The sequence below is a fragment of the Erythrolamprus reginae genome, chromosome 1 (genome assembly GCF_031021105.1).
Source record: "Erythrolamprus reginae isolate rEryReg1 chromosome 1, rEryReg1.hap1, whole genome shotgun sequence".
In the NCBI taxonomy this organism is placed as follows: Eukaryota; Metazoa; Chordata; class Lepidosauria; order Squamata; family Dipsadidae; genus Erythrolamprus; species Erythrolamprus reginae.
Window position 1 is genome coordinate 344,594,937 of NC_091950.1, and position 201,963 is coordinate 344,796,899.

A 201,963-nucleotide genomic window follows, 5' to 3' on the forward strand; every position below is an offset into this window, starting at 1 on the left:
AACCAGAGAGTTTTCCAGAGCAAAATAATTTTGCCCCCCAGGGAGACACTGTAGCTCAAACCCACAGCATGTGAAGCCATGTTGCATTTTGAGCATATTTCCTAACAATTTTGCATCTGATCACCACTTATAAGGCACATAAGCATCCAGAGATGCAACACATTATTTGTTGGAATATTGAAATACTACTCAAAGGCATCATTTTATATTTAGACCAATTATATGCATATAAAACTCATCTTATGAAACAAAATACATATACAGACACCTATACATAGCCTTTTTATTTATAAAACAAAGGTTATTGTTATTACCTAATAAAGCCCTACATGCCTCAGGACCAGGCTATTTATGGGACCGTCTTTTGCTGCATACCACCCAGAGACCAATAAGAGCACACAGTGCTGGCCTCCTCTGGGTCCCGTTGACTAAGCAATGCAGGTTGGCAGGGCCTCGTGGGAGAGCCTTCTCTGTGGCCGCCCCGGCTCTATGGAATCAACCCATCCCCCCGATGTCCATACTGCTGCCACCCTACTGGCCTTCCGCAAGGCCACTAAAACCTGTCTTTGTCAGCAGGCCTGGGGGGCCATGAATTAATAACTATCCTGGCCAAATCATTTGAATGTTTAGAATGCACGTTGTTGTGATTGGTTAATTTATGGGTTTTTAAATTAGGGTTTTATAATTTTTTAAATTTTAAATTTGACTTCTGTTTTACTGTTTTGTATTTACATAGTTGTTGCAAGCCGCCCTGAGTCCTTCGGGATTGGGCAGCATAGAAGTCTAGATAGATAGATAAATAGATAGATAGATAGATAGATAGATAGATAGATAGATAGATAGATAGATAGATAGATAGATGATTGATTGATTGATTGATTGATTTGATTTGTATGCCGTCCCTCTCCGTAGACTCCGTAGATGTCTCTGTAAACATCTATCTATCTATCTATCTATCTATCTATCTATCTATCTATCTATCTATCTATCTATCTATCTATCTATTGCCTGAAAAACCCTGACTACCAGGGCATTCACCTGCAGTAGGCCTTTATTCAGAAAGTCCTACATCTCCACTCTATCAACCTAACTATTTTTTTTAATAAATCAGTGAGAATATCTATACTAGGTTTGTTTGTTGGTTAGTTGATTGATTGATTGATTGATTGATTGATTGATTGATTGATTGAACTTATATGCCACCCCTCTCCATAGACTCAGGGCGGCTTACAACATTTCAATTCAATTCAATTCAATTTATTAGATTTATATGCCGCCCCTCTCCGAAGACTCGGGGAGGCTCACAACAATAATAAAAACAATATTCCAGCAAAAACAAATCTAATATTAAAAAGCACATAAAACCCTATCATATTTAAAAAAGCAAACAACATATACATACCCAAACATAAATATTAAAAAGTCTGAGGGAAAGGTGTCTCAGCTCCCCCATGCCTGGCGGTATAGATGGGTCTTGAGTAATTTACGAAAGACAAGGAGTGTGGGGGCAGTTCTAATCTCCGGGGGGAGTTGATTCCAGAGGGCTGGGGCTGCCACAGAGAAGGCTCTGCCACACGAATACAATATACAAAACACTTCTTGATCCAATTAACAGAAATAATTAATTTAAAATATTTTTAAAAGCTAAACATTTAAAAAACAAACATTCAAATACACGCATATAGTATATGGCTAGCTTACAATTTATGAGAAAAAACACAGTCCTTGTCACTAGACTGTAGGAAATGTTTCAGTCTCTTGCCTGGTCTTTCAGATGGAATACAATCCCATTTCCCCTCCCCTCCTTATTGCTGTTGTTGTTAATCATTTAAATTATATTCCTTTCACAATGCCTCCATTTCATCAGGACTAACCTCCAATTGTTCAGCCTATCCATCCCAGAAGTACTCCAAAGTTTCTATTACCTGCCTGGAAACAATAGAGTAGAAAGAGCTAAATATTATCCGTGTAAATAATGACACTTCATGCCCCATTTCCTAATAATTTCCTGCAGAGATTTCTATTGTACACAGAAGATATTAAAAAGCATGTAGGCCAGACTACAATCATCTGGCACACCCAGAGATCTTGCCAGACACCTGCAATTACTTTTTCAGTGCCAGGTAAAAATCTGTTTCTTCAGCCAGGCCTTTTAACAACTTGAAGCTTTTTAACCCTGGAAGGGTCTAATTTTTTTTCACTGTATATTAAACTGATGCTCATTCTTATTTTACTTTCTGTCTGACACTCTTTGGTTCTTTTATTTTGCCAAGGATAAAGGAATTTGGTTCCTTTGGTTCTTTAGGTTCTTTCCCGCCTTTTGCTGTTGTGGTGGTTGTTGTAGTAGTAAGTGTTGGTTATGACCTATAAAGCCCTTCATGGCATCGGACCAGAATATCTCCGGGACCGCCTTCTGTTGCATGAATCCCAGCAACCAGTTAGGTCCCACAGAGTTGGCCTTCTCTGGGTCCCGTCGATTAAACAATGTCGGCTGGAGGGACCCAGGGGAAGAGCCTTCTCTGTGGCGGCCCCGACCCTTTGGAACCAGCTCCCCCCGGAGATTAGGATTGCACCCACCCTCCTTGCCTTTCGTAAACTTCTTAAGACCCACCTCTGCCGTCAGGCATGGGGGAATTGAGAGATCTCCCCCGGCCTATATATTTTATGCATGGTATGTTTGAGTATATGTTTTATTTTAAATAAGATTTTTTTTTAGTTTTTTAATTATTAGATTTGTTACCGTATATTGTTCTTATTATTGCTGTGAGCCGCCCCGAGTCTACGGAGAGGGGCGGCATACAAATCTAATGAAATAAATAAATAAAATAAATAAAAAGGCGGGAAAGAACCTAAAGAACCAAAGGAACCAATTTCCTTTATCCTTGACAAAATCCTTGGCTTATACTGTGCATTCATTTAGGTATGGAAAGTACATAGTGAGTTTTCATTCTGGTAAACTGGAAAATAGAACTAGATGACAATGTCAATATTATAGAGCGCTGGTGAGACCACATTTGGAGTACTGTGTTCAGTTCTGGAGACCTCACCTACAAAAAGATATTGACAAAATTGAACGGGTCCAAAGACGGGCTACAAGAATGGTGGAAGGTCTTAAGTATAAAACGTATCAGGAAAGACTTAATGAACTCAATCTGTATAGTCTGGAAGACAGAAGGAAAAGGGGGGACATGATCGAAACATTTAAATATGTTAAAGGGTTAAATAGGGTTCAGGAGGGAAGTGTTTTTAACAGGAAAGTGAACACAAGAACAAGGGGACACAATCTGAAGTTAGTTGGGGGAAAGATCAAAGGCAACATGAGAAAATATTATTTTACTGAAAGAGTAGTAGATCCTTGGAACAAACTTCCAGCAGACGTGGTTGGTAAATCCACAGTAACCGAATTTAAACATGCCTGGGATAAACATATATCCATTGTAAGATAAAATACAGGAAATAGTAAAAGGGCAGACTAGATGGACCTTGGGGTCTTTTTCTGCCGTCAGTCTTCTATGTTTCTATGTTTCTATAGGGGCCAGACCTTGGTGTCATTAAATTTATTATTATTGTTCTCTATTACTGTAGTTGAAGAGGTGTTACGAAGGTTAAAAAAAGTGAAGCTAAATCAGGAAAGAATGTCTGGAAACCACCTACACATGGGATATAATCCCTGCCAGATTAATTCCGGACTTTTCAGATGCTTACAGAAGCAGCATACCAAAAGTGAATATGACAGAATTAATATGCCAATCAGATTCCAAATTCCTCTGTTGGACATTAGAAATTGTTAATATTAAATGAACAGTACAAAGTCTCTTTGGTCTATACTATCACAATATATACCTGGAATATGAAAGAGAATGTGAACCGATAATATTTATGTTGCTATGCTGTACCCATGGATTATTTTGTTGACCCAACACTATCAATATTTATTTATTATTTATTTATTTAGATTTATAAGCTGCCCCTCTCCTGACGGACCCTGGATGACATACAATAATATATAAAAATAATAACTGAGAATGTCACTTAACTGGATTGAAACACAAGCCTTTCACTTTATTCTATCACACCTAAATTGGGGTCTACTTAGCCTACTTTTATCTGTTAGAAAGCAATCTTGAATGCCTAAGAAATCAAGAAATTCTATTCATACAGTTTGCTTGGTTGCCCTCTAAAAATAACGGACACATCTGTCACTCCAAATAAATTTGGGGCCATAGTAAATAACAATACTATGAATACAAAATTAGCATCCTCGTGCCTGAAATTATCTTTAAAAGCAGTTAAATTTTTATTCAATCCAGACAGTGGCTATCATCACAAAGGTGAGTGTTAGCCTTCTGTCCCCTTTCAAAGATGTTGGTGGCAATTATTTGTGCTTGCCCAGGACTAGGTAGTGGGTTGAAATAACTTCCTTGCCCTAGAACAGGGGTCGGTAAACTGCGGCTCGCGAGCCACATGTGGCTCTTTGGCCCATGGAGTGTGGCTCTTCTCAACAACCTTCAACTCATTAACACTTATCCCTAAATCTTTTCACCACACCTGCAAGCTGCTGAGGTTCTCTTCCTCTCTGTGCATGTATCTCTGTGCATATTTCTCCCCAGAGCTCCCTGCTGCCTTTCTGTCTTTCATCACCCATGGATGTGTCATTCCTGAACAGCTGGACTGAATCTGGGTTTTAAGTCCGCCATTTTTCTTCCAATCTGGATTCCGTTGCTAACATTTCCTGCTCCTAATGCCCACAGGAGCAAAAGGGTCGGCATGCCGCTTTGCATGCTGGGAAACGTAGTCCGAGCTTAGTTCGGGATTGGGATGCTTGCTCTGTGCTCAGCATTCGCTGTGCTTGGTGGCAAAGGGACTACTCAGAAATAAAAGATGAAATAAAGCAAGGGGCAGTGGCTTGGGGAGAATGCATGAAGTTTGCATCAAAGTGATTTCCATTTCCTGAGTCCAAACCTCATCTTTTAATAAGCTGCAGGAAAGTTAGTTTCGGGCTATGCTACATTGCGTTGAAAAGGAAATCTCTAATGCCTATGGAGATTTTCAGTCATCCAAGTTATGGTTGTCACAAAAGTGCTTTTTTTAAAGGCAAAAAATATTTTCTTGGGTTTTTTTATTTGAAAACATTTCACTTTCATCCAAGAAGCTTCTTCATTTGAAAAGAGGGGGGGGAGGGAGGGGGGGAGGGGGGGAGGGAAGGGAGGGAGGGAGGGAAGAAGGAAGGAAGGAAGGAAGGAAGGAAGGAAGGAAGGAAGGAAGGAAGGAAGGAAGGAAGGAAGGAACTTTGGGAATTGTTGCTAGGTTTGATCCTTTGCATCCATTTGCAGCCAGATATCTTCCAATTTATTTGGAAGATTTTTCTGCTTGTTCAAAAGTGGCACTTGCTAGGGATCAGGAGGTCTTCTGCCAGGAAATAGTGCACCATTTTGCTTTATTCTGATGTTTCTCTGATTAACTCTCTGATTAGCTCTCCTGGTAGATTTATGCTACATCTGAGCCCAGTCCATCAACATTTGTCAGAAACAAGGCACGGCTTAATTTTAAATCTATACTGGGAGAGAGCTCATAGAGTAAGGGCAACCTGTCTAGAACTGGACTGCTAAGGGACATGGGTGTTTTGTAACAGTGAGGAGCATAATGAAATGCCCACAATTTGGCTTGCAAATTGAATTTTGCGGAGGCACCTCTGCTGACAGTCCAGTGACTGAGATCAAATAGCCTGCAAGGCCAAATCACAGCTGGCCTGATTAAAATGAGATTGCATTGATGCTGTTACCTAGTTGGATAATTAAACATCTGCAAAAAAACAAACTTCAGAGATCACCAAGAAATGCACAGAGAAGAGAGAAAGATGCATCTTAATCACTGTATTTATTATTATTATTATTACTGCTATTATTATTATTATTATTATTATTATTATTATTATTATTTATTGGATTTGTATGCCGCCCCCTCCATAGACTCAGGGCGGCTTTATTTTATTTTAAACCCCATTTAAAACAATGGTTTGAAACTTTTATATATATATTTGTTTCATTAACTGCAGTGGACTTCTTTGTGATGCATTTTATATAGGAACTTTATGCCTAAGAAAGACAAATGTTTGTAATGTTATCTGTTGGGGCAGGGAGAGAGATACAGAGACAGGGGAAGAGAGGGAGAGAGATAAAAAAAAGGGGGAGAGGGGGAGAGAGATACAGACAGAGAGAGGGGAGAGAGAGACATAGATACAGAGAATGGGAGAGAGAGACATAGAGCCACAGAGATACAAAGAGGGGGAGAGAGAGAGAGAGATACAGAGAGAGGAGGGAGACAGAGAGGGTAAGGCGGACAGTGCCATAGAGAGATGGAGAGAGAGGGGGAAGACAGAGGGAGAGGGAAAGATATATATATATATATATATATATATATATATATATATATATATATATATATATATTTGTTTTCGTAAATTTTCACGGGTATATGTATGTAGATTGTTCTGAGTTTGACATTTCTTCTTAGCATGTAGTGTGGGGGTGGAGAACAACTTTACATAAAATCAACCCAGATACTGCTAACAAAATCAGACTCCAAGTCACTAATATTCTGTGCTCTAGTAAACCTCCAAAAAGCAACATACAGCAGGAAGAAAGAGAGGCACTTATCAATCTAAAGAAAAACCAGGATATAATAATCCTCCCAGCTGATAAAGGAAACTCCACTATAGTAATGAACACAGCAGAATACAAGGAAAAAATGACAAATCTACTAAAAAAACCCGGCCTACAAACTCCTAAGCACAGATCCTACCACCTACCTAGAAAAAACCACCAAATCTAAAATCAAGGCCTCTCCCATCAGCGAAGAAATCCAGCAAAAAATCATCCCCAGAGAAAAATCTTCCATATGTCCAAAACTCTATGGCCTTCCAAAAATACACAAAGAAGGAATACCTCTCAGGCCAATAGTCAGTTCTATAGGCTCCCCTCTACAAAACCTTGCCAAATTTTTAGCCAAATACCTTCAACCATATACAGAAACTATTACCTCATATGTTCAAAATTCATCCCACTTTATACAAATAATTAAAAAACAAAACCTACAACCCGATGACCTACTTGTAAGTTTCGATGTCGTGTCCCTGTTCACACAAATACCTATTACAGAAGCCTTGACAGCTATCCAAGACAAACACAAACCCCCCAAATATATCCTAGACCTTACCAACCACTGCCTGACCAATACATACTTCATCTATAATGAACAAAGATATAAACAAATAGAGGGAGCCCCCATGGGATCACCTCTATCACCTGTCATAGCCAACCTCTATATGGAATATTTCGAAAATAATGCTTTAGAGCAAGCCAAATACAAACCCAAACTTTGGCTGAGATATGTTGATGATACCTTTGTAATTTGGCCACATGGTAAAGAAAAACTAGACAATTTCCTCACTCATCTCAACAGCCTACACCCCAAAATACAGTTTACTATGGAAACAGAAATCAATGATCAACTTCCCTTTCTAGATGTACTGGTCTATAAAAAACCCAATGGCAGCCTAGGACATACTATCTACCAAAAGAAAACCCATACCAACCGTTATCTAAATGCACACTCACACCATCACCCCGCACAAATCACCTCAGTGGCCAAAACTCTCATCACCAGAACCAAACGCTTAGCTGACCATGAGCACTTAAAAACTGAATTGAACAAACTCAAAGATGTACTAATTTCTAATGGATTCAAAGAGAAAACAATAACAAACCTAATCAATAAAGAGACACCCCCCAAAAAACAAGATCAAGAACAGGACAATGGCACCACCATCCTTCCTTACATCAAAGGCACCACGGATAAAATTAGTAAAATTCTACAAAAACATAACATCAAAACCTCATTTTGCACTAACCAAAAAATATCTAATATCCTAAGGAGCCCCAAAGATAAAATCCAATTAGAATACCAAGGAATCTATGAAATCCCTTGCAAAACATGTGCAGCCACATACATTGGACAAACTAACCGAAGAGTGAGCCAGCGCATGGCAGAACATATGAATGCAGTCAAGAAACAGGAGAAGACCTCCTCCCTTGTCCAGCACATTAAAAGAACAGGGCACGAAATTGACTTTGAAAAAACTAAATTACTCCACAAAACAGAGAATTTATATAGAAGAATCTCTCTAGAAGCTATCGAAATTGAAAAGAGATCCTTTTGTTTAAATAAAAGGGATGATACCTCGCGCCTGCCAGAGATTTGGAAACCAGCCTTAAACAAAATAAACACTTCATTATAATCAATATGTCAATCCTTTAATTATTATGATTTTAGAATTTTATATTTGGAAATCAGCCTTAAAGAAAACACTTCATAATCTTCATGCCATTCCTTCTAATAACCATGATTACACCAACCAATCAGATCACTGAAGCATAGTCACCCAATCTATTTGCTACATTCAAAGCAAATCTCCACCCCCACACTACATGCTAAGAAGAAATGTCAGTTGCTAATATTCATTTGCAAAAACACAAAGATTGGAACTCCAGCCTGATGATGGTGAATGTGATTTCGCCGAAACGTCGCATAGACATGCAAAACATTACACAGGGCAAAACCCGAACTCAGAACAATCTACATATATATATATATATATATATATATATATATATATATATATATATATATATATTTGTTTTCGTAAATTTTCACGGGTATATGTATGTAGATTGTTCTGAGTTCGGGTTTTGCCCTGTGTAATGTTTTGCATGTCTATGCGACGTTTCGGTGAAATCGGTGATTTCACCGAAACGTCGCATAGACATGCAAAACATTACACAGGGCAAAACCCGAACTCAGAACAATCTACATATATATATATATATATATATATATATATATATATATATATATATATATATATATATATATGTCACATGTTTAAGCTGAATTTGAAAATTAAGGGAGACTATACTGTATATATACAGTAATACCTCATGATACGAACTTAATTGGTGCAAGGAGGAGGTTCGTATGATGAAAGGTTCGTAAGACGAAACATTGTTTCCCATAGGAAACAATGTAAAGTCAATTAATCTGTGCAACCAAAAAAACCCCGCAAAAAAACGGCTTTCTGCGACTGCTGGGAAGCCGCGCGGCTGTTTTAAAAGGTGACAGCCGGTCTGGGGGGCTTCCCAGAACCCCCCCGAACTCGGGTTCGGGGTTCGGGGGGTGCTGGGAAGCCCCCCAGGCCAGCTGCGACCTTTTAAAACAGCCGCGCCGCTTCCCAGCTGTCTCCGAACGCCGAACGCGGAAGTTCAGCTTTGGCGTTCGGCTTCAGGACACATCTAGGAAGCAGCGCGGCTGTTTTGAAAGGTCGCAGCTGGCCTGGGGGGCTTTCCAGCAACCTCCCGAACCGAACCCGGGGTTCAGAAAAAATTTGCCTCTTCTTACAAACTTTGTTCGAGTTACGAACCGGCGTTCGGGAGGCTTCTGGGAAGCCCCGCCGCCCGGCTGTCACCTTTTAAAACAGCCGCGCGGCTTCCCAGCAGTCTCCGAACGCCGGTTCATAACTCGAAAAAAGTTCGTAAGAAGAGGCAAAATTTTTCTGAACCCCGGGTTCGTATCACGAGTTGTTCGTAAGACGAGGGGTTCGTATCTTGAGGTACCACTGTATACTGTATAAACTGTATGTGTATATATACACACACAGAGAGAGAGAGAGCTCTTCTAAAATTATATATATATATACAGTGACATAGGGGGAGACAGAACGACATAGATACAGAGAAGGGGGGAGAGAGAGAGAGACAGAGAAGGGTTTGTGGTTCCCAGATCTCTGTCCTAAGAATAGAATAACTTTGGTTAGACTAATATTTCTTAATCTGTACTCTGGAGTCTAACTACAGAAACTGACACAGACGCCAGAAGAAAATTATTAATTTTGTAAATAAAGTAACAAAAATATTGGGATATTTATTTATTTGTTTGTTTGTTTGTTTGTTTGTTTGTTCGTTCGTTCATTTGTTTGTTTGTTTGTTTGTTTAATTTATATGCCACCCAACTCCCAAAGTACTCTGGGTGGCTTACAACAAAGAAAAACATCTAAAGAGAACAATTCAACAATTTAAACCCATATGAAATCCATGCATATCTCTTGTGGCCAGATCTAGATGATACCCTTTTTGATCAATGGCCCCAGCTTTGCCAGAAAAGCCAGGTCTTTAAGGCGTTACGCGAGGCCAGTAGGGTGGTGGCAGTACGGATCTCAGGATGTAGCTGGTTCCAGAGAGCCAGAGCCTTCACCCTGTGGCCCTGCCAACTGACACTATTTAGTTGACAGGAAGTGCTGGAATATATTCTATGCACATATAGTTGTATGATCATAGCATTATCACTGCATGAGAATATGGTTTCCATGTTTTCCTCATGTAAAGAGTGGGGAGGAGGGGGGAAGGGAAGTGATGGAGCCAGCATTAATTAAGAGAAACAGATTAGATTAAATTAAATTCTTCCCTCCTGCACAACAGTCCTTCTGAAGCTGTAAATCTGTATTGAAAGGCAGTAAGAATTATTCCCTCATTTCAGAAGAGAAGAATTATCTGCCACATTCAATTCCATTGGCAATTGTTAAAACCCAATGCAATAAGTCTTATAATTTCTACTGTAGCCGATTTGCTATCCCTTGCCTTCCAAATGTCTCAGAACTTCAAACTCCAGATTTCTTACCTATAATGCTAATATATCTGGAAGACAAGCTATGGAAATCTTCTCTATTTTCTATAACAACCTATTATAAAATCATTGACTGCAAAACTGCAAATAAAATTAGAAGGTGCTAGTTAACTGGTGGACTTCACTAAAATTTATATACAATTTATAAAAGACAAAGCTTAATAAAAGTATGGAAACTTAGAACAAGAGACAAGAAATACCACTGCTAAGCTCTCCTTTAAACATTTTATACTACAGTTAATAATAGCAAGAGAAGCACAATCACATATGGAAATATGGGAAATTCAGGTTCCATGAACTGACTAAAATCACAGCAAGAATTACTTGGTGAAGGCCAGAATATGTCATTGCTGATCTATCTACAAATTGTTGGAAGAATAGAAACTGACCTCAAAACCAAGGAAGAGCTTCAAAGAAAAATGTCCAAATGTGAAATCCTCTTATAGAATCAAGACCACTTATTAATGTGTAAATATAAATTGTTATTTAGATATGACATTGAGACATAACAAATCAAACCTTGTATGATAAAATCAATGCAAAACTTCACAGAACAATTACAATACATGGGAAGAATTATGGAACAAATTTACAAAATTCATCTCACTTGACAGCTTAAGAGAAAACTGGTTCAAAATGTATACAACTCCTTCAATAATTTGCCAAGACAGACAAATCATATAATACCAATTGCTGGAACTGAAGAAGGAACATTTTACCAAATGTAATGGCATGTAAAAAATCCTCAAAAATACTGGAAAGAAATACATGATTCAGAAAATTTTGAAACCAATTTTGAATTGAAAATACTTTTCTAATTAGGAAAATACCAAGGTATATCCACAAGAATCCCAGTAAGGAAGGGTGTGGCTAGCTGATGAGGCCAGAACAAGGCCGAAATGGTACCATCCTAGTCTCCCTTAATTTTAAAATTTCAGCTAAAAACATTTGATACATACAGAATATATTTGTCGGCTATAAATAAATTAACTGCCTTGAAATGGTCCTGGGTTGGGCCTAGAGGCAAAAAGGAGCTGTGACGTTCCTTCAATATACCAGGGTGATCCGACATAAAAAAACATATAGCCCCTCCCTGGTACAGAGCTGGAGGGATCAAGGTCTGGTGGCTCAACTGCTAATTCTCTGCCTTACAAGGCAGAGGCTGCCAGATCGAATCCCAGTAAGGAAGGGTGTGGCTAGCTGATGAGGCCAGAACAAGGCTGAAATGGTACCATCCTAGTCTCCCTTAATTTTAAAATTTCAGCTAAAAACATTTGATACATACAGAATACAGTGATCCCCCGGGTATTGCGATCCTGATCATTGCGAACGGGCTAAATCGTGATTTTTCAACCCGGAAGTCAAAACACCATCTGCGCATGCGCACCCTTTTTTTATGGCCACGCATGCGTAGATGGCGCCGGGCAGATCAGCTGCTGGGCGGCTTCCCTGGGTCTTCCCACTCTTGCTGGCGGGAGGGCGAGCGGCGGGCATCAGCGAGGAGTTTCCCCACCGCCCACGCAAACTCCTCGCTGCCGCTCGCCCGCCCTTCGCCCGCCCACGCCGTTCACTCGCGCCGCTTCCCAGCTGAGTCCTGAAGCGAATTGGCTTCAGGACTCAGCTGGGAAGCGGCGCGAGCGAACGGCGTGGGCGGGCGAAGGGCGGGCGAGGGGCAGCGAGGAGTTTGCGTGGGCGGTGGGGAAACCCCAATCTTCGGCTCCTCGCTGCTGCGGCGGAAGTAAAAACACCATCTGCGCATGCGCAGATGGTGTTTTTACTTCCGCAGCGCTACTTCGTGAAAACCCGATCATTGCTAGGGGTCCTGGAACGGAACCCTCGCAATGATCGGGGGATCACTGTATAGTTGTCGGCTATGAATAAATTAACTGCCTTGAAATGGTCCTGGGTTGGGCCTAAAGGCAAAAAGGAGCTGTGACGTTCCTTCAATATACCAGGGTGACCTGAAATGGGAAAGAAGGGGATAGGGAGAAAGAAGGTAGAGAGAAGAGAGGGAGATAGAGACAGGGGAGCTGTATGAAATATAGAAAGAAAACAGACAGGGGATAAAAGTACAAACATACAAATTTAGGATATTTGTTTATAGCATTTTGGACAGAAATATATAATTATGTATGTTTTGATATTATGGTATATGTATGGATATTTATGAAAAAATTGTGAAAAATAAAAAAATATTTTAAAAAAATATTTAAGAGAATATTTAAAGAGAGGTTTGGCATGAAATAATGTTTTTCTGCTACTGAAAGTTGACTTTTCATTGAAATTGTTTCATATTCACTTAGAGCAGCTATTACCAGCAGCGCACATAAGCTTTTTACATTTTCAAATGCACATTAAAACAAATGTTGTGCAGTTTAGACCATAATATTATAACCTATACTTCTGGAACAAATGAACAAAAACCCTGTTCAGAGAAATGAACATTTCATACATAATCATACATTTAAACATCTTTTTTTTTTTTTTTGCAAAGCACAGCTTTTTATTTAAAAATTGAGATGTACTTTTTTAGGTAGGAAATGATCAAATTTATCTGAATTCTTTCAAGTGCTGATGGACTATAATTCTTCCCGCCTTAATTTTAACCATGGTGGCTGTGATAGACAGGACTTAAAGTCCAATAGCATTTAAAGGATCCAAAGACCACCAATCCAGACTACGGATAAAGCGCAATTTGCAAATCTAAGTATAGTCTCCCTAACATGAAGTCTCTTGTCTGTCATTCTTCAGCATTGATACCTAGAGGTAGGGAACATACCACCTCCTATTTTCCCCATTACAACACTGTCAGGTGAGTTGGTCTGTTTGGGAATGACTAGACCAAGGTCCCCCAGCTGATTCTAAACTCACAAACTCCTATTTTCTAGCCTTCTGCCTTCGCCTATTCTACACAGTAAAGGAAATACATTGAGTTTAGAGATTTGCCTCTATTTTTTTTTACTACATTGAGAGATTTGCCGTCTTTTTTACCATTTGAATAGCAAGTTTATGAACAGTGGGAAATTGGGGAGAAGATTGGAATGTAATTCTAAAGTAATTCTAAAGCAAGCGAGTCTACGGAAAGGGGCGGCATACAAATCAAAGAAAGAAAGAAAGAAAGAAAGAAAGAAAGAAAGAAAGAAAGAAAGAAAGAAAGAAAGAAAGAAAGAAAGGGAGAATAATTCTTACAGATGAAAGATCCCAAGGCAAACCAAATATAACTATTAAACTCTTCTTCTCTTTAGTCTTCCAACATTATGTTTGCTCTCTGGATCATTGAAATGGACTGGCAGGTTCATTTTGGCAAATGCAAATATTGTATAAAAACATCTGGTGCTGAACAAAGATACCCTTGCATTCAGTTGACATTTATTCTAGTCAATTGCATTCCTAAGGTCCATTTTGCCATAAATCAGTGGCGGGGCATAGGTATATTCTATCTAGAGGGCATCTCAAGTGAAGTTTACTCTTCTTGATGATGCCATTGCTGAAAAATTCCCATTTGCAGTGGAGCAGAGGTATCACTGTCTCATTCACTTTCATCTAAAATGGCACTGAATAATTCATTGCGTGTTCCCTGCCATAAAATCGTAAGAGTTGCCTTAATGTTACATTTTTTTAATTGCCATGAATATATCTGTCAATCCTATTGGCATTTGGCAAAATGTGAAGTGGTTCAGACATTGCATTTATGTGTCTCTTGTTGTGAAGCTGGTTTCCTGCAGTTTAAGCAATGCCATTTCTACATGCAAAGTTCCTGTGAAATGACAAGAGTTCCCTTTAGGGCCAAATATTATCCAGTCCAGCACTTTATCATGCTCTACTTTAAATCTTTTCTTATACAAATAGGATGGTTGAAAATACAAATATGATATTTTTAACTTATTTATTTATTTTGTTCAATAATAATAATAATAATAATACACAATGAAGGTTATAGAGGATATACTCGAGTAAAATGTATTAAAGAAAGAATAGAAGAGAAAATATAGTAATAAAATATATCTATGAGAGAATAGCAGAAAAGATATAGGGATAGAAAAGAAGGTATAGGAGATATAGGAGAGACTATAGGACAGGGGACGAAAGGCACTCTAGTGCATTTATGTATGCCCCTTACTGACCTCTTAGGAATCTGGAGAGGTCAACTGTGGATAGTCTAAGGGTAAAGTGTTGGGGGTTAGGGGATGATACTACGGAGTCTGGTAATGAGTTCCAAGCTTCGACAACTCGATTACTAAAATCGTATTTTTTACAGTCAGGTTTGGAGCGGTTAATATTAAGCTTGAATCTGTTGTGTGCTCTTGTGTTGTTGTGGTTGAAGCTGAAGTAGTCTTTAACAGGCAGGATGTTGCAGCATATGATCTTGTGGGCAATACTTAGATCATGTTTAAGGCGTCGTAGTTCTAAGCTTTCTAGTTTCGTAGGATAGCAAATGCAAGGATAGCAAATGCTACTGTATTTTCCCCCCTAAATATTTTGTGCAAATATACTAGCTGGTTTCACATGTAGAGAAACCCAATCGTACAGATCTGCAGAAAGGAAATCTATGTGCAGGGGAGTTCTCCCCAACCCCACCCCACTTATATCATCCTTAGTTGTTTCAAGTAAAAAAAAATATTTCAAAGAGGAGACAGATGCTTACTAAATTGACAATTTAAAATCTAAAAGGAGATTTTTCTTGGAGATATGCAGTTGGGAGATGAGGTGGGATAAGAAATTTATATCTTTCTGCAGGAGAAATAACTTTTATCTTGAAACCAAGATATACTAGTGGGAATTCAATATTTGAAAGGGGTAGTAACTTAACAAGCCTTCAAAATCTGTAATGGAACAAAATCTAAGTCACTCAGAAGGACACTTTAATACTAGCCTGTAAGTATTTTAATAAGTATCTTGCAAGTATTAATTATAGCCCTACTAAGATGTTTTACATGGATATTTTACATATCTTTTCAGTTTAACTATGGACCAGATAATTATGGCTGGGATTTTTAATCAAATTTTAGATGCTTTATTAGATTGCAATACTGTTTCAGCTAAATTTAATTTCTATATATAGAAAGTGTTACAAGTTTATATGCCTGAGTTTAATTTGTTGGATCTGAGAATGAGAACCTTTAACATATTTAACATAACAATAATATACTTTTTTCTTCGGTTTTCAGCTCACTGGATTATTTTGTATCAAATGAATGCTTTATAGATCCTACTGCACTATACAGTTATATTCTACAATATTTCAATTAGTGCATCATTTATCACAATAAAAAGTCATTCTTATTACAAGATTGTATTTAAATACATCATTATTCAAATATTCATTTTTATATAGCAGAGAACATGACTTTTTGAAGGATTTTTAAAATAATATTCTAGTTGCTCTTGTTTTGTTTTAATATTGTTTACATTATTTACTCTTCACTCAACGTTTTACACACTAGCTCTCCAGAATTGCCATCATAAAGTGGGCAGATGTATACAGCAAATAAATACAACAGAGAGATAGAAATATGTTGCTGTATAACCTAGATTTATCATAAGCCCGATAATTAAGTCCACTTAATATGGACCCTTTTCTGCTAAATAGTTTTTTCTTGTCATATTTAGCTTATTTTAATCACTATAACATGTGTATGTGAGAGAGAGATGGAGGGGGAGAGAGAGAGAGAGAGTTTTCATTCTATAATTGCTATTTATCTTTTTTCTTTATTGGTGATGTACATTTTTTTAAAATTTCATCCTTAAAAAAAATAAAAATAGTAAGCTCCATCTGGATTCTTTCTGAAGACATATGGTGACTCAAGTAATTGAGAAAGGCAGATGAAAGACACATTTTTCCAACAGCATGCAGGTTATGTTGGTAAAGCCCTTTTGCAAACCATCAATAAATTCCTTCAGGCAGGCCAATTTTGCCACAAACATGGGATACAGACATTTTGTTGGAAATTCAGCTTCAGAAACTCAGATATATAACACCCATTATAGATTTGGGCAGAACCTCTGTGTCCTGCTTTCTAAATTATTCACATAATCAGCATACTTAGGAGGTAAAATGTGGGACAGTGTTATCATGTTATAAATAGCAGGAAGGCTTCCAGCTCTGCAGACAGTATGTTTTGTAAGTCTAAATCCAATTTACTTACTCAGTTTGTGTGGTTCCACTCAACATGCAAATCTGAGAGGCTAACATCCAGAAATAGTAACAATTCCCCCAACAACAACCCCAAATCAAAATTACATTACAATGGCTCACGTAGCTCTACAAATAAAGGCTCTGAAGACAGGGTCAAATAGTCTTTTGCTTCCAGGGTCTGAAGGAACAAACCAGATCTTCAGCTGGTTCTATTGAACATATGGATTGTGAACTGATGCCAGTTTATTCACATAATAGGAAAATCCAAAGAGTAAGTCAAATAAAATTGAAGCACTCTTGATAGCGACAGAAAAGGAAACATGAATTTAGAATTGGCAAAAGAATAAAATAAATGGTTTCTAACCATATTAGATTAAGGTATGACTGAATAATTTATGGAGTGGCCCATAATGATTTTATGGAAATTTATCATAGTCAACCTAGGACTGAAGAATAAAATGAAGGACAAAATGTCAATGTTTGCCATTGTATATCTGGGTTTCACCAACGTCACTGGAACTGGCTTATTTTGACAATGAAGTTCTGGAACTTTAAGAGCATCTACATCTCTCCTTTCCACAAATATAGTATTTAATATAGCACTTCATTTAATAGTATACAGTGATCCCTCGATTTTCGCGGGGGTTACGTTCCAAGACCTCCCGCAAAAATCGATTTTCCGCGATATAGCGGCGCGGAAGTAAAAACACCATTTTTGGCTATGGACAGCCAAAAACTACCCCCACGCACCCTTTTTCAAGGCAGCACAAGGAGCCGGGCTTGAAATTAGGGCAGGGAGCGACGAAAGTGCGGAAGCCGACAAAGATAGCTTTGAATGTCGGCTGCCCCCCGCCCCCCCCAGTACCCGCCCCGCCCGCTGTTCGCCCCCCCGCCCGCCGTTTGCTGCTCGCCCGCCCGCCCACCCGCCGTTCGCCCGCCGTTTGCCCAGCCACCCGCCGTTCACCCGGCTGCTTGCTCGCCGCTCGCCTGTTCGCCCGCCCACCCCGCTCGCTCGCCGCTTGCCGGCCCGCTTGCCCGCCGTTCGCCCGGCAACCCACCGTTCGCCCGGCCGCTCGAGAGCAAGAGGGGGAGAGATAGAGAAAGAGAGAGAAGGAAAGAAAGAAAGAGATGAGAGAGGGAGGAAGAGAGTGTGAGAGAGGAAGAAGCAAGATAGAGAAAGAGAGAGAGAAAGAAAGATGAGGAAGGAAGGAAGAGAGTGAGAGAGAGGAAGAAAGAGAGAGAGAGAAGAGTGGAAGGAAGAGAGAGAGAAATGATAGAAAAAAGGGGAGAAAAAAAGAGAAATGAGAAAATGATTGAAGCAGAGAATGACAGGAAAGAAAGAGAAAGAGACAGAGAAGTGACTCTTGGTGATGACGTATGACGTCATCGGGTGGGAAAAACCGTGGTATAGCAAAAAAACCGTGGAGTATTTTTTAATTAATATTTTTTGAAAAACCGTGGTATAGCGTTTCGCGAAGTTTGAAGCCGTGAAAATCGAGGGATCACTGTACATGTATATGCATGGGGAGAGTTTTAAAAGAGATTCCTTTGCAAAATAACCAGATTCCACACAACATACAATAAGTAGTCTTTGTGTGCATCAGCACTGCTTTTCTTTCCCCAAAATTATCATCTTCTTAGCTCCCAGATGCATGGATACAACATCCAAAATCTTTGAAAGTGGGTGGAAAGCAGGAAGAGAGAATAAAAGAGATTAGTGGTGCCTTTTCCTCCCACCCATACCCTGCTGCAGTTCCTTGGGGTTTCCCATCTATGCTCACACAAATTTGAATTAACAGAATCAAATTCTCTGGGGTGCCCTATGAAAATAATTGATGCAATAATTCTTCAAATAGATTATTCTTAAACTGCCGATCATTCTCCCCCACTTCCACTATAAATCTTCCTTACCCACCCATCCAAAATCTTCCTTATCCAGCCATCCAAAACACACAGGACATTTAAGGTACATTGTTGTACTTGCTAGATCCCACAATTAGTTGTCACCTATTTGGTGGATCATCAAGAATAGCCATAACTTTCTGAGTCCAGGCTGTTCTGTAGCAGAAGTGGAGTTACCCATTCAGGCAATTATAAATTCTGTGGCAAATTCTTTGAGTTTTAGAGAGAAAGATAATTCCCACTGAGGGATTATAGTTGTCTATATCTAGGACTCCCATTATACCTGTCATGCAAAGAGGTAGAAAACTATTTGGGAGAGCTGTCACTACTGTTGCAATGGCAACTGCTAAGACTACTATATCTTGGGCTAAAGAGGGTTAGAAGCCTTTTATTTTGTTTGTTTGTTTGTTTGTTTCTCAGTCAAACATGTACAAGATAGTAGGTATTGGTATAAACATAAACATTAGCAAAGTACATACAGGTAAATTAGGCAATAGGACAGCAGGACAGAGATGGTAGACACAATGGTGCACTTATGCATGTCCCTTAGAGACCTCTTGGGAATTGGTTGAGGTTGACTGTAGATAGTCTGAGGTTAAAGATTTTGGGGTTTGGGGAAGAAGCCACAGAGTCAGTAGTGCATTCCAGGCATTGATCACTTCATTGCTGAAGTCATATTTTCTGCAGTTGAGTTTGGAGCAGTTAACATTAAGTTTGAATTGATTGTGTGCTCATGTATTGTTGTGGTTGAAGCTGAAGAAATCACTGACAGGTAGAACATTGTGGTAGATGATTTTATGAACTACATTTAAGTCAAATCGAAGTTTTCTAGGTCAGATCTGGGTTTTCTAAGCCCAAAATTTCAAGTCTGGTGGAATAAAGTATTCTGTTGCGAGCAGAGGAGTGGAGGACTCTTCTTGTGAAATATTTTTGGACCCTCTCAATTGTATTGATATCAGCAAAATAGTGAGGCTTAGGGTCTTTGGGACTAGTTACTGTAGGGACTGTGAGGCTAGTTACTGTATTTCACAGTCTGGGTTAACATCTTTGAGTCACAACCTGATTCTGACACAGTATAACTTGACATGGCAATGCAGGAGCAATCTGATCCATGGGCTGATTAATGGATTGTCAGGGAAGTTAGCAGTCATAGTCTCTATCTAGGAAAGTTGCTTCTCCTCCTATAAATGGGGGTTAAGGAGAAACTGTTCTTGCTGTTGAGTAATTGAGCCTAGGTAATAGTTCTCTGGAACTTGTCAGTCAAACAGGAATATGAATAGATGCTTTATTGCAAATACAAATATCCTTGGGGAGGGACCCATTTCTACAAAAGGTAAGAAGCAGGGGTGGGATGCTGCCCGGATTTAGGGGGGGAATGCAATGGGGTAGCGAAAACGGAGCTCCACCCGAGAGCACCAAATTTACACTGAAAGATGTTGAAAGAAAATGCAGGGCATCCTGCATAAGCCACGCCCACAGTGTGGCGGTAAAATTTTTGGTAGCCCTTCACTGGTAAGAAGTAAAAGTAAATTTTTAGCAAACATAGTTGAGTTTATTTGGCCAAAAATGGAGCTGAGAATTCAGCAGCAGTTTGTGCTAATAATGTGATAATTTATCCATAGACAAAGTATGAAGGGATAGATAAAATGTAATGAAAAATTAACATGGAAAAAGAACTAATAAAATTTAAATTGAACCTATATTATTGTAACTCTGCACAAATGTAAATAGTATAATTACATTATCAGAAGAAAAACAAGTTACAACTAGTGACAATTCCTCTCACATAATTAAATGCCAAAAGCTAATACTTTTTCAGAAAGGCCAAAGTTATAACACCAGGAACTAAATATAAATAAAGAAAGATGAAAATCTAAATAAAGATGAAATAATCCAGTCAGAAGAAATGTGACTATTACTATTTTTTCATACCAATTTTGATATTTTTAGTACAGTCATCAAATATTGAGATTTTCTATTGAAATTTGTTGCTAAAATGCTTTACATTTTTTTCCTTGGAAAATGAGCGTATACAAACTGCCTCACTCAGAAACATTTTGAAACTGGAATGCAAACATGACATGCTTTTGAGTGTACGTATATATTGTGTGGATCAGTATAAACATAGACCTGAACATTCAACACACTGACCTTTCTAAATGCAGCATGTTGTATATCTTAGACATGTATTGGACCAATGTGTTCCAACTTATAAACACTGTATGTACTAAAATGTGTTAGAAAATTGTTGACATTTTGAGTATACTGAACTATTAGAAGCTTTGTTTTCTGGGATATCCTTATTTCTAAACTTGCCTATCTGTTTTAGTTTTAAAGCAGGCTTTATACACTCCTTATTGCATCACTAAAATAGTTTTCTACTGAATCCTCTGAAAATGTTTTCTTGGTAATTGAACTAAATAATTTAAGGTTGCTGCCATATAATAACAGTCTAATTTTAAAAATTGTTCATCCAATACTTTTTTCTGGATTCCGTGTGTGCTAGTTACAATGTGACAATTCTCAATTCTACAAGACTTTCTTCAAATGTTTACAAAACTATAAATTGTATTATATTAAATAGTATTCCCAAATCTGAAAATAGCAGAAAAACATATATTTAGGCTTATGATTTGTTTTAGTATTTTTAATATGGAAACTACTAAAACAGCTCTAGTATAGTGATTACGCAAAACTCTGAAAACTCATGAAAGAGGAGTAGGATGAAGCCTATTCATAAAATAAATAAAACCAATATGTGAACAAAAATATAGAGAGAGGAAAAAATGACAGCAAGAACTAGTGCTATAAAATTTGAATTTCCTGACAGTTAGAACAATTAACCACTGAAACAGCTTGCCTCCAGAAGTTGTGAATACTCCAACACTAGAAGTTTTAAAAAGATGTTGGATAACCATTTGTCTGAAATAGTGTAGGGTTTCCTGCCTAAGCAGGGGGTTGGACTAGAAGACCTCCATGGTCCCTTCCAACTCTGTTGTTGTTGTTGTTGTTGTTGTTTATTTGTTTATTTGTTTATTTGTTTATTTGTTTATTTGTTTATTTGTTTATTTGTTTATTTGTTTATTTGTTTATTTGTTTATTTGTTTATTTGTTTATTTGTTTATTTGTTTATTCGTTTATTCGTTTATTCGTTTATTCGTTTATTCGTTAGATTTGTATGCTGCCCCCTCTCCGTAGACTGTTGTTATCATCATCATCAGGCAGCAATTCTCCATTGGATCAAATTCTAAATTGAAATGGAATGGTGGCAGATCCCAGAGAGTTCTGTGCACCCTTCAGAGGCTGAAGATTTGACAGGATTCAAAGGAGGTTGGTTCAACAAGTAAATCCAGCCCAAGCCTTCAACTAAGCTGCAGTGATATCTGGCTGACTATGTTAACTTTAAAAAGGTAAAGGTTCCACTCGCACATATGTCCAGTCATTCCCAACTCTAGGGGGAGGTGCTCATCCCCGTTTCAAGGCCAAAGAGCCAGTGCTGTCCGAAGACATCTCCATGATCATGTGGCCGGCATGACTAAATGCCAAAGTTGCATGGAATGCTGTTACCTTCCCACCAAAGGTGGTCCCTATTTTTCTACTTGCATTTTTACATGCTTTCAAACTGCTAGGTTGGCAGAAGCTTGGACAAGTAACAGGAGCTCATTCCGTTACTCAGTGCTAAGGATTCAAACAGTCAAACTGCCCAACTTATTGATCGATAAGCTCAGCATCTTAGCCACTGAGCCACCACGTCCCTTAAATGTTGACTTTGATTAAGAAAAACTCTTCATCAGCTTCAGTACAGGTGACCTTAAGGTTCCACTGGGGCTTCTAGGTGGAATTCATCAGACCCTAAGAACAGTATCATAGCATCCACAGACTTAAAGATATGTTGGTGAAGAAGAATCCTCTCTTGAGCTAGAGCTCCTGGCAGAGAGATGGGGGAGGGGGGGGAGGGAGAGGAGGAAGGAGAGGAGAGAGAGAGGGAAGAAGGAAGAGAGATGGAGAGAAGGAGAGAGAAGGGAGGAGAGAGAGAAAGAAAGAGAGAGAGAGAGAGAGAGAGAAATTAAGACCAGTTCTGAGAACAATTCCTTCACTGACTTTATACACATATCTCCAAATCTACAGCTATTACCAATGATGAGTGGCTGGATTCTGGGGACAAGTCTTGGGTTTAAAAAATACATTTTGGCTTGACTGTTCACTGGAGAAAAGAAGACATGAAAACTGGAGTGGTAGTAGTAGAAAGGGATGGCAGAAATCAGCACATAAGTGTTTCATGCTACAATACCTTCTTTCTCCAAAGCAGAGTATTTCCTTTGTGACAAACCCAAAGACAAGAGTCTTTTATCTTACTGACAAGGAATCTAATACACTCCATCAGTGGCTGGCGGAGTAAGTTATTCTTCTCACTTGTTCAAAGAGTACATTTATGCAAATTAGTTAGAATATCTGTTGCAGGAACAATGACTCAGTGTAAATGCTAGTCCCTTTCAGTGTTTTTTTTTCACCAGTGTCACAGCAAGGAAGCTTCTGTTCTCTGTCTTTAATCTTGACATTTTCTTATCTTTTTAAAAAAAAAACCACAAGCCTCACAAGCAACCTTTGTAGGTAATCCTAATGTTCAAGAGTGATCTGTTGAGAGCTTAACAATGCTTCTAGACCCACTTCATTCTGAAGAGATAAGATCGATTTTATATGTCATGTAAAGTAGAATACTTTCCATAGGAGAGGGAATTCACTGTGCCAAAGTCAAGTTTTTATAGTCATGAAGATAGACTAACAAGATATACTACTAATGCTATGAAAGGTAACAGGAAAGATTCCAACTTATGCAGAATGTCACTGCATACATCCAAGCATAGATAGGATAATACAATGTTAATTTTGTACAAAATATACGGAATATTCTCTGAGCCCAATTATTAACTTGAAAGCTTTCATGGACAAAATCCATGTCATACAAGAGTTTGTATTCCTGTCGAACCTCAGCCATTGCTTACATTTTGCAGATCAAAATCTGTCTAAAATAAGGACATCTGTGGCAAAGGCCCTGACTTTAGCTGTTCCTCACTTATGTTATGAATACAATCTGGAATTCTGACTCAAGAGCTTTTTGGAGAGAAGTTAAAACTGTCTTCTTCTAGAGCCATATAACTTCTAAGTGGTCTTTATTTGCTTCTTTATGATAGCTATATAGAACTCTATTCCATAAGACTAGTATCAGAGGTGAATTCCTCTTGGTTTTGACCGGTTCACCCAAACCGGTAGCATCCCGCTGGTGATGTCACAATGACGTCATGGAACTGGTTCAGTCAGTGTCATTCTGTGGATCCGGCAAAAATATGATTGGGGGGGGGGGGGGGTTGAGGGAATTTTTTCACAGTTTTTTTCCTTCTGCATGAGCTGAAGCCAAGTTTGCCATCTTGTTTTTGGCTTTTTACTTGCAAAAGGCACAGCCTCATGGTGTGGGAAGAAGCTAACCAGCAGCGAGGTAAGTTAGAACCCACCCCTGACTAGTATATATTAATATTAATGCATTCTGATTTTTACTTTGTTGGAAACTACCCTAAGCTTTGATGAATGAGAGATCAATGATTAAACTAAACATTATTTATTATTTACATAGATTAAACATGGTTAATTTGAGATTGTTTGATTAAATATTGCGTAGAGATAAATGTGCCTCTTTCTTGGTAGACATGTGACTAGAGAAATTTTTTCTAGGTAGATTTTTCCTTCTTGGGAACTTTACATTTTACGGATTTTTGTAGGTAGGGGAACTCTTTCAGGGGGAAAATGACTACCTAACAATAAATGAAACATAGAATTCCTTGTATGTATTTTTTCTTCTATTGTGGTTCAAGTGCGATTGTATTCAAAGCAAAATCTGCTACAAAAATATATGCCATCAAATAAAGACGAAATGCTTCAGCTATCACAGCAAACAAGAGGAAACCCTTCTGCGCACCAAATCCAACTGTGCCTTCTACAACTTTGTAAATAACAAACTCAAGGGCTTGAGACCCATGCCATTACTAAAAGGACCCAACAACAAAGAATGCTACCATGAAACAGTCAAAGCTAACCTCTTCAATACATTCTTTGGCTCAGTCTTTGTAAATAGCAATGACTCATACCCAAAATTCCCTAGTCGTACTGCAAATACTCACAATGATTTAACACAAATAGACTTCACTTAAGACAATGTTGAAAAAGCACTAGGTGGCCTAAAACCTTCTCTATCGATTGGGCCTGATGGACTATGTGCATACTTCCTTAAAAAAGCTCTCCATAGCCATAGATGAACCACTAAGCATAATCTTTGAAAAATCCTTCAGGACCAGTTACCTACCAAACCTATGGTCACTAGCCATGGTCATTCCCATCTTTAAAAAAAGGATATCCCAGTCTAGTAGAAAACTAAAGACCAATCTCTCTATGCTGTGTCACATGCAAAGCCATGGAATCAATCATAAACCAATCCATTATATTCCACCTAGAAACTAACAACCTACTCTCTAACAAACAATTTGGTTACAGAAAAAAATTATCCTGTAACCTGCAACTCCTACACTGCAAAAACATATGAACTACACATATTGATCAGGGCAAATCAATAGATGCAATTTATACAGACTTCTATAAAGTATTCAACTCAGTAGTTCACAATAAACTATTTCTAAAACTGAAATCCTATGGCATCTCTGGATCCCTACATGACTGGATAACTGTGTTCCTACCAAACAGACAAGTGGTCAAAATAGGGAATGCCCTATCTAATCCTGTTCCGGTTAACAGCGGTGCACCCCAAGGCAGCGTACTAGAACCAACACTTTTCATACTCTATATAAATGACTTTTATGATCACATTACATGCAAGTGCTTTCTCTTCACCGATGATGTAAAACTCTTCAACACCACTGATAGCATTGCTATCCTCCAAAGAGACCTTGTGTCTGAATAGTCACACAGCTGGCAACTCCAAATCTCAAACTAACAAACATACATATTAGCAAAAAGAACCAGAACATCAAATACTGAATAGACAAAACCTTGCAGACAACCCACACTCTGTAAAAGATATTGGAGTACTCATATGAAATGACATAAGTGCCAAAGCCCACTGCAACAACATCACCAAAAAGGCTTCAAGAGTTGTTAACCTAATCTTGCGTAGCTTCTTGTCCGGTAATATCACACTACTAACCAGAGCATACAAAACTTTCGCAGACCAGTCCTTGAATACAGCTCATCTGTCTGGAACCCACACAACATTTCAGACATAAATACATTACAAAGTGTCAAGAGATATTTTATGAGAAGAGCCCTCAACGTCTCTACTCACAACAGAATATCTTACGCAACCAAACTTGAAATCCTAGGCCTAGAAAGCTTAGAACTACGTCGCCTTCCACATGACCTAAGCTTAGCTTAAAAAAAAATCATTCTTAACATAGTCCTTCCTGTCAACAGCTACTTCAGCTTCAACCACAACAATATACAAGCACACAACAGATACAAACTCAAAGTGAACTGTCCCAAACCTGACTATAGAAAATATGACTTCAGCAACCAAGTAGTTAATGCCTGGAACTCACTACCTGACTCTGTAGTTTTGTCACCAAACCCCCAAACCTTTGCCTTTAGACTATCCACTGTTGACCTCAACCGATTCCCAACAGGCAGGCATGAATAAGTGCATCAATGTGCCTACTGTCCCTGTCCTAATGTTTCCCTCTTATTAGCATCCATCTCACATATATAAACAGCATTATATCTATGTGTACTACCAATATGTATTTGACAAATAAATAAGTAAAATAGAAACAAAATAGTATGAAATGGTTAGATAATGGCATTAAATAAGCATGCTCTTGAATGAAAATGCAGTTGAAATAGTTGATATATACACTGCATATTAAATTCAATTTTCACTCTTTTCACTGTTTTGTACAAAGCTTATATGGAAAAATGATTAACTTAAAATGTCAAACTCATATCTGTATAGTATTGGTAAAATGAACTAATGTTTCACCTAAGCAGCCTTTTTTTTTTTTGCTTAAGGAATTTTTCCGTTTAAAAAAAGATTAACATATTGTATTCCTTAAATTGATTTACCAAATAAATGTACCCATTAGTCTCGGAAGTTTGCTCTGGAAATGTAAATTTGTTTCATAGACTAGAACTGATATCAAGCATTGACATTTTATTATTACTGTAAAGACAAAGCAATCAAGTAATAATGGAGTTAAAATATTTGAATTGTTAGCAGCAATCTCTTAATTTCTATTTTATTGAATTCTGACCCAGCTAAACGGCTTTTTAAATGTAAGACAAGTAGGATTTGAACAGAATCATTTTCAGTGGTGAAGTGTCAGGAAACAGTTAAGATTAATCAATGCCCTGATTTGGCCATCTTACTGTCAAGAGCTTCAAGTTCTGGAAAATGTAAAACTGTTGATTGAGCTGAGTCTACTTCATCTACTGAAAAAGATTCATGGTTACCAATAAGCCCAGAAACCTTGAACCATTTCTGATCAGCAACCTTAGAATGTACCTGAATTTCCACATGAGAAAATGGAGATGGAAACTATCAAATACAATGATACCTCGTCTTACAAACGCCTCATCATACAAACTTTTCAAGATACAAACCCAGAGTTTAAGATTTTTTTGCCTCTTCTTACAAACTATTTTCACCTTACAAACCCACCGCCCCTGCTGGGATGCCCCGCCTCCGGATTTCCATTGCCAGCGAAGCACCCATTTTTGCACTGCTGGGATTCTCCTGAGGCTCCCCTCCATGGGAAACCCCACCTCCTGACTTCCGTGTTTTTGTGATGCTGCTGGGGAACCCCAGCAGCGCAAAAATGGGCACTTCGCTGGTAATGGAAGTCCGGAGATGAGGTTTCCCAGAGAGGGAAGCCTCAGTGAAATCGCAGCATCGCAAAAATAGAGGTCTGGAGGTGGGGTTTCGAGGACTTCGGTGTTTTTGCGATGCTGCGATTTCACTGATGCTCCCTTCGCTGGGAAACCCCACCGCCGGACTTCCGTTGCCAGCAAAGCACTCATTTTTGCGATGCTGGGATTCCCCTGCAGCATCACAAAAACACGGAAGTCAGGAGGTGGGGTTTTCCATGGAGGGGAGTCTCAGGGGAATCCCAGCATCGCAAAAATGGGTGCTTCGGCTGGCAAAAGGGGTGAATTTTGGGCTTGCACGCATTAATCGCTTTTCCATTGATTCCTATGGGGAACATTGTTTCATCTTACAAACTTTTCACCTTAAGAACCTCATCCCGGAACCAATTAAGTTTGTAAGACAAGGTATCACTGTATTTAAACACCACAAAGATTAACCCAAAGTAAAACAGGCTGCAAAATTGCAGCTTAGGTCATACACCAGTCAAAATTGTATTTTCACCGCACAAAACAGAAACTTGCAAAAAAAATTGCAAGATATGACATTTGTTAGAAGATTAAGAGAATTATAATAAAATCCTAGAAGCCTAACTCATCATCTCCCATCTCCATCTCCCAAGCTTGCCTACTGCTGCATAATTGGGATGATTAAATTAGACCATTAGAAAACCAAGCAGGCTTTTTTGCGATAGTATTTATTTCAAGTTTTAGCAGAATCCAAGATTCATTAAAAAGTTATAATCTCAAGTAGGGTCATACAGAATTGCTGAGAGGTACTGTCCATTTAGAGAAGCAGTACTAAGATTCATTTTCCCCCAGAAGAACTTACAAAAATAAAACAAAGCTCAAAAGAAAACTATTATTTATTTAGCAACAATTCCATCCTGCATTTTTATTATTAAAAACAATCCCAAAGCAATGTTCTTTAGAAATTTTATTGATTAGGTTATATTTATAAAGTGGCTCTTTTTTCTTCTTGGAAATGGAAGTTTTTTTTAAAAAATGAAAAAATGGAATTTTTTTCCATGAAGTGTTTCCTTGTTCTTCAAAGCATTTTGAAAAGTTAGGTAAATAGGAAAACTTGCCGGCCATTTAGCCATTCCAAGATGAAACATTACACAAGAAAAGCATCAGGTTGGGCCTATAAACATTATTGTCAATACAAGCCTCCATTCAAAAACGTTGCTTGTGAGGTGCAGAGTTGGGTATTCTTTAAAATTCTTTAATAATATTAAAGATTTTTATTTTTTTTAAATAAACCATTGGACCATGAAAAACTAGTCAGGAGGAAAATCAACTCGTTTTCAGTTGTGGCATTGCACATTCTTCAGAAAAGCAAAAGTAACAAAGAAGCAAGTACCGGAGCATATCAAACAAGACACATCGCTGGGAGGCAGAATCAGAAAATTCTACGTTACTTATTTCAGCCATGTAATGCAATCAAACTCCCTGGAAAAGGTAATTATGCTTAGACTGGTCAGTAGTAAAAGGAACAAGGCCACCCAAAAACACAGTGGCTAGATGCCATCAAAGCCAGGGCATAAAACAACAGAAAGAAGCCACTCAAGATCGGAAAATATCAAAAGAGCTAGTTCATAGAATCCACACTTGAATATAATTGAATGAATAGCAGCAGCAGCAGCATAAATATATATTTATGTACAGAGCAGGGGTAGGTTCCAGATTATGTTACCGCCAGTTTGCTCAGGGATGTGCTGTGTGGGCGGGCACACATTGTGCACCGAGCACATGCACAGTACCCAGTGAAGGGCTACCAAAATGTTCACTACCACACTATGGCTTATGCGTGGCTTATGCAGATGCCCTGCATTTTCTTTCAACATCTTTCAGTGCAAATTGGGTGCTCTGGGGTGGAGCCCTGTTGCAACATAGTGTCCAGGCTACTGCTGTAAGACACATATATGTTGTCCCGTTTGACTTTCAGCAGATGGAAATACCTGTGTATAGCTGAAGGGCCGTACTCAGGTTTAACTATACTAAAGTCCAAACGACCCCTAACCTAAGCACATTCCATAAAAGGCATGGTTCAGCAAATTCCTCACTCACTCACCTGTAGTGTTGTACCTTTCCAATTGGATGAACTTTGCTGCAGTATTGTGCAATCATTTTGTATTGGACCTGGCTTGTCACATGTATCCTATCCTCTAGATGTCTGTTTATAATAAAAGGAGCTCCCCTGACCTTAGTCAGGGTCGTCTTACCTTGAACAAATTCATGTCTGTGCCTTCTGATTTGGAGAACCCCGAGGTGACCCACTTGGAGTAGGGAAATGTCTGCAGAGCTCCATTTTCGCTACCCCACTGCATTCCACCCCCACACCCCCACCCGTCCAGGCAGTAGCCCACCCCTGACAGTACTAAAAAAAGTTTCAGTACATGTGCAAAAGTAAAAAAAAAAATAGGCATCGCCAAGACAATTGGCTCAGGGGCATGGCAGGCCTTGGGTCGCCAGTTCCATGACCCAAGCCACCAAATTAATAATGAACCAGTAGGAACCCACCTCTGGTACAGAGTATCCATGAGTGAACAAACCTGGTTCAAATTTATTTTTTCTTTTAAAATGATACTGAGCATTAAGTTTTGTTCTTTTATTATAGATTTTGTGCATTTCTGCCACAAAATTATAGGAATGTGTAACTTTCCTTATTTTGGGTTATTCCTTATTTGAACCAGTTTACATTTTCTGAAAATTATCTCCTCCGGTCCTTGTTCTGAAAGCTTTCAAAATGTTGTTGTAGATATATTCGTGCACGATGATACAATTACAGTAATGTCATTCAGTATAACTTTTATAAATATCATTTTACTCTGATATATGTAAAGCTTTTGCTGAGCAGCAAAAGAAATAAAATACCAAAAGTTGAGGAATAGAAAAAGACATCAGTGAACACCCCAAAAAGGAAATTGGGTAATTTGTGGTACTCCAGATATTATTGGACTTCAATTCTTATTAAGTGCCAGCCAGTTTGATCCAAGGAATTTGAATTATAGAATTTGTAATTCAATAATATTGGGAAGTCCCCAACCCTGTTCGAAGGGCAATGCTCTTTCCTCAACTGATTTATGTAAATTAATAGATTGACAGCAGCGATTCACTTCCTAACAAGATTGCTAAAATACTACTGCTACAGCAATGGCTCCCAACCTTTTGAGCACCAGGGACTGGTTTCACAGGAAAAGGTTTTTCTGCAGACCAGAGGGGACATGGTTTCCCATGCTGCCTGCATCCCGTGGAAGGGGCTTCACTTGTTTGCATGGCCCAGTTGCTGGCATGCCATGGACTGGTGCTGGTCCATGGACTGGGAGTTGGGAACCCCTATGCTACAGAGCACTAATTCCAATGGACAAAATATGGTCATGTATCTTTACGAGGCACGCCTTAGTTTTGTCTATAACTTGTAAACCATACTAACATATACTGGAAATGTTGTAAACAAGGCATAGGGAGTACAGTACAATCTTTCCCTTTCCACCTTGCTCTCTTGGGAACTTGCTACTTTGCTGAAAGCTAATAACAAGGAACTGTTTGGAAATATTTTTCTCTTATTAGACACTCTTCATTGAATGGTTCAAATGTTTAATTGAATTGGGGCTTTATTGCTCTACAGATATATGTATGCCCACTCTTTCTCACTTAATTATTTCGTATGCTTTTGTTCCTTTGGAGGAATGTTCTGTTTTCAATCAAACAAGGACAGTAGCAATTTGACAGAGAGATTTACTGATAATTGAGAGAGATTCATATTTTTGCTCCAGCAGAGACTGATAATATGTTTGGGGACTACAATTGTTAAGATAGAAGGTTTCTACACAGTATTTCATGTGATGTTTTTAAAGGGACAGGTTCATACGAACACAAAAGGTGGTTTCTTGTTTAAATGCTGACATGCACTTGTAGACATGCTAACAATGTGGGAAATACCTTGCTAGCCATGTAGTAAACCATGTTAGAAAAGGTCTGGCATATGATCTAGAGAATCACATCAGCAGGAAAAATCCTCACACTCTCTGCTTGCTTATGCAACACATACTCGGGAGATAATAATCCCATTTTCATGTGAAACAGTAATAATCAAGTCAGTACATAATGGCTCCTTCTTATAGGAATGTATTATTAAATTAATATTTGCTAAAGACTAGTCACATATTGAATTAGTCTATCAGAAATTGTTTCTGGGCATCACCACCTTGTTTTCTTAGAATCTTCAACGTTATTGGTAATAGGATGTTCCTGGATCATCGAGAACAGCTGAGCATTTAAGACACAATGATTTCATGGCCTCCAATCATGTTCTGTGCAGAAGATGATCTCAGCTATAAACCAATGGTTTTGCTTTAGGTTTTACCTAGGCCATCATATACAATAAATAATAGTAGTTTACCCAGAACTCTTGAGATGTCTTATACAATGGATATGCTGGAAATGACTCATTTTCAAGGATTAAAAAGTATGGAGAGATATAGTGAAGAATATTGCTGTACATTTGTTTTAATCGCTTCCCTAACTTCTCTCATAATTTTAATATCTTTGGCATTTTATTTCTTTCTTTCTATAAGTCATCAAAGAAGTTTAAATGGTTGCCAACTGTTTTATGAACATATCCAGGTTTTTAATTTAATTAGTGTTGAGGGAGAGGGGAAAGCTTCATTCTTCTACTTCCAATTCTCATTAAATTTGCTAAAAGAGAATTTGCTTTAGAAAATGGAAGGACAAAAGTACCATATATTTCTGATAAATATTTGCAAATGGAATGAGATGTCCCTGCACTTATTTACTTGATGGCCAGAGCTGTATGTCCTATCTTTTCCTCTACAATCACTCTTCCAGAGGTTTGCTACATCTTTGATTTCTTACGTTTCAATTATTTCCTCCACCAGCCTCTGCTACTGAGAAAACATTTAAGAATTTCTTCTTTCTCTGGAAAAACTGATCACACATTCTCTGCCCACAAATTGGTAGTGAAATTCAAAAGGCTATTTATGATCCAATCTACTTATGAGGCTTGAAAGTCTGGGACACCTTTACTTCCGGAGCTATGGAATTGGTTCAGATTTCAACAATGTAGGATGTGGTGATTTTCAGCAGCTATTCATCAAACACACAGAAAGTGTTGTACAGCCTACTAAGCTGGGAATCAAATCTCTTCAGAGTTGAATTTGATCTGTTCTTTTTCTATTCATGAGTAGTTTTTCTCCCACAGACCTCTCCATCTTCCTCCATTTTTCTTTTTCTCTCTCCTTCTCTCATTAGTCTCTTTTTCCTCTCTTTCTCCCTCCATCATTTTCTCTTTTCTCTCTCATCTCTCTCTCTTTTTTCTCTCTCTTCTATCACCACCCAGAGGTCACTTTTCAATCAACACCACTGATGGCACCAGTCAGCTGGAGGGGTAAAGTAGTTCAGGGCAGCAAGAAAAGGTGGCTGACTCCGCTAAACCATTACTGCTCACTTGAGGGCATCCCCACTTGTGTGCACCCTTCCGACCCTGCAGCAGCCAGCCAGGGGGGATACATAAGGAGGAGGAGGATCATCTTTGGGGAAGCCACAGCCATGGCTTGTGCTCCTCAGCTGTGGGCCATTGTATCCTCCGCCTGGGTCCCACTCCCACCCCGCCAGCCGGTTAGCGAGGTTGGAATTGGCCACAGCTGTTGGGCCAGTGTCTAGAGGTGGAGAGCAGGTCATGTGACCAGGTTGGCAGGGAACCGCAGGAGAGGGGCAAAGAGCCACATTTGGCTCTGGAGCTGTGGATTGCCAACACCTGCTCTAAGTGGACTAAGAAGTGAGAAAGTGGAAGAAACTCTCTTCTTCATGTGAAAGGTCAATCTTACTAGCAGGGAGATTCCTATACAAAAGTTACTAGTAGGATAGGAATGGACATCAATCTCATGCATACTGTATTCACTCCAACTTATATAAAAGTGCTCGGCTTCACAGGTGAATAGGAAGTCCAAAACTAGGCTATTCCTTCTAGTATGATGGCGCAGTAAAGATTCAGCCCTCAATCCAAATGGTTGTTGTGAATTGAGCTAAGATGAAAGACCATCCTGTACTTTACCCTAGGTGGGAAAATACCTTTGGCCCATTTTAAGTGTGGGTTCATACAATAATAGGACATACTATGGAACTCATTACCGGACTCCATAATATCATCCCCTAATCCCCAACATTTTCCCCTTAGACTATCCACGGTTGACCTCTCCAGATTCCTAAGAGGTCAGTAAGGGGCATGTATAAGTGCACTAGAGTGCCTTCCAACCCCTGTCCTATTGACTTTCCTATCTCATATATCTTCTCTTTCATACCTATATCTTTCTTCTATTCCCTGTTTGATATATTTTCATTCCTATACTCTTTTCTTATATTATCTCCTCTTTTCTTCCTCTAAAATATTTTACTTGAAGGTATCCTATATTACCTTCATTGTATATTATTGTGTATTGGACAAAATAAATAAATAAAATAAATACGAAATCTGCCTCTGAAGCTACCCATTTTATGAGTTTACATAATACCTTGTTCATCTCTAACTGACAGGCTGGTTTCATATGTGTTGAATAAATGTCAAAATAAAACTGAAGTTGAATAGTAAGTTAGTATGAGTCACCAATGCTTGTATGCTATGTTGCTCTAGCCCAGTGTTTCTCATAGTGGGGTGGGAGGGCCCTGGGGGTCGCATGGAGTGATGCTGGGGGGGGGGGGGTGCATGACCCCAGGGAATGTGCTTTTTTTGCCCTAGGGAGTAGGGGTTTTTTGCACATGAAGTGCATATTACATATTGGTGTATTAACAGACACCAAGGAAAAATATTATCAGGAATGAAAAAAAAGGAAGAGACAGAGATAATGAGATAAATATAAGTTTCCGGAAAGCTAAGGTGAGGAAATATGATAAAACGTATGTAGCACTTTGCTTCATTGTGACTACGGTGGGAGACAAGGAAATACCAGTATGCTTACTTTGTTTAAAAATGTTGGCAGTGGACAGCATAAAGCCAAATAAATTAAGGTGTCACTTAAACACATTAAACCCCAATCACACTGATAAGCTGTTTGAGTTTTTTCAGCAAAAATGTGCTGAATATTGCAAACAATCATGCCAGCGGGTAGTTGTGTGTGTGTGTGTGAAATGTTTACTATTTCCTGGGTGAGCGTAACAGAAAATAATTGAGAAACACTGCTCCAGCCCAGTGGCTCTTGTGTGTGGAAACTAGTTGACAATCAACAGCAAACAGAAGCCACATCCAGAGTTGGATAGCAATATCTATCCATCAACATGGCTAACTGCAGAAAGTTAAATATGATTGGATTGCATTAGTACTCAGATGGGAGGAAGTCACAAAATGCCAAGGCTAAGAGGTTGACAATGTCTTCTGGAAGGAAGCAGTTGTAAACCACTTTGGCATTCTTGTCCAAAACCAAACACCCTGCAGGAAAGAATTAACTTAAGCAGCTGCAGTAAGGATTCAGACGCCAACACATTGCTTCAGGTTGCTGCACCGCCAGTTCATCCATAATCACAAAATGTGACAGCTTTTGGCTTTACCTAACGCAACAAGTGGCAAAGAGGTTATAGTTGTCCTCAGTCACAACCTTCTCAGTCTTGCTCTGTGTTAAAAGAATGTGCCAACGCCCCCCAATCCTCGGCGGCGCAGTGGTTAGAGTGCAGAACTGCAAGCTACTTCTACTAATCACCAGCTGCTAGCAGTTTGGAAGATCCATCCTCAGTAGGCTCAAGGTTGACTCAGCGTTCCATCCTTCCCACAAAGCCTTGGTGGTGCAGTGGTTAGAATGCAGAACTGCAAGCTACTTCTCTGCTAATCACTGGCTGCCAGCAGTTTGGCAGATCGACTCTCAGTAGGCTCAAGGTTGACTCAGCCTTCCATCCTTCCAAGGTCGGTAAAATGAGGACCCCAGATTGTTGGGGGCAATATGCTTACTGTCTGTAAATTGCTTAGAGAGGGCTATAAAGCCCTATGAAGCGGTATATAAGTCTAAATGCTAAATAAAGCTGCCCGCAGTCTGCTGCGACTTTTAACCCCATCCCTGGAAGCTAACACCAAGGGAACAGCACCTGTTCTGGCAATAACCCACCTGCTGCCCGCCCTCCCCACCCCCAGCTCTTCCTCCAAACTTAAAATTCGTGGCGGCCTCCATCTGCTCCGTCGCCTGTGCGCTGTGGAGGGTGGGCTGCGCTGACTGAGGCCAGCCTCCTGCGACACCCAGACGCCGTCGCCACACAGCAAGCCGGCACACGCGGTTTTCAGCAAGGGAGGACCACCACGACCACGGGGCCGTCGGGCTTCTTTCTCCCTTTCTGGCGGGTTCAGCATCTCCAAGAGAAGCATTCCGCCAATCGGGAGAAGGATGTGGGGGTCGAGTGCCCAAGCGCGCCGAGGCTGCCTTGTAAAGAATACAGAGGCTGCCTAGGCGCTTTTCACCTGCGGGCGTCCCTTCTTGGCGCGCAAGCCGGGCTGAGGAGAACCACCTCTCATCCCTGTGATGCCCGAGCCTGGACGCCTCCAGTTGCTCAGGATACCCGTCGCAGCAGCCGTCGGGTTTTCCTTTCGCTTCGGCCACACCCGCACACCCCGTTCCCCCACACACACCCCGTTTCTGCTCCTTCTCTTCCCACACCAGAAAGCTGCCCTCGGTTTAAATAGCGCCCCTCCCACCCGGCTCGCCTGGGGCAAACCCGCTGGAACCTCCGCGGGGTGGGGGGGCGCTCTCCGGGTCTCCCTGCCCGTCTCGCCAACCCTCAAAGCCACGGGCAGCGGAGGGGAGGCGGGGAACAGAGCGCGAGGTGAGAGGAAAGCCAAGCGCCGTAGGGCCCGAACTGCGGCGCCTCTCGGAAGAAAGTAAAGGGTGGGCCGAAGGGGCGGGCCGAGGCGGCGGAGAGCGCCCAATCAGCGCCCGAGAAAGGGGTCGGAGGCAGAGCCGGCGGAGCGGCCGTCCAATGACCGCGGAGCAGCCGAGGGCGGGAGTAAAAACGTTGGGGAGCTGGGAGAAGGCGCAGAGTCCGGGAGTCGGGCGAGTGAGTTGTTTGGCGAAGGTGCTGCCGTTCGCTTTGGCTCTCCGTTATAAGACTTAGCTGCGTAGCGGCTTGCGCGGGAGCGCCCCGGAGCTTCCCACCACCCCGGAGGGAGAGGAGCCGACCGGAGGAGCCGACTTTCTTGGGCCCACCCGCTTCGAGGAGAACTTCGGCTGGACCGCGGAGCTGCTTGGTCGGCGGCAGGAAACTTTTTTTTTGTCCCTGGGACCAGCAGCCGGAGGAGGCAGAGCTCCGCGTCTCGTTCGCGGTCGCCGCAGCGCGGCTGGGTTTGCTCGGCGCCGGGCTCGGGGAGTGCGAGCGGACTCGCGAGGGCTGCCTCGGCCCTGGCCGCGATGTCCCTAGCCGCGGGGCGGAGGCGTCGGGGTGTCGGCGGCGACTGGCCCTCGGCCGAAGGGTGGCTGCTGCTCCTGGCGCTGCTGGTGCTCCCGGGGACGCCCGGCACGCGGGCTTTCGTCTGCCTGCCTTGCGACGAGTCCAGGTGCGAGGAGCCCAAGAACTGCCCCGGCGGCGTCGTTATGGACATCTGCGGCTGCTGCTTCATCTGCGCCCGGCAGCGCAACGAGAGCTGCGGCGGCTTCTTCGGGCTCCACGGCGCCTGCGACCGCGGGCTTCGCTGTGTGATCCGCCCGCCGCTCAACGGAGATTCCCTCACCGAGTACGAAGCGGGCGTCTGCGAAGGTAAAAGAAACAAACAAACGCGGAAGATCGCCGTCTTATTGCTCCGGTCCCCGGGGCGGGTAGCCGCTCCGCCTCCCCCCCCCCTCTCTCCCTCCCGCGCGGGAGCCAGGAGCCCGAAAGCAGCGCGCATGGCTTGCTAGTGTTGCGGGGTTCTTCTGCCCCGGGAGAGGAAAAGGACCCCGTGAAAAAACCCCACTGGCGTGACGCTTATATGACCACCCTTTCCGTCCCCCCATTAGGGGCGCTTCGCAGTTTTCTTTCCAGCCTCTCCATTTTTCCGACGCACAATCGGGGTGTAGTGCAGCTGGGGACTACCTTGAAAACCGCTCGCGAAATTTCAAGGAAAGGTGGTGGCTGCTTCGAATCTGGCGTGTCCGTCTCTTCCTTCCAAGAAATATTTTCCATTGGTCTATGGTCCTCTCCCTCTCTCCCTCCCTTCCTCTGTGTGTGTGTTTGTGCAACATATTTTTGCTGATAGTGAAAAGGGAGAGTAGTATAGAATACATTATATATATATATATATCGATCACATATTTTTGCTGAATATATATATTTAATTCTATACTAGTCTATTATATATATAGTGTGTGTGTGTGTGTGTGTGTGTGTGTATATATATATATATATATATATATATATATAATAGAATAGTATAGAATTAAATATATATGTATGTACGTATGTATGTATAGTCTCCACTATTTAATTTTTTTTTAAAGAATAAAGGGGAGAGGGGAAAGACGCTGATAGTGGTGCGCGCATGTTTCCAAGCACTGGAGGGTGTTTGGTTCTCCTGTTTCCTCTTTTACTCTGCCACCCCCTTCCTTCTCCCCCCCCCCCGCGCCTTTTCCTTGCTGTTTTCATCGGTGTTAGGTTTCAAGATGGATTTTAATTGGACCGCAAAAATAAAGCGGGTTTTTGTAGTGTGAATACAAAAAAAAATGTTGATTTTTGTACATAGGTTGCGTTCCCTCTGACTTCGTTTCTTTCCTTTGCTGGGCTTTTTAAACAACCGAAAAACGCCAACAGGCTTACTTTGAATGCAGAGGGCTGTGCAATCGACTGACTTTTTTCCAATCCGTGTGCCTGAAGCAGTTGGTTATTGATCCGGGTGGTCATGTGGAACTTAACTTTTACCTCGTTGTGGTGCTGAAGGGTGTCCTGCCGTTTTAATCTTCCTTAATAAATAAGCTTCCTTTATTCAAATTATTTTGCAGTTCTGCTCCCAAGAAAGGTTGGAAAGAGCGATTGCCCAGTTGCATACTTGTTTGCTGGGATGAGGGAAAGAACCATCTATCATTTCTTTTCATTTCTTCAGGAAAAAAAGAGATGTATTATATAGCTCCCCCCCCTCTGTATAGATCACATTTTTTGTATTTATAATGAACATAATTGGAAACATCTAAATATTTTGTCTGCTAAGCTGTCTGCCCAAATTGCGTGTGAGTATTCAGTCTCTCCACTATAACTTTTCATTCGGAAGTCTACGGGAATATAGTAGTGCATATGACAACCATAATCTTTTTATGGAAAATTCCTTTTCCATTTCCCTTCTATAAGAATGATCCACAAGAGGGCTGCAGAGAGCTCAAAAATTCCTCTGGAAAAAAAAAATGGCAGGAAAGTCATCTAAACACTCCCAGCCATGCATAATTTAAAGAATTTTTTATTCCCTTTCATCCCTAAAAATGTCCAGATTTATCCTTTGGGGCAGCCACTACAATTTATTTTAACCTTGGTTTTGTAGCTGAGATGCCCTTTTTTTAAAGTACAGGTGTGTGCTTCAGTTTATTTTAATTGGCAAGATGAGAGCTATCAGGATAGACCTATCAGAGTTTTAATAACTTGCTTAGGGTTGTGATTCTTTTGCATGGAAGTTTTAAACTTAAAGGAGTTACAAGCATCTTGAGCTGAATGAAATGGCTGTAATGGAAAGTACATGTTTATGAGTAACTAAAGAGAATGTTTATGCTAGAGCAAATTCTGCCATAACACCTCAACACACTACTTCATTTTAGTTCAGAGGTTTTTGACAGTTTTAATAGCTGTTTAAAAGTAATGTATTTGATTGCTGGACTTCAGTTGTTAGTTTGTATCTGGCATTCCCCTGCAGCAAATAGCACAGGTAATCTCTAGAGATGAGACTTCGGGCAGTGACAGAAATGTAATATTTATCCCAGCTTTTCCTGTCCCAACTTCTCCAATAATACAACCTGCAGAAATTAACCAAGCTATTTCCAGATAAATAGCTTACTTACATAACTAGTTTCATCTTCAAAGCTTTAAATGATGAATTCGGCTAAGCTCTTCGTAATTGTAGCTAACTTTGGATTTTGCAACTTGTCTATATGATTGAGCTTGTAGATAAGAACGTTAGTTTTGAAGTCTGTTGAAAGTGCCAACAATTATATTAAAGTTGTTGGATGAATTACTTGCTATTCGTCTATTAATTAAACATCTTTCAAAATTGGGAACACTCTTGTCATGAATATTGTGTATGGATAAAAAGCCTGTTTACCTCAAAAGAATAGGTCTTGTGTTTCCACAGAGAAAGTTCTTTGAGTCAGTTTATCCTGTTATAATTTTTGTGCTGAAATGACCCCTACTGGTCAGTATGTAGAACTTTAAAAAAAAAAAACCTTTGAAAGATTTCGTGACAATCTGACATTAAACTATGTTTCTGGATTCAGCCAATAAGTTACTGTTTAAGACAAATATGTATACTTGCCTCAAATCTAGTGAAAACTGGATTTTTGTGACAGGAATGCTGAACATAATTGAAAGTATTTCGTATGCTCGTAGTTTAATTAGAGGGTGGTGATGTACACTACATTTGCTTTGCATATTTTGTATAAATATGAAATAGCATCTTTCTGCCAATAGTAGGATAAGCTCAGATGGCAGTTGGGTCAGATTCTGGCAGCTGTTAATATTATTGTTATTTTGTATGTGTGATCAAATTCCAAAGGAAATGTGTTCATATTGGCATCTATAATTTAATTTGCTAAATTATTGAACAAATATACTTTTTGTGGAAACAGCTTCATATTACTAGTGATAAAGAATAACCTTAAAATAATAAAGACGAGATGATATTCCCTTAGATTAGAAGAAGGATGTTGAGTATAGCAATTTGGAGGGGGGGGGGAACCCTCTAGATTAAACAACCAAATAGTGTTTCTCAGTGAAACATGTATCAACAGAACACTGAAAGAATTTGCCATGACTTTCATTAAAATACTCAGCATCTGCCCCAAATATACTAAGAAAATGTTTAGATTTTTCTCCCAATCATTGAAGTCATAGGGTCCTTGTTCTGAAACCAACTCTTTTTAATACAACTTGGTACATTTTCATAATTCAGAAATGAAGGTTAGAAAAGCATATACACACCGTATCTTCTGGAAACATGTAGAGAGTCTTCATTGCATTAAAATAAAGTAAGTGTTGGGTGCATTTTTTAAAATCACCATGTGAGTATCCATTATTATTATTATTATTATTATTATTATTTGAGCAATGCATCAGCTGGTTTCCAGGATGTATCATCACATTCGGTTTTTCCTACCTAGGAAAACTTAAGTTCCAGTCTTTAACCTGGAAATTGGCTGTTGTCAAAGAGACAGTCCACATATTCAGAACTCGTTTACTTCAACTTTAATTGGGTATATCCAGGATTCAGTTATAATTTTATGACATAAATGGATTTTTGTTCCTTTTGGTAAAAGTATTGGTATATGTTGCACCATTCCTAAGGTTGAGGAATAAGGCATATGTCTGGGTCTGACTAATAAAGTATATTCAAACTTGGATATTGAAAAATGATCTAAAAGTAAACATGGAATTAGAATTACGTTGATGTGATAGCTGTTAGAGATCATTGCATTGAATTAACATTGTGCCTATATTCTGCAGTCTCAATTAATTTCCATTTAAAGATAGTGTAACTATGGATGATTCAGTTGTTTTCTCATACTTACCCTCCACTATAATGAATGGGTCAGATGTCTAAAGAGCTGTAATTTTCTTTTGTTGGTGAAATGATAATTTATATGTTTGATCTGTTTGATTTTTCTTTTCTTTTCTTTGAAACAGGCAAGCAAATGTCATTTCAGATTACTTTTCCAAGGAAAAGCTAAAACCTTGGAAATTTAAGTGGTGAAAATCATAGTGATTCCAAAACTGATATTATAATTACATTCCTAGGGAAATTGAGATCTGTAAAGTTGGTGAAAGTCTTTATATCTTTATCCTTATAATAGAATTAAATGTATTTGTTTTGTGCAAAACTCCCAAAAATTTGTTTACATTATCATACTTAGCTATTTATAAAGATATATAAGTTATCAAAATGGTGTGGATTTAAATATTGCTAAAGTCATTAAACATTCTGCAATTGTTAATGTGTTCTATTGCAGATGACTGCTGATATGGCTCTCTCTAAGCAAAAACTCTAGATAAAGCAACATTTATTTTTTAAAAAACTGGCAGGATTATGAGGCAGCCTGTTCAGGCAAATCTGTTTGCTATGAAATCATTCTGGCTTAAGCTCTCTGCATCTTTTGTGTGAATACTGTTTGCAATATTTAGAACACTTTCAGGCTCTGTATTGAATGTTCAGGCTTAGGTTTTTTTTCCCTATTCTCTTTGCTTGTATTTGCTTGTAGCTGCTTTTTATATTTGATTTTCAACATGGTTATATGGGCTTTAATAAACTCCCCATGTTCCCATTTTTTACATATTGCAATAGAATCATTTCAAAAATAGGATACAAATGAGGCTCTCAGAAGTGTGTATTCATATTTTGTGCCATGAAGCTACAAATTGTATGTGTGGAAAGCAACTTAATTTACTTAAAACTTCATTTTTCAAATTGCATTTGAAAGATTTTATCATCTGTATCAAAACATCTTACACTTTTAAAAAAAAAATGTGACACATACACTGTATATCATGTTCCATGAAGGGTGCTAGATAGCAAAGATTGTTTAAAACAAGAGTTAGTCCTGGGAGTACAATATTAGTTTATATTATAATAATTTGAACAAGGCAGTTAAAAGACAAACAGTGGTAGATGCAAGCATTTCATATCATATGTATGATTGTGCCTCCTTTTTGGACACTTTCTTTTAGCAGTCTAATTTTTGCAGCTCCTTATGTTTGCTTGAGTTGTGTGATAAAGTTGTGGAAACTAAAAGAAGGAGGAACATGAATGTTGTGTATTTCTATGATTTTAAAGAATGTTATGTTAGGAGATTGCTCCAATTATATGATACAGTGGTTTGAAGAATATAATATCTGTTTCTATAATCATTTATATACTTTAGGTATGATCTATAGGGCTGGTTAGACTTCATGTATTAGTTTGTATGTTTAATTCACTCTTTTCCTATATATAGACACTTAAACTGAATATTAATAGTATAATACTGCATAACTAGGTCAGTGAAACTTTTTTTGGTTTCATGTAGGAGGGTTGTATTTTTTTCATAGAATGAGGCCAGGCAAATTTTGTACTGCTGTGAGAAAGTACAGCTTGAATTGTTTTAGGTACTATTTATTTATAGGTGTGTGTGTGTGAGAGAGAGAGAGAGAGAGATGGAGGTGATTGTCTTATCTACCATGATAGCAGTATTAAAGATAAGCTATTTGAAGATTACAGTAAAGTAGGAAATGATATTACATAGAGAAATTATTCTTAGTTTTATGTATAACTGATTTAAAATGCTTTTTATTTTTAAAAAAATGAAGTGGTGATGTAATGAAAGTTGGACCAGACAAGCCAAAGATATGCAAACACGAAGGGCAAAGGACACAAAATGGAACAATAAGAATATTTTTAAATATAAAGTGTTGAGACATGATAGCAAAGGAGTGAACAGGATGCTCAAAAAGAGCAGTGGATTTTCAGCAGTGAAAATTAAGAGTTCTTTGTTTCTGTCCCTACTGTGGAAAGATATGGGAGAAATACTTGAGCTTATATTAACTTCTCATGAGAGAAATTGCAACTAAAGCAAAATTAACCCAGTCAATATGGTCAGTCATCTTAATAGATTGACAGCATTGGTAACCCATGTAGGTAACATGTGGCCAAAGTGAGACAAGGGAATAAGGCTTTCTTGGGCCTGGTATCCTTCTAGCAGTTTTCAGTTCCATTGATCATGATAGCTTTCTGGACTTGGCTGAAAGGATTAGGAATACTGTATATGACACTTCTGCAGTGGTTCTGCTTTCTGAATATTGATTCTACTCAAAATAGAAGGTTTTTCCCTTTCCTAGGACCATTCCCTATGAAACTGTTGGGAGTGAAGTGTCATCCAAGTTTGACCACATGATATGTACTGTAGAAGATGTATTTGCTGATTATTATCTTCTAGGTTGAATTCAAAGTGCTAGTTGTTACATTATAAGCCTGCATGGCATCTCCAAGACCATCTGCTCTGGGGAAAATTAGCCATCCACTGAAATTGAGAACAGAGAATATAATAAAAACCTGCTGTTGAGGGAATATCAGCTTCAGGGACCCTGGTGTCAAGTTTCTCCAAGATGGTGATCATTTGGAATGACCACCTGGACATAAGGACTACCCTGCTATATTTCCAAACAGCCCTAAAATCCTGGCTATTTTAGAGTTAAATTATTCCCAGTTTGATGGTGTAGGAACAATTAATGTTGGTTTGCTTAGGACCACCTCCCTGTCAACAGTCCCTTGTTCTTCAATTCAGTCCGAGCTCTAAGGACACTCTTGAGTTTGCTTCAAAGTTATTAGACAGTAGACCAGAATGTTAAGAAGACCTAGTCATGTCCTAATGAACAATTGCAATATGCTCTACACAGCTTTACCCTTGAAGAGTATCCAGAAGCAGCTGCCTGAGAAATTATGAATGCCTCAAGGATGGCACATGTAATGGTTTTACTACAGGACCTATGTTTGCTTCTGGGTCCAGTTCCCAGTCATTAGTTATTTCCTTTAAATTTCTATAAGGCATGGGGCCAGATTACCTGAGAAATCATCTCCTCTTTATCACATCAGCACATAGATTGTCAAGGAGGTTATAGACATGTGATGGCAAACCTATGGCACGCGTGCCACAGGTGGCACATGGAGCCATATTTGCTGGCATGCAAGCCATTGCCCTAGCTCATATCCAGCGCACATATGGCTGCCTGCCAGCTGATTTTTGGCTCTCACGGAGGCTTGGAGGGCCCTTTTGGCCTCCAGGAAGGCAGAAAGGGCATTTTTGCCATCCCCAAGCTCCATGAGAGCCCCTGGAGCCTGGGGAGGGTGAAAAATGGGCCTATGGGGCCCACTGTAAGTCAGGAAATGAGGGACTGTAGGCACATGGTGGGGTATTGAATACACGTGCTTACACGTGCACTATTTCAGCACCTGAGGAAAAAAAGATTTGTCATCCCTGTTATAGACCCTATCAATTAAATAATTTCAACTGGTGAGGTCCAGGGAGAAAGCTTTCTCTGTCACTGTCCCCACCCTCTAGAACAGTGTTTCCCAACCCTGGCAACTTGAAGATATTTGGACTTCAACTCCCAGAATTCCCCAGCCAGCGAATGCTGGTTGGGGAATTCTGGGAGTTGAAGTCCAAATATCTTCAAGTTGCCAAGGTTGGGAAATACTGCTCTAGAATACCTTCCATACAGATATAAGGCAGATCCCCACTATCCTGGTCCTTTTGAAAGAATTTGAAAGCAAGGCTCTGCCAACCCACAGGCTTTACTGAGGAGCACACAACCGTGGGATACTTGGGGTTTTTTATGGCCTAACCCTCACCTTTTAACTTATTTTTTGTTTTTATCTAACTTTTTTTGTTTTTTTTTTATATTTTTATGTGGTTTTAGGTATTTATGCTGCTATTTTTACATTACCCAGAGCCATTCTTCATTTCAGATGAATGGTATCCAACTCTGACAAATAAAGAACATAAAATAGCAGACCAAAAGGACAAGAAATAACATAGCACATAACGTTGCACACATCTTGCTGCACAATAATCGGCATGGATTCTGCAAAGAGAAATTGCAAACTATGTTCTGTGACAGCCCAGGGGTTTTGTGATGTCATTTTGCAGTATCATAACTTTGTAATAATAAGGGTGCTGTGAACTAAAAAAAATTGGTTGCTCTGGTTAGAACAGAAAATGATTGGGAGGGGCGGTACAGTCAACATGTAATAAAATAGTCAAGAATTTTCTTTGCCTCTACAAGACTGAATGTTACTGCTTAGTCTGGAGCCAGCTACCTACAAATACTGGAAGAAGCAGTGATGAAGAAGTGTGACTTTATTTTCTGCCTGCAATCATTCCAAAAACATCTGGTTAGTCATTGTTAGAAGTGAAATTTTGGATGAGCTGTGATTCTCTGTATGTATGCAGCTTTGTTCTTTCAGTATACAGTGGTACCTCTACTTAAGAACGCCTCTCCTTAAGAACTTTTCTAGATAAGAACCGGGTGTTCAATATTTTTTTGCCTCTTCTTAAGAACCATTTTCTACTTAAGAATCCAAGCCCAGAAAAATTTCCCAGGAAATTTGAGAGCGGCACAAAGGCCCGGCCAGTTTCCTGCCATTCCCCCTTTAATCCTGGCCATCTCGGGCTGCCAGAGGAGCCTTTCGGTGACACTTAAGGAGGCTTTGGCAGTCTAGAGCGAACAAAGCATTTTCCTTTCTCTGGGCGCTTGGAGAGGGAATAAACCTCTGCCAGTGCCCAGAGAAAAGAAACGCTCCCTTCGCTCTGGGCAGCTGAGGAGTCACCACAGCAAAGGAAAGGCGCAGGCTACAAAGCGAGCGAGCGAGAGGATAGGGGAGCCCTCCAGCATGGGAAGGAAGAGGCAGCAGATAGCAGCAGCTATCAGCAGCTACATCTGGTGTGAGGCTGCCTCCCTGTGTATGGGAGGCAGTCTCGCACCAGGTGTATTGGAGGCGCGTGCTCCTCACCGCCTCAGAGTCCCCCTTTTTTTTAAGCCTTAAAGTTTTGGACTTTTTTTGATTCCCCTCACCTCATCTTCTTCCTTCAGCAGTAACTCTCCTCCTCCTCTTCTTCCTCCTCCTCCCACCCAAATTCTGAGCTTTTATTTTTTTCTAAGGGGTTTGCACGCATTAAATGCTTTTACATTGATTCCTATGGGAAAAATTGCTTCTTCTTAAGAACATTTCTGCTTAAGGACCTGGTCACAGAACTCAATTAAATTCAGGGTCCTAGGTGAGAAGAATCCACCCAGTTGATGTTTATTTCTTTTGTGATGGGTGCTTCCTAGTCAATCTGATGCATTGCTTTATATAGCAAAATGAATCAACATGTACTTGATTTACAGACATTCTATGCATGGTTTTGCAGAGATGATTCATACTTTACACAGGTGAAGAGGCAAATGGCTATTTACAAATCTTGGTTAATGATATATACTTACTTGGGAAGAAAGCTGCTAACATTACAAAGAAGCTTCTTCCTGCCAGTTACGAGGATTACTAAGAGTAGGTGACAGTAATTCCAGTGCATGCATGTCCAGGATCTGGCAACATCCGGCAATTTGCAATTTTGAAGAGCCAAGAACAATATCTCGGCATGCTTTTTGCTGTTTACAAAATCCAGTAATGTTGTTTCAATATTATTTTACATGTTTCTATTACACAGTTGATTGTATTACAAACCTTTTAGTGCCATGCAACCTTTTGACATTTAAAACCTTTAGATTGGAAGGAGGATGAGAGGAGAGGAGTCACAGTGGTTAGGGTGTAGCACTGCAGGCCTACTAGCTGCAGTTTGGCAGTTCAAATCTCACCGGCTCAAGGTTGATTCAACCTTCCATCCTTCTGAGGTTGGTAAAATGAGGACCCAGGTTGTTGGGGGCAATATGCTGACTGTAAACTGCTTAGAAAGGGCTTTAAAAGCACTATGGAGCAGTATATACTGTAAGTCTAAGTGCTATTGCTGTGATTTCCCAAACTCTCAAGTGAACAAATATTCCATATTTCATTTTCCGATAGCCAGTGAAGTGCTTCAGTTGCAATCATAATTGTATTCTCTCTTCATTACTTTGACACTTTTCTGTGATTCCATTTCAATCCATGTAATAAAAATGTTAGAAAGACTTTTGTTCCTTTTCTGATTCCAATTGCAAGCATGTAAATACAATCTGGATTCAATATTGCTCCTTAGTTTCCGTCAGGGAATTGCGCATCAGGTGTCCAAATGAAGTCAGAGACACTAGCATTAACTTGTAGTTTTATACAAATAAATACATTTTGCATCTATATTTATAGCAAATAAGATGGTCAGGCAAACAGGAGCATCGTGAGTTAAATCACAGAGCATACAGAGCACGTAGAAGAGAAAAAGGCGGGGGGAAAGAGAAACTCCCCCTCCATACCTAAAGCAACCAATCACAGCACAGATTGCATAATGTAGGAGCAGCACTCTCCAACCAATCAACTATAACTATGCGTTCTGGCTCCCTGCACAATTCTACTCTTCCAGCTACTAAATTTAAATATAAGAACAATTTCCGATTGACAATGTCCCATTAATTTCAGTGGGAATTAAGCACAACCAACTTATCTTTCCTATTCAGCACATAGACATACACAAAAATACTTTAAACAGAATATTTGACTGAAACTCTGACAAGCAGTAAGGGTTCTTTTGGGTCAGTCATCAAGATTCTTGGATGTTGGTACTAAAGTACCAATAATTTCTTTTGAATTTTGGATGTTTAATAAATTGATGCTGGTTCTCCCAAACTTGATTTTGGGTAGAAAAGAACATATGTCTAAGCCTAAGCATGAAACCTTTTTCAATGACTGATTCAGAAAATGAGATTGGCAGATGTTGATTCATGCTATTATTAACTGTCACACTGCAAATAGAGAATGCCAAAATCCTTTCTAGTGTGATTTGATACTCATACTAATATAGTCATAGTTATCAGAATGAACCTTTAGTGATTTTATATAATTTCTATGGGTAGCTCTTGCTTTAATTTAATGTTCTGTACATTTATAATAAGTTTCATTCATTTATCTGTTATTGCTAAAATTGATGAGACAGTGTTAAGACATGTATATAGCAATAGCACTTATATACTGCTTCACAGTGCTTTATAACTCTCTCTAAGCAGTTTATAGTAAATTGCCCCCAACAATATGGGTTCTCATTTTATCGTCCTCGGAAAGGTGGAAGGCTGAGACAACCTTGAGCCACTGAGAGACTTGAATTCCCGAATTACTGGCAGTCAGCAGAAATAACCTGCTATACTGCATTCTAACCACTGCACCACCACAGCTTAATATATAATTATATAGCTAAATGTGCCTTCTGTAATGGAAAGCTTAATGGGAACATGATATTGCGACTCATTTGTAGTTATGTGGGCTTGTTCTTTAGGTATTGACAAGATTCTGTCTGAATGAATTTGTTAAAATTTTGATTTTTAAAAAAAATTGTATTGAAACTGTTTATATTTATTTATTTATTATTAGAGTTGAAAGGGATCTAATCCAACCCCCTGCTCAAACAGGAGATCCTACACCACCCCAGTCAGATGGCAGTCCAATCTCTTTTTTAATATGTTGAGTGTTGGGCCATTCACAATTTCTTCTGGCAGGGCATTCCACTGGTTGATCTCCCTCACAGTCAGAAAGTTCTTCCTTATTTCAAGGTTGAATCTCTCCTTAGACAGTTTCCATCCATTGCTCCTGGTCTGGCCCACTGGTCCCTGGAAAATAATGTGACTCTCTCCTCTCTGTGTCAGCCCTTCAAGTACCTGTATACTGCTATCCTGTCCCCTCTGGCCTACCTTTTTGCTAGACTATCTGTTGTGGTTGGCTCTGGCCCAGCTCCTGCTCCAGGGAATGGAGAGGTGGATGCAGGGGAAACTTCAACATGTCACAGGTCTGTGTTATTGCCGACAGAATCAGTTAATAGTTTAGTTTCCTCTGACGAAGAAGAAGGTGGGAGTGACTTGGCAGAGGAGGGCTTGGCACACAGCCCAAGCAGTCAATCTCCCTTATCTTCCATTGATTCAGATGATGACATTTTGGACCCACGCAAGTGCAGAATTATGCGTGGAAGAGACCAAGTAAGAACATATTACAGGAAATAAGGGAGGCCACCTGTGTTTGGGTGGGGCTCCAGTAATTAGGGCTGCTGCTATAAATGGCATGTGGGTTTGGACGTTGTGGAAGAATATCTGGAGTTCGTCAGGAATCCTGTGTTTTCTGGACTTTGTTGCTTTTTCACGCCTTTGAAAACAAAGCAGAGCAATGTGTGTGTATGTGTGTGTGTGTGTGTCACTTCCTTGAAAGAAGAAGGGGTGTGAAGTTTCTTCACAGCTGCTAGCTAAGTACTTAATGACTGCTTAAGGGAAATTGTACAGACTACCTGGTTGTTTTGGGAAGAGTGCTCTTTGCAATACAAAAAGAGTGCTTTGTTTATTTTGAATTTTGTGATAAAGAACATTGTTTTGAATTTTCAAACGTGTGTGTGTCTGAAATTTGTACCCTTGAATTTTCGGGAGGCTTCTATCAGAGAGCCCGGCAGAACACTATCCATGACCAGTTCCAACAGCCTCTCTTCATACATCTTGGTTTCCATTCCCTTTATCATTTTGGTTGCTCTCTTCTGTAACTTTTCCAGAGTTCCTATGTCCCTTTTGTAGTGATGTGACCAAAATTGAATCCAGTACTCCATGTGTGGTTTGACTAGGGCATTATGTAGTGGTATTAGTACTTCCTAGTCTTGGAGTATATATTAATTTAATACTATTAATTTAACTAATATTACAAAGTATAGTAATAGCCATTATTTTATCGCAAGACCCTTCAATGCTCCAAGAATCACTATTAGATTGCTAAACATATTTTATCTTTTCATATTAAGATACAGAGCCAATGAGATAAGCTTAACTGATATTTTCTATTTATGTCTTGCAATTACCAAATAAAAGAGCAATATCATTTTTTTTGTCTTGAAAAACATCCACCTAATAAAAGTTAAAACTACTATGTAATTTAATAATTTTTAAATATAACTATTGATATGGTTTTCTGGGGAAAAATCATTAACCCAAATGGCTTAAAATTTGATTTAACATGCTTGATTTGCACTTAGTTTTTAAAGTATTTTATCTACTTACTTGTGGATGCCAATACAAAAAAAAATGCAGCAGACAGAAATAGTTGAAGTGAAATAAATTTTCAAAGTGTCTCAAAGTACAGTCCTATGCAGTCCTATGAATTTGTGACAGTGCTAAATAGTATTTGAGGACCCACTGAGTGCAATAGGTTGTCAAAGTTGCAATTGTTTATATTGCCACAGTCATGGGATTGCAATTTGTTATTTCTCTCCCAGTTTCCCACAAGCAAAGTCATTGAGGCTAGTAGGAAGTCAGAAGTCACAATTATATGAAGTTTTCATTAATGACCCTCAGTGATTTGCATAACACTGATAACCTGGATTGCCACAATGGCTGTTGCTAAGCAGCATAATCACGTGATGTTGCGGAGACCTAATGACCACACAAAGCAAAGTATTACACTGGAAAATATAGTTTCACAAAACACTGAAGTTCTGCTTAAAAATTATTGTTATGTATTTATAATTCAATATCTCTCTCTGGGAGGAAGATATATCAATGTCTATTTTAGGATGCCTAAACTATTTTTTGCTAGAGATAGCTATCTGGAAAAACAAATTAAAACTTAAATCTAGTTTTGATTAATACTGTATATAGATTAGAATAAAATAGAATATTTTATTGGCCAAGTGTGATTGGACACGCAAGAAATTTGTCATTGGTGCATATGCTCTCAATGTACATAAAGAGAAAATAAAATATATTCATCAAGAATCATAAGATATAATACTTAGCCATAGGATACTAATAAGCAATCAAATCATATTAGGAAACAATAAAAACAATGTAAAGCTACAGACAACTTGGATATAGCCGTAATTGTGAAGAGATAGGTACTAGTAAGGATGAGAATAATAATACAATCTTAGTAGATAATTTGACAGTGTTGTGAGAATTAGTTGTTTAGCAGAATGATGGCATTCAGGGAAAAACTATCCTTGTGTGTCTTCTTGTTCTGGCGTGCAGAGCCTATAGTGTCATTTTGAGGGTAGAAGTTGAAACAATTTATGTCCAGGATGTAAGGGATCTGTAGATATTTTCTCAGCCCTCTTTTTGACTCATGCAGTATATAGGTCGACAATGGAAGACAGGTTAGTAGCAATTGTTTTTTTCTGCTGTTCTAATTATCCTCTGAAGTCTTTGTCTGTCTTGTTTAGTTGCTGAGCCAAACCAGACGGGTTATAGAGGTGCAGATGACAGATTCAATAATTCCTCTGTAGAACTGAATCAGCAGCTCTTTGGGCAGTTTGGCGCAGAAAGAACATTTTCTGAGTTGGCGCAGAAAGAACATTTTTTGTTGTGCTTTTTTTATGATGTTTTTAATGTTAGGTGTCCATTTTTAAGTCTTGAGATATGATAGAACTTAGAAACTTGAAGGACTCTATGGTTGATATTGTGTTGTGTAGTATTGTAAGAGGTGGTAGTATAGGAGGGTTTCTCCTAAAACCATTTCTATAGTTTTGAGTGTATTTAGTTCAAGATTAGTTTTGGTTGCACCACAAGTCTGGAAGTTTGTTCCAAGCATTTACTAATCTTTCAGTAAAATAATATTTTCTCACATTGCTTCTCATCTTTTCCCCAACTAACCTCAGATTGTGCTTGTGAGAAGGTCGCATAAGGTGATCCTGTGACCCTGGGACACATAAATCTGAACACGTTACCAAGCATCTGAATTTTAATCACATGTTTATGGGGCTTCTGCAAAGGTCATAACTGTGAAACATGGTCATAAGTCACATATTTCAGTACCATTATAACTTTGAACGGTCACTAAATGAACTGTTGTAAGTCAAAGACAACATTCATGAATATGGCACCATATGCAACGTGTACTTGTGCATCAGCTTCAACAAGGCAGTAGAAAATTCCCATATAACTAACTAGAGTGTGAGTTTGAAAAGCTATGCCATCCATAGTGTTCTCACTCAAAGTCGATGATAGGTAACACAAAACCCACTGTATATATTATGCTATAATTTTGCAGTTTTCTACTCATTTGGCAGCTAACATATAAGTGCTCTATGTATTTTGTCCAACCAACAATTTTGAGAAGGGAATTATTAAATTTTTATTTTCCTCTGTCGACCCAAACAATGGTTTCCTTTGCATTAAAAAGGGGTCTGAATTTGGGTAGACTTCATGCCCTCAAGTAGCTATTTCTGAAGAATCAGCTTAGACAAAACTATGGACAAAACTATGGAATTGGGTTTTATAAAAATTCTAATTTACATTTTCCAAATCATTCTACTTATTCTTCTGAAGAGAGGAAAGCATCTTATCTTCCAAGAGAGCATTGATTCTGTGGATCGTATCCAATCCTACTTAGGAAAAAAGTACAGACCTTTGTTGGTAGTAAATGAGAATTAGAAATTTATGAGTTTCTAGCTCTCACTTTAGTTTGTTTTCCAAATTGTATCAAAACCTGCCTGGTTTAACCATAATTAAATTGGGCTGTCTCCAAAGTGCTGAATTGAAAATTGCTCAGTTTTGCAGCCCTGCCCACCTTCGTATATGGTTTTGGTACATATGGCCTGTACCATTTATTTATCTACTCATTAGATTTTTATTTTGCTTTTCATTTGAGGTCATACATAAAGCTTCCTCTTCTAACACCCCACCCCACCCCCCACCCCTGGCAATAATCATGTAACATAGGTTTGGCTAAGAGAGTCATTGACTCATTGTCACCTAGGGCAGTGTTTCCCAACCTTGGCTACTTGAAGATATCTGGACTTCAACTCCCAGAATTCCCCAGCCAACATTCGCTGGCTGGGGAATTCTGGGAGTTGAAGTCCAAATATCTTCAAGTTGCCAAGGTTGGGAAACACTGACCTAGGGAACTTGCCTTTGTAACTGCTGTAGTCTTACATATATAGGTAGCTCTTTTTCATGGCCATTCAGAGTTAAAATGGTAATGAAAAGGTGAATTTGCAATCAGTCTTTGCATTTAAGACCTTTGCAAGTCTGTGAACATTAAAATAAGATCATAAGCAGTAGCGCTTTCACTTAGTGACCCGTTTTGTTAATGACCAAGTCGCCAGTCCCTGTCGTGATAGTTAAAACAAGGATCGGATGTAGAGATTATGGGCTATTTAGGGATGCTTTTCTATATCACATTCTTGTATATGTAGAGTTGAGATAGTGTAGTGAATTAATGTGGTTTTTAATCCTGATGCCTTTTGTAATAGTAACTCCATATTGCATGTAAGATTTCTTTCCAGCTCTGATTTGAAGAATCCCTAGGAAAAATTATATTAACACTAGATGAGGAATTCAAGTGAGTGAGCAGCTAATATTGCTTCATGGTGGCAGATTCAAATTTATTATCTATCTTAATTTACCTGGAGGGAAGAATTTCAGAAAATGACTGCTGGTTTATTGCATCATAGGTTGATTGAAAATATAGCATTGTCTTGAAAACAACTGTGTTAAAACCATCTAGACCTCTTTCACAGGGACTCTTATCAGATGGGATTATCAAACATTTGGAATTATAGCAACTTCTTATTCAGCTGAGATGACTTGATTGCTACACTTTACAATCCAGAATGTTTTGGATTTTTATATTTTGTATTTTGTTACAAGTGCTAGGAATGCATTTTTTAAACAAAACATTCAGGGTTCTCAAATTCTGATGTTAATTGGAAAAATCCAAGTTCACATTTCTTTTTAAACGTGGTTCAGTGATAATAATGTGAACCGGGGATATGCAGTTATAGAATCTTGTAACAGGAGCTTTAAAAATGAGTTTAATATTTGTATTGAGATACTTTGGTACAGTATTTGGCAAAAAAAAGAATTAAAACAAATCAATAAGTTACCAGTATTATAGTTATTTCATTTTGGTTTTTAGATGAAAACTGGGATGATCAGCTACTTGGATTTGAGCCTTGCAATGAAAACCTCATAACAGGCTGCAATATAATCAATGGAAAATGCGAATGTGATACTATTAGGACCTGTAGTAATCCCTTTGAGTTTCCAAGCCGGGATACTTGCCTGTCAGCTTTAAAAAAGATTGAAGGTAAGTCAGTATTCACTAGTAAATGACTTCTGTATTATTTATAGCATATTACCTTAAATATCTAATATATAATTGGCTATAAATCACCACACACTTGTTGGCAACGGTGTCAGCAATATTGTCATATGCTTGTTGGCAACAGTTCTAGCAAATGAAGTATTTGTGATTTGTTAATGGGTTTCAAATGTTTAGGATAGTAATAAACTAGAATATATGCAGGCATGTGTCATACAATGTAAAACTACATATCCAGAATGGAAATGATTATGTTTGGTAATTTTCATCATTAAGAAAACCTCATCTGACTAGTATATTACTTATTAAGCATTGTAATATATAATTATAGATATGTTTCAGCCACCATTGGAGCACTTCTAAAAATACCAAGACAAATTGACCCAAAATTAATTTCTGTTTGAGTTTAGCTTAGTATGTTTTCTGCTAGAATGCATGCTGAAATTTCAACTAGACTATTATGTGACTACATAAGAAGATACTTATATTTTTGTTTGTGAGAAAAATGTCATTTTCATAGATCTGTAAATTACTTTTAATGAATTATTAAAATTATATATCAATCCCCTGGCATACTGTATACCCTTGAAGCAGCTTCATGATTCTGTGATCCATACTACAAAATTACATGTGCTGTTTGCGAAACATATGCATTCATTTCGTTCATGTGTATGCACAAATGATAGCCTTGTGCTGCATCTTATCATGAAAGATGTAAATAACATTACAAATGATATAACATTTAGAAGTAGTAAACCATCTGACATGCAAATATTGTAGAATGTGCAAGCTGGATCTTGAAGATATAACTTTATTGTTTCGATAATGTTAAATGCTTTTGTGCAACAATTTTAAATAGAAATTATCTATAAAATTGAATCAAAATAAATTTATTTTCCAATCAAAATAAATTTTTAGCAGCGTATACAATAGAAAACAACACTGAAAATGTCTAAGATACAAATTAGAAGGAATTAAATGAAATCATATGATTAAAAAGATTGCCTCTAGTGAATGCAAGATAAAATGTTTTAGGAAACTTTGAATTTTCATCATCTTCTTGAATGCAATCAAAGAAGTCAATTTAATTTCTTATTTCAAAGGACAGTGGCTGCTAGTGAGAAAATTGCTTTGAATCTTAGTTGCCGTAACTTCCTCAAAATAGCTTTAAGAAAAATTTCCCAAAATGACCATCAAGCCTATTCTACCGTGCGTAGTTGATCCTGCAGATCCCCAGATGTTGAGCCACAACAACTTTATGGCTGGAAATCAGCATTTAAAATTTTATCTAGAAGACAGATGGGAGCTAGTGCAGAGCCAGAAGCACAGTTGTAATATGAACCCACACATTAGGCATCAGCACACAGGCCAGTGGATCCTGGATTAACTGTAACTTTTAAGGGCAAAAGTCTTTAAAGGGCTTTTTAGAGCCCTTTGCAGAAGTCTAACTGATGGCAATGAGGGCTACAGTTTCACCACGTAAAGCTGCAATCAGTGTACCATTTGTCCCTCCAACAGAATCTAAGAGTTCAGAAGGATTTCAAATCATAGACTTATTCCTCAGAGTAGTTCTTTCTTTGTCAAAAGAGAACTCTTTTGTATGTTTTGAATCGCCATTCATATGCATCTCTCTCCACAGCTCTCTTATAAAAGTTATTTATCTTTAGAGAAATACTATCTAGGATACTATCTAGGACTAGGGTAGTATTAATTCCACTCTGTAAAGCCTTAGTTAGACCACACCTGGGGTACTGGAATGCAATTTTGGTCACCACACTATAAAAAAGACACTAAAGCTCTAGATAAAGTGCAGAAAAGAGCAAGCAGGATGATAAGAGGACTGGAAACTAAAACATACGAAGAGCGGTTGCAGAGGAACTGGGCATGGCCAGTCTGGCAAAGAGAAGGACCAGGGGAGACATGATAGCAGTGTTCCAATACTTGACGGGATGCCGCAGAGAGGAGGGGGGTCAGGCTGTTTTCCAAGGCAACAGAGGGACAGACACGGAATAATGGATGGAAGTTGACCAAAGAGAAATTCAACCTGGAAATAAGGAGAGAGAGCGATCAACCAGTGGAACAGCTTGCCTGTGGAGATTGTGAAAGCTCCAACACTGGAGACTTTCAAGAGGACTGCCATTTGTCCAAAACGGTATAGAGACTCCTGTTTGAGTGGGAGGTTAGACTGGATGATCTACAAGGTCCCTTCCAATTCAAATAAATAAATAAATACATAAATACATACATATATAAAATAAAATTAAAATAAATATGAATCTCATGCAAAACATCTAAAATGCAATTCTCATCTTTTAACGTTTGAATGATACAGATTGTCCTTGACCTACAAGCACAGTTGAACCCAAAATCTGCATTGACAAGCAAGGCTGTTGTTAAATGAATTCTGCCTTATTTAATGACATTTTTGCTTCAGTTGTTAAGCAAATTACTGCAGCTGTTAAGTGAACCCGGCTTGCCTTATTGATTTTGCTTGTCAGGAGCTGTCTAGGAACGTTACAAGTGATGAATACATAACCCAGTACAGTGCAACTGCCATAAATACTTACCAATTACCAAGCACCTGAATTTTGATCACAAGACAATGGTTACAATAGTTATAAATATGAAAACACACCATAAGTCATTTTTTTCAGTACCTTTCAATGGTCACCAGTGAAATGATTGTAAGTCAAGGACTAGTTGTACTTAATATTCCATATTACTAAAGAGGCTATATTAGATATAATATATACTTGTTGTATGTATATTATATAAATGAACTATATAGACCCAAATACCTTTCCCAAAATGGTAAAAATAGTTATAAAAAAAATAGTTTTGAAATTAAAAATAAAAGCTTTTAATTTTACCTTGTGATAGTTAACCCCTGTATAGCATAAGCTGCTATTTTCTACAGAAATTAATAATTTACTCAGTATTAATACTATTAATTAATACTATTAATGCTGTTAATACTTAATATAATACTATTAATATAGTGTTACATGATGTAATGGAGACAGAAAGTTCTGCATTGATGCTTAAAAGTTTGTAAACCCTTTTAAATGTTCAAAATTTCTGCATAATGAATCAAAAACATAGTTTTTCATTTCATCGAGGAATTGTTTTCAGTTGCTGGTGTGCCACACACACGCACACCAGCAATAAGCACATCTACATGTTTCCAATGACAATTGATCAACCCTGCACAAAGTCTTGGAGGAATTTTAGCCCTTTCCTCCTTACATAACAATTATAACTCAAAAATGTTGGTGGGTTTTTATTTATTTATTAGATTTGTATGCCACCCCTCTCCGTAGATTTGGGGCGGTTTCCTTGCATTAACTACTTATTTTGGATCCTCTCACAACATTTCTCTCGTCTATGATTAAAGTCAGAACTTCCCCCAAATCAACTTCTGATGGAACCATTCTTAGATCATTCATGTGTATTTTGGGTTGTTATCTTTCTCAAGCTGCAATTCATGGAAAGGCAAGCCGTCCTGGTCCAAAGACAATAAAGCAGGCTAACAAATTGTGTAAGGTTCTTACACTGGAATGCAGTTTTCAACAAATAGAATATTTTTCATTCAAGCCAAAAGGTCATCTATCCACAGAACATTATTTTAGTAGCCTTCTTGCTTATCTGTGTGGTCTTTGGCACACAATCTGTAGATTGGCAGCAATGTTCTTTTGGAGAGCATAGCTTTCCTGTTACATCTCATGAACAATGTCATTCACCAATGCAAGACAGTTCTTTAGGTCCTTAGACATTATCTTTGGGTTCTTTGAGATCACTTGAAATATTGCACATCTCACTGTTGGTGTGACTTTGTTCGATTGACTATTCCTGAAGAGGATAACGATGGTGTTAAATTGTATCCACTTGTTACCCAATCTGGTAAAGACTGAACTCATTGGAAATAGTTTTATAACTTTTTCCAGTATGGTGAGCATCAGTAACTTTTTTTCAGAGTTTCTCGGAAATTTTCTTTGTTCAATATCCACTTCTCTGTTTGCAACAGAATACCTTATGCCATCAGACTTGAAATTTCGGGCCTAGAAAAATTTAGAACGATGCCGCCTTTGATCTGACCTAAGTGTAGCACAAAAAATTATCTGCTACAATGTCCCACCTGTCGATGACTACTTCAGCTTGAACTGCAACAATACATGAGCACACAATACAGTAGATACAAATTTAACCTAAACTGCTCCAAATATGATTGCAAAAATTACAACTTCTTCAACAGAGTGGTCAATACCTGAAATATTTTATCTGATTCTCTAGTTTCTTTCCCAAACCTTCAAAACTTTAACATTAGACTGTCTACTGTTGACCTCACCCCATTGCTAATAGGTTTGTAAGGGGTGTGCATAAGTACAAAAGCATGCCTACTCTACCTGTTTCTGTGAATTTGTAACCATCTCATGTACTCATAACCATGTTTATACATCTTATATATTCATAATCATGTTTATACTTTGTAATCATACACACACTTGACAAAATAAATACATAAAATAAAAATAAAAAAATACTTTCAGAAACATGTCAAATTTGATTAAATTTCTAGAATTCTGTTCCTTAATTAAGGCAGGATATCTCACACTGGCTCCTGATTACCATCCTATTGATTGAAATGTCTAATTGTCATACTTTTGCTACATACAAATTTGTAGCTTTGGATCATTTGCTCAATACTTAAATGAGCAAATGTAATGTTATATTCATTTGTTTAATTGTGTTTATCTAGTTTTTGGATGTGTGAAGAACAGGTCAGTTGAGCAGAAATAATCAAGGGTACACAAACATTTAAGTTTCACTTCTTGCATGTTAAAATATAAGTATCATTAATAAGGGAAGATTTAGAAAAAGAGAAAAATGAAGGAAAAGCAAAAAAATTTAAAAGAAAAGCAGTTTTACTCTTTCCCTGTAGCCAAGGACAGAGAGAGAGAGAGAGAGAGAGAGAGAGAGAGAGAGAGAGAGAGAGAGAGATGGAAATAAAGGTAGAGATAACAAACAAATATTTAATTAAGAATAAGAGATAAAGAAGTCTAATAGCTTGGATATATGAAACATATTGGAAACATGCATTTTTAAATCCTTCTCCTTCAACAGGAGCATCAAGAGGTAAGACATTTTTCAGCTTTTTATGATTTATCAGGACCATTTGCAAATATCAAAATGAGGATGATTGGAATCCTGGTGAAATTATTGAACGTTCTTCTCTCAGACAATACTTGTGTTCTTGAACTTTTTTGATATAATTAGCAAAATATTTTGAGCGTTTCTTCTATAGAAGGTTTTCTTCTATTCTTGATGGTTGGGTTTTTGTAAAATTTCATTCTTGGTGGCAAATACAATTAATTTGGCAAGGAATGGCTGAGGCTTATGAGTTGCATGAAAAGGAGAAGCTGGAATGCAGAAAATCCTCTCTGTATTTACCTGAGAGTCTTCAGGCAAATCCAGTACTTTCCAGGTTTATAAAGAGAACTTTGTGCAGGTTTCCTCTGGAGTTCTAATCACTTATAAATCAAGAGTGAGATTTAATAAATTTTGTTTTATCCTGAAGAAGCTTAACAAGTTTTAGTTAATTGATTGTAGATGTTCTGGTCTTAGCTGTACTTTGGTACTTAATGGTATCTTTAATAGCCCTGCTATTCTCACTTCTAGGAAATAGCTAACATCTTTTTTTCAATAACTGTCAAAACTATTGCTCTAATTAGGAAAGATGCTAGTAGAACTTTCTTGGTACCATTAAACTGATAACTTTTTCAGATTATGGGGGGGGGGGGAAACAAAGTAAGCACTGGTTCCACTAGTAGTAATTAGAGTAACAAATAAATCGCAATGCAATTATTATGGAAGCACCAGGAAATACTGATATTTCTCTGACTGCAACACCATCTTAATCAGAAGATATTTTAGTCCCAAGGTAGTTCTGTAGTGTATGGTACGTGTATCTGTATTAATGAGGAAACATGCTTTTGGAGCATGAATGGCTGGGAGAATTGACTTTTTTGAGAATTTTATTGAGGAAATGTAAAATTACAGTAATTGAAGAGTATTGGAGAGGAGGTGAGAAATGTTGCTGCCAAGGAAATTATTCTCCAACAGCAATGGCTTCTGAAAGAAACTTGTGTGCATGAAACAACCCTGAACTATATTTGTCCTTTCTTCTTTTACTAAAACATTCTGTTATCATGATAATTCTCAAAAGAAGAGTTAAAAAAGGCTTCCTTACTGTTGTAAAGCTTTGTCAGATAGAAGCTCTTGGAAGGGGGAACAAAACAAGTGCTGGAATTTATCACAGCAAAATACTTTCCAGAATTGTGTGGAGTTCACAATTAGAGATTAAAGAATAGAAGCACTGCCAGGAATGCATATTGTCTGCCAATTAAACTCGCATGGGGAAACTGAGGAATTATGAAAACTCAGAGAAAGCTTGTTGGACTAATTGTAAGGCTGCAGTCTCATCACTTTACTTGAGAGTAAACCTGGTTAAACTCAGCAAGGCTTTTGAGTAATTATATATTCTGGAATTCTATAGGGGTTAATGAATGCTTTTAAAATACTGTTCTAACCTCTGCATTTCTGTTGTAAATAACTCTAAAACTGGTTGAACAAGTGTTGTAGCATTGTCTGTTCAAAGAAAATTATATATACAGTATATATATATATATATATATATATATATATATATATATATATATATATGTCATATGTTTAATATATTAAAAAGCAATTCATTTCAAATCAAGTTGCTTGGAGCGGTGAGGTTTTCATGCGTGCTAAGGAAATATTTTTTTCTGGAAGGGTTGAATGTTTATGAACTAAAGGTTAATCATACACAATTAAAAAAGGAAAGCTGTTTTATATCTTATAAATCACATTATTCTTAAATGATTGAATTACATCCAGCTATATTTAGACACATATTTATTGAGAAAGTTACCCTTGATAAGAACCTTTCTTTCTTTCTTTCCTGCTAGACGCATATTGAAGCTACGGTATATTTTAATATGAGATTTAGTTCAAGAAGAGCAACATTGAAGAGTAAAAATCACTGTATATTAATGATATTCACTTTTCAGTTTGAAAAATGTTTGAGCGACATGTTCTCCTGGATAGATCTCCTAGAGTAGACCAGATTAGGAAGTCAACTCCACAGGAAAACTAAAACTATTTGTATTTTGGGTATAGAAACAGAATCTTGTAAATGTCTGCTGTATCGCCTCCCTCTTTTTATATTCCAGTGAATTAAGAAGCTATCTGTTTCTGAATATTATGTTATTTCTCAGGACTTAAAAATGTTTCAGCCTCTTTTGTCTCTCTATGCTGAATGACAGTCCAGTATTTTATAAAATTTGCATCTTTTCACTTGGTGACAAACATAATTAACATTTTAAGTGTATTATAGTCAACTAGAAGGAAAACTTTATGTTGAGTTCCACAGTCATGTGGCCTATTGTAGTTGATCTTAAGCTTAAAGGAATAACTGATATGTTTATTGGCTAATTTAGTAATCAGTCATGTGGTTCAGATGTAATATATATGTTTTCGTAGGAATACTTGTAGCAATGGAAAAAATGGCTGTTCAAATTTTAAAAATTCCAAAACTCTTGAGTTTACAAAGCTCAGCGATGAATTTTGATAAACAGGTTTTTTTAAAAAAATAAAGACAAAAGTGAGCTTTCATATACACCAGTGATTCTTAACCTTTCTAATGCTGTGACCCCTTAATACAGTTCCTCATGTGGTGGTGACCCAACCGTAAGTCTAGTGCCAATTCTTCCAACAGAGCTTTAAGCTCTTTCATCCTGCACTTAATTTCTTAGAATTTACCATGAGATTACCTGCAATCCTCATGAGCATCCTTCTTTCCCTCCTCCTTCTGCGCAGTTTTTTGCTGCTAGGTAAAAACGTTTCTTCGCCCATTCTGGATATGTTCCCTGAGCAGAACATAAGCAACGACAGGTTTGTCTATTGCCTTAATGGCTGCATTTACTAGCAGTTAGATGCAGTGGTTCTCAACCTTTCTAATGCTGCGACCCCAGTTCTTCATGTTGTGGTGACCCCCAACCATAAGTCTAGGACCAATTCTCCCAAGAGAGCTTTAAGCTGATTGGCAGAAAGACCAGAGGGACACTCCCACCGTAAATGCCTAATTGGTTGGATTGTAAAAATATGTTCCAAGGCACCAGAATAGAAGCGTTAGTTCCTAATACCATGGGAATTTGTCTTTTTCCATGGTCTTAGGTGACCTCTGTGAAATGGTTGTTTGACCGCCAAAGGAGTCCCGACCCCCAGGTTGAAAATCACTGATTACAGTGATCCCTTGATTTTCGCGATCTCGTTCTTCGCGAAACGCTATATTGCGATTTTTCCCACCTGATGACGTCACTCTCTTCCTTCCTCATCTTTCTTTCTCTCTTTCTCTATCTTGCTTCTTCCTCTCTCACACTCTCTTCCTCCCTCTCTCATCTCTTTCTTTCCTTCTCTCTCTTTCTCTATCTCTCCCCCTCCTGCTGGCGGGCGGCGGGCGAGCGGGGGCATCAGCGAGGAAGACCCAGGGAAGGTTCCTTCGGCCACCCAGCAGCTGATCTGCTCGGCAGCGCAGTAGCAACGAGGAGCCGAATCGGGGTTTCCCCTTTGCGTGGGCGGCGGGGAAACCCCGATCTTCGTCTGCTCGCTGCTGCTGCGCTACCAAGCAGATCAGCTGCTGGGCGGCCGCAGCAGCAGCGAGCAGATGAAGATCGGGGTTTCCCCGCCGCCCACGCAAAGGGGAAACCCCGATCTTCGTCTGCTCGCTGCTGCTGCGCTACCGAGCAGATCAGCTGCTGGGCGGTGGAAGGAACCTTCCCTGGGTCTTCCCCGCCGCCCATGCAAACTCCACCATCTGCGCATGCGCGGCCATGAAAAAAAGGGTGCGCATGCGCAGATGGTGTTTTTACTTCCGCAACCCTACATCGCGAAAAATCGATTATCGCGAGGGGTCTTGGAACAGAACCCTCGCGATAATCGAGGGATCACTGTATAGACAAATGCTTAATAGATAAATTGGAATCTTTTATCAAATTCTTAAACTTATGTACTGTTAATACCAGAAACATAATAGCACTGCATATCAAGCTTTTCGGTTAATGTTCCTTCTAGAAAGGGAAGAGAAATAAAACATTCAGAAGGAATGTTTAAAACAATGTTGTCTAATAAGAAGGATGAGAGGGAAGTCAGTGATCCTAGTTTTGTGGCAGAACATGTTTGTTTGTTTGTTTGTTTGTTTGTTTGTTGGATTTGTATGCCGCCCCTGTCCGAGGACATGGGGCGGCTCACAACATCCGTGATGGCGAACCTATGGCACATATGCCAGAAGTGGCACACAGAGCCATGTCTCTGGGCATGCAAGCTGTGCCCATTGCTCTTCTGGGTTCTTCACACATACAGGAGTGTCGGAAACTGGGAGAGCAGCCACCCCTTGCTTTTCCAGTTTATGGCGTGCAATGCGCACCAGCAACCTGCTTTTGAATTGAAGCATAATTTCTCAGATTGAGTAGGGAAAGGTGACTGTTGAATTTTGGCTGAGATCTCCCATTAGAATTCAGTCCAATGCACCATCTATTTGCCATATGAAGATGCCATCTATACTTCCTTCAGAACCACTTAATCGATAAACGGCTAAGTTACTCCCTGCCTCTGCTATTGATTAAAGGGGGGGGGATGGAAATGCAGGGCTAAGTGATACAAATTTAACTTGGCACTGTGATATGGCTCTTCGATACATTAAAAATATGCTATTGTTTTTGTTTTCCACATACAACGTAAAGCAAGTTTAGTTCGTTAAATTTGATTTATTATTTTGAAATCCACTTGTTACCTATATGAAAGAGGTGCCCAATTCACTTCCCTAATCAATGTTATTAATAACAGAGGTGTGTAAAAAAGTTTATTTATTTATTTAATTAAATCCAATACACAATGAAGGTTTTAGTGTGTGTGTGTGTGTGTGTGTGTGTGTGTGTGTGTATATATATATATATATATACACATACATATATATATATATATATATATAATGTTTTTTTATATATACACACACACACACACACATATAGTAAAATACATGATGAAGGTTATAGAGGAGATACTCATAGTAAAATATATCTAAGAAATAATAGAAAAGAAGATATAGTAATAGAACATATCAATGAAAGAATAGAAGAGATATAGGAATAGAAGAAAGGTATAGGAGATATAGGAGAGCAATAGGAAGGGACGGAAGGCACTCTAGTGCACTTATACTCGCCCCTTACTGACCTCTTAGGAATCTGGATAGGTCAACCATAGATAATCTAAGGGTAAATTGTTGGGGGTTTGGGGATGACACTATGGAGTCCGGTAATGAGTTCCACGCTTTGACAACTCGGTTACTGAAGTCATATTTTTTACAGTCAAGTTTGGAGCGGTTAATATTAAGTTTAAATCTGTTGTGTGCTCTTGTGTTGTTGTGGTTCTTCATGAAAAAAGTCAGAGTTCTCATATTGCACACATACAACAGCATGGAAGTTATAGTAATGTATCTGCTAAAGTTAATGTGTAGGATTCTTTAAAAATACATTAATAGAAAAAAGAAAGGAGTCACGAGAGGATGAAAATATCTTGGACAATCAGTCTGATTTTAACCTTGCCATGCATATAATAATAAAAATAATGAAAATATACTGAAAAATACAGATAAATGATATTGAATATTTTAATATATTGCGATTATTAATGTAAAATGAAAGACCTGGAAAGAATACCTTCTATTGGCTGTATTGTAAATAGATAAGGAAATTTACCGTTATAACATCATTACTCAGAAATGAAGTAAAACTTCATAATTAACTTTCCAGAATTCTGACATGTGTAATCCTTTTAAGGTTGATGTTTTCTGTATGTAAGTGAGAGGTAACTTTGTTAAAAGTATCTGTATTTATAGAATTGTATACAATTCATTGTTTTACAGTACTTCACAGCATTTTGAATGATATGTTTGGCACAGTTAGTTTTAAGATTTCAGTTCTTTCCATCTCTGACTACTGGAGACATCCAGTTTCGTGCAATACAAATAGTCTTCAACTTACGACCACAATTGACCCAAGAATTTATGTTGCTAACTGAGAAAGTTGTTGATTCAGTTTTTCCCCATTTTTCGACTTTTCTTGCCACAGTTGTTAAGTGGATTTGGCTTCCCCATTGATTTTGGTCATCAGAAGATTGCAAAATATGATCATATGACCCCAGGACACTGCAAGCCTCATAAATATGAAGTAGTTGTCAAGCATCTGAATGTAAATCTCATAACCATGAGGATGCTACAAACAGTCATAAATATGAAAAATCATAAATCACTTTTTTGAGTTCCGTGTAACTTTAAACGGTCACTAAATGAACTGTTGTAAGTCAAAGAATACCTGTATTTAAGGTGCTGTTCAGTATTAGAAGATTATGCAACCCAATCCTCCTTTAGGCACAGAAGCCAACTGGATTACTTTAGGTTGGTCATTTAGCCTAACCCATCTCATATAATTATTGTGGAGAAAATAGAAAGTAGAAAGATTATGTACTCACTTCGAATTGCCCCAAATAAAGGTGAGATATAAATTAGATAAATGAATGAATGAATATTGTAGAAACTCTAGGGAATTGCACTTGAGACTTCACAAATTTTATTGTAGTTGTTGCACTAACATTGCTGTGAAATAGAACTCTCATGGGAAGTAAAAACAGAACTTTGCAATATTTAGAAAACAAAAGTTTAGTGCTCTGTTATTCTTCTTTATCTTTTAAGGGAGAAGATGGCTCTTGCATTTTCCAAATTCCAGTTTTGTGACTTCTTTGCCGCTGTAAAAAAAAGCCTGAAAATGTGTACCTTTGATATATAAAACAACTATGCAAAATATGTGTGCTAATTATCTTACACTGAGCAGCAATCTTTCCTTTCCTGCATTTAGTCCGTGGGTCTGCTCTTATTTCCTATCCTTGTTTGCTGTCCAAATATATGCATGGATACAAGTATGTGTGGTCAGGTTTCTCACTTAGTCATAACGGAGCAAACAGATGAAAGTGGAATAACTGAGCCTTGCTCATTTTAGTGGTAGCTGACCCTTTCCTGCTCTGCAATATGTTAGATTGGCTGAGATATTGGAGATAATCAGCTTCCTGCTGATCCCTTTTTATGTAATAGTCGGATGAAACTAAGGCAATCTGAGGATGATGGGAATCCATGTCTAACATATTTGGAAGCCTTCATATTGCTTAATGAAATGATTCTCGTAGTGTTGCATATATTGGACAATGACAGTGAAAACAGTGACAATATCTAGTGTTAAAGCAGTACTTGCATAATAATTCAAAAAACCTCTTTACTTGGGATGTAGTTTGTAAAATAGGATATATGTAACCATAGTCTTAATAGCCTGCTATTAAAGCCATAAAATTATAGTCTCGAGTCTTCGGAGAGAGGCAGCATACAAATAATAATAATAATAATAATAATAATAATAATAATAATAATAATAATAATAATAATGCAATCCTTAAATTGATTTATGTAGTATAGCTACCAAGCAGATCAGCTGCTGGGCGGCCGCAGCAGCAGCGAGCAGACGAAGATCGGGGTTTCCCCGCCGCCCACGCAAAGGGGAAACCCCGATCTTCGTCTGCTCGCTGCTGCTGCGCTACCGAGCAGATCAGCTGCTGGGCGGTGGAAGGAACCTTCCCTGGGTCTTCCCCGCCGCCCATGCAAACTCCACCATCTGCGCATGCGCGGCCATGAAAAAAAGGGTGCGCATGCGCAGATGGTGTTTTTACTTCCGCAACCCTACATCGCGAAAAATCGATTATCGCGAGGGGTCTTGGAACAGAACCCTCGCGATAATCGAGGGATCACTGTATAGACAAATGCTTAATAGATAAATTGGAATCTTTTATCAAATTCTTAAACTTATGTACTGTTAATACCAGAAACATAATAGCACTGCATATCAAGCTTTTCGGTTAATGTTCCTTCTAGAAAGGGAAGAGAAATAAAACATTCAGAAGGAATGTTTAAAACAATGTTGTCTAATAAGAAGGATGAGAGGGAAGTCAGTGATCCTAGTTTTGTGGCAGAACATGTTTGTTTGTTTGTTTGTTTGTTTGTTTGTTGGATTTGTATGCCGCCCCTGTCCGAGGACATGGGGCGGCTCACAACATCCGTGATGGCGAACCTATGGCACATATGCCAGAAGTGGCACACAGAGCCATGTCTCTGGGCATGCAAGCTGTGCCCATTGCTCTTCTGGGTTCTTCACACATACAGGAGTGTCGGAAACTGGGAGAGCAGCCACCCCTTGCTTTTCCAGTTTATGGCGTGCAATGCGCACCAGCAACCTGCTTTTGAATTGAAGCATAATTTCTCAGATTGAGTAGGGAAAGGTGACTGTTGAATTTTGGCTGAGATCTCCCATTAGAATTCAGTCCAATGCACCATCTATTTGCCATATGAAGATGCCATCTATACTTCCTTCAGAACCACTTAATCGATAAACGGCTAAGTTACTCCCTGCCTCTGCTATTGATTAAAGGGGGGGGGATGGAAATGCAGGGCTAAGTGATACAAATTTAACTTGGCACTGTGATATGGCTCTTCGATACATTAAAAATATGCTATTGTTTTTGTTTTCCACATACAACGTAAAGCAAGTTTAGTTCGTTAAATTTGATTTATTATTTTGAAATCCACTTGTTACCTATATGAAAGAGGTGCCCAATTCACTTCCCTAATCAATGTTATTAATAACAGAGGTGTGTAAAAAAGTTTATTTATTTATTTAATTAAATCCAATACACAATGAAGGTTTTAGTGTGTGTGTGTGTGTGTGTGTGTGTGTGTGTATATATATATATATATATACACATACATATATATATATATATATATATAATGTTTTTTTATATATACACACACACACACACACATATAGTAAAATACATGATGAAGGTTATAGAGGAGATACTCATAGTAAAATATATCTAAGAAATAATAGAAAAGAAGATATAGTAATAGAACATATCAATGAAAGAATAGAAGAGATATAGGAATAGAAGAAAGGTATAGGAGATATAGGAGAGCAATAGGAAGGGACGGAAGGCACTCTAGTGCACTTATACTCGCCCCTTACTGACCTCTTAGGAATCTGGATAGGTCAACCATAGATAATCTAAGGGTAAATTGTTGGGGGTTTGGGGATGACACTATGGAGTCCGGTAATGAGTTCCACGCTTTGACAACTCGGTTACTGAAGTCATATTTTTTACAGTCAAGTTTGGAGCGGTTAATATTAAGTTTAAATCTGTTGTGTGCTCTTGTGTTGTTGTGGTTCTTCATGAAAAAAGTCAGAGTTCTCATATTGCACACATACAACAGCATGGAAGTTATAGTAATGTATCTGCTAAAGTTAATGTGTAGGATTCTTTAAAAATACATTAATAGAAAAAAGAAAGGAGTCACGAGAGGATGAAAATATCTTGGACAATCAGTCTGATTTTAACCTTGCCATGCATATAATAATAAAAATAATGAAAATATACTGAAAAATACAGATAAATGATATTGAATATTTTAATATATTGCGATTATTAATGTAAAATGAAAGACCTGGAAAGAATACCTTCTATTGGCTGTATTGTAAATAGATAAGGAAATTTACCGTTATAACATCATTACTCAGAAATGAAGTAAAACTTCATAATTAACTTTCCAGAATTCTGACATGTGTAATCCTTTTAAGGTTGATGTTTTCTGTATGTAAGTGAGAGGTAACTTTGTTAAAAGTATCTGTATTTATAGAATTGTATACAATTCATTGTTTTACAGTACTTCACAGCATTTTGAATGATATGTTTGGCACAGTTAGTTTTAAGATTTCAGTTCTTTCCATCTCTGACTACTGGAGACATCCAGTTTCGTGCAATACAAATAGTCTTCAACTTACGACCACAATTGACCCAAGAATTTATGTTGCTAACTGAGAAAGTTGTTGATTCAGTTTTTCCCCATTTTTCGACTTTTCTTGCCACAGTTGTTAAGTGGATTTGGCTTCCCCATTGATTTTGGTCATCAGAAGATTGCAAAATATGATCATATGACCCCAGGACACTGCAAGCCTCATAAATATGAAGTAGTTGTCAAGCATCTGAATGTAAATCTCATAACCATGAGGATGCTACAAACAGTCATAAATATGAAAAATCATAAATCACTTTTTTGAGTTCCGTGTAACTTTAAACGGTCACTAAATGAACTGTTGTAAGTCAAAGAATACCTGTATTTAAGGTGCTGTTCAGTATTAGAAGATTATGCAACCCAATCCTCCTTTAGGCACAGAAGCCAACTGGATTACTTTAGGTTGGTCATTTAGCCTAACCCATCTCATATAATTATTGTGGAGAAAATAGAAAGTAGAAAGATTATGTACTCACTTCGAATTGCCCCAAATAAAGGTGAGATATAAATTAGATAAATGAATGAATGAATATTGTAGAAACTCTAGGGAATTGCACTTGAGACTTCACAAATTTTATTGTAGTTGTTGCACTAACATTGCTGTGAAATAGAACTCTCATGGGAAGTAAAAACAGAACTTTGCAATATTTAGAAAACAAAAGTTTAGTGCTCTGTTATTCTTCTTTATCTTTTAAGGGAGAAGATGGCTCTTGCATTTTCCAAATTCCAGTTTTGTGACTTCTTTGCCGCTGTAAAAAAAAGCCTGAAAATGTGTACCTTTGATATATAAAACAACTATGCAAAATATGTGTGCTAATTATCTTACACTGAGCAGCAATCTTTCCTTTCCTGCATTTAGTCCGTGGGTCTGCTCTTATTTCCTATCCTTGTTTGCTGTCCAAATATATGCATGGATACAAGTATGTGTGGTCAGGTTTCTCACTTAGTCATAACGGAGCAAACAGATGAAAGTGGAATAACTGAGCCTTGCTCATTTTAGTGGTAGCTGACCCTTTCCTGCTCTGCAATATGTTAGATTGGCTGAGATATTGGAGATAATCAGCTTCCTGCTGATCCCTTTTTATGTAATAGTCGGATGAAACTAAGGCAATCTGAGGATGATGGGAATCCATGTCTAACATATTTGGAAGCCTTCATATTGCTTAATGAAATGATTCTCGTAGTGTTGCATATATTGGACAATGACAGTGAAAACAGTGACAATATCTAGTGTTAAAGCAGTACTTGCATAATAATTCAAAAAACCTCTTTACTTGGGATGTAGTTTGTAAAATAGGATATATGTAACCATAGTCTTAATAGCCTGCTATTAAAGCCATAAAATTATAGTCTCGAGTCTTCGGAGAGAGGCAGCATACAAATAATAATAATAATAATAATAATAATAATAATAATAATAATAATAATAATAATGCAATCCTTAAATTGATTTATGTAGTATAGTGGTGCTAGTTCATGAGCAATAGATTGTACAGTAGTTGATTGGTAATGCATAGTGTAATTTTTAAAACTTTGGCTTTTTTAACTATGTCACAAATGTTTTCGATGAAGGTAGTGCTGAGGATATAGCCTGTCTGGATTGTAGCAAAGAATTTGATACTGTTCTACAAACAGTTCCACATAAGATTCCAATGTAGGATTGTTATGCCTGGACAGAGGTCAATTACAAGTGGTGTACCACAAGTCTTAGATCTTGTTATGTTCAGGGTGTTTGTAAGTGGTGTAATAGAAGAATTGTTAAATAAGGATTGTCTTTTTGCTGATGATACAAAAGTATGTAATAGAGGGGACTTTCCTGGGGGTATTTGTAACATGGAGAGCGATTCGGCATTGCTGGAAAATTGGTCAAAAATGTGAAAACTGTAATTTAATGTAAGATTAGGGAAAAATAATCCTCTGGTAGGGTTCAATATTGGAAATATGGTGTTAGAGAGAACAATAATTAAAAACTATTTAGGTGTGCTCATAACAGATGACTGCAAAATGAGTAAATAATGTGGCCAGGCGGCTGTGAAGGCAAACAAAATGCTGGGATATATAACTAGAGAGATCACCCACAGAAAAAGGAAATCCTTATTCCATTAAATAGAGCAGTGATGGCGAACCTATGACCCGCGTGCCAGGCGTTGCATGCAGAGCAGTCTCTGTCGGTGTGTGCGCTGTCATCCCATCCCAGCTCTATTGCCTTCTCCATCACGTTTCTTGCTGTCATTTGCAGGGAAACAAAGTTTGTGAGATTTTTTAAAAAGTCCACTCAATCAATTCCAACTTTTCACGAAAGAAGAAGATCTCACAAAGTTGGAATTGATTGACTGAACTTTGTTTCTAGTTCCACAAACTTTTATTTCTTTGCACACGATGGCAAGAGTCTTCGTAGAGGGGCGGCATACAAATCTAATTAATAATAATAAAAGAAATGCGACGTAGCTGGAAATCAGTAGACAAAGAAATGATTGGGACGAACAAGGACATCTTGGCGGTGGTAGGTGGAGCAAGCTCTTTGGTGCTGCAATGGTAAAAAGAGCAACGGAGTGGCCCTTTCTTCTCCCTGCTGCTCCTGCTTAGGAGAAGCAAGGGCATCTAGGCAATGATGGGTGAATGGGGAGAGCTCCATGGCATGGCACTGCAGTGGGGAAATGGGCAACAAACAGCCGATACGGAAGGTAAGGAAAAAACAACTTTCTCTTCTCCCTGCTCCTTCTCCTTCCCTATTGCTGGCTGTTCCGTTTCTATATTGCAGCTCAGTGTCCAGGATCCACTTTGATAGTGTGGGGGAGATAATTTGCCTGGCCAAACTACCCCCTCAGTCTCCCCTACATTGGGCTCAGCTTTGATTGGGTCGGTCAGCGGCTATGTCAGTGGGCAACAAAACAGCCCGATTGCACTATGCCGCCTCCTGCCAAGCGCTCCCAGCCTTGCATGGCCTTCTCTCCATCTTCCTTAACGGATCAAGGTGGACAAAAAATGATGAAGCTGCCCACCATAGCCAAGCCCCCTTCCCCAATAATCCCCCCCCCTCAGGGTTATGGACGGACAGATGGAATTGTCCCTGGGAGGCAGAATCCACAGCCACTCCGTCTTATCCGGGTTGAGTTTGAGTCTGTTGACACCCATCCAGACCCTAACAGCCTCCAGGCACCGGCACATCACTTCCACTTATATTAGATGCACACAAACACATGCATATATAGTAGAATGAATATTACACACTCTCCCTGTTACAAAGCTGAAAGGATCAGATCTGGTGGCCTAGAAGTCAATTCTCTGCCTTACAAGGCAGAAGCCCCAGGATCAAATCCCAGTAAGAGTATGGCTAGCTGATGAGGTCAGAACAAGGCTGAAATAGCGCTATCCTAGTCTCTGTATGTGATACATACAGAACATAGTTTGTTGTCTATGAATAAATTAACTGCCTTGAAATAGCCCTGGGTTTGGGCCTAGAGGCAAAAAGAAGCTGTAACGTTCCTTCAATATACTAGGGTGATCCAACAGAAAAAACGCAGGTTCTCCTCCTCTCAGCTTGTACTATATATATATAAATCCTGGTAAGGGTATGGCTAGCTGATGAGAGCAAAATAGCTTGAAACAGATCTATACTAGTCTCTCTTCCTTTTCATTATCAGCAAAAGATATGTTATACATACATACATACATACATACATACATACATACATACATACATACATACATACATACATACATACAAACAAATGTAAATCCCATCTGTGCTATAGTATTTTTTAACTTTTCTATCTCCTATAAAACAGCTGTCCAGCAAGTACAAAATAACCAGTTAGCTTTCATTTATTGTTTTCTTAATATGTTCAACACTGTCAAAGTTTATGGAATGAAATCTGATTATCATACTTATAATTTATACTTGTAATAAAAATAAATTAAGTTAATTATATTGTTTAAAGTCCTTTCAACTTTAAGCAACTTTGCAATTTGAAGAGGTGTGGACTTCAACTCCCAGAATTTCCTAGCGAGCATGGGGGTTTTTTTGTTTTGTGTGGTGTGGTTTTTTTTTGCTGTAAATAAAGCTGGCCATTGTGTCCAGAATGGATTGGGGATTCTCATTCTATCATATATGCTAATAGACATTTCTTTTTCAGAAAAAAAACAGGGTTCAATTCAGTGGGACTCATTACATGGTTAATACATAGGATTATAGGCAAAGATAAGATTAATTAAAGGCTACATGGATAGTTTTCTGTACTCCAGAAAGAAAAATTTTAGAAGCATAGCATCTTATTAATTGCACATTAGGAGAAGCAGATATTGTTTTTACAGTTTAAACAGCATGAAGGACTTTAGAAGGATGGGAAATTGAAATTTTATATAAAGTTTATTTATCAAGCATAATTCTGCTTCATTATTATAGCATTGAATTAAGAGTACAAACTTTCAAAGTTTTAATACTTATAAAGGTAATTTACAGTTTGGGGAAGAGATTGTCTGAACTTTGTATAGATAGAATTTAATAGAAGAAAATTTCATGTTCATGTTTTGAAACTGGACTAAAGACATCTGGAACATTAAGTTTCTTCAAAGTGCAGTCACTGATTCTGCTGTTTTAATTTTACTGACTCATTTATTTATTTCTTCAATTTCTATGCCGCCAAACTCCCTAAGGACTCTAAGCAGCTCACAGCAAAAATATAAAACATTAATAATAGTACAAAAACCTCTAAAAACAGTTTCAAAACATTACAATACAGTTTAATTGATTCTGTTACTAAAATGCTTCTTTCTTTTCCCCCATACATTAGTGTTAATACACTAAAACTAAACAGATGTCTTCTGTAAGTTTTCTCACTGTCCATTTATATACTTGAAAGAACCACAGATTTATACTTCAGAAACTTTCAGCCTTTGAAAAATTGCTTAAAACAGTGATCCCTCGAGTATCGCGAGGGTTACGTTCCAAGACCTCTCGCGATAATTGATTTTTCGCGATATAGTGGTGCGGAAGTAAAAACACCATCTGCGCATGTGCGCCCTTTTTCACTGGCCGCGCATGCGCAGATGGTGGAGCCGGTGGCTGGGGAGGTGGATTCGCCGCCCCCACCAGCCCTTCCTGCTCTGGGTCAGAGCCGCGGAAACCTTCGGCTCGCCGAGGCTGCGTCTGACCCCTTCGTTTGTATTGCAGCGAAGGAGGCAAAGCAAGGCTCCAAGCTCGCCTGCCGCCGCTACGCCTCTGCTGCCTCAGCCACCCCCTCTGCTTTGCAGGGACCTCGCATGCCACGATCTCCCTCTCTCGCCCTCCCCGCGCTTCTCCTCGGTGGCGGCCAAGCGGCAGGCTTAATGGGAGACCAAAGGCGAAAAAAGAAAAGAAAAAAAATCCCCAAAAGAGGCAGGCACAAAGCGGGGGCACAAGGGAAGCTGCCCGGCAGAGGTTGCTTTTTTTCTTCTCGTGGGCAAGTGGAGGGGGGGAGAGAGAAGGAAAGAGAGAGAAGGAAAGAAAGAGATGAGAGAGGGAGGAAGAGAGTGTGAGAGAGGAAGAAAGAGAGAGAAATTATAGAAAAAAGGGGAGAAAAAAAGAGAAATGAGAAAATGATTGAAGCAGAGAATGACAGGAAAGAAAGAGAAAGAGACAGAGAAGTGACTCTTGGTGATGACGTATGACGTCATCGGGTGGGAAAAACCGTGGTATAGCAAAAAAACCGTGGAGTATTTTTTAATTAATATTTTCTGAAAAATCGTGGTGTAGCGTTTCGCGAAGATCGAGATCGCGAAAATCGAGGGATCACTGTACTGTATTTACCTTAAAAAAACATAACCACTAAATTTAAAATAACTATAATACTGCCCATTCAGAATGAAGGCTATGCAGAAATAATTTATTGTTAATGGTGTCATTGACTTTGCATAATGACTTAAAATCCATCAGAAATGTTTATTTTCATGCATGGTTAGTTAAGTACCAAATCACAAAAGGTTCTCTAGCTTAATTTCAGCATCAGTTTAAAACTACTCTTCTTTCAGGATATTTTATTTTATTTTCCCTATAGTAATAGGTAGAAGCAAAGTTTAAAGCCTGGACAGATATTTTGGAGTTGATTGGCAAATTTCCAGCCATTTGTATCACTGCAATTTTCTGTTCCGTTACACTATGCTCCCTTTCCAGTGCAACTGAAGAAAACTCTTCATTCTTTCATCACTTGCAACATCAGCATAAATATCTATATATAAATGTGAAACAACCTGAAGTTTTCAAATGGTTGATTGGGGGAAATGTCCCTCATTTTTCTTTTAGATAGAAAATCTAAATTTAATAGCAAACATCCCATTGTTAGTTAAAGTAAGAGAGGGGCGGCATACAAATCTAATAAATAATAAATAATAATATACAATATGTCTTCCAAAATTTATATTTTTGAAAAGTAGCTGTCAATGCCCTGGTTTAATAAAAATATATGCTCGCTTAGAATTGAATAATCCTTTATTTAGCTTCTCTTCATTGGTGCTGACAAAGCTCTTTCCCTCATTCCGCCAATTCTTTTTTAAAATTTTCATGACATATTTAAAGTTAAAATGAAGTTATTCAAAATTGCCTATGTCACTGATATAACTTCAATTTTTTTCTGTGAAGTATTTTTTTGAAAGGTAAATTTGCCATTTTGTACTGGAGTGTTGAACAAAAATATTGGCAAAATATTTTAAAATACATCTAGTTTTTCTATATAAAGTAAATTTGAAGCAGATTGCGTAATTGAACAGTGATTCAAATATGTTTGCTACTTACTGATTATATGGGTGGTCTATTCCATGTTCCACAAGAATAGAAATATTCCTGTTGGATAAAGATAATTACTTTGGTTCCTAATTTTTATATAAAGATAGGGTCTAGAGTTCTTGAAACTTAAATCTGATGAATTCAATGTGCATTCTAGATGACTTGAGAAGGACTTGTATTTTGATCATCTTTTTTATTGGGAAATGTTTCAGAGCTTGCCTTTGAACAGAAGCACTTTTGCTTCACAACTGTCAGAATCAACTCTCTTGCCTAGGTTGACACAAATATATTGCAGTTGATCTTCACAGACTGGGTATGAGCTGTTCTTCTCTAGATTATACCACTAAGATTTTTGCAACTGAAGAAATAGGTAGGTAGAAATCAACCAATCTGATTTTTTTACATGCAATTAAATGAGATTCTTGGAGTGGTTGTATACAGTTTATTGTGACCATGTTAGTTACTTTTTTTAAAAAAAAAAACTTGTACAGAAAATGTATCTCAGCACAGATATGTAAATGAATAGGTATTTCTATGATATATAATCTCAGTGTTGTAGTTGGAAGGTTATTATATATTCACATAGGAACATTATGGCTCTTCTTCCTTATGATGATACTTAACTATTATGTGTGGTCTTTGGGCAACAATTGTGCTATTTGGGAGAAGTCCTGTTGTAAAATTCTAATTTCTATTATGGTTTGAAATTGATAAATAGATGGAATTGTTTTATAAACAATTTTACCTTTTTTCTAAGAATCTACAACTTTTCTCTAATGAGCTTATTTAATAGGCTGAGATGAATTTTAGTGAGATTTTTGTATCATACTTGTTTCCAAAGAAATCTTTTAAGTGATGTGGAAGAGGACAAGGTGATAACCTGTGATGTTCTTGATTGACAATTCTTTTGCTTCCTGGTAGGTGGAGCCATTACGCTTAGTATAAGGACTCAGTTGTAGGCTGAAGGAAGAGGAAGACTACTGTTAAAAGAACTGCTGGTAAGTTTACCTTTCTTTGGTACAGATCTTACAAACAATGGTGCAGAGGACTTACCTCATATCAGAACTGAAGACTCCCTACTAAGACCTTTCAGGATTTATGCAGTAGAAGCAATAGCAATGACTTGTATCAAGATACTAAATAATCCATAGATTCCTTGATACACTTCTTAGAGAATATATGGGCAGGCTTTGGATATTTGTGAGGCTTACTAATCACTTGTATTTTACATGAAGGTGCAGGTTGAAGTACTTGCCTGCTTCATCTTTTGGTTAATAGGAACTATGATGTAGTTATAAACAGATCTTAAGGAGGGGGAGAGAGACCAATTGTGTTTCTGTTCATGTTGTTTGGTGTGAACATCGTGTACAATAAAATAATTTTGTATTTAGATTATCAATAATATCTCTTGCATTTCTGCATGTAGAATAATATGATTATTTCAGCATTAAATATTGGTTCTATTCCCAAAGTGATTTGAATCTAGTCTGCCTACCTTCCCTTTAAAATGTGTCCTATTGCGCAACGTGTGCTTTTCTAAAATATGAGTCAAGTCCTTGGTTGACTGATTGGTTAGGTTGACTTCTAACAACCACATAGATTTTCTCCTTTCTTCATTTTCTCTAGTCAACTCATTACTTTTATTGAATTTATCAGCATAGTATGGCAGTATAGGTCTGTTAATGGCAGAGACGAATTCTCTTCCTTCCCCTAATATCTGTCCTTTCTGTATTGCTTTTAATTGACAGTATTGCACAATAATATCAAATGTGTTTGTGAGTAATACTGTACTCTTTAATATACTAAAGCAAGTGAAATCTCTGTTCATTTGATTTTTTTCTTGATGTTCAATTGGTTGAACTGCATTTGAACACAGCCTAATGTGAATAGTGTGTCACGGTAAGATTAAACCGTATGCAGTAACCTAAGAATTGTAAAAATAAATAGAAGTTGTCTATTCAGTTTGAAAAGAAAAGCATAGCTGGCTCTGTCAGTTTTAATGTACCTTGGTATCGAAGAGAGGGAAGAAGTGGAAAGTTTTAGCAGATGTCTTAGCCATGATGTAACTTCCATTCGATTTTTAAATGATTACTCAGTACTAGTATTGTGGAATACAATATAATCGGTCATATTGGTTCCAAATGTATAAGAAAAAAAATTGTGATAGAGCCGATTCTAGATACTGTATTATTGAATCTATCTTGAAGAAAAACTTTCAAAAAGTTATATGGAAATAGCTTAGAAATATTAAGATTTCTTAGTAATGTTACATTTAAAATGAAAAATCTATGCTTTCATAAAGATTTACTAGCTTTTCCAGCTGTGATTCTGGACTCATTTGAAGCCATGTCTGCAGTGACAAATAAAATGGTTATATCTCTAATATCTATCTTTAATTCAGCTAATATACCATTCAGAAAAACTCAGCACAAATGTGTAAATGGTCAGATTATTTGATATTGCTCCATCAGTATGTGACTAGATCTCTAATAATGATTTGTTATAACTTTGTCATTTACAACTTTAAAATCTCTAACATCATATATTGCAGCTGTCCATGTCTACATTGTAGACAAATATATTTGAGAAGCATGACTTTTATACAGGTACCAAAATCCTGTGTAATATTCCGGAGGGTAGCCTTTATTGCCTTTGCTGCTTTAGAGATGTAGTAGAGACAATCAGATTGTGTTTGGAAAATGGAATATAGTGAAAGATTGAAAATGCTGACCCTGGTACATATATAGGAATTTAATCTGCCAACCTTGCAGCAGGAAATGGGTCCCGGAGTCATTGTGGTTGGTTCTGTGAGATTGTCAGCATATTATGCAGCCGCTGTAAAAAAAAAAAAAGACAAACTGTTGATGTAGCAAGCTTTTATATGAACCTATAGCAGGAGTACCATATATGTTTCAGTGGACTTAAAACACTATATTAAAAATCTGGTAAGGTTCAGAAATGGCACTCAGAATATTTATTGGGTAAACACATTTTTTTAAATGAAGAAATACCCCCACTTTCTGTCTTACGATATTGATGCATTTTCAGTGGCATCTCTGCTGTCTCTATAGCTTCTCTCCATAGATGTCTGGGGATTAGGTCATTCCTGCAATGCTCCATTAGTAAAGACATATGTGCTGTTAGGGTTGCTTTGGTGCCTACCACTCTATCTTCTTTCAATGCATTTTTAATGACTTAAGAGTGTATACAGATATGCTAAAAATAACAGAGGATATTTTTTAAAAAAAAACTTTGTAACAAAAAACAGAACAAATAAGATGACCTTGAGTAGTGAAAATAGAAGCAGATAAGTATATATGCTTAGAAACTGCATGCTTTTCTTTTTATTGTTTTTAGAAAATCTTCAATAACAGATGAAATAATAGAAAGTAAATTGGAGGCTGATACAAATAAAAAATTCACTTTCCATACTAAATGAATTCACATTTTTGGGCAGATTAATTGTATTCTATAGTCCTAAAGATATAGTCCTGGTGTGTAATTTTTCAGAGTTAGTGACGATGAATGTGCAGTTCAGTAATATGGACAAATATTTTCCCTTCCAAAGAGGTAAAACAGAAGATGCAGCCAATTGTCAACAAATGAGTAGTTTTCTGTACTTAAAATGGAGCTGGTCCAATTAGTTTCCTAATTAAACTGTTAACTACAGGTAGTCCTTGACTTACAACAGTTCATTTAGTGACCATCCAAAGGTACAAGGGCACTGAAAAATGTCTTTGTCACACTTATGACCATTGCATCATGCATACCCATGGTCTGATGATCTAAATTTGGATGCTTGACAGCTGGTTCATATTTATCACTAATGCAGTGTCCTGGAATCCTATGATCCTTTCTGCAGCCTTCTGACAAGCAAAGTCAATGGGAAAGCCATATTCACTTAACAACTGCAGTGATTCACTTAACAAATGTGGCAAGAAAAATTGTGCAATGGGCCAAAATTTACTTAACACATTTCTCACTTAGCAACATACATTTTGGGCTCAATTGTGGTTGTAAATGGAGGACTACCTGTAATAGTATGCTATATTAATACTATTAAACAACAATAAATTGCAATGATAAGTTGACTAAAATGAAGAAAACTAATCCAAGATAAGTGTCCTACATAAGAGCTGGAAAAAATGAACTATCCTGATATGTATTATATTCTTCTACAAATGGAAAAGTAAAGATCAAAAGTATCCCCTTTTATTGTATATCAATTATCTTTACTTCATTTTTTCTAGTTAATATGCTCTTCGTTACTGATGTGGTGTGCTTTTATAGTTCATTAGGGCAGCAGAGTAAACTTTCAGACTTAGTAAACATTGAAAACATGGTATTAGCACTATATAGCCTTTCAAAAACTTAGTATTGGAGTTCTTTGAGAATTTGCTTTGCATAGTTCCAAAGAAGAAGAAATTGTTTGCTTTCAAATAAGATTTTTTGGAGGGAATTAAAACTAAATACATACAATTTTTGCAGTTATTAAATACAGTATATGGGAGGGTGATTAAATGTACAGGTATTCTAAGATGCATTGATCAAATTCTCAGATTTGAAATGCTGTATGTGGTTTTATAAATTGTGTGTGTGTGTGTGTGTATAACATATTTTTGCTGATAATGAAAAAGAAGGGAGACTAGTATAGATCTATTTCGAGCTTATTTCCCCTGTCAGCCAGACATACCTTTACTGGCATTTGAACCTGCATCCTCTGCCTTGTTACACTTATAGATTATAGTTGTTGGCTATAAAAAGTTTATCTGCCTTGGAATATGGCTCCTGGTGGGACCACAAGGCAAAAAGGAAGCTGTATGCTCCTCCCATATTTGGGTAAACCAAGGTGACTCGACAAAAAAAATCATATAAATACATATATACGTGTGTGTGTGCGCGCGCGCGTGTGTGCGCGTAGATTTTTCACGGGAATAGGTATGTAGATCTTGGCATATTCGGGGCTTTTCCCATGTACGGTTGATAGACTCCTGGTGATGTTTTGACCAGATCCCACTTGTCATCTTCAAAGCAAATATGCCTAGACCTGTGTGTGTGTGTGTGTGTGTGTATGTGTGTGTGCGTGCATAATGTTGAAATGAAATGAAATCCTTTCTGTTGAAATGAAAATATGTTACATACATATTTTACATACATGCATATACTGTATACATATATACATCCCGGTAAGAGTATGGCTAGCTGATGAAAGCAAAATAGTTTGAAATAGATCTACAGTGGTACCTCTACTTAAGAACTTAATTTGTTCCATGACCAGGTTCTTAAGTAGAAATGTTCTTAAGTAGAAGCAATTTTTCCCATAGGAATCAATGTAAAAGCAAATAATGCTTGGAAACGCATTGGGAAAGAAATAAAAGTTCGGAATTTGGGTGGGAGGAGGAGGAGGAAGAAGAGGGGGAGGACTGTCAGTGCCGAAGGAAGGTGAGGTGAGGAGAATAAAAAAAAATCCAAAACTTTAAGGCTTAAAAAAGAGGGGGGGGACTCTAAGGTGGTGAGGAGGAGCACGCACCTCCCACACATCTGGCGCGAGGCTGCCTCCCATACACTATGCCAGAGAGAAAAACCCAGGCGGAATGGTAGGAAACTGGCCTGGCCTTCGTTCCTGGGAAATTTTTCTGGCCTCGGGTTCTTAAGTAGAAAATGATTTTTAAGAAGAGGCAAAAAAATCTTGAACACTCGGTTCTTATCTAGAAAAGTTCTTAAGTAGAGGCGTTCTTCAGTAGAGGTACCACTGTGTTTCTATGTCTCCCTTCCTTTTCATTATCAGCAAAATATGTTTTCTGCATGTGTGCGTGTGTGTGTGTGTGTCCAATTCTTCTCAAACTGTCTGGACAAGTTCCTGCAATTTTCTTGGCAAAGATTTTCCATTGTTATTGAAGTTATTTGCCATTGCCTCCTTCCTAGGGCTGAAAGAAAGTTACTGGCTTAAAGTCGCCAAGCTGGCTTTGTGTCTCAGGCAGCACTAAAATTCATGGTCTCTCGGTTTCTAGCCAGATGCCTTCACCACTACACCATTAGCTTGTTTATTGTAATGTTGTTGAATTTCTTGTGCTACTTTTCAGATATACTTATTTTCCTACATAACTATGTTAGCACCTGTTCTCTAATTTATTCAAGATTATTAGAAGTGGGTGTACTAAATTACCATAACTAGTAACAAAATATAAGGAAACTAATAAACAAGGAAAGCACATACAAACAAATTAAATGAAAAATATGACGGCATAAAAGTGACATGATAGCAAAGCTGTGTAAAATATACCGGTACAATTTTGATTTTGTATTTTAAATGCTTTGAAAACATAAACTGAAAGTGCTTTTTGTTTATGTCGGATTTAACTTAATTTACATTCATCTTGTAATATATCTTCAGCATCATCTTGCTACTTATTAATTAATTAATTTATTTATTTATTTACTTTAAGCAATGCTTTAATGCTACTCCTGGAAACCATTTCTAACTTCACCCTTTTGGTAACTATTACAGATATGTAATTTCATTTGTGTGTGTTACTATATGTTTGTGAGAGAGAAAGTTCTCTCCATGCTTGGAATTTAGCTCCCTAATCTTTCAGGCAAGTTTATATTTTTAATAAAAAAAATACTTATGTAAAAAGTTTTCCCAGTTACATAATTTAATATATACCTTAGTAGAAATACCCTTTAGAAATGTACACGGAAGATAGGAAATGTTGCAATGTAAATTATTCCTGTTCAGCACTCTTGTTAATTAGCTATACCTTTATTCAGAATATTCATCCATCTTTTTCTACTTACCATTTTTAGTTCCTTTCATCAGTCCCATCCCCCAAAACTCTGTCTTCTGTCACTATTCTTACTGCTCATTCATTATTACTTTTTTTGTTGTTTAGTGTGAAATATCTTTACAGTTTTTTCTCCTTAAAAGCTTGTTGTATTTCAGCAAAAGTCAGCTGCTCCAAGTTTACTTCTAACCTCTTGCATTTCAATATCTTACCCTATCTGTGGAGATTGCCAGTATCCTTGGGGGGGGGGGAGAATGCAATTTTCTGAGGCCAGGAATGTTATTTTCTAGACATGGATCAGAAGTATCTATTTCAGTAGACAGTAACTATGAGGACTGGCAACACTACCAAAAGTCATGAAAAATAGTAGATCCAGGAATGTTTCATGGATAGATGCCGAAACGCCTGGAAAAATAAAAACAGAAACTAAGTCTTCAGATCAGGACTGCTTGTATAAACACTTACTCTTAAAACCTCTAATGTGAAATCAATCCTTAACTGGAAGGTTGATTGGGCAACCTTCGGCTGGTGGGACAAAATAAGAAAGCCAACTGATAGATTTCCTGGCTTCATATCTCCACCACCACAACCCATACACGTTTACCTTCCATGCTACTGATGATGGGCAAACTACCAACAGTCACTCTAGATGGGAACTTTAAATGGTTGGTGCCAAGGATCCAGTTTGTCTTACAGCCAAAGCCAAAATGGCCATGAAAAGCTGTGCCAAGGACATGGGAATGAAAAGGAGGTAACATGCCTGCAGCAGCCTAAAATAGCCAACAGGTGTGAACAGCTCGTAATCTTTGCAGGCATCATCAACATCCATCAATGAGAGATATTTTTTTAACTTATGCTCAGTTGTGTCCAATTCTCAGAGACTGCCTGGACTAATCCCTGCAGTTTTCTCAGCAAGGTTTTTGGGTAGTAGTTTGCTATTGCCCCCTTTTTAGGGCTGAGTGAAAGAGGGAATGGTTGGTCCAAGGCAGAATTGTATTGGACTTTACAATATTACCTTACTGGTCACCTATATCTTTTTAAAACATGTAAACCGTTTCTGACTTTGAATTTAGTTCTCTTTTGTGTTGTATGTTTGCCGTTTTTTCAGCATGAAAAAAATATTAGAATCTTTATCACAAGTATATGTATTTGAAATGATTTCATGCCTGTTTATGAACTGGATGAGTTTATTATTGTTGATATTTAATTTTAGTCAAATGTTGTGATTTATAAGTTATATTCATAAGTGTGCGATAAATCAAATATACTTCCTTATGGACAGTAATGAAGATTATAACTTTATCACCAATACAAACAGATTTAATATAAAATAATACACTAATTGAGCATTTTCATAAGTACTGATAGTCTTCAACTTTTAATAGTTCATTTAGTGACTTCTCAAAGTTGTAACAGAACTGAAAAAGTGACACGACTATTTTTCAGTTAACAACCGTTGAGATATCCCCTCTGCTCCGTTGATCAAAATTCAGAATGTTTGGCGACCTTCTGACAAGCAAAGTCAATTGGGAAGCCAGACACATTAAACAACAATGTTAATAACTTAACAATCGTAGTGATTTATTTATAACAATGGCAACAGAGTTCATGAAATGGGGCAAAATTCAGTTAACAAATGTCTCTCTTACCAAAAGAAATGTTGAGCTCAGTTGTGGTGGTAAGTCAATGACTACCTGTAATAAATCAACAAAGAGTAACATAATAAATCCAATTAAAAGTTATGGAGATCTGACATTTCTTTTCAGCCAATTTTATATATATTTTAACTGGGAGAGGTAAGACATTTCTGTGATTCTCTCAGAACATTTTAGAGGGATTCATTCAAAATAGGTGTTTCAGTAAAAGATGATAGAAATCCTCAAGCTCAATAGAGCATTGTTAAACTAAATTCCAATTCACTTTGGAAATCCTTTCAAATCTTCTGTCTCATATAAAAACAGACCTAAATATGCTGCATACCTTACCTATTCAGCAACATTTATATTATATACATTCAGTGGTGGGATTCAACTGGTTTGGATGAACTGGCAGATAAATTGCTGGCTGGCTTCACCCATCCCCTGCCCTTCCACATGCCTCATTTTGGCTCCGAGGTAAGTGCAGGAAGGCCCCCTAGGCCCAAAATGGGACAGGGGGTGTGGCCTGCCCTCCTACCGCCCGTTTTTACTCCCAAGAGAAGGGGTGAAATCGCCTGATTTAGGCAAGTAGATAGTGATTGCGGCAGCTGGTTTGGAGAACCGTAGCTATGGCAGCATGAGGCTCCGCTAATCTGCCCAACATCATAATTTCCTGATTGAAAAAAAAAACTTAAAGCCTTTTTTCCCGCCAGTTCATTTGAAAGAAAGAGATAGGAGGGAGGGAGGGGGCAGTGGAAAGGAAAAATGAAGAGATAAGTATTAGAACGAAACAATCAGACCTCACTTTCCAGCTGGGAGATCGCATCACAAAGAAGAAGAAAAATGCTGCACTTTAGATCAGGAATCTCCAAACTTAGCCACATGGGTGGCTGAGGAATCCTGGGAGTTGAAGTCCACAAGTCTTAATGATGCAAACTATGGAGACTCCTGCTATAAATTGAAAATCCTTTGGAAACTGCTTTGAAGGAGGTTTTTAATTGCAGAAGCGAAGTAACATTCTGGGTAATCTGAACAACAAACTGGATAAAAGGAAAGATTCTTATATGCTCTTATATGGTGAGGTGGGTTTTGAAGTTTGGGAGTTTGTGCAGGTAGGGGCTTTGTGTTTCTAAAAGGGTTTGGGTGATTCCCATTGTGGCTAAATGATTTTTGTCCTATGTCGGGTCTTGAGTGTGAGGCTGCTTATTCTGATTCTACCACTGTTTCGTTAGCTGCCAAATCTTGCCAAGGAGAAATTTCAAAATATCCTGTCTTGAGTGGGTTTTCTAGGAATCTGTTTACCTTCTTGTCTGAATGGAGCCAAATGTCAGGCTTCCACTTTCTATATAGTCATGATATCATTATCACTATCGGGCAGGAGTGTGGAATGAGCTTCTGCCAGGTTCTTTGTTAGCAGATAGATTTTTCCTTGTTTTTTTCTATGAGTGCTTTTCTTATGTGTAATATTTTATTTGGGGGTGGATTGCTTCCCACAGGAGAGAGAGAAAAGGGAGGGAGGGAGGATCACAAACCTGGCTGGCACTGGACACAGCTTTAGAGGATGTTTTAAAACAGCATAGCAAAGGCTGGAAGGGACCTCAAAGGTCATCTAGTTCAACCCCATGCTCCCTGACAAAATGGACTGCTAAATTGGTTGCACCCACCCAGACACATGACAACCTGGCCATGCCCACCGAGTCATATGACCTCATGGCTACATCGACCTTAAACCATCCCCACCTGACGAAGTCTACAAAATAAGCCATGCTCACAGAACCAGTAGAGAAAATGTTCACATTTTACCCCGGCCCAGGAGGTTGCAGAAAGGCCTACTAGGCCCAAAATGGAGCATGGGGTTGCAGTACCAGCCCCCCACAGCCTGTTTTCACTCTAAGAAGGCTGCAAAACTGGACACGGGTGCAGTTCACTTCCCTCCCCGTGGCCTGATATTGCTCCCAGTGGGGTGCAGGATGCAGAGTGCTGCCTGTCACATCCCCTGGCCATGCCCACCCTGGCCACACCCACCCAGACAATCATTAGAGCAGAGAACTGGTTGTTAAATTATTTGAATCCCAGCACTGTTCTTCTATATAAATATGTCCTGTTATTGAAATGGTTCTGTATCTGTGTTAGTAACATGCTTAGTAATATTGATTTGTTCAGAACATCTACAGTGTCACGTGTTTCCTGAGCATAGCTTTCTGAACAACAGGTTAGATATATCAATTAGCTTTACATATGCGCTTACAGTAATCCAAATATATAGTGAGGAAACTTTCCACCTCTTGTTGTCCTACAGCCATATTGGATTACAGCTCAAGGTCTGGATCGTTATGACCAATGGCCATGCTTGCATGTAATTCAGGAAACTGAAATCCAACACATTTGGAGAACATGAATTAATAAAAGGTTGCCAAAAATTTTATGTGCCATGTTAAATCAGAAAGACGCCTTTAACTATTGTCTAATTTAAATATCATTGTCTAATTCAGATGGTTCAGGGAAGTTTTTTGAAGCTCAGAGTGCAGAAAACAGCACAATTGGCAAACCGGAAGTGCATTTTTCTGAACTTCCAATTTGCCCATTGTGCTGCTTTTTGTACTTCAGAGCTTCAGGAAGCTTCCCTGAACCCTCCAGAGTGCAAAAAACAAAGCACAGCAGACCAGAAGTGCGTTTTCCAGAATTTCCGATCTGCCTGTTTGGGAATTTTTCTTCACCTACCAAGCTTCAGTAAGGCATGTGCGGTGGACAGCGGGGGGGGGCTTTGGGGATGCGCGGGGTACATATGCATGCTAGCACACCCACACCCACACCCACCCTTTTGGCATGCGAATCAAAAAAGGTTCGCCATAACTACCCTAGGCTGTTGACACCTAGGATTTTTGTTTCTAAGATGCTGTACCTTTGAAACCCTGGGCGACTACATTATAGTTTTCCAGCTTCAAACTTTTTAAATGTAAAAGGGTGGACAGCCTGATGGATACCAAAGAAAGCAACTACAGTTTCAATTGCAACCACTGACATGCAGTGTTAATGTCTTTGTACAGATTTCAGATGCACTGAGCATAATATAGAAAACATAGTATTTATTCAAAGAAGAAAAGTATTAATATGCACATCGGTAAAATGGTTTAAATGTGGATCCTTTCAAAAGTTCATCCCATTATATCCCATAACTATATCCCATTTCAGACATGCATTATAAAATTCTATGTTGTAGATACATATGTATATAGATGTTATACATATATTTTAAATTAAGGGCTTTAACATAATTTTGATATTTTTGGAACTAATAAATATATTGGCCAATCTTTAGCCTATCCTCCAAATTAACAGAGATTAAAAAAAGAATACTAGAATAAAGGGCCAAATCAGCATTTAAGTCAGAAGAAAAAGCTACTTGTCAGCTGTTGTGTCTAGAAAAAACTACTAAGCTACAAGTATGTAGGGTTGAATTGCTTTAAACTACAGCACTGCATTTGTTGAAGTTCTTGCTGAAAAAATACTTGGTATTCATTGCATTTTAATAGGTATTTGTATTTGTTGGTAAGATAGATAATTTATTTTTAATTTCTTAGAATAGAATTCTTTATTTGCCAAGTGTGATTGGACGCACAAATAATTTGTCATTGGTGCATATACTCTCAGTGTATATAAAAGAAAAGATACAATTGTCAAGGTACAACACTTAATGATTGTCATAGACTACAAATAAGCAATCAGAAAACAATCAATAAATATAAATCGTAAGGATACAAGCAACAAGTTACAGTCATACATTCATAAGTGGGAAGAGATGGGTGATAGGAATTATGAGAAGACTAATAGTACTAATAATGCAGACTTGGTGAATAGTTTGACAATGGTGCGGGAATTATTTGTTTAGCAGAGTGATGATGTTTGGGGGGAAAACTGTTCTTGTGTCTAGTTGGCTTGTTCTTGTGTGCAGTACTCTACAGCATCGTTTTGAGGGTAGGAATTGAAACAATTTATGTCCAGGATGTGACGGGTCAGTAAATATTTTCATAGCCCTCTTTTTGACTTGTGCAGTATACAGGTCCTCAATGGAAGACAGGTTGGCAGTAATTGTTTTTTTGGATCTTTATAGCAGAATAAAGAAACTACTAGTTTTGCCTTACAAACTACTTTCATTATTTATGGGAAATTCTTATTACTGATTTACTAAAACAATCATGGAGTAGATGTTTTAGACTTAGAAATTTGCTGTGTCTTCTCTGATACTATGAATCCTCTTTAAACTCTCTTGAGATCAACTCTTTATTGAATTGATCTCATTCTTATAAATTAAATTTCTCTGCCATTCACTTTTTTATTAATTGGGAGACAATTTTGGTTGGTAACTTAGGTTGATAGAATTAGGAAGTACCGTACTTTTTGGAGTATAAGATGCACTCCCCCCTCCCAAAAAAAGAGGATGGAAATGTCATTGTGTCTTATACACTGAATATAGTCATTTTTTGGCCCCCCGAAACCCTAAACCGTGTGTCCCGTTTTTTCATGAAAATGGGAAAATTGGGAGGCCTGCAGAGTGCTCCTGGGAGCTCCTGTGTCTTATAGTTCAAAAATACGGTAAATATACTAGAACAATTTCTGATGGGCACAGAAACAATTATCTTTGCAAAAAGAATAAACATTGAAAATATTCTTGGTTTGAATAACATATAGCATAGATTCATAAAAGAAATCAACTTTGTGGCAAGGGAAATGTTATTTGACTGATATTTTCACTGTAGCTTTCTACCTGGGCAGATTATGTTAAATTTATCATCTGTGTGGAGGAGTTTACAATATTTTTCTGTAAATTGTATCTACAATTACCAGCATCCTAATACTTCAATTTAAGAACCACAGTCAATATAATTGCTAAAAGAATTATTTAATTCATGTTTTTATAAAATTCTGTAGTTACTTATTCTGATCCAGTTATTCTTTGTGGTTGAGGGATTTAGTATTAGTGTGATGTACTTGATTAACTCATGTACAGTCTCATTACATTTGTGGATCAGCTTTATTAACTGAAATAGTGAACACCTTCCATATATACTTTTCATGGCTCTAATTCCTGGAGGTAAAAATTCTTAAGAGCAGTGAGATAAAACTAAAACAATGTTTTAGATTGTGTCATTGCTATTACATATAGACTGTGTTTTTAAATGTTTGAGAGCAGATAATATCAGTAAAGCATATATATTGCTGAAAACACATATTTTTCATAGCATTTTTTCATAGGAAGGATTTTAAAAAATATTGTTTAAAATTCATAAATGTTAATTATTGCCACTTTTATAAGTGAGATGAAGATTTTTTTAAAATTCTGAGTTCAGTGTTTTCTTTATTAATTGATAACGCTACTTGCAATTGGAGTTTTAATGGAAGGCCAGTTTATACAAAAAGCTACGATATAAGTTTCTTCATAGGACTAGTTTAATATATAAATTTAGTTTAGTTAGCATAAGATAGAAAATTAAGCATATACCATTCTTAGTCATCCAATGTTCAGATTGGCCAGTGATGCGCTCTTTAAGCTTTCATTCTGTCTCTCTTTCTCTCTTTCTTTCGTTCAGGTTTTCGCCCCTCCCCAACAACGTGCCTGTAGAGTGGGGCTTCTCCCACTTGGCTAAGGACGTCGTAGCTGGATCGATTGTGGGGAGGAGCAGCAGCAGCAGTTCTGAGGGTGAGTAGAGGCTGCCAGGGTTCAGGCCTGGATTCATGCCTCTCTTCCCCTGCTCTCTTCCTTAATTTAAGTTGGGGGGGGGGCAAAGTTGGTATTTTAAAAACACTTCAGCATCCTTAAAGGACATTTGTTTGTATGGGAAAAATATAGACCGCAGCTCACCTTCGCTATCAGGCCCTAAGAATTTTCTTAATGAGTTATTCTTATACAGTAGATGGCTTACAATCAATCATTTAAATTTAAAATTGGAAAATCCCGTAGAATCAATATAATAGCAGCCAAACAATAGGTCCACAGCAGTCTGGCTGGAGTTAGTTCTTCTTTTTGTTTCCATTTTGGAAGCAATTAAAAAGTTGAATGTAACTGAAATTTCTTAAAACTTTTTTTTAAAACATAGGGTTGGATCAACGCACTTCAATATAATATCATCATAACTATGGTATGAATAAGTAATTAACAGTTGCATAGCAATATGTTAGATCTTTCTTTTCATTCAAGAAGTAATGTTTACCTACATCATTCAGTTATAGCATTTTTTCATTGTCCCAGCATCCTAAAATAAAAATTAAAAGACTTGATTTTCCATTTTTGAGAAATTTGAGAAAATATTAAAGACATGACTAAATTTAGAATGTATTGAAGTACTTTTCTTTGAAAATGGCATAGAAAAAAAGTATGAAAATGTATGATCATACCTACTTGATTAGAGAGACAAGTGGTTTCATTGGGATGTTGAGTGATCACAAGGATCAAACAGGTTGTTTAAATATTTGGGAATCGGTGGCTTTATTCTTCACTTCTTAAAGATGTTTGATCACCTGTTCAAATATTACTTGAGAGTATGAAAGTGGCCTATATTTGATTTGGAATTCAAAGTAACCATTGGGTAGAAATAATATGGAATTATGTTAGGTTTATAATTATGATTACATTTGTTCCTTTTTCTTGGTTGCAAGTGGTAATGTTTATGTTATAGACTCAAAGTTCATACTACAGATAGCGTAGTAGAATAACCTCTTCTAGTTTTATAGGAGAAAATAATTAACATTTTTAATATCACGTCCTCTTTTTATAATTTTAAGGCAGAGTAAAAGCATCCTATTAAGATCATTTGTACACTACTAGACCTGTGCAATGGACAGAAAAATATTGTGAATCGTCCTAAGTTGGCAGGGGAATGCTTTTTAACTGGGATTTTCAATAACATAATCAGGAACTTTTCCTAAAATTTTCATTTAAGGGACAAGTAGAAATGTTCAGGCAGGTTTATTTGAACTGAGGTTTAGATAATTTTAAGCATGATGGCAAAACACTAACCTGGTGGCGATCTTCAGTGATATGAAAAATCCACATTATAATGCGTCCAATACATAATTTTATGGCTGCTAGTTTTTTAAAGGCTTTCATTAGTGGAAAGTTGTATTATGTGAAAGAAATTCTAGATGCTGACATGATTTAATTTCATTTAATGTTTTTGATTACTTTTACTTGATTTATTGAAGTTATAATATAGTATTTCTCAAGTAGTAATAATGGATGACTTTCTTGTAAAACTGGGGATAGAGCAGATTTCAACTTGAATAAATACGTTTAATAATGCATCATGGTTTATTAAAAACACTTTCTTTGAGAACTGTGGATTACTTGTAGATATTTCCCTTGTGGTACTTTTACTTTTATGTACTTAAAAGCAGGAATGGTTTGTGATAATAATAACAATGCAAAATTTAACAGAATAAAATAAATATGCTATTGTTATATTCATGCATCATGTACACTAATTTGGCTGCAAAGCTTTTATGGAGGCCCTTCATATTTTTCAACCTGATTAATTATGTTATTTTCTTAGGTATAGGATATTTTTCTCCCAGAGAGTTGCATGTAATAATTTGCAGCATTCTTTTGGCAAACCAATTCCCGGAAAGGGCGGCATACAAATCTAATAAATTGTTGTTGTTGTTGTTATTTTTGTTATTATTATTGTTGTTGTTGTTATTATTATTATTATTATTATTAAGAATTTAAACATATTATGTGCTTATTTAGTTGTTAGCAGAAATGATTGATCCAAATTGCTTGAAGAGCCACATTTTCCACTCAGAAAAGTTTGAGGAATATTCTTGATTTCTTAGTTCAAGCATTCTTTAAAGCAAACTGCAGTACAAGTCTATGCCAGGGCGAACCTATGGAATGGGTGCCAAAGGTGGCACGCGAGCCGTTGCCCTAGCTCAGCTCCAACATGCATATGTGTGCCAGCCAGCTGATTTTTGGCTTGCACAGAGGCTCTGGGAGAGGGTTTTTGGCTCCCAGACAGCCTGTGGGGGGAGGATAGGGGAGGGCGTTTTTACCTTCTGGGGGTTCTAGGGAAGCCTTTGGAGCCTGGGGAAGGTGAAACACAAGCCTACTGGGCCAATCAGAAGTTGGGAAACAGGCCACTTCCAGCCTCCAGAGGGTCTCTGCAAGGAAACTGGTGGGGGGAGCTGTTTTCTCCCTCCCCAGGCATTGAATTATGGGTGGGGGCACTCATGCATGTGCGATAGCGCACACTCATGCTCTTTCGGCACCCAAGGGGAAAAAAGGTTCACCATCATTGGTCTATGCTGTTCAACTGTTGGGGAAAATACTACCATAATTAATGAAAAGCTATTTCACTGTTGATTCTTGATTAATTATTTTCTCATTGTTTTGTCAAAATACCAGAAGTCCACTGCTAAACAGTCACTTAATCTTAATTAAGAATTATTCTTAATAAGATTATAAGCATACAAACTGACTGTTCTGACTAATCTGGTTTCCTAATTAGAATTCTTTAAAACAAGTTCCCTAAGGGCTGAGATAAGTAGTTTAACAAACTGTTAGCTGTTATTAATACTGAATATTTTTCCTGGCCAAATGACATCAGCTTATATTTTTAATTGGCAGTAATATAAGTCAGAATGAAATTGTGCAAACAGTAATATTTCAACTGTGATGTCATCTTAAGGCCTTTGAGGATTAATTAAAATTGAATTTTGCTTAATCTAAGAAGTAGTAACTGATGATATTCATTTGGTAAAGAATTTTCTTTTACGGCAAATAGATCCTCTTTGAGGAGGTGAGGATGTGTGACTTCTGAGTGTGGTTTACAGACAATTTCCTGTGGGTTAGTTGCTTTCTGATTTCATGCATGAACTGTAGTCATCATACTTGTTTGTATATTGGTCTGGGTCTGGCTTTTAATAAAGGCTTTTTTTATAGCATTTAGTTCGGGTTCATCTGCATAGCAACCCAATGTTGGCTTTTTGCTGTTAATCATGTCCTAGTTCATTGTTATATCTTCATCTTTAAGTACTTTGATAAGAATCAGAAGCAGGGGAAGTGAAAGTGAGCCCCAACAAAAGATGCAATCTTTGATTAGGGCCAGCACGCCTTTCCCCCAACATCAGTGGGGTGGTCATTATAAGGCATAGCTTTGCCATAATTTATTCTTTCCAATTTCAAATTTTAGATTCAGAATTTGACCTTGGACTCAGAATGCCTCTATGAATTGAATTACCTTTCATTTAGCACTAATATTATTGGGTTTAATCTTGCTACTTATGCTTTCATTAGCTTACTTGTATTAATTTTGTGAGTGTATATAGTATTAACTATATTCTTTTACTTGTCCATTGCCCTGGTGCCACAGCTGTTAGAATGCAATATTGCAGGCAAACTCTGCCCATAATCTGGAGTGTGATCCTGAAGGGGCTCAAGTTTGACTCAGCCTTCCATCCTTCCAAGGTTGATAAAATGATGGCCCAGATTGTTGGGGGCAATATGCTCATACAGTAAACCACCCAGACAGTGCTGTAAAGTTCTATTGGACAGTATGTATGTATGTATGTATTTAATTATTTATTTATTTATTTATTTATTTAATTGGATTTGTATGCCGCCCCTCTCCGAGGACTCGGGGCGGCTCACAGCATATATAAAAACAAAACAATAATGTAAATCCAATTAATACTACAATTTAAAAACAATTAAAAGAAAAGCTTATCAACCAAACATTCAGCAATCATACTTAAGGCATTCAGTGGTCCGGGGGAAGATCTAAAAGTCCCAAGCCTGGCGGCAAAGATGAGTTTTTAAGCACTTTCGGAAGGCAAGGAGGGTGGGGGCAGTGCAAATCTCTGGGGGGAGTTGATTCCAGAGGGCCGGGGCTCCCGCAGAGAAGGCTCTTCTCCTAGGTCCCGCCAGCCAACATTGTTTAGTCGACGGGACCCTAAGGAGGCCAACTCTGTGGGACCTCACGGGTCGCTGGGATTCGTGCGGCAGAAGGCGGTCTTGGAGATAATCTGGTCCTGTGCCTTGTATTTGTCTCTTCTTCACATTCTTGAGCACTTGTGTTTACATACACAAATTTAAAAGTATTTAATGCTTACGTTGAACTTCTTTAAGTTAAACCATTGCACATTGAGTTTTCAAGAGATTGGCAGCAATTAAATAGAAATACAAATAAAATACCTTTAAAATGTAGTCCGTTTTAAAAAATCAAGTCAAAGATTTGAAAAATAAGAAAAAATATCCATTGAAAATAAAACATTGTGTGCCTTTCTCTGCACACTTGCAATTAAAGCAACAAGAAACTTGCCAGAGCAAAAAATATTTTGCATTGAATCTGTCCCTGAATCTTGGTTTATTAAAATTTAACCATCCTTTTTACATGAATAATTATGTGACAATGATTGTAAACGTGCTATTTGTTTGAGATAAAAAAGAACATTCATTTTTTGCAAATTGAGTTCTTTACAGGAAAAAATAATGGCTGCGCTTTTAAAAAGGCTAGGCAAATAGCTTGTGAAGTGGACAAAAATAATGGTGTGAGGTAAATTCTCTTAAGTAAGGCTTTCCATAACGTCATCACTGGTGAGAGATAATGTAGCTGCCAGTAAATGATGTTATGAGTAACTAGCTGATTACCCAGTATTTATCGCAATCTTGTATTAGACAGAAAAAGGAATTAATTATATATCTATAGTGTCAGATTAAAGCAATTTTATTTACAGGGTTTTAAAAGTATAAGGACCTTGTTCAAATCCTAGCTACAGAACCTGTGGACAGCTGGTGGGTTTAGAAGCACCACCCTATGCCTATTACCATTTCCTCCAACGGCCTGGGACTGGAACATAAATCTCTGCGCTGGTCCATGCTGCGCCTCTCCCACCCCGGCTGAAATAGGCTGGGTCTCCTCCCTGGCATCCCTACTTGTTTTGCCTCAGTTGGGGTGGTCCTGTCCTTTGCACAATGAGTTGGGGTAAAGGATAATCCTGGGAACACGGGCTAAAGCTGTGAGTGGGGGGCAGACAATTCACTTAGGCTGTGGCGCTCTGAATCAAGGGCCTCTGTATTGGCCTAATCAAGCTCACTTTGTTTCATAGGCCTACTTTTTGAGGAAAGCCTAGACCTGACATGGGGCAGAGGACCATTCTGAGTACACAGGCCAAAGCTGTTCCCTGTGAAATTGGGCCATCACGGTGAAGTGGGAGTGAGTGACTGCTTAGACCATGGCTCTCTTACTCAAAGGCTACAAAATTACTGCCTAATCAGGCGCCCTTCACTTTGTAGGACTACTGTGTAAGAAGCCTAGTTCATCTCAGAAGCCTAGGTATCTCAGAAGGATGATCCTGGGAACACAGACCGAAGCTGTTTCCTGCTGCCATGTTTAATCAAAGACCTCTGTACTGGCCTAATTAGGATCCCTTCATAGGCCTACAGCATGAGGAGGTCTAGGCCTCTTCATAAAAAACGCTGCAGAAAAAAAGACTCAGTGTACAGAGCACAACTGTTGTTCCGAATGGCCACCCCTAGAGGCGCTAGGGGTGTCTTAGAGTATTTGTCGCCAAATATAAGTCGTAAGTGTACCACGTTTGGTTGAAATTGCTTAAGACGTTCCAGAGTTATCTTTACATATTATATATAAAAATATAGATGTAGAGATTCAGATATTCCACTGGACAGACTTGAAACTAACTTCTAAAAGCTTACCAATGGTATTAAAGTGATTGCTTTTTCTGACCAAATGATTTAGTTGATAGTTATGACAATAAAATTAAGTGTGAACAGCCATGAATTCCTTGAATGTTATGCAAACATAACAAAAACCCAGTCAGAGTGTGTCTTTAATGGTAGAGGCACATAAAGCAGATTGTAGGATTAGGAATAAATTGTGTCTAGTTTTCACTCCGGCAACATTCCTGGACAGTGTACTCTGAAGCTAGTTCATCAGATATAGTAGACATCACACATAATAAAATAAAATACATATAGATGACAGTTACAGATCTCCCTATTTACCTATAAATAATATTACACAATCAGTCTTTTGGCATTTGACATTCAGTCTCATTAAAAATCAATGAGCTAGAATAGGCTTAGAACCTATAAGAACAACTGCTGTGATGTAGTGAGCTGTGAATCATAAAGACTTATGCAAGAATAAATTTATACGTGTTTACAGTTCCAAGTGACACTGGAGGTTAATGCTTTATAAGTGCAGCACAAGGTATTGTGAGTCCACAATAATAGCATATTTATTTTCTAATGAAAACATCAGGGAATCCTATGGGTTGAAATCAAATAAATGGCTATATAATTATAAACTTGTAAAACAATGCATAAATATATAGCTGATAGATGGTTATATTGATCTTAGGGTAAATGCTTTTTATTTCCACTCTTCTTCTGGCTACTAGCCATTTGGTTTTCCTTTGATTTATCAAGATTCCCAACAGAAACCTGTAGCACAACACAATATATTTAAACTAAAATATGGATTCTTAGCTGCAGGCAGAATAATAACTGCCTATATTGGTTCCTGCTGGAAATCAAAATCTGTTAAATTATGCAATAGGAGTTTTTGTCTCTGCTTTTGGAGTGAAAATTCAAGACATCTATTCTATAGGTTGAAGCACACCATTAGACTTATCGGTCATGTGTTCTATGATCTTTCCAAGCATTTTGAAAGTAAATCTGGCTGAAATTCTGATTAATTCACCACTCTCATAAAGTCTAATCACAAAATAACAGTGGGATGCTAACTTTGACAGTCCGTAGGTTGTAATTCTATCTAATGGAATACTTATCTTTCCTTGATATCGTACGCATAAAACAATACAAAACAAGTTAAGTTAGTATGATGCTAATTTTTTATGAACTACTTGTTTTCCATTTCATGATAAAAGATAAAGAAATGTACTGTATTTGTATAAATATTGATTGGACAGTTTAAGGGGCAAAATTGTCAATGAAAATGGAAGATTCACTTCATTTCATTTTTTGTAACTTTCAAGACAGATAAAGTACAGAATAGCACATTTATGGATTGATGGCTTACAGTAATAGTTTTAGACAATATTTTCAATGGCAAGGACACTTACACTTTCTCTCTCATTCCCTTTAAGAGTTTGTGAATTTATTGTTCATTTTATTTGAAGACCAGAGATGAAAAATCATACATTTTTTAAAGTTGTAACAATTAATTCTATAGGACTAGTTATAGAGACATTTCCCTTTCCTTTTTTTAATGATAATCTATTCAATGAAAGCCTAAAATAATCTAAAGCCTATACTTTGATTGCAGCATATACAGATAGTCCTTGACTTATAACAGTTCATTTAGTGATTATTTAAAGTTACAACAGCACTGAAAATAGTGACTTATTACCATTTTTCCGACTTAAAACCATTTCAGCATCCTCATAGTCATGTAATCAAAATTCAGACATTTGGCAACTGACTCTTATTTATGACAATTGCAATGTTCTGGGGTTGTGTGGTCACCTTTTCCAACCTCGTGACAAACAAAGTCAGTGGGAAAGATTTACTTAATAATCATGTTATCTTAACAACTGCAATGATTCGCTTAACTGGCGTGAAAGGTCATAAAATGGGGCTAAATTCGCTTAACTGTTTCACTTAGCAACAGAAACAGATTACTGATTTATGTTGGAAAATAACACAAAAATGTTAGAAACAAAATAAACATCAATTCAACTTCTTTTTCCAACATGGTTTGTCTAAGTAATCAATTCACTGTTCTCTTGAAGTGCAACATTCATTACTATATATTTAGAAATGGTCACACTGGAAGAAAAGTGTCCTCTCCAATACCATCCTAATTTCTAAGAACATCTCTTAACTATAAACCATAAGTTTTTTAAAAAAATAAAAATAATGGGTAATTCTGATGTAATGCTTTATATGTAAATATGACTGTCTATAAAAAAAAGGGGGAAAGGACATGAGAGGAAATACTTACTATCTTGCAGCAGGAAGGGATAGCATGCTGAAAATCTGTCCTTTGTCACCCGTGGTAGCCATTTTGTGAATCAAGAGGTAGAATATGTGTTATGAGAGTATCTGCAAATTCTAATTGCTTATTCCTACCTGGACTATCATTAAGTGTTGTACCTTAAGATTCTTGACGAACTTATTTTTTCTTTTATATACACTGAGAGCAGGGATGGGCAGCAGGCACCATGGGTTGGAACGCCGTTCCACTGGCGAAAATGAAGCTACATGCGCAGCTTCAGCTGACCGGTGTCAGTCACTACTGAGATTACCGGTCTTTTCAACCAGCAGCAGAAGCTGCCTGTTCTACTTGAACCTTCCTTTTGTTGGGAGGCAGGAGTAGCAGCAGCGGTGGTGAAGGCAGGTAACTCACTTGTGCCCTGAATTGGAGAGAACAAAACCTTCCAAATGGGGGGGAAGAGGGGACGAGGAAAGCAGCGAGGATGGACCATTGCCTGCAAAGCTGGAGGGACTCCCCAGTTTTCAGCACAAAGCCCACCTTTGCCATCCCTTCCCCTCAGTGCAATTGTTCCGCTCAGGGGGGAAGGCAAAGGAAGGAACCCGTCTACCCACCCCAGCCTCCTCCTACCCACTTCAACTCTCATCGACTCGGGGCAATTGTTTCCATCAGCTGCGAAACGGAGAGAATGCATTGAAGGGAAGGGGTGGCAATGGCGGGCTTCACTTCAGTCCTCTCAGCCAGGTCTGGATCCCGGGCGTGTTGGAGGGAAAGGGGGTGGGGGAGAAACGCGCCACTAGGCACTTGACTCCAGCCCTCTCGCCTTTTCACCCTTCACTCAGCCCTCCTTGGGCAGCCCCCGCCCCACCCACTGATGGCATGTGTCTCCCCCAGCCTCTTTCCCTCTAAAATGCCCGAAATCCAGATCTGGCTGCTAGGGTTGAAGCGAAGTCCGCCTTTGCCACCCTTCCCCTGAAGTGCCCCAGCCCGAAGCACGCCATTGAAGGAAAGCACTCTTCCCAGGGTGCCCAAGGAGGGCGAGCCAAAGGGCGAAAATGCAAGGAAGCAGGCGAGTGCCTGGTGGCATGTCTCTCCCCCAGCCTCCTTTCCCTCCAACATGCCCAGGATACAGATCTGGCTGCAAAAGGAAAGGGGGGTGAGGGTGAGATGCAGTACCAGGCACTCGGCTCTGGACCATCTCGCCTTTTCTTCTTTCTATTTTACTGAATTTTTTTGTCACAGTCACATCATTTCCCGATATGCTGCCGAACTGTCTGGGTGCCGTAATCAAGCCTGCGACCAATGCTGCCGCGCGCTTCACCAGCTTGTCCTTTCCTACTTCTCAAATAAGCTGTGACTTTTGGCCCGATCTGGCCCAGTGCTGAGTTCTATGCTGCCACTGACTTTGCAAGGAAATGCTCAGCAAGGCAATCATAGGTAGATATACCTTGCAGTCCTCCTCCCCTTGTCAGTGAGTTCTGCCTTTTTAGAGCATTTGTTCTGGGAAACTGATTTATCTAAAATGCATAAGCCAGTAGTCCCTCCTATTGTGTATATTACTTTATTGTAAGAGCTAAAAATTTATTATGTTATTCATACAGCAATACACATGTCTGGTTTGATCCAAAGCAATCTGCTAATATTTGTGCGAGAGAGAGAGAGAAAGAAAGAAAGAAAGAAAGAAAGAAAGAAAGAAAGACTTATCACCACAATTGAGCCCAAAATTTTGGTTGCTAAGCTGTTGTTAAGTGAGATTCACCACATTTTACTCAATCCATGACATTTCCTAGCTCTAGCAGTGATGTGCAAAGGTAGGGCAATACATCTGAAGACATGTGTAATGTTCTAGTTATGGTTAAATGAGTGGCAGAAAATGGACTCACGGTGTGTTTTTCCTATCACAGTAAGTGAGGTTGAATGTGTATAATTTTAGAAGAACTCTGTGTGTGTGTGTGTATGTGTGTGTACATTCACATACAGTTTATATAGTAGATAATGTATTTTTTGTATGCCTGTGTGTAATAAGTATGTACACATATGGCATATATACATAGAACTGAGTAGTATATTTTGGATGTTGAGTAATAGTAAGTAGATAGAGAAATTGTATTTCTTTGAGGCAAGGAGAGGCAAGGAGAGGCCAGGCACCCTAACCCTTGATGTGAGTCACAGACAAGTTGGCCACCTTTAAGCCACCCTGTCACATGATTGTCAAGCCACTCCCATCTGGTAACATGGCCAGCAAGCCACTCCTATCCAGTCACATGGTTGACAAGCCACTCCCACCCGATCACCTGGCCATCAAAATAAGCCACACCCCACAGTGTGGTAGTAAAAAAAATTGTTACCCTTTACTGACTGAGAGCATATGCTCCAAGACAAATTCCTTGTGTGTCCAATCACACTTGGCTAATAAAATTCTATTCTGTTCTGTTCTATTTTCTGCCACACATTTAACCATAACTAGAACATTACACATGTCTTCAGATGTATTGCCCTACCTTTGCACATCACTGCTAGAGCTAGGAAATGTCATGGATTGAGTAAAATGTGGTGAATCTCACTTAACAACAGCTTAGCAACCAAAATTTTGGGCTCAATTGTGGTGATAAGTCTTTGTTTCTTTCTTTCTTTCTTTGCCACCAGAAAGGTCACTTGTTTTAACTGCTTCTTAAGAACTTTTTAATTAGGCTTTATTGTATTACTGCTTTATATAATAAACATCATAGTCTGTGAATATTACTTTCTTGTACAGTGATACCTCGTCTTACCAACGCCTCGTCATACAAACTTTTTGAGATACAAACCCGGGGTTTAAGATTTTTTTGCCTCTTCTTACAAACTATTTTCACCTTACAAACCCACCGCCGCCACTGGGATGCCCCACCTCTGGACTTCCTTCCCAGCGAAGCACCCATTTTTGCGCTGCTGGGATTCCCCTGAGGCTCCCCTCCATGGGAAACCCCATCTCTAGACTCTCAGTGAAATCATAGCATCGCAAAAACACAGAGGTCCGGAGGTGAGGTTTTGAGGACTTCCGTGTTTTTGCGATGCTGCGATTTCACTGATGCTCCCTTCACTGGGAAACCCCACCTCCGGACTTCCCTTGCCAGCGAAGCGCTCGTTTTTGCGATGCTGCGATTCCCCTGCTGGGATTCCCCTGCATCATCGCAAAAACACAGAAGTCCGGAGGTGGGGTTTCCCATGGAGGGGACCCTCAGAGGAATCCCAGCAGCACAAAAACAGGCTGGCAAAAAGTGACTTTTGGGCTTGCACGCATTAATCGCTTTTCCATTGATTCCTATGGGAAACATTGTTTCGTCTTACAAACTTTTCACCTTAAGAACCTCGTCCCGGAACCAATTAAGTTTGTAAGACAAGGTATCACTGTATAGGTTTAACCAATTCTGAGGTAAGGCAGCTCAAAACATCCACCTTTAGTTGCAGAGTCAGGTTTTAATTTTTTTTAAATGGAACTTTTTTTGTCTTGTGTATCTTGAGTTTAATTGCTCCTTGTTTTCATTATATAAAAACATTTATGTCAACTGCCAAGAAAACAAAACATGCAAACTGCACTTAATAGATGAAGCTTAATGAACTTTGGCATGCCTGACTTAAATGTTGCAAACTGATGGATGAGTCATTTGCACATACCATATAAATAACTTACATAGGCATCTAAGTTTGAGTTTCTGCCAAATAACCTGGGAGAGTTGCCATTTTTGTTTAGCTTCCATTAAATTAGTGCTGGTTGGTAGTTAGCACAGATGGGTGTGTACATGTAAAAGAATGTAACCTACTATGTCAGTATTGGTATGTGAGAACATGCCTTATACTTGACCTGTGTAAGCAAGACCTATAATTTTTCAGACTTGTCTCAACAGGAAAGCTTTTATTAAGGGGGCTAAACTAACTCAACAGAATGGGTGGCAGGAGCTTTCTCCTTCAAAATCTATTCTTTCTGTGGTTGAAAATAGCTTTAAAATACAGTACTTTATGGCCAATCGAACACAAGCAATATATTAATGTAAATGCAGAATAAGCAACAGCTATTGAATACAATCTGATAATTTATTGATTCTTTGACAGTAGAAGAAGTATTCATTCTTATAGCTGGAAATAAGTATAAAATCCTTTCATATCAGTGTCCTTGCATTAAGGGTAATACATTATATCTATTAAAAACTCCTATAGAGGATATAGTCAGTTTAATTAAAAATCTTATTCTTTTTAAAAGTTCCAACATACTTTTTTTCTGCAAATTCCTTCATTCTCAGCTTAAAAAGATTCATGTTTATACTCAGTCATTTTTTACTGTTTTTTAAAGTTTTCATAAATTTTGAGTTACAATATTTTGTTATTGGATTTTGCCATATACAAGAGAGTTATGCCTTAGTAAAACAGTTTTCACAACAAAGGTCCTGACTACTATATATAGGATTTTCTTAAGCAACTGTATGGTAACAACTGATTATAGTGTCTTAAATTTGCTTTAATCTACCATAATTTGTTACCCTTCCCTACAGATTTATGGGATATTTGACTTTATTTTTTAAAAAATAATGTACTATCTTTACTTCTTCAGACTTTGAGTGTAGCATATATAAGGAAAATCATATACAGTGGTACCTCTATCTAAGAACGCCTCTACTTAAGAACTTTTCTAGATAAGAATCAGGTGTTCAATATTTTTTTGCCTCTTCTTAAGAACCATTTTCTTCTTAAGAACCCAAGCCCGGAAAAATTTCCCAGGAAATTTAAGAGTGGCACGAAGGCCTGGCCAGTTTCTTGCCATTCCCCCTTTAATTCCAGCCATCTCAGGAGTGGGCTGCCAGAGGAGCCTTTCGGTGGCGTTTAAGAGGCTTTGGCAGCCCAAAGCAAACGGAGCGTTTTCCTTTCTCTGGGCTCTTGGAAAGGGAATAGACCACTTCGCTGTGGTGACTCCCTCGCGCTGCCTCCCATACACCCAGAGCGAGGTTGCGTCCAGGAGCGTCTGGGCGTGGAAAGACAAAAGGGGACGCTTCATCCCGGCTGGATCAACTCAGCTTCAGCCAAACCAAGGAGTCACCACAGTGAAGGAAAGGCGCTGGCTACAAAGTGAGCGAGTGAGAGGAGAGCGGGGCCCTTCAGCATGGGAAGGAAGAGGAAGCAGGTAGCAGCAGGAGCAGGAGCCTTTCAATCAAAAGAGCGGGAGGTTCCTCCCTCTCACCTGCCTGGGTTTCTCTTTCTGGCGCAGTGTATGGGAGGCAGCCTCACGCCGGGTGTATGGGAGGCACATGCTCCTCCTCGCCACCTCTTTTTTTTTTAAGCCTTAAAGTTTTGGATTTTTTTCATTCCTCTCACTTCACCTTCTTCCTTCAGCAGCGACTGTCCTCCTCCTCCTCCTCCTCTTCTTCTTCCTCCTCCTCCTCCCACCCAAATTCCAAGCTTTTATTTCTTTCCTAATGGGTTTGCATGCATTATTTGCTTTTACATTGATTCCTATGAGAAAAATTGCTTCTATTTACAAACTTTTCTACTTTTATAATGAATGGGTTAAACTCTGTATGTCACATTTAAGACTGAAAGACTAATTTTGCAATTATGTCTTAACTACAATAGGATACCACAGCTAAGTGTGAAGTATTCCTGCTTGTGATGAAGAGCAGAGAGATATCTCTGTAGTTTCAGCAGTCTGATTTACCTCCCCTATTTTTTTAGTGAGCTGTGATGAAAGCATTGTTGGACATCTCAGTGAGCCCAATGTCTTGGAATAAAATAAAAATAGCATACTAGGCTAATTTAATATCAGTTTTAAAAGATAATGTTTGAATAAAAAGTACTAGACAGTAGTGCCAAAATATATAGGGAGACAGATGTGCTGCTCTATTGTTAGTTTTTTCATTCTCTTTTCCCTGACATCTTGAATAGTACAATAAGAACATAATCTTTATTTTGTTAATGTTTTATTTTATATCAGTGTCCTTGGTATTATTGTGATCATCTACTTTTTTACAATGATACAGCAATAGATTGCTACCGGTCCAGCCCGGATCTACGAACCGGTAGCGGTGGTGGGAGGCTCCACCCACCTGCCCCAGATGCTTCTGCGCATGCATGCATACAAACTGGTAACAACAGGATTTGCAACCCATTACTATGATCCAGGGCTTTCCACTGAAGAATGAAATTGCATCTAAAAACATGTATTCATCCAAAGATCCAATGACATACAAAAGTTTATCAATCATTTCAGAAATATCTATAATTTACTTGAAACAACAATAAAACCTAGTACATTTATAAAAAAAATTAAAGTGTATTTTCATTTTGTAGTTTTCATGTATTAAAATTAATATTAATTTCTTGTCGAAATTAATATTAACAGATGTATGTTTCAGTTGACCAAACTAAGTATAGTAAAGCACAGTATGTAAATGTTTGTTTGTTTGCTTGTTTGTTTGGATTTCAATGCCGCCCTTCTCCGTAGACTCAGGGTGCTTACAAAACAAGAATAAATACAAAATACAACATATAAGAAACCCAAACATAACATCCAATTGTAAAATCCCAAGATTATTAAAAACAGACACCCACATTCATCCTAACACAATCATACACTTGTATCTTCAGCTGGAGCAAAATGCCAGCACTCAACAGCCCCAGTCCTGATGGCAAGGGTGAGTTTTTAAAACCTTCTGAAAGGCCAGGAGGGTGGGGGCGGTGCAAATCTCTGGAGAGAGTGGATTCCAAAGGGCTGAAGCTGCCACAGAGAAGGCTCTTCCCCTAAGTCCCACAAGCCAGCATTGCTTAGCTGACGGGACCTGGAGAAGGCTGACTCTGTGGGATCTGACCGGCCGCTGAGATACGTGAGCTAGAAGATGGTCCCATAAGTAATCTGGTCCTAAACTATGTAGGATTTTATAAGTCATGACCAACACTTTAATTAATTGAGAGAGAAGTGATAATTTGTTTGTTTGTTTGTTTATTGGTATACCTAGCATTTTTATAGTGTATGGGAAAACATATTCTTCCATTATGGAGTTTGCAATTTATTAAAAATTCTTTATACAGGAAACAGAGACAGGGAAGGGAAAGATAGGTCCAAATAGGGAAAATTAGGCACTTATTTCAGTCATACATGTCTAAATTTAATTTTGTATATAAAAAATTATATGAGAGATTGTGAATCTTAATATTCACTGAGTCTTAATACATTCAGATAAGCATTAGAATCATCGGAGGAAAGAATATGTATCAGTAATATATTAAGGTTTTAAATTGTTGGAAGAGTAAAGGTAATTAGCAAAGCTATATCAACAGGCAGCGTGAATATGACTCAACACATGGCACGATACGAAACTTTTGCCAATAATATTATGCAGTACAAACCTTTTGATCCTTTTTCTTTGCACCAAGTACTGAGTGGAACACTAAGCAACTTATCATAACAAGTCCTGGATATATTGTGGGGAAAGCTACCATGGTGGCATACTCCAGCTGCTTAGTTCTTCCTTTTTTCGCCCTGCCAAAAAGAGGGTTCAATCATTAGTTTTAAAGTTCAAGGATATATCTGTTTAGAAATTTAATAGATTGACACACAGTTTAGTTTCCCAGGTTTAGCATTAGAGGCTAGTGTGGAATCAGCCTAAATAAAAGACTAAATAATTTGTCATTTATTTAATAAGTCATGGCTTACTGTAATGTTCAAATCAAATCATTAATTCTGAGATAGCTACGCATAAAGTTCAGAATTATCTTTATTTAACTGTAAAACGCAATGTTTTAGTTGAGAAATTATAGTGGAATAACATGGCATGTTGAGGCTTTAAAAGCTAGAGTTTATGTAGCTAGCTAACATTCAAGATCAGAAATCCGCACAAGGGAATACCTCCTGTCAAGAGAAATACAGAAATTGATTATGTATTCAGTTGTCAGTGTGAAGTGATGGTCCAGAGGGTAATTGGTGTACTGTGACAAGAGAAAAAAGAAAACAAAGGCTCAAAAAGGCAAATTTAGTAATTCATTGCTAGGCAGAAGTATAGTCTCAAGATCAAATATCATTTTTCGTCTCTGCTCTGCAGTAATATTGTATTTAGTTCTGGGCATTGCATTTTAGAAAATATTTTGATCAGTTGGAGTGTTTCCAAAGGAAAGAAAAACTTAGAAAGAATAGACAGACATGCCAAATCCAGTTTAAATATCTGGCAGAGTATGTGACCAACCATAATAATGACGAAGAGAAATTGCGGTTTAAATTACAAGGAGAGAGCAGAAACAATGGTTTTAAACTGTAATGCTCTCTACATGGGGCTACCTTTGAAAAGTGTTCGGAAACTTCAGATCGTGCAGAATGCAGCTGCGAGAGCTATCATGGGCTTTCCCAAAAATGCCCATGTAACACCAACACTCCGCAGTTTGCATTGGTTGCTGATCAGTTTCCGGTCACAATTCAAAGTGTTGGTTATGACCTATAAAGCCCTTCATGACACCGGACCAGGGTATCTACGAGACCGCCTTCTGCCGCACGAATCCCAGCGACCGGTTAGGTCCCACACAGTGGGCCTTCTCCGGGTCCCGTCAACAAAACAATGTCGCTTGGCGGGGCCCAGGGGAAAAGCCTTCTCTGTGGTGGCCCCGGCCCTCTGGAATCAACTCCCCCTGGAGATTAGAATTTCCCCCACCCTCCTTGCCTTTCGTAAGCTCCTTAAAACCCACCTCTGCCGTCAGGCATGGGGGAACTTTACAATTTATGCATGGTATGTGTGTTTGTATGGATGTTTTTTAGTTGTTTTTAGTATTGGATTTACATGATGTTTTTTATTACTAATGTTAGCCGCCCCGAGTCTACGGAGAGAGGCGGCATACAAATCCAATAAATAAATAAATAAACTATGAGATGTAGTTTAGAGGCGTTCTAATCCCTCTTGGGGGCAGAGTCAGCTGAGCAACCTTCTGAAAAAATTTCTGAAATCTTGCTAAGAAAACATAGGGACCTGCTCTCTCATTTAATACTATTAAGAACATTATTTTATCCATCTCATTTTGATTTTGTTGAAATGACTATATTAAGAAATTAACATCATAGTTTATATTAGATAAATGTTGTAGCTTGTATAACTAATGACTCATGTTAGTATTCTTTAACCTTAAACCTCTATGAAACATTATTTCAGCTCTTATTCTTTGCCAATATTTTGCATAATAGAGTTCTGTGAAAACATATTTGCCCCTTTTAAAATGTTTGCATATATTTGCCAGTGAATATCACCAGAAATCTCTGTCGAACTTACTTATTATAGAAATGGAGTTTGAGTGATCAAATAACAGTGAAGATTCTTCCATTTATTTCATGAATAAAGCCATTGTACATGTAGGATGTGGGTGCCCAAAGTAATTATTTGAATATTCTTAGCTTCCGTAACTGGTTGCACTATCTTTCATTAAAATTCTGTAACTACCACCAAAATACTTTCTGTATAGAGCCTTCTCTGGAGGCGGCCCTGGCCCTCTGGAATCAATTCCCCCCGGAGATTAGGACTGCCCCCACTCTCCTTGTTTTCGCAAACTCCTCAAAACCCACCTCTGTCATCAGGCATGGGGAAATTGATTCCCCTGGGCCGTTTCCGCTTTACGTATGGTCTGTATGAGATGTACAATTGTTTTTATATTAAGGGTTTTAAATTGTTTTTAAATATTGGATATGTACTGTTTCTTGTTGGGAGCCACTCTGAGTCTTCGGAGAGGGGCGGCATACAAATCTAATAAATAAATAAATAGTAATTATTGATCAGTGTCCTACATTATTCTGTTTACTCTATTTCTTTTCATAAATTGTTACAGTCATATTGTAAATATACATATTTCATCAAAGTATGACAATGAGAAATAAATAAATAAACTAACTCTTGATGATTGCCTGAACTAATACCTGCAGTTTACTTGGCAAGGTTTTTTGGAAGTGGTTTACCATTGCTTCATTCCTATAGTTGAGAGAAAGTGACTTGACCAGCATTACACAAATAGGTTTTTTTATGCCTGAAAATGTAAATGGAACATTGGAAAGTTGTATCTGCTTCAGTGCCACTGGTTGCTGGTGTGTGCTGCTGTTGTGATACTCATTTTCAACATTCTGTGAGTTTCCCAGCCAGGCTCCCACTGTCTCACTTCTTCACCCCCACCCAACATCAGGATTTTGACTCATTATGTGGCTCAACATTATGGTGCATGAAGAAAGGCCTGGATATTTTTATTGCTTTTTATGAGGCTTTTCTCTCTCACACACACAAACATGCATTGTATCTATATTATAACTTTGCTTAGGAACTGAAGGCACAAACTAGTGTTCTGTTTTATTTCTTCACAGCAATTCTGTAAGTTGGGAAAGTTACCAAGTGAGGTGCTGTAATTACAGATGGAGTAGAAACTGGATCTCTCAGGTGTCAGTCAAATACATTAGTCAGTTATTTCCATAAAGCGAACATATTTCCTTCCCTTAAAATAAATTCATTTAGCTTTCTTTTTCTTCCCTTTGAGTTTCATACTGTTTAATTTTCAACTGCTTCCTACTCTGAAACAGTGTAGACCAACCCTTACTTTGGCTGCCAGAGATCAGGTATATTGCTCCCATCTTAGCCCTCAGGAGGTCATGTGGTCACATCCATAGTTCCCGCTAAGCTGAGCAGTGAGCAATCGCTCACTTAAAAATCATCATCAACTCAGAGTTTTCCAAACCTGCCCAGAAGCCGAGAGGGAAAGAGTGAGAGGAAGAGAGAGAAACAGATAGAAAAAAGAGAGGAAGGAAAAGAGAAAGAAAAAGAATGGGAGTAAGGAAGAGAGAAAGAAAATCAAAATCTAGTTTGAAACTAGCTCAACTATTTAAGTGGCATTTTGATATTGATAGAGTTGCTCTATTATGAGCTCACTGTTATAGACGCACAGTATTTATTTATTTATTTATTTATTTATTTATTTATTTATTATTTCTGTGCCGCCCAGTCCTGAAGGGACTGCCGCTCAGACACTATACTTTTCCGCCCACCCCCCAAAAAAATTAGAGGGAACACTGGTCATATCTCTGGTAATTTGCTACAAATCAATGGAGAAACTAGGGACGCAGTGGCTCACGGGCTAAGATGGTTGGCTGTCCAGAAGTTCGAATCCCTAGTGCTGGATAATGGGGTGAGCTCCCTTTACTTGTCCCAGTTTCTGCCAACTTAACAGTTTGAAAACATGTAGAAAATGCAAGTAGAAAAATAGGAACCACATTTGGTGGGAAAGTAAGTGTTCCATGAAGCCAGCAGGAATTCCTCTGAGGTGAAAGAGGCAACATTGAGGTAAATCATCAACTCCAAATGATCAAGAAATCAATGGCAATGTGTTACTATGCATATTCAATAATGAGCCATGAGAATAAGTGTAATAACTTTCTAAAAGAACGGCATCTATGCCAACAATATATGACTGCTAAGATTGATGGAAGGAGGCTGATGGATCAAGCAGCCTAAAGATCAACAATATACAGAAACCTGACCCATTGAAAGATGCTGAAAGATGCATAATCCTTTCTTCAACATTTTTGGTGGAACTATGGAAAAACATATAATTTCATCTGCCCAGCATTTGTCAAGAAAATGCAATGACTACAAGTAAGATTCAACATTATGAAAATGGACCTGGGATCTCATAATGCAGTGCTTCTCAATTATTTTCTGTTATGCCCCCCTCCCATACCCAGGAAGAATAAAATATTTCAATGTCCCCCTGTCCCCCCCAATTCTCTGATCTGGAATTTTAGTGTTTTGACACAGGACTAGGCCAGCTTAATCAAGCTGATGTTTGGGGTTGCCGGCCCGGCCCATAAGCGTCGCCTCTGCTGGGCACTCACAGCTGATGGTGTGGAAGGAGGCTTTAGGGTGCTGTTCAAAATTTTACCCAGCTGCAGAAGATGCTGTTCCTTGTCCAGCAGCAAGTTGGTCACGCTGTTCATGGTTATTGCGGCGCCCACCAAGAACTACAAGAACCCACACAGCCGCCCCACACTGCTTGGCTGCCTTCTATTCCAGGCTTGGAGCCACATGAAACTGGGAAAACACTCCCCATCTGAGCGAAATCAATCGAGAGGAACCACACATGTTCCCTGGGGTCACACATGCCCCTCTGGCATCGCTCTGCATCCCCCCACTGGGGGGCATGTCCCACTATTTGAGAAGCACTGTCATAATATAACTTTCCTTTTCCATTTGCCCCAGAAAGTCCTCAAAAACTAAGACAGTTAAAGAGCAAAGAACCAAGGGTATAGAGGGTATATTCTGCTATAGGTACCGCTTGCTAGAACATACAATTCTTTATGGTTTCCATGTCAGGAAGATACTTTGTTTTAAACTTTCTAACCCACAATATCAGAACTACCATGACCATGTTTGGATGTTAGAATTTTTAGGAGTGAAGTTCTTTACTCTTAAAAGCCACTTCCAACTAAAATTCACTGTGATTGTACAATATACATTATTTATAATTTTTATCAGCTTGAAACAATAAGCCACTATTCAAGCACCAAAGTCACTTTATTTTGTCAATCGTATAATTCAACAAGTAAAAAACCCAATAAATATAATGTTTAAAAGAGAGCTCATCTTCTTCTTAAGCTCTCAGACAAAGGCATAGATGTTATGTAATGCCTTCATTTTAGTTTTGCATGACTTTCATTTCCCACATAGCACATATACACAGCAGCAGAAAATGCTTCTATATTGTTACGCATGATGTATCCTTTGCAGGATTTTCCTAAGAGAACAACAAAGAACATGACCAATTTTGTTCTACTTGGAATTTAAGTATAATCTTTTGTCTGCGGAGAGGGGCGGCATACAAATCTAAATAATAAATAATAAATAAATAAATAAATAAATGGGCTTCCAACTATGTAATAGTGAATTCAGTGATCTCACTACACTTTGGATGACTATACTCCAACTAGAATGAAGCCGTCAACTAATGCCTCCATTGCTGGAATGTAATGATTACAAAAATGAAATAATCCATGATCATTCCCGAAACACTTGGCGCCAATTGTCATTAAAGAAAGAGAACTAAGTTGTATCTGAAATCACACCATAATTTGGATTTTGATATCAAAGAACAAGTTTTCAAGGGAACAGAGATACTTGTGAATGATGCAAATTTCCTTTATGGTATGCACTAGATACGTATAAATATATATTTCTTTTCATAGTCCACTCTTTTCCATAAGCTTGCATGATTGATGCAGGATAGAATCATAAATGTAAATTTGACAAATACTTCCACCTGATCTCGACATGCATAAACTGAGTTTGTATACCTTTTGTAAGGAATATACTCTAAATTTAGGGTTTTAAAAAATTTATTTATTTATTTATTTATTTGTTTATTTGTTTGTTTATTTATTAGATCTCCGCAAACTCGGATGTTTACATAAAACCTTTATCAAAAAGTTAGAATGTTCATGAAAAAACTTAAGCTCATTGCTAGATCAACTTTCAACTTATCATTAATTCTAAACAAGAAAAAACGCACAAACAACCTAAAAAGGAAAGATTTTATCATTATAGCCTACTTCTGAATTCCCCCAAATGGTTCATAGATGCCATGGTTAGAAATCAGGCAAGAGGATTGGTAGGGAAAATGATCAAACTCGAGCCATGCCTGTATTAATTTCCATTGTTAGATGAATTTACAAATATTGGTAGCTGCAGGGTGGTAGAAACTGCATTTGCTTAAAGGTTGTTGAAGTTATGTTTACTAGCCCCTAATTTTTGCAAATCTAAATAAATTCCAGATATCAAGCATTTCCATCCTTTGTCAAATACAAAAGATTTCCTGGCTGTGACATTATATAATAATTAAAGCCAAGTTGAATAAGCTTTCCTTACTGTCCTGAAGTATAGCACTCTCAAATAAGCAAAGGTAAAATAAAATTGTCCCTCTCATGTATAGGACTGATTTATTAGCATCAGATTACAATCTGCTAGGTCAAAAGTGCAATATAAGTACGGTATGTGACCGCATGCCGCCAAAGAAATAGAAGGTTTCTACATGCAGGTACCAGTTGGCTTTGGGCTGGAAGATTGTGCTAAGAATTTAGTTGATCTCTGCTGGGACCATGAGGTGCTTTTGATAGTGAGAAAGAAAACAGGCATTGACAAAAAGTGACCAAATGGGATGCAATGGCACTACTTTCAGTACTTTAATACTGAACCCAGATATGCATACATTTTATTTGGAAGGCATAAATACAAAGAAGGCTCAGTATAGTTAGAAAGAGGCTGAAAACCTGTTGGTAGAAATAGCTGTGGGGGAGAGATGATTAACATTTTTCTTCCAGGCTGTTTCCTTAATTTAGATCATCCTCTTAAGAGACACCACGTTTTCCCACATGGATGATAAAACAATCATTCATTCATTTACTCACCCACTAGCAATATTCCTATAAACAAATTCATAGCCCCAAGCAAGATTGTTTTTTCTAAAAATCCAAACTATCTGAAAAACAGTACTATATTACATGGATGAACCTTTTATTCCAAGCATTCTCTCAGATTAACACTACCATACCTACAAAGAATGTAGCTGGTTTTAGTTTTGTTGCTTGATTTTCAAAAATGTTATCCAATTCAGGTAGAAAACCAATGTTTGATAAAATAAACTCTGAGGAAAAAGGTATAGTAGCTTTTGTTTTTTATTCCTTTTGTTCTGCAAGAATTGGTACTTTATAACATTTTTAAAAAGTATTTTATGGTCAGCAATAATTTATCTACAGGGAAAGCCAACTTGCAGATAATGAAACCGGAAATTTATCTTCCAGACACTATAGAATATTTTGTTCCTATCATCAATAAAGACCAGGCATAGCAATGACTTCAACGTTTGGCTAAACTTACTCTGAAGTTGTGGTGCAATTGTTTCTCAAGACAGGACATAAAAGAGATTTACCTTTTGCCTTAATATTTCTGACACCCTCAGAGCAGGGGTGGGTTCTGGCTTACCTCGCTGCCGGTTCGTTTCCTTATGTACCACGCAGGTGTGCCAGACATGTGCAGTGCTAAAAACCCAGTATCTACACAGGGCAGAGGCAAAAACTGAAGCAAAAAACAAGATGGCGCCACCCATGGTGCGGCCATTGAGTCAGTTTGGGAGCATGCCCAGCCAGCCATCACTGCCAGTTCAAAGAGCGGGGCAAAATTCCTATTACCGGTTCGGTAGAACCGTGTGCATGCAGGAACCCAATTGCTTTTTAATAAAGAAAAGTTGGTTATCAAGACCTGCCAAAGACGTAAATAACCACATAATTATTTTCTTAGAATCTAATAAAACATACATTTTAAGAAAACGTTGCAGTCCTGAAGCCACAAGGCAAGATTCTTATTTATTTATTACAGACACGGTATATTGTGACCATATCATTTATATTTTAATATTTTCATTTTGTCATGTTTTAAATTCTTGTTAAACTGTCATTGTTGAAAGTCATATATAAATCTCAATAGATTATATTACATGAACATGAAGTTAAATTTTTTCATGAAGAGTCTTCATGATTTGATACCTTGGCAACAGCAATAATTCAAAACAATTTAGGTTAAAATTGAACTATTATAATCAAAGGAACTTGGGTTGAAATTTAATAGTCTATTTATTTAGCTTTACAATTTTTAACATTTAGTTAATAGCCTAAAGGTTAATTTTAAATAAATAATTTAATAATAATAAATTATTATTATCTATTGTAAATAATACATTCAATATATAATTTGTTTGGAAAGCATTTATTGTACTGTAATCAATTTGATTCTGCAGATGAAATAATGCAGAAAAGATGCAGGCCACATATATGTTGCAATGCATCTCTCACTTGGGGTATCAGTCAAGTGTTAACTCCTTACTCTTGTACAAATTTGTCAATACTTGGTGTAATGTAATTTTGAGGCTTGAGAGCAGGAGAATATGAGTATATGAGCTGGATCGGGACTACTTCTGTCTAGCCAGCATTTCATATAGCATAGTAGCCCATCAGTTGCATTTAAGAAGCACACATACAGAAGACAGTGCTAAGAAGCACACATCAAGACAATGCTCCTAGGATAGTAATGGCGAACCTTTTTTTGATAGGGTTCCAGAAGGGTGTGCGCGGGCAAGATAGCGTGTGTGTGTGTGACTACATCCATAATGCAATGCCCTCCCCCCCTGTGCATGTGTGCTGCCCCTTGCACATTCCCCCTATGCTCCTCCCTGCGCCTCATTGAAGCCTCGGACTTCCAGTAGACTTGCTGGGGTGTTTTTCGCTCTCCCCAGGGTTCAGGAAAGCTTCCTGAAGCCTGGCAAGAGTGAAAAATGGCCAAACAGGTGAACCAGTTTGGAAATGAACTTTCGGTTACGTTGGGCCATTTTTCACCATCCCCAAGCTTCAGGGGGCTTTCTTGAACCGTGGGGACAGCGAAAAATGGCCCAAAGGAAGGCAGAAAATCAGCTGGCCAGCATGCACATGTGCACTGGAGGTGACATAGGGCAACATCTCGCGTGTCCTTAGATATGGCTCCGCATTCCACCTGTGGCACATGTGCCATAGGTTCTCCATCACTGTCCTCGGATATGAAGGCAGCAATCAATCATCAAACAAAGGAACACTTGGATGAGTCTGTCTTTGGAAATTTATCTAGTCTCATTTTAAATCATGTAAAATAGTTCGCTTCTTCATCTGTCCTTGATAAATATTCTTATTCTTATCTGTCCTTGATTGAATATTCTATTTGAAAAGTAATTACAATATAACAATTTGCTAACTCTTCAAGGTGTGCACTTAAATAATCTCTCCAATGGCTCATTTGCCTTCATCCCAGCCTGCAAGCAAATGATTACATTTTATATTTCATATATGACAAAGCTTTCAAAAGAAAGACTGAAAGCTGCACTAGCCTTTCCCTTAACAAATTATTTAACATTAAGTTCCTTCAGTTTTAGGAAGACAGAATATTAGCCTTTGAAAAAGGGTGATTTCACCAGAATCTACTTAGGAAAGATTTCACAAAAACAAATTGTGCTACAAGGTAGTAATTACAGAGGACTTGAAATATTTCCTACTTAAATCTTGCATTTGGTCAATCCACAAAAAGAATGGCTCAAAATATGCTGACAAATGGCAGTATTAAGGAATGATATTTCATTACATTCAATACAAGCAGCAACAAAGAATCTAAAGTTAAATTTACAGAGGAAGAATAATTGCTTGTATAGCAGCAGACTCCTATAAATGCTGATATAAGATATTTGCTGAAGATGCCAAATAGTAATTAAAAATGGATTCTTGAATTTGAGCTGAATGGATACAAATAGATTTAACATAACAAAAAGCAGAGCTGAAAAAGGAACAAATCAGCTTTGCAACTGTTAAATATATTTCAATGCTTGCAAGTTAAAAACAAAACTTTTCTGAGTTTGAAACAGGATGCTTTAAATAACCAGGCTGCTGTGCTACATTTCCAGATTTTGATCTTCTACATTTGTGACCTTATCTGTATCGTTATCATTTTCTCTTTGTTTAACTACCCACTACTTTAATTTCATCAATTACATTTTAGCACATTTTATACTTGTCTGTAGGGACATTTATTTCATCATCTTCAAATTTAGAAATATTTCAGTGTGATCTAAATTAAGATTAACAAACATACATTAATGTCATCAGACAATTTCCAGAAAGCAGCATAGGGAACCCTGAGCTATGACCTATTGACTTTTAGAGTTCATCTCATTTTGCAAGGCTAATTTATCTTAATCTGTTCAGAAAGCTCCTTCCAGAGATTTAGAATGCAATGCATATATGATAGATAGTTCCGTACCTGAAAATAATTATATATTAGATACAAGCTAATAAGGTAAAACTCGAGCCATAGAAGACAGGTGGTATAACTGTAAAGGAAAAACAAAAACAACCCAAAATAAATTATCTGTCTGGGAAAACATGGATGAGGAAAAAACCAAAACACGTCCAGATGCATACAGTTGCCAGAATCCTGACATTATAACTCTTTGAGAGTTTTTTTCCGTTGATTTTGTATCATTTGGCGGAAAAGTAACGTAATTATAAGCAACACTGTAATCATAATTTTTCAATACACAGAGAGATAATTTCAAAATCAATTTCAAAATGGACTGCAAATTAATAATCACCATAATGGAAACTTTATAGTTTACAAAATTCATATTTCAGAGGCTAAATTCATTTCTAGGGAATCATTGTTTTACTCATGCTGAATAAAGATGATTAGGTATCTAATCATCTGTCATGACTAAAACAGATTTTCTTACATATATATCACTAAGAGCTAAAAACTCAACAATGTCTAATTAAGGAAACTACTGTGGAAAACATAGTATCGTTGGACTGCCATTTAATGAACCTTGCATGCAATAAATGCAATAAATCATTATGTTATTTAAGAATTCTTAGTTAAGAAGAGACTGACAGCTACTTGTATAAAATGGTATAGGGCTGTGATGGCAAACCTATGACACATGTGCCACGGCTTGCAAGTGGTGCCATATCTGAGGAAAGGCAAGATGTTGCCTTCTGTCAGCTCCAGTGTGCATGTGTGTGCTGGCCAGCTGATTTTCAGCCTTCCATGGGGAAGGGGAGGTTGTTTTCACCTTCCCCAGGCTTCTGGAAAGGCTATGGTGCCTGTGGATGTGGAAAAACAGGCCAAACAAGCCATTGGGCCATTTTTCACCATCCTCAGGCTTTAGGAAAGACTCCTGAAGCCTGGGGAGGGTGAGAAACAGCCCAATGCCGTTTTCCTGAAGCCTGGGGAAAGTGAAGAATGGCCCAATGGGAAGTTTGTTTTTAAACTTCTGGCTGGGCTATTTTTCACCGTCCCCGGGCTCAGGACACATTCCTGAAGCCTGGGGAAGGCAAAAACAACCTCCCCCTTACCCTCCGAAAGGCCAACAATCAGATGGAATCCATTTTTTACCATCAACAGGCTCTGTAGGCTTCTGTGAGCCCTGTGTGCATGCACAAGGGAGGCATTGCATTATGGGAGGCATTGCATTATGGATGTGGGCACGCGCATGCGCACTATTGTACCTGCCCGCAACCTTTTTGGCACCCAAGCAAAAAAAAAGGTTCAGCATCAATGGTATAGTGCCACAGGTGGCACGCGGAGTCATATCTGCTGGCACATGAGCTGTTGCCCTAGCTCAGCCCCAACATGCATGTGTGTGTCGGCCTACTGATTTTTGGCTTGCACAGAGACTCTGGAAGGGCGTCTTTGGCTTCCAGAGAGCTCTGGGTAGATGGGGAAGGGCATTTTTACCCTCCCCTAGTCCTGGGAAGCCTTTGGAGCCTGGAGAGGGTGAAACACGAGCCTTTTGGACCCACTAGAATTTGGGAAACAGGCTGTTTCTGGCCCCCAGAGGGCCTATAGCGGGGAGCTGTTTTCACCCTCCCCAGGCATTGAATTATGGATATGGGCACTCATGCATGTGCAATAGCGTGCGTGCATGCTCTTCCAGCACCCGAGGACAAAAAGGATTGCTATAATTAGTATAGGGTCTCCTGCTTGAGTACGAGGTTGGACTAGAAGACCTGCAAGGTCCCTTATAGCTCTATTCTGCTTGATTTCTAAAACAACAAAATTGACGTTTTAAGTTATTTGTATCAATTTTACATTATTTGTTTGAATGATATATGTTAATATATAATGCACATAGCAATAATAGTAATATAATTCATTTAATATTAATATTAAATATAAATATATGGCACCAATTATTACATATATAATTAATTCTAACATAATATAAAATAAAGAGCCTATAAGAGGCTAAGTACATATAATATTAATGTCTGTTCTAGGACACAGTGTTTGAATAGTCAGTAACTGACAGATTTTTTCCTTAAATAGAATCTACCATATACATTTTTTATATAAATGAAAGATGTCAATGATAGCCTATTTTTGGTTTTGCCTCCTAGATTCCACATAAATGGAGATGCCTGACAAATTAACTTATTTTAGTTCAAGACAACCACCTCAATTTTACCTGTGTTCAATCTACAACAATGGGACAACATTCAGTGGAGGCAAATGATATTCATTCAGTAGATAAACAGAATTTTTCACAACTGTCCATAAAACTGAGGTTTTAAAGTGTAGAGGTGTTTGAGCTTTTTTCCCAGCCCTAACAAAGTGCTAATGATCTTCCCAGCTTCCTATTCCCTCCGAAGAAGGTTTTTTTCTTGTTCTAAGCAGTGTTCCCTCTAATTTTATTTTGGGGTGGGCGGAAAAGTATAGTGTCTGAGCGGCAGTCCCTTCGGGACTGGGCGGCACATAAATAATAAATAAACAAACAAACAAACAAACAAACAAATAAAAAACCCACCCTGTTTTGCCTCAGAGAATTTCAAAATAAAATACTGTACTGTGTGTCTATAACAGTGAGCTCATAATAGGGCAACTCTATCAATATCAAAAGGCCACTTAAATAGTTGAGCTAGTTTCAAACTAGATTTTGATTTTCTTTCTCTCTTCCTTACTCCCATTCTTTTTTTCTCTTTTCCTTCCTCTCTTTTTTCTATCTGTTTCTCTCTCTTCCTCTCTTCCTCTCTCTCTCCTTCCCTCTCACTCTTTCCCTCTCGGCTTCTGGGCAGGTTTGGAAAACTCTGAGTTGATGATGATTTTTAAGTGAGCGATTGCTCACTGCTCAGCTTAGAGGGAACTATGGTTCTAAGTCTTCGCAGGCTTGCTTTCATTCCTATTTCTTCTGAAAAAGGCTTTTTCAGCCCTAACTAGGGGATAAAATAATGTTCGGACACTAGCCTGATGAATACCTGGTAGGTAGATTTTCCCCCCTATTTTCTTTCCCCCAAAACTAAAGTGCGTCTTATACTCCGGTGCGTCTTATACTCTGAAAAATGTGGTATATATCACCTTTTAAACTTCCTAAATCTTTGTGTGTATATATATGTGTGTGTGTGTGTGTGTGTGATAGAGAGAGAGAGATTTAAAAATTAAAGGCATGAGAAATGGAGAAAAGTAATAGAAAAATGAAAGCGAAATAAGTAGAAAACAAGAAAAAAGAACAAAAAAATAATAAAGTGGCTTAAAAGTGCTTTTATGTTTTACCCCTTCTATAGAGTCATATCAAAGTTTTATTCTTTCCCTAATCTGCACTTTCTAATCATCAATTCATTTTTTTCTCCAATAAAAAGTCCATAAGGGTTCCCGATCGCTAATAAATGTAGTATTGTAATTTTTTTTTTCTAAGCATCACTGCTCGAAATTGAAACATAATTCTTCACTGGTCTTTTAATGGTTTTATAGTCGGTAGGCTTACCTGCTCCTCCAAATATATAATGCACAAACTATTGGAAGTGAATTGGAAAGATCCATATTTCAAATAACAATGATAAGGAAATATTTCTAGGATGTGATTTGAGACAACCTAGAAATATTTTCCAGACTTGAAATATGTTTTATCTAACAGATTATAAAGACGTGGAATATTTTCAAATATTGGGCTTTTTAAAAGTTCATTCTGAATAAGTTATGTTTGTTTTAATTAAGGATTTTTTTCTCTGTGTCCCCCTTTTATTAAAATGTTGACTTTTCTGAAAACAGTGTAAAGCAATACAACATCTCGGTTAAAACCAGTAGTAAATTATACAATTCCCCCCCCCCAAAAAAAAAAAACATCTAGAAAAGCAATGTTTTTCACACTTGCAGAAAATGCTATTTATTTAGATAACTTTATTTAGTTGAATTGAACAGAAACTACACAATCCATGTCCCATCAGGTCATCCTTTCAAGGATACTTCCTTGCATAAACAGAGAAGCAGAATGGCCATGTTGGTCATTCCTGTAGATGGATTCCTATACTTTTGGTTTTAAAATCTAAAAACATCATTGTATTAAATAAAAAAAATACAGGACACTTTTAATGACAAGATTTGATCTGCCATTTTGTAAAAATATTTTAATGTAACTTTAAGTGACATACATACAGCTGACTATGCTGGCATATGAATTCTTCAGATAAACCAGCATTTTTTCCATGTTTGTCCTTGTGCTTCATGTATTGTTAAAGCAAAGCATTTCTGTTTTGGAAGCTATGTCCACTGACAAATTGAGCATAATTCTTGGAATTATAATGCCATTTTTAAATGCATCAATACAGTGGTACTTCTACTTAAGAACTTAATTCATTCCGTGACCAGGTTCTTAAGTAGAAAAGTTTGTAAGTAGAAGCAATTCTTCCCATAAGAATCAATGTAAAAGCAAATAATGTGTGCAAACCCATTAGGAAAGAAATAAAAGCTTGGAATTTGGGTGGGAGGAGGAGGACAGTCGCTGCCAAAGGAAGAAGGTAAGGTGAGGGGAATCAAAAAAATCCAAAACTTTAAGGCTTAAAAAAAAAAGAGGGATTCTGAGGTGGTGAGGAGGAGCACGCACCTCCCATACACCTGGCGTGAGGCTGCCTCCCATACACTGCACCAGAGAGAGAAACCCAGGCAGGCAAGAGGGGGAACCTCCCGCTCCTTTGACCAAAAGGCGGCGGCGGCTGCTATCTGCTTCCTCTTCCTTCCCATGCTGAAGGGCTCCCCTCTCCGCTCGCTCGCTCGCTCGCTTTGTAGCCGGTGTCTTTCCTTCACTGTGGTGACTCCTCGGTTTGGCTGAAGCCAAGTTGATCTGGCCAGGGTCTTTCCACACCCAGACGTTCCAGGAGGCAATCTCGTGCCGGGTGTATGGGAGGCAGCACAAGGGAGTCACCACAGTGAAGTGGTTTATTCCTTCTCCAAAGGCCCAGAGAAAGGAAAACTCTCTGTTCGCTCTGGGCTACCAAAGTCTCATTAAGCGCCACCGAAAGGCTCCCCCGGCAGCCCAGAAAAGCCCGAGATGGCCGGGATTAAAAGGGGAATAGCAGGAAACTGGCCGGGCCTTTGTGCCGCTCTTAAATTTCCTGGGAAATTTTTCTGGATTCGGATTCTTAAGTAGAAAATAATTCTTAAGAAGAGACAAAAAATATTGAACACCCAGTTCTTATCTAGAAAAGTTCCTAAGTAGAGTCCTCAGAGAGGGGCGGCATACAAATGTAATAAATTATTATTATTATAACCACTGTATATATCTTTGCTACCGTGAGATTGTTGTGGAGTTCTTTCATGATCATCTGTGTTCCATTGCAAAATTCTTCATTAAAGTGATGGAAGATACTATCTTCAAATTCCTATTTATGTGGTGGCAAACCAGAAAGTTCAATTGAATCAAAGAATTCTGTTATAAAATAAATAGTGTAGCTCCTTCACTGAAGGAGCAATATTTTCACATCATTCCAGAGAAGTGCCTAATGCATGTGGAATTGATTTTTCTCATCATTTCATTGAAGGGAACCAAGCTAATTGCAAATTGGAAACGCTATTAAAACTTAATTCAGGAATAAGATACATTTTCTTTTTCTTTTCTTTTTAATATAGAGATAGGATATCTTTGATCCATGGCCTAAAGGATGCTGGGACACTTTTGTTTTGCTTTTGCTTTTCTAGACTGCCAAGTAGTTAACATCTAATCTTACCACCACCATCCCCATGTATCAGGCACCTTTGGTCTTCACTTGCATTGGTCGCCAATCTTTCTGGTTTTGTGGCACAGTTGGGGGAGAGGGGATGGTTCTGTGTGAGTGGTGGGTGCACATGCAAGCGCAGGCAGCTCCATTTGCTCAAGTGGTGCACACACTTGCCCACCACTTATGCAGCCTGGTTCCAAATGGGCTGCAGCTTACTAGTGGGCCACAGCCCGGGATCTTGGGGAGTCTACGGAGAGGGGCGGCATACAAATCCAATAAATAAATAAATCCTGCTTTGGAGTACAGAATGCCTTCCAGAGAGTTAGCGATATCTGGAGTGTGCTTGGATGTTGCATAATTTAAAAGACTCTCTTGCTTAGCATGACAATAAAGGTCATTGAGGGAGGTAGTCTTTTCTCCTGCTGTGACAATTCTTTCTCTTTATAAGTAGGGGGGAAAAATGAACATTTGAAAAGCACATTAGAGTTAATTTCTGTAGCAGTTAAATCACCAGGCTACTATTTGAAGAATCTGGGTTTTTGTTCTTGGGTTTGAAATCTAGCTGGACATCTTTGAACACACACATTCTTCCCTAGGAAGATGGTCCTTAGCCTTGCCTCACCCTCCCTTCACAACAGAAGTTATTTTTTTGTAATGGAATAACAAATGTGGAATGGAGCGGTAGACCGCCTTGTGTGGAATGGTTAAAAGTCTTGTGTAGATGTATGTTTGCCCTGTTCCCAGTATTCTGATATCTTCATTTTCTTTCTGCCTCCTCACCCACTATATAATCTCAGCTTAATATGGCATTATTTCTAATTCATTTGAAACTTAGGTCAATCAATGTAATAAGCTATAGTAAACCTCACTACTGCTTTAACTAAATAGGAGGATTTTGATGGAACAATCACTAGATCACCAGACATTTGAGCACATAGAGGATCTATTATTAGTGGGCACACCATGTGAGGCAATAAAATGGCTATTCTGCTTTTATGGATAAAACAGAATGAATAACCCATGTACTTTGGCTCCCAGCACCATTTTTTCACTTCTAGAGGAGCCCATCTGGTTATGAGGCTAACTGATGAAGGACACTAGGACTTCATGCTTTGGCTTGTACTTTACTTACTTTTCTTGCAGAAAGAATATTTGTAAATAACCAAGTTGGCTGTTAATAAGTAAAACTCCTTGCTGCAGTTTTACCATTTCATTCCCTTTTTGGATTACTATAATATTTCCATTATGGAAAAGAAAGCTTAGCACAGCATATTTTATGACTATGGAAGGAAATTCAAAAACTTTGCCATTAAGAACTAAGCAATCATAACGTAAGAACAAGCAGACCCTGTAATAATCTAAGCAAGTCGCTAAGAATGACAACAATATTTATTTATCCATTCATTCATTCATTCAAGTTTTTTATGCCGTCCTTCTCCTTAGACTCAGGGTGACTTACAACATGTTAGCAATAGCACATCTTAACAGAGCCAGCATATTGCCCCCACAATCCGGGTCCTCATTTTACCCACCTTTGAAGGATGGAAGGCTGAGTCAACCTTGAGCTGGTGAAGGGAATATGGATAAAATATCTTTAAGTTCGTATATATCAGGGGTCCCCAAACTTGGCAATTTAAAGACTTGTGGACTTCAACTCCCACAATTCTCCAGCCAGCTATGTTGGCTGAAGAATTCTGGGAATTGAAGTAATTAAGTATTGAAGTTGCCAAGTTTGAAGATCTCTGGTATATATCATTAAAGATAAAGGTTCCCCTTGCACTTAATATGCTAGTTGTTCCTGACTCTAGGGAGTGGTGCTCATCTCCATTTCAAAGCCAACTAGCCAGCTTTGTCCAAAGACATGTCCATGATCATGTTTCCAGCATGATTAAATGCTGAAGGCACATGGAATGCTGTTACTTTCCCACCAAAGGTGGTCCCTATTTTTCTATTTGCATTTTTACATGCTTTCAAACCGCTCGGTTGGCAGAAGCTGGGACAAGTAGTGGGTGTTCACTCTGTTACTTGGCACTAGGGATTCGAACCAATGAACTGCCAACCTTTCTATTGACAAGCTCAATGTCTTAGCCACTGAGCCACCGCATCCCTATGTATATCATGTATATATATCACTATAATGATCTTAATCCAGAATATGTCATTGGGCAGATATTAACATGGAGTAAAATTCTTATACTTTGGCAAGATCTATTGATCTTGTTCATGGTGATTAGCAGCTAATCAGAAATAATGAGGCAGGTACTATGAATCAAGAAAGGAACACTTGTGGTTCCTCATTAGTGATCTATTGTGAACCAAGTTCTTGCTGTGTTGACATGTTATTTCATCAGAGCAAAAGGGTTTCACCTTCATTGCTATCCTATTAGACTAATCTGTTGGTGCAAATTATGTAAAATTGACAACCTTGGTGGGTGGATATGTTTAAGATGTATTGACTGTTAATAGCTAATTATATGTATTTCTTACGTAGCCCCAAAGACACAACCCCTTTCTCCCTCTCAATATCAATATTTACTAACCATGATCAGTACTGAGGAATGGAAGCACTGTGAACTTGGTTCTGTAGCAGTGTCAGAAGAAAAAGTCAGATGGGATAAAACAAAATAGGCTAAGCATAAGGTAATATCAAAGTTGCAAGGTCATTCAAATCAGTTAGAAATTGCAAATGAAGGCAAATCTTTCTGTGGTCCCCCTCTTTCAGATATTAGAGCCTGCTTGTAAAAAGAACAGATTTCTATCACACCGTGTATTTCATGTATGCTCTGAATAGAATAGAAATTTTTTTTAGAATAGAATTTTTTATTGGCCAAGTGTGATTAGACACACAAGGAATTTGTCTTGGTGCATATGCTCTCAGTGTACATAAAAGAAAATATACATTTGTCAAGAATCATGTGGTACAACACTTGATGATTGTCCTAGAGGTCAAATAAGCAATGAAGAAACAATCAATATTAATAAAAATCTTAGGATACAGGCAACAAGTTACAGTCATACAGTCAACATGGGAGGAAACGGGTGAAAGGAATGATGAGAAAAACTAGTAGCATAGAAGTGCAGATTTAGTAGAAGGTCTGACAGTGTTGAGGGAATTATTTGTTTAGTAGAGTGATGGCGTTCAGAAAAAAACTGTTCTTGTGTCTAGTTGTCTTGGTGTGCAGTGCTCTGTAGCGACGTTTTGAGGGTAGGAGTAGAAACAATTTGTGTCCAGGATGTGAGGGGTCAGTAAATATTTTCCCTGCCCTCTTTTTGACTCGTGCAGTATGCAGGTCCTCAATGGAAGGCAGGTTGGCAGCAATTGTTTTTTCTGCAGTTCTGATTATCCTCTGAAGTCTGTGTCTGTCTTGTTGGGTTGCAGCACCAAACCAGACAGTTATAGAGGTGCAGATGACAGACTCAATGATTCCTCTGTAGAACTGTATCAGCAGCTCCTTGGGCAGTTTGAGCTTCCTGAGCTAGCGCAGAAACAACATTCTTTGTTGTTCTTTTTTGATGATGTATCTGTAATTTAAGTATGTGTAATTTAAGATTGGTATGCTCACTTCTCCAAATATTGGTTGATATGGTAAATAGTGCAAAATAATTCAACATTCTGCATATTCCAGGGTTTTTTTTGTTACTTTTAAGGGAAAAATAATTTTGTAAAATCCGTTCTCATGTTTATGACAGGTTGAATATAAGTCATATATTGATTATCAGCGTTAAATGTCTGTGGAGATTCTCAGTCATCCAGGTCATAGGTCTCTCAAAGGTGCTTTCTCCCCCCTCCAGACACCCCCCCCCCCAAACGCAACTGGACAGTTTCTTCTCGATGAAGAGGAACAAAACATTTTGCTTCTTATTCCAAGAAAATTCATCAGTTTTGTGTCAATGTTAAAGTACCACTTTCTTTTGATATTGCTTTTTTTGCTTTCTTGTCTTTCAGATACGTGTCTCATTTCATCTTCCTTCTCTGTCCTGGTAGATTTATTATTTTTATCCCAACTGAATGATGCAAAGATTTGTAAAGAGCTCGGGATTCTGTCTGTTTGATCATTAACAGGACAAATAAAACAATACAAAATTTGATATTGTTGAAGATCCCAGCACTAGGGATTTGAACCAATGAACTTCCAACCTTTCTATTGACAAGCTCATGTCTTAGCCACTTAGTCACCGAATCCCTATGTATATATCACTATAATGATCTTAATCCAGGATATGTCATTGGGCAGTTATTAACATGGAGTAAAATTCTTATACCTTGGCAAGATCTATTGATCTTGTTCATGGTGATTAGCAGCTAATCAGAAATAATGAGGCAGGTACTATGAATCAGGAAAGAAACACAGTACCAAATTTGATATTGTTGAAGATACCAGCAAAAATAAAGTCATGTTTGAAAATGGGTAGGATTGGGCTGGGAAGGGGGGAATCTTCAAATTTATCAATATTCCAATAGGAAAGGCAATTGAGCAATGGGTAGACATTGTCAATTGCTCTATGTTAAGCTCCTTTCTCCAGGTCATGGGACAAAGAACATATGCAACTCAATTTGTTTCCCATTACAAACCCAAAGCATGCAGAGGCAATACATTTACAGCTAATCCTTGATTTTCCACCATCTGTTTAATGATGGTTCAAAGTTATGGCAGCCATGGAAAAAGTTAGGGCCCCTGCTCAAATTTATAACTATCATATCCCTTATGTAATCATGTGATTGCAATTCAGGCTCTAAGCAACTAGCATACATTTACAACAGTTGCAGTACCTTGCAGTCATATAAGTGCAATATTCAACATTCCGGGTTAGTGTCTAATAAGCAGAATCAATTGAGAAAACCAGATTCATTTAACAGCTCTATGATTCACTTAACAACTCTGTGATTTGCTAACCAAAGTAAAACTGATCATACAATCAGGCATAGTCACATGATAACTCATTTAATTATAATATTATTTAGTGACCAAAATTCAAGCCTCAACTCTGGCCATAAGTCAAAGACTTACCTGTACAATACTTCTGCTCACTTAGGGGCAATATATATGCCCCCACCCTGATTACCTCTCAAATATATACAATGAAGCAGCACATACACATCTACCTATTCCAATCATCATATATGCAACATGGTTATGACCTATAAAGCCCTTCATGGCATCAGACCAGAATATCTCCAGGACCGCCTTCTGCTGCACGAATCCCAGCGACCAGTTAGGTCCCACAGAGTTGGCCTTCTCCAGGTCCCGGCGACTAAACAATGTCATTTGGCGGGACTCAGGGGAAGAGCCTACTCTGTGGCGGCCCCGGCCCTCTTGAACCAATTCCCCCCAGAGATCAGAATTGCCCCACCCTCCTTGCCTTTCGTAAACTTCTCAAAACCCACTTCTACCGTCAGGCATGGGGGAATTGAAATATCTTCCCCAGGCCTATATAATTTATGTATGGTGTGTTGTGTGCATGTTTTTTAAATTATGGGTTTTTAACTTCGTATTATTAGATTTGTATTGTACATTGTTCCTATCACTGCTGTGAGCCGCCCCGAGTCTACGGAGAGGGGCGGCATCCAAATTTAATAAATAAATAAATAAATAAATAAATAAATAAATAAACAAACAAACAAACATATTACTTTATGCAGACAAAGCAAGCATGTCCTGAAATAATATTGGAAGAAGCCACTGAATGGACTTCATGCATATTTCTAGAACAAAATAAGATGAACTCTAACAGAGTCAAATATTAAATATGAACCTGAACCTTATAAAATCTAGAACACTATGGAATTGTGTAGTTTGTATCTGGGCTAAAGCAGAATAAACTGAGCAGGTCATGGTCACATGGTATCATGATTAAATCACAGTAATTTAGTTAACCACCACAGACACAACTGACAAACTGATGTAATCAGTCATGTGCAGTCATATGACATTTCACTTTACAATTACATCATTTGGCAATGTACTTGCTGATCCCAATTATGGTTAGTGAGGACTGCCTGTATAGTGTTGTAAAGAAAAATATTAGTTTTTTAATAGGATCTGCAAAAATTACTGGTATAATTATGGTGCTTCTGGGAAGGAAGATTATGAATGTTCTCTGAAGAATGGAAAATATATGAGATAAAAAGTAAGGAATCCTCACTCCTGCCATAATTAGATTCTTTGGTACAGTTGAGAATCTACCCTCTGTATGATAATCTTTATCATATAATGGTAAATTAATCATTTTTTTCAAGAAGTTCAAATCATCAGCTGATCTTCCCCATGAATTTTAATTTTATCTTTAACAATTTATAAATCAGAATATTTTAGGTGTTGTTGCACACATAAATAAAAGTATAAATAGGAAATTTCTTCTGCTACAAAACTTAATCTAGAATGGAATTAAATGGAAACCAGAGGCTAGAAAAATGGAAAACTGTCAGGACAGTGCAAACTTCAGGAGTCATACAAGGAAGGAATCATTTTTTCTCTATACAAATGGGTAAATTAGCAACACTTTAAGCTTTCCTCACAAAAGGAGTCGAATTGGTGACTGAAGCAATATATGGGATTCAGGTCAAACAGAAGAGAAACCAAGGAAGAAAAGTGCTGGGTTGGATAGAAGCTCTTGATTTGCCTCTAGTCAACTTCAGCTCCTTGAAATTTTTAAGGAAGCAATATCAGAAAAGGCAAACCTATCAATTATGTCCTGTGAATTAAATAATGGCTCTTTCAACACCTCATTGTAAAATAAAAGTTTGCATCTCTTAAACTTGTGCCTCTGTATAGAGCAGTGTTTCCCAACCTTGGCAACTTGAAGATAGTTTGGACTACAACTCCCAGAATTCCCCAGCCAGCGAATGCTGGCTGGGGAATTCTGGGAGTTGAAGTCCAGATATCTTCAAGTTGCCAAGGTTGGGAAACACTGGTATAGAGAATACAATGCAGGCTCAAGTTCAGAGGGAGTTAGTTATCTTTGATGTTATACAGCAAACAAGGGAGCTGAAAAAAATTATACTAGGAATTTCCAGATAGGACAAATTGATCTATTAATCCTCATAGTTGAGCAAGAATTTGAATTTAGATGTGCCTTTTTAATCAGATTGACAATCTGGCTACCAATTTTAGAAATTTTCAAATCTTACTTATAATGAGGGGTTTTTTTTAAGGTAGAGTCTCTGAATAATTTGAAATATTTTCCACAGGTTTCTCACTGCGCGGGCTGAATTTCCATCTGTAACATATATCTTCTATGGATTTGCCTTCTATGTCTGGTCTTGTATGTCTGTTCTCTCTTCCTTTACTTTCCCAGTCTCTCCAACATTTCTTTTACCCTCTTTGTCTTGTCAATAGCAGCAAAAGTTTCCAGGGGCTTAAATTAGAATGCTAATTTAATACTTAGATCAATCTATGGTTGATTGTGGGACTAGCCTTGGGAAGGTTTGAAATTCAGGTTCAGTTATTCCACTTGTTGAGTGGTCGGTTGGGCTTACTTCATCCTTGTAAGACATTATTTGAGGAAGGAAACGAGGCAGAACATAAATTTAAATGTTGTTTTTTCAAGTATGGAAAGGTTGAAGCCAAATGAGCTGGACTAATTGGTCCTGAATTAATAGAATCTGTAAATATAGCTCCATATTGTTTACCTCATATTGCTCTCAAAAAGAAAAGGCCTGGACCAGTTTAAAGCAGTCAGAGCCAGGTTTTCAGGAAATCTGGATTGCTTGCAAATTAAGAAGTCTGGAATGTTTGCAAACCCTGTGTGGTGCCTAGTCATTGTCATCTTAATGTATTACTGAATATGGAGGCTTGTGCTACTTGTTCATATTTATGTTTCAGTTTGGCAAATTCATTGTTGTCTAAAATCTTTTTATCCTCTTTCTAAAAAGCTAAAACGAATATCTTTTGAATACAAGAGTCCAGATATGATTTGATAATTACATAAAACTTGGTGTAGTTTCTACTTCTATCAGTTCACTTGTGAGTGATGATATACAATGTGTATCTAATGTAATATCTCTTTAAAATCAAATTAACTATCCTTTTGATATCCTAAAAATCCTTTGGAGTATTTTGCATTCCTGTAGGGTTGCCTGTCTGTCTGCCTGCTTCAGCTGGGTAATCATTTTTCTTGTTTATCTCTAATCCTTTTAATATTTCCTTCCTGCCCTTGTGTTACTGTACAGTACTTCTATTGTTTGGCATCAATTTCAGTGACAGCTGTAGTTGACCTCCAAGTGGAAGAAAGGTGTTTTGTATTAGATTTTAACAATATAAAAGGATGTAAAATTTTAGAAAACATGAAACCGTGTTTTCATCACAATATGAAGCACAATTTAGTAACTATTAGAGCTGTGGAAATTCTTCAAAAGAGGTGTTTCAGAACAAAGGAGTGTAGAGGAAGCTCCCCTTTTGATTATTAAAGCAGCTATGCTTTATTTTTTCCCAGGCTGGTGCAGTTTTGCAAATTGCTCCCAGCTGTCACAGTATATGCACAGCCCCTTTGCTTTTAAGAAATGCATTCCATTCCAAAGCACTTTTTCTTCCAAAGGATTTAGCATAAATATTCCCTGTTATTACAGGTAATCCTTGATACATGACCACTCATTTAAACCATGATCCATTCAATTCAAAGTCACAATGGCCCTGGAAAAAAGTACTTTACAACCTGTACTTGCACGTAAGGCCCTTGTCCCACCCATTACCATATAGTTTTGTAATCACAGGCACTCGGCAAACAACTCATATTTATGACAATTTGCAGTAACCTGCACTTGCATGATTGCAATTTGTGACATCTTCTGCTGGCTTCTGGCCAAAAAAATCCATTTGGGAAAACTGGATTTGCTTTTCAACCATGGTAAAAAATAGTCAAATTCAGGTACAGTAGTCCCTCGCTATACCACGCTTCACCTACTGCGGCTTCACTTCATTGCGGGTTTCTGAGGAAGCCGATCGGCAGATTTAAACAGCCCGCCGAACTCGATCGGCAGGTTTTTTAAAAAAAAAAATAATCTAAAACTGTAAATACTGTATTTAAATACTGTATCTAAAATAACTACTGTGTGGGAAGGGTTTATAAACACTTAAAACAATGAAAACTTACCAAACAATTACAATATAAATACTTAAATAAGTACTATCAGTCGATAAATTCCCCATCGCGGATTTCACCTATCGCGGCCAGGTCTGGAACGTAACACCAGCAATAGGTGAGGGACTACTGTACATGTAATTACTCATTTTACAACCTCCCTGACTATGATAGAAATTACAGTGTGATTTGGGATTATAAATCAAGGACTACTTGTATGTAGATTTAAAATATGCATATAAAATGCTGTGGATGCTATACAGTGCTTTAATAAACATTTTATTTCATAAACACTACGATAAAACAAAAGTGTTCCAGGTAATAAAATGAAATCTGAAATCATCGTAACTATCATATTGGCAGTTCTACCATGCATGTCAAATTTGGTCAAAGGTTTAGATTTCAGAGCTATGGTAAGCAAATTATATTTTACTATAAACATAATTTGAATTAGTAAATATTAAGTACCAATATGCTTTTTCTAAAATCTTTGATACATTTGCATATAAGCTTCCAATCATTTTGTTGGAAATACACTCATTATTTGTTAAGATTATTTCCCAATAACCTTTATTGACAGACATTGTCAATTGTGATAAATTGTTGGAATTTGTAATTTTTTATTTTTTATTGCTCATTTCAGACCAGTTGGATTCTTTGTGCATATGAATTAGTTCTTAATTTAGATATGTTCCAGATATGAGTAAACATTTGTTGTTGTTTTTCTTTTATGTGCTATGCAATAAGAACATCCTAAAAAGTTAGGGAAGAAGAAAAATATGAAAAATGGTAATCCAGATGGAGCAGCCTTATTTACTATGTATTCCTCTCAGGCTGAAAAATGTTTTTTGGTTTTTTTTAAAATCATGTTCCCCCCCCCCCCCCTTTTTCGGTCCATCGGTATTTTAGCTTAATTTTCCTGTGGATAATGTCACAATTTTCATTTCATTTGTATTATATCTGCATCTTTTCTTGTTCCTTGATACAATTTCTGAAAGTGTGGCACTGGATAAAGCATTCCTATCTATCTATCTATCTATCTATCTATCTATCTATCTATCTATCTATCTATCTATCTATCTATATACAGTAGAACCCCGACTTACGAGACTAATTGGTTCCGGAAGGAGGCTCGTAAGTCGGAACGCTCGTATGACGAAACATTGTTTCCCATAGGAAACAATGTAAAGTCAATTAATCCGTGCAACAACAAAAAAAAACCGCTGCCGCCGAACGCGGAAGTTAGCGTTCAGAGACAGCCGCGAAGCGGCGCGCGTGCTTTAAAACGTGGCAGCCGGCCTGGGGGGCTCGGGGGGAAGCCCCCGAGCCCCCCAGGCCGGCTGCCACATTTTAAAACACCCGCGCCGCTTCGCAGCTCTCTGCTGAATCCAGAACGCTAACTTCCGCGTTCGGATTCAGCAGAGAGCTGCGAAGTGGCGCGGGTGTTTTAAAACGTGGCAGCCGGCCTGGGGGGCTCGGGGGCTTCCCCCCGAGCCCCCCAGGCCGGCTGTGACGTTTTAAAACACCCGCGCCACTTCGCAGCTCTCTGCTGAATCCGAACGCGGAAGTTAGCGTTCCGGATTCAGCAGAGAGCTGCGAAGCGGCGCGGGTGTTTTAAAACGTGGCAGCCGGCCTGGGGGGCTTTCCAGCACCCCCCCGAGTCCCCCAGGCCGGCTGCAACCTTTTAAAACACGCGGGATACGAGCGCCAAGGAGCTGTCTCCTGAAGCCGAAAGCGGAAGTTAGTGTTCGGCTTCAGGAGACAGCTCCTTGGCGCTCGTATCCCGAATGTGAGCTCGGGAGGCGAACAAAAATGTTGCTCCCCTCCCAGCTCTTATCTCGAGTAGCTCGTAAGTAGAGCTGCTCGTATTCATAGGGTATTCTGTGTCAAGTGGAGTAGTGAAGGGCTCTTCTGGTGAAGTATCTTTGGACATTTTTGAGGGTGTTAATGTCCGAGATGAGTATGGGTTCCAAACAGATGAGCTGTATTCAAGGATGGGTCTGGCGAAAGTTTTGTAAGCTCTGTAAGTAGTGTGAGATTGCTGGAGCAGAAGCTACGTAGGATTAGGTTCACAACTCTTGAAGCCTTCTTGGCGATGTTGTTGCAGTCGGCTTTGGCACTTAGGTCTTTTGTTATTAGTACTCCGAGGTCTTTAACCGAGTGGGGGTTATCTGTGATAATTTGTTTATTCAGTTTGTATTTGGAGTTCTGATTCTTTTTGTCGGTGTGTAGGACAGAGCATTTGCTTGTTGAGATTTGGAGTTGCCATGTGTTAGACCAGTCAGAAACAGAGTTTAGGACTTTTTAGAGAGGAGTTGTGTTATCGGTGGTGTTGAAGGGTTTTACACGGTCTGTGAAGTGAACACAGTTGCTTGTGATGTGATTGCAATTATTTCAGTTCTTTTGTGTCCTTTTTTCTTTTCTTTTTTCTTTTTTTTCATGGTTTGTTTGGTTTTTACTTACATGGTGATACTGGGTTTTTCTTTATTTTTATTATTTTATTCTTTCAGTGAAGGCAGCCCATACCCTATAACAAAAAGGTCAACAAATCATGGACTACTTTTTGCTTCCTGGGGAACACCTTAGAACCTCCATATCATTAACAGTAAAAATAACTGAAAATGCAGTAAAGATAGTTTAAATAAATCTAGACTTATGATGGAGAAGGAGGTGATGGTTTCTTTCTGCAAGATTAGAAACAGTTTATAAGAGCTATAATAATCTCCAAATTGCACACAGAAGAATAGGAATTGAAAGAGACAAGTGGAGAGAGAAAATTCTCAACATCCCTTCAAAACTATAAGGGATAGGGCAAAGAGATCTTTGAAACATGAGACAGGTAGGACAAAAATACACTGGTTGCCGACATTCAGACTTAGGACTAACCAGTTCAGTAGTTTGCAATAAAGATTTTATCTAGCCACACTGTGTCAAGTATCTGAGAGATTTATGCAAAGTTCAAAACTAGTGAAGCCTTGTAAAGTAGAAGGTTGCAGATTTACAGCTGTGTTCTTGTTCAGGTGTCCTGATAACATGGAAATCTCTAAAATGCAGTGAGACTTTAACACTTTTGACAAATGAAGAAAATAATTAGCTAAATCTGGGGGGGGGGATCAGGACAATATATGATCAGCTAGTTTTTTACAGTCTTTAAGGTTGTCGTGCAAAATTAATTGGAAATAATTACTTGCAGAATGCATGAACACTTCCCTAAATTCCTAAGCATTATGCCCTATTAAAATGTTGCAGGATTTTTCCAGCCAGTGCAGGATTTTTTCCAGACTAAAGTTTACTAAATGCTTGCTTAGATACCCATAAGCTGCAGATGGTGGCAGTAGAAGGAAGGGTGGGACAGAAAGTTATTTCTCAAGCAGTAGCTAATGTTTAGCTTCGTGGTCAGGATTTTGACTTATGTTCAAGTCTTTTTCTCAAGACTCCATTTGTCTGAAATAATTTTAATGGTTCAGCAGTGCACAACTCTTAAAATAAGCAAGAATAGACTGCCCCACTAACTATTCCTAACTATTCTACAAGGAGGCATTAACATATTTTAATATTGTTTAGGGTCATTCTTTGACAACTGGACCAATTTTGAAAATCTTCCCCACTCGGCCACCTTCAATTTTAATGAAACTTTGCACATATATTCCTTATGGTATAATACTGAGATGTTCAAACAATGACCCTTTATACAGTAATGGATTTACAGTGGAACCCCGACATAAGAGCTGCTCTACTTAAGAGCAACTCGAGATAAGAGCTGGGAGGGGAGAGATATTTTTGTTCTACTTACAAGCCCAAATTCGAGATACAAGCGCCAAGGAGCTGTCTCCTGAAGCCAAACGCTAACTTCCGCGTTCGGCTTCAGGAGACAGCTGCGAAGCGGCGCGCGTGTTTTAAAAGGTTGCAGCCGGCCTGGGGGGCTCGGGGGGGGGCTTGCAGCTTTCTTCCTTGCTCTTTTTCTTTCTCTCTTTTACCTTCCCTTCCTCTATTTCTTCTTTTCTTTCTCCTTCCCACCTTCTTCCCTCCCTCCCTCCCTTCACTCATTCCTCTCTTACTCTCCCCTTTCATAAGTTTCCTTGCTTCCTTCCTCTGTTCCTGTCCCTTCCCTCTTTCCTTCCTTCCTTCCCACCCTCCGTCCATTCATTCACCCATTCCTCTCTTGATCGCTTAAAGCCGGTCCCTGGTGCAAAAAGGGTTGGGGACCTCTGTCCTACAGGATTTGGTGGCAGAGAAGTTGAACATATGTAAATTTAAAAGTTTAAGAAAGTTTACAAGTTAAGTGAAAGAAACTTCATTATTCATTTATATGTACATGTACATTTCTTCATTAAAAACATGTCTTTCTGCATAATTTAGACTAACTTTGTGAGTTTTTTGAGGGCTGGAACCAATTAAAATTATTTACATTAATTCCTATGGGGAAAAGTCGTTCGAGATAAGAGCTGCTCGACTTAAGAGCCCAGGTCCGGAACGAATTAAACTCGTATCTCGAGGTACCACTGTATTAATGTATTGAGTTATTTTAAAATATCAAATATTGTAATAATTATACTTTTTCAAAATTTGACATAACTAAGATTCACCTCCCGAGTTCCAAACAATGTCCAGCCCTTCTCTAGTAGATTTTGTTCTTGTAAGGATAACAGTGGTGGACATTGCACGGGCTTAAGCTAATAAAATGTTGAGTATGTGGGTGGGGAGAGTAGGCATAAAAAAAGAGAATAGCTGCATCTACCATGTGAATTGACAAAAGTGAAAACAAAAAACCAAGATAAGAAACTTACTTGAAGTTTCTGAGAGTTATGAAGGAGTGTGCCACAAGCTATGTGATAACATCCGGTGCTGCTAATTATATGAGCATTATTGTACAAAATATGTTTTATTAACAACAATCTATGCATGAGAAAAGCTTTTGTTTTCAAGTATATTTTAAAACACTGCATACTTTGTATAGAAAAGGGAAAATTGCAATTATTAACTACTCCTAATACCATAGGTGGACTGTATTAGATGTCAGGAGAATGGTCCTCTGGATCAGAGGTCACAAACCTTGGCAACTTTAAGACTTGTGGACTTCAGTCAGCTTTGCTGGTTGAGGAATTTTTGGAGTTGAGGTCCACAAATCTTAAAGTTGCCAAGGTTGGAGCCCCTGCTCTAGATTCTTGCAGCTAGATGTAATAAGCTGCTATTTTTTGTTGATTATTCTTGGTCACAGAATGTCCTGAGAGCTCGATAGATAGATGATAGACAGACAGACAGATAATGTAAGCCATTTTGTATCAATGGGAGAAATGTTAGAACAAGATCTGAATCAAACTAGCGAGACTATTCAACTATTATACTGCACTGGCTTATCATACTAGCTATTTGTCCTTGCTATGAACCTTTTATTTTTCAAATCCTGTGAATGTGGAAACGGTAGTAGGGAAATTTCTCATGACTGAATCTATGGATGCCTCTTTATGTTAATCCAAGACTACTGTAACAGAAAGTGGTCATTTGCTCCTAATCGGCTTTCAGTATTTTGTTTTAAGATGGAGAGTGCAATGTGAAACAAAGGAAAATTAATAACTTCCCAAAAAAGGGAATTAAAATTTTAATAACTTTTATGCTCAAATAAGCAGCATAATTTCTTTCACACTTCTGCCATTGCTCAAACCCATTTAACCCGTTAACTTAAAATGATTATATGATCCTGTGAAATGTGACAAAAAGTTATTGCATCTGTTTGCATATGAAAAATTGGCATTTTCTACTTGATTTTAACAAGGTATTTAGCCTGCCTCAGTTTTTATTGCTGGTTTTGTTAGTATTTTTTGAAACAGATTGGTCTGATGGTTAAGGGACCAAGCTAGAAAGCAGTGAGTTCTACTCCTGCCTTACCATGAAAGCCATCTGGGTAAATTGAGGCCAATCACTCTTTCTCAGCCTAATAACTTCATGGTATGATGTGAAGAAAATAGGAGGAAGAACTTGTATTGGATAAGTTCTCTGCTTTGAGTTATTTCTAAAAATAAAGGCCAGATACAAACAAATAAATAAATACAAATACAGTAATACCTCGTCTTACGAACCTAATTGGTTCCCGGGGGAGGTTCGTAAGGTGAAAATTTCGTAAGAAGAAACATTGTTTCCCATAAAAAACAATGTAAAATGAATTAATGCGTGCAACGGAAAAAAAACCGCCGACGACTGGCTGTCACCCTTTGAAACAGCCGGGCGCTTCTCAGCGTTCTCCCAATGCCGAACCCGAAAGTTCAGCAAACGTTCAGGTTCAGGTGGCTGCCGAGAAGCCCCGCCCCCCAGCTGTCATCTTTTGAAACAGCCAGGGGGCTTCTCGGCGGCCTCCCGAACGCCGAACCCGGAAGTTCGGGTTTGGCATTCAGGTTCAGGAGGACGCCGAGAAGCCCCCCGGCTGTTTCAAAAAGCGACAGCCGGGTGGCGGGGCTTCTCGGTGGTGGTTCGTAAGACAGAAAAAGTTCGTAAGAAGAGGCAAAAAATTTCCAAACCCCGAGGTTGTATCTCGGGTTGTTTCTATGGCGAGGGGTTCGTATCATGAGGTACCACTGTATTTTGTATTATTGTTTGAAATAGTAGCTGTTTTATGAACTTCTGCAAAAAATGAAAAGTTGTATTCCTTAAAATAATGACTAAAAAACTAACTTAAACTCTTCCATTGATTGAGACCAACATTGCTGAGAAACCTGACTCAGCTCGCATTAAGCCTTGTGCCAACAATCTTTGAATGGAGCCCCACATGTAATAAATTGCAATTCAAATAACTTTCACCTATAATCCACCTGGGAAATTATTTTTTTTTTAAAAAAGATGTTAAGGAATAATGTAGTCTTCACTAAGCAATAGACAAATAGTCCGAATATGTGCAGACATGGCTAGGCTTCTGTCCCTAAGGCAACCCAACATTTTTAGCGTTCTATGTGATCATTGTCTCCATCTCTGTAAGGATTACAAGTGATTATTTTGTCTCATGAAATTTTGGTTCAGGATATCTATTGTAAGAAAAAGATCAAACAAGCAAACATACATCTTTAAGGAAAATATGCATGCCTCATTTTCATTGGTATTATGTTTATCAGAAATATCCCTTGTAAAACCATCTTCCCTATGAATTTTCCTGTTCTTCAAGAACCATTACTGCAATGTAAGCTGGCTGGGTAGGTGGCATTGTTAAAAAGAACTTTTAAAATGTGTATGCATGGCTTTTCATCACAGAGAAGCTTCAGATATCAGGTAATATCTTCCTGACGTGTGCTTACTGTCTTGCTTTCAGAAGAAAAACCAGACTGCTCCAAAGCCCGTTGTGAAGTGCAGTTTTCTCCGCGCTGCCCAGAGGACTCAATTCTGATTGAAGGCTATGCTCCCCCTGGAGAATGCTGCCCTCTTCCAAGCCGCTGTGTCTGCAATCCTGCAGGATGTTTGAGGAAGGTCTGCCAACCCGGCTATCTGAACATATTGATTTCCAAAGCATCAGGAAAGCCAGGGGAATGCTGTGATTTCTATGAATGTAAACCAGGTAAGGTTTACTCTCCTTCCTTTCCTGTCCTGTCCTAGTCAGTTTTGTCAAAGCTTATATATAAAATTTAATATGTGTCCCCACTGTTGGAACAAAAGACTGCTAGGCCAACATTTCCATATAATATTGTTGCTTAAAACACAAAACCCCTTAATAATCAAGTTTCTATCAATAGAATGGGGCAAATACAGTGGTACCTCATCAAAAGAACTTAATTGGTTCCAGGAGGAGGTTCGTAAGGTGAAAAGTTCGTAAGATGAAACAATGTTTCCCATAGGAATCAATGTAAAAGCAAATAATGCGTGCAAATCCTTCAGAAAAGGCGAACAGAGGGCAGGGAGGAGCAGCTAAAGGGGGCGGGTGGAAGAAGCAAGGCTAGGCTAAAGGGTGAGAGGAAGGAAGAAAGGCAAGGGGGGCGCCCCTCCCTTTTCTTTCTCCAAAAGACACCGTTTCAGTGCCTTTGCAAGCACGTTGTTCTCTGCAAAATCTTTCCTCCTCCAAGCCGCCCCTCCCTTTTCTTTCTTCAAAAGACACTGTTTCAGTGCCTTTGCAAGCACGTTGTTCTCTGCAAAATCTTTCATCCTCCAAGCCGCCCCTCCCTTTTCTTTCTTCAAAAGACACCGTTTCAGTGCCTCTGCAAGCAAGCTGTTCTCTGCAAAATCTTTCCTCCTCCAAGCCGCCCCTCCCTTTTCTTTCTTCAAAAGACACCCTTTCAGTGCCTTTGCAAGCACCTTGTTCTCTGCAAAATCTTTCCTCCTCCAAGCCGCCCCCCCTTTTCTTTCTCCAAAAGACACTGTTTCAGTGCCTTTGCAAGAACGTTGTTCTCTGCAAAATCTTTCCTCCTCCAAGCCGCCCCTCCCTTTTCTTTCTTCAAAAAAGGGGGAAAAAAGAAACCCCTTCATCCCAGCAGCAGCTGCTTGGGTTCATAAGGTGAAAATAGTTCGGAAGAAGAGGCAAAAAAATCTTAAACACCAGGTTCGTATCTTGAAAAGTTCGTTAGAAGAGGCGTTCGTAAGATGAGGTACCACTGTACTTCAAATATGGCTGGCCTGAATTTTAAGTGACTATGTCAGAATTGTTCAGTCTTTGAGAGGATCCTCAAAAAGGTGAGGGAGGAAAACATATTGGAAGATCGGATGAAGTAGCAGGCTATTAACTTGTGTGGTGGCATATAAATTCATGAGGTAGTCAGATTTGTTTGTTTGTTTGTTTATTTGATTTATATGGTGCCCCTCTCTGAGGACTCAGAGATAGTTTTATAAATCTTTTGTTGGCTCAAAAAAACCAGCATGCAGTTAATAGTGATTACAATTGGCTTTGAAATCGTTTTTAAAGCAATCTGCATCCATGAGTTAATCTAACTGAAAAAAGAATCCAGCCACCTATTCTAATATTGTTTTAAGCTTACAGAAGATTTCCCAATGCTCTTTAAGGAAAATATGCATGTCTCATTTTCATTGGTATTATGTTTATCAGAAATATCCCTTGTAAAACCATCTTCCTTATGAATGATAACGGTCATGCTAAATGATGATAACGGTCATGCTAAATGATAACGGTCCAGAAAAATTGATGAGAGGACTTTGTTCTCTAAACACAGCCACACAGTATAATGACTTTATTATTTTATCACTCTTATCTGTATAATAGAAAATATTATCTGAAAATTTTTTATAGCTAGATTATGATCGTGTTTATAGCAGGAGTGGGTTCTAACTTACCTCACTGTCAGTTCGCTTTCTCCCATGCCACATGCGCAGTGGCAAAGAAAATCCCCATTTTTTTTTAAAAGCGCTAAAACCAAAATGATGACGCATGCACAGCCCCAGAAATGCAGAAGAAAAAACCCTGGAAAAAAATTCAGGAAAAAGAATTTTGGAGAAAAAAATCCTCAAAAATTCCCCTCCCCCCCCAAAAAAAGATGGCGACACCCACGAACCAGCAGTGACTGAACTGGTTCTGTGATGTCATTGTGCCTTCACCAGTGGATTGGTACTGGTTGAGCTGAACCAGGAGGAACCCACTCTAATTTATAGTCTGAGAAGTGTTCTCAACTGTTTGAAAATATATCATAGGCGTAACTACAGTTGCTTACATTCTGGCCCTTTAACTAAATAAGATATAACGATTAGAATTAAATATTTTGGAAACTCAAAAAAACTGAGGGGATATAAAACAATTAAAGAATTCAGTTTGGAAGAATCTCCACGTGTCATTCTTGGCTAGGGTTAGAATTAGGGCAATCATTCTCTTTTGGTTCAACCTATTCCATCGAGTTTTTTTGTGGGAACAATAGGAAGGGGGAGTGCAATGAATGCCACCTTGAACTTCTATACATAGGCAGAATATAAATTTTAACAAATTAGGATCCAAGGAAGTATGATCTCAAGGAAGTAATCTTCTAGAACAGGAGTTGCCAGCCTTTTGGATCTCAGGGACCATTAAATTCATAATTTTAAATCCCATGGACCACTAATAAGAACTTTTTAAAAAGATAAATAGTATTTAGTGCAATATAAATAAATGCATATAATTTTTCTGTGGACCACCAAAATGTTCTCATGGACCACTGGTTGGTAACTGCTATTCTAGTGGGTAGGCACCATGATAGAAAAGGTCTCTTCCTGACACTCCCTCACAAAAGGGCCTCTATGCATGGTTCTCCTATCAGAACTAATAGAAAGAAAGATACCATTGGCATGGTTCCATAAGTAACCCACTCTCAAGCCATGAAAGGTTTTGAAGGTAACAACCTGCATTCTTGCTGCACGTTGGGGATTCTCGGACTGCTGAGGGCTTGGGAGATGGAGATAGCTCCTGCCACTTGTTCCCCATCCCCCCAGCAGCCCGAGAAGCCCCGAACATGCAGCAAAGATTCCAGGCATCTTCACACATTCGGGGCTTCTCGGACTGCTGAGGCGGGGGGGAGGGAGAGGAGAGATAGCTCCTGCCACCCGTTGGGGACTTCAGGAAAGCATCCGGAAGGTGAAATGTTTTTTCTCAAGTCTGAAAATCAGCTGGCTAGCATACGCATGCACACTGGAGCTGACATAGGGTAAAGCCTCTCATGCGCTGCAATATGGCTCCATGTGCCACCTGTGGCACGCATGCGATAAGTTTGCCATAACAGACCTAGAGCTTCCAGAAGCTCTTTAGGGGCATTGCATTGCAATAATCGAGATGAGAAATGACTATGGCATGAGTGACTGTAAATAGGGACTGTTGGTCTAGGAAAGGGTTTAACTGCCGCAAACCCACAGTTGTGCAAAGGCCCTTTTCGAGCAGGAGTTATGAGTCCAGGAAAACCCCTGGGTTACGCACAGGGTCTGTTTGGGTTAATGCCACCCCATCCAACACTAAAGGGGGCAAGTTTCCCTGCACCAACAAACTCCAAACCCAGAGCCACTCGGTCTTGCAAGGGTTTAGTATCAACCTGTTTGTTGTGGCCCATCCATGTCCCTCGCAGCTGGTCACGGATCCTGAGGATTGAGAGGTGGTTGTGGTGTGGTATCATCAACCCGTGCACCTGGCACCCAAGTCTGATAGCAAGGAGGTCAGAGATGATTTGGGGTCAGAGGCTGAAAGCCAACTACGGCCTTCTGCACATTATGAGGTGCACATTAGTGACTCGAGAGAAGAGGAGGAACTTCTTAATATTAGGGCACGCAGGGCTGTTAGAAGGCAGGAGTGGCTATGCAAAAGGAGGACTCTTAGTGAATAGAGCTTCAGGCTAATTGGCCACGCCCTTAGACTATTTAAGGCTTAGCCAGGCCACGCTTCAGTGCAGAGGACAACGCTGTTTCGTACCAGATTTTTGTTCTGCTCTCATCTTTTTTGTTCAGCGTGATTTCCAAAATGACATTCCTGCTTTTGCTAATGATCTCCAGGCTTTCTCCCAACCTCCATGTTTGTTTTGCTTTGTGCTTGGACCCTGGCCAGTTGTTAAGAAGTAATTAACAGCTGGCTCACTGAAAAGACTTATTTATGATTTCCTGAACTTTTACAAAGAATCAGTTGCTAAGAAAATATTAGTAGTAAATAATTAGTGTTTAAATCCCTTTGCGTGTGCATATTTCTTGGTGGGCTCACCGCTGAGGCAGAGCACCATTGGTCCCCATCTAGCCCCTAACAGCATCTACCCATTGCGAGAAGGAGGATTACTTAACTCACCATAGGCCGAGACATACCAGCTGAGTATCATCAGCATATTAATGATACCTCAGTTCATGGTGACAGATGATGTCACCCAGTAGCTTCATATAAATGTTGAACAGGAGCAGAGAGAGTACTGAGCCCTGTGGAACCCTGTAAAACAGTGGGCGAGGGCTGGATCTCCTATCAACACTGATTGAACAGTATTAACAGATTCCTTAACACCCAATGCAGTATTGTTCCACCAGCATTTGTACTACTTAAAATTTCTCTATCTGTATTGCTATTAGTAAACGTTCTATCAAATTGCACAAATTCATCTACTTGCTATGATCTTTTTCCCATTTATATAATATTTCCAGTTGTTAACTCTGTTCCCCTTTCAAAGCATCTTCATCTTTTATTCATTAATTTTCATATTCATTCAACCTTTCTAATTCTTTCTGCAAATTGTTAAGCTTGTCCGCCAACAACACAGTATCATCTGCATTCAAATGTATAGGCACATTCATGGTTCCAACTAGCACTTCTCGAGTGTCATCCCAGGTTTTCCCATTATCCATAAATAGATTTAACAGTGAAAGGAAACATCTCATATCCTTAATCTTCTCCCTGCTCACTGAACTATTTCGTTTATTCTCACACATTCTTTAATTCCATTATATAATGTTTTTAACATATTCACCAACAAGGCATAATATTTATGCAAAACATCCCATTATTCTAACCTATTAACTTTCCAAAACAAATGTACAATAAGTTTCTTTCCCATATTCATACATTTCTCAGTGACCCACTAACTCTAGTCTGCACATCCCTTGCCCTGGTATAAAGCTTCACTGCACTTCATTATCTATTATTACCTATTCATTATCTATTATATTTTTTTTAATTACAGTTTTGTTGGACATGTTCCCGAACAAGCTTAACAAACTTGTATAGATCTTCCAGCATGGATAATAGGAACCCCAAACCATGCATCATTTAGCACCTGCATTACAACTAATATGGTTGACATAAATGACTGATTTTTAGGGATGCATGGGTTGGCTCTAATCTGATACAAACCATCAGTCCAATTCAGATTATTGACCTGACATAATTCAACTATGCAGATCTATTCAAAGGCAGTTAATTTGAAAATAATTGAGTTTGGCAATTCAGCTGTATTAGTTGTGAATCAAAAAACTAAATAAAACTTCTCACAGCTCTACTCTTTACATTTATAATAATTCAGCAACTGATTTTAAAATATGATGTGTATCACTTAATGTTTATATAGTGGTGTGATTGCTTAAAATCTTATTAGATTTTCTACACTTGAACTTTTATGTCTCTTAATGATGCAGTCATTGGTGTCCTAATAGAATGTATCCAACATACTACTTGCTATCCTTTTCTTCTTTTTAACTGTTCTAAGCATTTATTTATTTATTTATTTATTTATTTATGTATTTATTTATTTATTTATTTATTTATTTATTTATTTATTTATTTATTTATTAGATTTGTATGCCGCCCCTCTCTGAAGACTCGGGGCAGCTAACAACAATAAAAAAGACAATGTAAACAAATCTAATATTAAAAATAATCTAAAAACCCCAGTTTAAAGAACCAATCATACATACAAATGTATAAATTCTATAAGCCTAGGGGGGAAGGGAAAATTTCAATTCCCCCATGCCTGACAACAGAGGTGGGTTTTAAGGAGCTTGCAAAAGGCAAGGAGGATGGGGGCAACTCTGATATCTGGGAGGAGTTAGTTCCAGAGAGTCGGGGCCGCCACAGAGAAGGCTCTTCCCCTGGGTCCCGCCAGACGACATTGTTTAGTCGATGGGACCCGGATAAGGCCAACTCTGTGGGACCTAACTGGTCGCTGGGATTCGTGCGGCAGAAGGCGGTCCTGGAGATATTCTGGTTCGATGCCATGAAGGGCATTATGGACTTCAAGGGAATTATGCCTCCACACAGTGTGTTCAGAATAATATAGATGAAGCTATGTAATATTTAAGTACCTTGAGCAAGAACTTTGGCTTGATTTGTTCAACAATTTGTTTATTTTCTAAGTTATATGTGATATTATTAAAAGTCTTCTCCAGCAGCAGAGTTCAAATGGCATATCAGTAAATGAAATAGTTGAACTTTATTATTATGCTTCCTAAAAAGAGATTATTTTATTCTTTTCCTTATGGTCATTGTTTCCCACCAGTGTTCAGTGTGGACTGTAGTACAGTGGATTGCCCTCCGGTCCAACAAGTTGACTGTCCTTTGGATAGCTATGAAACTCAAGTCAGGCTGACAGCTGATGGATGCTGCACTCTTCCCACAAGGTTTGTTATATCTGATGTCATAGTATCACAGTCAGTATGCACCAAAGTTAATTTGTGACAGAAAAACTCAAATATATTAGTATACTGATTATTAAGTTACTACGTTAGCTAATGTTATTTAAAAAAGAATATTAGGTTTAAAATGGAAGATTTCCTAGACTGAATACTCATTCTGTGAAGTGTTAATGACTGTCAGTTCTGGAAAATATTTCTTTCAATCCTGTGTTTTGAGGAAAATTTATTTTGAAAAAAGAAAAATGCAGCTTTAATATGAAATTTATGTGGCATGTATAAATAGGCTTTCTAGTGTCAAGTTTGATACTTCGGGTTACCTAAAATCTTTGAAGTATTAGGTTGGGTTATCTTAGTACTAAGATGTACTTCTAGCAAATCCTATATGTCAAGGAACTGTATATGTTTTTTTAGATTAACAGCTGTACGATATAACATGTGATGCATTATATTATTCAAATATAGCATTTCACTTTAGAAATAGTGCTCTCCCTGTGTGACAGATTATTTAAGCACCACTTCAACCATTTGTGGGGAGAAAAGATAATCCGGAATCTTGAAACTGTCTAGAAACTGATCTCCAAAATGTATGATTGTCCCAGTATTCTTCCGGTCTTTAGCCCTCTTATAGACTCATAGAGTATTCTAAAGTAGAGCTTTGCTAGTACAGTGATCCCTCATTTGTAGCGTGGGATGCATTCCAAGACCACCCATTAAAACAAATTTCCGCAAAATAGAGGAAATACTTTTTTTTATGTATTTAGCGAGTATTTGGACTTTTAAAACCCACCCTTTGCATTAAACAGTCATTCTATAATGTTTTTCAGCTGGAACTACATGTGATGTCCTACCAGTTTCTTTAATAGAGTACAGTACTGTAGAAGAATTTTATGAATTTTTAATGGATTTAAAATTTTAATGGATTTAAGCCCCCTTTGAAAAAAAACCCGTGAAGTAGCGAATCCGCGAAAGATGAACTGCGAAGTAGCGAGGGATTACTGTACATTTTCTGTACGAAAAAAAATTGAAGACTGGCTTCTACTATACAATAATCCTCTACCCTTGCTTCTGTCCTTGTAGTCAAGATGAAGACTTTGTCAGCATGTACCTGTGCATACTTAAATAATAAAGTATTAACTTTATTATAAGAATAAAGAATAAAATATTAACAGAGCTCACAATTTATTACCCTTGTTTCATTCATCTAAATGATTTTAAAACTTCAACCTGGGTTCATCGCTGAGAAACATGTTTGCAAAAATTATTAAGTAAAGTTACGTATATAAAATAAGGTACTGTATATTCCACCTTGATGAGTTTCTTTCAAAAAACATCTGATATGCCTTTATTTCAAAATCCAATAAGGTATGAAATTTATTTTACTACTATTTTAGTAATAGCAATAGCACTTGGACTTATATACCACTTCACAGTGCTTTACAGCCCTCTCTGAGTGGTTTACAGAATCAGCATATTGTTCCCAACATTCTGGGACCTCATTCTGCCAACCTTGGAAGGATGGAATGCTGTGTCAACCTTGAGCCGATGTGAATCAAACCGTTGGTAGTCGTCAGAATTAGCCAGCAATACTGCCTTCTAACCACTGCACCATAATAGTTCCTTATTATTTGAAATATCTTAAGTTGTTCTTAATATATAACATAAATTAATTGCAGTTATTATCATCCAGTTTGATGTTATTTTCAGAGAGCTTCTTTTGTGCACATCCCCCCAAAAATCTATTAATATTTTTATTTCCTCCAGTGTTGTCTATAGGTGTCAGGTGATGGTAATATTCTAAAGACTGGAATTAGATATTTGCTTGAAAGATGGCTTAATTAATTTTTCCATGAATTTCATAAATCTAGTTGTGTTCTTTTTCTGTAGACTTTTAAATAACATGAAAAGAGCTTTTAAAATCTGATATGAAATGTGGATAAAAATTAAATGCTAGATCATTTATGAAGTAACATATTTCATTAGATCAGTATACAGTGTTCCCTCGATTTTCGCAGGGGATGCGTTCTGAGATCGCCCGCGAAAGTCGAATTTCCGCCATGTAGAGATGCGGAAGTAAATACACTATTTTTGGCTATGAGCAGTATCACAAGCCTCCCCTTAACACTTTAAACTTTAAAAAAATATGTATTAAAGGCAGATGAAAGTTTGGCGATTACATATGATGTCATCAGGTGGGAAAAAACATGGTATAGGGAAAAAACCCGCGAAGTATTTTTTAATTAATATTTTTGAAAACCCGTGGTATAGACTTTTCGTGAAGTTTGAACCCGCGAAAATTGAGGGAACACTGTATATAAACTTGGTCTTGAGGGCAGATTTCAGCCCCACTGAAGAAAACCTGTATAAAAAACTATACTTTAGGATCAGCTTTTAGCTTGAATAATTTTCATTTAAGTGGCTGTGTTTTGTTTCCCTAAACACAGATTTTAGAAATGTCTGGAGATTGGATAATTAATTGCTAATATTAAATATTAATTTATTTCATTCCTATTAATAAAATGCTAAGTATCTTAGCTTATTTCCATTTTCTCTGATCTTGTTATACTATTCTTCTATTTTTGACTACAATTGTATTGTTCAATTAACCATAGAACATGTTATAACTGTTCCTACCTATACTTTATTTAATCTAAACTGTATTATTGAGATGTTTCTCAGTATCTAAATATGGATATTTTGTTGGACAAATTATTGTTCACTTGACTATTTCATTAGTTACTGCTGCGATCCTCAATGTCCCTACAGCAGTTATAATCAAGATTATATTTTACAAAAGAAATTCTGAGTTTACTATTATTGAAGAAAAAGTTTAATCAACGCCTTCAAAGAGTCAATGAAACACAATAATAGTCAAAAATAATAATGAATAATACTGCATACACACACACACAGACACACATATTCTTGACTATAGTAAGAATTTCTGGAGAAGGTTTCCAGAAGTTTAATATCTTTGTTTCAAAAATACATTTGTTTAATTTCAGCTGACAACATTAGTAGGATTTTCATATGATACAAGTTGAGCAAGAATGTCTAGAAACAAAGTTTTAATGATAGAAACATAGAAGATTAGATGATATAGAACTTTATAAGGTAACTTTATAAGGTAACACATTCTGCACAATATTATTGTGAATATTTTAAAATGGTAATATTAATAATCCATATTTTTGGCAAATAATGAAATTAGATCCTTTTTTTTTGCTCACAAAGGGAGCAAACAGAAACCAATTGTAAGGGGAAACCAGGTTATCCCACCAGGCTGATGTACTATATGCCATGTAGTAAGGCTCCTGAAACGGAGACTGGATTTTTATCTGTGCATAAGAAAATAACTAGAACTATAATTCTTAGATTCTAGGCAGAAAACAAAAAGAAAATCCTTCATACCATTAAAATAGAATACTGAGGGGCACAGTGGTAATTGTGGGAACTAGAAGAAGGGGAAGTTGATAGTAACAATATTTCAACACTAATCCTATCCTTTTCTATGTGTTTCACAATGTCACCTACTCCAAAGACGCAGAGTTTAATTCACAAAGCTATTTCAGTCATTCTAATAAAATCGCTAAGCTGCTGTGGAGGTGCTAGCTGGCCTTCCGTTATAAATACATTTTGTGCTGACAGAGCTCTAAATATTATTGTACTTGTGACAATATTGCTATGAAATGCTGATTGATGAGCTTTGAGGCTCAGCAGGCAGGATACTGCATATTTAGCCATAATTGTGAGCATTATTGCATTGAATTAGGTTTATCCTCAGCACAATCATTTTCACCCCCATTTCTTAATAGTTCTGACCATTTAGAGGTCTTTTTGACCAGAAAGATTTCAAGAATTTAAATTAATCTTGAGTGGAAAGTCCCCAGCCATCAAGCTTAAATTGATTACAAATTATTAGAATTGCAAATATGAATTTCCTTATTAATTATCAGAGGGAAAAAGAGGTTAATCCACTTCCATGGATAAATGCCCTCCCCCTGCATTTAAAAAAAATTAATGGTCATTTTAATCCTCATCTTTGGCTTTAGACAGTACAAGTTTGTCTCTTCTATATTTGTTCACACGATTTTTCATTCTCCTAAATTAAAGAATTTGAAAAGGCATTTGTAAATATTTAAGCAACCACTGACAATATGCTCTTTCTTCCTAATGCTACCTTGGCTACCTCTCATTCTAAATATTTCTTATTAGTAGATTCAATCTTGACAGTTTAAAGTTAGTTATACAGATACGTTATGCTGAAAAAATAAATTGTCCAAAAAATCTCTGGGAGTATAGAAGCTTTCAAATGTATGCAATTTTCCATGCTGAAGAGTCTTAAGCAATTTAAAGTATACATTTGATAGATATGTTGATGATGTAATTGGAAATAATAGGAGGCATAGATAACCTGATTATCTCTCCTAGCTTATTACACATTCCATGTCCTTTAAACCTAGACTAAATTGATTGATTTCAAGAACCATGCTTGTTTAGTTTTTTTATTATAGTGATTCTCCCAACATCTGTAGATACTAATTATATAGAGACTTTTTAACACATTTAGACCTCCCCGGCTACAATGGGATTTGGAATAGCAGTCTTCAGAAAGAAGTTGAATACAATATTGTCCTTCGAACATTCTTTTTTAAAATTGTGTTGTGTTGATAACCGTCATGTTGTCCTTTTATTATGTAACAGAGGAAAACCATTTGGCTTTCACAATTTGCTTTTTTTCCGTTTGTGTTTTCCATCCCATGTGTTGCTTCCCTTATTTATGGAGCTTTCAATGCTTCGGTTTCAGGTGCGAATGTCTCTCGGGTTTATGTGGTGTTCCAAAATGCGAGCCAGGCTTCATCCCCCAAATAGTATCACGTGGAGACGGAACACCTGGCAAGTGCTGTGATGTCTTTGAATGTGTCAATGGTATGTTATGTTTGACAGTGTATTTGGACTGAACAATTTGAGATATTAGTATATGAATAACATTGATATCTTCCTTACTATGCAACAAACAAGAAATTGTGTTTTAAAATGTAATAGGTCCATTTTCCTCTCATAAAATTTATGTTGCAAATATTTTGTACGTAGACTAAAACTCAACATTTGCATTACTGTATTTAGTTCTTCACTTCACATGAGCTCATGGACTTTAGTTTACTTATAAACTCAAATGTTGTATTCTGAGGAGCATGCTGACATACATGGTTGGAGTTTTGAAAAAGTATGCAGCCCATAATTTCAGCTAAAAAAATAAGCCACAGGGAAGGGTGTGAGGAACAAAAAGTTTTAACTAAAAGACTTGTGTTTTTCTGTTGTGACATGGGTCAAATCTTGCAACTACTGATACAGATCTTTCTGTGGAATTGTTTCCTGCACACTCTGGTTAAAGCTTCTGGAATGCTTCCTGAGGCAGGAGACATCACCTTTGGCTCTTTCTTAGGAAGAGATCATTTTAAAATATTAAACAGTACTTCAGACAAGTTTTATTTTGGCAGATGTCAGTAATCACTTAATATATATTTATCAAAGTGACTAAATATATATATATAAATCTTCAAACCACAAAGCACCAACTTGAAGAATAATTGACATTTTTCAGCTTTAGCTAAAGAGTTCCAAGTAGTGCATTCTACTCCACAGTAGCTGAAGAAAGCAAAATTAGTTTTGGTTTTGTTTTTATACCTGTGTTTCTGTACATACATGCTTATATGCACATATACACAAATATATTTGGGTGTATATGCCCATATCTTTTTGGATTTGCCATGATGGGGAGCAAGCAGTCCCATTTGAATGTAGAGATAGTCCTTGCTTACTGATCACATTAGAGAGCAGCAATTCTGTTGCTAAGTGGGAAAATTGCATAATCACAACAGGCTTAAAGCCTCATTTTGTATTCAGTCAGTAAGTGAAACATCACATGGCTCTATCTTGTGATTTTATTTCTACCTTCTCCATTGAACTGTTTGTGTCAGCCAGTTACAAATAAATAGTGATCGTGTGACCATAGGACATTGTAATGGTCATGAATGCATAAATTAGTCACAACTCTTTTTTCCCATCAGTGTAACTTTGAATGGTTGCTGAATGAGGCAGTCAGTAAACAAGGACCATCTGAATAACCATTCCAAAATAGGCTTATCAGAAATGAAAACATATGCTTGTGAAGGCCTCCCAACATTCCCAGTTAATGCCTCTTGCTGTAGGGAAAATAATTTATTGTGAAATTAATTAAAATGATAATGTGAATAAGTAAAAATTGTGACATCACATTCTAATAGAATGTATTATCAGCAAAATGAAAGAACTTTGCAAAATTACTATTAAGACTCCGAATGTTTTTGCAAATGCTCATCCTTTATGTCAGTATAGTATGGTGTAACCAAGTAAAATTGGATTTATGGTAATTTTTCAGTAATCCTGGGCAAAGAAAATTATTCCACTATTAATAAAATTATAGAGTCAGTTTGGTTTAGTAGTTAAGGCACCAGACTAGAAACCACAAGACTGTGACTTGAAGGCAGATCATCATAGCCATCATCAATGAAATTACAAACTGTGCAAGTATTAATACTGAATATCTTTAAATCCATAAAAGATATTTAAATTTTAAAAGTAATTTAAAATCACTTAATCTATAATAAACAACATTGATTAGACGCAAATAAAGTTTATGAAATCAGTTGGTATGCAAATATAAATTTTATATGAAAGTTCTAGATTACAAACAGAAAAATCTTACATTTTCAAAAGCATTATGATACTAACCATCTCAAAGCTGTCTTTTTTTAACCTGTATTCAAAAACAAATTAGTTTATTGGAATATAAAATAACAGGGGAAATAAAAATAGTGGGAAATTAGGGGGGGGTGAGAAATTGTAGAGTAGAAAGGGAAAAAAGGAAAATAAAGTGTTGCCTTCCAGCTCTTTTTAGCACAGTAGAAGATAATCACATTACAACTTTTTACTTTTATACAATAATATATATATCACATGTTTTTTGCTGAAATTTTTAAAATTAAGGGAGACTAGGATGGAACTATTTCGGCCTTGTTCTGGCCTCATCAGCTAGCCACACCCTTACTGGGATTTGATATATACTATAATCAAGACTGTCTTGAGTATAAGACTTCAGAAGACAAGAAACTAAAGTATACTACATTGATTATTTTTAAATCATACAATATTTAAAATAATATTCAAAATGTTGCATAATTTATTCAAAGCACATAAGCATTAATATACAGTAACTCTACGAAGAAGTAGATAGCTGTAGATGTCTGATTCTTAAAGCTGATCCAGAAGTATTTCTGTAATTTTTTGATGTAATAATGATAGTAAAGAAAACAATTATAGTCCAGTATTTTTTTAAAATTAGTAATTCCATTTGACTATAGAACAGATGTGATACTTTTAAATAGCAAATTTATTTAAATTTATTTTCCTATTTTCTTTTTTGCAACTGGTATTTATAGGAGTATGCTTTTTTAATTGCAGTACTAATCTAAGAAAGCAAACTATTTTCATGATGGTATAACAAGCTCAAGCTGTGCATTCTCCATTGTCTTCTGATACTACTAAATAATTTATTTTTTGTCAATCATTTATTTGTAAAGCTTGAATAATATTGTCAATCAGAGCCTCTAATTGGATTACAAGCAGTATTTATGAAATGGTAAAAAAATGGGCATTGTAATGCTGGGAGCACAACTGTTGTATATGTATTCTTAGCTTCCTACCTTTGGATTGTGGGAAACAATAGCTAATATGCTACCATATTTTGACATTTTTCCCACCACTGTATTTGTATGTGTTGTTCTTACGGCCCTTCAAGAAAAATCTAATTGCACATTTTAAGGATTTTATGCTGCATTTGATATGAAGGCAAGGTGTGGACAAGCCTGGCTGTTCATGTTCATTCAGAAACTATGAGTCTAATAATGTTACAATTTATAAAATCAGTTTCCAATCTCATTGTATAAAAAAGCAGTAGTCATCATCCAAAGAGAACCATGTTTTGCACCTGAGACAAAACTTAAGGGCAAAACACAATAAAAATAAATAAATTACATTTAGCCGACCTTTCTTGAGATCCTCCAACCTGCTCAACTTTAACAGCTGAACCCTTCAGCCACTCTTGTGTATCCCCCCCCCAGCCTCAAATTTTAATTCTGTCATCAAGCTAAATTTGCAGAAATAATGGCACAGATTTTGATTACCTCCACCTTTCATTTTAGAAAATAAAAGTATGGAAGGTTACTCAATTATACTGAACGTCTACTTACAACTATTAACTATTAATGAAGAAGGCAATGAATGTGGTACCTGTTGCATTTTTGTTTCTAGCCAGTTGGAAATATTTTTGTGATAATGTTTGATTTAGGCTTGACAGTACAGTGGTACCTCATCTTACGAACGCCTCTTCTAACGAACTTTTCAAGATATGAACCTGGTGTTTAAGATTTTTTTGCCTCTTCTTCCGAACTATTTTCACCTTACGAACCCAAGCAGCTGCTGCTGGGATGAAGGGGTTTCTTTTTTCCCCCTTTTTTGAAGAAAGAAAAGGGAGGGGCAGCTTGGAGGAGTAAAGATTTTGCATGCTTGCAAAGGCACTGAAACGGTGTCTTTTTAAGAAAGAAAAGGGAGGGGCAGCTTGGAGGAGTAAAGATTTTGCATGCTTGCAAAGGCACTGAAATGGTGTCTTTTGAAAAAAGAAAAGGGAGGGGCGCCCCCCTTGCCTTTCTTCCTTCCCACTCACCCTTTAGCCTAGCCTTGCTTCTTCCACCCGCCCCCTTTAGCTGCTCCTCCCTGCCCTCTGTTCGCCTCCCTTCTAAAGTTTGGGATTTTCCTGAAGGATTTGCACGCATTATTTGCTTTTACATTGATTCCTATGGGAAACATTGTTTCATCTTATGAACTTTTCACCTTACGAACCTCCTCCTGGAACCAATTAAGTTCGTATGATGAGGTATCACTGTATATGCTACTGTAATATGCATACTGTTCTTTGCGGCATACTCTGATGTGCAAATACCGCCAATGGTAGATTTTTCAATAAACTTTTCCCCTCCTAAAAACAAGCATATCAACATTTATTAATTAATTAAATGTTGTGTATATTAAACATTAATTAATATTGATTATCCATTCCTTTACGAGCACTATGGGTGCCATAAAATCTTTTTCTATAAGATTAAGCATGCTCTCAGAAAAAAATTGGATACATCAAAGTTAGATGTTGATATATATTTAAATGGAAAATACCCCAAAATTTCTGAAATCAGAAATCCAGTTTAACAGAAGTACTAATTACTGTCTGAATTAAGACCAATTAATTGCACCAAACTCAATTTCAGGAATGAAGCCTTCTAGTATTTAATGTTGTGCAACATCTTCATGAAAAATATCTTTTTCCTGTTTGCTATTTTTAGAAGTGAAGCCAGCATGTATATTTAATAGCGTGGAATATAATGATGGAGACATGTTCCGAATGGACACTTGCCGGTTTTGTCAATGCCAAGGTGGTGTATCTATTTGTTTCTCCGCACAATGTGGCGAGCTACAATGTGATAAATACTATGTACCAAAAGGAGAGTGCTGTCCAGTATGTGAAGGTAATTTTAAAACAAATATTTTATAGCAATAGTTAAAAGTTGATATGAAAGAAACTTCACATTGGTCCAAGTTAAATGAGTTTGGTTATTTATTTATTTAATACATTTATATATAGATGTATATGCAGTATTGTCATTATGCACAACTCTGATTAATAATGCACGGCTAATTGTAATTTGATATAATCTCCATTGCTCAGAAATATTTCCTATAAAAGCATATTTCTGTTATTTTCCTATAAAGATAGACTACATCATGTTAGGTACTAATAATAATTAATTGTCATAACATTCAGAAGGGTTTTTTTTACAGTTTTAAAGTACAGGTAGCCATCAACTTACAACCCACAATTGAGCCCAATTGAGACATTTGTTAAGTGAATTTTGCTCCATTTTACAACCTTTCTAGCCCCAGTTGTTAAGTGAATCACTGCAGTTGTTAAGTTAATGACACGGCTGTTAAGTGAATCTGGCTTTCCCATTGACTTTGCTTGTCAAAAGGTCACAAAAGGTGATCACACGACCCAGGGTCCTGCAACCATCATAAATATGAGTCGGTTCCCAGCGTCTGAATTTTGACATTGTGACCATGGGATGCTGCAATGGTTGTAAGTGTGAAAAACAGTCACAAGTCACTTTTTTTCAATGCCATTCTAATTTTGAATGGTCACTAAACAAGCTGTTATAAGTCGGCAACTACCTGATATTGTTTTCCAACTTCTGGTGGATTCAATAGGCTCATGTTTCACCCTCCCCAGGCTCCACGGCTTCCCTGGAGCCAAGGGAGGGTAAAAACACCCTCCCCCATCCCCCTGGAGGCTCTCTGGAAGCCAAAAACGCCCTCCCAGAGCCTCTGTGCAAGCCAAAAATCAGCTGGCTGGCAAACACATGCACATTGGAGCTAATCTAGAGCAAAGGCTCACATGCCAGCAGATATGGCTCTGCATGCCACCTGTGGCACCCGTGCCAGAGTTTCACCATCACTGACTTAATGTATTCTGAGAACTTCAACCTATTGTTAGCAACAATAAATGCAAACTTGGCTGCAAAAAATACGACCTCAGCAACAGAGTGATCAATGCCTGGAATTCACTATCCAACTCTGTAGTTTCTTCCCCAACCGCCAAAACTTCAACCTTAGGCAATCTACCGTCAACCTCACCCCATTCCTAAGAGATCTGCAAGGGGCGTGGATAAGCGCACCAGTGTGCCTACCGTCCCTGTCCGATTGTCCTATTGTCCTCATTTATCTATATTTACTTTGTTTATGTTTATACCCATGCCTGCTATCTTCTTCATGTTTGACAAACAAATAAAATAAGCATGGAATATTCCTTAATCATTGTAGGTGAATTTAAGCTATTTAAGCTTCGTTTAATTGTAGAGCGTTTTTGTTTGTCTGTTCTTTTGCTTTCAGATTCCACTTCTCCAATTAGCAATCCTGCAGGATGTTATGCTAATAGTCAGATTCAAGCACATGGTGACCGCTGGAGGGATGATGATTGTACTTTCTGCCAGTGCATCAATGGAGAGTCCCGTTGTGTGGCCACAGCCTGTGGACAAAGTTGTTTGAATCCTGTAAAGGTTCCAGGAGAATGTTGCCCAATGTGTGAAGGTCAGACATGAAAAAAAATTAATTATCTGTCTTTTTTTGGTGGGGAAGGATGGATAGCTTCGATTATAGTGTTCCTGTTTTTTAAAACATAACAAAAGCCCTTCCCTTATCTAATAACAGAAAAACGTGTGCCATCAGCTTTAACTGCAATGAATAGAACTCATTTTGGAGCAGAGTACGGTTTTGTATGACTGCATTAGACATTAGATAATACAGGCTGCTGTCGTATTATCTGCAAAACAAAGGGGGAGACATGACATTCTTTGAAAAATCTCTACATCTGTAATTAATTTGAGCATTTGTTTGTGCCAGTTTTCCCTATATAGTCATTTTTTTCCCTCACTTGGTAGAGTTTCAGACCCACTTTAATTTTATTATTTAAACTTTTTTCACTTTGATCTACAGCTTTCATGGGATGGGTGATGATAATACATTGTCATGTGGTCAGTCAGATATGATCAGCTATCAGCCTTACTGAGGGCTGTCTTCCTTCTGTCTTACTTGTACCCCTCGAGCTATGGCTATGTCTTCAGAAACCATTCAAACTTACAACAGCCATGATTGATTGTGCCTGGTCTCAGAATGTCAGCCATCTCAATAGTCACTGTAATCATGGGATCACAGTCTGGATGCTTGGCAAAGTGTTCACACTTATGATTGGTTACCAAGTTCCTTGCAATCGCATAATCACCATTTACAACTTTCCCTGCCTTGTGTACCCTCTGTCAGAAACACATCTCCAATTTGCACAGTGCCATACCCATCCCCTGCACACAGTCCCTGACTGCCCTCGCACACTGTCTCTAACCCTCCCCTGCACAAATTCTTCCCTCCCTCTCCAATTATCTTCTCCATCCAGCAGCAACTGCTTACCTAGGATTTTCAATTTCCCAAGGGCTTCCCCACTGACTGGTTGTGGGAAGTCGGCAGGAAATTGCCGCACCTAAACCCTGTGGGAGTGTGTGTGTGTGTGTGTGTAATTTATATGCTGCCCATCTCAATATCAAGCAGCTCTGGACAATGGCAACTGAGCTTGCAGGGATTGTCATTATTAAGTGAACCAATGGAAGTTCTTTTCCCAATTGCTGCTAAAAATCAATGATTATCTGTAGTAGGTCTTTTGAATCTTAGATATACGGGGTATCTAATAAGGCTAAATTGACCTGTTTACAACATCATTGTAAAACTCTTAGGAAATGTTCATCAATCCTGAAAGAAAACATATGACGATTTCTAACCTATCCCCCACATTTTCCTTTTTTCAGGCTTCATAAAATACATATTTCAGTTTTCAATACTATCCTTGAATTTTACAGGCAAAAATGATGTACTGCAGTTATTCAGTGACCCAGTATATGGAAGACTAGTGATAGATCATGAGTATTTTACATTTTTTTTAATCTTAGAACTCCTTCCCTGAGTAATCTTTCTCATTGCCCATAACTTGTTACTTTGATTTCTTGCGTGAATGCTTAAAGAAAATTCCTAGCAAATTGTGACTTGATATGTAACTCATTCATATGGTCTTACAACCTTATAGACAATCAAATGTAGAGAGTGGAATGTAGAGAGTAGTTTTAAGGTATATATCCCTCTTGAAAATGACAAGCCTGCTTTGTTCTTCATATTAAAAACTGAGATTCTGAATGGGTTCTTTCTTTTTAATAAAGAACAGGGTTCAACTAATCTCTCTTCAGAGATTTACTATATTCAGATTTCCAGAACCCTTTTTTTGACCTCTTACGATTTTGTAAGCTCCGTACTTCTATTTATTCTGTAAAGGTTTAATTAAAAGATAAGGTTAAGCAATGTACTGTAGTTCTAAAATATTTTGTTGCTACATTAGGAATTTGGACACCAGGAAGGAAATTCTCTACATCTGAACTTGGAACTGGTATTTTTCATGTAATGAACTCAGGGAAAAGAAAAGCTGTCTGGAATGCTAACTATGAAGATGGAAAACATTTAGTCACCCTTGGAATGATATGAATGTTTTTCCAGGAAGCTTAAGTAAACACATATTCTATAGCGCAGAAGGCAGTATTTAACTTTTTTTTTTTTTTTGGAAGATTGACAATGTTCCACAAAGAGCACGGAAGTTTAGAAAGATCATTAAAAATAGTTCTGTCAGAGGCAAACAAACTATTGAGTTAGCTAAATATTTCTGCTTATTTGGAGGCATTTGACTTCATTTTTAAGCAATGCAAAAATATTTTAGAAATGTTAAAGAAACATTTACAACTATAGCTTACATTTAATGTTACCCTCTATAAAAATAATGTCTTGTACAAGGATACATTCCACCTTTTGATTCTGTTGTACATCTTGCTGCACTAACAAAAAATGACTTTGGAAGAATGAACAGATACTAGGATTTGGCCTATTTACCATTTTAAACCACAAAGCCAGAGTGAAGGGTTGGTCTCACAATATATTATTAATTTTAATCACCCCTTAATAATTATATTTTTACTTCATAAACATAAATTATATAAATTACTTTTGACTTTCCCTGCCAAAAACTTTCTGTTCTTTTCCTTCTCATGAACAGAAATAATTGTTAGGGAATGCAATATGCTGTGGGAGTCAACTTAATAACTTTCCAGATGCCTGAAAAATGAATACATGTCTGTTTATGTATGAAGTTTTTGCTTGTCTAAATAGGAGAAATATTCTTAAAGCTTATAGAGCGGTACCTCTACTTACGAACTTAATTCGTTCTATGGCCAGGTTCTTAAGTAGAAAAGTTTGTAAGTAGAAGCAATTTTTCCCATAGGAATCAACATAAAAGCAAATAATGCGTGCAAATCCATTAGGAAATAAATAAAAGCTCAGAATTTGGGTGGGAGGAGGAGGAGGAGGAAGAGGAGGAAGAGGAGGAGGACAGTCACTGCTGAAGGAAGAAGGTGAAGTGAGGGGAATCAAAAAAATCCATAAACTTTAAGGCTTTAAAAAAAAAAGAGGGACTCAGAGGCGGCGAGGAGGAACACACACCTCTCATACACCTGGCGCAAGGCTGCCTCACATACAATTTGCCAGAGAGAGAAACCCAGGGGAAATGGCAGTAAACTGGCCAGGCCTTTGTGCCACTCTCAAATTTCCTGGGAAATTTTCCCGGGCTCAGGTTCTTAAGTAGAAAATGGTTCTTAAGAAGAGGCAAAAAAATCTTGAACACCCGGTTCTTATCTAGAAAAGTTCTTAAGTAGAAGTGTTCTTAAGTAGAGGTACCACTGTACAGCACTGTAATTTCCATAATTAATGTAACACCAGAAAGCCTACCATAGAGTAAAAACAGAGGAGAAAATTGATGAGATTTCCAGGAAAATTCAGACTTCGGAATTTTGGTGACATTTGTACTGTAAGCTTGCAAAATTTATGACCAGTAAACCCAAATGGAGATATAGTGGCCTTTTGGTTGCAGATTGGAGAGGGAGGGAGCCAAAAGACGAAGAAGGAGCTTGAGGAATGCTTTGAACTGTACACTGCATTTGACTTAAGTTTCAAGTTTCACAGATTGTAAATAATAATTCTGGTCACAGTACAATTATTATGCAAAACAGATTACCCAAATGCTTTCCCTATGCAGTATTAGTTAAGAATCAGGTTCTGGGGAAAAGGTTGCCAAAAATAGAACAGGCCAGTGAAAACAGTTAACTGATGAAGTAAGCAAAGGGAAGCAGTAATGTCAGAAAAGGGAACTAGAAGAAACATGAACTGGAATAAAACCAATATGTCAAAGAACTATGAAGAAAGAGATGAAATTTCTGCTTGCCCATTCACTCTAGATAGATAGATAGCTAGGTAGGTAGGTAGATAGGTAGGTAGATAGGCAGGCAGGCAGGCAGGCAGGCAGATGTCACGTTGACAGGAAACAGATAAGTTTTGTACTAAGCTTTTTGAACTAACAGTAGTTTCTACCTGCTTCCACAATTTAGTGTGAAATGACAATCTTGAGCTCATCTAAAAATATTTTATTCATATCAGATGACTTAATATTTAATATTGAGTTTAAAATGAAGTGAAACATGCCTCTGAAGCCTGGATCAGACTTCTCCATCACTGCATATCGGGGAATGTATATATTTATCATTTTGATAGTTGCATAGCAGTTGCATCTATACATCAGCACATTTTAATGTTCTGGCTACGGGGTACTCAAGCAGCAACGGCCAGAACAGAATGTCAGATCAACCAATCAGCATGCAGGATGTACACCTCCGCATAACACTCAATTCAATTCAATTTATTAGACTTGTATGCTGCCCCTCTCTGAGGACCCGAGTTGGGATTTTGATTGGTTGGTTGGTTTTAACTTGCATGCTGCCCAACTTCCAAAGGACTCTAGGCGGCTCACAATCAGAAAGTAAACATACAGTGTAATATTAAGACATCTAAAAAGCAGTTTAAGAACAATTTAAAACCCATAATAAAGAAAAACCATGCATGTCATTTATGGCCAGATCTCGATGGTACACCATCCAAACAATGGCCCCAGGCCTGCTAGAAAAGCCAGTTCTTTAGAGCTTTCTGGAAGGCCAGTAGGGTGGGGGCATCTATAACCATTTGTAGTTTGCCCGTCTGTAACCATTTCGAACCTATGCTTACCCATCAACCCAGCAGCAATTCTAAATGAAGTTTCAGAAGGAATCTATCGTATATTGAACACTCCAGGATGTACACTTCAATCTTTAAATCTCTAGGTGTTGTAATCACCCACCAACTCTGGGTTTTTGAATAACTGTAGAATCCAATTCCTGCTTATTCTACTAATGAATGAGAAAATAGTTACGTTCTCTTTCTACTTAGTTGATAAAATTGAGCAGACCAACATATATTTGGACCGGGGGTCACTGCTCACAGTCACTCATGCCCTCATCACCTCGAGGCTCAACTACTGTAATGCTCTCTACATGGGGCTACCTTTGAAAAGTGTTCGGAAACTTCAGATCGTGCAGAATGCAGCTGCAAGAGCTATCATGGGCTTTCCCAAAAATGCCCATGTTACACCAACACTCCGCAGTCTGCATTGGTTGCTGATCAGTTTCCGGTCACAATTCAAAGTGTTGGTCATTACCTATAAAGCCCTTCATGGCACCGGAGCAGGGTATCTACGAGACCGCCTTGTGCCGCACGAATCCCAGCGACCGGTCAGGTCCCACAGAGTGGGCCTTCTCCGGGTCCTGTCAACAAAACAATGTTGCTTGGCGGGGCCCAGGGGAAAATCCTTCTCTGTGGCGGCCCCGACCCTCTGGAATCAACTCCCCCCAGAGATCAGAATTGCCCCCACCCTCCTTGCCTTTCGTAAGCTCCTTAAAACCCACCTCTGTCGTCAGGCATGGGGGAATTGAGACATTCTTTCCCCCTAAGCCTTTAAAATTTATGCATGGTATGTTTGTTATATGGATGTTTAGTTTTATAATAAGGGTATTTTAGTTGTTTTTAGTATTGGATTTGCATGATGTTTTTTAGTACTGTTGTTAGCCGCCCCGAGTCTACTGAGAGGGGCGGCATACAAATCCAATAAATAATAATAATAATAATAATAATAATAATAATAATAATAATAATAATAATAATAATAATAATTTAATGATCAGGAGTACATGTTGTTTGGGAGAATGCAGCTATTGTTTGAATATTCTCCAATACATTATGTTGAAATATGATCTCCTCTTTTCCGATCCTTAACAGTTTCTTCCATCATAATGTTTTGCAGTACAGTGGTACCTCAAGATATGAACCCCTCATCTTACGAACAACTCGTGATATGAACCCGGGGTTCAGAAAAATTTTGCCTCTTCTTACGAACTTTTTTCGAGTTACGAACCGGCGTTCGGAGACTGCTGGGAAGCCGCGCGGCTGTTTTAAAAGGTGACAGCCGGGCGGCGGGGCTTCCCAGAAGCCTCCCGAACGCTGGTTCGTAACTCGAACAAAGTTTGTAAGAAGAGGCAAAATTTTGCTGAACCCCGGGTTCGGTTCGGGAGGTTGCTGGGAAGCCCCCCAGCCCGGCTGTCACCTTTTAAAACAGCTGCGCCGCTTCCCAGCTGTCTCCCGAAGCCGAACGCGGAAGTTCGGCTTTAGCATTCGGCTTCAGGAGACAGCTGGGAAGCGGCGCGGGTGTTTTAAAAGGTCGCAGCCGGCCTGGGGGGCTTCCCAGCACCCCCCCGAACCCGGGGGGTGCTGGGAAGCCCCCCAGGCCGCCTGCGACCTTTTAAAACAGCCGCATGGCTTCCCAGCAGTCGCCGAAAGCCGTTTTTTTGGTTGCACGGATTAATTGACTTTACATTGTTTCCTATGGGAAACAATGTTTCGTCTTACGAACCTTTCGTCTTACGAACCTCCTCCTTGCACCAATTAAGTTCGTATCATGAGGTATTACTGTACAGTGATCCCCCGGGTATTGCGATCCCGATCATTGCGAAACGGCTATATGGTGATTTTTCAACCCGGAAGTACAAACACCATCTGCGCATGCGCGCCCTTTTTTCTATGGGCACGCATGCGTAGATGGCGCCGGGCAGATCAGCTGCTGGGCGGCTTCCCTGGGTCTTCCCCCTCTTGCTGGCGGGAGGGCGAGCGGCGGGCATCAGCGAGGAGTTTCCCCACCGCCCACGCAAACTCCTCGCTGCCGCTTGCCCGCCCTTCGCCCGCCCACGCCGTTCATTCTCGCCGCTTCCCAGCTGAGTCCTGAAGCGAATTGGCTTCAGGACTCACCTGGGAAGCGGCGCGAGCGAGTGGCGTGGGCGAACGGCTTGTCCGCCGCCTGCCTGCCCGCGCGCCCGCCGCGCGCCCGCCGCGCGCCCGCCCTTCGCCCGCCCACGCCGTTCATTCTCGCCGCTTCCCAGCTGAGTCCTGAAGCGAATTGGCTTCAGAACTCAGCTGGGAAGCGGCGCGAACGAGCGGCGTGGGCGGGCGAAGGGCGGGCGAGCGGCAGCGAGGAGTTTGCGTGGGCGGTGGGGAAACCCCAACGCCGCTTCCCAGCTGAGTCCCCTTCCCAGGAACCCCAATCTTCGGCTCCTCGCTAGCGCTGCGGAAGTAAAAACACCATCTGCGGAAGTAAAAACACCATTTACTTCCGCAGCGCTACTTCGCGAAAAACTGATCATTGCGGGGGGTCCTGGAACGGAACCCTCGCAATGATCGGGGGATCACTGTATTTCTATTAAGTCTTTTTATTAGGTACTATATTTTTTTTTCTGGTTAGTCTGGAAACAGAATTAACTTGTCTAGTTTACTAAGTCAGAGGACAAGTTCAGCTATGTAATACCTCCTTTATTAAGTCCTGAAGAAACATTGCAGAACTGAAGAAATTCCTCACCTTGGTCTTTTTTCTCCCCTGAAATTGGTTTTGTGAGGCATCGATAAAAAGTTCTGTTTGTGCTAATGGGCTTTTGTATTCTAAGGAACAAAAAAAATTCTCTTTCTTGGCAAAAACCATGGGAAAAACTTTTCCTTCACACTTATTCTGCTTTCACATTGAACATTTGGTGTGGCGAAAAAAGAGATTTTGTGTATTTTTGTAATATTAAAAGTATATACATGGTTGCTTAGCAATGAAAAAAAGACAACCAAAATCTAACTGATGATAAGTATCAAATATGCTGGCAGGTTTAAACAGATGGAGTATATAGTGTTATTAGATAATTTAAACTGAAATCCATTCAGTGAAAGGCAATAAAAATGGATGTGGTTTGAAAAACCTAAATGAAGGCCAAGATTAATTAGAGGAGGTTTCTGATTAATGCTTGTTTTTGATACAATATGATCTGGATGATTGGACAAATTATTTGAAGGGGTTTGGACTAAGAATTTTTTATATACAAGAAATTTAACTGTTCTGAGTTGTAGGGAAAGCATAATGGTTTACCAAAATTCCCAGGAAGGCATAAAGGATTAGAATCTTTTGTGAATGCCCTTAGATCTCTTAGATTCATGGTGGCGAATCTATGGACAGAACCTATGGAGCCATATCAGTGGGCATGCGAGTTCAGGTTGCCAGCTGTGTTCGGGCCTTCTGGGCCCACTGGGAGTTGGGAAACAGCCTGTTTTCAGCCTCCAAAGGGGATGGGGAAGGTGCATTTTTTGCTGTCCCCAACCTCCAGAGCCTTTCTAGGAGCCTGGGGACGGCGAAAACAGCTTTCTCCACTCTGCCGGAGGCCTTCCAAAGGCCAGAAATGACCATTTCTAGCTTCTGGAGGGCCTCCGGGGATGGGGTGGGAAAGGCTCTGGAGCTTGGGGAGGACAAAAAAAATTGGAACTTCTGGTCCAACCGGAAGTCGGCAAAATGGAATGTTTCCAGTCCCTCCAGGAGGATGGGGAAGACCGTTTTCGCCTTCCCTAGACTCCTAGAAAGGCTCTGAAACCTGGGAAGAGTGAAAAACGGGTGTGCCATTGCGGGCCGAGACCAGTGTGTGTGTGTGTCACACATGCATATGTGTGGGGACATATGGAATTATGGGTGTGGCCACGTGCTTACATGACTCCCTCCATGCGCTCCCCTCACTTGTGGCACGTGAACCAAAAAAGGTTCACCATCACTGTCTTAGATCTAATTATACACCGGTGCATCAACGGGGCTTCTCTGGAGCATGGCTCCTGTCTCTCGCACCACACCAGGACCTTTCTTCCCACCCCTCAGTAAGGCAAACTCTGAAGTTTACAGTGACACCACTAACCAGAAGATTAGCTGGCCAGTGCGCATGCGTGTACCGGAAAACCGGAAGAGGACTGAGCACTGCCACACGTGCCAGGTGAAATGGCTCCGCATGCCTTCTGTGGCATGCGTGCCATAGGTTCGCCATCACGGCTATAGGGTCTGTCCTACTCGTCTAATAGAATTTTTTCACCATTCTTAAAAATAGATTCAGGCTCTAAAATGTTCTGTAAAAAACATAGTGTATACAGTGTTTAATGAGGCAAGAAAGTTTGTCAATTTCAATTGCAGATTGAAAGTGGACTAGTTATCATTAAAAAAAAGGAGAGAAACTGGAAAACCAGCATTATGAGTTTTCATGGATAAGACTGCAAACCCTTTGGCTTTATTAATATTAAATGCTTCATGACCTACTCGGATGGAATTGTTCAGCAAGCCATATTTAAAGAAGGAAAGGATTGAAATAAAAATTAAAGCTTAGTTTTAGCATACTTAAAATACTTTTCTGACTCAAAAATCAAATTGCTGAATATTTACAGAAGCAGACATGAGTCAGATTAAATAATTCACTAACTGTATTAAATGTAACCTGAAACTACAAAAACAAGTAGTTATTTGAAGTGTTACGTTAATCATCTTGAAATAGCTATAACTTTAAATAAAATAAAATGGCAACATTAACTTACATTACTTGATTCTTGCAATGTGGCTGAATTTTTCCCATTTAGACTCTTTTTCCATAATGTTTTAGGCTTAGGAAATCATTTTAATTGTATGTCTCATCATTACATTATAGTAAGACATTAATAAATTTGTGTGTATCTCTGTATGCATGTAATGCTTATTGCCTAATCTAATATTAATATTAAAGGATACAATTTTTCTTATATTCTTCCATTTCTAAAATATATAGCAATGAAAAGTAATTTTCTGTTTATTATCTCATTATCTGGTCACTCAGGCTTTTTCCTGCAGTTTGTCAAGGACAACATTGAAAGGCTAACCTAGATCACATGACCATATGGGCATTTTTTCAGACTTAACTGTTTGCCTATTCAAATAGCTAGAAGCTTGACTGTAGCTGGCTTTATTTGTTGAGTCTTGTTCAGTGAAGTGAGAAGAGCTGCGGGGGTGTTTGTTTTGTTTTGTTTTAAAAGCTACATTTTTGTGGGGGGTGGGAAATGAAATAATTTCTTTTGTTCTCTTTCTCAGCTTATTAGGACTCAGGCATGCGTATAAAATTGTTGTATCTCAAGAGTTATCTCTGAATGGAAGAAGATGGTGATAAACTTGTTTTTAAACAGCATAAAGGGGGAAAAACGTAGTGGGAGTAATTATAGAATATTTTAAATATTACAAAGAAAAAGTCTACAATAATTTACCTTGTACTATAGATATTGTGACATTGTTCAGGAAAAAATGTAATAGTTATCTTTCTAAATTTTAGAAAAATAGTGTAATTGAAAAACAGGAGATATTTGTGAATAAAAACAGCACTGCCAGTGGATGAGACAGTTTCAAAGAGCTAAATATATATAGTTCATATATTGATGATTTATAGATATTAGTTTAGTATGAATATTGTTTTTCAGATAAAAATATATACTGAACTCCTCAAAAAAATAAAGGGAACGCTCAAATAACACATCCTAGATTTGAATGAATAAAATATTCTCATTGAATACTTTGTTCTGTACAAAATTGAATGTGCACAACAGCATGTAAAATTGATTGTCAATCAGTGTTGCTTCCTAAGTGGACAGTTTGATTTCACAGAAGTGTGATTTACTTGGAGTTATATTGTGTTGTTTAACTGTTCCCTTTATTTTTTTGAACAGTGTAGTTTGACAGTGTTGAGCGAATTATTTGTTTAGCAGAATGATGGCATTTGGGGGGGAAACTGTTCATGTGTCTGGTGTGCAATGCTCTATAGCATTGAGGATAGGATTTGAAGCAGTTTGTGTACAGGAGGTGAGATATTTGTAAATATTTTCACAGCCCTCTTTTTTACTTGTGTAGTATACAGGTCCTTAATGCAAGGCATTGTTTTTTCTGCAGTTCTAATTATCCTCTGAAGTCTGTGTCTGTCTTGTAGGGTTGCAGAACCAAACCAGACAGTTATAGAGGTGCAGATGACAGACTCAATAATTCCTCTGTAGAACTGTATCAGCAGCTCCTTGGGTGGTTTGGCACAGAGGAACATTCTTTGTTGTTCTTTTTTATGATGTTTTTGAAATTAGATGTCCATTTTAGATCTTGCAATATGGTCGAACCTAGAAATTTGAAGGTCTTTACTGTTGATACTGTGTTGTCTAGTATTGCAAGAGGTGGAAGTATGGGCAGGTTTCTCCGACGGTCTACCACCATTTCTATGTTTTGAGTGTATTCAGTTCCAGATTGTTCTGGCCACACCACAAGTTTAATTGTTCAACCTCCCATCTGTATGCGGATTCATCATTGTCTCGAATGAGGCCGATCACTGTTACGTCATCTGCAAACTTCAATAGTTTAACAGATGGATCGCTAGAGATGCAGTCATTGGTATAGAGAGAGAAGAGAAGTGGAAAAAGCACACTGCCTTGGGTGCCTAATTGTTCAGATATCTAATGTGATTCTGCTTAGCTTCACCTTCTGCTTTCTGTTTGTTAGGAAGCTTATGATTCACTTACAAGTGTGCTCAGATACCGCTAGCTGGTTCAGTTTAATTGGAGAATGTCTGGAATGATGGTATTCAATGCTGACCTAAAGTCTACAAAGACAACCTTTGCGTAGGTCTTTGGAGATCCAAGATGTTGTAGGATGTAGTACAGAGCCATATTAACAGCATCATCTGTTGATCTGTTTGCTAAGTATACAAATTGCGGGGGATCTAACGGTGGATCCAAGATGGTTTTCAAGTGGGACAGCACTAGCGTTTCAAAGGTTTTCATAACTACAGATTATTATTATTATTATTATTATTATTATTATTTATTAGATTTGTATGCCGCCCCTCTCCGGAGACTCGGGGCGAGGCAATTGGTCTGTAGTGATTCAATTCTTCGATGGTAGGCTTCTTTGGCATGGGATGATAGTAAATTGTTTGAAACAAAAAGGGAACATAGCACATCTCTAGTGATTTATTGAAGATTCAGGTGAACATGGGGACCAGTTGGTCAGCATAGACTTTTAAGCAAGGAGTTACCTTGTCTGAGCCTGGAGCTTTTCCTGACTTTTGTCTGTGAAACAGGTCTTGCAATTCCTTTTCTGTTATCACTAAGAGTTGTGAACCCAATGGTATGAGATCAGTTGTAGTAGGCTTTGCTGTTGTTGGTATGTCTGAGATGGGGGTTATGGAGATAGGTGGCTATAGTTTCCGTTCAAACCTGCAGTAAAACACATTCCGGTCATCTGCCATTTGCTGATTTCCTTCAGCCTAGGAAGGTGGTTTGCCATAACCAGTGATATTTTTAACAGTTATCCACATGTTTGCTGGTTCATTTATTGTAATTACCTCTAGGTTATAATTAGCACACAAGGCATTCTCTTTTTTTCATAAACCTGTTACTTGAACACAAGCATGCAATTTATAACAAGATTTGTTTGTTTAAAAATGCTACTCCATAAAAATAATTCTAATGCATGGGCAAAGGTAACTCAAGTTTTAAAAAATACAACTTTATATAGCTACCAATAATAGCAGTTTAAAAGTTTACAACAAACTAAAACCAAGTTTACCCTAATTTTAAAAATGGATAAACAAGTACGTCTTTAGTATATCCACACTGTTGCTTATGTAAAAGGCATTTCTTAGTTGTCTCGGTCCTAAACACTGTTGGGCTTTTATTAATGAACATGAACAAGTAAATTGATTTGGAAGTAGGCTGGCCGCTAGGCCAAGTCTACAGGCATAGCATGTTCCTAGCATTTCAAACACTATAAGCAACCTTACCAATGCATTAGTTGCAGCTTCTGAGGCACTTTCCAAGGCAGCTTCTCTTACAAGCTATTGCACTATAGTCCAATTTTGACAGGAACTGTCATAAATGGTTAACCCAGCCATATTTGGCAAAGAGGTTGAGTCGTAAAACGTATTTCTCCGTTTTATTAGCAATGGTTTTAAAGATCTCCTATGATAACTACATCTGAGATTGAATTATGGTTTCAGCCTTTAAAGAAATATATATCAAAGTCTTATTATTGGTTTGTCTTTTGCTTGTTTATATTTCACATTTCTTAACCTCCCTCCCACATTTCCACTAGCGACTTTTAGAATTTAATATGATACATTGTATGAAAGATTTGTAATTTATAACCATATATTCCCTTTTTCATTAGAGCCAACCTACATCACAATAGGTCCACCTACATGTCCTTCTTTGGTGAACTGTACACTAAAAGAGACAGACTGTATTTATGACTTCAAAGTAGATCAAAATGGTTGTCGCATTTGCCAGTGTAAAACCAGTAAGTACAAATACTATGTTCAGTTACCTTGTTTGAAAAAAATATTCTTAAAATTCATATTGGTCTTTTTCCTCAAAATTCATTTCTCTCATACACAATACTGTTTGGAAAATCCTGTTTTTCTTTTTGTGAAATAAAACATTTCCAAATATCCATTTTGCCATTTTTCTGTCGGGCAACAATCAGAACACCTTTATTATCTTCAATAGATGTAGTGCACTTTTATTAAATCATATATTAAAATGCAGATTGTTTTTTAAGTTTTGATATGTTAATGCAAAGTAGTTCAGCTACTGCACCAATGGCATATTGATAAAAACAATTATTACTACCTATTTATTAATCGGTAAATTTGGAAACTCAAATTCTGTTAGGATTATATAACATTATTATTTAAGTATTTTAAAAATATTTTTCATTTTGCGTCAATATCAGCATGATGGTGTCTACTATTCAAAACATTTTCTCATCCCTTTTACATAGAGTAATCATGTTTATAGCATAGATTCTTCTTGTTAAATACCTGAAGAGGTTAAAAATAATTATAGATGATTTGTCAGAGCAGTTTTACATATCGGAACAAAAGCTATAAAAGACACTGGACCGTTTGAAGAAAAAATACAAAAAGCAATACTATCATAATAGCTAACATTATTGTGGAAGACTTTAACATGTAATTATAGCTGACACTTTTCAGACTCAAGAGAACTTTTGAAAAACTGTCACTTTCAGGCCTCAGGCTTGAAGGAATATATTACTATTAATGCAATCCTGCCACATTTTACTATCAGTCCATTTTGAGTTTTTCAAGAAAGAAAAAGTTCTACACTATTTACCTAATGCCCCATATATAAGCTTTCAATTGGTTTCAAAATTCTGTCCTTTGCTTTTTTGCTTTGCTTAAAAATAAATTACTTTAACAGTGCTGTCATAGGAACATTTAACTATAATAAAAACATTATTGTTTATATTATTGACGTCAGTTTTTTAAAATAACTTTGCATACAAGGGCCTATAACTTGCAGTTTTCATCTCCTTAAAGATTAGACACTGAAAACCTTTGAGTTCTTAGGCAGCACCAGGTAAAGCATAGAGCTATCTTAAAATATTGTAGTGATCAGTAATATTGTAATGGTCAACAAATTAATTTCCATTCATTAGTATCAAAATGCTAAGGATTTTCTTTCCTTTTATTGCTTAACTGTCTTCTGAGTGGAAAGAAGAGTAATGAAGAAAAAGCACGAGGGCAAGGCAATATGAAAATAAAACACATGTGTTTTATTTGCATAACTGCATATTCTATATTATAAGCCATTTTGAGAATATTTAAAATCTGGAAATTAGATAATCAGACAATATGGTAGAAATTATACCATTGTAGGTGACTGGGGAAGATGAGAATTCTGTATCCATATATCTTTAATTGTTGAGATAAATAATCATCCCTTTTTTACTAAACTTTCTGTGTTCTTTTACAGGGGAGGAACGGTGTACCGATCTTATGTCAGATTGTTCCTTGGATTGTGACTTTGGTTTCCAAACTGATGTCCATAACTGTAAGGTCTGTCAGTGCAACCCACGGCCTAAGAAATGCAAACCCATAGTATGTGACAAGTACTGTCCCTTTGGATATTTGTACGTATTCTTATCTTAAAAGCATATTTACCACAGTTTTGTATGACTTTAACATTGTGCAAAGCAAAGTCCAGTAACAATTTATATGTTACGTGTTGAAGACAGGAAGTATATAAAGACAAAAATACTATTAGGTAAAAATATTTTATCTTTATTAAGGTAAACTTTAAATCGTTTTGAATGAAAAATAAATATAGAGTTTCAGTGAGATTTATTTTGCTTCATTTATTTAATAAAACAGAACATAGTGGAAAGACATTAAAATAGTTTAAAAAAGGAAAAGAGGAAATAAGATGCAATTACAACTTAAAATTTATATAGAAAAGCTTATATAGATGTACCGTATTTTTGTAGTATAAGATACACCTTTTTCCTCCCTAAAAGGGGCTAAAAATTTGGGTGCATCTTATACTCTGATGTAACTTTGGGGGGGGGTTAAAATGTGGGTGTGTCTTATACTCTGAATGTAACTTTTTTTGGGGGGGGGGGGTGTTCAGCCCTAACTAATACTGTGTAATATGCTCCATAAATTTGTCCATTCATAATGTGTAATTTGCTCCATAAATTTGTACCCTTCTCTAAAGCCTGAACTTATATCAGGCTTTAGAGAAGGGTACAAAAAACCATTTCCGTTGTCAGTTGTCAATTTCTATGCAGTAAGTATGTAGTTCCAAATAATATATGCATCAAAAATATTTATTTCAAATCAAATTCATAAATCTAAAAACTTTACAGAACATAGCAAATTTAGGACATTTCAACAGTATGTTTAAATGAAGTATTATTATTGCTTCATCTTCAGCAATCCAATAATTTACTTATTTATTTATTTATTTGTTTGATTTTTATGCCGCCCTTCTCCTTAGACTCAGGGCGGCTTACAACATGTTAGCAATAGCACTTTTTTAACAGAGCTAGGCTATTGCCCCCACAATCCGGGTCCTCATTTTACCAACCTCGGAAGGATAGAAGGCTGAGTCAACCTTGAGCCGGTGATGAGATTTGAACCGCTGACCTTCAGATCTACAAGTCAGCTTCAGTGGCCTGCAGTACAGCACTCTACCTGCTGCGCCACCCTGACTCATTACTTACTCTTCTCTCTACAAATACAGTGGGATCCAACAAGTCCAGACTCTCATTTTAGTTTTATATGCAATAATCTAAGATCCAATGATGTTTTGGTATTAAGGTTAAAATATTTTCTCATTGTTTAGGCAAAATGGAGGTCTCTAGTCCCCTATTTTAGTCAGTCTTTATAGTTTATATATTAAATTGATAATATCATTATAAGCATTGATTGTGAGCTGTTTTGTCTTATAGGGGTTTAAAGATCACTTCTAATAACATAAGTGTTTTATCAATTTTGTGACCTAGTTTTCTCTACAGCTTCAATTTAGTATGAGAAAAAATTGAACGTATCAGAAATAATTTCCCACAGTTTTTAGATTAATATGATTGCAACAGGGAATATATAAAAACTATTATATTTGTAATTTCAGACAGTTCAGTTAACTAAAGATGTCATATACAAATACTCCAAATGGGCCCAAGGAGATTTACGTTTATTGTAATTATTAATCTAAAATTGGTGAATGTGGTTTTGGGGGCAGTGGCATCCACGTGTCTCCAGAGCTGTTCCACCAATAGCTATCCTTGGATTTCATATATTTGCCAATTAGATTCATTTGGAAACTCACAAGCCTGGACGGGGGGGTGGGGTTGAGGGGAGGATGTATTATTAGCCTCTTTCCCATCATCCAGTATTTCAGGCATTCAGAAGGCAGGGGGTCAACCATAAATTTTAGTTATGAAGCTTGCAGCTTTATGAATTTGTTCAGATCCTTTCTAAAGCAATCCAAATTGACTGCCATTATCACAGCTGCTGGCATAGTTTCTATAGGTCTATGGGCTATAACTAAGTCTGAGTGAATTTACCTGCATTTCATTTTAATTGATTAAACTCCTCTAGTTCTAAATTTGCTTTCTCTGTATGTTATCTGTGCCATTCATGATACTTCTATTGTGTCTCACCTTTCCCTCCTTAATTCTAAGCTAACCAGCCATAATTACAAAAGGGTTCCATGGTTGTCATTTTTGGGACCTTTTCATTTTGTACAATTTGACCCTAAGGTTCAATTGCCAATACTCTACACAATGTTCCAAATGTGTGGGATGGGGGGAGGTTATTCTCCCATTGCTGAGTGATTCATGGAAAGCAGGGTGTATTAAAATTTCTCTATTAAAGTCAGTGAAGCTGATAAATGCAGTAATGCAATTTCTTCTACTGCAGTTGAAGAAGTTTTCTTTTCTGTTTTCTACATTTGGAAATATGTGAGCATTTAAAGTGTTCCAGCAAAACATCCATTTTACATGAAACTCTTGATATTAAATATTCTTCTCAAAAGAAATCTCTCTCCTTTTCTTTAGCAAGAATTAACACTTTTTAAAAACAGTTCAGAATTGTTTTTTAATTATTAAATCCAGCTCATGCAAAATGATTTATCTGAAGCAGCTAAATTTAAAAATGTATTCTTTAACAAAGCATAACTGATATCCTTTTTAGAACAGAATATTTTATAGACCAAGTGTGATTGGTCATACAAGGAATTTGTCTCCAGTGCATAAGCTCTCAGTGTACATTCAAACTGCTAAGAAATATAATTAGATGTTCTGCAGAGTGATGGCACGAGATAAAAACCGTGTCTAGTTGTTTTAGCCTGCAATACTCTATAGCTGTTTGTTACTTTTCTTCACTGGGAATGTTAATAGTTAAATAAATGCTGAAAAATCAAAATTGAATCCAAATAAGGTAGGGGGTTCTTCTCTGGTAGCATTGTTGACCTAGAAATAATAATTTAGCTTGTCTTCAGTGTTACAGCGTCAACTCTGATCTGACTTTGCTCCTGGATGCTAGGTTGGCCAGGTTTATGTTTGCTCAGCTGTCTAATGCCTCCGTTCTTGGAAACATAAGATCTTGCCATGGTAACATATGCATTAGTTATAATAGGTTTGATTATTTAATTATGTAAGGTTTTCTGTGTAGGGTTGGTTTTAAAGAGTGAACATATTTACAATGTATGCTGAGGCAAGCATATATGATAATCTTATTAAAACATTGGTTTCTAATCTTTTCTTAGGAGGAATTAATTTAAGATCAGGACATTTAAGAACCTTAATTAAGTTCTGTAAGGATTTTTTTAATGTCTTAGTAGCTGAGAATTTATACATTTGTATGCTGTCTAACTCCCGAAGGATTCTGGTCAGCTCACAACAAAGATAAAAAAAATCATAAATATCAAGATCATTTAAAACATCTATTAATTTTTTTTAAAAAAAACATATATATCTTTCATTCTGGTTGGATCTTATAAAGATATAATAGTGAGATGAACGGTCCCAGGCATCCCAAAAGAGCCAGGTCTTCACAGCTTTACAGAAAGCCAATAAGGTAGGGGTAGTCCTAATCTCGGGGGGGGGGGGGGGGCGGGACAGAGCGAATTCCAGACGGTTGGGACAGCCACAAGGCAGTCTCTTCCCCATGGACCCGCCAGAATCTGAAGTAGCCGGTCGTTGTGAGCTATGCAGTAGGAGGTTGGTCAGCAGTAGAAGGAAATGCATTTTCTGAAACTAGCAGAAAAATTACTTCTTGCTGAAGTATCAGAACACTCCAGTAAATAATGTTCTCCTGCATTAATTTTCCATATAAAGTAATACCTTGTCTTACAAACTTAATTGGTTCCGGGACGAGGTTCTTAAGGTGAAACGTTTGTAAGATGAAACAATGTTTCCCATAGGAATCAATGGAAAAGCGATTAATGCGTGCAAGTCCAAAATTCACCCCTTTTGCCAGCCAAAGCGCCCGTTTTTGTGCTGCTGGGATTCCCCTGAGGCTCCCCTCCATGGGAAGCCCCACCTCCAGACTTCTGTGTTTTTGCAATGCTGCAGGGGAATCCCAGCAGGGGAATCCCAGCATCGCAAAAATGAGCGCTTTGCTGGCAACGGAAGTCCGGAGGTGGGGTTTCCCAGCGAAAGGGCGCATCAGTGAAATCACAGCATCGCAAAAACACCGAAGTCCTCGAAACCCCACTTCCAGACATCTGTGTTTTTGCGATGATGCAATTTCACTGAGGCTCCCCGCGCTGGGAAACCCCACCTCCGGACTTCTGTTGCCAGCGAAGCGCCCGTTTTTGTGCTGCTGGGATTCTCCTGCAGCATCACAAAAACATGGAAGTCTGGAGGTGGGGTTTCCCATGGAGGGGAGCCTCAGGAGAATCCCAGCAGCACGGGCGCTTTGGCTGGCAATGGAAGTCCAGAGGCAGGGCATCTCAGCGGCGGCGGTGGGTTTGTAAGGTGAAAATAGTTTGTAAGAAGAGGCAAAAAAATCTTAAACCCTGGGTTTGTATCTCAAAAAGTTTGTATGATAAGGCGTTTGTAAGACGAGGTATCACTGTATTAAATTGCACCATTTAATTAAAGAAAAATAGCTAGTGTTTCAATCATTGATTTATTCAATATATTATTAAATTGGTAGAGTTTCAGCAGCATTTTAAAAACATATATAACAATATTATATGTACATGTAGTCCTCAAATTACAAGAATGTCCATTATGGTCAGAAATCATGAGGGTCATTAATTAAAGTACCTCAGGGGTGGGAAGACCCTGGGGGAGGAGTAGTGCAGGCAGAAGCCCACCGGCAATGGACCTTCTAAGGCATCTCCCCCACTCCCTGAAGCACCCATGTTCCACTTCCTGTCCCTTGGGGTCTACAGAGTCCTATGGGTCTCTTCCCATCCCGCCACATCACATTTGCACATTAACCTTTTGAAGAACTTCAAGGCTCAGGAAGTCAAGTTAAGAAAGGAGGATAGGCCACTCCATTGCTGGGACACGTGGTACAGTTGAGGAGAAGAAATCCTGCTGGTTTTCCTTTCATTGTAGACAGTCTTAGCTTCCCCAGTGTCAGCTTTTACTGGCATGAAGCCAAAACTCTGGTGAGGTAAGGAAAACTGACAGGATTTCTTCTCCCCAATGACGCCACGTGGCCCAATAACGAAAGAGGAAAACTGACGGGATTTCTTCTCCTCCTTCCCTACCCAAAATTCCTGAACTATGGATGTCTTTAAAATGTAAATGAGCAAACAATGACTGGAGTGGGTTGAGGAGTGTGTGTGTGGAATCTGGTTCTGTGGCAAAGTCCCTGTGGGGATTTGGTATGTGTCAGGATGGGAGAGGAGCAATAGAAAAAAAAGAGAGAGACAACCTCTGTGATGAAATATTTATAGCTTATGCAGCCGTGTGAGCTGTACACCCACATTACACCAACTCTCTACGAGCTGCACTTACTCCCAATTGGTCTCCAGGAGCAATTCATGGTGTTGGTCATTACCTTTAAAACCCTAGGTAGGGGAATGCACTGCAGCTTCTCTGGGCTTGGTTGTAAAAATGAATGGGCATAGAAGTCTGCTATGTCATAATTTCAAATGGTCACTAAGTGACCTGATATAAGTCAAGGACTACCTGTACAGTATTCCATGAATTGCTGATCCAGAAGTGTGACAGAATATCAGTTTCCTCACTTTCTCCATTAAAATTTTTGATCTTGATTTTTGATGGTTTAAACTTCCCTGCGTAACATGCCAATTTTGCCACTCCCTGATGCATTAGAAGTTGTTAAAACATTCCCCAGTACTACCTGTACATTCACTGTTGTATTTCTGTTTATTTCAACAATGAACTATGCCCTTTTTTTTCTAAAACTGTGAAGCACTAAATCAGTTGAGGATTGAACCAGACCTCATGGGGGGGGGGGCAGATTTTTTTTCCCCCCCCAGAGAAAACATGCTTGGAATTTCAGCAATTACAATGCCTGCCCTCACAAAATGCTTCCTTATTAGTGAAGTTAAGAGAAGAAATTGAGTCTAAAAGTTTCTCTTCTCTTTCACATACAGTAGTACCTCTAGATACGAGCTGCTCCACATGCGAGTATTCCAAGTTACGAGCCACGAGGGGAGAGAAATTTCTGTTCCAGACCCAAGCTCAAATTCGAGATATGAGCCGAGCATCCACTAGGTGGCGCAAGAATCCTTGCTTCTGGTTATCTCAGAGGGGAAAAACAAAGTCTAAAGCCATTTGTTCCAGATACGAGTTGTTCGACATACAAGCTCCCTTCTGGAACGAATTAAACTCGTATCTAGAGGTACTACTGTATACAGTACACATACAGGTGAAATAGATACCACATTTCTAGACAAGTTCTCATTTTGCTGTCCACTGTTCAGGTCTCACTTGTTTGACTTTTCTGAGTTGAGTCACACTGAGCCTCAGGCTCTTTGTTTACTCATCCTGTTATCACAGGTCACCCCCCCACCACCACCACTTTTTCCTCCAAATCAGACATCCACAACTATGCTACTTTCTATTTGTTCTCTCACATTTTTATCCAGTTACTCATAACTGTGGTGCCAAGTTCATTTCTTTGAATTTCTGAGCAGCTACTTATTTATTTATTTTATTTTGTTTAATTTGTATGCTGCCCAACTCCCTAGGGACTCTTACAACCAAAAAAAATAAAACATACAGTGTGATATTAAACCTTTAAAAAAACAATTTAAAAACAATTCCAAACCACAATAAAGAAGAACCATACATGCCATTTATGGCCGGATCTTGATGGTATGCCATCCAGTCAACGACCCCAGGCCTGCAGGAAAAGCCAGGTCTTTACAGCTTTCCAGAAGGCCAGTAAGGTGGGGGATAGCCCGGATCTCAGGAGGTAGCTGGTTCCAGAGAATCGGAGCCACCACAGAGAAAGCTCTCCCCCGTGACCCCACCAGCCAACACTGTTTAGCTGATGGGATCCGGAGAAGACCAACCCCATGGGCCCTTTCAGTCGCTGGGAGCTATGTAGTAGAAGGCGGTCTCAAAGATTGTCTGGCCCTAAACCATGTAGGGCTTTAAAGGTAATGACCAACACCATGAATTGTGCCCGGAGACCAATTGGGAGTCAGTGCAACTCATAGAGAGTTGGTGTAATGTGGGTGTACTTAGGTGCACCCACAACAGCTCAGACGGCTGCATAAGCTATAAATATATCATCACAAAGGTTGTCTCTCTCTCTTTTTTTCTATTGCTCCTGTTAGCATGGAACAAGTCAGCCATGTGATTCAGTCAGTGAAGGGCTACCAAAATGTTTACTACCACACTGTAGTTGTGGCTTATGCAGGACACCCTGTATTTTCTTTCAACATCTTCAGTACAAATTGGGTACTACCACACTGCATTGCCCCCTCCCCCAATCCGGGCAGTAGCCCACCTCTGGATTCAGTCCACCAAATCTTTTGTTATATCTACCTTCCTGTATTAAGTCTTTAAGATCTACTTTTAAGTGTTTAAGATCTAGTTTTAAGCCTTTAAGATGTAGTTTGTTTCCTGTGATCTGCGTGTTGATATGTAAATAACAAATTTATGAGCCAATGTCCATCCTCATATTAATACAACAGATCCCATTTCTCTTTTTATGCTTAAAGTTCTTATTTAAAGATCTTACATATGAATTTTCTTTTGGGTTTCAAGTTAAATCAACCTTACCATTTTTCAGATACATTTTACCAGTCCTTGTGGAACATATAGAAATCCTATAGGAATCATAAGCCACAGTTTCAGAAATCTAGTTTCTCATATTTCATAACCAGTTGTTCTTTTTATACAGTACTTTCCAATGCTCTTCTGTCAATTGAACCCTAAACTATTTGAGCTTTTTGGCATAATGTTTCTAAAGCTGAGCAATACAGTTATATTTGCTTTTGGCAAAATTATTGGTCCTATGGAGATAAGGAAGAAAGGCTAATTGCTGGGGAGACCTGATGGGTCTTGCCAATAGTTCTGCCCTATTTATTTATCCAAATTTAGGCAAGATAAAGAATAAGAGATATGATGACGATTCCTCCAAAAATGAAAACTATAAGCAATGTTAAGGGTGACATCAGACTTGTAAACTAGTAGTTCCATGTAAAAGTAAGAGCTCATTCCTTACTCTGTTCCATTAATTATAGGGGCTAACTACTTATTACTCTTAAGAAAATATTCAGACAACCAAGGCAAGATTGAACATGAACATATTATTTCTTAGAGTCAGATTCTATACTGGTACCCCATCTAGTGGATAAAGCAGCAGTTGCAGCTGAAAGTTTAAATAAACTACATAGCCCAGTGATGGCGAACCTATGACACGCGTGTCAGCACTGACACGCGTAGCCATTTTTAGTGACACGCGGCCGCTGGAGAAACTTTCGTAGAGAATGCACCAAACGCACGCAACGCGAGCCAAAAAAAAAAAAAGCCTCCTCACTCTCACCCCTCCCTCCTGTTTCACCTTCATTGCTGCTTGGAGAAGCCCGCGCCTCCTTCGCCTCCCCCCCACCCAGCCCGGGAAGGAAAAAGCCGGCAGAGCGCAAGCGCAGGTTCTTAAAGGATCCGCGTTGTTGATTTCCGAGCACCAAAAAAAAAAAAAGGACGTGCGAAGAGCGAGAATAGGAGCCCGGCCCGGCTGGAGCTTCCCTGGCGGTGATGGCACATGAGCTTTTGGGGCCCGGTGGGAGGGCGCCGGCCATTGTGAGCCCGCACAGCCATTAGGAACCCCCTCCCCCGGCAGAAATTTTTGAAGTGGCGCAAAGCCACGCAGTCCTGAATCGCTCCCTTCTCCGGCCAGCAAAGTCGGCTGCCCAGGAAAGCGCCGCATTTGAAAAGCGCGCGTTTAAAAATCGCGCCACTTTCCCTGGCAGCCGGCTTGCTGGCCGGAGAAGCGAGCGATCCGGGACTGCCTGGCTTTGCGCCGTGATGACAACAACGGCGCCATGGTGGCCTTCAAGCGTCGCCCTTCGTGGCGCCCAACCACCTGTTCCTCAGGTAGATGTCTGGCGCGCTACCGGGAGGCGGAGGCGGCGCGTGGCCAGGCGCTGAGCTCCATGGACACCTGGGAGGGCAAAGGGGTGAATGTGGCTGCTGCCTCTTAGGCGGAGGCGAAGGCGATGGCGGAGTCTGCGCTGGGGCCATGCAGGGACGCTGATCCAGGGGGCCACGGACCGGCAAGCCGCCCTCCACTCTCTCTCCACTCTCCATCTCTCTTTCTCTCTCTGTTGCTGCCATGGTGCACGAGAGAGAAAGAGAGAGAGAAAAAGGAGGAGAGAGAATAAGAGAGAAAGAGAGAGAGAAGGCAAGAGAGAGAGAGAGAGAAAGCAAGGGAGAGAGAGAGAGAAAGATTGTGTGTGTGTGAGAGGGAGAGAGAGAGAGAAAGAGAAAGAAAGCAAGAGAGAGAGAAAAAGAGAAAGAGAGAAGGAAAGTAAGAGACAAAAAGAGAGAGAAAGCAAGAGAGAGAGAGAAAGCAAGAAAGAGAGAAACAGAGAGAGAAAGAAAGAAAGAGAAAGAAAGAAAGCAAGAAAGAGAGAGAAAAAGAGAGAAGGAAAGTAAGAGAGAGAAAGCAAGAAAGAGAGAAAGCAAGGGAGAGAAAGAAAGAAAGAAATAGAGAAAGGGAGGAAGAGAGAGAGAGAGAAAGAGAAAGAAAGCAAGAGAGAAAGAGAGAAGGAAAGCAAGAGAGAGAGAAAGAAAGAGAGAGAAAGAAAGCAAGAGAGAAAGAGAAGGAAAGCAAGAGAGAGAGTGAAAGAATAAAAGAGAAATAGCAAGAGAGACAGAGAAAGAGAGAGAGAGAAAGCAAGAAAGAGAGAAAGAGGAAAAAGAGAGGAAGGAAGAAAGAAAGAGGGATGGAGAGAGAAGGGGAAAGAGAGAGGGAGAGAGAGAGAAATAGGCGAAAGGGAGGAAAAGAGGGGGGTTTTGTCCAAACTTTTTTTCTCAAGGTGACACACCACCCGAGTTATGCTTGGTTTTTTGGCGAATTTTGACACACCAAGCTCAAAAGGTTGCCCATCACTGACATAGCCTAACCAAGATTGCAGGAGTCTAAATGAAATCACATTGTTTCTTTATAGTGCCTGAGATCAGTTATTAGTACACCAGCATTAGTAATAACAGTAATTTATTTATTTATTATTTATTTATTGTATTTCTATGCCACTCATTCCAAAATGGACTTAGAGCAGCTACTATATTAATAGTAATAGTAAATTAATGGAAATGGCTACTATTGCATGTAGAATGGAGATTACTTAAATTGCTTATAGTTTGTATTTGTTGCCATGCTTAGCAAACTCTTTTGAGTTCCAGATAAGGAATTTGTTTATTCACAAGGCTTATAAGTTTTCCAAGCAACAGACTCTGAGCAGCCTATAGCTCCCCTAAATACCTGCCTGAGCTACTGTGGCCTAGAGGTGGAGTTCTTGCCTCACAATCAGGAGGTTGTGAGTTTGATCCTAGGTAGAGGCAAATGCTTGGGCAGGGGGTTGGACTAGATGACCTGCAAGATCCCTTCCAACTCTGTTAATATGTTAAATAGACAGTTAAAATAAATAATGCAGATCAGAAACAGATGGTTTCTTTCAATACACTTGGTTCTCAGAAATGCCCAGCTCACAGCGACAATATAAGCTATGGTCGTTTGATCCCAATTTCCAATATTCCCTAACAACTTCCCACAAGCATAGTCAATGGGGAAGTCTTCAATAGGAAGTCAGAAGTTATGGTCACATAAGGTCCTCACTTAAAAACAAACGATTCTCACTTAACCTTGGTACCTTAACAATGGAAAAATGCTGTTGCTAAGCAACATGGTCACATGATATTGTTCTTTATGACCACATTGCTTAGTAATTGCAGTTCCGGTCCCAATTACCATTACAACCCAAAGAATATACCATAAAACTAATTCCTTATTGAACAAATTTGTAATTGAACTTGACCCAAGTTCAAAGGACAAATATATAAATCATATCTGCAATATTAATTTTGATATATATGGTAAAATTGGTAATTGTTTTCCTACATCTTGTTTAAAGTAGAGTAGTGTTAGCAAAAATTATGCAGAAATTTACAGCACAGTCCTTATAGTCCTAAAAAGAAACCCATGTTTAGCAGTGTTTGCTTGTAAGCGTATTTAGGAATATACAGGTAGGTAAAACAAGACATACATCATCACATTTTATTTTGACTTAAATTTCAGAAATAAAATGTCTGATGTGGAGAGGCAACGTTGGACTTTATCCCTTTTTAAATTATTGTTTTCCAGTAAAAAATCTATAAAAAGTGAACCCCTTACAAACAAATTGTTCAAATGATTTGAAGAAGGAGACCACTTTCCATTGTGATTATTGCGTAGCACTGAAGAGGAGAAATTATAGCTGTTAAAAACTGAAATTCACTTGCCTAACTTACCTACATAAGTGATTTTTCACAATAAGTGGTAACTTCACTTGTTTTATTTGACAATAGATAGTAATTGTATTTCTTGTTTTAAAATATTAACTATCCATTCAAAAATTAATCATTCTTTAACCATGAAATTTTTAATGTAAACAAGCTGTCTAGAAAGAGTTAGGAAAGTATTCAAGATCCTTCAGATTGCTCTTTTCACTTAATAAAGTTGGCTTGAAACTTGACTCTTACTTTGATATAGAGCTCCCCTTTTCCCTGAAACACTATTAAGAATAGGAAGTTTCTTCCCAAAATAATACAGTTTAAACACCAATACAGCTAAACCATCAGTCAGCCAACAAATATATATATGAATGGGATACCCTAGGAATTACTAAATCTTTCTCATATGAGGTCCCTTCTAATTCTATTATTTTATTATTTATTTATTTATTTATTATTATTATTATTATTATTATTTTGATTTTTAGGCCGCTCTTCTCCGGAGACTCAGGGCGGCTTACAGCATAAAAAATAAATACATAGACATAGCATATTAGAAATAGAAGTTAAAAACTAAACCAGTTAAAAACCTAAAACCCATTAAGTTCAACCTCCCATCTGTATGCGGTTTTATCATTGTCTCGAATGAGACAAATCACTGTTGTATCATCTGCAAACTTCAGTGGTTTAACAGAGGAATTGTTTGAGGAGCAGTCACTGGTATATAGAGATAAGTGGTGAGAGTACACAGCCTTGGGGGGACTCTGTGCTAATTGTACATATATCTGATGTGATTTTGCCTAGCTTCACCTGCTGCTTCCTGTCTGTTAGGAAGCTTGTGATCCACTTACAAGTGTGTTCAGATACCACTAGCTGATATAGTTTAGTTAGAAGAATGCCCGTTATGACGGTGTTGAATACTGAACTAGTCTACAAAGAGAACTCTAGCATAGATCTTTGGAGATTAGAATGTATTGCAGAGCCATATTAACAGCATCATCTGTCAATCTATTTGCTTGGTATGCAAATTGCAGGGGGTCTAACAGTGGATCCATGATGGTTTTCAAGTGGGATATTACTAGCCTTTCAAAGGTTTTCATAACTACAAATGTTAGAGCAGCTGGTCTGTTATTGTTCAGTTCTTCTATGGTAGGCTTCTTCAGCACATGGATGATAGTCGAGCATTTGAAGCAGGAAGGAACATAGCACATCTCTAGTGATTTATTGAAGATTTGGTTGACGTCTATTACAGCTAAACCATCAGTCAGCCAACAAATATATATGTGAATGGGATATCCTAGGAATTGCTAAATCTTTCTCATTTGAGGTCCATTCTGCTCCTTTTAGTCTATTATTTACTCAGAAGGATAGGCAAATTACTAGAGAATAAAAGGAGTCCAGACTCTTCTGTAATAAATACAGGTAGTCCTTGAGTTACAACTGTAATTAACCCCACAGTTTTTATTGTAAATGACCACAGTTTTAAGTAGGTCATAATATGACCAAAACCAGTTTTATGACCTTTTTTCCAACAGTTGTTAAGAAGCCACAATTGTTAAAATTGGGATGTTGGAATTGAATCTAGAAGTTCTTGTTTCTCATAATTTACTGTCACCTTTAATATATAGTGAGAACTCTCCAGTGTGTTTATACCCAAAGTCTAACAATTAATTTCTTCGTATGGTTTCTTCATTGTTGTTTAGCCTGGTCGTAAAGCTTATATGTGTAGGGGAGTTTAGGTTGGCAGTTGAGCTCAGAAATATTCTAAGTATCACCTGACTTAGGAGAGAAAAAACCTGGAAGGAGAGAGATTTATTTTGTTTGAACCTCTAATAGTCTGTAATTATAGGCCTTTTTTTTTTAAGTTTGAGCCCCTTAATTTAAAGTCTGCATTTTAATTGGGATGTTGTGTTATATTGCATTTTAATGTTATAGTTGATTAATAAGTAGCTGTAATTCATATTGGAAGGGCAGTATAAAGATATATGGTAATTTGAACATAAAGAATAGGTATAAAGGAATCTGCAGGCTTTTTTTTTTAAAAAAAAGCTTCTCATTATACTTTAATTTGAAAGGGAGAATATTCATTACTTGTAGTGAAGAGCTACATATCAAGCTTTCTGCAATAAATGCTTTCCTTCTGTTCATCACTAGCTCACCACTGCATTATAATTAAAATTAAGCATTCAAACATATTAAGGTTGCTTCTGATTAATTTGAACAAGTTCAGGTTTATAATAGAACAATTGTACATTCCTTCTTTTAGATTTCTATTTGTATTGCAGCAATCTGTCCAAAGAACTATTATTTAATTCGATGATAAATATACATTAGATAGATATTGGCCGCCAGATATATAAACTGAAAATAAGGCCTACGTTTTTGTTATTCAACTTAAATTTATTTTCAAATAATTCCAGAATAAAATATGATTATTTATGAAAAATAATATAAATAATCTTCATTATCTAGCAAGAACAAACACGGATGTGAAATCTGTCGTTGTAAGAAATGCCCAGAGCTTTCGTGTGGGAAGATCTGTCCAATGGGCTTCCAGAAAAATAACCAAGGATGTAATATCTGCAAATGTGCTGGTATGTGCAACTACTTCAGATATATTTTTTACATTCTTTGACATCAAACGCAATTAAAATACAGTACTGTGATTTGCAACCAGTTCCAATCTATGTTCAACAATCCATTTATTTAATTGGAATATTAGTGAAAATCTTTGAAGTTTTGAATAATGGAGGTTGGTGGACTCATTTGGAATATTTAGTATCTCATAGGCATTCTCCCAATGGCTTACATGGAGGGAAGTGGCCAGTCACAAAGCAATTTATTTTTTTAAAAAACCTTTGCTCTACGGTTTCAACTTTCTTTGACAGGACAGCTGGCATACTTTCAAACAAGCACTAAACTTAAACTATTTATTTTGTTATTTTGTCCAATACACAATGAGAGTTTTAGTGGGTGTATATATGTTTTCGTAGATTTTCACGGGTACAGGTATGACGGTCTTGGTATATTCGGGTTTCTTCCCGTGTAGGATTTAGAAATTTCTGGCGACGTTTCGACGAGGTCCCACTCGTCATCTTCAGGCTGGTGCTTCTGTCCTAGAACAAGGACAGAAACACCAGCCTGAAGATGACGAGTGGGACCTCGTCGAAACGTCGCCAGAAATTTCTAAATCCTACACGGGAAGAAACCCAAATATACCAAGACTGTCATATATATATATATATATACACACACATAGTAAAATACATGATGAAGGTTATAGAGGAGATCATAGTAAAATATATCTATGAAAGAATAGAAAAGAAGATATAGTAATAAAGCATATCAATGAAAGAATAGAAGAAGAGATATAGGAATAGAAGAAAGGTATAGGAGATATAGGAGAGACTACTAAGTCTTAGTTTTTAATAATGCTTATAATCCCATTGGGTCTAAGGGAATTCTTGTAAATAAAGACCAGCACTTTGTTTTACAGTGCATTTTCCTTGTTTGTTTGTTTAGAATTAAATAATTAAAAAATAAGCAAAAATTATTTTACTACAATAGAATACACTTCCTGTTGACAGGGTTGATAAAATTGTAGAATGTGACTTATATATTCATATAATTATGAATTCTACAGTGTAATCACTCCTCAAAGGTAAAATGTATGTTAGTGTTGTCTACTTCCATATAAGTTTGTCTACATTCTCAAAAATATAAATGCCTTAATTTTCTGTGTGAAAGATTACAAGTTTTCCCCATAATAATAAAGAAACAATTGCCTACGCCGCTACTTAAAGCTTTGATGTTTGAGAAGTAGATATTAAGTTAGAAGTAGAAAGATGGTGACTCTTCTCTCTGCAGAAATTCATGATTTTTTAAATGTATCTGTGATATGCAAAATTAATAATTCCTCAATGCTATATAATCTTTACAAAAGAATTCACATATATTTTGAATTTATTTTCACAACTTATTTTCAGGTGTTTTATCATTGGAAAGATTATTTTATAGTTGTTATTTTGCTCCCCAAATTTTTCAGTTTTTCTTCCTATGAATTGTGGCGATAGGCACTTTCTGCTTTCTCAGGTGTTTTGTTAACTTTTTCATGGTTTCATGTCTGTCTAGGTTTTATTTTATTTGATTTTACATATTTGTATGCTGTCCTCACTACAAAATCTGTGCTCTCCATGATTGTGTTCAAAGTTTGACTATAGTGTTAATAGAAAGAATAAATATAACAAATCATCATTGTTAAAAAATAAATATTTTAAAACATTGTATTTTTTATCATGTACAGAGATACCAGCTTCCATAATACCACCTGCTAAGCCAGGGACTTGCTTGTCAGTAGATGGACACCGTCATGAGAATGAAGAAAGTTGGCATGATGGTTGCCGTGATTGTTATTGTCATAATGGACGGGAAATGTGTGCTTTAATTACTTGTTCTGTACCCAACTGTGGCAATCCAACAATACACCCAGGAAAATGTTGTCCATCATGCCCAGGTACTATTTTATTTTACTTATTTGTTTTAAAACCCTGCTTCTTTACTGTATTGCCCTTATTTGTCTTGCCAGGAAAAATCTTATAAGTAGAAAAATACTGAGATACTTGCTAGATAAACCAGTTGAAACCTGCATTGCTTCCATGTAATTGCATAGACTTTATAAATTAACACTTGGCACTAAGCTTATACATCCTAAACGTAGTAATTTTAGCTTTCAAAGGCAGAAATATTTTCATTTTCATACACATCGTTAGTAATATAATTGAATGAAGAGAATACAATCTTAGAAGAAAGGCTAAATATTCTTCAACATTTGGGTGTTTGGATTGCCAAAAAATACAGAGAAAAGTAAAGTAAAGTTATTCCTGTAGCCATCCCATCTAGTTATGCAAACTGGAAGAAAAGGGCAAAGATCAGATTTCTGAAAATCAGATTTCAGAATCAATTTGAAATCAGTGAATGAGGGATAAAACCGAACCTTGTAGATAATCCATATACAGTGGTACCTCTACTTAAGAACACCTCTACTTAAGAAATTTTCTAGATAAGAACTGGCTGTTCAAGATTTTTTTCCCTCTACTTAAGAACCTTTTTCTACTTAAGAACCTGAGCCCGGAAAAAATTCCCAGGAAATTTGAGAGTAGCACAAAGGCCTGGCCAGTTTCCTGCCATTCCCCCTGGGTTTCTCTCTCTGGTGCAGTGTATCGCTGCATCAGTGTCTCTCTTTTTTTTAAGCCTTAAAGTTTTGAATTTTTTTTATTCCCCTCACCTCACCTTCTTCCTTCGGCAGTGACTATCCTCCTCTTCCTCTTCTTCTTCCTCCTCCCACCCAAATTCTGAGCTTCTGGGTTTGCATGCATTATTTGCTTTTACATTGATTCCTATGGGAAAAATAGCTTCTACTTAAGAACATTTCTACTTAAGAACCTGGTCATGGAACAAATTTAGTTCTTAAGTAGAGGTACCACTGTATTTGTATCATATATTTATCATTGTGTATTCCATTAGCTTCCTACAACCAGGTATCAAACCAGGGGTCCCCAATCACTGGACCATGGCCTGCTAATACTTGCACGGAACCATCCTGTCTCTCCCCCACTGCTAGTTGCCAACCTGGAAAGGTTGGAGACCATTGTATTAGACAAGTGAAAAAGATTCCACAAAATATGTGGAAATTGTATGATAGATCTAGTTTTAATAACCCTCTTTGAACTTACAGGCAGGCAAGAATCCCGTTTTGGTTTGCTAGGTTTTTTTTTATGTCTGTTAGATTTATATCTCAAATATAGATGAATAGAAGTACCATACCTTCTGTGGGTCACAGAGAGATCACAATATATTTACAAGTAATCAATTTATGAAATTATATCTATTTGAAATGTCTGCACTTGTCTTTACTCCCATCCCCAAATATCTTGCTGTCACTTATGGTGTTCAGTGGGCAATCCTGAAAATAAAGTCTGCCTTTATTATCATTGCACTTAAGCTTATTACTTATTTATTATAGTGGTACAAACCAAGATGTTCTAAAATGCATTAGTTCATAAATATAGTCATTTGCAATAGATTTAGAAACCATTACTATGATATGAATCTATATTCTAATGGAAAGTCAATTAATCTTCTATCTCTTTGGGGGCATTCTATTTTTCACAGATGAATCCATTGCACAGAAGCCAGAAATCAGTGGTCCAACCATTTGTTATGTTCCAGGAGGAGAGTACTTTATGGAAGGAGACACATGGAACATTGATTCTTGTACCCAGTGTACATGTCATAATGCAAGAGTCTTATGTGAAACTGAAGTCTGTCCCCCTCTACTTTGTCGAAATCCTACACGTACTCAGGATTCATGTTGTCCCCAGTGTCCAGGTTAGCTTCATGTAATATATTTTAGAATATTTGTTAAAACAATTTAATTTGGACTATGTCATTACATCTCAAAAATAGGTAAAATCAAACAGTATTTGAAAAAAGTCTTTAAAAGCATCCAAAGTCCAGCAACAACATCATGAAATCCTTCATTATTCCTGTGTAAATTCCTGGGAACTAGTGTATCTAACATGTAGACAGGATTGAACTTTCAAATATAAGCCACTCAAACATTCTAGCTCATCCTTTGTTTCATTACACAAGTTTTATTAATCCTAATTATGTATTTTTCACTTTGGGGGTTAATACATATTCCATCTGCCTTTTTCATACACAACCCACAGAAAGACTCCACCGTCCTCCTTTTTCTTTTGTGTCAGATCAGTTTTCAATTAAGATGCAGATTAATGTGGCTAAAGTCCTAGCCTAGAACGAAGAAGCTGTGAGTTTTAGTTCTCCTTTAAGCCTAAGAGCAGGCTGGGTGATTTTGAGCCAATCACACCCTCTCACCCTAAACCACCTCACAGAATTATTGTGAGGAATATAAGAGAGCATCAAGTATATTCACTGCCTTGAGTTAGCCAAATCATTTAAAAGGCAGGATAAAAATCTAAGACTAATAATAAATTGTGCATTTCCAGCAGTTCTTAAGAGCATTAGCTGCCTTTCTTTACACATACTTGGCTATAAAGAATTGGTTTTTTAAAAGGTAGTTTCATTGAAGTTAATAAAATATTTCATGTATCAAACACAGACCAGAAGATTGAATGTATTTTTTAAACAAGGTAGGATTATTACTAAGTAGGATTATTACTACATAAAATATACATTCCTAATATGTTAAGTCTAATATATACAACGTCTTTACATCCCTTTGGGGACATGATCGAAACATTTAAGTATGTTAAAGGGTTAAATAAGGTTCAGGAGGGAAGTGTTTTTAATAGGAAAGTGAACACAAGAACAAGGGAACACAATCTGAAGTTAGTTGGGGGAAAGATCAAAAGCAACATGAGAAAATATTATTTCACTGAAAGAGTAGTAGATCCTTGGAACAACTTCCAGCAGACGTGGTTGGTAAATCCACAGTAACTGAATTTAAACATGCCTGGGATAAACATATATCCATTGTAAGATGAAATACAGGAAATAGTATAAGAGCAGACTAGATGGACCATGAGGTCTTTTTCTGCCGTCAGTCTTCTATGTTTCTATGGTTCTATGTTTCTTTGCTTAAGGCGACATTTATAAGTGACAGATGACAATACTTACCAACGTAGCAAGTTTCCCTTTCTATCTTGTGTTCTAACTGTTCATTTTTCCTTGTCATAAATGCAGTAGTAATACAGTTCATAGTTTATACCAGCCTTTTACCTTAGTAGGTTATGCTGTAAACTGAAGTAACATTTCCTTTCCTTTCCACCAAAACCAACACTGTGTAGCTGCGTTTCTCTTTTATTTTGGTACAGGTGTGGTCCTTTACTCTTACAGTCTTAGAGAACACAAAACCATTAGGAAGGAAAACTCACATCAGTAGCCTTGAGACATCCTTCTACACACACTTTAAACAAATACATAAGCAGTTCATCAGCCTCTGTGCCATGACAATGTTTTGTTGTTAAATTCACCAGTCAATCTTCAGCAATTCTAGTTAAAAGAAGCTGTCATTATTCAGTCATACATAATCATTTAGTCATACATAGGAATCTGCCCACCATTTTTAAAACAGTGTTATTACAAAGTAGGTGTGGTGTATGTATTCATAAAAGTGAACTGGAATTTGTTTAAGAAGATGTGGCTGTTTGTTATCTCCTGCCCAGGGGTTTGTGAGCTTACAGGAAGGTGAGACAGAACTCGTAGGGAAGGCCAAAATCATAGAGGCTACAGTTGATTTTTTCCCCCTCTCTTTCCTTAGGAACAGTTAGATGAAGCTCACTTCTGTTGATAAAACAAACCAAAAGTATAGTTTAGTCCTTTTTTGCTCTTTTTGCAGGAAAAATATCTGACGCATCGTTTTTTGGCAGGCGGACATAAATAAATAGAAATATTTAAAATATTTTTAAATAAATAGTATATGTTATCTTCTTTTTTTTTCAAAATCTTCATATATATGCATCCATACATATACCATAAATCATATCAATATATACATAGTTATACATTTCTGTCCCATATATCATAAACCAATATCCTAATTTTGCACCTATTATACTTCTATTGCCAGTCTATTTTCCCTCATTTCATAGCATCCCCCTCCCTCTGTCTCCCTCTCTTCCCCTTCCTACTTCCCTTCTCCCCTCCCACCTCTACTTCCTCTTCCTCCCTCTTGTCCCTTCCCTGAGTAATTCTAATCACAATGCATCTCATGGTTAACAGACTGGTAACATACATGTATATCCCTACTTTAATTATCAGTGTCCCTTTTAAACTTATATATATATTTATATCTATATCTATACATACTGTATAATATATAGTTTCTTTTTTTTCTAGGTATATACTACTATCCTAATACTGCCTCTTTTACTACCTATTTTTGTCACCTGGATCTACCACCTTTAATTCTCCATTTTCCTCCAATTTAGTCATTCTACCCAGTCATAAAATTTCATCCATACATTATAATATTCCAAATCTTCCATATTTTTAATTTTCATTGTCAATTTATTCATCTCCTCACAGTTCAGTATTTTCTTTGCAACCACTTAGGCCCCACAGAGTGGGTCTTCTCCGGGTCCTGTCAACCAAACAATGTCGTTTGGTGAGACCCAGGGGAAGAGCCTTCTCTGTGGTAGCCCCGGCCCTCTGGAACCAACTCCCCCCAGAGATTAGAATTGCCCCCTCCCTCCTTGCCTTTCGTAAGCTGCTTAAAACCCACCTTTGCCACCAGGCATGGGGGAACTGAGATACACTTTCCCCCTAGGCCTTTAAAATTTTATGCATGGTATGTCTGTATGTATGATTGGTTTTTATATAATGGGTTTTAACTGTTTTTAGTATTGGATTATACTGTTTTGTTACTGTTGTTAGCCACCCCGAGTCTGCGGAGGGGGGCGGCATACAAATCCAATAAATAAATAAATATATTTTTTCTTTAGACGAGCCTGTTCAGCCTTCCTTGTCAACCAATAAAAGCATGCCCAGTTACTGCAAAAATGATGATGGCGATATCTTCTTAACTGCTGAGTCGTGGAAACCAAATGTTTGTACCAGTTGCATTTGTCTGGATGGGGGAATCAGCTGTTACTCTGAATCTTGCCCACCAGTATCCTGTGAAAAACCTGTTCTGAGGAAAGGGCAATGTTGTCCTTATTGTATAGGTAAGCACTGGAAAGGAGAGAGAAGGATATGATCGGAGTGCTTTTTTCCCAGTCTTATTTATAATGTTAAGATGATATGTCAGTCTAGGCCTTAATTGTATTTTTAAAAACCTGTGATACATTTAATTCATATATTGAGAACTACATAATAATAATGACTGTAGTTATGCCATAAGGCTATTCTTTGTGACCAGGTATTAGCACAGGCAAACATCATAGGTAAGGTTGCATAATATTATGGTATTGTTAGAATTAAGTAATGAATAAATCTTAGCAGAAGTAGATTTATCATACACTTGGGCTTGATCTATCCATAAAGGACGGAAGGAAATATTACTACCTATCTTCTCCCTGTGTCATATAATATCTTGACTGCAAAATCATTATCTGATATTGTATTTTGCTTGTTTTTCAATTATGCCTTTCAGGCTTTTTGGAAGCAGTGTGATTGTATGTTTTCCTTCACTAGATAATGTTAACAAAAAAGATAGGATAATACTGCTGTTTTTTTACAGTCTACAGATAAAATCATGGTTAATTTCAGTTAGAGTCATATTGGTTCAGGCCATATCCAATGTTTTGCATTTATTGCATTATATGTAAAATAATTATTTGAATATCCTTATTTTTGCTTTTTGTAAAGATTGTATACATAAGAACTATGAATATTTGGAAAAGCAAATGACAGAATGTATGCTTTGATGACATGATAGAAATATGGTTACTTACACACATTTGTACGTAAATTTAATAAATAAATAAATATGTCAAAATAAAAATATAAAATCACCGCAGTTAGATAAGTTAGATTAGCATATTTTATTGCAGGTGGTGCTGGAATTCCTTTCATTTCTTATTTTAATTATTAGCAAACAGATAAATTCTTCAGTGATTGCATATTTTCCATACTTAAGTGGATTTTCCTCTGACTATATGTTGTGTATGTGAGCTGTGTGTATTTACATATGTACATCAATGGTGGATTGCTGCTGGTTCAGAGAAGTTCTTTAGAACTGGTAGCGGAAATTTACCACCACTCACCGAACTGGCAATGTTGACCATTGGTCCACGCTCTTGAACCGGTTCTCTGATCACCCCGACTTGCACAATAAAAACCCCTCTGCACATGTGCAGAGGGTCATTTCCGGGTATTTTGGTTGACGTGAAGGTGATGCAAGCAAAGTGTGCACATGAGCACAAAACATGCACTTATATTGCATGAACCAGTAGGGAAGGTAAGTGGAACCCACCCCTGATGTACATATATAAACATATACATATACGCATACACATACAGAGGCATACTTAACTGGGTTCATCCTTTCTGACTTTCTGTCTAATGCTTTTTGGCTTTCTCCTAGCAAAATTGAAATAACAAAAAGTATTTAGTGTTCAGGCAATTGAAAATGAAAAACAGCTCATATTTCCGTCAGTTGCTATGAAATAGGAAAGTCCATATCTTGTATGTTCTTGTCAGTTCAAGCATGATCTAGGTGTCCCAAATGACTTCTTAAAGTAGAAAACTAATGATGAGATTTAGATTCCAAACAGGTTTGCTTATAATGTAGTTAACATTCTAATTTTCCATGATTAATTAAAGTTGAAGGAATTCTTTCCGACTTTATTGCAATACCTCCATATTGTCACTGTGCTTTCCTTATTAATGTATTCATGTGAATTCCCAAGGGAATCAATTCTGAATTTTATTTCCAAAGCAATTCTCAAAGCCCTTCAGCTAGGAATTCATTTTATCAAGAGTTGCAAAGTTTCTACTTATGTACAGGTGAAACTAAAAAAATTAGAATATTGTGCAAAAGTTCATTTATTTCAGCAATGCAATTTAAAAGGTGAAACGTAATATATGAGAGAGACTCATTACATGCAAGCAAGATAGTTCAAGCTGTGATTTGTCCTAATTGTGATGATTATGGGGTATAGCTCATGAAAACCCCAAATCCTCCATCTCAGAAAATTGGAATATTACATGCAATCAATAAAACAAGGATTGTACACAGAACAATATCAGACCTTTGAAAAGTATAAGCATGCATATGTACTCAGTACTTAATTTGGGCCTTTTTGCATCAATTACTTCCTCAATACAGCATGGCATGGAAGCTATCAGCCTGTGGCACTGCTGAAGTATTATGGAAGACCAAGATGCTTCAATAGCAGCCTTTAGCTCTTCTGCATTGTTTGGTCTCATGTCTCTCATCTTTCTCTTGGCAATGGCCCATTGATTCTCTATGGGGTTGTTCAAGTCAGGTGAGTTTGCTGGCCAATCAAGCACAGTAATCCCACGGTCATTGAACCAGATTTTTGTGCTTTTGGCAATGTGGACAGGTGCTAAATCCTGCTAGAAAATTGAAGTCAGCATCCCTATAAAGCTTGTTTGGAAGGAAGCATGAAGTGCTCCAAAATCTCCTGGTAGACAGCTGCATTGACTCTGGACTTAATGAAACACAGTGGACCAACACTAGCAGATGACATGGCTCCCGAAATCAACACAGATTGTGGAAACTTGCATCTCATTTGGAAACCAAGGACCCAGAGTATGGAGGAGGAATGGAGAAGCACACACAACAATATGTTTGAAATCCAGTGTGATTTTTCCAGCAGGATGTGGCACCTGCACACACTGCCAAAAGCATCAAAATCTGGTTCCATGACCATGGGAGTACTGTGCTTGAATGGCCAGCAAACTCGCCTGACCTGAGCCCATAGATAATCTATGGGCCATTGCCAAGAGAAAGATGAGAGACATGAGACCAAACAATGCAGAAGAGTTGAAGGCCACTATTGAAGCATCCTGGTTTTCCATAACACCTCAGCAGTGCCACAGGCTGATACTTCCATGCCATGCCGCATTGAGGCAGTTATTGCTGCAAAAGGGGCCCAAACCAAGTACTGAGTTCTAATTTTCTGAGAATCTCAGTACTGAGTTATAATTTTCTGAGATGGAGGATTTGCTGTTTTCATGAGCTGTATCCCATAATCATCACAATTAAGACAAATCACAGCTTGAACTATCTTGCCTTGCATGTAATGAGTCTCTCTCATATATTACCTTTCACCTTTTAAGTTGCATTACTGAAACAAATAAACTTTTGCACGATATTCTAAATTCTGCCAATTGCCAGGAGTTCGATTCTCATCAGCTCAAGGTTGACTCAGCCTTCCATCCGTCCGAGGTTGTTAAAATGAAGAGCCAAATTGTTGGGAGCAATTTGCTGACTCTATAAACAGCTTAGAGAGGGCGGTAAAGCACTATGAAGCAGTATATAAGTCTAAGAGCTATTGCTATTCTTAATCCTTGGTTCTTCTTTTTTTCTTCTGCAAATATACTACTATTTTATTTTGATTAAGCAGATATTTGCAGGAAATACACAATCCCAAGCTTTCCCTCTTCCACTTATTACATTTTTATGGCATGTTCTTTCAACAGAAGACACAGCAGCAAAGAAGGCAGTGTGTCATTTTAATGGAAAAACCTACGCAGATGAAGAACGTTGGGACATTGATAGCTGCACTCATTGCTACTGCTTGCAGGGTCAGACGCTTTGTTCCACAGTTAGTTGCCCCTCTCTTCCTTGCGTTGAACCAATTAATGTGGAGGGAAGCTGCTGTCCCATGTGCCCAGGTAAGTTAGATTCTGGCAGTTTATTCAGCCAAAATCATTGTACAGATATCTACAGATAGTTCTTGGCTTACGACTGGTTACTTAACAATTGCTCAAAGTTACGATGGACTCAAAAAAAAGCTACTCATGACTCCCTCCTCAAAGTTAAAGCTGCCACACCATCTCCAAAGTCATGTAATCACATTTTCGGCACTTGGCAACCAGCTTGTATTTTCAACCATTTGCGGCATCCTGTGGTCACATGAACACAACCTGTTTTTGCCTGTTTATGTATTTTGGCAATTACATGGGAAATAGTAAAACAACATCTTTATATTCCAAGACTTTATATTTTTCAAATATTTTTGTTCTGTTTATAGAGTCAGAAAGAGCATATACACCAGTGACAAATTCCTTGTGTGTCCAATCACACTTGACCAATAAAGAATTCTATTCTATAAGAACTGGGTGTTCATAATGCTATTATCAGACATATGTTCTGCCTCTTTTACTTTATAATTTTATGAGGCCTATTTTCACCCAGGTCTCCAGAGAGCTAAAACAAAATACTTCATTAATGTATTGCAAGTTAATATATTAAATATACAGTCCATTTTAAATAGCTTTTATTCACAAACTTTGTTAACAGTATTGATATTTAGGTTAGTGAGCTTTCCTATAAGTTCCTTATTACTTTGCAGAAATGTATGTACCCGAACCCACCAACATTCCAATTGAGAAGACAAATCATAGAGGTGATAAAGAACTAGAAGCACCAGTCTGGCCTACATTCAGTGAAAATGATGTTGTTCATATCCATAAAGGTAAACACCATTTAAATCAATTGTCTCTGTATAAAGCAAAGACAACTTAGGTGAACTTCAAGCTGTCTTTTTCATTTTGGCAATTTTAGTATTTTGAAAGGTTCTTAGGAACACCAAATTTCACTATAGGAACTTGGTTTTGTCTAAATGAGTTGAGGTATAGTTCTCTGCTGGCTGGAGATGAGAGGCTATAGCACATTCTCAGTATTATTGACTGAGGAGGGCTCCTGTGGTCAGAACTTACCTTTGCGAATAGAATGGCTTGTTTGAGGCAGAAGATAGGATACCGGTTCACAACAATCTAATATAGGACAGAGAATCATTTCTGTAGACAGGAGTTGCACATTATTTAAATTTCTTTTTTGCAGCATTCGGGAACAATAGAGACATGATCTTGATGCAGAAATTGCAAAGGGAGGGAAAAATAGTATTTTATCTCACCATGAACTGCTCCGTTACTTTATTTTTTAATTCGTAATTTGCTTATTTTTACATTTTACAGATATGGGTCACCTTCAGAGTGAATATAGAGAAACTAGAGGATCACAGCCAACTGCAGAAGCATCTCTTGATTCTCTTGCCTGGGTAACCGTACCCCTCTTAACAGCTCTAGTTCTTATAGTTGCACTTTTGTTTATCAATCAGAAAAAGCAATGGATACCAGTATCCTGCTACAGAACTCCAGCAAAGGTAATGGACTAAATCACATTTGCATTGTATAAATAAATAAGTAACTAGCTATCTGGAATCAGTTGAGCAGTTACACGTACAAGTAAATAAGAGCAGACAGTTGTGGAAATGGAGATCCGCAAGTGTCTTCCCTATGCGCTCCTTAAGGATACATTATATGGAAACTTTTGATTGCTTTCAGAGATCATGGCTTTTGGAGATTCAGGATTGATTAAAGCAGGGGTGGATTCCTATCGTTGCGGTCCGGTGCACCACTCCGGTAGTGGCCTGCCGATTGCACAATTTGGGTGCAAAGGCTCCAGCATCTTTTCTTGATATTTTGGGTGATTTCTTTGGCTCTCTGAGCATGAGTAGAAGGAAAATTGTCCCTCTGCGCATGTGTGGAAGCAAAATCACGCTAGGGGATGCACGCACATGAAACATGATGTGCACATAGCACACTGGTAGGATGGTAAGAGGAACCCACCCCTGGATTAAATAATATGTTTTCTTTTTCATCTAGCATATAGTTAAACTATAGAATATACTGCCAATAGTTGGAATTATTGGGTGGTTTTAAAAGATACAGAAAGATTCATAGGATAGTTGTTTATTACCCCTCTCAAAAAAAAACAGGAAAAAAAAGTGTTCATTACTGCTTGCTGGAAAGCAGTGTTGGAAGAGATTGTCACTCCAATCTGGACTTGTAAAATGTATCTGTTGGCCACTGTGACCGATCACACAGAAGTAGAATTCTATCTGAGAATTCTTCCTATGTTCTTAACACTTAACACACAGAATTTTATCTGAGAATTCTTCCTATATTCTTAACACTTGCCAGTGCCCAGAAGGTTACAGTAGCCATTTGCGCAAGAATGTTCTTTATGGTGGGGATCATTCTGAAGGTTAATTATAATGATTATAACCATCAGTTATTTAATTTGCATGCTTTTATCACAGTTTGAGCCCTGAGCAGTGCAAAGCCATAGTATATGTTTGTGCTGCTGGCTTTTGAGTCTAAATGTTATTGTAGGACTGAGTGCCTGAACTTTCTCTCACCTTTGTAATTAAGAAGACACTGTTTAGTAGGGAATAAAAACAAACTGTACCCAAAATGCTCATTTTATTATGTATTGTGTTTCCATCCAAACAGCCTTCCTGCTTAAATAATCAATTAGTGTATGTGGACTGCAAGAAAGGCACCATGGTTCAAGTGGACAGTTCTCAGAGAATGCTTAGAATTGCTGATCCAGATTCAAGATACAGTGGATTCTACAGCATGCAAAAACAGAGTAACTTACAAGCAGATAATTTCTATCAGACAGTGTGAGAAACTGCATTTCTTACCAAGAAGTTAAGAAGAAACAAAGGCTGAGTCTGCTATTCAAATAAAACTAGAATTATGCACTTGCTTAGTGGATTGTATTGGATTTGTGACTTCATGTACAGCTCTAAGACCTTGTTGGGATTGACTCTGATTCCTGCAGTGTGCCAGAACAAGCATTCCCACTTCTGACCAAGTGTTTTCCTGGAACCAAAGTTTTAAAATTTGTTGATGTTTTGCTTGTAACATAGTAATCATGATTGTTTGGGAAGAGAAAACTGGGGTGAGCCTGTGTGGTTAGAACCAGAAACTTCAAAGAATAGCTGATCAGTTTAGTTTGGAGTCAAAGAAAATAGCTTTTTACTGACACTCCAAAAATTGCATTTATTGCAGTGAAATATAAGCAGCGCCCTAACACAATTCAAATCACACATCTGGGGTGCTTATGCTGCAAAAGTAGATCCATAGGATAATCTATTACATGACTGATGCAGGCTAGCTGCAGCTGTATTTTTCTATCTGGTCAGAAGCTGCAATAGTGAATTAATGATACAGTAAGGAAAACATTAAAACAAAAAGGGCAAATTTATGGAAGATAAATACAATCATACATTGTGCAGCTTTTTGTTTTTCATTTTGATGCTAATTGACCAGACTGGCAATTAGCAAATGTATAATTCCTGAGAAGAGCACTGGATCTTTTGGCAACAGTATTGAAGGGGGAAGAGGAAAAGTTAAACACCGTTTGATTCCAGAACTCTGTTTGGGCGTGTGCGCGCGCATGTATGTGTTCCTTTTACTGTCTATCAGTTTCAGGTGGTTCACACACCAAATTATCTTTGAAGAAAATGATCTTGTTGGATGAAGATCTAGCTCAGATTCATTTTTGTATCATGTTAAAGAGGGGGGGGGGGGTGTTCTGTTACTGATTATGCAGACTAGAAGCAACTTTCATGCTAGGAAGCTGCTTAATTTTAATGTATATTACTCAAGCACCTTTTTGGAAGCTCAGAAAGAAAGATCATGCTTCTTTAAAACTTTAGCTTTATAGAAATATCCATGTAAATATTGTTATGCTTAAAAAAAGCATTTGTGTGTCTCTGCGTGTTCAAGTGTTTATGTGTATAGTATTTTATATATACATACACATATGTATATATGTGTATGAATATATGCCTATAAAATACACATATACTACTATATATGTATATATGTATATATACAGTATATATATGCTATTTATATATACAGTATATATCAGTATAATTTTGTATTTTCCCTGTTGAATGTATTTTTAACTGAGATTTTACCCAGAACAGAAACACAGGCATTCCATATTATTACTTAACCTTGCGTGTGTAGAAAGACAAGATGAGGTTATCTCATTTTATCTAGGTTTATTTGATTTGGAAGTGTTAGGATGCAAGTGAGCGTGCGTGTGCGTGCCTTTGTGTGCATTCATATGTGCATACATATCCTGTGTGCGCGCAATTTTAGCAGTAAGCATTAGTATCGCTACTTGCTACATTTCAGGGTGTGTGTGTGTGTTTGTTTTTTTATCCTGCATGGCCTTAAAAAGGCTTAAAATCCAATGCATTGGCTAGAGACACTGATAATGTATAGGCAGCACTCCTCAATTCCACAGAATAGCAGTATCTGCATTTGGATTTATTGCATAATGGTTGTTTAAAGCAGCTATTAAAATAAAGTCCACAACTCACTGAAGGTTTGTTGCAGCTTGACTTGTAACTTTAACTGTACACACAACTTTAACTTTTCCAAACAGGTCTTGGCACTTTTTTACTAACTGCCCAGTTGTGTGTTGCCTCTTACTTTCACAATTGCTTGTCCTGAGACACAGATACCCAATATGTTTAATGTGAAAAGAAAATGTATTTTTTGTAAAGGAACTCTCAAGTATTGTTGTAAATACTTGGTCAGAGATTACTGATCTTTAAAACTGAAAAACCTAATTTATTATATGACCTAATTTATTAATCTGAAGATTATCAAATATCTTGTTTTAGAATATCACAAAGTGTTCTAGCTGTTTGTGTCAAAGAGAAAAGGTAATAGGTGTATCATAAAGGCTCAGTGTGTTTTTTTTTCCTGTTATGAATTCAGTTTCCAAAAGAATTTAAAAATGTAGCCCTTCTGCCCCCACCACAGCATTTTATCCTTAGTATAAAGACACTGAAACAAGCATTACTCTCCCATTATTAAGATTCTGTCACGGTCAGTCAGTCATTCTTTTCATAAAGAGTAAACAGTCTTTATCGCAAAATTGTAAATGCTTGCTTTGTATTACAATCAAGGCTATATTCTGAACGATACTTGCAGGATATAGGACATGGTGTAAAATGTTTTTTTTTGTTATTGTTTTATTATTATTTTTAAGATATTATTTATCCTATGTGCTGTATTCATTACACTCTTTTACTTTGGTTCCTGTTGTGCTCTTGTAAGAGAAATGCAGATACAATTTTCTGAAAAATAACATAGATGCATATTATGGCACTTAGAGTGCACTGCAATTTGGCAGGTTGCTTGTTTACTTTTTAAAATGTAAGATGGTTTCTTGTAATTTGGCTCTTGGCAGCACAATAAAAATTAACTTGATGAACTTTTCATTGTTGTGAAATGAGTTTTTCTGTATAATATTACTTAATTTTTTAAAAAAACTTCCCCAAATTTGTATCTTGTCTAAGATCTTTTTTGCAGTACACAGGACATTTGTGAAGGATCTAGCCACTTCGAGTTCTGTTCCATAGTCTCCATTATCCCTCCCCATCTTCTAAGGTTTGAATTCTCCACCTCTGTATTCAGTATTACAGGGTATCAATGTTAATCCTTGTTGAGTGACTCCTCAATCTGTTAAAAATGATTGTTCTGTTCTCCCTAAATTTATCCCCTCAACTTTGCTGATAATTCTTGTTCAAGTATAGAAATGTTATTTTGCTTGAAAAATGATTTATTCTCAGCATGCAGCCTCAGAGCAACAGGGTGCCTGTAGAGTATGGTAGTCCTCGAGTTACAACCACAATTGAGCTCAAA

The 201,963-nt window shown here is 37.9% G+C and overlaps 1 protein-coding gene and 1 long non-coding RNA gene across 3 annotated transcripts; one reads left to right on the forward strand and one right to left on the reverse strand.

Moving 5' to 3' along the window:
* The first annotated feature begins 36,709 nt into the window (after window positions 1-36,709).
* Window positions 36,710-201,537, forward strand: CRIM1 (cysteine rich transmembrane BMP regulator 1). Of its 2 annotated transcripts, XM_070734109.1 has the most exons (17): window positions 36,710-37,438; window positions 54,438-54,608; window positions 138,757-138,999; window positions 145,361-145,481; window positions 150,301-150,422; window positions 154,931-155,113; window positions 156,531-156,728; window positions 169,699-169,827; window positions 171,306-171,462; window positions 185,239-185,360; window positions 187,070-187,279; window positions 188,938-189,153; window positions 192,252-192,473; window positions 195,919-196,113; window positions 196,794-196,916; window positions 197,419-197,606; window positions 198,739-201,537. In XM_070734109.1, the coding sequence occupies exons 1-17, from the start codon at window positions 37,093-37,095 to the stop codon at window positions 198,913-198,915; spliced, it is 3,123 nt and encodes a 1,040-aa protein (XP_070590210.1). In that variant the 5' UTR covers window positions 36,710-37,092; the 3' UTR covers window positions 198,916-201,537. The 2 variants fall into 2 exon arrangements, with proteins under 2 accessions (XP_070590210.1, XP_070590211.1); XM_070734110.1 differs by lacking the exon at window positions 54,438-54,608 and having other exon boundaries at window positions 37,016-37,438.
* Window positions 83,380-85,664, reverse strand: LOC139157396 (uncharacterized). Its single transcript, XR_011557477.1, has 3 exons — window positions 85,637-85,664; window positions 84,849-84,893; window positions 83,380-83,604 (listed from the first exon to the last, which is right to left on the reverse strand). It is a non-coding gene; the product is annotated as an uncharacterized lncRNA (long non-coding RNA).
* Window positions 201,538-201,963: the final 426 nt, after the last annotated feature.

Excerpts from the sequence above, each read along its gene's own strand:
- CRIM1 (XM_070734109.1), top strand. The coding sequence starts at position 37,093 with ATGTCCCTAGCCGCGGGGCGGAGGCGTCGGGGTGTCGGCGGCGACTGG. Across the intron at positions 150,423-154,930 it reads TGTCTTTGAATGTGTCAATG|AAGTGAAGCCAGCATGTATA; the intron begins GTATGTTATGTT and ends TGCTATTTTTAG. Across the intron at positions 169,828-171,305 it reads CATTTGCCAGTGTAAAACCA|GGGAGGAACGGTGTACCGAT; the intron begins GTAAGTACAAAT and ends GTTCTTTTACAG.